This window comes from Heteronotia binoei, chromosome 1 (genome assembly GCF_032191835.1).
Source record: "Heteronotia binoei isolate CCM8104 ecotype False Entrance Well chromosome 1, APGP_CSIRO_Hbin_v1, whole genome shotgun sequence".
Lineage (NCBI taxonomy): Eukaryota > Metazoa > Chordata > Lepidosauria > Squamata > Gekkonidae > Heteronotia > Heteronotia binoei.
The window spans coordinates 280,838,226-281,091,864 of NC_083223.1; the positions used below are offsets into that span (position 1 = coordinate 280,838,226).

The 253,639-nt window shown below is 51.4% G+C and overlaps 3 protein-coding genes and 1 non-coding gene across 4 annotated transcripts; 2 read left to right on the forward strand and 2 right to left on the reverse strand.

Annotated features, from left to right (window-relative positions):
- Window positions 1-26,182: 26,182 nt before the first annotated feature.
- On the reverse strand, window positions 26,183-133,735 carry PIP5K1A (phosphatidylinositol-4-phosphate 5-kinase type 1 alpha). Its single transcript, XM_060256337.1, has 11 exons — window positions 133,431-133,735; window positions 82,924-82,961; window positions 76,821-76,907; window positions 69,007-69,137; window positions 67,240-67,357; window positions 61,481-61,633; window positions 59,268-59,567; window positions 52,786-52,991; window positions 49,293-49,376; window positions 33,774-33,822; window positions 26,183-26,284 (listed from the first exon to the last, which is right to left on the reverse strand). Exons 1-11 carry the CDS (start codon window positions 133,492-133,494, stop codon window positions 26,183-26,185), a joined length of 1,332 nt encoding a protein of 443 aa, XP_060112320.1. The 5' UTR covers window positions 133,495-133,735.
- A 9,083-nt stretch (window positions 133,736-142,818) lies between these two features.
- Window positions 142,819-142,885, reverse strand: TRNAS-GGA (transfer RNA serine (anticodon GGA)). Its single transcript has one exon. It is a non-coding gene; the product is annotated as a tRNA-Ser (tRNA).
- Window positions 142,886-149,355: 6,470 nt separating this feature from the next.
- Window positions 149,356-162,174, forward strand: VPS72 (vacuolar protein sorting 72 homolog). The gene is made up of 6 exons (XM_060256325.1): window positions 149,356-149,518; window positions 152,607-152,759; window positions 153,940-154,051; window positions 154,940-155,122; window positions 159,003-159,147; window positions 161,748-162,174. Exons 1-6 carry the CDS (start codon window positions 149,378-149,380, stop codon window positions 162,139-162,141), a joined length of 1,128 nt encoding a protein of 375 aa, XP_060112308.1. The 5' UTR covers window positions 149,356-149,377; the 3' UTR covers window positions 162,142-162,174.
- A 40,541-nt stretch (window positions 162,175-202,715) lies between these two features.
- Window positions 202,716-245,524, forward strand: TMOD4 (tropomodulin 4). The gene is made up of 9 exons (XM_060256342.1): window positions 202,716-202,895; window positions 203,897-204,053; window positions 213,359-213,481; window positions 220,068-220,157; window positions 221,266-221,396; window positions 222,744-222,851; window positions 227,397-227,540; window positions 237,436-237,580; window positions 245,221-245,524. Exons 1-9 carry the CDS (start codon window positions 202,770-202,772, stop codon window positions 245,241-245,243), a joined length of 1,047 nt encoding a protein of 348 aa, XP_060112325.1. The 5' UTR covers window positions 202,716-202,769; the 3' UTR covers window positions 245,244-245,524.
- Window positions 245,525-253,639: the final 8,115 nt, after the last annotated feature.

Here is a 253,639-nt window from a genome sequence, read left to right on the forward strand (position 1 = left end):
GCTTCTCTTATGTTCTTAAGTGACACAGAGTGTTGGACTGGATGGGCCACTGGCCTGATCCAACATGGCTTCTCTTATGTTCTTAAGTGACACAGAGTGTTGGACTGGATGGGCCACTGGCCTGATCCAACATGGCTTCTCTTATGTTCTTATGTGACACAGAGTGTTGGACTGGATGGGCCATAGGCCTGATCCAACATGGCTTCTCTTCTGTTCTTATGTGACACAGAGTGTTGGACTGGATGGGCCACTGGCCTGATCCAACATGGCTTCTCTTATGTTCTTAAGTGACACAGAGTGTTGGACTGGAGGGGCCACTGGCCTGATCCAACATGGCTTCTCTTATGTTCTTATGGATGGGCCACTGGTCTGATCCAACATGGCTTCTCTTATGTTCTTATGTGACACAGAGTGTTGGACTGGATGGGCCATTGGCCTGATCCAACAGGGCTTCTCTTATGTTCTTCTGTCTGGGACAGTGATGCTCTGTCTTCTTGGTGCTGGGGGGGAGGGCACAGTGGGAGGGATTCTAGTGTCCTGGCCTTATTGATGGACCTGGTTTTTTTGGCCACTGTGTGACACATAGTTTTGGACTGGATGGGCCACTGGCCTGATCCAACATGGCTTCTCTTACGTTATTAACTGGGGATGCCAAGGCTTGAACCTGGGACCTTCCACCTGCAAAGCAGCTACTCTACCTCCGAGCCCTGGTCCCATTCTCCATCATCCAGAAGTAGCAGCTCTTTCAAAAGTGGCTCCCTGGTCTGGTTCCCACTCAGCCTGCCCCTACGACAGACCATCTGAGATGGCAAAGGTGGGGTCAGCCGACTGGCCTTTCACTCAAAGCAATTTTCTCCAGCGACAGAAGAGAAAGAGCCTGCCCCCTCCCCTCCCACCCCACCCCACAACCCATCAGCTTTGGGTCTATCGCATGAGCTGTTTTAACGGTGTAATCTGCTGTATTTTAAATCTAAAACCTATGTTTGTTTTGATGTGTTGGAAGCCGCCCTGAGCCACTTCGGTGGGAAGGGCGGGATATAAATTGAAATAAACTGAAACTGAAACGAGCTCCCAAAACATCTCAACCAATGTTCCCTCTAAGCTGAGTGAGTGTGAGCCAGCTCACGCATGAAATAGCTCCCAACTTTCACGCCAGCAGCTCGCCAAGTAGAATTTTTGCTCACAAAGCTCCATAGCTTAGAGGGAAGGGCGCTCTCTCAACCAAAAATTGACCGCCCCAGCAAAGATGCGCTTAACTCCGTTCAGTAGCTACCCTCCGGGGTCCCTGTATTTCTACCCTCCCCCCCCCACCGCAGCTCGCAGGAAACACATGTGTTGGGCCACTGGTTGCAGGGGATTGGCACCCAGCGCCCACCAGTCTCCTCCTTGGCCCACTTTACGTCACACCTACTTGAAGACACGCTGCTCTAGCTACCTCCTCGGACAAGCTGTCTGAACTGTGAATTCCTTCTCCCTCTGACCTGGTAAAAGATTGAGACACAGATTCACCGGTGGAAGGCTCAGAGCAGGTGGCCTCTAGCCTGGGTCACGTGCAGAAAGACAAACCCAGGATTTTAAACCCAGAGCACATATTCCTGAAAGGTATTCCAAGGGGCAGCTGGAACGCACAACTTTGGAGAAACTATGGCGGCCAAAGGAAGGAGTTGGCACACAGGGACGGGGGAACAGATTCAGACTGCTTTCCGCAGGCTGAGCAAAGGCTCTTCTGCTGAGCCGCAGTCCCCTCCCCACACACGTTATGCTAATGGAGCATTCCACTTCTGAATGACTCACTGCTGCTTCCATGGGGGACTGACCTATCATTGTTCCTCTCTGCCTCACCCACTGCACAAGGAAGGGGGAAGAAGAAGATTTATACCCCACCATTCTCTCTGAATCAGAGACTCAGAGCGGCTCATAATCTCCTCTATCTTCTCCCCCCACAACAGACACCCTGTGAGGTGGGTGGGGCTGAGAGAGCTCTGACAGAAGCTGCCCTTTCAAGGACAACTCCTGTGACAATCTCCTATATCTTCTCCCCCCACAACAGACACCCTGAGAGGTGGGTGGGGCTGGAGAGGGCTCTCACAGCAGCTGCCCTTTCAAGGACAACCTCTGCCAGAGCTCTGGCTGACCCAAGGCCATTCCAGCAGGTGCAAGGGGAGGAGTGGGGAATCGAACCCGGTTCTCCCAGATAAGAGTCTGCGCACTTCACCACTGCACCAAACTGGGAGGAGGGAAGCCACATTCTCTTGCATAAGAGAAGGGAGGAGGAATGTTGAAAGGAACAGGCTTTGTCGGGAGGTGGTGCGTTCTCCTTCTTCAGAGAAGAAGCAAAGGATCTTCTTATGTTCTTATACAAGCATAGCCAGCTTCAAGAGGGGAATGGTGCGCTCTACCAGTGGCAGATGCTCTACCACTGAGCCGCTGTCCCTCCCTAAAGTCAGTCTTGTCTGCACAGACTGGCAGTGGCTCTCCAGGGTCTCAAGCTCTTTCATGCCTACTTGCCTGGACCCTTTTTAGTTGGAGATGCCGGGGATTAGACCTGGGACCTTCTGCTTCCCAAGCAGATGCTCTACCACTGAGTCACCGTCCCTCCCCAAAGTCATCTGTATAATGATGGTTTCTTAAGACAAAGAGCAGGTCACCAGGTCACCAGCTCTTTACTGCTCCCCCCCCCCCTTATTTACAACCACTGGGCAAGTAATAAATCCATCTGCCCCAAGGATGTTTATGCTACAGCCTGGCTGGTACCACTTTCAATTCGCCTCTCCCACTGGTTCACGCAGACAGCTCTTATCTTCTGCTAGAGAAGTGTGAGAAGGGGAGATGTTTTTAATAGCCCAAATTCCTTAGTAATAAAAGAGATAGTGTTTAGCAGCCTTCGAACCCGTGACTCAAGTATGCATCTGTATTGTAACCTTTGAAGATATCCTATATAGCAACTGTGTAACCCTGTATCCATCATTATTCCCAAGGATTGTGTCCTTGGTACAGCTTCTGAGTTTCTAACAATACAACAGCTTTGATTTAAAACAAAAGACTGCTTATTGAGAAATATCGGTGCTTGACAAATGGATAAGCATATGGAGCAGAGGTCCATCAGTGTCTATTAGCCACAGAGTATTAATGGAACTCTCCGTCTGGGGCAAGTGAGGCTCTGTATCCTTGGTGCTTGGGTTGGGGCACAGTGGAAAGGCTTCTAGCCCCACTGGTGGACCTCTTGATGGCACCTGGTTTTTCTGGCCACTGTGTGACAGAGTGTTGGACTGGAAGGGCCACTGGCCTGATCCAACATGGCTTCTCTTATGTTCTTCTGTCTGGGGCAGTGATGCTCTGCCTTCTTGGTGCTTGGGTGGAAGAAACAGTGGGAGGGCTTCTAGTGTTCTGGCCCCACTGGTGGACCTCCTGATGGCACCTGGTTTTTTTGGCCACTGTGTGAAACAGAGTGTCACTGCCCCAGACAAAAGAAAATAAGAGAAGCCATGTTGGATCAGGCCAATGGCCCATCCAGTCCAACAGTCTGTGTCACACAGTGGCCAAAAACAAAAACAAAAAAACCCCCGTGCCATCAGGTCTACCAGTGGGGCTAGAATCCCTTCCACTTTGCTCCCCCCACCCAAGCACCAAGAATACAGAGCATCACTGCCCCAAACAGAGAGTTCCAACAATACGCTGTGGCTAATAGCGACTGCTGGACCTCTGCTCCATATTTTTATCCAATCCCCTCTTGAAGCTGGCTATGCTTGCAGCCGCCACCACCTCCTGTGGCAGTGAATTCCACATGTTAATCACCCTTTGGGTGAAGAAGGACTTCCTTTTATCCGTTTTAACCTGTCTGCTCAGCAATTTCATTGAATGCCCACGAGTTCTTGTATTGTGAGAAAGTGAGAAAAGTCTTTCTTTCTCTAGCTTCTTTATCCCAGGCATAATCTTGTAAACCTCTATCATGTCACCCTGCAGTTCTGTTCTTATGTTCTGTTCTGTTCTTAGGATATGGCAGTTATGTTCTTATGATTCTATAGCCGGCAAAAAAGCTCAGTCACCGTGAACCTTGTTTATGTGAGACTTTGTTATTTATTTAAACCTTTTGCTATATAGAATGGACAATATAGCCTAGTGATCTGGATCGCGCAACCTGAGAGGCTTTTTGGTTGCCTTTCTATCATTCATGCGATCTCTCTTATTGTTTGTGCCTTGTGCAGGGGGCTGGACTAGATGACCCTGGAGGGCCCCTTTCCACTCTATGATTCTAAGGATGCTGGCTAGGGCTGCCAGATCCCGGTTGGGAAACACCTGGAGATTTGGGGGGCAGAGCATGGGGAATGGGTTTGGGGCGGGGAGGGGCTTCAATGGGGTGTTGGAGTCCACCCCCAAAGTGTCCGTTTTCTTCAGGCGAACTGATCTCTGTTGCCCGGAGATCAGCTGTAATCCCAGGTGATCTCCAGCCGCCAACTGGAATCTGACAGCCCTTCGTGCTGGCATCTGCAAAGTCAATCCCTTCTGCTCGCAAGGACAAAAGGGGATATGAACATCTGAGGCTGCCTTATACTGAATCAGACCCTCCGGGGTCCATCAAAGTCAGTCTTGTCTACTCAGACTGGCAGTGGCTCTCCAGGGTCTCAAGCTGAGGTTTTTCACACCTACTTGCCTTTTGAGTTGGAGATGCCAGAGATTGAACCTGGGACCTTCTGCTTACCAAACAGACGCTCTACCACTAAGCCACCATCCCTCCCCTAACTGGTAGCAGCTCTCCAGGGTCTCAAGCTGAGGTTTTTCACGCCTATTTGCCTGGACCCTTTTTAGTTGGAGATGCCGGGGATTGAACCTTGGACCTCCTGCTTACCAAGCAGATGCTCTACCACTGAGCCATGGCCCCTCTCCACCCTGGGTCCATCAAAGTCAGTATTGTCTACTCAGTAGCTCTTCAGGGTCTCAAGCTGAGGTTTTTCATGCCTACTTGCCTGGCCCCTGTTTAGTTGGAGATGCCGGAGATTGAACCTGGGACCTTCTGCTTCTCAAGCAGATGCTCTACCACTGAGCCACCATCCCTCCCCTAACTGGCAGCAGCTCTCCAGGGTCTCAAGCTGAGGTTTTTCATGCCTACTTGCCTGGACCCTTTTTAGTTGAAGATGCCGGGGATTGGACCTGGGACCTTCTGCTTATCAAGCAGATGCTCTACCACTGAGCCACCATTCCTCCCCTAACTGGCAGCGGCTCTCCAGGGTCTCAAGCTGAGGTTTTTCACGCCTACTTGTCTGGACCCTTTTTAGTTGGAGATGCCGGGGATTGAACCTGGGACCTTCTGCTTACCGAGCAGATGTTCTACCACTGAGCCACTATCCCTCCCTAAAGTCAGTCTTGTCTACTCAGACTGGCAGCGACTCTCCAGGATCTCAAGCTGAGATTTTTCACACGTACTTGCCTGGACCTCTTAGTCGGAGATACTGGGGATTGAACCTGGGACCTTCTGCTTACCAAGCAGATGCTCTGCCACTGAGCCACCATCCCTCCCCTAACTGGCAGCGGCTCTCCAGGGTCTCAAGCTGAGGTTTTTCACGCCTATTTGCCTGGACCCTTTTTAGTTGGAGATGCCGGGGATTGAACCTGGGACCTTCTGCTTACCAAGCAGATGCTCTACCACTGAGCCACCGTCCCTCCCCTAACTGGTAGCAGCTCTCCAGGGTCTCAAGCTGAGGTTTTTCACGCCTATTTGCCTGGACCCTTTTTAGTTGGAGATGCGGGGGATTGAACCTGGGACTTTCTGCTTAGCAAACAGATGCTCTACCACTGAGCCACCGACCCTCCCCTAACTGGCAGTGGCTCTCCAGGGTCTCAAGCGGAGGTTTTCAACACCTACTTGCCTGGACCCTTTTTAGTTGGAGATGCTGGAGATTGAACCTGGGACTTTCTGCTTAGGAAGCAGAGGCTCTACCACTGAGCCACCGACCCTCCCCTAACTGGCAGTGGCTCTCCAACATCTCAAGCTGAGGTTTTCCACACCTACTTGCCTGGACCCTTTTTAGTTGGAGATGCCGGGGATTGAACCTGGGACCTTCTGCTGACCAAGCAGATGCTCTACCACTGAGCCACAGCCCCATTCATGGCTCTCCAGGGTCTCAAGCTGAGGTTTTTCACACCTATTTGCCTGGACCCTTTTTAGTTGGAGATGCCGGGGACTGAACCTGGGACCTTCTGCTTACCAAGCAGATGCTCTGCCACTGAGCCACCGTCCCTCCCCAAAGTCACACCAGCTAGCAGAGGATAGTTTCGATCCATCGACCTCTGGGCTATGGGCCCAGCACGCTTCCGCTGCGCCACTCTGCTGCCTGAAATGACAACTTTCTCGTCAGCTTTGAAGAGCAGATGTCCGGCCTTTGAGGCACTCAAAGACTCAGCCCAACACGCCTCGTTTTGGTCCTGTCCTGTGCCCCAATGAAGGGCTGCAGTCAGAATCCGGTCTCTACGCCTAGTTCTGGGTTCGAGTGAAGACCCCGCAGCTCTAGGCTGCAAAGGCGCCCTGCCCCAATTAGAAAGAGGGAAGGCAGGACTTTTCAATGGTGCCCCCAAACAAGTAGCCAAAAGGGGGCCCTGGGGCAGTGGCAAGAGTCCAAAGCAGAGCAAAACCCAGTTGGGCTCTGGCGATTGCACAGGCAAACAGACAGCTCTTGCGGCGCTTTATCTGCCTTATCTACGTCTCACCTATCGGAGAAGCTGAGTATGGTCACTGTGGAGATGGTGTCTGGCCCTTTCTCTCCGTCTGACCTGTGCAGAGATCGACAGGGGTTAGAGGCAAGGCTCCCTCTAAGCTGAGTTAGTGCGAGACAGCTCACAGTTTTTTGGCCTCCGGCTCACACGTTTTTGTCTTAGGTCAAAGAAAGACGGCCCCTGAGCAAACTAATTGATGCAGCAGCTCACAACTTCAATGCCAGTAGCTCATCAAGTATAATTTCTGCTCACAGGACCCCACAGCTTATAGGGAGTATTGTTTACAACTGGGGGAAGGCCTCGGCCTCTCTGCCCTGTTGTTGGCCCTCCAGAGGAACTGGTTGGCTACTGTGTGAGACAGGAGGCTGGACTACATGGACCCTCTATGGTCTGACCCAGCAGGGCTCTTCTGATGTCCTTCTCAGGGGAAGGCCTCGGCCTCTCTGCCCTGTTGTTGCCCCTCCAGAGGAACTGGTTGTTCCCTGTGTGAAACAGGAGGCTGGACTAGATGGACCCTCCCTGGTCTGACCCAGCAGGGCTCTTCTGATGTTCTTCTCAGGGGAAGGCCTCGGCCTCTCTGCCCTGTTGTTGCCCCTCCAGAGGAACTGGTTGTTCCCTGTGTGAAACAGGAGGCTGGACTAGATGGACCCTCCCTGGTCTGACCCAGCAGGGCTCTTCTGAGGTTCCTCTCAGGGGAAGGTTTCAGCCTCTCTGCCCTGTTGTTGGCCCTCCAGAGGAACTGGTTGGCCACTGTGTGAGACAGGAGGCTGGACTAGATGGACCCTCCCTGGTCTGACCCAGCAGGGCTCTTCTGAGGTTCTTCTCAGGGGAAGGCCTTGGCCTCTCTGCCCTGTTGTTGGCCCTCCAGAGGAACTGGCTGGCCACTGGGTGAGACAGGAGGCTGGACTAGATGGACCCTCCCTGGTCTGACCCAGCAGGGCTCTTCTGATGTCCTTCTCAGGGGAAGGCCTCGGCCTCTCTGCCCTGTTGTTGGCCCTCCAGAGGAACTGGCTGGCCACTGTGTGTGACAGGAGGCTGGACTAGATGGACCCTCCCTGGTCTGACCCAGCAGGGCTCTTCTGAGGTTCTTTTCAGGGGAAGGCCTCGGCCTCTCTCCCCTGTTGTTGGCCCTCCAGAGGAACTGGCTGGCCATTGTGTGAGACAGGAGACTGGACTATTTGGACACTCCCTGGTCTGACCCAGAAGGGTTCTTCTGAGGTTATTCTCAGGGGAAGGCCTCGGCCTCCATGCTCTGTTGTTGGCCCTCCAGAGGAACTGGTTGGCCACTGTGTGAGACAGGAGGCTGGACTAGATGGACCCTCCCTGGTCTGACCCAGCAGGGCTCTTCTGATGTCCTTCTCAGGGGAAGGCCTCGGCCTCTCTGCCCTGTTGTTGGCCCTCCAGAGGAACTGGCTGGCGACTGTGTGAGACAGGAGGCTGGACTAGACGGACCCTCCCTGGTCTGACCCAGCAGGGCTCTTCTGATGTTCTTCTCAGGGGAAGGCCTTGGCCTCTCTGCCCTGTTGTTGGCCCTCCAGAGGCCCTGAGGCACAGTGGGAGGGCTTCTTGTGTCCTGGCCCAACTGCTGGACCTCTTGATGGCACCTGTTTTTTTTGGCCACTGTGTGACACAGGTTGTTGGACTGGATGGGCCACTGGCCTGATCCAACATGGCTTCTCTTATGTTCTTTTGTCTGGGGCAGTGATACTTTGTCTTCTTGGTGCTTGGGGGGCGGCAACAGTCGGAGGGCTTCTAGTGTCCTGGCCCCACTGGTGGAGCTCCTGATGGCCCCTTAGTTTTGGCTACTGTGTGACACAGTCTTGGACAGGATGGGCCACTGGCCTGATCCAACATGGCTTCTCTTATGTTCTTCTGTCTGGGGCAGTGATGCTTTGTCTTCTTGGTGCTTGGGGGGTGGCAACAGTCGGAGGGCTTCTAGTGTCCTTGCCCCACTGGTGGACCTCCTGATGGCCCCTTAGTTTTGGCCACTGTGTGACACAGTGTTGGACTGGATGGGCCACTGGCCTGATCCGACATGGCTTCTCTTATGTTCTTCTGTCTGGGGCAGTGATGCTTTGTCTTCTTGGTGCTTGGGGGGCGGCAACAGTCGGAGGGCTTCTAGTGTCCTGGCCCCACTGGTGGACCTCCTGATGGCCCCTTAGTTTTGGCCACTGTGTGACACAGAGTGTTGGACTGGAGGGGCCACTGGCCTGATCCATCATGGCTTCTCTTATGTTCTTATGTGACACAGAGTGTTGGACTGGAGGGGCCATTGGCCTGATCCAACATGGCTTCTCTTATGTTCTTATGTGACACAGAGTGTTGGACTGGAGGGGCCACTGGCCTGATCCATCATGGCTTCTCTTATGTTCTTATGTGACACAGAGTGTTGGACTGGAAGGGCCATTGGCCTGATCCAACATGGCTTCTCTCATGTTCTTATGTGACACAGAGTGTTGGACTGGAGGGGCCATTGGCCTGATCCATCATGGCTTCTCTTATGTTCTTATGTGACACAGAGTGTTGGACTGGAAGGGCCATTGGCCTGATCCAACATGGCTTCTCTTATGTTCTTATGTGACACAGAGTGTTGGACCGGATGGGCCACTGGCCTGATCCAACATGGCTTCTCTGATGTTCTTAAGGACAAACCAGGTTTAGCCCAGACCTGCTTCTTCCATTGCTCACTTTTGCTGTGTGGCTGTCCTTCATGGTCATCTCTGAAAAGGGTGTGTGTGTGTGTCCCTAATCTTTCCAAGACTGTGGGCACCTTTGGAATCCTGATGCAGGGCGATGGCCCCAGCCATAAAATGGCTGCGGGGTGTGTGTGTGTGTGTGTGTGTGCATCCAAGCACACAGAGGAAGCCCAACTGGTGGAGAGAAGAGGGGTAATTAAAACAAATGCACAGGGAAAGAAGAGTGAGAGAGAATCGAACCAAATGGTGGCGGTGGCAGCTGCCACTGAAACAAAGCCATTTTAATCTTCCGTGATTTGCAAAAACACCAACTGGCAGGGAACTTTATGGCTATCCAGACCAAATGGCCAAGCCACACTGTTTTAGCATGTGACCACAGCCAGTTTGCACTCTTAAACAACAAACAGCATGTTTTTCAGCCCACAATAGCTGATCCCCTCGTCTGATGAAGTGTGCTTAGAAAGCTTACGTTCTGAATAAAGCTTGGCTGGTCTTAAAGGTGGTACTTGACACCTGCTTTGTTCAACTGCTTCAGACCAACACTGGCTGCTCTCTTGGATCCATCTCAATCCGCAGAGCCTATTTGGATCTCCAATGGCCAATCAGAAATCCTGCTGGGTTTTTAAGCTCCACCTGGCCCCACCCATGTCCTAAAAACCCTTGGGAGAGCTCCAAGAAAGGTGTCTGCAGGCAACAGGGTGCCCACAGACACCACACTGGGGATCCCTGACCCAAAGAACACAAACATCCTCTTCGTCATGACACTATGATCGCATTATTGAGCTTGTCAGCACAGCCAGAAGGGAAGCAATTTAGAGCAGTAGAACCGCAATCTGGCATCTTCTCGCACAGTGGCCAGACAGTTCCTCTGAAGGGCCAACAACAGGGCAGAGAGGCCGAGGCCTTCCCCGGAGAAGAACCTCAGAAGAGCCCTGCTGGGTCAGACCAGGGAGGGTCCATCTAGTCCAGCCTCCTGTCTCACACAGGGGCCAGCCAGTTCCTCTGGAGGGCCAACAACAGGGCAGAGAGGCTGAGGCCTTCCTCTGAGAAGAACCTCAGAAGAGCCCGGCTGGGTCAGACCAGGGAGGGTCCATCCAGTCCAGCCTCCTGTCTCACACAGTGCCCAACCAATCCAACAACAGGGCAGAGAGGCCGAGGCCTTCCCTTGAGAAGAGCCCTGCTGGGTCAGACCAGTTAGGGTTCATCTAGTCCAGCCTCCTGTCTCACACTGTGGCCAGCCAGTTCCTCTGGAGGGCCAACAACAGGGCAGAGAGGCTGAGGCCTTCCCTTGAGAAGAGCCCTGCTGGGTCAGACCAGTTAGGGTCCATCTAGTCCAGCCTCCCGTCTCACACTGTGGCCAGCCAGTTCCTCTGGAGGGCCAACAACAGGGCAGAGAGGCTGAGGCCTTCCCTTGAGAAGAGCCCTGCTGGGTCAGACCAGTTAGGGTCCATCTAGTCCAGCCTCCCGTCTCACACTGTGGCCAGCCAGTTCCTCTGGAGGGCCAACAACAGGGCAGAGAGGCTGAGGCCTTCCTCTGAGAAGAACTTCAGAAGAGCCCTGCTGGGTCAGACTAGGGAGGGTCCATCTAGTCCAGCCTCCTGTCTCATACAGAGGCCAACCAGTTCCTCTGGAGGGCCAACAACAGGGCAGAGAGGCTAAGGCCTTCCCCCGAGAAGAGCCCTGCTGGATCAGACCAATAGTCCATTTGTTCCAGCCTCCTGTCTCATACAGGCGCCAACCAGTTCCTCTGGAGGGCCAAGGCCTCCTCCTGGCTCTAGGATTCAGAGGTTGACCGCCTCTGAATAAGGAGGTTCCCCTCCGCCACCATGGCTAGTAGCCACTGATAAGACTTTTATCTCCCACTAACTTATCTAATCCCCTTTTAGAGCTGTCTATGCCCGTGGGAATCACTACGTCGTCCAGCAGCGAATGTCACATTTTAATCACTCTCTGAGGAAAGTGGCATTTCTTTTTGTCTGTCCTGAGCTTACGGCCCGCCAGCTTCAATGCACGTCTTCTGGTTCTGGTATTTTGGGAGAGAGAGAAACATTTCTTGCTTGCAACGCACAAGTCTTCTCTCTACACAAGCCCAGCACAACCGTGGGCATTCCAGCAACACATGAATTCGTTCTCAGAAGATATACGAAAGATACACCACAAAGGCTACTGCTTGAGTTCAAAAAGCCAACAGAAGAGACACTAAACGAAGTCGCAGCGTTTGTCTGAAAAGCCCCAGTCCCTCACCTAGCGGAGCTCTCCAGAACGGCTGGAGAAGTCGGATCCTTTGAGGCACCCGATTTGTGCACTTCGACGCCTACCGACCTAAGCGGAGAAGGGGTTTTTTATATAAAGAAAAATAAAGGGGGAAAAGACAAAAAGAGAGAGGGGAGGAGGAGATTTCACAAGAAGGGGGCAAGAACGTCTCACGGATCTGACCCAGAAGGGCCACGAAAGTCCTTGATCTGCCTCTTCCGAACAGAGAACGGTGGAATTCACTTCTCTGCATTGTCCAAAATTTACCAAAGAGCGAGACAAACTGGCATTCAGAGCTTGAGTTTCGTGCTGCTGACGTCTCTGTTTTAGCCAGCCTGGCTCTTCTGCGCAAAAACCGCTATTGTGAAAGTGGAAATGCATTTGGGGCTCTGTGAGTAGGCCGAAGCCCTGATTCCAGACAGACATCTTCGGTTACAATTTGGGATTCAGGTAGCGGCTTTCAGGAGGACGCCCTGTTACTCACTCGGGAGTAGGGGAGCCGTCACCCCTCCCAGGCCGCCCTTGCCCTCTTTTTGTGATGGAGAAGGAGACACAAACGTCCCTGGCAGGCCAGCTTTCCAACATCCCCAAGCATATTTCTGGATTTTTTTAAAATAAATGCTTGTTTCAGGTGGATAGCCGTGGAACTCAAAACTTGCTTTTGGTTTTGGTTTTGGCACGATTCAAAACTTGCTTTTGCTTTTGGCACGATTCAAAACTTGCTTTTGATTTTTGCACGATTCAAAACTTGCTTTTGGTTTTTGCATGATTCAAAACTTGCTTTGGCTTTTGATTTTTGCACGATTCAAAACTTGCTTTTCCTTTTGGTTTCTGCATGCAGTCGAAGGAGCCTAGATTTACGTTTCTCCTTCTTTTCAAGGCAAATATACAAACGTAGAGGGGAAACAAAGATTCCTGGGGACTACCTGGTGGTCCTGCTGTGCTAACGGCAGAGCTCCAATTAGCATCACAGATCTGCAGGATCCACCCCTCTGTAGGAAACAACTAATCCGGATTGTCATTCAATCTGGTTTGGAAAAAACTGGATTGCCCCCAGGAACGTTGGGAAAGCCAAGGCAAGATTGCTCCAGGTGTCCTGAGCCAGGGTCCCGCAAGGAGGACGGGAGGCAGCATGCTGGGCGGATGCAAGTCAGTTACGAGGCCCAACAAACACAACCAAGAAATCGGACCTGTGCGCGACCCACTGAGTGGGCTCTTGCAAAAAGGCTCCATGCAGTTTCAAGGCCTTAACTGGGCCGAAAACAGACACATGCAGGAACCATGCCCCTTCCTTCTCTGCCGAGAGGTGCCATGAAGGAGATCCAACCAGCGACACTATAGCCTTCCGGAGAGCCTACAGCGGGGGTCCCCAACATGGTGACCACGGGCAGATGTTTTTATTACTGTGCCCACTGCCCTGCTACCCCACACTTCACGGCACCCAAAGGAGTCTCAGAGCGGCTTACAATCGCCTTTCCCTTCCCCTCCTCACAACAGACACCCTGTCAGGCAGGTGGGGCTGAGAGAGCTCTGACAGAAACTGCTCCGGAGAGGAACAGCCCTGTGAGAACTTGTGACTGACCCGAAGACACATCAGCAGGTGCGTGTGGAGGAGTGGGGAATCAAACCCGGTTCTCTCCCAGAGAAGAGGCTGCACACTTAACCACGACACCAAACTGGCTCTCCCCTGATCTATGGCAAAACAGCAAATTTAAGAGCCAATTGTAATTCCAAGATACTATCAGGGGGATTAAGGACAGCCCCCCAGCAAATGAAGACTTAACAACTTGTCTCTTTTCCCCTGCCTTGAATTAATTCCTCCACACTACGGGCATAAAATGTTGCCAGGCTGCCTCCCACAAACCATTCCTCCCGCTCAGAATTCTGTCTAACGGACTGTGGTCTCTAGCTGGCTTCTGGGCCAGTTCCAAAGCAAGCCATAAGAACATTCGAAGAGCCCTGCTGGGTCAGACCAGGGAGGGTCCATCTAGTCCAACCTCCTGTCTCACACAGTGGCCAGCCAGTTCCTCTGGAGGGCCAACAACAGGGCACAGAGGCCGAGGCCTTCCCCTGAGAAGAACCTCAGAAGAGCCCTGCTGGGTCAGACCATTGAGGGCCCATCCAGTCCAGCCTCCTGTCTCACCCAGTGGCCAACCAGTTTCTCTGGAGGGCCAACAGCAGGGCAGAGAGGCCAAGGCCTTTACTGGAGAAGAACATCAGAAGAGCCCTGATGGGTCAGACCAGGGAGGGTCCATCTAGTCCAGCCTCCTGTCTCACACAGTGGCCAGCCAGTTCCTCTGGAGGGCCAACAACAGGGCAGAGAGGCTGAGGCCTTCCCCTGAGAAGAACCTCAGAAGAGCCCTGATGGGTCAGACCAGTGAGGGTCCATCCAGTCCAGCCTCCTGTCTCGCACAGTGGCCAGCTGGTTCCTCTGGAGGGCCAACAACAGGGCAGAGAGGCTGAGGCCTTCCCCTGAGAAGAACCTCAGAAGAGCCCTGCTGGGTCAGACCAGGGAGGGTCCATCTAGCCCAGACTCCTGTCTCACACAGTGGCCAACCAGTTCCTCTGGAGGGCCAACAACAGGGCAGAGAGGCTGAGGCCTTCCCCTGAGAAGAACCTCAGAAGAGCCCTGCTGGGTCAGACCAGGGAAGGTCCATCTAGCCCAGACTCCTGTCTCACACAGTGGCCAACCAGTTCCTCTGGAGGGCCAACAACAGGGCAGAGAGGCCGAGGCCTTCCCCTGAGAAGAACCTCAGAAGAGCCCTGCTGGGTCAGACCAGGGAGGGTCCATCTAGCCCAGACTCCTGTCTCACACAGTGGCCAGCCAGTTCCTCTGGAGGGCCAACAACAGGGCAGAGAGGCCGAGGCCTTCCCCTGAGAAGAACCTCAGAAGAGCCCTGCTGGGTCAGACCAGGGAGGGTCCATCTAGCCCAGACTCCTGTCTCACACAGTGGCCAACCAGTTCCTCTGGAGGGCCAACAACAGGGCAGAGAGGCCGAGGCCTTCCCCTGAGAAGAACCTCAGAAGAGCCCTGCTGGGTCAGACCAGGGAGGGTCCATCTAGCCCAGACTCCTGTCTCACACAGTGGCCAACCAGTTCCTCTGGAGGGCCCGCAACAGGGCAGAGGCTGAGGCCTTCCCCTGAGAAGAACCTCAGAAGAGCCCTGATGGGTCAGACCAGTGAGGGTCCATCCAGTCCAGCCTCCTGTCTTGCACAGTGGCCAGCCAGTTCCTCTGGAGGGCCAACAACAGGGCAGAGAGGCCGAGGCCTTCCCCTGAGAAGAGCATCAGAAGAGCCCTGATGGGTCAGACCAGTGAGGGTCCATCCAGTCCAGCCTCCTGTCTCGCACAGTGGCCACCCAGTTCCTCTGAAGGGCCCGCAACAGGGCAGAGAGGCCGAGGCCTTCCCCTGAGAAGAACGTCAGAAGAGCCCTGATGGGTCAGACCAGTGAGGGTCCATCCAGTCCAGCCTCCTGCCTCACACAAGAGCCAGCCAGTTCTTCTGGAGAGGCAACGGCATGGCACAGAGGCGGAGGCTTTCTGCTCGTAAGACCCTAAAGAGCCCTGCTGGGTGGGTCCATCTAGTCCAGCATCTTGTCTCACACAGTGGCCAGCCGGTTCCTCTGGATGGAGGTCCAAGAACATGGCATTGAGCCCTTCCTCTGATGTTGCCTCCTGGCTCTGGGATTCGGAGGCTGACTGCCTCTGACCGCGGAGGTTGCTTTAGTCCCCAAGGCTAGTAGGCACCGACAGACCTCTCCCCCATGAATCTGTTTCTACAGGAGCAGGAGCTGTGTCCTCCTTTCTCACCCTTCGCTGCCACCTGGATGACCAAACCTTGGGCTGGAGAGGAAGCCTGCACTGATTCTGATCTCGCTTATGCAGGGTGGGGATGGGGAAGAGACAGGGAAGAGCAAAACTCCAACAGCCCCTTTCGCAATCCCAAACCGCTCGCGTTCAACCCTACTGCCCACCGGATTCCGAGAATCACAGCCCTCTGCAAAGCCTTGAAACGGCTCATTTGGAAATTTGGAACCAGCGTCTCAAAGGGCCAATGTGATTCACAGGGTTTTGAGTTTTCAGGAGTCAAAGCTCCTTCAGTGCTTGACTCTCAAAAGCTTAGGATACAGAGATGCATGAAGCCGCCTTGTACCGAATCAGACCCTTGGGTTAGAAGAAGAAGAATTGCAGATTTATACCCTGCCCTTCTCTCTGAATCAGAGACTCAGAGCAGCTTACAATCTCCTATATCAGGGGTGGCCAACAGTAGCTCTCCAGATGTTTTTTGCCTACAACTCCCATCAGCTCCAGCCAGCATGGCCAATGGCTGGGGCTGATGGGAGTTGTAGGTGAAAAACATCTGGAGAGCTACCGTTGGCCACTCCTGTCCTATATCCTCCCCCCACAACAGACACCCTGTGGGGCTAAGAGGGCTCTCTCAGCAGCTGCCCTTTCAAGGACAACAACTACTAGAGTTATGGCTGACCCAAGGCCATACCAGCAGCTGCAAGTGGCGAATCAAACCCGGAAGAACTTCCTGACCGTTAGAATGGTTCCTCAGTGGAACAGGCTTCCTTGGGAGGTGGTGGGCTCTCCTTCTTTGGAGGTTTTTAAGCAGAGGCTAGATGGCCATCTGACAGCAATGTGGATCCTGTGAATTCAGGGGGAGGTGTTTGTGAGTTTCCTGCATTGTGCAGGAGATTGAACTAGTTGACCTTGGAGGTCCCTTCCAACTCTATGATTCTATGATTCATCAAGGTCAATACTGTCTACTGAGACTGGCAGCAGCTCTTCAAGGTCACGGGCTGAGGTTTTTCCCATCACCTCCTGCCTGGTCCTTTTAACTGGAGATGCCGGGGATTGAACCTGGGACCTTCTGCATGCTAAGCAGAGACTCTGCCACTGAGCTATGGCCCCTCTCCATGGCTTTCCCATCACCTCCTGCCTGGTCCATTTAGCTGGAGATGCCGGGGATTGAACCTGGGACCTTCTGCATGCCAAGCAGAGACTTTGCCACTGAGCTATGGCTCCTCTCCATGGCTCTCCAGGATCTCAGGCTGAGGTCTTTCCCATCACTTCCTGCCTGGTCCTTTTAACTGGAGATGCCGGGGATTGAACCTGGGACCTTCTGCATGCTAAGCAGAGACTCTGCCACTGAGCTATGGCCCCTCTCCATGGCTTTCCCATCACCTCCTGCCTGGTCCATTTAGCTGGAGATGCCGGGGATTGAACCTGGGACCTTCTGCATGCCAAGCAGAGACTTTGCCACTGAGCTATGGCTCCTCTCCATGGCTCTCCAGGATCTCAGGCTGAGGTCTTTCCCATCACCTCCTGCCTGGTCCTTTGAACTGGAGATGCTGGGGATTGAACCTGGGACCTTCTGCATGCTAAGCAGAGACTCTGCCACTGAGCTATGGCCCCTCTCCATGGCTCTCCAAGGTCACGGGCTGAGGTCTTTCGCATCACCGGCCAACCTGGTCCTTTTAAATGGAGATGCCGGGGATTGAACCTGGGACCTTCTTCTACTCTGGGAATCTAGTCGGTCCCTTAAGGTGCTCCTGGACTCAAACCTTGATCTTTTGTGGCAGATCAACAGGGTTACCCTTGGAAGCAGCCATTCAAAGGGGACACAGTCAGATCTGGTGCTTTCTCTAAACGGTCAGACCAGAGGACATAAACGTTTGGAGGAAGCAGCAGCTGTGGCAGAGTAACTTCCCCGGCACACCCTGTTAAGTTCTGTGGGTATTCTGGCTGCCTGGGATCCTTCACTCTTTTTTCTAAAGCCACCACCCGTGAGACCTAGCTGGGTGGTAGTAACCAGCGATAGACCGCAGTTTTCGTTTTGTGGCACGGAGAAACCAAAGCATGTGGCAGACGTGCTCCTCTTGCAGCCTCTCTCCTCTAAGCAGAACAGAGGAAGCCCTTCTTCACCCAAAGAGTAATTACTAACACATGGAATTCACTGTCGCAAGATGTGGTGGCGGCTACAAGCACAGACAGCTTCAAGAGGGGACTGGAGAAACATATAGAATAGAGGTCCATCAGTGGGTCTTAGTCACAAGGTACAGACAGAACACCCTGTCTGGGGCAGGGAAGTTCTGTCTTCATGGTGCTTGGGAGGCAAGGGTGGGAGGGCTTCTGGAGTTCTGGCCCTGCTGGTGGATCTCCTGATGGCCCCTGGATTTTGGCCCCTGTGTGACACAGAGTGTTGGACTGGATGGGCAATTGGTCTGACCCAACGTGGCTTCTCTGATGTTCTTATTCTTGGGGCAGTGATGCTCTGTCTTCTTGGCGCTGGAGGCGGGGGGGTGCTAGAGTGGAAGGGCTTCAAAGAGAGAGCCAGTTTGGTGTAGTGGATAAGTGCGCGGATTCTTATATGGGAGTACCGGGTTTGATTCCCTAAACCTCCACTTGCACCTGCTGAGATGGCCTTGGGTCAGCCATAGCTTTCATAGAAGCTGTCCTTGAAAGGGCAGCTGCTATAAAAGCACTCAGCCCCACCTACCTTACAGGGCATTTGTTGTGGAGGGGGGGGGGGAGGTAGAGGAGATTGTGACCGCTCTGAGACTCTGAGATTCAGAGTATAGGGCGGGATATAAATCCAAAATCATCTTCTTCTGGAATTCTGGCTCTTCTGGTGGACCTCCTGATGGCCCCTGAGTTTTGCCCATTGTGTGACACAGAGTGTTGGACTGGATAGACTGTTGGCCTGATTCAACATGGCTTCTCTTATGTCTGGGGCAGTGATGCTCTATATTCTTGGTGCTTGGGGCGGGTACAGTGGGAGGGCTTCTAGCCCAACTGGTGGACCTCCTGATGGCCTCTGGGTTTTGGCCCCTGTGTGACACAGAGTGTTGGACTGGATGGGCCATTGGCCTGATCTGACATGGCTTCTCTTAGTTTCTCCTGATGGCCCCTGGGTTTTGGCCACTGTATGACAGAGTGTTGGTCTGGATGGGCCACTGGCCTGATCCAACATGGCTTCTCTTACGTTCTCCTGATGGCCCCTGAGTTTTGCCCACTGTGTGACACAGAGTGTTGGAATGGATGGGCCATTGGCTTGATCCAACATGGCTTCTCTTAGGTTCTCCTGATGGCCCCTGGGTTTTGGCCACTGTGTGACACACAGTGTTGGACTGGATGGGCCATTGGCCTGATCCAACATGGCTTCTCTTAGGTGCTCCTGATGGCCCCTGAGTTTTGGCCACTGTGTGACGCGGAGTGTTGGACTGGATGGGCCATTGGCCTGATCCGACATGGCTTCTCTTATGTTCTAAGCCAAAAAATTAGAAAGCCCTCCAGGACAGACAAGCTCCAATTTCATTCACAGACGGTAGGGATAGAGATGTAAAATTTCCAGAAATTTTGAACCCTAAAATTAACCCTAACCCCCAGTTTTTTTCTGGGTTTTTTCGGAAAAAAAAGTGGAAATTTTTGGAAAAATTGAAAAAAATGCTGCATTAGCACTTCTTTTTTTCTTTTCCAGATTGAAAGTCATTCTGTTACTTTAGGAACATAAAATATGACTATGGACAGTTTTACTTGGCACGAAATTATCACAACCAGCATATTAGAAATATAGTGTATCCAAACAATTATTACAAACAGAATTTACTTTTTTTAAATTTATTTGTAAATGTAACAAATGGAACAACAGTCTCCTGAACTGTTTACTAGCTGTTGTGGAACAGACAAAAAAACCCTCCACAAAACAATTTTTAAAAATCCAGAAGTAACAATGATTCATATTTCCTCTCCACAGTATTAAATAAAAACAAAAAAAAAACCCCATTCATCATGGTAAAACAAAACGTTCCATAATCAATTTTTCTTTTCTTTTTTCAATTTTTCCAATTTTTCGGAAGAAAACCCCAAAAAAGGCTTCCGGGTTTAAAAAAAAAACGGAAAAAAACCCTGGTGGTTTCCCCCCCGAATTTTTCCGTTTTTTTGGGGGGGGGGGGCCTTCACATCTCTAGGTAGGGATCGGAAATGCGCTTCAGCTAAATATTAAAAGCCAGGATTTCTTGGGATGCCGTATTGTGCATTTGGGCACCAGGAGCATGAAAGCAGAACATGCATACGCACACCCCCGTGCCTCTGCGCCTCTTTTCTGGTATATTCCCCTAACTCTAAGTTGAAACTTCAGACCCCTGCCAACCTTAACATGCAGCAAGCCTTTGGGCAGCGTGGCTTCCAGTAACGTGCGCACGTTAGGAAAGCAAAACAGACGAACGGAGAAACTTGAGGGAGGCCTGGGTCGGCCGCAGGCAGCGCAACCTCTTCCATGCAGCGGAAAGTCCCCGTGGAGGCTCACCTGTTGGCGGGGGAATTGTAGCCTCTGCTCCCCAAGGAAGAGGTGGACAACGTGGTGGCTGCGGAGTCACTGGTAGCTTCGTCTACGGGAGGAGTCTGGGGGAGGAGGTCTGGGCGGCCCAGCTGGGAACCTGGAAGAGGAAGATGGGCAGAGGAGAGGGATCCATCAGGCACAGAAGAAGAAGATGATATTGGATTTATATCCCGCCCTCCACTCCGAAGAGTCTCAGAGTGGCTCACAATCTCCTTTCCCTTCCTCCCCCACAACAGACACCCTGTGAGGTAGATGAAGATATTGATTTATATCCCGCCCTCCACTCCGAAGAGACTCAGAGCGGCTCACAATCTCCTTTCCCTTCCTCCCCCACAACAGACACCCTGTGAGGTAGATGAAGATATTGGATTTATATCCCGCCCTCCACTCCGAAGAGACTCAGAGCGGCTCACAATCTCCTTTCCCTTCCTCCCCCACAACAGACACCCTGTGAGGTAGATGAAGATATTGGATTTATATCCTGCCCTCCACTCTGAAGAGACTCAGAGTGGCTCACAATCTCCTTTCCCTTCCACCCCCACAACAGACACCCTGTGAGGTAGATGAAGATATTGGATTTATATCCCGCTCTCCACTCCGAAGAGTCTCAGAGCAGCTCACAATCTCCTTTCCCTTCCTCCCCCATAACAGACACCCTGTGAGGTAGATGAAGATATTGGATTTATATCCCGCCCTCCACTCCGAAGAGTCTCAGAGCGGCTCACAATTTCCTTCCCCTTCCTCCCCCACAACACACACGCTGTGAAGTAGATGAAGATATTGGATTTATATCCCGCCCTCCACTCCGAAGAGTCTCAGAGCGGCTTACAATCTCCTTTCCCTTCCTCCCCCACAACAGACACCCTGTGAGGTAGATGAAGATATTGGATTTATATCCCGCCCTCCACTCCGAAGAGTCTCAGAGCGGCTCACAATTTCCTTCCCCTTCCTCCCCCACAACACACACGCTGTGAAGTAGATGAAGATATTGGATTTATATCCCGCCCTCCACTCCGAAGAGTCTCAGAGCGGCTTACAATCTCCTTTCCCTTCCTCCCCCACAACAGACACCCTGTGAGGTAGATGAAGATATTGGATTTATATCCCGCCCTCCACTCCGAAGAGTCTCAGAGCGGCTCACAATTTCCTTCCCCTTCCTCCCCCACAACACACACGCTGTGAAGTAGATGAAGATATTGGATTTATATCCCGCCCTCCACTCCGAAGAGTCTCAGAGCGGCTTACAATCTCCTTTCCCTTCCTCCCCCACAACAGACACCCTGTGAGGTAGACGAAGATATTAGATTTATATCCCGCCCTCCACTCTGAAGAATCTCAGAGCGGCTCACAATCTCCTTTCCCTTCCTCCCCCACAACAGACACCCTGTGAGGTGGGTGGGGCTGGAAAGAGCTCTGACAGAAGCTGCCCTTTCAAGGACAACCCCTGCCAGAGCTATCGCTGACCCAAGGCCATGCTAGCAGGTGCAAGTGGAGGAGAGAGGAAATGAAACCTGGTTTTCCCAGATAAGTGTCCGCACACTTAATCACTACACCAAACTGGCTCTCTGCTACAAATCTCAGAGTGGTCACAATCTCCGTTATCTTCCTCCCCCACAACAGACACCCTGTGAGGTGGGTGGGGCTGAGAGAGCTCTTCCAGAAGCTGCCCTTTCAAGGACAACTCTGTGAGAGCTCTGGCTAACCCAAGGCCATTCCAGCAACTGCAAGTGGAGGAGTGGGGAATCAAACCAGTTCTTCCAGATAAGAGTCCGCGCACTTCACCACCACACCAAACAGGCGCTTTCGTAGGGATTACGCAGCCCCTGCAGGTGCTGGAGGGTAGGGCAGGGGCTGCTAGAGGGTTGCCAATCCCCAGGTGGGTACATCACTTCGAACACTCCGTGAGAGCTTTAACTAATACATATATTGAAAACAAGAATTTAAACCGCAGCATTTTTCACAGATTAATTTTGATTTATTTTACAGCCCATTTTGCAATAGACACTATTTTCCTTTGTTTGTTGGACTTCCTGAAGTCCAATGCAGTTGCGACTGCAGTTCCCAAACTGGTGTGGCTGCAACTGGACAGCTGCTTCCGTCCGGTTTCAGAGAGTCCTTCTTCAGGCACTGCTCTGCTTCTCTCCAAGGATCAAGCAGGGCTCCACACTTCTATTTGTCCTCGGCATCTCTTGAAAGTGCCAAATTGAAATTGTATCCCTTGGTGAGCTGCCTGAAGAAGGATTCGCTCTGAAACTGGACGGAAGCAGCAGTCCAGTTGCAGCCACACCAGTTTGGGAACTGCAATCGCACCTGCATTGGACTTCAGGAAGTCCTACAAACAAAGAAAATATTGTATATTGTAAAATGGACTGTAAAATAATTCCAAATTAATATGTGAAAAATACTGAGAGCCAGTATCACAACGTTTTCACGGCAGACTTTTTTGAGGGGTGGTTTGCCATGGCCTTCTCCAGTCATTCACATTTCCCCCCCAGCAAACTGGGTACTCCTTTTACCAACCTCGGAAGGATGGAAGGCTGAGTCAACCTTGAGCCGGCTACCTGAAAACCCAGCTTCCGCCGGGGATTGAACTCAGGTCGTGAGCAGAGCTTAGGACGGCAGTACTGCAGCTTTACCACTCTGCGCCACGAGTCTCTTTTGTCGGTCTTAAGGAAAGGAAAGGTCCTCTGTGCAAGCACCAGTCGTTTCCGACTCTGGGGTGATGTCAAATTACAATGTTTTCACGGCAGACTTTTTTGCGGGGTGGTTTGCTATGGCCTTCACCAGTCATCCACATTTCCCCCCCACCAAACTGGGTACTCCTTTTACCAACTTCGGAAGGATGGAAGGCTGAGTCAACCTGGAGCCGGCTACCTGAAAACCCAGCTACCGCCGGGGATCGAACTCAGGTCGCGAGCAGAGGGCTCCGACTGCAGTACTGCAGCTTTACCGCTCTGTGCCACGAGGCTCGTGCACTAAACAGACCATGCTCCCCCAAATGCTTGCAACGGTGCAACCCAGCCACCAATGCATCGGGGCGGCTTCCTGCCCTGTTCCCCGGTCTCCCTTTGCGCACCCTCGCTCGTACGTCGCCGAGGACCAACCTGGCTCCACCTCGGCCTCCGTCGTGACCTGCACTTTCGTTTCGCATATTGCTTGCATCTGGGAAGGGGCTCCGCCCTGGCACGACCGCCGAGGAACTGCTACGCCAGACCGGCTCTTTTTCGAAGGGGATGGTTTCACTTTAAAGAGAGAAAAAAGCACACACGCATGCATGTCAAGCATGCTATTTCTATGCGCTGGTTTATCCATACCTTTCTTCTCTTTCCCCTCCTCTTTTACTTCTCTCCCTTCCCCCCCAGGGGCGCATAATAAATCCCTCCGCTTCCAGGATGTTTAGCGTAACCTTGTATTACCAATGTAAAGTGCCTCTCCCCCAGATTCACACAGCCATGTCATCAGCTAGCAGAGAATGTGTGAGAAATGGAGATGTTAGCATTCCTTCGTCATAAAAGAGATACTAGCGAGTAGCTTTTGAACCTTTAGCTCAATTTGCATCCTTACGTTATTCTTTTGAAGTTATCTGTAACCCTGCCTTTTGAAGTAGCCTATAAGATACTATTCAATACTGTGTCAGTTATTACTTCCAAGGAACCGTCACTGGAGCAAGTCATGGAGTTTCAATAAAGCAAGTCTTTGATTAAAAAACAAAAGCTTGATTATTGTGAAATATCGATGCTTGGCAACGTGTCCACCAGAAGTTGTCTTTATTGGTCCAGAAAGGAGACAGATGCGAGCTTGCTGAGACACTTGGGGAGGGGTGGCGTTCAGGCTCTTCCCACCCCTATCCAGCTCATCTCCCTTCCCTGGCTTCTGAGCACTACTGCAGATCTACGAGCTGCTGGGAGATGTGCAAAGGCCACAGCAAAACAGGAGAGAGTACGACACGCCAGGGATTTATAGCGGCTGCGGCCGCAGAGCGTGGCAAAGCCGAGGAATACTATTAAAGATCAAAACAACTGGAACCGGTGTAATCAATGGAAATAACAGGAAAAACCACCGGAAGCAAGGAAATTTACACGGAAACGTGTATAAATACGTTTTCGTGCAAGCTTAAATGAAACTTAAACCAAACAAAACTAAGGAACGCTGAGCTTTCAGCATATGATTCTCCCCACACAGTCCTTCAGCAGCCCTGTAAATCGGCTTCCTTCAAGTAGACTCACTTGCGGGTGAACGCTTTTTCCCTCAGTGCCCAACTCCTAATGATGCGGAGAGAGTAAGGAAGGAACTGCTTACGAAAGGACTCCTCACCGTTTCGATCACTTCGTCAGCCTTCTTCTCTCGACGTTACACGGAGCCTCAGCTCAATTTTTTCAACATGGGTTCAACACGCACGCTCTCATCAGTTGCCGCCTGACGAAGTGATCGAAACCGTGAGGAGTCCCTTTCGTAAGCGGTTCTTTCCTTACTCTCTCCGCATCGTTAGGAGTCAAGCACTGTGGAAAAAAGCGTTCACCCGCAAGTGAGTCTACTCGAAGGAAGCCGATTTACAGGGCTGCTGAAAGACTGTGTGGGAAAATTCATATGTTGAAAGCTCAGTGCTCCTTAGTTTTGTTTTAATAATAATAATAATAATAAACTTTTATTTATAGCCCGCCCTCCCCGCCTAGGCAGGCTCAGGGTAGCTAACAAGACATGGTAAAACCATGATACAAATAAAACAGAACAGTAAAACCAATAAAACAGTATAACATTATAGTACAATCAAAATATGTGCAAGATGGCTCCGTGTTATTGATATTATCAGGAGTTCTGTCTTAAAAAGCTAATTGGAAGAGGGCGGTTTTGCAGGCCCTACGGAACTGGTTAAGATCCCGTAGGGCCCACACCTCCTCCGGCAGTTGATTCCACCATTGGGGGGCCTTTGTAGAGAACGCCTGTTCTCTGGTAGTTTTTAATTTGGTTTCTTTTGGCCCAGGGATTTCGAAAAGATTTTTTGCGCTCGATCGCAGTGCTCTCTGGGGAACATATGGAGAGAGGCGGCCCCTAAGACAGACAGGTCTTCGACCATATAGGGCTTTAAAGGTAATAACCAGCACCTTGTAGCGAACCTGATAAACAACTGGCAGCCAGTGCAACTCCTGCAGCCCAGACTGCACATGTTCCCACCGAGGCAATCCCAATAGCAGCCTGGCTGCTGCATTTTGCACTAGCTGCAGTTTCCAGGTTCGGTACAGGGGCAGCCCCATGTAGAGGGCATTACAGTAGTCTAACCTCGAGGTGACCGTAGCGTGGATCACTGTTGGCACTGTTGGAGAACCATGGAGAGGGGCCATAGCTCAGTGGCAGAGCATCTGCTTGGCATGCAGAAGATCCCAGGTTCAATCCCCGGCATCTCTCAGTCAAAAGGAGCAGGCAGGAGGTGATGGGAAAGGCCTCAGCCTGAGACCCTGGAGAGCCATGGAGAGGGGCCATAGCTCAGTGGCAGAGCCTCTGCTTGCCATGCAGAAGGTCCCAGGTTCAATCCCCAGCATCTCCAGTCAAAAGGAGCAGGCAGGAGGTGATGGGAAAGGCCTCAGCCTGAGACCCTGGAGAGCCATGGAGAGGGGCCATAGCTCAGTGGCAGAGCCTCTGCTTGCCATGCAGAAGGTCCCAGGTTCAATCCCCAGCATCTCCAGTCAAAAGGAGCAGGCAGGAGGTGATGGGAAAGGCCTCAGCCTGAGACCCTGGAGAGCCATGGAGAGGGGCCATGGCTCAGTGGCAGAGCATCCGCTTGGCATGCAGAAGGTCCCAGGTTCAATCCCCAGCATCTCCAGTCAAAAGGACCAGGCAGGAGGAGATGGAAAAGACCTCAGCCTGAGACCCTGGAGAGCCATTTGAAGGACCGAGGGTCTGATTCAATATAAGCCAGTGCTATGACTTTCTATGTACACTACCCCCATGGAACTACCAGTCCTTTACTGACACCTTCAAAAAAGATGCAGGGAACAGAGGAATTGTAAAGGCATTTCTCCTAGGGCCTGCGCACAGACTGCAGAGTCTGAAGGCAGCAGTGTTTACTTTGGGAATCAGGCTTTCCCCTGGGCCAATGGCAGGCAGGATGAGGCCAGCATGGGGTGGGATGAGGCATTTAGGAACACCTCGGTACCGACACAAAGGGCTAAATTCACACCGCCTCAAGGAGAGAACTTACAGGGGATTTTCTTGAACACCACGTTACACATGAACCGCTGGAACCGTTCGGCGTAGAAACTGGGCCTGTGAACCGACACCGTATCCTGCAAATGAGAAGGCAGAGAGTCCATCAAGGGCTGAAGGGTCAAACAGCCCTACTGACTACCAGGAACTTTGTATGGGTTCAAAGCAGAGCTTGCCGAATTCAGTAAGGTTTGAGTTCTTTAATGATCTGCTGCTGTATCCCATCAAGCCTCAGTACCGAAGAAACATAAGAACACAAGAGAAGCCATGTTGGAGCAGGCCAGTGGCCCATCCAGTCCAACACTCTGGGTCACATAAGAACATCAGAGAAGCCATGTTGGATCAGGCCAGTGGCCCCTCCAGTCCAACACTCTGGGTCACATAAGAACATCAGAGAAGCCATGTTGGATCAGGCCAGTGGGCCCTCCAGTCCAACACTCTGGGTCACATAAGAACATAAGAGAAGCCATGTTGGATCAGGCCAGTGGCCCATCCAGTCCAACACTCTGAGTCACATAAGTACATAAGAGAGGCCATGTTGGATCAGGCCAGTGGCCCATCCAGTCCAACACTCTGAGTCACATAAGAACATAAGAGAGGCCATGTTGGATCAGGCCAGTGGCCCATCCAGTCCAACACTCTGTGTCACACAGTGGTCAAAAAACCAGGCGCTATCAGGAGGCCCATCAGTGGGGCCAGGACAGTAGAAGCCCTCCCACTGTTGCCCAGCACCAAGACTACAGAGCATCACTGCCCCAGACAGAAAGTTCCAACAATATGCTGTGGCTAGTAACCACTGATGGACCTCTGCTCCATATTAGAGAAGGACAGGTTTCTTACCTGTAACTGGTGATCTTCGAGTGGTCATCTGTGCAATCACACATATGGGTAATCCGCAGGATTGGCCCCGACCTCGGAGAGTTCAAAGCAATCTTGATCGTAGATCTGGCGCGCCTCCCGCTTGTCCTGGGAGGAGTCAGCTACTGCGCATGCCTGGAGAAGGGGGAGGTGCTTAGCCACTCAGTTTCTTCCCGCCGCCGGGTAGGTGGAAATAACTGTGCTAACTAACTTCCAGCAGCGGGGAAGGCTGGGTGGGTCTGTGTGATTGCACAGATGACCACTCGAAGATCACCAGTTACAGGTAAGAAACCTGTCCATCTTCTTCGTGGTCTCTGTGCATTCACACATATGGGTGATTAGCGAGCCATTTCTTCGGAGGTGGGTGCTGGATCTGTAAGAAAAGGTAGGATTAGAGTGTAACATAATGATAGTGTTACTCACGGTGGTTAGTCGAAGATCGATCGTAGCACCGCTTGTCCGAAGGAGGCGTCTCGCCGGGCACGAACGTCGAGGGCGTAGTGCGAGGCGAAGGTAGATGTAGAGGACCAGACGGCTGCGGCGCAGATGTCCTCTATAGGTATGCCTTTCATGAAGGCGGACGAGGTGGCCACGGCTCTGGTTGAGTGGGCTCGTATATGTTGAGGGATTGGTTGTTTTGCCAGCTGGTAGCAGAGTTCGATGGCAGCAACAATCCATTTGGAGAGTCTCTGGGTGGATATTCTGCTGCCCTGATTATGGGTAGCGTAAGTGATAAAGAGTCTGGGGTCTTTACGGATTTGGCGGGTTCTATCTATGTAGAAGGCTAGGGCTCTCCGTGCATCCAAGTTGTGGAGTGCCCTTTGTCCCGCGTCCGCGGGGTGCTGGAAGAAGGCTGGTATAATGGACTGTCTTCCCAGATGGAAGGGAGAGACGACCTTGGGAAGAAAGGTCGGGTCAGGTCGGAGGACCACCGTACTGTTATGAAATGTCGTATACGGTGGGTCTGCTCTGAATGCGCAGATGTCACTGGCCCTCTTACCTGTGGTGAGGGCCGTAAGTAATGCCGTCTTCCATGACAGCAGGTGCAGTGGAATGGAAGCCATGGGTTCGAAGGGCGGTTTCATGAGTTGGCTCAGGACCAGAGATAGGCTCCAGGTGGGTAGAACTTGTTTGATTGGTGGGTGAAGGCGAATGATGCCCTTGAGGAAGGCTCTAGTCGCATGGTGAGAAAAAACCGTTGTGCCATCGATGCGGGGGTGGAAAGCAGAGATGGCTGCCAGATGTACCTTCAGGGAGGAATACGACAGACCCGCTCTAGAGAGCGTTAAGGTGTAAGTTAGTACCTGATGTATGGTGGCATAGTTGGGGTCGAAGTTGTGTTGTGAGGCATAGTGTGAGAAGCGTTTCCACTTAAGTAGATAGGATTTCCTAGTAGATGGTTTTCTGGAATTCACTAGGACGTGACGGACCTCTGGGGGGAAATCTAGAAATTGATTCTCCAGGCTGTTAGCTTGAGTGACGCCGGGTTGTGGTGAAGGACCCTGCCGTCCTGTTGGGAGAGGAGATCCCGTGTTTGAGGGAGCTGGGCGAAGGTATTGTTGGACAGGAGCAGCACGGTCGTAAACCAGGGTTGGCGCGGCCACCATGGAGTTATGAGGATGCAGTTTGTGTGGTCTACCTGAATCTTCTGTAGAACTCTGGTGATAAGTGGGATGGGGGGAAAGAGGTAGTGCAGTGTTCCGTTCCAAGTTTGTAGGAAGGCATCCCCCCTGGAGAGGTGGGATGGGGGACCTCTCATGTAGAAGCGGGTGCATTGGGCATTTGATGGTGAAGCAAATACATCTATCTTCGGTTGTCCGAAGACGTTGAAGATCTGTCGGATGTATCGACTGTTGATGGACCACTCGTGGTTGTTGGTCGAGTGGCGACTCAGGGCGTCTGCCTGGGTGTTGTCGGTCCCTGGTAGGTGCACGGCCGTGAGGAAGATGCCCTGGCTTATGCTCCAATGCCACAGTGCGAGGGCTCTCCTGCAGAGTCTGACGGAGGCGGTGCCGCCCTGCCTGTTGATGTAAAAGACTGTGGCGATGTTGTCGGAGGTGACCTGGACGTGCCGGTTCTTTATCGACGGGAGGAAAGACCGCAGGGCCTTGTGCACTGCGATGAGCTCCAGGCAATTTATGTGGAGAGAGCGTTCGTAGTCTGTCCATTGGCCCTGCACCGTGAGGTCCTCTAAGTGGGCTCCCCATCCCCACTTGGATGCATCTGTGGTTACGATCACCGAGGGCGGTGTCTGTTTGAATGGCATGCCCTTGAAGAGGTGATGTTGCTTGGTCCACCATTTGAGGGATGGCACAATGTGTGGTGGGAGGGTGAGTAGTGTGGATTGATGTTGTGTGTGGGGGCGAAAAGTCCTTACGAACCACATTTGAAGGGGGCGCATGTGCAGCTTCGCAAACCGCAGAACTGCTGTGGTTGCTGCCATGAGGCCTAGCATTCTTTGGAAGGTGAGCGCTGTTTGGGAGCGCTGGGCGATGATAGTGTTGGCCATTGACAGTATGGCGAGTGCTCTGTCCTGAGGTAGGGAAGCCGTTTGTGAGAGCGTGGAGATGTCCGCCCCTATGAACTGAATCCTCTGGGTAGGGATTAGTTTGGATTTTGAGAGGTTGACTCGGAGGCCTAGGGTGGCCAGGGTGGAGAGGGTGGTCGAGACGTCCAGTTGTAGTTGCTCCCTGGAATGGGCGACGATCAGCCAGTCGTCTATGTACGGGAAGATTGATATCTGTTGCTGGCGTAATGTGGCTGCTACTACTGCCATGCACTTGGTGAAGACCCTTGGTGCTGTGGAGAGGCCGAAGGGGAGGGAGCAGAACTGGAAGTGCTGCCTCCCTACGGCGAACCTTAGGAATCTTCTGTGATGATGATTGATTGTTATGTGGAAGTAGGCATCCTGGAGGTCTATGGACGCCATCCATGCTCGTTCTGGGATGAGCGGAAGGATTGCCTGAAGCGTGACCATACGGAATTTCTTGTAGATTATGTGTAGGTTGAGTTTGCGGAGGTCGAGGATGGGTCGGAGTCCTCCGTCCCTTTTTGGTACCAGGAAGTACCGGGAGTAGAAGCCGGTGCGATGGTATTGGGGTGGGACTGGTTCTATCGCGCCCTTGTCCAGCAGAGACGCAATTTCTGTCTGCAGGGGTGCGGACGGGGGTGTGGTGAGGAATCGGTGGTGCCTTGGAGTGGATGTAAACTCTATCAGGTAGCCTCTTTGAATGATGGTGAGGACCCAGGCGTCTGATGTTATGGTCCTCCAGGCAGTGTAGAACGGTTGTAGTCGTGTTGATGGGTTTGGCTGATGAAGGGGGACTGGACGGCTCGGGGCAGGGAGGTCAGAGAGATGGTTTGGATGTGGTTGGAGGTTTCTTGGTTGTTTGGCGTCTGTGCTGAAAGGAAGGCTTGGACTGTGGTGGTTTGCGCTTCCATGAATCCTGTTGTCGTGGGGATCTGGCCCCTTTGTATTGGCTGGACCTCCAGTTCCTTTGTCGGTTGGATTGTGTCAGAGGTTGGGAAACTCCCAGACGTTTCGCCCTCTTCCTGCCATCGTCTACTGACGTGAGGATGTCATCTGTAGATGAGCTGAACAGGCCGAGGCCATCAAAGGGCAGGTCTTCCACCTTGTATTTGATGTCTGGTTGGAGGGAGGAGGATCTGAGCCACGCGTGTCTACGGAGTGCTATGGCTGAGGCCAAGGTTTTGGAAGAACACTGTGCAGCGTGCCGTGCAGTGTTGATTTGCTGTTTGCTCACTCTGGCGATCTCTTGCAGGGTAGTGGCGGCTGACTTCTGGGACGCCTCGGGTAGGGATGGTACCAGTGCGCCGAGGGAAGTGGTCAGGTTGTGGGTGTATGCGGAAAAGCATGCCATGTAGTTGAGGATTTTGGTTGTGGCTGTAGTGAGGGCGTAGATCTTTCTCCCGATCGTGTCGAGTTTCTTGCCCTCTCGTTCTGGTGGTACTGGGTGCCTAGTCTGCTTCGATTTCGAAGACGAATGCACGATGATCGAGTTCGGAGCCGGGTGAGTGAATAGGAACTTGGATTCAGGTGCATGTATCTTGTAGAGGGCTTCGACCTTCTTGGATGTCGGCGGTACTGATGCCGGTTTGTCCCATGCTTCTCTGAGTGTTTCTAGGAGGACGGGGAGCATGGGAAGAGATGAGCTGGATGGAAGATCCGCATGCACCAGATCGAATACGACGTCGGAGACTCTGGGGGCGTCCGTATTGAGCTTCAGGTTCAGCGAACTTGCCATGTTTGCCACGAGGTCGAGGTAGGATTTCGGGCCCTCGGACGGCGATAGGTCTGCTGGCTTGGCTATGTCGGATTCTGGGGATTGTAGGTCCGAACCCGAAGAGTGGTCGGAGTCGGAGAGTTCCTCCTCGGATCCGTCGTCGGTTCCCTGGTGCAGGTCGGGCTGGGGCGTTGTCTTGGGAGCCGTGTGTAAGGACTCGAGTGGCGGCGGGAGTTTCGGTTCGGCGCCGAGATTCGTAAGGTCGTCATGGTGAAGCGGTTCGACCGATGCGGAATGGAGTCTGTGTGAGCGATCTCGGTCGCGAGGAGACTCTTGGTAGCTGTGGTAATGTCGATCGTAGGATGGTGATCGTCGGTGCCGTCTTCGGTTCCGTGGGGATGGAGACCTGGATCTCGATGGAGAGTAGTAGTAGTGTCTCCCCCTGCGGTGGCTGCGGGAGCGACGGCGGCTGCGGGACCTGGTGCGGCGGCGACTGCGGGACCTGGTGCGGCGGCGGCTGCGAGACCTGGTGTGACGGCGACTGCGCGACCTGGTGTGCCGGCGACTGCGGGATCTGGTGCGTCTGCGACTGCGAGACCGCGGTCTGGTCGGGAGGACTCTCGGGGTCGAGGGTTCTCTGGTGAGCGCGTGGGCGTCTACAGGGTGCGAGAGATCTATGAATTTAGATGGGTCGAGGATCCCAACGGATGCGGTAGAGTGCGTATCCAGCAGTTGGTCTGGTGGGGAATTCGGAATGGACGGTGACTTGGATGAAATGCGGATGATTTCCAATGGAGTGATTGATGGTGTTGCTGTCGACTTCGATGTCGGAGTCTTCGGCAGCGATCCGGAGGCAGTGGCGCTCGGGTTCGGGGTCTTCGGCTTGGTGGTCGGGTTCGAGACCGAGTCGAGAGGTCGGGTCTTGTGCTTCTTGGAGCTCACGCTACCCGTCGGGTCCGAGTGGGCGGAATCGGAACGGCGGCGCTTCTTGGGGTCGTCCGACTTCTTGGAGTGCTTGCCGGTCTTAGGCTTACTGGGACCCTGTGCCACGGAAGCTGCCGACTGCGTCTCTCCCACGAGGTGTGGGGAAGATGGCGCGGGTTGTTTTTGTCCGCCATGCGGCATGGCCGGTCGGAGTGTGGTTTCCATGAGGTGGCTCCTGAGTCTCGCGGCGCGGTTCTTGCGGGCCTGTTTGCCAAATTGGCTGCAGTGCACGCAGGAGTCTGGACGGTGGGCCTCTCCAAGGCAGAACAAGCACAGAGAGTGACCGTCGGATGAGGGGATTTTGGATGAGCAGCTGGTGCAGCGTTTAAAGATTATCTTGTCCCTTCCTTCCATCCGCCCGGGGAGGGGGGGGGGGGGAGGGGAAAAGTCCCGAAGAGATAGTAAGAAAAGGCCTTTTTTTTTTTTTTTTTTTTTTTTATACGATACCAGGTAGAAGTAGAAGATGAAGAGTTGAGGTTGAAGAGAAGGTAGTTGTAGAGATTGCAATGAAGAGGTTGGAGATCAACGAGGAAGGTGCGATCCGGTCGGCGGTAAGGAAGAAACTGAGTGGCTAAGCACCTCCCCCTTCTCCAGGCATGCGCAGTAGCTGACTCCTCCCAGGACAAGCGGGAGGCGCGCCAGATCTACGATCAAGATTGCTTTGAACTCTCCGAGGTCGGGGCCAATCCTGCGGATTACCCATATGTGTGAATGCACAGAGACCACGAAGAAGATCATAAGAGAAGCCCTGTTGGATCAGGCCAATGGCCCATCCAATCCAACACTCTGGGTCACACAGCAGCCAAAAAACCCAGGTGCCATCAGGAGGTCCGCCAGTGGGGCCAGGACACTAGAAGCCCTCCCACTGTGCCCCCCCTGCACCAGGAATACAGAACATCCCTGCCCCAGATATAAGAACATAAGAGAAGCCCTCTTGGGTCAGGCCAATGGCCCCTTCAGTTCAACACTCTGTGTCACACAGTGGCCAAAAAAGGCAGGTGCCATCAGGAGGTCAATCAGTGGGGCCAGGACACTAGAAGCCCTCCCACTGTGCCGCCCAAGCACCCAGAATACAGAGCATCCCTGCCCCAGATATAAGAACATAAGAGAAGCCCTGTTGGGTCAGGCCAATGGCCCCTTCAGTTCAACACTCTGTGTCACACAGTGGCCAAAAAAGCCAGGTGCCATCAGGAGGTCCACCAGTGGGGCCAGGACACTAGAAGCCCTCCCACTGTGCCCCCCCCCAGCACCAAGAATACAGCATCACTGCCCCAGTCAGAGAGTTCCAACAATACGCTGTGGCTAATAGCCACTGATGGACCTTTGCTCCGGATGTTTATCCAACCCCCTCCTGAAGCTGGCTCTGTTTGTAGCTGCCGCCACCTCCTGTGGCAGCGGCCAAAGAAACCAGGTGCCATTGAACGGGTCCTGGCAATCCTAACACAAGGCAGCAACAAAAGGCAGAGAAGTTTGGGCTGCTCACCCCGTCGTGAACAAGAGCTTTCCAGGAATGTTCCAGCTTCTTCATAAACCTGGGGAGGGAAAGAGAATGGAGAAGATGGAGAAAGGAGTGTTTCCCATGGACCTTTCAAAACGGAGTGCTTTTGGGGAGGGTAAGCAGCGGGGAGAGAGCACGTGACGGAAATGCCGCCCTCAGCTCACTCTTTGTGCCGCTCCCCACCCCCCGCGCCAGTCAGTCAAGCAAGTCTCCACCAAGAAGACCAGCTTGCCTGCTCCAAGTCGGTTCATCACATTTTATTTGTATCCCGGCCTCCCCGCCGAAGCAGGCTCGGGGCGGCCATCAACAAGAATTCAATACACACATTGCATAATATAACGTTTTGACTACAATTAATTAAAATCCATTAAAATTCTAAAAAACAATAAAATGAACATTTTTGTGCTATTACCCGGATGGCAAGTTTTACTTGGCAGTTCTACTCAGCGAAGGCCGTTCGGAACCGGCTGGTCTTGCAGGCCTTGCGGAACTGTTCAAAGCCCAGCAGGGCCCGCATTTCTTCTGGAAGCTGATTCCACAGCTGTGCAGCCATGACAGAGAAAGCCCGAGCGCGGGTACTCTGGAGTTTTGCCTCTTTTGGCCCGGGGATAGTCAGCAGGTTTTTCCCTGCTGACCTCAGAGCTCTCTGGGGTTCGTGCGGGGAGAGACGGTCCCCTAAGGTAGGCAGGTCCTCGGCCATATAGGGCTTTAAAGGTAATGACCAGCACTTTGTAACGAATCCGGTATATAACTAGCAGCCAGTGCAGTTCACGCAGCCCCGGCTGTATGTGCTCCCACTTTGGGAGCCCCAACAGTAGTCTAGCAGCCGCGTTCTGCACCAGTTGCAGCTTCCGGGTTCGGCACAGAGGCAGCCCCATGTAGAGGGCATTACAGTAATCTAGTCTCGAGGTGACCGTTGCATGGATCATCGCACCCAGCAGGGCTTTTTTTGTAGCAGGAACTCCTTTGCATATTAGGCCACACCCACCTGATGCAGCCAATCCTCCAAGAGCTTACGAGACTCTTCTTACACAGCCTGCTGCAAGCTCCTGGAGGATTGGCTACATCAGGAGGGTGCGGCCGAAGATGCAAAGGAGTCCCTGCTACAAAAAAAGCCCTGACACCAAGTAAAAAAACCACACTTGGTGAGGATCCAATCGCTGCTTTCAGCAGCTTCTTTTATTTCTCTGTTTAAATCTCAGTTGTCCCCTAAATGGGGATTCATTTTCCTCTCCTCCGTTTTAGAAGAAAAAGAAGACGACGGCAGATTTATACTCCGCCCATTTCTCTGAATCAGAGACTCAGAGCAGCGTACAATCTGCTTTACCTTCCTCCCCACACAACAAACGCCCTATGAGGTATGTGAGATTGAGAGAGCTCTCCCAGCAGCTGCCCTTTCAAGGACAACGCCTATGAGAGCTATGGCTGACCCAAGGCCATTCCAGCAGGTGCAAGTGGAGGAGTGGGGGAATCAAACCCGGTTCTCCCAGATAAGAGTCCGCACACTTAACCACTACCCCAAACTGAAGAAGAAGATATTAAATTTATATTCCGCCCTCAGAGCGGCTCACAATCTCCTTTCTCCTTTCCCTTCCTCTCCCACAACAGATACCCTGTGAGGTGGGTGGGACTGAGAGGGCTCTCCAAGCAGCTGCCCTTTCAAGGACAACTCCTACGAGAGCTATGGCTGACCCAAGACCATACTAGCAGGTGGAAGTGGAGGAGTGGGGAATCAACCCCGGTTCTCCCAGATAAGAGAGCTATGGCTGACCCAAGGCCATCTCAGCAGCTGCAAGTGGAGGAGTGGGGAATCAACCCCGGTTCTCCCACATAAGAGAGCCATGGCTGACCCAAGGCCATTCCAACAGGTACAAGTGGAGGACTGGGGAATCAACCCTGGTTCTCCCAGATAAGCGACCTCTGGCTGACCCAAGGCCATTCCAGCAGCTGCAAGTGGAGGAGTGGGGAATCAACCCCGGTTCTCCCAGATAAGAGAGCTCTGGCTGACCCAAGGCCATTCCAGCAGGTGCAAGTGGAGGAGTGGGGAATTCAAACCCGGTTCTCCCAGATAAGAGAGCTATGGCTGACCCAAGGCCATTCCAGCAGCTGCAAGTGGAGGAGTGGGGAATCAAGCCCGGTTCTCCCAGATAAGAGAGCTATGGCTGACCCAAGGCCATTCCAGCAGCTGCAAGTGGAGGAGTGGGGAATCAAACCCGGTTCTCCCAGATAAAAGAGCTGTGGCTGACCCAAGGCCATTCCAGCAGGTGCAAGTGGAGGAGTGGGGAATCAAACCCAGTTCTCCCAGATAAGAGAGCTCTGGCTGACCCAAGGCCATCTCAGCAGGTGCAAGTGGAGGAGTGGGGAATCAAACCCGGTTCTCCCAGATAAGAGAGCTGTGGCTGACCCAAGGCCATTCCAGCAGCTGCAAGGGGAGGAGTGGGGAATCAACCCCGGTTCTCCCACATAAGAGAGCCATGGCTGACCCAAGGCCATTCCAGCAGGTACAAGTGGAGGAGTGGGGAATCAACCCCAGTTCTCCCAGATAAGAGAGCTCTGGCTGACCCAAGGCCATTCCAGCAGCTGCAAGTGGAGGAGTGGGGAATCAAGCCCGGTTCTCCCAGATAAGAGAGCTCTGGCTGACCCAAGGCCATTCCAGCAGCTGCAAGTGGAGGAGTGGGGAATCAAACCCAGTTCTCCCAGATAAGAGAGCTCTGGCTGACCCAAGGCCATCTCAGCAGGTGCAAGTGGAGGAGTGGGGAATCAAACCCGGTTCTCCCAGATAAGAGAGCTGTGGCTGACCCAAGGCCATTCCAGCAGCTGCAAGGGGAGGAGTGGGGAATCAACCCCGGTTCTCCCACATAAGAGAGCCATGGCTGACCCAAGGCCATTCCAGCAGGTACAAGTGGAGGAGTGGGGAATCAACCCCAGTTCTCCCAGATAAGAGAGCTCTGGCTGACCCAAGGCCATTCCAGCAGCTGCAAGTGGAGGAGTGGGGAATCAAGCCCGGTTCTCCCAGATAAGAGAGCTCTGGCTGACCCAAGGCCATTCCAGCAGCTGCAAGTGGAGGAGTGGGGAATCAAACCCAGTTCTCCCAGAGAAGAGTCTGCACACTTCACCACTACCCCAAACTGGCTCTCTAAGAATCGTCCCACTCCCCCCCCGGTGAGGTAGGTTACGCAGGCAAGAACGACTGGACTAAGTTCATCCAACAAGCTTCTGCAACCCCCCCAACATTTCCACTCAAAATATAGAGTTTGTTATATACTCGCCGTATAAGACTACCCCTTCTTCCGCACACCATTGTACGGCCACAGTGCGACGGCAGCGCCTCCGGCCCGCCCCTACATCTCCCTGTGACCGGCACTAGTGCGCAAGTGTGCATGTGCGAGTTCTGCATAGACAAGGGGCGGGCCGGAGTGCCGCTGCTTCCTGCCGAGCAGAACGGGTCGGTCACGCCGAAAAGGCTGGCACCCCTGTCTCGCTGCTGATGCTCGCCGCAGCCGCGCTGGATACCGCACGATACTGGACGGTATGTAGAATGAGGTGGGCGGGCAGCGGGAGGCCACTATGGGCACCGGGCGAGCATCGGAAGGCCACTATGGGCAGCTATGTCTATCCCAACTGAAGTGCACCCGGCGTATAAGATGACCCCCCCCCACTTGGAGGCATGTTTTTCAGGGCAAAAAAGTAGTCTTATATGCCAGCAAATACTGTAAGTATTTTTTAATGTTGTACGTTGCCCAGAGCCTGGCGCTAGCTGGGATAGAAGAAGAAGATGAAGAAGAAGAAATTGGATTTATATCCCGCCCTCCACTCCGAAGAGTCTCAGAGCGGCTCACAATCTCATTCATCTTCCTCCCCACAACAGACACCCTGTGAGGTGGGTGGGGATGAGAGAGCTCTTGCAGCAGCTACCCTTTCAAGGACAGCTCTGCGAAAGCTATGGCTGACCCAAGGGCATTCCAGCATCTGCAAGTGGAGTGGGGAATCAAACCCGGTTCTCCCAGATAAGAGTCCGCACACTTCACAACCACAGCAAAGTGGATAGGGCGATTCATCAAATTCAATAAATAAGAATAACATCGCTCTGGCCACTACACACTACTGTTCTTATTTTATTTTATATCTCCCCTAGAGCAGCGTACATCATTCTCATCTCCGTTCAGTCCTCACAACAATCCTAAGAGGTTGATTAACATAAGAACATAAAAGGAGCCATGTTGGATCAGGCCAATGGCCCATCCAGTCCAACACTCTGTGTCACATAAGAACATAAGAGAGGCCATGTTGGATCAGGCCAGTCGCCCATCCAGTCCAACACTCTGTGTCACATAAGAACATAAGAGAAGCCCTGTTAGATCAGGCCAATGGCCCATCCAGTCCAAGTCACATAAGAACATAAGAGAAGCCACATTGGATCAGGCCAATAGCCCATCCAGTCCAACACTCTATGTCACATAAGAACATAAGAGAAGCCATGTTGGATCAGAATGGCCCATCCAGTCCAACACTCTGTCACATAAGAACATAAAAGAAGCCATGTTGGATCAGGTCAATGGCCCATCCAGTCCAACACTCTATATCACATAATAACATAAGAGAAGTCATGCTGGATCAGGCCAATGGCCCCTCCAGTCCAACACTCTATGTCACATAAGAACAGAAGAGAAGCCATTTGGATCAGGCCAATGGCCCATCCAGTCCAACACTCTGTGTCACATAAGAACATAAAAGAAGCCATGTTGGATCAGGCCAATGGCCCATCCAGTCCAACACTCTGTGTCACACAGTGAGCAAAAAAAAAACCCAGCTGCCATCAGGAGGTTCACAAGTGGGGCCAGAACACTAGAATCCCTTCCACTGTGCCCCCCCACCAAAGCACCAAGAATACAGAGCATCACTGCCCCAGACAGAGAGTTCCAACAATACACTGTGGCTAAGAGTCACTGGCCCATCAGTGACTCTTAGCCACAGTGTATTGTTGGAACTCTCTGTCTGGGGCAGTGATGCTCTGTATTCTTGGTGCTTTGGTGGGGGGGCACAGTGGAAGGGATTCTAGTGTTCTGGCCCCACTTGTGAACCTCCTGATGGCAGCTGTCTATGCTTGTAGCCGCCACCACCTCCTGGGGCAGTGAATTCCACGTGTTAATCACCCCTTGGGTGAAGAAGGAATTCTTTTTATCCGCTTTAACCTGACTGCTCAGCAATTTCACTGAATGCCCACGAGTTCACGTATTGTGAGAAATGGATAAAAGGACTTCTTTCTCTACTTTCTCCATACCATGCATCATCTTGTAAACCTCTTATCATGTGAGAGTATGGGATTGGCCCAAGGTCACCTAGTGTGGGCCTCGCTAGGAAGCCAAGTGTGTCTGCTCCAAAGCTTAGCAATGCATTTCTTCTAAATATGGGGCTTTGTTTTATAACAGCAAGGGGTGTGTGTGTGTGTGTGTGTGTGTGTGTGTATTTTTTCTAACAATGGCCCTGCTTTCCCCTCCCCCAACGCAAGTAATTCCCACTAACGATCTTTTCCAAGGCAATTATCCATCAGGCGCGCGGACATGCAAAAAACCACCCAACCACTTTGAAGTCAATTAACCTGAGCCTCCCAGTGCGTGGTTGGCTCTCCTGGCGCCACAGAAGCATCTCGCAAACAAGCCTCGTCATCAAAAACGCCTGGCCCTTGCAAGCCGCTGCCTGCCTCCTACCCTCCTCTTCCCCATCATTTCCTGCCTCTTTCCCTGGGCACAGCAACCTCGCCTCCCGCAGAAACCCGCTCTGTGAGGGCTCACCCTCCACGGCTGCTGCTGCGTCAGCTTTAATTACTTCCCGTGCGAAGGGGAGCCTCCTCTCCTGCCCTTGCCAATGGAAATGAGAGGGGCTTATGAAACGCCTCCCAAAAATACTAGTACTTGAGGGCCTTCGATGAAACTGTTGCTGATCATCCAATGCAACTGGTGGGCCACTGTATGAGAAAGGAGGCTGGACTAGATGGACCCTCCCTGGTCTGACCCAGCAGGACTCTTCTGAGGTTCTTCTCAGGGGAAGGCCTCGGCCTCTCTGCCCTGCTGTTAGCCCTCCAGAGGATCTGGTTGGCCACTGGGTGAGACAGGAGGCTGGACTGCATGGACCCTCCCTGGTCTGACCCAGCAGGGCTCTTCTGAGGTTCTTCTCAGGGGAACGCCTCGGCCTCTCTGCCCTGTTGTTAGCCCTCCAGAGGATCTGGTTGGCCACTGCGTGAGACAGGAGGCTGGACTGGATGGACCCTCCCTGGTCTAACCCAGCAGGGCTCTTCTGAGGTTCTTCTCAGGGGAAGGCCTCGGCCTCTCTGCCCTGTTGTTAGCCCTCCAGAGGATCTGGTTGGCCACTGTGTGAGACAGGAGGCTGGACTGGATGGACCCTCCCTGGTCTGACCCAGCAGGGCTCTTCTGCTGTTCTTCTCAGGGGAAGGCCTCAACCTCTCTGCCCTGTTGTTGGCCCTCCAGAGGAACGGGTTGGCTACTGTGTGAGACAGGAGGCTGGACTAGATGGACCCTCCCTGGTCTGACCCAGCAGGGCTCTTCTGAGGTTCTTCTCAGGGGAAGGCCTCGGCCTCTCTGCACTGTTGTTAGCCCTCCAGAGGATCTGGTTGGCCACTGCGTGAGACAGGAGGCTGGACTGGATGGACCCTCCCTGGTCTGACCCAGCAGGGCTCTTCTGAGGTTCTTCTCAGGGGAAGGCCTCGGCCTCTCTTCCCTGTTGTTAGCCCTCCAGAGGAACTGGTTGGCTACTGTGTGAGACAGGAGGCTGGACTAGATGGACCCTCTATGGTCTGACCCAGCAGGGCACTTCTGCTGTTCTTCTCAGGGGAAGGCCTCAGCCTCTCTGCCCTGTTGTTGACCCTCCAGAGGATCTGGTTGGCCACTGTGTGAGACAGGAGGCTGGACTGGATGGACCCTCCCTGGTCTGACCCAGCAGGGCTCTTCTGATGTCCTTCTCAGGGGAAGGCCTCGGCCTCTCTGCCCTGTTGTTGGCCCTCCAGAGGAACTGGTTGGCTACTGTGTGAGACAGGAGGCTGGACTAGATGGACCCTGTATGGTCTGACCCAGCAGGGCTCTTCTGCTGTTCTTCTCAGGGGAAGGCCTCAGCCTCTCTGCCCTGTTGTTGGCCCTCCAGAGCAACTGGTTGGCTACTGTGTGAGACAGGAGGCTGGACTAGATGGACCCTCCCTGGTCTGACCCAGCAGGGCTCTTCTGAGGTTCTTCTCAGGGGAAGGCCTCGGCCTCTCTGCCCTGTTGTTAGCCATCCAGAGAATCTGTTTGGCCACTGTGTGAGACAGGAGGCTGGACTGGATGGACCCTCCCTGGTCTGACCCAGCAGGGCTCTTCTGATGTCCTTCTCAGGGGAAGGCCTCGGCCTCTCTGCCCTGTTGTTGGCCCTCCAGAGGAACTGGTTGGCCACTGTGTGAGGCAGGAGGCTGGACTAGATGGACCCTCTATGGTCTGACCCAGCAGGACTCTTCTGCTGTTCTTCTCAGGGGAAAGCCTCGGCCTCTCTGCCCTGTTGTTAGCCCTCCAGAGGATCTGGTTGGCCACTGTGTGAGACAGGAGGCTGGACTGCATGGACCCTCGCTGGTCTGACCCAGCAGGGCCCTTCTGATGTCCTTCTCAGGGGAAGGCCTCGGCCTCTCTGCCCTGTTGTTGGCCCTCCAGAGGAAGTGGTTGGCTACTGTGTGAGACAGGAGGCTGGACTAGATGGACCCTCTATGGTCTGACCCAGCAGGGCTCTTCTGCTGTTCTTCTCAGGGGAAGGCCTCGGCCTCTCTGCCCTGTTGTTGGCCCTCCAGAGGTACTGGTTGGCCATTGTGTGAGACACAAGGCTGGACTGGATGGACCCTCCCTGGTCTGACCCAGCAGGGCTCTTCTGATGTCCTTCTCAGGGGAAGGCCTCGGCCTCTCTGCCCTGTTGTTGGCCCTCCAGAGGAACTGGTTGGCCACTGTGTGAGACAGGAGGCTGGACTTGATGGACCCTCCCTGGTCTGATCCAGTAGGGCTCTTCTGCTGTTCTTCTCAGGGGAAGGCCTCAGCCTCTCTGCCCTGTTGTTGGCCCTCCAGAGGAACTGGTTGGCCACTGTGTGAGGCAGGAGGCTGGACTAGATGGACCCTCTATGGTCTGACCCAGCAGGACTCTTCTGCTGTTCTTCTCAGGGGAAGGCCTCAGCCTCTCTGCCCTGTTTTTGGCCCTCCAGAGGAACTGGTTGGCTACTGTGTGAGACAGGAGGCTGGACTAGATGGACCCTCCCTGGTCTGACCCAGCAGGGCTCTTCTGAGGTTCTTCTCAGGGGAAGGCCTCGGCCTCTCTGCCCTGTTGTTAGCCCTCCAGAGGATCTGGTTGGCCACTGTGTGAGACAGGAGGCTGGACTGCATGGACCCTCCCTGGTCTGACCCAGCAGGGCCCTTCTGATGTCCTTCTCAGGGGAAGGCCTCGGCCTCTCTGCCCTGTTGTTGGCCCTCCAGAGGTACTGGTTGGCCATTGTGTGAGACACAAGGCTGGACTGGATGGACCCTCCCTGGTCTGACCCAGCAGGGCTCTTCTGATGTCCTTCTCAGGGGAAGGCCTCGGCCTCTCTGCCCTGTTGTTGGCCCTCCAGAGGAACTGGTTGGCCACTGTGTGAGACAGGAGGCTGGACTTGATGGACCCTCCCTGGTCTGACCCAGCAGGGCTCTTCTGAGGTTCTTCTCAGGGGAAGGCCTCAGCCTCTCTGCCCTGTTGTTGGCCCTCCAGAGGAACTGGTTGGCTACTGTGTGAGACAGAAGGCTTCACTAGATGGACCCTCTATGGTCTGACCCAGCAGGGCTCTTCTGAGGTTCTTCTCGGGGGAAGGCCTCAGCCTCTCTGCCCTGTTGTTGGTCCCCCAGAGGAACTGGTTGGCCAGTGTGTGAGACAGGAAGCTGGACTAGATGGACCCTCCCTGGTCTGACCAGCAGGGCTCTTCTGATGTTCTTCTACGGGGAAGGCCTCAGCCTCTCTGCCCTGTTGTTGGCCCTCGAAAGGAACTGGTTGGCCTCTGTGTGAGACAGGAGGCTGGACTAGATGGACCCTCCCTGGTCTGACCCAGCAGGGCTCTTCTGATGTCCTTCTCAGGGGAAGGCCTCAGCCTCTCTGCCCTGTTGTTGGCCCTCCAGAGGAACTGGTTGGCCACTGTGTGAGGCAGGAGGCTGGACTAGATGGACCCTCCCTGTTCTGACCCAGCAGGGCTCTTCTGAGGTTCTTCTCTGGGGAAGGCCTCAGCCTCTCTGCCCTGTTGTTGGCCCTCCAGAGGAACTGGGTGGCCACTGTGTGAGACAGGAGGGTGAACTAGATGGACCCTCCCTGGTCTGACCCAGCAGGGCTCTTCTGATGTTCTTCTCCGGGGAAGGCCTCAGCCTCTCTGCCCTGTTGTTGGCCCTCCAGAGGAACTGGGTGGCCACTGTGTGAGACAGGAGGGTGGACTAGATGTACCCTCCCTGGTCTGACCCAGCAGGGCTCTTCTGAGGTTCTTCTCAGGGGAAGGCCTCGGCCTCTCTGCCCTGTTGTTGGCCCTCCAGAGGAACTGGTTGGCCTCTGTGTGAGACAGGAGGGCGGACTAGATGTACCCTCCCTGGTCTGACCCAGCAGGGCTCTTCTGAGGTTCTTCTCAGGGGAAGGCTGGCAAACATACCACTCTGGGGTGGGGCTGCCACCAAAAAGGCTCTTGCATGCCCTCCAGACAAGGTTCTCTTTAATGGTGGGACAATCAGGAGGGCCTTTCCCTGTGGTTTTAATTACAGCTTGTAGTCATTGCTGAACTCTCCCTAGGAGCTGAAATGTCTTAACCGAGGCTATCATTATTTGGGCCACATTATGAGAAAACAAAGAGTCCCTGGAAAAGACAACAATGGTAGAAGTCGAAGGCAGCAGGAGAAGAGGAAGACCTAACGTGAGGTAGATCGACTCAGCCGGGGAAGCTGAGGCCTTCATTCGGCAAGGCTTGAGCAAAGCTGTTAGTAAGAGGATATTCAGAAGGACGCTAATTCATACGATCACCAAAGATCAGAAGCAACCTGACACCAGTTAACACATACAAGCAGGGGTTGTTTTGTAGAATAATAGGTGGTGGAGCTCATTAGCATAACTCAATATACCGCCCCCCACCAGCCAACTGCAACCCGATACGAGAAAGGAGAGCCCCGGGTGAGCGAGGCCTGCTTGGGCTGACTAGAGATCCAGCCAGCCCAAGCAGGCCTCGCTAACCTGGGGCTCTCCTTGGCCACCTCCCCGCTCTCACAGTCAAAAGGCCAGCAAGGCACCTGCCGCCCAAAATCACATAAGAAGTGGAGAAAGCGTGAGGCGGGCTTCTCCAGGGGTGAATGAGGGCTACTGAGGGCGTGGCAAAGCCCCTGGGGGCTGGCTGGCTGCCCGCTCTCCTCATCCAGGGACTGCTATGCAGCTGCACCTCCTATTCATTTAATAAACCTATTCAATGGACAAGGTAGGTAGGTGGGGAGGAGGAGGGGGAACCCTCAGAAAGGTTCAGGAGCTGTGCTCCTGGGAGCTCCGGTTGAATTCAAGGCCTGCATACAACAATCATGCCTCGACATCTCTCCTCTCCCCATCTGACTGTCTCAGCTTAAGGGAATCTCTTCCCCTCTCTCTCGTAACTTGGAAAATACATTTCCATTTTTCCAAGGGGCACGGACCAGTTTTCTGCGACGTCTCGATTAAAGTTGATGAGAACTGCCAAAGGCTGGACCAGACAGCTGGCCCCCCAAGGCAGCCTGTCGCCTCCTCGGGGATCCAGAGAAAGAGAACCTGTTTGTCCAGTTCTGGGAACTGTCCAAAACGAAAACAACCAGTGAGCCAGAGTCAAACAGGATGCATGCCCTGACTCGGATGACCCAGATTAGCTCAATCTCATCGGATCTCAGAAGCTCAGCAGGGTCTGTCCTGGTTAACACTTGGATGGGAGACCAGCGAGAATTCCCGAGCTGCTGCGCAAAGGCAAGCACCTGTTCATCCCTGTGGGGATTTTTCATTTAAATCAGAGGTTGAGTGCACAAGACCCACACCGTGAGGACGTTTATAGAGCATAAGAACAGAACATAAGCCAAGTTGGATCAGGCCAATGGCTCCTCCAGTCCAACACTCTGTGTCACATAAGAACATAAGAGAAGCCCTGTTGGATCAGGCCAATGGCTCATCCAGTCCAACACTCTGTGTCACATAAGAGAAGCCATGTTGGATCAGGCCAATGGCCCATCCAGTCCAACACTCTGTGTCACATAAGAACATAAGAGAAGCCCTGTTGGATCAGGCCAATGGCCCATTCAGTCCAACACTCTGTGTCACATAAGAACAGAAGAGAAGCCATGTTGGATCAGGCCAGTGGCCCATCCAGTCCAACCCTCTGTGTCACACAGAGGCCAAAAAAAATTATACCCACACACACACACTGTGGCTAATAGCCACTGATGGACCTCTGCTCCATATTTTTATCTAACCCCCTCTTGAAGGTGGCTATGCTTGTAGCCGCCACCACCTCCTGTGGCAGTGAATTCCACGTTAATCACCCTTTGGGTGAAGAAGTACTTCCTTTTATCCGTTTTAACCTGTCTGCTCAGCAATTTCATCAAATGCCCATGTTCTTGTATTGTGAGAAAGGGAGAAAAGGACTTCTTTCTCTACTTTCTCCATTCCATGCATTATCTTGTAAACCTCTATCATGTCACCCCGAAGTTTCTCCAAGCTAAAGAGTCCCAAGCGTTTCAACCTTTCTTCATAGGGAAAGTGTTCCAGCCCTTTAATCATTCTAGTTGCCCTTCTCTGGACTTTCTCCAATGCTATAATATCCTTTTTGAGGTGCGGCGACCAGACCTGCAAACAGTACTCCAAATGAGACCGCACCATCGATTTATACAGGGGCATTATGATACTGGCTGATTTGTTTTCAATTCCCTTCCTAATAATTCCCAGCATGGCGTTGGCCTTTTTTATTGCAAACGCACACTGTCTTGACATTTTCAGTGAGTTATCTACCACTACCCCAAGATCCCCTCTTGAAGCTGGCTATGCTTGTAGCTACCGCCACCTGCTGTGGCAGTGAATTCCACATGTTAATCACCCTTTGGGTGAAGAAGTACTTCCTTTTATCCATTTTAACCTGACTGCTCAGCATTTCATTGAATGCCCACAAGTTCTTGTATTGTGAGAAAGGGAGAAAAGGACTTTTTTCTCTGTTTTCTCCATCCCATGCATAATCTTGTCAACCTCTCTCATGTCACCCCGCAGTCGACGTTTCTCCAAGCTAAAGAGCCCCAAGCGTTTTAACCTTTCTTCACAGGGAAAGTGTTCCAAGCCTTGAATTATTCTAGTTGCCCTTTTCTGCACTTTTTCCAAACATATACTTTACTGAAAAATAGGGAAGGGTAATAAAAGGAAAGGTCCCCTGTGCAATCACCAGTCGTTTCCAACTCTGGGGTGATGTCGCATCATGACATTTTCACAGAAGACTTTTTGTGAGGTGGTTTGCCATTGCCTTCCGCAGTCCTCTACGCTTCCCCTCCCAGCAAGCTGGGGACTCATTTTCCCGACCTCGGAAGGATGCAAGGCTGAGTCAACCTGCAGCTGGCTACCTGAACAGCTTCTGCTGGGATCAAACTCAGGTTGCGAGTATCACGTTCTCAGGGTGCAGGCAGGCAGGAGTTCAAAGCTAGTCTAAGGTCAAAGTCCAGGAAGTCAAGCAGGAGCCAAGTCACCAATGCAGAATCACAAACCGGAATCAGAAGTCAATGTCCAAAAGCCACAAAGTCAGGTGCCAAGGAAATCAAGCAGGTCAGGATCAGGAAGGAGCGTGGATGCAAGCCAGAGAACAGACTTGTTGCTTCCACAAAGTTACCAGGTGCTGGGCGGGAGCTATATGGGAGTCTCATTAGCCTGCTCCCTGGGTGGCAGTGACTCTGTTAGAACTCAGGGCTCAGAGATCTGAAGCATCGTCGTGCCTCATGTCTTCGCTCTGAAAGTTCTTTCCGGAGCCTGCTTCGAACTCTTGAGATGGGCGGAGAAGAGCTTGGAGGAAATTGATCTTCAACGGCTGACACTGGTGCCTGGAGAGTGATTGATGGGCCAGCTGCTGTTTGTTCAGCTGAGGAACTGGCAGGCAACTCTTCCAGGTCTGTTAACCCTTCCAGCTCCTCCTCGTCAGGGCTCATGACACTGAGCAGAGCTCGGACTGCAGTACTGCAGCTTTACCACTCTGCGCCACGGGGTTCCTTAAAGGTAGGCCTCTGTGCAAGCACCAGTCATATCCATCTCTGGGGTGACTTTTTTTACAGGGTGGTTTGCCCTTGCCTTCCCCAGTCATCTACATTTCCCCCCCAGCAAGCTGGGGACTCCTTTTACCAACCTCAGAAGGATGGAAGGCTGAGTCAACCTGGAGCCAGCTACCTGAACCCAGCTTCTGCCGGGATTGAACTCAGGTCGTGAGCAGAGCTTGGACTGTAGCTTTATCGCTCTGCGCCACAGGGCTGCTAGGAACGGTATTTTAGATGACAATAAAAGTGAAAAAATACATGCAAGACGCTAAACTGTGTCCTAACACCTACATGGTTACGATCCTTCTCCTTCTTGCCCCAAAACAAAGACCAGAACATCAGCGATAAAGCTTGCACAGAAGATCAAAGCAATTCAACAAACAAGATGCTCACCGACCAATAGAAAAGGTTGCAGGTCACTTAATTAGAATACTCGACTCGCACTAAACTTCCAGCATTGACTGGCCTAGACAATGTTCACTTCCTACTAACTGCAACATTTACCTCCATAATGACTGAAATGTAAGCCGCTTGTATTTGCCAACTGTCATAGAATCCTAGAGTGGGAAGGGACCTCCGGGGTCATCTAGTCCAACCCGCTGCACAATGCAGGAAGCTCACAAACACCTCCCCCTCAATTCACAGGATCCTCATTGCTGTCAGATGGCCATCTAGCCTCTGTTGAAAAACCTCCAAGTAAAGAGAGCTCACCACCTCCCGAGGAAGCCTGTTCCACTGAGGAACCGCTCTTAACAGTCATAGAATCCTAGAGTGGGAAGGGACCTCCGGGGTCATCTAGTCCAACCCGCTGCACAATGCAGGAAGCTCACAAACACCTCCCCCTCAATTCACAGGATCCTCATTGCTGTCAGATGGCCATCTAGCCTCTGTTGAAAAACCTCCAAGTAAAGAGAGCTCACCACCTCCCGAGGAAGCCTGTTCCACTGAGGAATCGCTCTTAACAGTCATAGAATCATAGAAATGGAAGAGACCTCCAGGGTCATCTAGTCCAACCCCTGCACAATGCAGGAAACTCACAAATACTTTCCCCTAAATTCACAGGATCTTCATTGCTGTCAGATGGCCATCTAGCCTCTGTTGAAAAACCTCCAAGGAAGGAGAATCCACCTCCTCCCGAGGAAGCCTGTGGAAACTTACAATCATAGAATCCTAGAGCTGGAAGGGACCTCCAGGGTCATCTAGTCCAACCCCCTGCACAAGGCAGAAAATTCACAAACACCTCCCCCTAAATTCACAGGATCTTCATTGCTGTCAGGTGGCCATCCAGCCTCTGTTGAAAAACCTCCAAGGAAGGAGAGCCCACCACCTCCCAAGGAGGAGGAACCGCTCTAACGGTCAGGAAGTCCTTCCTCATGTTGAGCCGGGAACAATTCTGCTTTAATTTCAACCCGTTGGTTCTGCTCCTACCTTCTGGGGCCGCAGAAAAAAATCCCGCACCATCCTCTATAGCCATGTTGGATCAGACCAGAAGCCCATCCAGTCCACTTTATACCACACAGTGGCCAAAACCCAGAAGTCATCAGGAGGTCCACCAGCGGGGCCAGGACTCCAGAAGCCTCCCCCACTGCGCCCGCCCCAAGTACTAAGAAGACAGAACATCACTGCCCCAGACATAAGAGAAGCCATGTTGGATCAGGCCAATGGCCCATCCAGTCCAACACACTGTGTCACACAGTGGCCCAAACCCAGGTGCCATCAGGAGGCCCACCCAGCTGGGCCAGAACTCCAGAAGCCCTCCCACTGTTGCCCCCCAAGCACCAAGAAAACAGAGCATCTTTACCCCAGAGCACTCTATTCCAGGGGTGGCCAACGGTAGCTCTCCAGATGGTTTTTTTGCCTACAACTCCCATCAGCCCCAGTCATTGGCCATGCTGGCTGGGGCTGATGGGAGTTGTAGGCGAAAAAAAAACATCTGGAGAGCTACCGTTGGCCACCCCTGCTGTACAGGACAGCCCTTCAAGGACTTGAAGATGGTGATCCGATCACCTCTTCCCTTAGAAACCCTTGAAAACCCAGCGAGGTTACTGCGTGTTGGCTGTGACTCAGGAAGTGTGGGGCAGTCGCGCTCAGGAAGCATGGGGCAGGCGTCTCAGGGCCGAACGCCTGCCCAAGAGGCACGTGGGGTCCCCCATGCCCGCAACTAGCCCCGGGGGGGAAGTGGGAGATCAAACCTTACCTGTAGGATTGCAATACGTCTATGATTCCAATGTACAAGAGCAGCCTTTCTCCCTTGGAGTTTCGAGACGGGATCCCTCCCATTCTAGAAGGGGGGAAAGAGACAGATAAGGACAGGTGAGTCGACAGGCCAAGCTGGAAAGCCCAGAGGCGTTTCCCGCTCGTTAGAAAGCAGTCACACGTGGGCCGAACGCCAGCAGCCGGGCTTGTCAGCCTCCGGAATGCGTGGCAGAACATATCGCGAAACAACAGCCAAGCGGGCAGCTGGTGCCACGGTTTTAGAAAGCCATGCCATGTTGGTTACAGGCAGCCCCAAAGCTTAGGGAAAGGACTTCAGCAGCGTACGACGCTCTGCAGTTTGCCCTCCGAAACTGCTGTTTTCTCCAGGGGGAACTGATCTCTGTGGCTGGGCAACCAGCTGTAACTGCGATTGCAATGAAAAAGGCCAACGCCATGCTGCCAATTACTAGGAAGGGAATTGAAAACAAATCAGCCAGTATCATAATGCCCCTGTCTAAATCAATGGTGCGGTCTCATTTGGAGTACTGTGTGCAGTTCTGGTCATCGCACCTCAAAAAGGATATTATAGCATTGGAGAAAGTCCAGAAAAGGGCAACTAGAATGATTAAAGGGCTGGAACACTGTCCCTATGAAGAAAGGTTAAAACACTTGGGGCTCTTTAGCTTGGAAAAACGTTGACTGCGGGGTGACATGATAGAGGTTTACAAGATTATGCATGGGATGCAGAGGGTAGCGAGAGAAGTCCTTTTCTCACAATACCAGAACTCGTGGGCATTCAATGAAATTGCTGAGCAGTCGAGTTAGAATGGATAAAAGGAAGTCCTTCTCTGAATCAAAGTCTCAGAGTGGCTCACAAGATAGCCAGTTTGGTGTAGTGGTTATCTGGGAGAATCGGGTTCGATTCCCCACTCCTCCACTTGCACCTGCTAGCATGGCCTTGTGCAGTCATCACTCTCGCAGTTGTCCTTGAAAGGGAAGTTTCTGTCAGTGCCCTTTCAGCCCCACCCACCTCACAGGGTGTCTGTTGTGGGGGGAGAAGATAAAGGAGAGTGTAAGCCGCACTGAGTCTCTGATTCAGAGAGAAGGGTGGGGTATAAATCTGCAATTCTTCTTCTTTACGTTCCTCCCCCAACACAGACACCCTGTGAGGTGGATGGAGCTGAAAGAGGACATAAGAACATAAGAGAAGTCATGTTGGATCAGGCCAATGGCCCATCCAGTCCATTTGCTACCTTCCAGTCCTCAGGAAGAGGCAGATTTCAAGGAAAGATTACATATTTTTGTCAGGAGATCCACAAGTTCATTTTTGAGTTCTTTCAGAACTTTCACAGAAGCTGCCCTTTGCTCTCTCAGAAGTTTGATTCCCCACTCCTCCACTTGCAGCTGCTGGAATGGCCTTGGGTCAGCCACAGCTCTTGCAGGAGTTGTCCTTGAAAGGGCAGCTGCTATAAGAGCTCTCTTGGCCCCTCCTACCTCACAGGATGTCTGTCATGGAGGGGGGGGAGGAGGTAAAGGAGACTGTGACCGCTCTGAGGTTCAGAGTATAGAGTGGGATATAAATCCAGTATCATCTTCTTCTTTCAAGGACAACCTCTGCCAGAGCTCTGGCTGACCCAAGGCCATTCCAGCAGCTGCAATGTGGAGAAGTGGGGAATCCAACCCAGTTCTCCCAGATAAGAGTCCGCACTCTTCACCACTACACCCAACTGGCTCTCTAAGAGGCGTCTACCCCCCCCCCCAAAAAAGATAATGAAATCCATGGAATACCATTTATTAGGATGAACCAAACTGACACTAAAAAAGCTGGGGTGGGGCAACTTTAGCTGAGCTTAAAGCTTGAACAGAGAAAGCCCCGCAAACTGAAGAGGCAATTCACAGGGTTCGGTGTACAGATCCTCCAGAAGCTGCCGTATACAGAATCGGATTGTAGTTCCACCACGGTCAGTATTGGCTACTTGGGCCAGCAGCAGCTCTCTTTGGCCCTGGGTAGAGAGGCCTTTCCCATCACCTCCTGCCTGGTCCTTTTAACTGGAGATGCCGGGGATTGAACCTGGGACCTTCCGCATGCCAAGCAGAGGCTCTTCCACTGAGCCACTGAGGTTCTTTCCCATCACCTCCTGCCTGGTCCTTTTAACTGGAGATGCCGGGGATTGAACCTGGGACCTTCTGCATGCCAAGCAGAGGCTCTTCCACTGAGCTATGGCCCCTCTCCATGGCTCTCCAGGGTCTCAGGTTGAGGTCTTTCCCATCACCTCCTGCCTGGTTTTTTGAAACTGGAGATGGCTGGAATTGAACCTGGGACCTTCTACATCAGCGGTCCTCAAATTTTTTGGCACCAAAGACCAGTTTTGTGGAAGACAATCTTTCCACAGACGGGGTAGGGGGTGCATGTGGTGGTGGTGGAACGGTTTCTGGATGATACAATTCTACACTTTATTTTTATTAGTTTGGTGTGGTGGTTAAGTGCGCGGACTCTTATCTCGGAGAACTGGGTTTGATTCCCCCACTCCTCCACTTGCAGCTGCTGGAATGGTCTTGGGTCAGCCATAGCTCTGGCAGAGGTTGTCCTTGAAAGGGCAGCTGCTGGGAGAGCCCTCTCAGCCCCACCTGCCTCACAGGGTGTCTGTTGAGAGGGGAGAAGATTGTAAGCCACTTTGAGTCTCTGATTTAGAGAGAAGGGCGGAGTATAAATCTGTAGTCGTCGTCTCCTTCTCATCTGGGAGAACCGGGTTTGGTTCCCCCACTCCTCCACTTGCAGCTGCTGGAATGGCCTTGGGTCAGTCATAGCTCTGGCAGAGGCTGTCCTTGAAAGGGCTTCTGTCAGAGCTCTCTCAGCTCCACCCACCGCACAGGGCGTCTGTTGTGGGGGAGAAAGGAAAAGGAGATTGTGAGTGGCTCTGAGCGTCCTTGAAAGGGCAGCTTCTGGGAGAGCTCTCTCAGCCCCACCCACCTCACAGGGTGTCTGTTATGGGGGAGGAAGGGAAAGGAGATTGTGAGTGGCTCTGAGTGTCCTTGAAAGGGCAGCTTCTGGGAGAGCATTCTCAGCCCCACCCACCTCACAGGGTGTCCTTTGTGGAGAAAGAAGGAAAAGGAGGTTGTGAGCCACTCTGAGCCGCTGAAATTTGGAGTGGAGGGCAGGATATAAATCCAATGTCTTCTTCTTATTACTATTATTATCACTACATTGTAATATATAACGAAATAATTATATAACTCACGGCCCGGCTGTTAACAGGCCATGGACCTGGACCGGTCCACGGCCCGGGGGTTGGGGACCCCTGTTCTACATGCAAGGTGATCGGAAAAACCTCCGTCTGAGATCCCCGGAGAGCTGCTCCCTGTCCTTGAGGGACCGAGGGTCTGATTCAGTATAAGACCCCCGGATCGGCTTCAACGTTCGAGTGGGGCGATGTTCACGCTTCCCTTTGGTGTCCGCCCCCCTCCCCCGCCCTCCGAAGCCGCCACAGACGTACTGGTCATCAGTCTCGACGGTGCCGCCTCTTCGCGCCTCCCCTTGGATTGATTCCATGGCCGTGGAGTACAGAGCCTTCTGTGCCGCCGGCCGCCGTGTGTCCGCCTGGGAGGACCCGTCCACGACCGCCCGCTCTCGCTGAGCTTGATCGAGGTTGTGGACGGCCACGAGTAAACTGTAGTCCATGATTTTGAAACTCTGCAAAACCTGGGTGGGGAGACACAGTTCAGCCAAACAGTGCCGGATGGAACGCTGCGGAGGCCCCTAAGGCTGTCGAAATCCTGAAGGCCCCCTTGCAAATTATCTCGGCGTCTGCGTACCTGCCCCACCACCTATGGCCCATGCTGCGGCCTGCAGAGAGGTCAAAAAAGGATATTCTGGCATTGGGAAAAGTGCAGAAAAGGACAACTAGAATGATTCAAGGTTTGGAACACTTTCCCTTGGAAGAAAGGTTAAAACGCTTGGGCCTCTTTAGCTTGGAGAAACGTCGACTGCGGGGTGACAGGAGAGAGGTCGACAAGATTATGCACGGGATGGAGAAAGTAGAGAAAGAAGTACTTTCCTCCCCTTCTCACAATACTAGAATTCGTGGACACTCAATGAAACTGCTGAGCAGTCAGGTTAAAGCGGATAAAAGGAAGTCCTTCTTCACCCAAAGGGTGATTAACATGTGGAATTCACTGCCACAGGAGGTGGTAGCGGCTACAAGCATAGCCGGCTTCAAGAGGGGGTTAGATAAAAATATGGAGCAGAGGTCCATCAGTGGCTACTAGCTACAGTATGTATGTGTGTGTGTATATACACACACACGTATTGGCCACTGTGTGACACAGAGTATTGGACTGGATGGGCCACTGGCCTGGCCCAACATGGCTTCTCTCATGTTCTTATGTGACACAGAGTGTTGGACTGGATGGGCCATTGGCCTGATCCAACATGGCTTCTCTCATGTTCTTATGTGACACAGAGTGTTGGACTGGATGGGCCACTGGCATGACCCAACATGGCTTCTCTCATGTTCTTATGTGACACAGAGTGTTGGACTGGAGGGGCCACTGGTCTGATCCAACATGGCTTCTCTTATGCTCTTATGTGACACAGAGTGTTGGACTGGAGGGGCCATTGGCCTGATCCAACATGGCTTCTCTTATGTTCTTCGGCGACACAGAGTGTTGGACTGGAGGGGCCATTGGCCTGACCCAACATGGCTTCTCTTATGGTCTTATGTGACACAGAGTGTTGGACTGGAGGGGCCATTGGCCTGATCCAACATGGCTTCTCTTATGTTCTTATGTGACACAGAGTGTTGGACTGGAGGGGCCACTGGCCTGACCCAACATGGCTTCTCTTATGTTCTTATGTGACACAGAGTGTTGGACTGGAGGGGCCATTGGCCTGACCCAACATGGCTTCTCTTATGTTCTTATGTGACACAGAGTGTTGGACTGGAGGGGCCACTGGCCTGATCCAACATGGCTTCTCTTCTGTTCTTATGTGACACAGAGTGTTGGACTGGAGGGGCCATTGGCCTGACCCAACATGGCTTCTCTTATGGTCTTATGTGACACAGAGTGTTGGACTGGAGGGGCCATTGGCCTGATCCAACAGGGCTTCTTTTATGTTCTTATGTGACACAGAGTGTTGGACTGGAGGGGCCACTGGCCTGATCCAACATGGCTTCTCTTATGTTCTTAACTTGGTGACCATGCCAGCAGCAGCTGCACCAGGCAAAACGGACAAAGAGCAGTTCAGTTACCGGCTGCGTGTGCAGGCTGGGAGTGTTGCCGGGGGGGGGGGGGAGCTTGTCCAGGGCCCTGAAATACGTGGGGGCCCATAGGGTACTGCCTACTTGGCCTAACTGTTAATCCGGAATGCAGCCAACAAATTCCAAAGCCATGCAGCCCCCCCGCCCCCGAAAAGAAAGGAAAACAATCAACCTCAGATTGCATTGTGCGTTCCTAGCAAAAACCCATATACGGTTTTGGTTTTGCAAACCTACCACGTCCCAAGGGATTTCCGATGTTTTCCCATCCAAAGTATAGTGTGTATTTATTTTGCATCACACCCTAACCTTTAAGCATTCAGGGCAACTAAGTAAGCAGACGGATTTTTTTTGTTTCGCAAACAAATATATCAGTGGGGGGGGGGGGGGGAGGTGGAGAAGAAGGCTCAAGTCCACAAGGGATTGTGCTGGAAAGAAAAACATGCCCGACTCCACTTAAAAGTAATGCTGGTGAAAGAGAAGGCAATGGGAGTTTCAACTAGAAGGATCGTTTCCAGAGCCAGTTTGGTGTAGTGGTGAAGTGTGCAGCTCTCTTATCTGGGAGAACTAGGCTTGATTCCCCACTCCTCCACTTGCACCTGCTGGAATGGCCTTGGGTCAGCCAGAGCTCTCTTATCTGGGAGAACCGGGTTTGATTCCCCACTCCTCCACTTGCAGCTGCTGGAATGGCCTTGGGTCAGCCGGAGCTCTCTTATCTGGGAGAACGGGGTTTGATTCCCCACTCCCCCACTTGTACCTGCTGGAATGGCCTTGGGTCAGCCAGAGCTCTCTTGTCTGGGAGAACCGGGTTTGATTCCCCACTCCCCCACTTGCACCTGCTGGAATGGCCTTGGGTCAGCCAGAGCTCTCTTGTCTGGGAGAACCGGGTTTGATTCCCCACTCCCCCACTTGCACCTGCTGGAATGGCCTTGGGTCAGCCAGAGCTCTCTTGTCTGGGAGAACCGGGTTTGATTCCCCACTCCCCAACTTGTACCTGCTGGAATGGCCTTGGGTCAGCCAGAGCTCTCTTGTCTGGGAGAACCGGGTTTGATTCCCCACTCCCCCACTTGTACCTGCTGGAATGGCCTTGGGTCAGCCAGAGCTCTCTTATCTGGGAGAACCGGGCTTGATTCCCCACTCCTCCACTTGCAGCTGCTGGAATGGCCTTGGGTCAGCCAGAGCTCTCTTATCTGGGAGAACGGGTTTGATTCCCCACTTCTCCCCTTGCAGCTGCTGGGATGGCCTTGGGTCAGCCAGAGCTCTCTTATCTGGAAGAACCGGGCTTGATTCCCCACTCCTCCACTTGCACCTGCTCGGATGGCCTTGGGTCAGCCAGAGGTCTCTTCTCTGGGAGAACCGGGTTTGATTCCCCACTCCCCCACTTGTACCTGCTGGAATGGCCTTGGGTCAGCCAGAGCTCTCTTATCTGGGAGAACCGGGTTTGATTCCCCACTCCTCCACTTGCAGCTGCTGGGATGGCCTTGGGTCAGCCAGAGCTCTCTTATCTGGGAGAACCGGGCTTGATTCCCCACTCCTCCACTTGCAGCTGCTGGGATGGCCTTGGGTCAGCCAGAGCTCTCTTATCTGGGAGAACCGGGCTTGATTCCCCACTCCTCCACTTGCAGCTGCTGGGATGGCCTTGGGTCAGCCATAGCTCTCTTATCTGGGAGAACGGGGTTTGATTCCCCACTCCTCCACTTGCAGCTGCTGGAATGGCCTTGGGTCAGCCAGAGCTCTCTTATCTGGGAGTACCGGGTTTGATTCCCACTCCTCCACTTGCAGCTGCTGGGATGCCTTGGGTCAGCCAGAGCTCTCTTATCTGGAGTACGGGGTTTGATTCCCACTCCTCCACTTGCACCTGCTGGAATGGCCTTGGGTCAGCATAGCTCTCTTATCTGAGAGAACCGGGTTTGATTCTCCACTCCTCCACTTGCAGCTGCTGGGATGGTCTTGGGTTAGCTATTGCTCTCGCAGAGTTGTCCTTAAAAGGGCAGCTGCTGTGAGAACCCTCTCAGCCCACCCACATCATAGAGTGTCTGTTGTGGGGGAAAAGATATAGGAGATTGTGAACCGCTCTGAGACGCTGATTCAAAGAGAAGGGCGGGGTATAAATCTGCAGTTTTCTTCTTCTTATGTGGGAGAACCGGCTTTGATTCCCCACTCCTTCACTTGCAGCTGCTGGAATGCCTTGGGTTAGCCATAGCTCTCTATCTGGGAGAACCGGTTGGATTCCCCACTCCTCCACTTGCAGCTGCTGGAATGGCCTGGGGTCTATCAGAGCTCCCTCAGCCCCATCCACCTCACAGGGTGTCTGTTGTTGGGGGAGAAGATATAGGAGATTGTAAGCCGCTCCGAGTCTCTGTCCTTGAAAGGGCAGCTGCTGTGAGAGCCCTCTCAGCCCCACCCCACCTCACAGGGTGTCTGTTGTGGGGGGAGAAGATATAGGAGATTGTAAGCCACTCTGATACTCTGTCCTTGAAAGGGCAGCTGCTGTGAGAACCCTCTCAACCCCACCCACCTCATAGAGTGTCTGTTGTGGGGGAAAAGATGTAAGCCGCTCTGAGACTCTGATTCAGAGAGAAGGACGGGGTATAAATCTGCAGTTCTTCTTCTTCCTTCTCTGTCCCTGTGTGCCAGTTGTGGTCATCAGGCAGCCCTCTGCTGGCTTCCCACCACTTCAGCGGTCTGTCTGGCATAAACCAGAGACAGGGCCTTTTCCATGGTGGCTCTGTGGAATGGGCTCCCTGATGACGGGGAAGATCTTCAGCAGGCCCACGAGGCTTTTGCCTGGGCTTTCGAGGGAGTTTGAACCGGCAGGGCATTTTTGTTATGCGAGGGAGAGAAACTAAAGGGGTTTGATATTTTACTTTTGGTTTTCGCTGGGGATATTTTAACTATTCTATTTGATTTTGTATTTGTGTGTATGTGCGTGCTGGCATGCCTGGAAGTCATGGTTGATTTCTGGCGACTCCGCCCCCCCCCCTCCCCCAGTGCTGGGGTGTCGAACTTATTCGTTATGCGGGCTGGATCTGATAGAAATGAGACCTTGATGGGCCAAGCCGTATTGGGTTGGGCTGGGACCTATTGGAAGATTAGGTAGCAGTGATAGAAACGTTTTAAAGCACACAGAAAAGACGACGAAACATTTTTTTAAAAAACTTATAACAAAACATGCTTAAAACATTAGCACTCGTTGGTCCTAAAGGTGCTTTCTTTGTATTTCTCCCATGGGATCCAGGGAACCGGCAAAGGATGCTCTGGCTCTTTCCTTTCTTCCCCAGGGGACTGGAGGGGGGAAGAGCCTTAGCCAATGGAGAAAATAGAGAAGACGACGACGAAATTGGATTTATATTCTGCCCTCCACTCAAGAGTCTAAGAGCGGCTCACAATCTCCTTTCCCTTCCTCCCCCACAACAGACACCCTGTGAGATAGATGAAGATATTGGATTTATATCCCACCCTCCACTCCGAAGAGTCTCAGAGCGGCTCACAATCTCCTTTATCTCCCTCCCCCACAACAGACACCTGTGAGGTGGGTGGGGCTGAGAGGGCTCTCCCAGCTGCCCTTTCAAGGACAACCTCTGCCAGAGCTATGGCTAACCAATCTCCTTTACCTTCCCCCCCCCACAACAGACACCCAGTGAGGTGGATGGGGATGAGAGAGCTCTCACACCAGGTGCCCTTTCAAGGACAACCTCTGCGAGAGCTATGGCTGACCCAAGGCCATTCCAGCAGGTTCAAGCTGAGGAGTGGGGAATCAAACCCGGTTCTCCCACATAAGATTCTGCGCACTTCACCACGACACCAAACTGGATCTCAAACTGTCTTTGCTCTGTAGCTCCTATGTGATTGAACAAGCCTGGCAAAGCAAGCTGAGATGCAGAAGGAAGCAAGAGAGAGGCAGAAGGAGGCAGATGACAGCCAGTTGCTCGGGGGCCTGATAGGAGCCCTCCTGGGGCCTGATTCAGCCTCTGAACTGCATGTTTGACACCCCTGATTTAAGGCAAGGGTGTTGAACTCATTTGTTATGAGGGGCGGATCTGACATAAATGAGACCTTGTTGGGCCAGGCTGGGATATGTCAGAGTGGGCCATGTGTGTACCTATTTAAGATCAGGTAGCAGAGATAGAAACGTTTTAAAGCACACAAACACGACTAAACATTTTTTTTAAAAAAACAAAACATGCTTAAAACATCAGCACTTGTTGGGTCTTAAAAGTGCTTCCTTTGTATCTCTCCCATGGGATCCAGGGAACCGGGCAAAGGAAGCTCTGGCTCTTTCCCTCCCTCCCCATGGGACCAGGAGGGGGAGGAGCCTCAACCAATGGAGAAAACAGAGGCTTTGCTCTGTAGCTCCTGTGCGATTGAGCAAGCCTGGCAAAGCAAGCTGAGATGCAGAAGGAAGCAAGAGAAGGCTTGGATATTGTCTGTCTCAGCATCCCGGCCCTGGTATTCCTTGGGAGGTCTCCCCCAACCCAAGTACTCGCCAGGACTGGTCCTGTTAGCTCCCGAGATCCAATTTGCCTGGCCTATCCAGGTCAGGGGTGAGATATTTTAATATGATTGTAGGCCGCTTTGAACCAAGAGGAAAGGCATCTAAACAGAGGGGCAACGTCCAATCAGACGGGGAGTCAGTTACGGACCCGAACTGACTGCCTTTCTCAGAGAAGCAACCAACTCAGTCATGCCCGGGAAGCCCACCCCTCCGCTCCCCCGCCTACCAAGCAGTCCCTCTGCAGCGTCTTGCACAGGGCGCTGTACATGTCTGCGTCCAGGAAGAGGCCGTCCTGCACGTCTTGCATGAAGTCCAGGTCCTTGTAGGTGGGGAAGACCTTCTCGCGCTCCTTCTGGGAGGCCCGCCGCTTGTAGGTGGAGCCTTTCAGGTCGTACTTCTGGTGCATCCGGACGGAGCGGGGCAGGAGGTTGTTCATCACCACGATCCGGATGTTCTTCCCTCCCGCCTGCACACAGTACAGCCCGTAGAACTTGGGCAGCAGCGTCCGAGGGTTCTGGTTCAAGTTCTAGAAGAGAAGAAGAAGATAAGAACATTAGAACATAAGAGAAGCCCTGTTGGATCAGGCCAATGGCCCCTCCAGTCCAACACTCTGTGTCACATGAGAACATAAGAGAAGCCACGTTGGATCAGGCCAATGGCCCCTCCAGTCCAACACTCTGTGTCACATAAGAACAGAAGAGAAGCCATGTTGGATCAGGCCAATGGCCCCTCCAGTCCAACACTCTGTGTCACATAAGAACAGAAGAGAAGCCATGTTGGATCAGGCCAATGGCCCCTCCAGTCCAACACTCTGTGTCACATAAGAACAGAAGAGAAGCCACGTTGGATCAGGCCAATGGCCCCTCCAGTCCAACACTCTGTGTCACATAAGAACAGAAGAGAAGCCATGTTGGATCAGGCCAATGGCCCCTCCAGTCCAACACTCTGTGTCACATAAGAACATAAGAGAAGCCACGTTGGATCAGGCCAATGGCCCCTCCAGTCCAACACTCTGTGTCACATAAGAACAGAAGAGAAGCCATGTTGGATCAGGCCAATGGCCCCTCCAGTCCAACACTCTGTGTCACATAAGAACAGAAGAGAAGCCATGTTGGATCAGGCCAATGGCCCCTCCAGTCCAACACTCTGTGTCACATGAGAACATAAGAGAAGCCACGTTGGATCAGGCCAATGGCCCCTCCAGTCCAACACTCTGTGTCACATAAGAACAGAAGAGAAGCCATGTTGGATCAGGCCAATGGCCCCTCCAGTCCAACACTCTGTGTCACATAAGAACATAAGAGAAGCCATGTTGGATCAGGCCAATGGCCCATCCAGTCCAACACTCGGTGTCACACAGTGGCCAATATATGTGTGACATTGGATTTATACCCCACCCTTCACTCCCAATCTCAGGGCGGCTTACAATCCCCTTTACTTTCCTCCTAAACAACAAACACCCTGAGAGGTCAGTGGGGCTGAGAGAGCTCTCCCAGAAGTTGCCTTTTCAAGGACAGCTCTGCGAGAGGTATGGCTGACCCAAGGCCATTCCAGCAGGTTCAAGTGGGGGAGTAGGGAATCAAATCCAGCTCTCCCAGATAAGAGTCCGTGCACTTCACCACTATGCCAAACTGGCTCTCAAGAAGTCATGTGAGCCTTTGTTTGAGGAGGACAGGACAGCCCCACACTCAGCCAGCAGACTCCCAGTGTTGTTAGCCCTCCTTTATGGTGGCCTGTGAATAATAAAAGTATTATTATTACCTGCTCTGTTCCCTCAATACTTCAGAGCCCCACAGCAGTAGCTAGGAGCAGGGCCTTCTCCGTGGTAGCCCCAAAGCTTGGGATGCTTTCACCACTGAAGAGGAGGAGTGGACTTCCTGTTCACACCGTTTTTGCTTCAGAATGTTTCATTTTCCAGTTTGCTCTGAACCAAGTTTTTTAAAAATGTTACAATCAGAAGCGACTCAAAAGCCTACTGAAGGCAAGGCCAGCGGTCAGCTCCCTCCCAGGTCAGAAATTCCCCAACAAAAGGTACCTCCCCCCACTCCAAAAGACACCTGGCCAACAGGTGCTCGTCTCTCCCAGCAATGACTGGCTGCAGAAGTACGTCAGGAGTGGTCCAGAGGCCATCCTGGGCTCACCCACAAAGGCCCCGCTGGCCCCGTGTGATCTGAGTTCACAGCTGGCCTGCCCACTAGGCGAATTAGGTACTTGCCTAATCTCCTTTACCTTCCTCCTTTACCTTCACTCTTCAGGGTCTTTCCCACTGCCTTTCCTATTGCGTGATCCTTTGAATGGAAGATGCTGGGAATTGAACCTGGGACCTTCTGCATGCAAAGCAGAGGCTCTGCCACTGAGCCATGGCCCCTCCCCCAAAGGGGGAAGACGCAGCCGGGTGGGGCTCTTTCCAGCCACGCCCGTTTCTCTCTGCCGACTCACCATATAATATCCCGGCAACAGCTTCTGCAAGAACTCGGCTTCTTTGTGCTGAACGGTTTTGATAATGAACTCGTCGTCGCTGGAGACATAGAAGATGGAGCCGCTGGCCCCGGAGTTGGAGAGCTCAATGAGGGGTTCGCTGCACAGGGAGCACTAGCGGGGAGGGGGGAGGAAAAAGAGGGAAGGGGAAGGCAAATGGTCAAGATGTCAAGACAGCATGCGACTGCAATAAAAAAGGTCAGTGCCATGCTGGGAATTATTAGGAAGGGAATCGAAAACAAATCAGCCAGTATCATAATACATCGATTGTGCAGTCTCATTTGGAATACTGTGTACAATTCTGGCCACCACACCACAAAAAAGATATTATAGCATTGGAAAAAGTCCAGAAAAGGGCAACTAGAATGATTAAAGGTTTGGAACACTTTCCCCATGAAGAAAGGTTAAAACGCTTGGGGCTCTTTAGCTTGGAGAAATGTCGACTGCGGGGTGACAGGATAGAGGTTTACAAGATTATGCATGGGATGGAGAAAGTGGAGAAATAAGTCCTTTTCTCCATTTCTCACAATACAAGAACTCGGGGGCATTCGATAAAATTGCTGAGCAGTCGGGTTAAAACGGATAAAAGGAAGTCCTTCTTCACCCAAAGGGTGATTAACACGTGGAACTCGGTGCCACAGGAGGTGGTGGCGGCTACAAGCATAGCCAGCTTTAAGAGGGGATTGGATAAGAATATGGAGCAGAGGTCCATCAGTAGCTATTAGCCACAGTGTGTGTGTGTGTATATATGTATGTATATGTGTGTGTGTATATATATATATACACACACACATATATTGGCCACTGTGTGACACAGAGTGTTGGACTGGGTGGGCCATTGGCCTGGATCCAACAGGGCTTCTCTTATGTTCTTATGTTGGTCCGTGCGGAACATAAGCTACTCCCAATGCCAATAAGTGAAAGGCACCTGGGCAGAGCGGCAGCCTCCGTTCGAAGAAAACTTCCCATTTATGTCCCTAAAATATTTATATGCTGCTGCAACTCTTGATCCGAGGCAGCTTACAGTAGCAATTTAAAACATTTTTTTCCAGTTGAAACCAAGGATAAAACAGCAAGGCCCAAACCCCTCCCCTCTCCCTCTTAAAAGATGCTGCTGCAACTCTTGATCCGAGGCAGCTTACAGTAGCAATTTAAAACATTTTTTTCCAGTTGAAACCAAGGATAAAACAGCAAGGCCCAAACCCCTCCCCTCTCCCTCTTAAAAGTTGAAAGAGGGCAATATCCAAGAATGTAAAGAAACTTGGAAGCCATTATATGAGTGGACGAAGGTTGTAAGTTAATGCAGGAAATAGATATTGCGTTAAATACTCTGATATGATAAATGGAAAGAGTTAGAATGTTAATAAATTTGGTTTAGAAACGTTACGTCCTTGAAACAGAGGATGGAAAATGGTGTATGTAACTGAGTTTTATCCTTGTGCTTCAGTGTATATTGTATACAGTGTGTGTTCTGTTTCTCTGTTTGTGGTGTGTGTCAGTGTTATAATAATGAACTGAAAAATTTAAAAAAAGAAAGATTTATTTTTATTTATTTTTTTATTTATATTTCGATTTATATCCCGCCCTTCCCACCGAGATGCCTGCCATTCAAACCTCCTCCAAAGCCCAGAAGAAGAAGAAAGAAAAGAAATAGAAGAAATAAGGAAGACAATGACTGCAGATTTATACCCGACCCTTCTCTCTAAAAGAGCCCCATGGTGCAGAGTGGTAAAGCTGCAGTACTGCAGTCCTAAGCTCTGCTCATGACCTGAGTTTGATCCTCGGCAGAACCCAGGTTTTCAGGCTCAAGGTTGACTCAGCCTTCCATCCTTCCAAGGTCGGTCAAAGGAGTCCCCAGCTTGCTGGGGGGGAAAGCGTAGAGGACTGGGGAAGGCAAGGGCAAACCACCCCGTAAAAAGTCTGCCGGGAAAACATTGTGAAAGCAACGTCACCCCAGAGTTGGAAATGACTGCTGCTCGCACAGGGGACCTTTCCTTTCCTTCTCTCTGAATCAGAGTCTCAGAGCAGCTTACTATCATCCATAGCATCTCCCCTCACAACAGACACCCTGTGAGGTGGGTGGGGCTGAGAGGGCTCTCCCAGCAGCTGGCCTCTCAAGGACAACTCTGCAAGAGCTATGGCTAACCCAAAGCCATTCCAGCAGCTGCAAGGGAAGGAGTGGAGAATCAAACCCAGTTCTCCCAGATAAGAAGACGACTGCAGATTTACACTCCGCCCTTCTCTCTGAATCAGAGACTCAGAGTGGCTCACAATCTTCTTTCCTTTCCTCCCCCACAACAGGCGCCCTGTGAGGTGGGTGGGGCTGAGAGAGCTCTTGCAGCAGCTGCCCTTTCAAGGACAACCTCTGCCAGAGCTCTGGCTGACCCAAGGCCATTCCAGCAGCTGCAAGGGGAGGAGTGGGGAATCAAACCCGGTTCTCCCAGATAAGAAGACTGCAGATTTATACCCCGCCCTTCTCTCTGAATCAGAGACTCAGAGTGGCTCAAAATCTCCTTTCCTTTCCTCCCCCACAACAGACGCACTGTGAGGTGGGTGGGACTGAGAGAGCTCTTGCAGCAGCTGCCCTTTCAAGGACAACCTCTGCCAGAGCTCTGGCTGACCCAAGGCCATGCTTGCAGGTGCAAGTGGAGGAGGGGGGAATCAAGCCCGGTTCTTCCAGATAAGAGAGCTATGGCTGACCCAAGGCCATTCCAGCAGCTGCAAGGGGAGAGGTGGGGAATCAAACCTGGTTCTCCCAGAAAAGAATCCGCACAATTCACCACGGCACCAAACTGCACCAACCAGGCAGGCCCAGCGGCTCGAAAGGTTTGGAGACCCGGCCTGACCTGGAGAGTCCCGACTTGTTCTCCACACCCCTTACCATCTCCCTTGCCCTCCTCTGGACCCGTTCCAGCTTGTCCAGATCCTTCTTTAAATGTGGTGCTCAAACCTGAACACAAGACTCCAGGTGAGGCCTCACCACAGCAGAGTAAGACATATAGGCAGGAATGAAGAGTATGAAGACGTATAGGCAGGAATGCTGCCAACTCCCAACCAGACCCAGCCGCCTACGGCGGAGGTGTAAACAGTGGAAAGCAAACAGAAGTTCACCTGCCAATCAGCAACCTCCCCAGGCTAGTAATCAGTTGGTCCTGGATGAGAAGCCAAGAGGGAAAGGCCACTCAACCCCTACACATCCCAGTTGTCAAACCTGCCCCCTCTGCCCTACAGAAGAGCCACACGGAGAGACAGTTTGGTGTAGTGGTTAAGTGCACGGACTCTTCTCTGGGAGAACCGAGTTTGATTCCCCACTCCTCCACTTGCACCTGCTGGAAGGGCCTTGGGTCAGCCAGAGCTCTCTTATCTCGGAGAACCGGGTTTGATTCCCCCCTCTTCTACTTGCAGCTGATGGAATGGCCTTGGGTCAGCCAGAGCTCTCTTATATGGGAGAACCGAGTTTGATTCCCCACTCCTCCACTTGCAGCTGCTGAAATGGCCTTGGATCAGCCATAGCTCTCTTATCTGGGAGAACCGGGATTGATTCCCCCCTCTTCTACTTGCAGCTGATGGAATGGCCTTGGGTCAGCCAGAGCTCTCTTATATGGGAGAACAGGGTTTGATTCCCCACTCCTCCACTTGCAGCTACTGGAATGGCCTTGGGTCAGCCATAGCTCTCTTATCTGGGAGAACCGGGTTTAATTCCCCACTCCTCCACTTGCAGCTCCTTGCACCTGCTGGAATGGCCTTGGGTCATCCAGAGCTCTCTTATCTGGGAGAACCGGGTTTGATTCCCCACTCCTTCACTTGCACCTGCTGGAATGGCCTTGGGTCAGCCAGAGCTCTCTTATCTGGGAGAACCAAGTTGGATTCCCCACTCCTCCACTTGCACCTGCTGGAATGGCCTTGGGTCAGCCATAGCTCTCTTATCTAGGAGAACCAGGCTTGATTCCCCACTCCCCCACTTGTGCCTGCTGGAATGGCCTTGGGTCAGCCATAGCTCTCTTATCTGGGAGAACCAAGTTGGATTCCCCACTCCTCCACTTGCACCTGCTGGAATGGCCTTGGGTCAGCCATAGCTCTCTTATCTGGGAGAACCAGGCTTGATTCCCCACTCCTCCACTTGCACCTGCTGGAATGGCCTTGGGTCAGCCATAGCTCTATTATCTGGGAGAACCAAGTTTGATTCCCCACTCCACCATTTGCACCTGCTGGAATGGCCTTGGGTCAGCCATAGCTTTCCTTCAAAGGGCAGATGCTGTAAAAAGCTCTCTCAGCTCCACCCACCTCACAGGGTGTCTGTTGGGGGGGGGGAGTAGAGGAAATTGTGACCATCCTGAGACTCTGAGATTCAGAGTATAGGGCAGGGTATCAATCCAATATCTTCTTCTTTCTCGCAGGTTGACTGTTGTGGGGAGTGGGGGGGTAAAGGAGACTGTGACTACTCTGAGACTCAGAGTATAGGGCAGGGTATAAATCCAATATCTTTTTTTTCGCAAGTTGTCTGTTGTGGGGAGGTTGGGGGAGAAGGTAAAGGATATTGTGACAGCTCTGAGACTTTGAGATTCAGAGTATAGGGCAGGGTATAAATCCAATATCTTCTTCTTTCTCGCAGAGTGTCTGTTGTGGGGAGTGGGGGGCTAAAGGAAGCTGTGACTACTCTGAGATTCAAGGTATACAGCAGGGTATAAATCCAATATCATCTTCTTTCTCGCAGGATGTCCGTTGTGGGGAGGGGGGTGGAAAGGTATAGGAGACTGTGACCGCTCTGAGACTCAGAGTATAGGGCAGGGTATAAATCCAATATCTTCTTCTTTCTCACAGGGCATCTGTTATGGGGAGGGGAGGGGGTAAAGGAGACTGTGACCGCTCTGAGACTCAGAGTATAGGGCAGGGTATAAATCCAATATCTTCTTTCTCACAGGGCATCTGTTATGGGGAGGGGAAGGGGTAAAGTAGACTGTGACCGCTCTGAGACTCAGAGTATAGGGCAGGGTATAAATCCAATATCTTCTTCTTTCTCACAGGGCATCTGTTATGGGGAGGGGAAGGGGTAAAGGAGACTGTGACCGCTCTGAGACTCAGAGTATAGGGCAGGGTATCACCCCCGTATCTTCTTCTACCAAACTCTTTCAGGACAAGCAGACCACAGAATCTGCTCTTCTCTTGGCTGCAACAGAGGACCAGGTGAGCCCGGCAGCTTGCAGCCTGAGAGCAGGTGGCTGGGGAAGACCAGAGGGGAGAGGATGAGCCACCTGAATAATCACGTGCCGGGCGGCTGCACAGAGAAAGAGGGAGGCAGGTGTAGATTTAAAGTTTGCGTGGGTTCAGGTTTGCACGGGTGACTGTAATTACCGCGTTCAATCACACCCAGGCTGAACCAGCTAGGGTATAATTAAGGACTGGGAACACACTGGGAAACTGGTGTAGTGGTTAAGTGCGTGGACTCTTATCTGGGAGAACTGGGTTTGATTCCCCACTCCTCCACTTGCAGCTGCTGGAATGGCCTTGGGTCAGCCATAGCTCTGGCAGAGGTTGTCCTTGAAAGGGCAGCTGCTGTGAGAGCCCTCTCAGCCCCACCCACCTCACAGGGTGTCAGCTGGTCTTCAGGGTCAAGAGTCACCAGCATTCTCTTGCTGGTGGGCCCAGACTGTTCCCTCCGGGGCCCCGCGTTCTGCTGCAGCGCAGCCGGTCCCGACCCAAAGCCCGGCCCTGCCACTCACCAAGTAGTCATCCGGCCGGATGCCGAAGAGCTCGCGAAAATAGCGGAAGGCGACGGGGGCGTAGGTCTTGAAGCGGAAGTCGTTGTAGTGATGGGCTGGCGTGAGGTTGCTGCCTTCGCTGGAGGGGAAAGGGACAACAAAGTAAGCGCCCTCGTGATCCTTGCAGAGCACCCCCCCCCCACCTCCAAGTATCCGAGGCCTGTCAAAAGACACACTGTGATCATCACCTCGTCCACTGAAGAACTTTTGCGCTCACACGTAAGGGGTACATTTGGAACATAAAGGGGAGTCTTGTGAACTTCTTGGAGCAGAGGTCCATCAGTGGATCATAGCCACAGCCTATTGTTGGAACTCTCTGTCTGGGGCAGCGATGCTCCGTATTCTTGGTGCTTGGGGGGGCACAGTGGGAGGGCTTCTAGTGTTCTGGCCCCACTGATGGACCTCCTGATGGCACCTGTTTTTTTGGCCACTGTGTGACACAGAGTGTTGGACTGAATGGGCCACTGGCCTGATCCAACATGGCTTCTCTCATGTTCTTATGTGACACAGAGTGTTGGACTGGAGGGGCCATTGGCCTGATCCAACAAGGCTCCTCTTATGTTCTTATGTGACACAGAGTGTTGGACTGAATGGGCCACTGGCCTGATCCAACAGGGCTTCTCTTATGTTCTTATGGGACACAGAGTGTTGGACTGGAGGGGCCATTGGCCTGATCCAACATGGCTTCTCTTATGCTCTTATGTGACACAGAGTGTTGGACTGGAGGGGCCATTGGCCTGATCCAACATGGCTTCTCTTATGCTCTTATGTGACACAGAGTGTTGGACTGGAGGGGCCACTGGCCTGATCCAACATGGCTTCTCTCATGTTCTTATGTGACACAGAGTGTTGGACTGGAGGGGCCACTGGCCTGATCCAACAGGGCTTCTCTTATGTTCTTATGTGACACCGAGTGTTGGACAGGATGGGCCACTGGCCTGATCCAACATGGCTTCTCTTATGTTATTATGCGACACCGAGTGTTGGACTGGAGGGGCCACTGGCCTGATCCAACATGGCTTCTCTTATGTTCATATGGGAACCTGTGTGTACTGAGAACAATAGCATCCCTAGAGAAGAAGATTTAAATCCCACCCTATACTCTGAATCTCAGAGCGGTCACAAACTCCTCTCCCTTCCCCCCCCCCCCCGCCGCACAAGAGACACGCTGTGAGGTAGGTGGGGCTGAGTGGGCTTTATACAGCAGCTGCCCTTTCAAGGACAGCTCTGCGAGAGCTATGGCTAACCCAAAGGTCATTCCAGCAGCTGCAAGCAGAGGAGTGGGGTTCTCCCAGATAAAGAGTCCATGCACTTAACCACTAAACCAAACTGGCTCCCTGCTAAAATGGGCAACCCCCATCACCCCCTGGGGGGCCAAGAACATCAGTATGTGAAGCTGCCGGATACACAGCCAAGCTGTTTGGTCCTGTAGCTCTGTATTGCGATCAGAAGCAGCTTTTGCAAGGTCTCAGGAAGAGAAGGGCTTCCTTCCTGTTGGGAAATGAATTGGGGGGGGGGGTTGTGGGGAGAGAAACACCTCCCCCCCGCCCCGCTACTGAGGCAAAGCCATCCCGCCCCCCCCCCCCCAAAGCCTGAAAAATCTGACCCGGCCTTCACCAGTTATAGCATGAAAGAAATATGTCCTCTGCTGGCTTGCTGTTCCTCCCGCCGTCCCCCGACCCCCCGCCGTGCTGAAGAAGCGGGTCACCGAGACGGGCAAAAGCTCACCTGGGGAAGAAGATGCTCTCCACTACGTAGAAGTCCTGCATGAGGACATCGCGCTCCGGCTTGGTGCTGAGGCTGCCCACCGTGTGGGTGATCCCAAGCTGGATGGCGCCTTTGAGGGCGGACGAGGTTGTCTGGAGGGCGGCAAAACAACAAAGCGCGAGGGTCACCTCTTTCGCAAAGCCCGATGAAAGGCTCCTTTCAGGAGGGGACACACAATTCCGTGGAGGCCATTCCCATCGCTGGGGGTTTGTGGCTTTCTTGGTCTTCTTTTTTTTTACTTTAAGCTGGTTTTGGATTCCTCGCTACGATTCTGTTGTCCTCGTTTTGCAAACCGTCTCGGAAGTGCTCTTTAAAGGCAACGTCCGGAGGAGGTTTTTAAAACCCAGGAATGCTTCAAATCCCTTTTTCCCACGGACCCCAATCAGATGGCCTTCTAAACCCCGTATCCGTCATTCTTCCTCGGACACGCTACGCGTTAATTTCCCTCCACCTACACTTGAGGAGATCGTCGCCACTGACTTATATGAACATATGAAGCTGCCTTATACTGAATCAGACCTTTGGTCCACCAAAGTCAGTATTGTCTTCTCAGACTGGCAGCAGCTCTCCAGGGTCTCAAGCTGAGGTTTCTCACACCTATTTGCCTAGACCCTTTTTGGAGATGCCGGGGATTGAACCTGGGACCTTCTGCTTCCCAAGCAGATGCTCTTCCCAAGCAGATGCTCTTCTGCTTCCCAAGCAGATGCTCCCAAGCAGAAGCAACGTCCCTCCACCGTACTGCAAGGGCAGACAGAATGTAAAGCTACCGCTCCTGTTTTTCGTGCCTCGATGTGCGGATTCTTTGGGGCTATTCTTCACAAAACACACAAACTGCTACCTTTGTACAACAAAGGGTCCCTCTGCCCCCCGGCTGTGTTTCTCATGTGCCTAACTGGAGACTTTGTAAGACTACTTTAAGAAAGTAAAGCAAAACACAAACTACAGGAGGCCCCTGACATCCCATTCTGCAATTGGCCATCTGACAGCCATGAAGATTCGGTGAATTTAGGGAGAAGTGTTTGTGAGTTCCCTGCATTGTGCAAGGGGTTGGACTCGATGACCCTGGAGGTGCCCGCCAACTCTATGATTCCTGTGGAGGCCAGGGTAGAGCAGTGGTGAAGGCGTCGGACTAGGAACTGTGGCTATTAGCCACAGTGTATTGTTGGAACTCTCTGTCCGGGGCAAGTGATGCTCTGTATTCTTGGTGCTTGGGGAGGGGGCAACAGGGTGAGGGCTTCTAGTTCCCTGGTCCCAGTGGACCTCCTTATAGCACTTGGGGGTTTTTTGGCCACAGTGTGACACAGAGTGTTGAACTGGATGGGCCACTGGCCTGATCCAACGTGGCTTCTCTTATGTTCTTATATGTAACACAGAGTGTTGGACTGGAGGGGCCATTCACCTGATCCAACATGGCTTCTCTTATGTTCTTATATGTGACACAGAGTGTTGGACTGGATGGGCCATTGGCCTGATTCAACATGGCTTTTCTTATGAGACACAGAGTGTTGCACTGGATGGGCCATTGGCCTGATCCAACATGGCTTCTCTTATGTTCTTATGTGACACAGAGTGTTGGACTGGAGGGGCCATTGGCCTGATCCAACATGACTTCTTTTATGTTCTTATGTGACACAGAGTGTTGGACTGGATGGGCCATTGGCCTGATCCAACATGGCTTCTCTTATGTTCTTATGGGACACAGAGTGTTGGACTGGATGGGCCATTGGCCTGATCCAACAGGGCTTCTCTTATGTTCTTATGTGACACAGAGTGTTGGATTGGAGGGGCCATTGGCCTGATCCAACATGGCTTCTCTTATGTTCTTATGAGACACAGAGTGTTGGACTGGATGGGCCATTGGCCTGATCCAACATGGCTTCTCTTATGTTCTTATGTGACACAGAGTGTTGGACTGGAGGGGCCCATTGGCCTGATCCAGCATGGCTTCTCTTATGTTCTTATGTGACACAGAGTGTTGGACTGGAGGGGCCATTGGCCTGATCCAGCATGGCTCCTCTTCTGTTCTTATGACATCAGAAGACCTTCTTCTCGTGCCTTTTTCTTCTCTACTTTGTGGCTGCGCTGAAGGGGAGCTCCCTCCCTCCCTCCACCCCCCCCCGCACCTAATTCCTTAGGCCAATGCCCCTGGGCACCTTGAACAAGCTGTTAATGGTGCCTTCCTCCTTTTCCATGAGTCATAAACTGGGCCATAAACGCTTCACAGCTTTCACGGATGGTCTCATGAAGCCACTCAAGAGTCACCCGTGCCATCGTGCCTGTTTACAGGGGCTCCTGACTTTGCTGACAAAGCTCCAAAGGATGTCAACAGCCTTTCCATTGGAGCAATACAACCTGAACTTCACCATTCCTCGGACCTGAGATATTTTCCCAACCCAGCATGAGAGGAACCGCTGTGGGCAGCCTGCTGTCCAACCCACCCACAAAGCAGATTCGGGCATCTGGTCTCAGAGAGAGAAAGTCCCATAGCGCCATGGGAATCTTGAGTTCTGGGCCACCGTGTCACACAGAGTGTTGGACTGAAAGGGCCACTGGCTTGATCCAACATGGCTTCTCTTCTGTTCTTATGTCTGGGGCAGTGATGCTCTGTATTCTTGGTACTTGGGGGGCAAGAGTGGGAGGGCTTCTGGAGTTCTGGCCCCACTGGTGGATTTATCTGATGGCACCTGGCACTTCTTCTCATGTCTTATCCTTGGACAAATGGTAGCACTACTTTCTGGCTTTGCTGAAGGGCAGCTAACCCCCTTCCCTCCACTCCCTGCCCACTTCAATAAGCTGCTTCAATCCCAAACACCCACCAAATACTCTAACTCGTTGCTTTTTGGTTGTTGAAAAGCTTAAGGTAGTCCCCTGTGCAAACACCAGTCGTTTCCGACTCTGGGGTGACGTCACTTTCACGGGAGGCTTTTTACGGAATGGTTTGCCATTGCCTTCCCCAGTCATCTACACTTCACCCCCAGCAAATTGGGTACTCATTTTAACCAACCTTGGAAGGATGGAAGGCTAAGTCAACCCTGAGCCGGCTACCTGAGCCCAGCTTCTGCTGGGATCGAACTCAGGTCGTGAGCAGAGGGCTCCGACTGCAGTACTGCGCCACGGGGCTCTTCTCCATTTCTACTTGGGTCTAATAAACGGGACTTAGACTCTTGAAAAAAAGGTAAAGGTGCAAGCACCCTGTGCAAGCACCAGTCGTTTTTCGACTCTGGAGTGACGTTGCTTTCACAATCTTTTCACGGCAGACTTTTTACGGGGTGGTTTGCCATTGCCTTCCCCAGTCCTCTACGCTTCCCCCCCAGCAAGCTGGGACCTCATTTTAACCAACCTTGGAAGGGTGGAAGGCTGAGTGAACCTTGAGCGGGCTCCCTGAACCCAGCTTCTGCCGGGATCGAACTCAGGTCGTGAGCCGAGTGCTCGGACTGCAATAAACCCCCCCCCCCCAAAAAAAACCCCTCCCAGAAGCCAGATCCACTCTTCTGTACTGGAGATTACTCCCAGCTCAGCGGACAGCAGGTCCCCCCCCACCACCACAAAACAGTTCACACTCACCCCATCCCACTGTTTCATTCAAGTGTTATAGCAAACATCTCGAGATTAACTTTTAATCTCCCCGAGATAAAAGATGCATGGTCGGGGCATCTCCGCCCTGGAGACGCATCTCCTGGGAATACTTGGAACCAGAGGGCTGGTCACCACCCTCAGCTCTTTCGGGGGAGGGGGAGGGAGAAGAAGAGAACATCTACTTTTGCTACGGCATCACGCGTCTGCCTCAGTAGGCACACTTGATTTAACTTCAACAAACCCAAGTTATTAAGTCATTACTACAAAGGCAGGCTTGGAAGGACACACGACAAAATCTCAGAATCCAGAACAGGGACAGCTCTTAAGAGGGCCTGGGAGTAACAGACCCCAGGGAGACGATTGAGGTGGGCCACCGTGTTAGCGGTAGAAAAGGGCAGGAGACCAAGAGCACCTTAAAGACCAAAAAAAATTGCGGCAGGGGAGGAGCTTCCGTGAATCACTGCTTACTTTCTCAATTATCAACACTGCGAGTTACTGTTCTCTCAACTTGCTTGCCACCCCCCCACCCAACTTCTGCAATATGGAACTAATACTGATTCACCTTAGTCTAGCTTCCTGTCTCACACAGGGGCCAACCAGTTCCTCCGGAGGGCCAGCAACAGGCCAGAGAGGCCGAGGTCTTCCTTTGAGAAGAACCTCAGAAGAGCCCTGCTGGGTCAGACCAGGGAGGGTCCATCTAGTCCAGCCTCCTGTCTCACACAGTGGCCAGCCAGTTCCTCCGGAGGGCCAGCAACAGGCCAGAGAGGCCGAGGTCTTCCTTTGAGAAGAACCTCAGAAGAGCCCTGCTGGGTCAGACCAGGGAGGGTCCATCTAGTCCAGCCTCCTGTCTCACACAGGGGCCAGCCAGTTCCTCTGGAGGGCCAACACCAGGGCAGAGAGGCTGAGGCCTTCCCCTGAGAAGAACATCAGAAGAGCCCTGCTGGGTCAGACCAGGGAGGGTCCATCTAGTCCAGCCTCCTGTCTCACACAGGGGCCAGCCAGTTCCTCTGTTGGGCCAACAACAGGGCAGAGAGGCCGAGGCCTTCCCCTGAGAAGAGCATCAGAAGAGCCCTGCTGGGTCAGACCAGGGAGGGTCCATCTAGTCCAGCCTCTTGTCTCACACAGTGGCCAAGCAGTTCCTCTGGAAGGCCAACAACAGGGCAGAGAGGCTGAGGCCTTCCCCTGAGAAGAACCTCAGAAGAGCCCTGCTGGGTCAGACCAGGGAGGTTCCATCTAGTCCAGCCTCCTGTCTCACACAGTGGCCAGCCAGTTCCTCCGGAGGGCCAGCAACAGGGCAGAGAGGCCGAGGTCTTCCTTTGAGAAGAACCTCAGATGAGCCCTGCTGGGTCAGACCAGGGAGGGTCCATCTAGTCCAGCCTCCTGTCTCACACAGTGGCCAACCAGTTCCTCTGGAGGGCCAACAACAGGGCAGAGAGGCTGAGGCCTTCCCCTGAGAAGAACATCAGAAGAGCCCTGCTGGGTCAGACCAGGGAGGGTCCATCTAGTCCAGCCTCCTGTCTCACACAGGGGCCAGCCAGTTCCTCTGTTGGGCCAACAACAGGGCAGAGAGGCCGAGGCCTTCCCCTGAGAAGAGCATCAGAAGAGCCCTGCTGGGTCAGACCAGGGAGGGTCCATCTAGTCCAGCCTCTTGTCTCACACAGTGGCCAAGCAGTTCCTCTGGAAGGCCAACAACAGGGCAGAGAGGCTGAGGCCTTCCCCTGAGAAGAACCTCAGAAGAGCCCTGTTGGGTCAGACCAGGGAGGGTCTATCTAGTCCAGCCTCATGTCTCACACATAGGCCAGCCAGTTCCTCTGGAGGGCCAACAGCAGGGCAGAGAGGCTGAGGCCTTCCCCTGAGAAGAACATCAGAAGAGCCCTGCTGGGTCAGACCAGGGAGGGTCCATCTAGTCCAGCCTCCTGTCTCACACAGGGGCCAGCCAGTTCCTCTGTTGGGCCAACAACAGGGCAGAGAGGCCGAGGCCTTCCCCTGAGAAGAGCATCAGAAGAGCCCTGCTGGGTCAGACCAGGGAGGGTCCATCTAGTCCAGCCTCTTGTCTCACACAGTGGCCAAGCAGTTCCTCTGGAAGGCCAACAACAGGGCAGAGAGGCTGAGGCCTTCCCCTGAGAAGAACCTCAGAAGAGCCCTGCTGGGTCAGACCAGGGAGGGTCCATCTAGTCCAGCCTCCTGTCTCACACAGAGGCCCGCCAGTTCCTCTGGAGGGCCAGCAACAGGGCAGAGAGGCCGAGGTCTTCCTCTGAGAAGAACCTCAGAAGAGCCCTGCTGGGTCAGACCAGGGAGGGTCCATCTAGTCCAGCCTCTTGTCTCACACAGTGGCCAAGCAGTTCCTCTGGAAGGCCAACAACAGGGCAGAGAGGCTGAGGCCTTTCCCTGAGAAGAACCTCAGAAGAGCCCTGTTGGGTCAGACCAGGGAGGGTCTATCTAGTCCAGCCTCATGTCTCACACATAGGCCAGCCAGTTCCTCTGGAGGGCCAACAGCAGGGCAGAGAGGCCGAGGCCTTCCCCTGAGAAGAGCATCAGAAGAGCCCTGCTGGGTCAGACCAGGGAGGGTCCATCTAGTCCAGCCTCCTGTCTCACACAGTGGCCACCCAGTTCCTCCGGAGGGCCAGCAACAGGGCAGAGACGCCGAGGCCTTCCTCTGAGAAGAACCTCAGAAGAGCCCTGCTGGGTCAGACCAGGGAGGGTCCATCTAGTCCAGCCTCCTGTCTCACACAGTGGCCACCCAGTTCCTCTGGAGGGCCAACAACAGGGCAGAGACGCCGAGGCCTTCCTCTGAGAAGAACCTCAGAAGAGCCCTGCTGGGTCAGACCAGGGAGGGTCCATCTAGTCCAGCCTCCTGTCTCACACAGTGGCCAGCCAGTTCTTCTGGAGGGCCAACAACAGGGCATAGGAGGCTAAGGCCATCCCCTGATGCTGCCACTCTAGCAGTCTGCTGCCTCTCAACGTGGAAGGTCCCTTTAGTCACCATGGCTAGTAGCCACTGATAGATCTCTTCTCCTTGTCAAGCACTTTGAAGACTCTGCCAGCTACCTGTTGGACAACTTTAATCAGACTTCACTGCTCCCTGTGACTATGAGGATCGCTATTACACAAAATAAGTCGACTGAGCCATCTGTCTAAGCATGGACAAAATTACCCAGATTTCCTACCACCCTGTAAACATCCAGTACCTTAGCCCCACAGCCTCTGGGTTGGGGAAGGGGCACCAGGGCAAACCAAGAAGGCTTAAGTATTTACGTGGGCGCGCAACAAAGGAATGCTGGGTGAGGGTTGGTGAAATCCTGAACAATCCAAAGAAGAACCATCACAACAAGCCGACGCAGCGCCTCGGGGAAAGGCGGAGGCCAGCAACGCTCATGACAACAAGCCAAAAGGAAACAGGAAGTGGTGCCTGCCGGCACTCTCACACTTGCACAAGCCACTGCTCCTCCGAAATGCTCCAAAAGCAAGGGGGGGAAACGCTGTGCGCCCCGGTGCCGGCGCTAGGGGCCATCCCAATCGGACACACAAACAGCCTCAGCTGAGTCGGGCTGTGCTGCCAGAAGAGGCAGCGAAAAGGCTGCAGTTCACCTTCTCTGTGCTCCGGTTCCGCCCCCTCCCTCCCTCCATCCAACTGCAGGCAGGATTTGCGGTTTCTGCCCGCGCGCGGCCACTTACATAGAACGACCACTGTCCAGACGAGGGGGTCGAGCTAACATCCATTTAATCCGGACACGAGGAGCGGGTTCTGAGGTAGAACAAGGTGGCTCATGCTGAGGAGCACCCCAGTTAATTCAGAGGCTGGGTCCCCAAAGGTTGCCCGTTTAAACACACTCGTCGTGAGGAAGGAGAGAGGGCAAAAAAACCCCCAAAACTGGATGGCCTCCCCAGAGCCTTCCTGGCAGCTAGGAGAGTAGGGGAAAAAAACCCAGAAAAAAACGACGCTCCCAAAGACTTAAGAAAAGCCCCGGCTCGAGACGGAAAGACGACGCTTTGGCCTTCGCCCCCTGGATCTGCCAGCATGCGCTCACTGGCAGCTGCCCGCAAGGAGGTTTGACGTTTACCTGAACGGCCTCCACCTTTTATGCTCCGGCAGCGGATGACTCAGACGCTGGAGAATGTGGGGCGGAATCTGAGGGAGGGAGGAGGGAAGGAGAGACACGCTCCAGGGGGAAAAAAAAAAGATGCCAAGCAACAGCTACCTTTTTGTAGGTGGTTTCGCCCGTGGAGTCCACGCCCCTGTGCCCTTTCTTGATGGTCTGCGAAGAGTGCCCGGAAGATCCTGCCATCTAGGGTGGGGAGCAAAGGGGAAGCAATGAGGGGGAAAAAATACAGGTGTTTTAATGGATTCATTGATTGCATTCGATTTATAGCCCGCCCTCCCCGCCAAAGCAGGCTCAGGGCAGCTTACATGTTCATGTAAATACATGAAACGTAAAACCACATCAAGATGTAAAAACATAAAAAAATCAAACCATTTCAAGTGCTATAATGATTCTGGATTCCCCCACCCCACCCCATTCTGTCGTTCCAGCTGGGTGTTTTATAGAAAGACCGATCTTAGGTTCGTGCACGAGGGAATCCAGTCGTTCCTGAGTCTGTTGCAGCCTGTGATCTTAGCTTACAAAAGCCTGGGGGGGGGGGGGGGAGAGCACCGCCTTACAGGCCCTGCGGAACTCTCTGAGCTCTCGCAAGGCCCTAGCCTCCACTGAGAGCTTCGTTCCACCAGCATGGGGCTACAACAGAAAAGGCCCCGGCTCTGGTTATCATGAGCCTGGCCTCTTTAAGGCCAGGGGATTGAGAGCAGGTTTTGTGACCCTGACCAAAGTGCTCCCCGGGGAACATGTGGGGAAAGGCGGTCTCTGAGGTATGAAGGTCCCCGGCCGGATAGGGCTTTAAAAAAGCAGTATCTCAGAGGTTTGGCTCTGGATTGATAGGTAGACTAGGGAAAGGAATGTCAAGGCTCCAAGTATGAGCCTTGGGGCTCCCTAAGCAAAGCAGGGAAGGGAAGAAGAGAATGCTCCAATTGATGTGTTAAGGATCATAGAATCATAAGAGCTGGAAGGGACCTCCAGGGTCATCTAGTCCAACCCCCTGCACAATGCAGGAGACTCAGAAAAACCTCCCCCTAAATTCACAGGATCCTCATTGCTGTCAGATGGCCCTCTAGCCTCCGCTTCAAAACCTCCAAGGAAGGAGAGCCCACCGCCTCCCCAGGAGGAAGCCTGTTCCACTGAGGAACCGCTCTTAACAGTCATAGAATCCTAGAGTTGGAAGAGACCTCATCTAGTCCAACCCCCTGCACAATGCAGGAAACTCACAAATACCTCCCTCCAAGAAAGGAGAGTCCACCACCTCCTGAGGAAGCCTGTTCCACTGCGGAACCGCTCTTAACAGTCATAGAACCATAGAATTTTTTTTTTTTTTACTTTTTGATACTTATTTTATTAATCCAGCTTTACCATACAATTCTATTAAACAAACAGATATATAAACAAATAAATTTATACATACAAATTCTCTATCAGCCTAGATTGGACTAGACAAACTACCTACGAGGTATCTTACCTCTACCGTCTAATAAGTTCGAAAGGGGTGGGACAGTGGTACAACCAAAATCAAATATTGTCTTCCCAATCAAAACAATACAGAAACTGTAACATAAAAATTACCAATGGTATTATTGCCCTTTAATTATTTTCTAACCAAGAATAAACCTTTTTCCATTTTCCTGTTGCTTTTTCTTTTGTATTTCCCTTGATTATATTTGCTAATATATCCATTTCGACTATATTTAAGATTTTTTGGGTTATTTCTTCTCTATCTGGTATATGTTTCAATTTCCAGTACTGGGCAAATAAAATTCTGGCAGCTGTAATTATATATATTGCAATTAATTCATCCTCTCTTGGTACCACGTCTTTGACTAATGAGAGTAACATAAATTCTGGTTTGAGGGGGAAATTAACCTTCAATATCTAAACTAAAATTTTGTGAATTTGAAGGGACCTCCAAGGTTATCTAGTCCAATCCCCAAAACTCACAAATACCTCCCCCTAAGGAGGAAGGAAGGAATCAGAGTTGGAAGGTACCTCCAGGGTCCTCTAATCCAATCCTTTGCACAATGCAGGAAACTCACAAATACCTCCACCTAAGTTCACAGGATCTTCCTTGCTGTCAGATGGCTATCTAGCCTCTGTTGAAAAACCTCCAAGGAAGGAGAGCCCACCAGCTCCCGAGGAGGAAGCCTGTTCCACTGAGGAATCACTCTAACTGTCAGGAAGTTCTTCCTAATGTTGAGCCGGAAACTCTTTTGATTTAATTTCAACCCGTTGGTTCTGGTCCAACCTTCTGGAGAGAGCCATTTCATACATTGACTCGCAACTGCTGGATGCTATTCAGAAAGAATTTAACACCTTTGTGCTCAGAAGGGAGAAGAAGACGACTACAGATTTACACCCCGCCCTTCTATCTGAATCAGAGACTCAGAGCGGCTTACAGTCTCCCATATCTTCTCCCCCCAAAACAGACACCCTGTGAGGTGGGTGGGGCTGAGAGGGCTATTGCAGCAGCTGCCCTTTCAAGGGCAACTCTGCCAGAGCTATGTCTGACCCAAGGCCATTCCAGCAGCTGCAAGGGGAGGAGTGGGGAATCAAACCCGGTTCTCCCAGATAAGAAGACTGCAGATTTACACCCCGCCCTTCTCTCTGAATCAGAGACTCAGAGCGGCTTACAGTCTCCTATATCTTCTCCCCTCACAACAGACACCCTGTGAGGTGGGTGGGGCTGAGAGAGCTCTGACAGAAGTTGCCCTTTCAAGGACAACTCCTGCCAGAGCTATGGCTGACCCAAGGCCATTCCAGCAGCTGCAAGTGGGGGGAATGAGGAATCAAACCTGGTTCTCCCAGATAAGAGTCCGCACACTTAACTGCTACACCAAACTGGCTCTCAAGAAGGCACAGAGTTCTTCGTGGAACTGGGCTAAGGAAGAAAGACATTTGTGTGTGTGTGTGTAGGGCTGTGCGAGAGTAAGAAGAGCTCCTTGTGGGAGCTGGGGCACGAAGAGGACCACACAGGAAGGCCGAGAACAGAACGGAGGGTTTCAGGACCACAGGCTGTCCTAAGAATCTCTGGAGTTTTCAGTAAAAACGACCAGCAATGCCTGACAATGCAGGCTGCCTGTGTGTAACCTTAATCCTTCGGTGATCAACAGGAGGGCTGTATTCCAGGGCACATTCTCACGCTCTGCAGGACAAAGGCAAGACTCAGCATGTCTGCCAGAACCCCAAGATAAGCAACTCGACTCTCTCATGTGTACCGCAGGAGGCTGGGATAGCATAGAGGTGCTGCAGCTGGGAACCCTTGCACACGACATGCGTTGTGGGGCTCAGGGGCCTCGAGGCCCCCCTGCACTAATCCATCACACCCTTTTCAGTCCCACCTGGGCTTGCAGAGCTTCAAAACTGGAGAAGGGAGGGCTTTACATGAACACATGAAGCTGCCTTCTACTGAATCAGACCCTGGGACCATCAAAGTCAGTATTGTCTACTCAGACTGGCAGCAGCTTTCCAGGGTCTCCAGCTGAGGTTTTTCACGCCTACTTGCCTGGACCCTTTTTAGTTGGAAATGCCGGGGATTGAACCTGGGACCTTCTGCTTACCAAGCAGATGCTCTACCACTGAGCCACCGTCCCTCCCCTAACTGGCAGAGGCTCTCCAGGGTCTCAAGCGGAGGTTTTTTCATGCCTATTTGCCTGGACCCTTGTTAGTTGGAGATGCTGGGGATTGAACCTGGGACCTTCTGCTTACTAAGCAGATGCTCTACCACTGAGCCACCGTCCCTCCCCTAACTGGCAGCGGCTCTCCAGGGTCTCAAGCGGAGGTTTTTCACGCCTACTTGCCTGGACCCTTTTTAGTTGGAGATGCTGGGGATTGAACCTGGGACCTTCTGCTTACCAAGAAAATGCTCTACCACTGAGCCACCATCCCTCCCCTAACTGGCAGCGGCGCTCCAGGAACTCAAGCGGAGGTTTTTCACGCCTACTTGCCTGGACCCTTTTTAGTTGGAAATGCCGGGGATTGAACCTGGGACCTTCTGCTTACCAAGCAGATGCTCTACCACTGAGCCACCGTCCCTCCCCTAACTGGCAGCGGCTCTCCAGGGTCTCAAGCGGAGATTTTTCACGCCTACTTGCCTGGACCCTTTTTAGTTGGAGATGCCGGGGATTGAACCTGGGACCTTCTGCTTACCAAGCAGATGCTCTACCACTGAGCCACCGTCCCTCCCCTAACTGGCAGCGGCTCTCCAGGGTCTCAAGCGGAGGTTTTTCACGCCTACTTGCCTGGACCCTTTTTAGTTGGAAATGCCGGGGATTGAACCTGGGACCTTCTGCTTACCAAGCAGATGCTCTACCACTGAGCCACCGTCCCTCCCCTAACTGGCAGCGGCTCTCCAGGGTCTCCAGCTGAGGTTTTTCACGCCTACTTGCCTGGACCCTTTTTAGTTGGAAATGCCGGGGATTGAACCTGGGACCTTCTGCTTACCAAGCAGATGCTCTACCACTGAGCCACCGTCCCTCCCCTAACTGGCAGCAGCTCTCCAGGGTCTCAAGCGGAGATTTTTCACGCCTACTTGCCTGGACCCTTTTTAGTTGGAGATGCCGGGGATTGAACCTGGGACCTTCTGCTTACCAAGCAGATGCTCTACCACTGAGCCACCGTCCCTCCCCTAACTGGCAGCGGCTCTCCAGGGTCTCAAGCGGAGGTTTTTCACGCCTACTTGCCTGGACCCTTTTTAGTTGGAAATGCCGGGGATTGAACCTGGGACCTTCTGCTTACCAAGCAGATGCTCTACCACTGAGCCACCGTCCCTCCCCTAACTGGCAGCGGCTCTCCAGGGTCTCAAGCGGAGGTTTTTCACGCCTACTTGCCTGGACCCTTTTTAGTTGGAGATGCTGGGGATTGAACCTGGGACCTTCTGCTTACCAAGAAAATGCTCTACCACTGAGCCACCATCCCTCCCCTAACTGGCAGCGGCGCTCCAGGGACTCAAGCGGAGGTTTTTCACGCCTACTTGCCTGGACCCTTTTTAGTTGGAAATGCCGGGGATTGAACCTGGGACCTTCTGCTTACCAAGCAGATGCTCTGCCACTGAGCCACCATCCCTCCCCTAACTGGCAGCGGCGCTCCAGGGACTCAAACGGAGGTTTTTCACGCCTACTTGCCTGGACCCTTTTTAGTTGGAAATGCCGGGGATTGAACCTGGGACCTTCTGCTTACCAAGCAGATGCTCTACCACTGAGCCACTGCCCCTCCCCATAAGCAAAGTGATGGACATATATATGAACATCTGAAGCTGCCTTATACTGAATCAGACCCTGGGTCCATCAAAGTCAGTATTGTCTACTGAGACTGGCCGCGGCTCTCCAGGGTCTCAGGCGGAGGTTTTTCACGCCTCCTTGCCTGGACCCTTTTTAGTTGGAGATGCCGGGGATTGAACCTGGGACCTCCTGCTTCCCAAGCAGATGCTCTACCACTGAGCCACCGTCCCTCCTCTAACTGGCAGCGGCTCTCCAGGGTCTCAGGTGGAGGTTTTTCACGCCTACTTGCCTGGACCCTTTTTAGTTGGAGATGCCAGGGATTGAACCTGGGACCTCCTGCTTCCCAAGCAGATGCTCTACCACTGAGCCACCGTCCCTCCTCTAACTGGCAGCGGCTCTCCAGGGTCTCCGGCGGAGGTTTTTCACGCCTACTTGCCTGGACCCTTTTTAGTTGGAGATGCCAGGGATTGAACCTGGGACCTCCTGCTTCCCAAGCAGATGCTCTACCACTGAGCCACCGTCCCTCCTCTAACTGGCAGCGGCTCTCCAGGGTCTCAGGCGGAGGTTTTTCACGCCTACTTGCCTGGACCCTTTTTAGTTGGAGATGCCAGGGATTGAACCTGGGACCTCCTGCTTCCCAAGCAGATGCTCTACCACTGAGCCACCGTCCCTCCTCTAACTGGCAGCGGCTCTCCAGGGTCTCAGGCGGAGGTTTTTCACGCCTACTTGCCTGGACCCTTTTTAGTTGGAGATGCCGGGGATTGAACCTGGGACCTCCTGATTACCAAGCAGATGCTCTACCACTGAGCCACCGTCTCTCCCCTTCCAATATCTTCTTCTTCCCAGTCCCTGGTTGACAATACCATCAGTGCTCTTCTTACTGCACAGAGACTTAGATCGACCTGTCAGCCCGACCAAGGAATAGAATACATGCGCGCGCACCCCCCACCCCGCGCACACACCCACTGGCAGGCACTGCAGCTTACCTCAAGTGACTTTTTCAAAGAATTTGCTCCCGGTGCCCCTAGCAGCAAAACAGAAGAGAAAAGATCAATTAGTTACTTTACCTAATTGCACAGCAGAGGTCGTTCCTAAATCAATCCCTTGCTCGCTGGATGGACAGGCACTTCTCGCTCTCTGAGAGCATCATAAAAAAGAGCCCTGCCGGCCGGACGCAGGGGGTTGCTTTAGGCACCACGACAGGCCTCTCCTCCACGACTCCATCTGAACCACGGGTGTCAAACCCATTTGTGATGAGGGCCAGATATGACATAAATGAGACCTTGTAGGGCTGAGCCATGCCGGGCTGTATGTGTACCTATTTAAGGACATAAGAGAAGCCATATTAGATCAGGCCAATGGCCCATCCAGTCCAACACTCTGTGTCACATAAGAGAAGCCATGTTGGATCAGGCCAGTGGCCCATCCAGTCCAACACTCTGTGTCACATAAGAGAAGCCATGTTGGATCAAGCCAGTGGCCCATCCAGTCCAACACTCTGTGTCACATAAGAGAAGCCATGTTGGATCAGGCCAGTGGCCCATCCAGTCCAACACTCTGTGTCACATAAGAGAAGCCATGTTGGATCAGGCCAGTGGCCCATCCAGTCCAACACTCTGTGTCACATAAGAGAAGCCATGTTGGATCAGGCCAGTGGCCCATCCAGTCCAACACTCTGTGTCACATAAGAGAAGCCATGTTGGATCAGGCCAGTGGCCCATCCAGTCCAACACTCTGTGTCACATAAGAGAAGCCATGTTGGATCAGGCCAGTGGCCCATCCAGTCCAACACTCTGTGTCACATAAGAGAAGCCATGTTGGATCAGGCCAGTGGCCCATCCAGTCCAACACTCTGTGTCACATAAGAGAAGCCATGTTGGATCAGGCCAGTGGCCCATCCAGTCCAACACTCTGTGTCACATAAGAGAAGCCATGTTGGATCAGGCCAGTGGCCCATCCAGTCCAACACTCTGTGTCACATAAGAGAAGCCATGTTGGATCAGGCCAGTGGCCCATCCAGTCCAACACTCTGTGTCACATAAGAGAAGCCATGTTGGATCAGGCCAGTGGCCCATCCAGTCCAACACTCTGTGTCACATAAGAGAAGCCATGTTGGATCAGGCCAATGGCCCATCCAGTCCAACACTCTGTGTCACAAAAGAGAAGCCATGTTGGATCAGGCCAGTGGCCCATCCAGTCCAACACTCTGTGTCACATAAGAGAAGCCATATTAGATCAGGCCAATGGCCCATCCAGTCCAACACTCTGTGTCACATAAGAGAAGCCATGTTGGATCAGGCCAATGGCCCATCCAGTCCAACACTCTGTGTCACATAAGAGAAGCCATATTAGATCAGGCCAGTGGCCCATCCAGTCCAACACTCTGTGTCACATAAGAGAAGCCATGTTGGATCAGGCCAATGGCCCATCCAGTCCAACACTCTGTGTCACATAAGAGAAGCCATGTTGGATCAGGCCAATGGCCCATCCAGTCCAACACTCTGTGTCACATAAGAGAAGCCATGTTGGATCAGGCCAGTGGCCCATCCAGTCCAACACTCTGTGTCACACAGTGGCAAAAAAATTATATACACACACACTGTGGCTAATAGCCACTGATGGACCTGTGCTCCATATTTTTATCTAACCCCTTCTTGAAGGTGGCTATGCTTGTGGCCGCCACCACCTCCTGTGGCAGTGAATTCCGCATGTTAATCACCCTTTGGGTGAAGAAGGACTTCCTTTTATCCGTTTTAACCTGTCTGCTCAGCAATTTCATCGAATGCCCACGAGTTCTCGTATTGTGAGAAAGGGAGAAAGCAATGCAAAACTGAATTATTCAAGAGAGTTTTCTGTACAGGAGACAGGGCTGCGCTATAACAAAATAGCTCATAAGAAAACGTGGGGTAAAGGGTTAAGGACTGCGGACTCTACTATTGTGTATACTTTGCACTCTCTGTTGGTGTAAATAGGGTTCTGCTGTGGAATTTTTGCTTTCGTGGAATGTGTCACGTTCTACTTCATCTCCGGTGGGTTTCCAGACCTCTGCAAGTCAAATCCCGATTTATTTTCTTTCGGATGTCCCACTCTGTTGATTGCACTGATTTATTTTATGCGATTGTAGTGATTTAATCTATGCAGGGAGGGGCCGTGGCTCAGAGGGAGGACATCTGCTTGGCATGCAGAAAGTCCCATGCTCAATCCTCTGCATCTCCAGTGCCAAAGATGAGGCAGTAGAAAGACCTCTGCCACAGATCCTAGAGCTGCTGCCAGTCTGAATAGACGATACTGACTTTATCCTTGGAAGCACAATTGCAAGATGCTAGAACATATGAAGAACATATCAGACCCTCAGGGGTCCATCAAAGTCAGTCTTGTCTACTCAGACTGGCAGCGGCTCTCCAGGGTCTCAAGCGGAGGTTTTGCACACCTAGCCCTATATGGCCGAGGACCTGCCTACCTTAGGGACCGCCTCTCTCCATATGTTCCCCAGAGAGCACTGAGATCCAGTTCCCAAAATCTACTACGAATCAATGGACCAAGGGAGGCCAGACTGAAAACGAGGGAGCAGGCCTTCTCTACAATGGCTCCCCAATGGTGGAATTAACTACCAGAGGAGGTGCGAGCCCTGCGAGACCTAAATCAGTTTCGCAGGGCTTGCAAAACCACCCTCTGTCAACTTGCATTTAAGATGGAACCTGGGTAATGACGCCTAGCCATCCTACACATATATTGAACTGTAGCACTTTAATCTGTCGCTGATAATATTTTAATTGTTTATTTAACTTAATTTGAATGTATTTAACTATTTTAATTGTCTTTTACTGTAATGATTGTATTTTATTGTAATCATGGTGTAAATCATGTCATGTGAGCCGCCCTGAGCCCGCCTCAGCGGGGGAGGGCGGGATATAAGAATAAATTTATTATTATTATTTGCCTGGACCCTTTTTTGGAGATGCCGGGGATTGAACCTGGGACCTTCTGCTTACCAAGCAGATGCTCTGCCACTGAGCCACCATCCCTCCCTTAACTGGCAGCGGCTCTCCAGGGTCTCAAGCTGAGGTTTTTCACACCTATTTGCCTGGACCCTTTTTTGGAGATTTCAGGGATTGAACCTGGGACCTTCTGCTTACCAAGCAGATGCTCTGCCACTGACCCACTGTCCCTCCCCATGCCGCAACGATCCTTCCAGGTCTGTCTGAAAACAGGAATATCACCAATGTAAGGGAGAGCAAATTCTGTTAATCCCGCCAACATTTTCTCAACCAACCTTTGGAAGGTTGCTGGAGAATTTCTTAAACCAAAAGAAGATGATATTGGATTTATATCCTGCCCTACACTCCGAATCTGAGAGTCTCAGGGCGGTCACAATCTCCTTTACCTCCCCCTCCCTCCACAACAGGCGCTCTGTGAGGTAGATGGGGCTGAGAGAGCTCTCCTGAAAGCTGCCCTTTTAAGGACAGCTCTGCAAGAGAACTATGGCTGACCCAAGGACATCCCAGCAGCTGCAAATGGAGGAATGGGGAATCACACCCGGTTCTCCCAGATAAGAGTCCGCGCACTTAACCACTACACTAAATCCAGGACATTGAACTCAAAGAGTCCTTCCCTTGTAACGAAAGCGGTTTTTGGTTGGTCTCTGGGGTTCGTGGTCTGAGTCAGTAGAAGGCAGCTTCATATTTTGGTGAACAGCAGATAAGGGCCATGCCTCAGCGGCAGAGCCTCTGCTGGGCATGCAGAAGGTCCCAGGTTCAATCCCCACCTTCTCCCAGTCAAAAGGACCAGGCAGGAGGTGATGGGAAAGACCTCAGCCTGAGACCCTCGAGAGGCATGGAGAGGGGCCAGTGGCAGAGCCTCTGCTTAGCATGCAGAAGGTCCCAGGTTCAATCCCCACCATCTCCCAGCCAAAAGGACCAGGCAGGAGGTGATGGGAAAGACCTCCACCTGAGAACCTGGAGAGGGGCCATAGCTCAGTGGCAGAGCCTCTGCTTGGCATGCAGAAGGTCCCAGGTTCAATCCCATGCATTTCCAGTTAAAAAGACCAGGCAGGAGGTGATGGGAAAGACCTCAGCCTGAGACCCTGGAGAGCCATGGAGAGGGGCCATAGCTCAGTGGCAGAGCCTCCACTTGGCATGCAGAAGGTCCCAGGTTCAATCCCCAGCATCTCCAGTGTAAAGGATGAGGTAGTAGGTGATATGAAAGACCCTGGAGATGTGCTGCCAGTCTGAGTAGACAATACTAACTTTGATAGACTGAGGGTCTGATTCGGTAGAAGACAGATCGTGAGTCCCAAGGGAGAAAGCCAGACTACAAGTAATGTAAATGAAACAAATCAACAAAGCCATGTTTGTGGCCATTACCAGGGCTTTTTACTGTAGCAGGAACTCCTTTGCATATTAGGCCGCACCCCCTTAACGTAGCCAATCCTCCTGGAGCTTACAGCAGGCCCTGTGCTAAGAGCCCTGTAAGCTCCTGGAGGATTGGCTACATCAAGGGTGTGTGGCCTAACATGCAAAGGAGCTCCTGCTACCAAAAAAGCTATCGCCGCTGAGAGCAGATTTCACGATTTAATCAATTTAGTTCACAGATCACAAATTGTTAGTATCAAAAATCAGAGTAAAGCTGAAGAAAAACATCCGTTCCGCGGGGCCCGCAAGACCGAACTGTTCAAGCGGTTCAAACAGATCGAACTGTTCAAACTTGCTTTCAACAGTTAAGGGGAGGGGGCTGTTATTCCACGGCACCGACAATCTCACTGAACAAATATCACTGAAACAGGAAACATCAGAATAATTAGAACATCAGCATGCATCTTGGACTTTTAATGACTATATACTCATTTGGAATACTGTGTGCAGTTCTGGTCGCCGCACCTCAAAAAGGGTATTATAGCATTGGAGAAAGTCCAGAGAAGGGCAACTAGAATGATTAAAGGGCTGGAGCACTTTCCCTATGAAGAAAGGTTGAAACGCTTGGGGCTCTTTAGCTTGGAGAAACGTTGACTGCGGGGTGACATGATAGAGGTTTACAAGATAATGCATGGGATGGAGAAAGTAGACAAAGAAGTACTTTTCTCCCTTTCTCACAACGCAAGAACTCATGGGCATTCGATGAAATTGCTGAGCAGACAGGTTAAAACGGATAAAAGGAAGTACTTCTTCACCCAAAGAGTGATTAACATGTGGAATTCACTGCCACAGGAGGTGGTGGTGGCCACAAGCATAGCCACCTTCAAGAGGGGTTTAGATAAAAATATGGAGCATAGGTCCATCAGTGGCTATTAGCCACAGTGTGTGTGTATATATAAATTTTTTTGCCACTGTGTGACACAGAGTGTTGGACTGGATGGGCCATTGGCCTGATCCAACATGGCTTCTCTTATGTTCTTATACTGCAAATGATCTTATTGTATATTTGTTTTAATATTTTACGTTGTTTTCATTTGTCGTTAGCCGCCCTGAGCCCGTCAGGGGAGGGCAGGATATAAATTTGATTAAATAAATAAAATCAAAACATTCACAGCGCCAAAATGCAATCGAAACAACATTCCTGACGAGTTTTAAGGCCTTCTACAGAACAGGTTTGCATTACGAAGTTCAAGCGAACTGGAAGAACCGGGGGGGTTGAAACCAGAGATATTATCGAGGAAGAATGCTCGAAGGCTATCCCTGCAGCCAAAAGAAATGTAATGCTTCCATGGATGACTAATGCAACTCTTCAAATTGCTAGAGAGACACAAGAAGCAAAAGTAAAAGGTGACAGAAATAGAAACTGAAGTCTAAACGCAGCGTTCCAGCGACTTGCACAAAGAGAGCTATTATAATAACCAAAGTAAAGAAACCAAAGAGAACAAAAAACGAAGAACAAGCTATCTGTTTCGCAATATCCCAGAAATCACAGGGAAATTTAACGCACGGTCAGGCACGCTAAAAGAACAAAATGGGAATAGATCAACTGAACAGGACAAAAAATTAAACAACAAAAGAAAAGGTGGGACCTATACCCTGAAGGACTAAACAGAAGGGATGACCGGAAGACAGATTTCCATCCAAGAAGATTGTTTTGAAGAAGAACCTGCAGTTTTGGAAAGTGCGGCTGTGCTGTGAGCAATTGGGAGAAACAAATCACCAGGAGCAGAAAGGAATATCAACAGAAACAGAGTCCATCACAGCCTTAACAAGACTGTGCCAACAAATACGGGAAACACAATAATGGCTCACAGACGGGAAACACTCGATTTATATTCCGCTTCTGGGAAAAAAGGAAATATCAAAGACGGCACCACCTACTGAGAGCCAGTTTGGTGTAGTGGTTAAATGCGCGGACTCTTATCTGGGAGAACCGGGTTTGATTCCCCACTCCTCCACTCGCACCTGCTGAAATGACCTAGGGTCAGCCAGAGCTCTCTTCTCTGGGAGAACCGGGTTTGATTCCCCACTCCTCCACTTGCACCTGCTGGAATGGCCTTGGGTCAGCCAGAGCTCTCTTATCTGGGAGAAACGGGTTTGATTCCCCACTCCTCCACTTGCACCTCCTGGAATGGCCTTGGGTCAGCCAGAGCTATCATAAGAGTTGTCCTTGAAAGGGCAGCTGCTGTGAGAGCCCTCTCAGCCCCACCCACCTCACAGGGTGTCTGTTGAGGGGGGAGAAGATATAGGAGATTGTAAGCCGCTCTGCGTCCCTGATTCTGAGAGAAGGGTAGGGTATAATTCTGCAGTTCTTCTTCTACGAGACCATCACATTAATTTTGCCCATGAGAAAAGTGATGCTCAAATCTTATGAAAAAGGCTGTTGCTGTATACAGGACAAGAAATGTCAAGATGTTTGAGCTGGATTCAGAAAATAAGAACAGAAGAGAAGCCATGTTGGATCAGGCCAAAGGCCCCTCCGGTCCAACACTGTCACATAAGAGAAGCCATGTTGGATCAGGCCAGTGGCCCATCCAGTCCAACACTCCGTGTCACAGAAGAACATAAAAAGAAGCCATGTTGGATCAGGCCAATGGCCCCTCCAGTCCAACACTCTGTGTCACATAAGAACATAAGAGAAGCCATGTTGGATCAGGCCAATGGCCCCTCCAGTCCAACACTCTGTGTCACATAAGAACATAAGAGAAGCCATGTTGGATCAGGCCAGTGGCCCATCCAGTCCAACACTCTGTGTCACAGAAGAACATAAGAGAAGCCACGTTGGATCAGGCCAATGGCCCATCCAGTCCAACACTCTGTGTCACATAAGAACATAAGGGAAGCCATGTTGGATCAGGCCAGTGGCCCATCCAGTCCAACACTCTGTGTCACATAAGAACATAAGGGAAGCCATGTTGGATCAGGCCAATGGCCCATCCAGTCCAACACTCTGTGTCACAGAAGAACATAAGAAAAGCCACGTTGGATCAGGCCAGTGGCCCATCCAGTCCAACACTCCGTGTCACACAGTGGCCAAAAAACCAGGTGCCATCAGGTCCAGGACACTAGAAATGAGGAGGCACTAGAGATCATACTGTGAATTTACATCAGTTACTGGAGCATATGAGAGAATTTCTGAAGGAAATCCGTTTGTGTTTCATGGACTGCAACAAAGGTTTTTGATTCTGGATCATAAAAGTTACGGTTGGTTTTAAAAGAAACGGATGTGCCAAAACATTCAGACTGTTTTGATGCACAACCTGTACTTCAGACAGGAGGATCCCGCTAGGACAGAATATAGAGATACCGAAGGGTTTCCAGTTGGCAAAGTTATCAGGCAAGAATGTTGTTTATCGTCCTGCCTCGTCAATCTATATGCAGGACATATCAAAAGGAAAGATTTAGATGAATATGGAAATGAAAACTGTGATGATACAGACATCAAAATAATGCCCCCCCCCCCCCAGACTGGGAAGACTCAATGTACATTCCAATAAAGGAGACCTTAATGACTGCAGCGGCTACTGAACAATTGCACTGATTTCTCATGCCAGTAACGCGATGCTCATAGTCTCACAGTGAAGACTGTCAGCATATACAGAACATGAAACATTTGATGTTCAAGCTGGATGCAGAAAATGAAGAGGCACTAGAAGAGGGGACTGGATTTATATCCTGCCCCTCACTACCTGAAAGCGTCTCAGAGCGGCTCACAATCTCCTTTCCCTTCCCCTCCCCACAACTGACACTCCGTGAGGTAGGTGAAGCGGAGAGAGCTCTAACAGAAACTGCTCTTGAGAGGAACAGCTTTGCAAGAACTTGCGACTGACTCAAGGTCACATCAGCATGTGGAGGAGTGGGGAATCAAGCCCGGTTCTCCCAGATAAGAGAGTTCTGGCTGACCCAAGGCCATTCCAGCAGGTGCAAGTGGAGGAGTGGGGAATCAAACCCGGTTCTCCCAGAGAAGAGAACTATGGCTGACCCAAGGCCATTGCAGCAGCTGCAAGTGGAGGAGTGGGGAATCAAACCCGGTTCTCCCAGATAAGAGAGCTCTGGCTGACCCAAGGCCATTCCAGCAGCTGCAAGTGGAAGACTGGAGAATCAAGCCCGGTTCTCCCAGAGAAGAGAGCTATGGCTGACCCAAGGCCATTCCAGCAGCTGCGAGTGGAGGAGTGGGGAATCAAACCCGGTTCTCCCAGAGAAGAGAGCTCTGGCTGATCCAAGGCCATTCCAGCAGGTGCAAGTGGAGAAGAGGGGAATCAAACCCGGTTCTCCCAGAGAAGAGAGCTCTGGCTGACCTAAGGCCATTCCAGCAGGTGCAAGTGAAGGAGTGGGGAATCAAGCCCGGTTCTCCCAGAGAAGAGAGCTCTGGCTGACCCAAGGACATCCCAGCAGGTGCGAGTGGAGGAGTGGGGAATCAAACCTGGTTCTTCCAGATCAGAGCCCACGCACTTAACCACTACACCAAACTGGTTCTCGAGAGATCATATTGCAAATTTACTTTGGTTACTGGAAGGAACGTTAACAATTTATGCAGCTAGCACCACTCTTTTGCCATTTAGTCACAGCTGACTTATGGGTTTTCAAGGCAAGAAACTTTCAGAGGTGGTTTGCCATTGCTTGCCGTGGCTGTTCCCCTTCCGCACTAATGGCAGAACGCAGTGAAGACTTGGTTAAAGCAAAAAAGGGCCAAAGAAGGATAGCTGAATATCAAGACGACAAAAGTAACAACTACTGTGGAACTGCACAACTTTAAAGTGGACAATGAAGAGGCTGCAATTGTTCAAGATTTTCTATTCCCGGGCTGCATCATCCACCAAAAACGGAGACTGAAACCAAGAAGTCAGAAGGAGGCTGAGACTGGAAAGGGTAACCATAAATGGGCATGAAAAGATCCTTAATTGTAAGGACACGTCTCTGGCAACCAAGATCAAGATAACTCAGATTACAGTATTCTCCATTACTATGTATGAGTGTGAAAGTTGAACAATGAAGAGAGCCGACAGGTAGAAAAGACCCAACACGAGATGGATCGACTTAATAAAGGAAGCTAGGGCCCTCAGTTTGCAAGACCTACGTGAGTTTGTTAGATTGGAGGTTTTGCAGAACATTAATTCGTAAGCTCAGCATAAGTCAGCAGTTGACTTGACAGCAGTTATCTCTCTCTCTGTGTTTTTGAATTACAGGTAAATCTCTCTTTCTCTCTCTCTCTCTCAAGCTGGGCAATGAAGAAAGACGCTAGGAAGAAAGTTGCTTCATTTGAAATGCGATGTTGGAGGAGAGCTTTACAGCTACCACGGACCACCAAGGAGACAAATAAGTGGGTTCTCAATCAAACCAGGCTTGAACTCACACACACACCGCACAAAAAAAAGACTAGGTGCTTTTATACTTTGGTCACATCACTGGAAGACAAGACTCAATGGGAAAGACTTTAATAAAGCTAGGAAAAGTTAGAGAAGACGAAGACCCAACATGAAGAAAACTGACTCCAGCAAAGAAACCATAGCCCTCGGTTTGTAAGAGCTAACCAAGGCTGGTAACAACAGGACATTTTGGAGACCACTGACACACAGGGCCGTTTTAGCTCGGAAGCGCTTAATGCACACATGCAATTTAATTCAGACATCGAGTAAAGAAGGATTTCCTTTTGCCTTCTTTCTGAATCTATTACACATCCTCTTCGCTGGGTGATCCAAATGCTAACGTTATGGGAGAAAGAGAAAAGGTTCTTTTCTAAAGCAGACAGCCCACACCTATTTTGGCCCCCCGACTAACAACCAATCTTCACTCTAAGCCGCAGAGTATTGTGAGCAAAAAGTCTACTTTGTGAGCTGCCGGCATTAAAGTAGCGAGCTGCTGCATAAATTACTGTGCTCTGGGGCATACAGTATTGTGCTATGGGGCAGCGATGCCCTGTATTCTCGGTGCTGGGGGGGGGCAACAGTGGGAGGGCTTCTAGTGTCTGGGCTCCACTGATGGGTCTCCTGATGGCACCTAGTCTTTTTTGTGTATGTGTGTGTTTTGTTTTGGGGCCATTGTGTGGCACAGAGTGTTGGACATGATGGGCCATTGGCTTGATCCAACATGGTGTAGTGGTTAAGTGTGCGGACTCTTATCTAGGAGAACCAGGTTTGATTCCCCACATCTCCACTTGCACCTGCTGGAATGGCCTTGGGTCAGCCATAGCTCTGGCAGAGGTTGTCCTTGAAAGGGCAGCTGCTGTGAGAGCCCTCTCCAGCTCCACCCACCTCACAGGGTGTCTGTTGTGGGGGAGGAAGGGAAAGGAGATTGTGAGTGGCTTTGAGACTCTTCGGAGTGGAGGGTGGGATATAAATCCAATATCTTCATCTACCTCGCAGGGTGTCTGTTGTGGGGGAGGAAGGTAAAGGAGATTGTGAGCCGCTCTGAGACTCTTTGGAGTGGAGGGCGGGATATAAATCCACTATCTTCATCTACCTCACAGGGTGTCTGTTGTGGGGGAGGAAGGGAAAGGAAATTGTGAGCCCATCTGAGACTCTTTGGAGTGGAGGGCGGGATATAAATCCAATATCTTCATCTACCTCACTGGGTGTCTGTTGTGGAGGGGGGGGGAGGTAAAGGAGATTGTGAGCCGCTCTGAGACTCTTCGGAGTGAAGGACAGGATATAAATCCAATATCTTCATCTCCTTTGGACATGATGGGCCACTGGCCTGATCCAATGTGGTTTCTCTTATGTTCTTATGTTCATCCTTCCTGAGCTAAGACAAAAGTGTGTGAGCTAGAGGCTAAAAATCTGTGAGCTAGCTCACGCTAACTCGGCTTAGAAGGAACACTGCTAACATTTCTTTTCTTTTTTTTAAATGAGCTTTCATGAATCACAGCTCGCTTCCTCCGATATGTGGGAAAGGAGCTGTGAATTACACAAGATGATACTGAGATATGCGTTGCTGGTCTTTTCAGAAGATGCTGGACTTCTGTTTTTATCTTGGGAAGGCTGTTCCTGCAGTGGAACTTCACCTAAACTTTGTTCCAGCATATTGCTAATTATTAGATGGTCCCTCTTTATATATATCTAGCGGCCCCATGGCACAGAGTGGTATAGCAGCAGTACTCCAGTACTGTGATCTGAACTCTCTGCTCACGACCTGAGTTCTATCCCTGCAAAAGCTGGTTCAGGTAGCCAGCTCCAGGTTGACTCAGCCTTCCATCCTTCCGAGGCCGGTCAAATGAGTGCCCAGCTTGCTGGGGGGAAAGTGGAGATGACTGGGGAAGGCAGTGGCAAACCACCCCATAAAAAAGTCTGCCGTGAAAACGTTGTAAAAGCAACGTCACTCCAGAGCCGGAAACAACTGGTGCTTGCACAGGGGACCTTTCCTTTCCCTATATAGGCATTTAAATCCACCCAGAGAATGCTATTTGCATTGGGATGTAAAATACCATGACCTTCTCCAGAGCAGGCGTCCAGAGTAGAAAGGAGAGCTATGCTGCCCCAGCCCATTGTAGCTCAGCAGATGAGCTGCTAGGAAGAGGCCAAAATCACAGCTTCGCAAATTGTGCTGTACGTTTTGAGATTTCCCTAAAAAGGGAAGTAAAAAGTAAAAAGGGAAAACTTCCCCGAAAGAAAGCTGGCTATCAGAGCTCGCCCCTGATATGCATCTGGGGCTCTACCACTGAGCCTTGGTTGCCCTGGAGCTGAAATTACAGAGAACGGGTAAAAATGCCCAGTTTGAGACCCAGGAAAATAGCTTGTTCGAAAGGCTTTCTTCGGTATCTCTGGGAACGGCAACAGTGATTCTGAGAGCACAGAACCCTCTTTTACTACTGAATCCAGAGCAAACAAAGGGAAGATTTGATACCGGTGCTGATTAAATGATAAGGTTACCAAAGAAACGGCTGTATGAGTGAGGGAGATGGTGGAGGGGGGGTGGAGCAATTTGCAAAGATAAAATAAAGCAATATCTGACATTCCCTGAACAGACGATTATTTCTGGGTTTCAACAGAGTCTTCATAAACAGATCTATACATTTCATGCAAGGTGAGACAAAAAAGCAATAAACAACCGGTTTTCTTATTGGTACGTAGTTACAGAAATTATATATATTCTGGTTATTTACTAGAAACCACAAACTGATATGAACGGGGAGGTTGGTTCACAAATCAAACCAGCTTGTGTTGGTTCCTGACCCCTGCTTTCTGCTCCCCACAGCTTTCCCCTGCTGATTCTCCCCGCTTGGAGCGATTTAAACTCCTGCTTTCTGCTCCCCACGAACTGCCTTAAAATCTGTGGAAGCTCACGGCGGCTCTTCCGTTCTCGAACGCCACTTCATGAACCACGAAACCAGCCAAAATTCGTCACGAACCTGCGTTTGTGAGCCAGTCTGGGACCATCCCTATTATTTACAAAACATCTCTTTTCCAGATTTAAGGCACGCATTCACAGAACTGAGATTCTAATGGATGTCTACAGCAGGGGCCCCCAATGTGGACGCCATGCTGCCCCACCAGCACACCTCCTGGAGCTCCGCAAATGCTTTTAGGTGTGATGCTGTGTTAGATTAAAAGGCATCCTGTTAAAAAGAGCCTCTGTTAAAAAGAGCCTCTGCCTGCAACGCTGTAGAGTTAGATCCAAGCGGGCAGCCATGTTGATCTGAAGCAACAGAACAAAGCAGTAGACAATTCGCACCTCGAAGACCAACTAACTTTTATTCAGAATGTCAGCTTTCGTATGCTCTAAGCCCGGGGTGTCAAACTCATGAGGGCTGGATCTGATATAAATGAGAACTGGTTGGGCCGGGCCATATTGGGTTGGGCCGTGCCATGTGTGTACCTATTTAAGATTAGGTAGCAGAGATACAAACTTTATAAAGGACACAAACACAATTAATTTTAAAAAAAACATGCCTAAAACGTTATCACTCATTAGTTTTAAAGGTGCTTTCTTTGTATTTCTCCCAGGGGACCCAGGGAACTAAAGGAAGTTCTGGCTTTTTCCTTCTTTTCCCAGGGGGCAGGAGGGGGAGGAGCCTCAGCCAATAGAAGGAAGAGAGGCTTGGCTCAGTTGCTCTGCTGTGTGCGATTGAGGAAGCCTTGCAAAAGAAGCTGTGATGCAGAGGGAAGCAAGAGAGAGGGAGAAGGAAGCAGATGACAGCCAGTTGCTCAGGGGCCTGATAGGAGCCCTCCAGGGACCTGATTCGGCCCATGGGCCACAAGTTTGACACCCCTGCTTTAAGCAGACTTCATCATACAAAATTGGAATCTTCATCATCATCATCATAATTTATATCCCACCCTCCCTGCCGAAGCAGGCTCAGGGCGGCTAACAACACAAATCAATACATACATTGTACAGTATATTTAAACAAAACCAATTTAACAGTTTAAGTAAAATTCTATTAAAATTCTAAAACGATAAAATTAATATTAATATGTTGGTGCTATTATCCAGATGGCGAGTTTACTTAGCAGTCTCTCCCTGTAGTCGGCGAAAGCCAATCGGAAAAGGATGGTCTTGCATGCCCTGCGGAACTGTTCAAAGTCCCGCAGGGCCCGCGTTTCTTCCGGGAGCTGGTTCCATGGATGTGGGGCCATAACAGAGAAGGCCCGAGCGCGGGTACTCTGTAGTTTTACCTCTTTCGGCCCGGGAATAGTCAGCAGGTTCTTCCCAGCTGACCTCAGTGCTCTCTGGGGTTCGTATGGGGAGAGACGGTCCCTAAGGTAGGCAGGTCCTCGGCCATATAGGGCATTAAAGGTGATAACCAGCACTTTGTAACGAATCCGGGCAGTGAGTTGGTCTGCAGAATCATGGGAGTGTGTTCTTTTTTTCTAATGGCAAACTATAACGATGTTATAACCGCTTGAGTAACTATGCCCTCTATTTAAACCCAAAACTAACAAAGCCAGAATGTTGGCCAGACTTACGGCTCTTCACACCGGACCTGCCACATCAACCTGCTTTTTATCACCCTCCAGTGTTTTTTTCAACAACATTAACTAACAAACACAGACCCCAACTTGTGATTCTTTTAATCTGCTGAAAAGATTCCCATGATTCTACACACCAACGCACTGCCCACCGATATTAAGAACTGCTGTTTGCCATTCCCATCTGGTCTGATGAAGTCTGCTTAGAGCATACGAAAGCTTCCATTCTGAATGAAACTTAGTTGGCCTTAAAGGTGGCACTTGTCTACTGCTTTGTGCTGTAGTCACCATTAGACATAAAAATATCCTCTCTCCCTGATACTTTGTGGTTGGCGCCTGCAGCAGTCCTTTTGTGGTCTCACCACCCCCACCCTCCTGTGTAGGAATTCCAAGGCCCACAGACATAAAAAGGTCAGAGGCCCTCAGCCTACAGCACACTTGGAGAACTGGTATCAACATAACCCTGTTACACACTCTTAACCCTGTTAACTGGGTAAGAAGAAGATAATGATGATATTGGATTTATATATCCCGCCCTCCACTCAAGAGTCTCAGAGCAGCTCACAATCTCCTTCCCCTTCCTCCCCCACAACAGACACCCTGTGAGGTAGATGAAGATACTGGATTTATATCCCGCCCTCCACTCCGAAGAGTCTCAGAGCGGCTCACAATCTCCTTTCCCTTCCTCCCCCACAACAGACACCCTGTGAGGTAGATGAAGATATTGGATTTATATCCCGCCCTCCACTCCGAAGAGTCTCAGAGCGGCTCACAATCTCCTTCCCCTTCCTCCCCCACAACAGACACCCTGTGAGGTAGATGAAGATATTGGATTTATATCCCGCCCTCCACTCCGAAGAGTCTCAGAGCGGCTCACAATCTCCTTTCCCTTCCTCCCCCACAACAGGCACCCTGTGAGGTAGATGAAGATATTGGATTTATATCCCACCCTCCACTCTGAAGAGTCTCAGAACAGCTCACAATCTCCTTTCCCTTCCTCCCCCACAACAGACACCCTGTGAGGTGGGTGAGGCTGAGAGGGCTCTCACAGCAGCTGCCCTTTCAAGGATAACTTCTGCTGGAGCTATGGCTGACCCAAGGCCATTCCAGCAGCAGCAAGTGGAGGAGTGGGGAATCAAACCCGGTTCTTCCAGATAAAAGAGCTCTGGCTGACCCAAGGCCATTCCAGCAGCTGCAAGTGGAGGAGTGGGGAATCAAATCCGGTTCTCCCAAATGAAAGAGCTCTGGCTGACCCAAGGCCATTCCAGCAGCTGCAAGTGGAGGAGTGGGGAATCAAAACCGGTTCTCCCAGAAGAGAGAGCTCTGTCTGACCCAAGGCCATTCCAGCAGCTGCAAGTGGAGGAGTGGGGAATCAAAACCGGTTCTCCCAGAAGGGAGAGCTCTGGCTGACCCAAGGCCATTCCAGCAGGTGCAAGTGGAGGAGTGGGGAATCAAACCTCGTTCTTCCAGATAAGAGAGCTCTGGCTGACCCAAGGCCATTCCAGCAGGTGCAAGTGGAGGAGTGGGGAATCAAACCCGGTTCTCCCAGATAAGAGAGCTCTGGCTGACCCAAGGCCATTCCAGCAGCTGCAAGTGGAGGAGTGGGGAATCAAACCCGGTTCTCCCAGACAAGAGCGTGTGCACTTAACCACTACATCAAAGTGACTGAACTGAAGATCTAGTCCAGGGGTGGCCAAACTTGCTTAACGTAAGAGCCACACAGAATAAAACATCAGAAGCCTGAGAGCCACAAGATTTGAATGTCAGATGTCTGAGAGCTGCAAGGAAGGCAGGCAAACAGATGGGAGGAAGAGGTGAAAAGTGAGCAACTTTAACTTGAAATGCATTCTCCAAGCTGCCAGCTATCTTGGCTTGGAGAAGTGATTTCAAGAGAGAAATGCCTTCTCCAAGCTGGCCGATGGGGCTTTGAGAGCCACACGATATGCATGTGTGAAAAAGCCACATGTGGCTCCCGAGCCACAGTTTGGCCACCCCTGATCTAGTCCATAACTTGTTTTGCCCACTGCGTGCTTCCTCCTGAGCGGGATTTTTAACTTTCGATCTTTCTCAACATACTGGTGGGATATAACTGTTTGTCTATTGTCTGTTAAAGATAAAAGTCTATCTTATCCGCTTGCATTATTTGCAAACACATCAAAGACAATTCCGGCAAAGCCTGTGGGGAAATAGCAGTCCAAAAACACTGTTTTTTATCTTAACACAAATGACGGCTCTGACTAATACAGATTTAGGCACGAGTTCTTTATCTTACTGATGAGTCTTATTTGTCTCCATGCAAACCTCTCGATTTTTACCAACGGTTTGAACCTTTCCCCCCAAATGGCTTTTGGCTACAGCAGCAGAGTTTGACTCAACGGCGGAGATGGACAAAAAATGATCTTTTGCGAGCAGACGCGGCCTAACCAAGTGATCTTAGGAATGCAGCGAAGGCCAGGGGAAACTGCTGCTTAATGCAACCTCAGAAAGGGCACATCCCGGCTGCACAACTGAGTACATAAACCTGCAAAGCTGCTCGCATCAAGAGCCAACAAACCCAGCCCAAGCTGACGTCTGGTGGTCAAGATGGGATGGACAATTAAAAGGGTCCCTTTGAGGAGGACAATGAACAAGAAAGGAAGCTTCGTTGGAAGATGTGGAACTGCCAAAAGAAAATAAGCAGATAAGCCACATAGAATAAATGTCGGATGTCTGAGAGCTTCAAGACATGAACATCAGATGTTTGAGAGCCACAAGACGGGAAGGGAAGGGAAGGGAAGGGAAGGGAAGGGAAGGGAAGGGAAGGGAAGGGAAGGGAAGGGAGAACATAAGAACCCCAATCATGCTTCTGAAATACGTTTGCTTCTTTATTTGAAAACAGAAAATAATACAATTCTGTACAATTCTGATCACTGTATCTCAAAAAAGATATTATAGCACTGGAAAAAGTCCAGAAAAGGGCAACTAGAATGATTCAAGGGTTGGAACACTTTCTCTATGAAGGAAGGTTAAAAAGCTCGGGGCTCTTTAGCTTGGAGAAACGTCAACTGCGGGGTGACATGAGAGAGGTTTACGAGATAATGCATGGGATGGAGAAAGTAGAGAAAGAAGTACTTTTCTCCCTTTCTCACAATGCAAGAACTCGTGGGCATTCAATGAAATTGCTGAGCAGTCAGGTTAAAACGGATAAAAGGAAGTCCTTCTTCACCCAAAGGGTGATTAACGCATGGAATTCGCTGCCACAGGAGGTAGTGGTGGCTGCAAGCACAGACAGCTTCAAGAGGGGAATAGATAAGCATATGGAGCAGAGGTCCATCAGTGGCTCTTAGCCATAGCGTATTGTTGGAACTCTGTCTGGGGCAGTGATGCTCTGTATTCTTGGTGCTTGAAGGGGACCACAGTGGGAGGGCTTCTGGTGTCCTGGCCCCAGTAGTGGACCTCCTGATGGCACTTGGGTTTTCTGGCCACTGTGTGATGCAGTGTTGGACTGGACGGGCCACTGGCCTGATCCAACAGGGCTTCTCTTCTGTTCTTATGTGACACAGAGTGTTGGACTGGATGCGCCACTGGCCTGATCTGACATGGCTTCTCTTATGTTCTTTCAGTTGGAGGTACCAGGAGCCAAACCTGAGACCTTCTGCATGCCATGCAGAGGCCCTGCCACTGATCCATGCCCCTTCCCCCAAACTCCTACCCCAGCTGCATTTCTCATGCGGAACCCTTCTTGCCACCCGCCCTAGGGATGCCACTCCTAAGGGGAGACATGGGGGTCCCCCAGAATTAAGGCTCGTCTCCAGACTACAGAGATCAGTTCCTCTGGGGAAAATGAATGCTTTGGAGGGCGGGCTCTGTGGCATAGTATCCCCACCAGCATCCCCTCTAGCTCACAGATTTTTAGCCTCCAGTGGCTCAGTGGTAGAGCATCTGCTTGAGAAGCAAAAGGTCCCAGGTTCAATCTCCGGCATCTCCAACTAAAGAGGGACCAGGCAAATAGGCGTGGAAAACCTTAGCTTGAGACCCTGGAGAGCCACTGCCAGTTAGGGGAGGGATGGTGGCTCAGTGGTAGAGCATCTGCTTGGTAAGCAGAAGGTCCCATTTTCAATCCCTGGCATCTCCAACTCAAAAGGGTCCAGGCAAATAGGCATGAAAAACCTCCGCTTGAGACCTGGAGAGCCACTGCCAGTTAGGGGAGGGATGATGGCTCAGTGGTAGAGCATCTGCTTGGTAAGCAGAAAGTCCCAGGTTCAATCCCCGGCATCTCCAACTAAAAAGGGTCCAGGCAAATAAGTGTGAAAAACCTCCGCTTGAGACCCTGGAGAGCCGCTGCCAGTCTGAGTAGACAAGACTGACTTTGATGGACCAAGAGTCTGCTTCAGTAGAAGGCAGCTTCATATGTTCAATCCACAAACCCATCCTAGGCCTACTTACACCACCCCCTGCCAGCCCCACTCCCACCCAAGGCTCTCAACAGCACCCCTGAGGTCGAGCTGCCAAGCGTTCTCCCCTCAGAAGGTGTTGTGACAGGTCCTAACATCTGCGCTCAGAGGTTTAATCACGCTCCCAGAACACGCTCGACTCTCTGTACATCCTGTGCTTGCTAGGGAGAGGGAATGAATCACCACCTTGCCGGGCTGCCAAGCAAGCTTCGCCACGCAGATAAGCATGCAGTTCGCCAAGCCTGGCACAGCAGATAGGAGACGATCGGGGCAGAGGAAGGGGCAGGTGATGGGCTTTGGCGGCTCTCCGTTCCCTTATGCAAGCTGGAGGCCGGATGGAACGAAGCGAGGCCTGCTGGTTTCAGCACTGCTGGGGAAACCAACTCAGCATCCATAGGCAGCTATCTAAACGGACAGTCTCATGCTCCCTACTCAAGACTGTGGGTCAATGAGGGCAGGCCCTGTTGCCAGCCCTCCAGAGGAACTGGTTGGCCACTGTGTGAGACAGGAGGCTGGAATAGATGGACCCTCACTGGCCTGATCCACCAGGGCTCTTCTGATGATCTTATGAAGGCCTCAACCTCTCTGCCCTGTGGTTGGCCATCTAGAGGAACTGACTGGCCACTGGATGAGACAGGATGATGCTGGACTAGATGGACGCTCACTGGTCTGACCCAGCAGGGCTCTTCTGAGGTTCTTCTCAGGAGGAGGCCTCAGCCTCTCTGCCCTGCTGTTGGCCCTCCAGAGAAACCGGCTGGCCACTGTGTGAGGCAGGAGGCTGGACTAGATGGACCCTCACTGGTCTGACCCAGCAGGGCTCTTCTGAGGTTCTTCTCAGGAGGAGGCCTCAGCCTCTCTGCCCTGCTGTTGGCCCTCCAGAGAAACCGGCTGGCCACTGTGTGAGGCAGGAGGCTGGACTAGATGGACCCTCCCTGGTCTGAGCCAGCAGGGCTCTTCTGAGGTTCTTCTCAGGGGAAGGCCTCAGCCTCTCTGCCCTGTTCTTGGCCTTTCAGAAGAACTGGTTGGCCCCCGTGTGAGACAGGAGGCTGGACTAGATGGACCCACCCTAGCCTGACCCAGCAGGGCTCTTCTGATTTTCTTATCTGGGGAAGGCCTCGGCCTCTCTGCCCTGTTGTTGTCCCTCCAGAGGAACTGGTTGGCCCTTGTGTGAGACAGGATGCTGGACTGGATGGACCCTCACTGGCCTGATCCAGCAGGGCTCCAAGTTAACTTCTCCTAAAGAAACAGTGCAATCCTCTGAATGAGATTAGGCATATTAGAATCTGTACCTGTGAGAGATCCTGGAGGAGTAAGAAGAGATGATATTGGATTTATACCCCCCCTTCTCTCTGAATGAGAGTCTCAGAGCGGCTCACAATCTCCTTTACCTTCCCCCCCCGCCGCAACAAACACCGTGTGAGGTAGGTGGAGCTGAGAAAGCTCTCACAGAAGCTGCCCTTTCAAGGACAACTCCTACAATAGCTATGGCTGACCCAAGGCCATTCCAGCAGTTGCAAGTGGAGGAGTAGGGAATCAACCCGGTTCTCCCATATAAGAGTCCCGCACTTAACCACTACACCAAACTGGCTGTCAAACAAGCCCCCTGCCCTTCTCCACTTTGTGGGCTGCAGAGACAATGATCGTGAGTGGGCTTCTAACAGACAGTCACTCCTGCTGCAATTGCAGCCGGCACTCCCGCCTGGAGAGACAATAAGCAGGCCAAGGCTACAACAAACGACATACAGGAGAGCTGGTTTTTAAAGCAGCGTTGGCGGAGCAAGGCCAAGCCCCTTCACCTCCGGAATCAGCTGGGCTAGTATTCAATCACCCATTCACAAAACCGCCTCCTCAGCCCAACGTGGCATTTGCCAAGGCTGTTTATTCAAAGGAAGGACGGCCAAACCTCTCTTCCTCCCCCGGTCTCTGTTAACACCAGCCAACGCAGGAACATGTGACGCTCGCGGCTGCTTCACCGCTCTGACCACCCAGTTCTATGGAACACAGGCAGCTGAAAGAGGCTGGCTTGGTAAGTTTCGAGCGAGCTCTCCTTTGCACTCAGACCAAGGCCCAGCAAGCCAGTTATCTGCAGCAGTGGTTCCCAACCTTTTTGGCACCAGGGACCAGTTTTGTGGAAGACAATTTGTCCAAGGGCCGGGGGTGGTGGTTTTGGGAGGATACAATTGTGCACTTTATTTCTACTGGTTTGGTGTGGCGGTTAAGCGTGCGGACTCTTATCTAGAAGAACCGGGTTTGATTCCCCCACTCCTCCACTTGCAGCTGCTGGAATGGTCTTGGGTCAGCCAGAGCTCTCGCAATCCTGGAGAGGCGGCGGCTGAGAGGGGATAGGATCACCAAGTTCTTGAAGGGCTGTCCTATAAAGAATGGTGTGGAATTGTTTTCTGTAGCCCCAGAAGGTAGGACCAGAACTAATGGGTTGAAATTAAATCAAAAGAGTTTCCGGCTCAACATGAGGAAGAACTTCCTGACCATTGGAGCAGTTCCTCAGTGGAACAGGCTTCCTCCGTGGGAGGTGGTGGGCTCTCCTTCCCTGGAGGTTTTTCAACAGAGGCTGGATGGCCACCTGACAGCAATGAAGATCCTGTGAATTTAGGGGGAGGTGTTTGTGAGTTTCCTGCATTGTGCAGGGGGTTGGACTAGATGACCCAGGAGCTCCCTTCCAACTCTAGGATTCTATGACTGTTAAGAGCGATTCCTCAGTGGAACACGCTTCCTCGGGAGGTGGTGGGCTCTCCTTCCTTGGAGGTTTTTCAACAGAGGCTAGATGGCCATCTGACAGCAATGGAGATCCTGTGAATTTGGGGGGAGTTTGTGAGTTTCTTGCATTGTGCAGGGGGTTGGACTAGATGACCCAGGAGCTCCCTTCCAACTCTAGGATTCTATGACTGTTAAGAGCGATTCCTCAGTGGAACAGGCTTCCTCCTTGGGAGGTGGTGGGCTCTCCTTCCTTGGAGGTTTTTCAACAGAGGCTAGATGGCCATCTGACAGCAATGGAGATCCTGTGAATTTAGGGGGAGTTTGTGAGTTTCTTGCATTGTGCAGGGGGTTGGACTAGATGACCCAGGAGCTCCCTTCCAACTCTAGGATTCTATGACTGTTAAGAGCGATTCCTCAGTGGAACAGGCTTCCTCCTTGGGAGGTGGTGGGCTCTCCTTCCTTGGAGGTTTTTCAACAGAGGCTAGATGGCCATCTGACAGCAATGGAGATCCTGTGAATTTAGGGGGAGGTGTCTGTAAGTTTCCTGCATTGCCAAGGTTGGACTAGATGACCCCGGAGTTCCCTTCCAACTCTATGATTCTAAGAGTTGTCCTTGAAAGGGCAGCTTCTGGGAGAGCTCTCCCCGCCCCACCCACCTCACAGGGTGTCTGTTGTAGGGGAGGAAGGGAAAGGAGATTGTGAGCTTCTCTGAGACTCTGAAATTCGGTGTGGAGGGCAGAATATAAATCCAGTGTCTTCTTTCTTCTTCCAACATTGTAGTATATAATGAAATAATTATGCAACTCATGGCCTGGTCGCTAACAGGCCGCAGACCAGTACTGATCCACGGACCGGGGGTTGGGAACCCCTGATCCGCAGAACCAGGGGAGCCGATCAGTCCGTTTCCCGCACCCAGCCCTTCCGAGACCAGCCTCCTTCCATCACAGCCTAAAAAGAGCCCTGCGGGTCCGAAACAAGGCCCCCAATCAGACTGCTTCATACTCTGCTGATGGGCTTCCCAGGGAGCTCCCCGTTTGTTCTGCAGCAACTGGGAGTCAAAGCTAGACTGCCTTTGCCCGTGGAGGTTCTTATCACCCACCATGTTCCCCCTCCGGCCAGAGCAGCTGCGACACCCCAGCAGTGTTCCCACTTAAGCCAAGCGAGCGCGAACCAGCTCACAGTCTCTTTAGCCTCCGGCTCACCCATTTTTGTCTCAGCCCGCGAACAATGGGCCCAGAACACACTGCTTTATGCAGTAGCTCACACCTTTAATGCCAGTAGCTCGCGAAGTACAATTTTTGCTCACAAGACCCCACAGCTTAGAGCAGGGGTCCTCAAACTTTTTAAATAGGGGGCCAGTTCACTGTCCCTCAGACTGTTGGAGGGCCTAATATGCAAATTTGGGAGATCTCCAGGCCCCACATGGAGGTTGGCAACCTTACAAGTAGACTACTCAGGACTGAATTGCAAGAGATTATTTACATGGGTGAACATAAGAACCGCGACTGTTCCCTGGAAGGTCAGAGGCTGAAGCTGAAGCTCAAATACTTTGGCCACCCAATGAGAAGGGAGCACTCCTTGGAGAAGACTCTTGAGAGTCCCTTGGACTGCAAGAAGATCCAATCAGCCAGTCAGTCCTCAGGGAAATCAACCCAGACTGTTCCCTGGAAGGTCAGAGGCTGAAGCTGAAGCTCAAATACTTTGGCCACCCAATGAGAAGGGAGCACTCCTTGGAGAAGACTCTTGAGCAGGGGTCCTCAAACCTTTTAAATAGGGGGCCAGTTCACTGTCCCTCAGACTGTTGGAGGGCCGGACTGCCGTTACTGTACAAGGCCGCGGGCTGTCAGTTCTCCGTCTTCTGCATCTCTCTCCCTTCCCCACACCACACACCCTGGCCTGGGAACTCACCTCACCTCGGTATCACCTCACACTCTGTCTCCGCCGCCTCAGCCCAGTGCCGGAAGTGTGCGTCGCTAACGCGAGTTTAGGTCGAATGTCACTTCCGGTCTGATTTTGCCATAACCCGGCGGGCCGCATAAACGTCCTCAGCGGGCCGCATCTGGCCCGCGGGCCGTAGTTTGAGGACCCCTGGCTTAGAGGGAGCGCTGCACCCCGCTTGCGCAGACGCTGTTCTATGTTTTATATTATTTCTCTAATTCATTTGCATCTGCAATTCTTACAGCATTCCCTCCTCGCTTCTGTTTTACCCTCACAACAACCCTGTGAATTAGGCTAAGCCAGGGGTGGCCAAACTGCGGCTCGGGAGCCACACGTGGCCCCTCTCACGCATATTGTGTGGCTCTCGAAGCCCTCGCCGCCCAGTCGGTCGGCTTGGAGAAGGCACTTGTCTCTTTAAACCACTTCTCCGAGCCAAGCTAGCCAGCTGCTTGGAGAAAGCATTTAAAGTTGCTTTCTTTCCACCTCTCTCTTCCTTCTCTCACCCTCCTCTCGGTCCCTTCTGCCTTGCTGCTCTCAAATATCTGACATTTATACTATGTGACTCTTATGTTAAGCAAGTTTGGCCACCATTGGGCTAAGCCAGGGTCACCCAGTGAGCATCCATGCCATGATTGAGGACTCGAATCCAGGTCTTCTAGATAATACTCTGACACTCTTAACCACTGTACAAGAAGGTGTACACTGTACAAAGAGGTGGCTACTTTTCCTATGGGATCCGCATCTGAAAAAACAAAATTGGCTCTCAAAAGCTCGTACTCCCCCCCCCCCCAAAAAATCTTGTTTGTCTCTAAGGTGCGACTGAACTCAAATATGGCTCTTCTGCCACAGACCAGCACGGCCCCCTCAGAAGCTATGAAGGAAACGCTACACGAACTTGCACAGAGTCCCATGACCACAGAACAAAGCTTGAGTCCAGCGGTTCATTTGAGACCAACAGTTTTATTCTCGGCGTAAGTTTTTGTGCACTCTCTGAAGAAGTGTGCGTGCACACAACAGCTCATAGCCAGAATCAGGGCTTTCCTTTGTAGCAGGAACTCCTCTGCATATTAGGCCACACCCCCGTGATGCAAAGGAGTTCCTGCTACAAAAACAAAGCCCAGCATCAAACTTTGCTGATCTTAAAGGAGCTCACAGGAGCAGAGCTCCTAAACCTTTCTGATGGTTCCCCCTCCTCCTCCCCACTGAATAGTAGGTGCAACTGCATAACAATCCCTGGGTGAGCTCCACCACCTATCTTAAAGGTGCCATTGGATTCACACTTTGTTATAAAGTTCTATTCTGCACATGAAAGCTTCTGCCCATTATCAAACTTTGCTGGTCTTAAAGGTGCCACTGGACTACAACAGAATCGTAGAGTTGGAAGGGACCTCCAGGGTCATCTAGTCCAGCCCTCTGCGCAAGGCAGGAAATTCACAAATACCTCCCCCTAAATTCACAGGATCCTCATTGCTGTCAGATGGCCATCCAGCCTCTGTTTCAAAACCTCCAAGGAAGGAGAGCCCACCATCTCCCAAGGAAGCCTGTGGAAACTTAGAATCATAGAACCCTAGAGTTGGAAGGGACTTCCAGGGTCATTAGGGTTTGTAGAATCTTTCGGGATCAAGTGCCGTGTTCTACTGGAGAAAGTTTTCCTTCCAGACGTTTCGTTCTCAGCTGCGGAGAACATCCTCAGTGGCGTTGCAGCCGGAGCAGGCGCTCAGACCTTCTTCGCTGCTGTGCATTGACTTCCAGGGTCTAGTCCAACCCCCTGCACAAGGCAGGAAACTCACAAACACCTCCCCCTAAATTCACAGGATCTTCATTGCTGTCAGATGGCCATATAGCCTGTTGAAAAACCTCCAAGGAAGGAGAGCCCACCACCTCCCGAGGGGGTAGCCTGTGGAAACTCAGAATCATAGTATCATAGAGTTGAAAGGGACCTCCAGGGTCATCTAGTCCAACCCCCTGCATAATGCAGGAAACTCACAAACACCTCCCTCTAAATTCACAGGATCCTCATTGCTGTCAGGTGGCCATCTAGCCTCTGTTTCAAAACCTCCAAGGAAGGAGAGCCCACCATCTTCCAAGGAGGAAGCCTGTTCCACTGAGGAACGGTTCTTAACAGTCATAGAATCATAGAGTTGGAAGGGACCTCCAGGGTCATCTAGTCCAACCCCCTGCACAATGCAGGAAACTCATAAATTCCTCCCCCTAAATCCACAGGATCTTCATTGCTGTCAGATGGCCATCTTGCCTCTGTTTCAAAACCTCCAAGGAAGGAGAGCCCACCACCTCCCAAAGAAGCCTGTTCCACCAAGGAATTGCTCTAACGGTCAGGAAGTTCTTCCTGATGTTGAGCCGGAAACTCTTTTGATTTAATTTCAACCCAATGGTTCTGGTCCTACCTTCCGGGGCCACAGAAAACCATTCCACACCATCCTCTATAGGACAGCCCTTCAAGTCCTTGAAGATGGTGATCCTATCACCTCTCAGCTGCCTCCTCTACAGGCTAAACATCCGCAGCTCCTTCAACCTTTCCTCAACCATTCCTCAATAGAACAATTTTGTTCTATTGCTTCAGAACAACACGGTTACTTACACGAATGAATCCCGTACTTCGCTGAATGTAATTTGGCAGTGCTGGGGCTCCACTGGAGTAACCCAGGGCTTAGAAGGAGGGCACCCCCTAGTGGCCAATACAAGCCCGATGACTCAATGAAACATCGCAAGAAGGCGGGAGGAGAGACCGGATGATTTCTCAACAGGTTGGAAACCGTGGGTCGCAGCAAGTTCACAAACATCAGGATGGAGATCCCCGGTCCTGAATGAGGCAACGGTGTGGTGGCTTCACAGAAAGAGGTACCAACACTGAGTGTGATTCGAAGAAGAAGGAGGAGAAGGAGGAGAAGGAGGAGAAGGAGGAGAAGGAGGAGAAGAAGAAGAAGGAGGAGAAGGAGAAGAAGGAGAAGAAGGAGAAGAAGGAGGAGAAGGAGGAGAAGGAGGAGAAGGAGGAGAAGGAGGAGAAGGAGGAGAAGGAGGAGGAGGAGGAGGAGGAGAAGGAGGAGGAGATGAAGAAGAAGATATTGGATTTATATCCCGCCCTCCACTCCGAAGAGTCTCAGAGCGGCTCACAATCTCCTTTACCTTCCTCCCCCACAACAGACACCCTGTGAGGTGGGTGGGGCTGGAGAGGGCTCTCACAGCAGCTGCCCTTTCAAGGACAACCTCTGCCAGAGCTCTGGCTGACCCAAGGCCATTCCAGCAGCTGCAAGTGGAGGAGTGGGGAATCAAACCCGGTTCTCCCAGATAAGAGAGCTCTGGCTGACCCAAGGCCATTCCAGCAGCTGCAAGTGGAGGAGTGGGGAATCAAACCCGGTTCTCCCAGATGAGAGAGCTCTGGCTGACCGAAGGCCATTCCAGCAGCTGCAAGTGGAGGAGTGGGGAATCAAGCCCGGTTCTCCCAGATAAGAGAGCTCTGGCTGACCCAAGGCCATTCCAGCAGTTGCAAGGGGAGGAGTGGGGAATCAAACCCGGTTCTCCCAGATAAGAGTCCACACACTTAACCACTACACTAAACTGGCTCTCCCTACACCAAACTGGCTCTCTGGTTCGCAACAAAGGACGCACGCAGAAGCAGCTTTGGTGTACCATTGACCGATGTAACCTCTAAGATGCAGAGTCCTGTGAGCAAAAATTCTACTTTGTAAGCAACTGGCATTAAAGTTGTGAGCTAATGCATAAACTATTGTACTCTGGGGCCATTTTTCCTGAGCTAAGACAAAAATCCGTGAGCTGGAGGCTAAAAATCTGAGAGCTAGCTCACACAACAAAAGTCCGTATAGTCAAAGCGATGGTATTCCCAGTAGTAATGCATGGCTGTGAGAGCTGGACCATAAGGAAGGCCAAGCGCAGAAGAATAGATGCCTTCGAGCTGTGGTGCTGGAGAAGACTCTTGAGAGTCCCTTGGACTGCAAGAAGATCCAATCAGTCAGTCCTCAGGGAAATCAACCCAGACTGCTCCCTGGAAGGTCAGATGCTGAAGCTCAAATACTTTGGCCACCAAATGAGAAGGGAGCACTCCCTGGAGAAGACTCTTGAGAGTCCCTTGGACTGCAAGAAGATCCAATCAGTCAGTCCTCAGGGAAATCAACCCAGACTGTTCCCTGGAAGGTCAGATGCTGAAGCTCAAATCCTTTGGCCACCCAATGAGAAGGGAGCACTCCCTAGAGAAGACTCTTGAGAGTCCCTTGGACTGCAAGAAGATCCAATCAGTCAGTCCTCAGGGAAATCAACCCAGACTGTTCCCTGGAAGGTCAGATGCTGAAGCTCAAATCCTTTGGCCACCAAATGAGAAGGGAGCACTCCCTGGAGAAGACTCTTGAGAGACCCTTGGACTGCAAGAAGATCCAATCAATCAGTCCTAAGGGAAATCAACCCAGACTGTTCCCTGGAAGGTCAGATGCTGAAGCTCAAATACTCTGGCCACCAAATGAGAAGGGAGCACTCCCTGGAGAAGACTCTTGAGAGTCCCTTGGACTGCAAGAAGATCCAATCAGTCAGTCCTAAGGGAAATCAACCCAGACTGTTCTCCGGAAAGTCAGATGCTGAAGCTCAAATACTTTGGCCACCGAATAAGAAGGGAGCACTCCCTGGAGAAGACCCTGATGCTGGGAAAGACAGAAGGCAAAATAAAAGGGGGATGGCAAAAGATGAGATGGCTGGATAGCCTTACTTACTGATCTGAGCAGACCTCGGAGGATGGTGGAAGACAGGAGGGCCTGGTGTGACTTTGTCCATGGGTTGGACTCAACTGTGCGACTTAACACCAACAAAAAATCACACTAACTCAGCTTAGAGGGAACACTGCCACTGACCCAAACGTCCAACTGCTGTACGGTTCCCAGCTCTCTCCGGACTGGATTACTTCCCTTCTAGAACCATTGGGGGGGGGGGGGCGGGAGTAGAGCCTTCGTGTACAGAAATAATAGCTAGGAAAAAGCTTAAACAGCAATTATATTAGAAAAGGAAAGGAAAGGTTCCCTGTGCAAGCACCAGTCGTTTTTCGACTCTGGGGTGACGTTGCTTTCACAACGTTTTCAAGGCAGACTTTTGACGGGGTGGTTCGCCATTGCCTTCCCCAGTCATCTACACTTTCCCCCAAGCAAGCTGGGTCCTCATTTTACCGACCTGGAAAGGATTGAAGGCTGAGTCACCCTTGAGCCGACTACCTGAACCCAGCTTCTGCCAAGATCAAACTCAGGTCGTGAGCAGAGGGCTCCGACTGCAGTACTGCAGCTTTACCACTCTGCGCCACAGGGCTCTAATTATAATAGAACCATCTACTAAACTCCTGAGATCTGAAGAAGACTCCTTGAAAACTGGAAACTCAAGTCTACTTCAGCAACCTGGCCCAGGTAATCTGTTCCTCTTCACAAAAGAGCTGGGTTCAGGGTCCAAAAGCACCTTAGATATGAACAGGATTTGGGGGCTTTAAATTTTTGATAGTCAAAACTCCCGTTGTCAGTGGAGAGAGCTGACAAAGAACTTTTTCTCCCTCTCCCCAAACGCTAGAACTCAAGGGCACCCAATGAAGCTGATGAGCAGTAGGTTCAGGATGGACAAAAGAAAATACTGCTTTACACAGCAAGTAATTAAAATGTGGACTTCTCTGCAAAAGAACATAAGAGCATCAGAGAAGCCATGTTGGGTCAGACCAATGGCCCATCTAGTCCAACACTCTGTCACACAGGAGCCAACCCCCCTCCCCCCAAGATGTACCAATTGCCAGAAGCACTGACAGCTTTAAAGGGGAATTAGACAGATTAATGGAGCAGTAGCTATTAGCCAATGTGACTGAAGGGAACCCCCATGTTCAGAGGCAGTCAGCCTTGGAATGCCAAGAGGCTGCATCAAGGCAAGGCCTCGAACCCCCTGCCCCGTTTCTAGACCTCCAGAGGAACTGGTTGGCCACCGTGTGAGACAGGAGGCTGGACTGGATGGACCCTCCCTGGTCTGACCCAGCAGGGCTCTTCTGAGGTTCTCCTCAAGGGAAAGCCTTGGCCTCTCTGCCCTGTTGTTGGCCCTCCAGAGGAACTGGCTGGCCACTGTGTGAGACAAGAGGCTGGACTGGATGGACCCTCCCTGGTCTGATCCAGCAGGGCTCTTCTCAGGGGAAGACCTCGGCCTCTGTGCCTTGTTGTTTGCCCTCCAGAGGAACTGGCTGGCCTCTGCGTGAGACAGGAGGCTGGACTAGATGGACCCTCACTGGTCTGACCCAGCAGGGCTCTTGTGATGTTCTTCTCAGGGGAAGGCCTCGGCCTCTCTGCCCTGTTGTTGGCCCTCCAGAGGAACTGGCTGGCCACTGTGTGAGACAGGAGGCTGGACTGGATGGACCCTCCCTGGTCTGACCCAGCAGGGCTCTTCTGAGGTTCTTCTCAGGGGAAAGCCTCGGCCTCTCTGCCCTGTTGTTGGCCCTCCAGAGGAACTGGTTGGCCGCTGTGTGAGACAGGAGGCTGGACTAGATGGACCCTCCCTGGTCTGACCCAGCAGGGCTCTTCTGAGGTTCTTCTCAGGGGAAGGCCTCGGCCTCTCTGCCCTGTTGTTGGCCCTCCAGAGGAACTGTTTGGCCACTGTGTGAGACAGGATGCTGGACTGGATGGACCCTCCCTTGTCTGATCCAGCAGGGCTCTTCTGAGGTTCTTCTCAGGGGAAGGCCTCAGCCTCTCTGCCCTGTTGTGGGCCCTCCAGAGGAAGTGGCTGGCCCCAGTGTGAGACAAGAGGCTGGACTAGATGGACCCTCCCTGGTCTGATCCAGCAGGGCTCTTCTGAGGTTCTTCTCAGGGGAAGGCCTCGGCCTCTCTGCCCTGTTGTTGGCCCTCCAGAGGAACTGTTTGGCCACTGTGTGAGACAGGAGGCTGGACTAGATGGACCCTCCCTGGTCTGACCCAGCAGGGCTCTTCTGAGGTTCTTCTCAGAGGAAGAGGCTAGACTAGATGGACCCTCACTGGTCTGATTCAGCAGGGCTCTTCTGAGATTCTTCTCAGGGGAAGGCCTCGGCCTCTCTGCCCTGTTTTTGGCCCTCCAGGGGAACTGGTTGGCCCGTGTGAGACAGGAGGCTGGACTAGATGGACCCTCCCTGGTCTGACCCAGCAGGGCTCTTCTGAGGTTCTTCTCAGGGGAAGGCCTCGGCCTCTCTGCCCTGTTTTTGCCCCTCAGGGGAACTGGTTGGCCTGTCTGAGACAGGAGGCTGGACTAGATGGACCCTCCCTGGTCTGACCCAGCAGGGCTCTTCTGAGGTTCTTCTCAGAGGAAGAGGCTAGACTAGATGGACCCTCCCTGGTCTGATTCAGCCCGGCTCTTCAGGGGAAAGCCTCAGTCTCTATGCCCTGCCATTGGCTCTCCAGAAGAACTGTCTGGCCATCGTGTGAGACAGGAGGCTGGACTATAAGATGGACTATTGGTTGGGTCCATCATGACTCTTCTTATGGTCTTATAAAGACCTAGGAGTCCATGACCGGTTGCTGGCCCTCCAGAGGAACTGGTTGGCCACAATGTGAGACAGGGTGCTGCACTAGATAGACCACATGTCCGATCCAGCACGGTTCTTATGTTCTTATCTGACAACGGGTGCTCTCATACCACAAAAATCTTGTGGGTCTCTGCTAGCTCTTCTACTGCAAATCTAGCGCTTCTACCGCAGTCCAACACAGCTGTCCTCTGGAACTGTGTCTGTGCCGACAAGAACCCTCTAGGTGCACCTCAAGTACCACCATCAATAACAATAACCCAGCAGAGATGTTAGGCAGCACAAGCACTTCAGCTGCTCCAGGGCCTTGGGCAAGCCGAGGAGAACGACAAACATGCACCAAACTTCCAAAAGCATCAGGTCTGTTAGTGGCTGCTGGCTCTTAAACGACATCGGGTAATTTTCACATCAAATAAAAACGGAAACCGGGAAGATCAACCTTATTAATCCTGTTAACGTGCAGCTCTCCAGAGGGGCAGCTCAATTCCAAAACACATCAAAGCCCGCAGAGCTGGGGGGGGGGGGCGCTGAAGATGTCTAAACTCAGTCGCCTTTTTTTGAAAGAGATGCTGCGTCGCTCAGTAGAAGAACTCAATGCGCTGCAGTGCAGGAGAGCCCCAGATTCAAATCCTAGCTTCTCCATTATAGAGATCTCTCTGGTGTCTGGGAGAGATCCCCTTACTGGGGGTAAAGGGTTTGCCAGCAGACTAGAATAGCAGCCATCAACCTTTCCAGCTTCAGGGGATTGGATAGATTAATTAAGTCCATCGCTGGCCAACACCTGGACTAGATGGACCCTCGCTGGCAAAAGGGAGCCTCCGTATTCAGAGGCACTCCTCCTGTGAATCCCAGGGCCAGGAGGCAAGACCAGGGGAAGGCCTCGGCCACTCTGCCCTGCTGTTGACTGTCTCACTGTGTGAGGCGGGAGGCTGGACTGGATGGACCCTTCCTGGTCTGACCCAGCAGGGCTCTTCTGATGCTCTTCTCAGGGGAAGGCCTCGGCCTCTCCGCCCTGCTGGTGGCCCTCCAGAGGAACTGGCTGGCCACTGTGTGAGACAGGAGGCTGGACTGGATGGACCCTCCGTGGTCTGCCCTGTTGCTGGCCCTCCAGAGGAACTGGCTGGCCCCTGTGTGAGACAGGAGGCTGGACTAGATGGACCCTCCCTGGTCTGACCCAGCAGGGCTCTTCTGATGCTCTTCTCAGGGGAAGGCCTCGGCCTCTCTGCCCTGTTGCTGGCCCTCCAGAGGAACTGGCTGGCCACTGTGTGAGACAGGAGGCTGGACTAGATGGACCCTCCCTGGTCTGACCCAGCAGGGCTCCTCTGTTGTTCTTCTCAGGGGAAGGCCTCAGCCACTCTGCCCTGTTGTTGGCCCTCCAGAGGAACTGGTTGGCCACTGTGTGAGACAGGAGGCTGGACTAGATGGACCCTCCCTGGTCCGACCCAGCAGGGCTCTTCTGATGTTCTTCTCAGGGGAAGGCCTCGGCCTCTCTGCCCTGTTGTTGGCCCTCCAGAGGAACTGGGTGGCCACTGTGTGAGACAGGAGGCTGGACTAGATGGACCCTCCCTGGTCTGACCCAGCAGGGCTCTTCTGAGGTTCTTCTCAGGGGAAGGCCTTGGCCTCTCTGCCCTGTTGCTGGCCCCTGTGTGAGACAGGAGGCTGGACTAGATGGACCCTCCCTGGTCAGACCCAGCAGGGCTGTTTTGATATTCTTCTCAGGGGAAGGCCTCGGCCTCTCTGCCCTGTTGTTGTTCCTTCAGAGGAACTGGTTGGCCACTGTGTGAGACAGGAGGCTGGGCTAGATGGACCCTCCCTGGTCAGACCCAGCAGGGCTCTTCTGATGTTCTTCTCAAGGGAAGCCCTCGGCCTTTCTGCCCTGTTGTTGGCCCTCCAGAGGAACTGGCTGGCCACTGTGTGAGACAGGAGGCTGGACTAGATGGACCCTCCCTGGTCTGACCCAGCAGGGCTCTTCTGATGCTCTTCTCATGGGAAGGCCTCAGCCTCTCTGCCCTGTTGTTGGCCCTCCAGAGGAACTGGCTGGTCACTGTGTGAGACAGGAGGCTGGACTAGATGGACCCTCCCTGGTCTGACCCAGCAGGGCTCTTCTGAGGTTCTTCTCAGGGGAAGGCCTTGGCCTCTCTGCCCTGTTGCTGGCCCCTGTGTGAGACAGGAGGCTGGACTAGATGGACCCTCCCTGGTCAGACCCAGCAGGGCTGTTTTGATATTCTTCTCAGGGGAAGGCCTCGGCCTCTCTGCCCTGTTGTTGTTCCTTCAGAGGAACTGGTTGGCCACTGTGTGAGACAGGAGGCTGGGCTAGATGGACCCTCCCTGGTCAGACCCAGCAGGGCTCTTCTGATGTTCTTCTCAAGGGAAGCCCTCGGCCTCTCTGCCCTGTTGTTGGCCCTCCAAAGGAACTGGCTGGCCACTGGGTGGGACAGGAGGCTGGACTAGATGGACCCTCACTGGTCAGACCCAGCAGGGCTCTTCTGATGCTCTTCTCAGGGGAATGCCTCAGCCTCTCTGCCCTGTTGCTGGCCCCTGTGTGAGACAGGAGGCTGGACTAGATGGACCCGCCCTGGTCTGACCCAGCAGGGCTCTTCTTGTGTTCTTCTCAGGGGAAGGCCTCAGCCCTGTTGTTGGCCCTCCAGAGGAACTGGTTGCCCACTGTGTGAGACAGGAGGCTGGATTGGATGGACCCTCCCTGGTCTGACCCAGCAGGGCTCTTCTGATGCTCTTCTCAGGGGAATGCCTCAGCCTCTCTGCCCTGTTGCTGGCCCCTGTGTGAGACAGGAGGCTGGACTAAATGGACCCGCCCTGGTCTGACCCAGCAGGGCTCTTCTTGTGTTCTTCTCAGGGGAAGGCCTCAGCCTCTGTGCCCTGTTGTTGCCCCTCCTGAGGAACTGGTTGGCCCTTATGAGATATTATAAAGGCAATACAAAATATTCAGCAATACATCATAGTAGAAACAATTCATAGTAGTCGAGTAATCAATCGAACAATGGTCAATTATCTTCCACAGCATCCATTCCAATCAACAGAATGGATTGTTGGTTGGAATGGATGCTGTGGAAGATTGTTGACTATTGTTACATTGATTGCAGGAGTACAATGGATTGCTTCTACTAAGATGTACTGCTGAATATTCTGCATTGACTTTTGTTAACTGCCTTTATTATATTTACTGTGGTTTAATCTGTCTGCTACGGTCTCCTTTGTTTTGCTAATGCAACTTTAAAGACTGTGGTTTTCCCATTAGTGCTTATCTTTAGGCCACTGTGACAGATAGGATACTGGACTAGACGGACCCTCCCAGGTCTGATCCAGCAGAGCTCTTCTTATGGTCTTATGTACTCTTAAGTAGCAAACAGATAACAGAATGAACAAAGGGTAGTCAGAATTATGCCCTCACCCAATATTACAAATCAGGACGATGGGAGGCAATTATAGGGTTAAAAAGGTAAAGGTAGTCCTCTGTGCAAGCATCAGTCGTTTCTGACTCTGGGGTGATGTTGATTTCACAACGTTTTCACGGCAGACTTTTTACGGGGTGGTTTGCCATTGCCTTCCCCAGTCATCTACGCTTTCCCCCCAGCAAGCTGGGTACTCATTTGACCGACCTCGGAAGGATAGAAGGCTAAGTCAACCTGGAGCCGGCTACCTAAACCAGCTTCCGCAGGGATCGAACTCAAGTTGTGAGCAGAGCTTGGACTGCAGCTTTCCCACTCTGCGCCACAGGGCTCCTTAAAGGTAAAGGAAATCCCCTGTGTAAGCACCAGTCCTTTCTCACGGCAGACTTTTTACGAGGTGGTTTGCCATGGCCAGCCCAAGGTTGACTCAGCCTTCCATCCTTCCGAGGTCGGTAAAATGAGTACCCAGCTCGCTGGGGGGAAAGTGTAGCTGACTGGGGAAGGCAATGGCAAACCACCCCGTAAAAAGTCTTCCGTGAAAACGTTGTGAAAGCAACGTCACCCCAGAGTCGGAAACGACTGGTGCTTGCACAGGGGACCTTTCCTTTCCTTGCCATGATCTTCTCCAGTCATATACACTCCCCCCTCAGCAAGCTGGGGACTCCTTTGACCGACCTTGGAAGGATGGAAGGTTGAGTCAACCTGGAGCCGGCTACCTGAACCAGCTTTCACTGGGATCGAACTCAGGTCATGAGCAGAGCTTAGAACTACACTACTGCAGCTTTACCACTCTGCGCCTAGGGACTCCTTAAAGGTAAAGGCAGTCCCCTGTGCAAGCACCAGTCGTTTTCGACTCTGGGGTGACGTTGCATCACAACTTTCTCACCGCAGACTTTTTACGAGGTGGTTTGCCATGGCTGGCCCAAGGTTGACTCAGCCTTCCATCCTTTCGAGGTCGGTAAAATGAGTACCCAGCTCGCTGGGGGGAAAGTGTAGATGACTGGGGAAGGCAATTTGCAAACCACCCCGTAAAAAGTCTGCCGTGAAAACGTTGTGAAAGCAACGTCACCCCAGAGTCGGAAACGACTGGTGCTTGCACAGGGGACCTTTCCTTTCCTTGCCATGGCCTTCCCCAGTCATCTACGCTTTCCCCCCAGCAAGCTGGGTACTCATTTTACCCACCTCAGAAGGATGGAAGGCTGAGTCAACCTGGAGCCGGCTACCTGAACTCAGCTTCTGCCGGGATCAAACTCAGGTCGTGAGCAGAGCTTAGGACTGCAGTACTGCAGCTTTACCACTCTAATTATAGAGTTATCAGATCCCTAATGACAACTGATGAGGAGGTGGAGGCCTAGGCCAGAAGTGGCCAACAGTAGCTCTCCAGATGTTTTTTGCCTAAAACTCCCATCAGCCCCAGACAGCATGGCCAATGGCTGGTGCTGATGGGAGTTGTAGGCAAAAAGCATCTGAAGAGCTACCGTTGGCCACCCCTGGCCTAGGCCAATGTTGCAGCATTGCTGGAAGTGCAGGACGCTCTAGTAGTTGGGCAAAACCTCTATGATACATGTCTTTCCTACCATAGAGTTTTTGCTCAAATACCAGAATATCCTGCGCCACCTGCACCACTTCTGTTGCGTGCTGGAAGTGACATCGCAGCAATGCTAGCCTAGTCTTCCTTCTGCTGCTAATAAGTCTTCCTGTCAGCCAGACAACCGGCAGCAGGGGAGGGGGCCATGGAGTCCCTGCCTACACGGGGGCCTGGCAACCCAGGCAGGAACAGAAAACAAAAGCTGAATGCCAGGAGGCATACCGTAGAGTAGGGGTGTCTAACATGCAGCCCAGGGCCCAATTCAGGCCCCTGGAGGGCTCCTATCAGGGCCCCGGAGGGCTCCTATCAAGCCCCCAAGCGACTGGCTGTCCTCTGCTTCCTTCTTCCTCTCTCTTGCTTCCTTCTGCATCACAGCTTGTTTTGCCAGGCTTGCTCAATCACACAGGAGCTACAGAGCAAAACCTCCACGTTCTCCATTGACTGAGGCTCCCCCCTTAGGGAGGAAGGGGGAAGGGAGAGCTTGCTTTGCCAGACACAGCAGAGCTACTGAGCCAAGCCTCCCTCCCTTCTATTGGCTGAGGCTCCTCCCCCTCCCGGTCCCCTGGGGAAGGAAAGAACCAGAGCAAAACCTCTATTTTCTCTATTGGCTGAGGCTCCTCCCTTGGAGAGGAAGGGGGAAGAGGGAGAGCTTGTTTTGCCGGGCTCTCTCAATTGCACAGCAGAGCCAAGCCTCTCTTCCTTCTATTGGCTGAAGCTCCTCCCCCTCCTGGACCCCTGGGGAAGGAAGGAAAGAACCAGAGCTTCCTTTGCCCAATTCCCTGGATCCCCTGGGAGAAACACAAAGAAAGCACCTTTAGGACAGAGTGCTAATGTTTTAAGCACGTTTTAAAGGTTTTTCTAAACAAAATCTTTAATTGTGTTTGTCTGCGTCCTTTATAAAGTTTTATTTTTGCTACCTAATTATGTCTTTTACGTTTCTGCTACCTAATCTTAAATAAATCTGCTACCTAATGATACCTTTTCTGTCTCTGCTACTTAATCTTAAATAGGTACACGTGCCCCAGCCCAACAAGGTCCCATTTATGTCAGATCAGTCCCTTATAACAGGGGTGGCCAACGGTAGCTCTCCAGATGTTTTCTGCCTACAACTCCCGTCAGCCCCAGCCAGCACGGCCAATGGCTGGGGGCTGACGGGAGTTGTAGGCAAAAAACATCTGGAGAGCTACCGTTGGCCACCGCTGCCTTATAAGAAATGAGTTGGACGCCCCTGCCGTAGAGGAATCTCATCCACGAATTCCTTGCCTTGACTTCCTTCTCCTCCTTTCAGAGTGCGTGCACAGAGGGAAGAGGCCAGCACCCTCGCTGTCTGTGCTGCCTTGAACCACGAGGGAAGCACGGGGTTAGTGTTCCCTCTAAGTTGAGTGACTGTGAGCTAGCTCATAGTTTTTTAGCCTCTGGCTCACGCATTTTTGTCTTCGCCCAGGAAAAATGGCCCCAGAGGGAACTAATGTATGCAGTAGCTCACAAAGAATTTTTGCTCACAAGACTCCCCAGCTTAGAAGGAGTACTGGCCGGGGCTCAGGCCCTAACAGCAGTTCTTCCAAACAGCAACGAGGCAAATTGGTGACCCCAGGGTCTCCAACGGAGGGCAAACAAGGGAGTTCAGGGGTCTGTTCCAGAAGGAGGCAGCTCCACAGTCCTGCATGGAGTTTCTCACTCAGCGATTAATTTACGGAGCAGCTTTAAATCTCAGTCCCACAGTCCAAGGGCAAGAGCTTCTAAAGACTACGGAGCTCATGCGCTTGCTCCCCGGGCTCACAAACAACAACACAGACATGATCGCGAGCGCTACAGCAATGCAGCCCGCTTCAAGGCCTCCTGCTCGGCTTTCGAAACCGAAAAGCAGCCATTTTGACGCGGCAGCCATTTTGACGCGGCAGCCAAAACCGCTCTGACACGCAAGGCAGCAGCGCAAGCCCAGGAAGGCCTGGGGGGAAGGTATGGCTCCACACCACACACCGTCATATCAACTGAAAGACCATGCTTCCACTCCGGATTTTACCCAGACACGTGCGCCTTCGAGAAGATCTCACTGAGCAGCAAAGGAAGTTGAAAGCTACAGGGAGGGGTGGGGAAGAAGAAGAGAAAGCGAGGGTTTAAGGAGCAGAGATTAATCGCTAACTTTTGACTGCTCCTGAGCAGTTCCATCCCCTTGGCTGGAAAAAGAAAAGACATATCAAGTGTATATCAACACCAGCACATAAAAGCAAAAAGTGTACATATGTGTATATGGGGAGGGCAGATAATCCCACAGGACTTAAGCATGCACCTGTCTCTGCTCTGCCTGTATACAGAAGTAAAGGAAACATACAAAATCATCCATCCCCCAAGCGCCTGCTGCTTCAGTACAGAGACTTGAGTCTTTTCCCCACTCAACCACATGTCAAGTCATCTCCGTCCTCTAGAAAAGCCATGTTGGATCAGGCCAATGGCCTGCTCAGTCCAACACTTCGTGTCACACCATGGCCAAAACCCAGGGCTGTCACGAGGTCCATCAGTGGAGCCAGGACACTAGAAGCCCTCCCACTGTGCCCCTCCCCAAGCACCAAGAATACAGAGCATCACTGCCCCAGACAGAAGAACATAAGAGAAGCCATGTTGGATCAGGCCAATGGGCCATTCAATCCAACACTCTGTGTCACACTGTGGCCAAAAAAGTAAGTGCCATCAGAAGGTCCATCAGTGGGGCCAGGACTCTAGGAGCCCTCCTACTGTGCCCCCCCACAAGCACCAAGAAGCCAGAACATGACTTGCCCCAGACATAGAAGCCCTGCTGGATGAGGCCAATGGCCCATTCAGTCCAACACTTTGTGTCACACCATGGCCAAAACCCAGGGGCCATCACGAGGTCCATCAGTGAAAACCCTCCCACTGTGCCCCCCCTAAGCACCAAGAAGCTAGAGTGTCACTTGCCTCAGACATAAGAGCATAACAGAAGCCCTGTTGGATGAGACACATGGCCCATCCAGTCCAACACTCTGTGTCACACATAAGAACATAAGAGAAGCCATGTTGGGTCAGGCCAATGGCCCCTCCAGTCCAACATTCTGTGTCACACATAAGAGAAGCCATGTTGGATCAGGCCAATGGCCCCTCCAGGCCAACACTCTGCGTCACACAGTGGCCAAAAAAACCAGGACACCAGAAGCACTCCCACTGTGCGCCCCCCTCCAAGCATCAAGAAGCCAGAACATCACTTGCCCCAGACATAAGAGAAGCCCTGCTGGATGAGGTCAATGGCCCATTCAGTCCAACACTTCGTGTCACACCACGGCCACTGATGGACCTCCTGATGGCACCTGGTTTTTTGGGTCACGTGTGACACAGAGTGGTGGACTGGATGGGTCATTGGCCTGATCCAACATGACTTCTCTTACATTCTTCTGTCTGGGGCAGTGATGCTCTGTATTCTTGGTGCTGGGGGGGGCCGCAGTGGGAAGGCTTCTAGTGCCCTGGCCCCACTGGTGGACCTCCTGATGGCACCTGGGTTTTTTGGCCACTGTGTGACACAGAGTGGTGGACTGGATGGGCCACTGGTCTGATCCAATATGACTTCTCTCACGTTCTTGACATGGAGACTTCACCGGATTCAGCCAGCCACAGCCCCTCCTGCCCCAGTTTTAAAATGGGGGTGAAACACAGGGATGCAAGGAACGTCAGCACCAGAGACTGCACAGCGCTTAGCAAATTAAAGACTGTCACTGTATTTATTTATTCACTCCATTTATAGCCTGCCTTTCTCACTAAGACTCCAGGAGGATTACAAGCTATTTTTAAAAATAATAAAAATAATAATCAGGAACCATAAAACATCCAAACGATGCAGTGGGACCTGGGATTACAGAATTAGAAAAATAATGCAAAGAAAACAAAACAAAAGCTACCAGGAGTCCCACCGGAGTCACGCCAAGGATCAGCTGCCAGAGAGATTCAGGAATTCTATAATAATAGGACTGAGGTTGTCGATGTCAGCGATACACAGACATCCACATGGGGGGGTGGGGAAGAGACCAGCATTCTGGGAGGTTATTTTTGGCCCTTGTGACTGACTTCCTCTGAGGTGTTCCCCATTTCCCGATCCCTGATTGAACAAGGGACAGATGGTTTCACAGGGTCTGGAAGTGGGGTGGGGTGGGGGAGATAAGGGAATGCCAGAATTACTTCTACTGCCCACGGAGCAGGAACAGAAACTAAGATCCGTTAAGTGAGATGCTGTATGTTTACTCTGCCCTCCCCCCCCCCCCCCATTCTCCATTACCCTTCTGCTTTCCCTTAATGTTCCCAGTGGAAAAACTGAAAAGTGTCTCCCACGAAAGTGTTCTCTTTCAGATTATGGACTCATTTACTTCAGCTATACCCCACCCCTCCCACCCCCTTTTCTCTCCAAAGGACCTCCAAGATGGCTTACACAATTCCCCTCGCCTGCGTTTCATCCTCGCAACAACCCTACGAGGGAGATCAGGTTGACAGCATGCGACTGGCGCAAGGTCACCTGGCAAGCTTCCCACGGAAGGGTGGGGCTCTGAACTCAAGCCTCCCACATCCTAATCAGACACTCTAACCCAGGGGTGTCAAACATGAGGCCCGGGGGCCAAATCAGGCCCTCGGAGGGCTCCTATCAAGCCCCCGAGCAACTAGCTGTGGTCTGCTTCCTTCTGCCCCTCTCTTGCTTCCTTCTGCATCACAGAAGACTTGCTGAACTGCACAGGAGCTTCTAAACAAGCCTCTATTTTCTCCATTAGCTGAGGCTCCTCCTTTGGTGAGGAAGGGCGAGGGAGGGAGAGCTTGCTTTGCCAGGCTCTCTCAATCACAGCAGATCTACTGCGTCAAGCGTCTCTTCCTTCTGTTGGCTGAGGCTCCTCCCCCCCTCCTGGTCCCCTGGGGAAGGAAGGAAAGAGCCAGAGCTTCCTTTGTCCAGTTCCCTGGATCCCATGGAGGAAACGGAAAGACCAACAAGTTCTAATGGTTTAAGCATGTTTTAAGTTTTTTGTTTTTTTTTTAAAAAGTGTTTTGTGTTCTTAATAAAGTTTATATCTCTGCTACCTAATCTAAAATAGGAACTCATATGGCCCGGCCCAGCAGGGTCTCATTAATATTAGATCCAACCCTCATAACAAACGAGATCGGTCTCCTTGCTCTAACTTGCTCTCACTGGCATGGAATTAATAATAATAATAATAATAATAAATTTTATTTCTATCCCGCCCTCCCCACCTCGGCAGGCTCAGGGCGGTTAGGAGAGGTTTTAAAATGCTGCAGCGTTCTGAAAGGGTGAAGAGCTTATAAACAACCGTATAATTTTGGCAGTCGATATGCAAGAGTTTTAGGGGACTGTGGGGCAAAAGAAAAGCTCCCCATTTGGGAATTAAGCCCCACCCACCCCCCTCCACATGAAACGGCATTTTAAACCCACAAGCCAAAGGGATGTTTATATGCCTAGCAGGTTCCCAAGCAGAATGCCCTAAATCTAGGTAATAAAAATGTCCTTGTGTTTACTACAATCTCAGCTGTTTCAGTTTTCAGCTCTTTCCCTCGTTTTCCTGATTGGGAAAACACTAAGACAGGCTTTACAGGTCTTTTAAACAGAGACTGAGCAGTAATAGGGCAGTTTATAAACGCTGTAAACACAGCATTTTTATGCACCAGTGCCCACCACACCAGGAAAGTATGTCTAAATCTGATAAGAGGTACTGCATAACAAGCTTTCCTCAGGATTGGTTCATCCGGGATCTTTCACAACATCAAAAAGTTCCAGGGATTTTCTTTTCTGGACACACCAGCCCCCCCAGAAGTTCCTAGCATTGAGGCACAGCCCTACAACAATCTACAGGTGCTGCGGCCAGCTGCGATATCACCCTGGCCAAGAGAACGGCTGCGGGTGCGGCATCTGCATGACAGGCGGCATTTATGGAAACCCCCTCCCCCTTCAGACAGGCTGCCCACCTCCCAAGCCCTACAGGAACAAACAACTTCTGTTTCAAGCGACTTCCTCAAGCTTGTGATATCAGCGATGCCATTCAACTAGCCCTGGCAAACTTGGATCATATGAACATATGCAGCTGCCTTATACTGAATCAGACCCTTGGTCCATCAAAGTCAGTATTGTCTACTCAGACTGGCAGCGGCTCTCCAGGGTCTCAAGCTGAGGTTTTTCACACCTATTTGCCTGGACCCTTTTTTGGAGATGCCAGGGATTGAACCTGGGACCTTCTTACCAAGCAGATGCTCTACCACTCAGCCACCGTCCCTCCCCTAAGAACCCAGGAACTAAACTCAATCAGGAGAAAAGCCACCTGGAATGACTGGAGAAGGAGTAAAGTTTCACAAAAGGGAAGGCCAAAAGGAGGAGGAGGAGAAGAAGGAGAAATTGGATTTATATCCCGCCCTCCACTCCGAAGAGTCTCAGAGCGGTTCACAATCTCCTTTCCCTTCCTCCCCCACAACAGACACCCTGTGAGGTGGGTGGGGCTGAGAGGGCTCTCACAGCAGCTACCCTTTCAAGGACAACCTCTGTCAGAGCTATAAGAACATAAGAGAAGCCATGTTGGATCAGGCCAATGGTCCATCCAGTCCAACACTCTGTGTCACACAGTGGCCAAAAAAATTACACACACACACACACTGTGGCTAATAGCCACTGATAGACCTTTGCTCCATATTTTTATCTAACCCCCTCTTGAAGCTGGCTATGCTTCTAGCCGCCATCACCTCCTGTGGCAGTGAATTCCACATTAATCACCCCACGACATTTTCATGGCAGACTTTTTACAGGCTGATTTGCCATTGCCTTCCCCAGTCGTCTACGCTTTCCCCCCAGCAAGCTGAGTACTCATTTTATCAACCTCAGAAGGATGGAAGGCTGAGTCAACCTTGAGCCGGCTACCTGAACCCAGCTTCCGCCGGGATTGAACTCAGGTCGTGAGCAGAGAGCTCGGGCTGCAGCGCTGCAGCTCTACCACTCTGCGCCGCGGGGCTCCTGAAAAGGGAAGGCAGCTAACAGTTAAAAGATTTGCGACAACTGTTAGACTGAGTTTAGCCCTGACCTGGTTGGCCCAAGCTTAACCAAACTCCGAAGCGAAGTCAATACTCGGATCAGAGGCCTGTGGAGACGTCAAGGTTTGCTACACAGAGACAGACAATGGAAAGCCACCTCTGCTCATCTCTTGCCAGAATCTGCTGAAAACATTTTCGCTGTCTTGCATACTAATTCACTCCCCACTCTCTCTATGTAAGACTGCCGATTCCATTCCATAGCACTGTCTGATGAAGTGCGCTTTTAGCACACGAAAGCTTCCATTCCGAATAAATCTCTGTTGGTCTTTAAAGGTGCTACTGGGCTCCAACGCTGTTCCATCTTCTTGCCTTGTAAACCGTTAAGTCGCCTGTGACTTAGTGGCACTTCCTGACACCGCTAATACACCGAGTCCAAACAGGCTGTGTATTTAAAGGGCCATGAATGAACGGCAGAAATATCTGCCATGACTATCCTACGGGGAAAGTGGCCAAGATTAATCACTTCTTACTATTCCCGGCCTCATCTTGGGGTTGTCTGATTCAACAGCCCAGCCGGTTCCTATTAATGGCGCTTCCAGCTCGGCTAGAACACAAGACAAGGAGGTGATAATTAAGAAGAGCCCTGCTAGATCAGACCAGTGATCCATCTAGTCCAGCATCCTGTCTCACACAGCAGCCAGCTGATTGCCCTGCAGGTTCCAGAACGGGGTGGAGAGGCTGAGGCACGCAGAGGGGCTTTGAGGTTTTCTGCCTCTGAACGGGGAGGTTCCCTTTAGTCACCACTGGCTAGCCTCCATGTCGGGCAAAAGAGACAAGATGACTTTGATGCAGCCTTTGTTCGAAGCGCTACAGACTTCCTTAAGACAGAAACACCCCAGAAACCACTCCAGTTCCTGCAGGCTGGGAGTGTGGAAGGGATGGTAGCTACAGCAAACTCTGAACAGGGAGGTTCCCTTTAGTCACCACTGGCTAGCCTCCATGTCGGGCAAAAGAGACAAGATGACTTTGATGCAGCTTTGTTTAAGAGCCAGTTTTGGTGTAGTGGTTAAGTGCGCGGACTCTTATCAGGGAGAACCAGGTTTGATTCCCCACTCCTCCACTTGCTCTGGCAGAGGTTGTCCTTGAAAGGGCAGCTGCTGTGAGAGCCCTCTCAGACCCACCCACCTCACAGGGTGTCTGTTGTGGGGGAGGAAGGGAAAGGAGATTGTAGGCTGCTCTGAGACTCTGTCCTTGAAAGGGCAGCTGCTGTGAGAGCCCTCTCAGCCCCACCCACCTCACAGGGTGTCTGTTGTGGGGGAGGAAGGGAAAGGAGATTGTAGGCCGCTCTGAGACTCTGTCCTTGAAAGGGCAGCTGCTGTGAGAGCCCTCTCAGCCCCACCCACCTCACAGGGTGTCTGTTGTGGGGGAGGAAGGGAAAGGAGATTGTAGGCCGCTCTGAGACTCTGTCCTTGAAAGGGCAGCTGCTGTGAGAGCCCTCTCAGCCCCACCCACCTCACAGGGTGTCTGTTGTGGGGGGAGAAGATATAGGAGATTTTGAGCCGCTCTGAATCTGATTCAGACAGAAGGGTGGGGTGTAAATCTGCAGTCTTCTTCTCGTGGTAGCAGTTGACGCTAGGAGTGGAAAGCAGGTTCCCGGCCTCCACTAAAATAGCTTTCTGATAAAACTCGCTGCTGACAGGGAAGGGGCACAGAATAAGCAAATTCTCTCCCTTTAACATCTGAAGGTTTCCAGACAACGCTGAAAGCAGGTAGTCACCTATGCAAGCAAACTGTCATGCTTCATTTCCATTAATCCAGCACCCCACCCCTTTCCATATCGCTCAGCAGCACTCAGCAGGGTGGCTTTAAACCACGAGTCTCAAACATATGGCCCGGGGGCTGAATCAGCCCCCCAGAAGGCTCCTATCAGGCCCCCAGGCAACTGGCTGTCATCTGCTTCCTTCCCCCTCTCTCTTGCTTCCTCCTGCATCTCAGCTTTCTTTGCAAGGCTAGCTCAATCGCACAGGAGCTACAGAGCAAAACCTCTATTTTCTCCATTGGCTGAGGCTCCTCTCCCTCCTGGTCCCCTGAGGGAGGGAGGGAAAGACCCAGAGCTTCTTTTGCCCAGTTCCCTGGATCCCATAGGAGAAATACAGAGAAAGCACCTTTAAGACCAACAATGTTTTAAGCATGTTTTATTTTAAGTTTTAACAAAATCTTTAGTCATGTTTGTCTGTGTCCTTTTAAAAGCATATTCTGCTACCTAATCTTAAATAGACCGGCAAGGTCTCATTTATGTCCGATCCGTCCTTCAAAACAAACGAGTTCGACATTTGCCCTGATTTAAACCTTTCCGTTTTCTGCAGGAATGAGATGAGAGGATGGGGGTGGGGGAGAGAAATCCAAGTTTTCGACATCAAAGGAAATAACAATTTAGTCACATGTGGTCCTGGCCTGCCCCCAAAGCACTGAGCTTAGGAAAACCCCATAGTCAGGTTGAGGAACTGGGATCAGCTCTCCCTACCTTGTTTCCACATCACTTCCTTAATTGTTTATGGTGCTATAAACAGCTCTTGGGGGCTTTTCAACTGAAAGGAAACCTACATAAGAACACCAGAGAAGCCATGTTGGATCAGGCCAATGGCCCATCCAGTCCAACACTCTGTGTCACACAGTGGCCAATACACACACACACACACACTCTGTGGCTAATAGCCACTGATGGACCTCTGCTCCATATGTTTATCCAATCCCCTCTTGGAGCTGGCTATGCTTGTAGCCACCACCACCTCCTGTGGCAGTGAATTCCACATGTTAATCGCCCATTGGGTGAAGAAGTACTTCCTTTTATCAGTTTTAACCTGACTGCTCAGCAATTTCATTGAATGCCCACGAGTTCTTGTATTGTGAGAAAGGGAGAAAAGTACTTCTTTCTCTACTTTCTCCATCCCATGCGTCATCTTGTAAAACTCTATCATGTCACCCCGCAGTCGATGTTTCTCCAAGCTAAAGAGCCCCAAGCGTTTCAACCTTTCTTCATAGGGAAGGTGTTCCAGCCCTTTAATCATTCTAGTTACCCTTTTCTGGACTTTTTCCAATGCTATAATATCCTTTTTGAGGTGCGGCGACCAGAATTGCACACAGTATTCCAAATGGGACCGCACCATCCATTTATACAGGGGCATTATGATACTGGCTGATTTGTTTTCAATTCCCTTCCTAATAATTCCCAAATTAATTCCGAATAATTCCCTAATAATTACAAAAAACTATAAGGAAACAACTGCACAATGCAGAAATGTTGGTCTGCCGTTTGAGAGGTAGATTCGAATCCAAGAGCCCCCAAGAACCACACGATTTTCACCGAATGAGCTTTTGAGAGTCAAAACTGCCTTCATCAGGTATCTGATGAAATGAGCTTTGGTGCCTTGAAAATCTTTTGTTGCTCCTGGACTCCAATCTAGCTGTGCAACTAAATAAATTTCTTGTCCTGCTTCTCTTCACTCACATGCCCTAAGACTCTGCTCCAGGTGTGGCCAAATTGCATGGCTCTTTCATACATAGTGTGTGGTTCTTGAAGCCCCCAACGCCCCATCAACCAGCCTGGAGAAGGCATTTGTCTCTTTACATCACTTCGCCAAGCCAGCTGGCAGCTTGGGGAATGCATTTAAAGTTGCTTTCTTTCCCTCTCTCCCTCCATCTGTTTGCTTCCTTTCCACCTTCCTTCCGGCTCTCAAACATCCAGTGTTTATGTCTTGCAGCTCTCAGACATCTGATGTTTGTTCTATGTGGACACCAGTGCCTCTGCTTAATAACTGGCCTACCATTCATCTCTCCTTCTCCAAAATCTATCTCCACCCCACCCCAAAAGGTCACTTGATCTCTTTCTTCCAAGAAAACAAGCTCTTCCTTACACACACACACACACACACACAGCATTCCTATGGGCATTCAGCCATTCCTTTATTAAACAAAACGCTTGCTTCTAGAGCTGAGAGTCAGAAGCCACCAAGGAGCTTACTCTTCCGCCAACATAGAATCATAGAGTTGGAAGGGACCTCCAGGTTCATCTAGTCCAACCCCCTGCACAATGCAGGAAACACCCAAAAAACCTCCCCCTAAATTCACAGGATCTTCTTTGCTGTCAGATGGCCATCTAGCCTCTGTTGAAAAACCTCCAAGGAAGGAGAGCCCACCACCTCCCAAGGAAGCCTGTTCCACTGAGGAACTGCTCTTAACAGTCATAGAATCATAGAGTTGGAAGGGACTTCAAGGGTCATCTAGTCCAACCCCCTACACAATGCAGGAAACTCACATAAACCTCTCCCTAAATTCACAGGATCTTCATTGCTGTCAGATGGCCATCTAGCCTCTGTTGAAAAACCTCCAAGGAATGAGAGCCCACCACCTCCTGAGGAAGAAGCCTATTCCACTGAGGAATCGCACTAACAATCAGGAAGTTCTTCCTAATATTGAGCAGGAAACTCTTTTGCTATAATTTCCACCCATTGGTTCTGATCCTACCTTCCGGGGCCACAGAAAACAATTCCACCCCATCCTCCATATTGACAGCCCTTCAAGTCCTTGAAGATGGTGATCCTATCACCTCTCAGCCGCCTCCTCTCCAGGCTAAATATGCCCAGCTCCTTCAACCTTTCCTCATAGGACTTGGTCTCCAGACTCCTCACCATCTTCGTTGCCCTCCTCTGGACTCGTTCCAGCTGGTCCAGATCCTTCTTAAAATGTGGTGCCCATCGTTCCTCCCCACCTCCTGCTTTCTTCTCCTTAACCTGACCACTACCCTGACCTAGATGGGCCACGTTAGCCAGTTCCCATCAGATCACAGAAGCAAAGCAGAGGCAGCCCAGATTAGTACTTGGATGGGAGATGACCAAGGAAGGTGCCGTGCAGAGGCAGGCAAGGGCAAAGCACCCCTGTTCTTTTCTTGCTTCGCAAACCCTGAGTTGGCTGAGACTTGGGGTGGAGAGAGCTGGCAAAGAGAACTTTTTCTCCCTCTCCTCAAATACTAGAACTCAGGGCATCCAAGGAAGATGATGGGCAGTAGGTTCAGGTCAGACCAAAGGAAATTTTACTTGACACAGAGCGTGATTAAAATGTGGAATTTGCTGCCAGAGAATGCAGAGATGGCCACAGGGATAAACATGGAGTAGAAGATAGATTCATGGAGGGTAAGTATATCAATGGCTATTAGCCAAGGTGACTGAGGGGAACCTCCACTTTCTGAGGCACTAATCCTCTGAATCCTATAGCAACATCAGGGAAGGCCTCGGCCTCTCTGCCCTGTTGTTGGCCCTTCAGAGGAACTGGGTGGGCCCCAGTGTGAGACAGGAGGCTGGACTAGATGGACCCTCACTGGTTTGACCCAGCAGGGCTCTTCTGATGTTCTTCTCAGGGGAAGGCCTCAGCCTCTCTGCCCTGTTGTTGGCCCTCCAGAGGAACTGGCTGGCCCCTGTGTGAGACAGGAGGCTGAACTAGATGGGCCCTCCCTGGTCTGACCCAGCAGGGCAGAGAGGCTGAGGCCTTCCCCTGAGAAGAACCTCAGAAGAGCCCTGCTGGGACAGACCAATGAGGGTCCATCTAGTCCAGCCTCCTGTCTCACACAGTGGCCAACCAGTTCCTCTGGAGGGCCAATAGCAGGGCAGAGAGGCAGAGGCCTTCCCCAATGTTGCTTCCTGACTCTAGGATTCATGGGTTGACTGCCTCTGAATGTGGAGGTTCTTATTTAGATAAAGAGAACTACCCGCTCATAGCCAACCTCCTTGCCCCATTCCAGGAGCATCTCTTCCCACCTGTAGCCCAACCACAGCCCCTTCCTCAGCCTGCCCCACAGCTAGGAAGACCCATCTGGGCCTGTCCCACCCATGCACAGCTTTTTTGCCATCCTGCTCCAAATCCCCCTCCCCATCTCAGAAATGGCAGCCCCTCCCACTCCGAGACCCCCCCCACCTCCCCCAGGAATGCCAGGCCCCCCTCCCATGCCCAGACCCCCCTACAGAACGTAGGGTCTCTGCTCCCCCCCCCCCCCAATAATAAGCCACCCACGTGTTCCCTTCCCCTCTGGTGGGGGAGGGGTCTGGTTCAGCCCCTATAGTGCCATAACTTCCCCCATAAAGATTCTTTCTGCAGCCACCCTGGGGAGGCTCCCAGGCTCCATAAATGCCTCAGACCCCCCCCCCAGCCCCATAAAAGCCTCAGGTCGCCATAGGCCCTATAAGCACCTCAGACCCCACCCCTCTAGCTCCATAAAAGCCTCAGACCACCCCCCTTGGACCCATTAAGTACCCCACATCCCCCCTTGGTCCTGTAAGCATCTCACCCTCCACAATCGCATATGTGCCTCAGAGCCCCTCTTGGCCCTATAAAAGCCTCAGGTCCCCCTTGGCCCTATAAGCACCTCTAGCCCCATAAAAACCTCAGATACCCCCCCGAGCCTATAAGTAGACCTCCCTGGGCCCCAAAAGTACCTCAGACCCCCCCCCTTGGCCGTATAAGCTCCCAGCCCCATAAGTGGCTCAGACCCCCCCCTTGGCCCCATAAAAGCCTCAGACCCCCCTGGCCCTATAAGTAGACCCCCCTTGGCTCTATAAGCCCCCATCCCCAAAAGTGCCTCAGACCCCCCAGCCCCAAAAGTGCCTCAGACCCCCCTTGGCCCTATAAGCCCACCCTCTAGCCCCATAAGTGCCTCAGACCCCCCTCTAGCCTCATAAAAGCCTCAGATCCCCCCCGCCCTATAAGTAGACCACCCCCGGGCTCCATAAGTACCTCAGACCCCCTCCCTTGGCCCTATAAGCACCTCTAGAAGCCTCACACATCCCCCCCCCGTCCTATAAGTAGACCCCACCCCTTGGCCCTATAAGCCCACGCTCTGCCCCATAAGTTCCTGAGATCCCCCAGCCCCATAAGTGCCTCTATCCCCCTTGGCCCCATAAAAGCTCCAGATCCCCCTTGGCCCCACAAAAGCCTCAGGACCTTCTCTAGCCCCATAAAAGCCTCAGACCCCCCCTGGCCCTATAAGTAGATCCCCCCCCCTTGGCCCTATAAGCCCCCAGCCCCATAAAAGCCTCAGACCCCTCACCTCGGCCCCATAAGTAGACCCCTCCCTGGCCCCATAATTACCCCAGACCCCCCACCTTGGCCCTTTAAGCCCCCAGCCCCATAAGTGCCTCAGACCCCCCTGCTTGGCCCCATAAGTACCTCAGTCCCCCCTGGCCCTATAAGTAGACCCCCCTGTGCCCCATAAAAGCCTCAGACCCCCCCCCTGCTTGGCCCCATAAAAGCCTCAGACCCCTCACCACGGCCCCATAAGTGGACCCCCAGCCCCATAAGTGCCTCAGACCCCCCCCCCCGCTAAGTAGCCCCCTGACCCCCCCTTGCCCTATAAGCCCCCAGCCCCATAATTGCCCCAGCCCCCCCCCGGTCCTACAGGCCCCTCAGCCCCCCCTCTGCCCACAAGTGCCAGCCCCATAAGCGCCCCAGACGCACGCCTTCCTCGGCCCTCCCCACAGAAAAGGGGGGTCGGAGCCCCCGCCCTCTCACCTGCCAGGCCGCCGCCGCTGCTGCTGCTGCTCCCCCCAGACTCGGGCCCCGCAGCCGCCGCCATCTTGGCTTCCCTCACTCCTCGGCGCCTCCTTCCCCCCCCCCCCCCGCACTCTTCACTTGGTCTCGCCCGCCTCGCCGCAAGCGCCGCCTGCGGGCCGCACCATCTGGGCGCCCACGGGGGTGGCGGCGGCGGCTACGCCTCTTCCCTTTTGGGTCCTTCGACACCCCGCTTTCCCTTCCGTGGATCCTCCCAAACGGCTTCGGAACAGCCCACTCAGTGCGGGCGAGGGGGGCGGGAGAGAGGAAACGGAAGAGAGAATGAAATCACCGCCTTGTTTATAACCGAACTGGGGAGCCAGGAGCGGACCACTGCGCAGGCGCACAGGGTGCGGGCGGTGGAAGCCCCGATGGAGGCGGCCGAAGGGATGTCACGTGGGAGTCGGCGTGGCCGCCTCCATGACAACAACAAAGGGTTCTCCTCCGGCGCCATCTTGGTGGTTCCTATGGCAACAGAACCTGCAAATCTTGAAAAGTCAAGAGCTGCTGAATGCAGGGGTGGCCAAACGGTAGCTCTCCAGATGTTTTCCCCTACAACTCCCATCAGCCCCAGCCAGCATGGGCAATGGCTTGGGTTGATGGGAGTTGTAGGCAAAAAAAATATCTGGAGAGCTACGCTTGGCCACCCCTGCTGTATAGCATTCCTTGTTGTCATGGTGATGCTGCTGCTTTGTTACTCTCTGGGTCTGATCTCCCCTTTGCTGAATGCAAAAGCATATTTGCCCTCATTATACGTAGGGTTGCCAGGCCTGGGTTGGAAAACACCTGGAGACTTTGGGGGTGGAGCCAGGAGAGGGTGGAGTTTAGGGAGGGGAGGGGCCTCAGCATCCTGCAATCTGCTAGACTCCACCCTTCACTGCAGTCGTTTTTCTCCAAGGAGTTAATCTCCGCCAGCTGGAGATGAGCTGTACAAGCGGGAGATCTTCAGGCCCTACCTGGAGGCTGGCAACCCACAGATGGGGTTGCCAGGTCCTGTGTTGGGAAATACCTGGAGACTTTGGGGGAGGATCCAGAAGAGAGTGGGGTTTGGGTATGGGAGGAGCCTTAGCATGGTGCAATGCCCTAGAGCAGGGCTGGCCAACGGTAGCTCTCCAGATGCTTTTTTTTGCCTACAACTCCCATCAGCCCCAGCCATTGGCCATGCTGGCTGGGGCTGATGGGAGTTGTAGGCAAAAAACATCTGGAGAGCTACCATTGGCCACCCCTGCCCTAGAGCAGGGGTCCCCAAACCAGGGACCGATACCGGGCCGTGGCCCTGTTTGAGTTTGGCCGCGCAGCCTCGCCACCCCCCACCTCCGCAGCGCCTCCTCTTTCCCCCGTTTTCACCATTTTAAGGCCGGAGAAGGGAAGGCTCCTACCCCGACCTTAAAATGGTGAAAACTTGAGGGGGTGGGAGAAGAGGCGACAGCGGAGGCAAAGGAGGAAAACGGAGGGGGGGGGAGGCGACGATGCAGAGCCGGCAGCAGCAAAGTCGGAAGGAGGAAAATGGAGGGGGGGAGGTGGAGAGGCTGGGCGGACAGTGGCTGCGGAGGAAGGAAGAAAGAAAACGGAGGCGGGGGAGGCTGCACAGACAGCGGCTACAAAGAAGGAAACAGGGGAGGAAAATGGGGGCAGGAGGAGCCGGTGAGGCTGTGCACAGGGGGGCGAAGGAGGGAGGAGAAAACGCCGTGGGGGAGAGGCCAGATTGGGTAGCCCCACCCTGCCAGCCCTGGGGCCGGGGCCAGTCCCTGGGGCCAAAAAGGTTGGAGGACCACTGCCCTAGAGCAGCGTTTCCCATTTGCAGGGTCGTGACCCAGTACCGGCCACAGAAGCCTCAATACCGGGTCGCTAGGGGTGGCCCAACATCCCCTCCCCTCTCTATCTTTGGCGCTGCACGCCACGCCGCACTCCAGCCCCTGCTCACCAAGTCACCGTCGTCTGTAGAACTCAGTGCTACAGACACTGCGCACTGGTCAGAAGCCCTCCCTTGCCCCTCTCTGATGTTTGGAAACATCAAAGAAGGACGGTGAAAGCTCCTGGCCAGTGTGCAGTCCTCTGTATCGCTCCCTGATCGTCCATTTGGAGGATGCTCAGGGAGCGATACAGAGACTGCGCTGGCCAGAATCCCTCCCCCGTCCCTCTCTGAAGTTTAGAAACACCAGAGAGGGCGGAGAAAGCTCCTGGCTGGCACACAGTCTCTGTATTGCTCCGTGTTCTCGGCCCGGCCACGGGGAAAGAACTGGGCCACAGAGGAGAAAAGTTTGGGAAACCCTGCCCTAGAGTCCACACTTCCAAGCAGCCATATTCTCCAGGGGAGCTAATCTCTGCCAGCTGGATATAAGCTGTAAAAGCAGATCTCCAGGCCCCACCTGGAGACTGGCAACCCGGATACAATGCCCTAGAGTCCACCCTTCCAAGCTGCCAATTTCTCCAGGGGATAATTAAAGTAAAAATCACTGGAATAGCAGTAACACTTTACGCAATGAGTGTATATGCAACCTACAGTTATCAAAATACATGTGTAGCAATAATCATCATTAGTAACTTGTTAACCACTCATAGTACTTAGCAATTTGGGTGGAGTTCAAATTTCAGCTTGTCTCTGAGAGTAAGGGACGGCCAGCCTGAGGTTCCTCATGGTTTCTGTCCTTCATCAGCCTTTTACTCTCAATATTTTATCCTGGAGCCTCAGTGCCACATTTAACAACTTGGATCAATGCATGTTAATTGCTCTTTCTGTTTCCGGCCAGAAAACTTCACCCAAGTTGCTGAATACGAGCTTGAACACAAGTTGGGACAGCAAAAAGGCATCTGTCTCTATGGAATTGTATTTTTTTTTATCTTTTTACAGCAGACACTGCGGGGGAGTGAATGGAACTTTTTTTTCCAGCTGCGTTGGTTTAATCATGTATTATGACTGTTTGTTGAACTAAGTACTATGAGTGGTTAACAAGTTACTAATGATGATTATTGCTACACATGTATTTTGATAAATGTAGGTTGCATATACACTCCTTGTGTAAAGTGTTATTGCTATTCGGTGATTTTTTGGCTTTAATTATTCACTGATATCGGAACCTGCTGATATCTACCATTTTCTCCAGGGGAGCTGATCTCTGCCAGCAGGAGATCAGCTGTAAAAGCAGGAGATCTCCAGCCCACCTGGAGGCTGGCAACCATGATACAGTGCCCTAGAGTCCACCCTTCCAAGCAGCTTTTTTCTCCAGCGGAACTGATCTCTGCCAGCTGGAGATTACACGTAAAAACAGATCTCCAGGCCAGACCTGGAGGTTGGCAACCCACAGATGGGGTTGCCAGGTCTGCGTTGGGAAATACCTGAAGACTTTGAGGGAGGATCCAGGAGAGGGTGTGGGTTGGGGAGGGGAGGTATTTGTGTGTCTCCTGCAATGTGTAGGGGGTTGGACTAGATGACCCTGATTCTATACTGCTGTAAAGTGTCTATCAATAAAATGAACCTTTTCTGAACGTCAGAGACGTCTGATTATTAAGGACTCCTCAGGCGCTCACAATGGCATGAATTAACTTGATCTTGGTTGCCAGAGACACATCCTTCCTCTTTTTCTAGCTCCTTCATGGCTGCCCTTCCCACCCCCTTTTGATTCATTCACACATTACCTGTGGAGGTATTTGTGAATTTCCTGCATTGTGCAAGGGGTTGGACTAGATGACCCTGGAGGAGGATTGAGAAGTCCTCTTCGTCCGTAAGTGACGTCATCGCTGCGGGCGATGCCAGACGCTGCCACTCTGGGTGTTTCCAGGAAAGCTCTATGGTTTTCCCGCACGCTCTAGCCATTTGAGAGGGAAAACCTCTATAGTACCTATGTACCATAGAGTTTTTCCTCCCAAATGGCTAGAGCGTCCAGGAAAACCATAGAGTTTTCCTGGAAACTGCTAGAGCAGCTGCTGCGCACTGACACCAGTGCGATGACATCACTTCGGGAACCAGAGAGGACTATGAAGCACTCCAAAGGGATCTGTTGAGGCTGGGTGAGTGGGCATCAACGTGGCAGATGAGATTCAGTGTGGCCAAGTGCAAAGTAATGCACATTGGGGCCAAGAATCCCAGCTACAAATACAAGTTGATGGGGTGTGAACTGGCAGAGACTGACCAAGAGAGAGATCTTGGGGTCGTGGTAGATAATTCACTGAAAATGTCAAGGCAGTGTGCGTTTGCAATAAAAAAGGCCAACGCCATGCTGGGAATTATTAGGAAGGGAATTGAAAACAAATCAGCCAGTATCATAATGCCCCTGTATAAATCGATGGTGTGTATTGTGTACAATTCTGGTCAATTCTGGTCACCGCACCTCAGAAAGGATATTATAGCATTGGGAAAAGTGCAGAAAAGGGCAAGTAGAATGATTAAAGGTTTGGAACACTTTCCCTATGAAGAAAGGTTAAAACGCTTGGGGCTCTTTAGCTTGGAGAAACGTCGACTGCAGGGTGACATGATAGAGGTTTACAAGATTATGCATGGGATGGAGAAAGTAGAGAAATAAGTCCTTTTCTCCCTTTCTCACAATACAAGAACTTCTGGGCATTCAATGAAATTGCTGAGCAGTCAGGTTGGAACGGAATAAAGGATGTACGGTACTTCTTCACCTAAAGGGTGTTTAACATGTGGAATTCACTGCCACAGGAGGTGGTGGCAGCTATAAGCATAGCCAGCTTCAAGAGGGGATTGGATAAACATATGGAGCAGAGGTCCATCAGTGGCTTTTAGCCACAGCATATTGTTGGAACTCTGTCTGGGGCAGTGATGCTCTGTATTCTTGGTTCTTGGGGGTGGGCAAAGTAGAAGGGCTTCTAGCCCCACTTGTGAACCTCCTGATGGCACTTGGGGGTCTTTTTTGTTTGTGACACAGTGTTAGACTGGATGGGCCATTGGCCTGATCCAACATGGCTTCTCTTACGTTCTCCTGATGGCCCCTGGGTTTTGCCCACTGTATGACACAGAGTGTTGGACTGGATGGGCCATTGGCCAGATCCAACAGGGCTTCTCTCATGTTCTTATGTGACACAGAGTGCTGGGCTGGATGGGCCATTGGCCTGATGCAACATGGCTTCTCTTCTGTTCTTATGAGACACAGAGTGTTGGACTGGATGGGCCATTGGCCTGATCCAAAATGGCTCCTCTTATGTGACACAGAGTGTTGGGCTGGATGGGCCATTGGCCTGATCCAACATGGCTCCTCTTATGTTCTTATGTGACACAGAGTGTTGGGCTGGATGGGCCATTGGCCTGATCCAACAGGGCTTCTCTCATGTTCTTATGTGACACAGTGTTGGGCTGGATGGGCCATTGGCCTGATCCAACATGGCTTCTCTTCTGTTCTTATGAGACACAGAGGGTTGGACTGGATGGGCCATTGGCCTGATCCAACATGGCTCCTCTTATGTTCTTATGTGACACAGAGTGTTGGGCTGGATGGGCCATTGGCCTGATCCAACATGGCTTCTCTTCTGTTCTTATGAGACACAGAGGGTTGGACTGGATGGGCCATTGGCCTGATCCAACATGGCTCCTCTTATGTTCTTATGTGACACAGAGTGTTGGGCTGGATGGGCCATTGGCCTGATCCAACATGGCTTCTCTTCTGTTCTTATGTGACACAGAGTGTTGGGCTGGATGGGCCATTGGCCTGATCCAACATGGCTTCTCTTCTGTTCTTTTGTGACACAGAGGGTTGGACTGGATGGGCCACTGGCCTAATCCAACATTACTTCTCTTATGTTCTTTTGTGACACAGAGTGTTGGACTGGATGGGCCACTGGCCTGATCCAACATGGCTTCTCTTCTGTTCTTTTGTGACACAGAGGGTTGGACTGGATGGGCCACTGGCCTGATCCAACATTACTTCTCTTATGTTCTTATGTGACACAGAGTGTTGGACTGGATGGGCCACTGGCCTGATCCAACATGGCTTCTCTTATGTTCTTATGTGACACAGAGTGTTGGACTGGAGGGGCCATTGGCCTGATCCAACATGGCTTCTCTTATGTTCTTATGAGACACAGAGTGTTGGACTGGAGGGGCCACTGGCCTGATCCAACAGGGCTTCTCTTATGTTCTTATGGGACACAGAGTGTTGGACTGGAGGGGCCATTGGCCTGATCCAACATGGCTTCTCTTATGTTCTTATGTGACACAGAGTGTTGGACTGGAGGGGCCATTGGCCTGATCCAACAGGGCTCTTCTTATGTTCTTATGAGACACAGAGTGTTGGACTGGATGGGCCATTGGCCTGATCCATCATTGCTTCTCTCATGTTCTTGTCATCGCACCGGCAACGTAGGGGGAGGTTCCCCCAGTTGGCCCATTGTGGGCCAGCGGGTTGGGAACCTCGTGGGACCCCCGTCCCCTGGACCGAGGGCTTGACAGCCCTACCCTGGAGGTCCCTTCCAACTCTAGGATTCTATTATTTGCCACCGGGATCATTTTAATTTGGGGTGCTGGGACTGAATCTGGGACTTTCACCAGCCACAGCATATGCCCTACCGCCCCTGGGCCTCCCTTAAAGGCTAACCAGGTGAGGCTTGTAGTCGTAGGCCAAAACTTTGAACCCAAATTGAATCCTGAGCCAAAGGACAGACGTAGCTTGCTTGTTATTGGCCACAGTAGGATTTAGGTTGGCTTTGCCCAGCGCAGACCAACAGTTTCAAAACAGAGAGTTTGAAAACCCCAAAGGTTTTAAGTGTCATCTGCGAGGGCCAGGCTGGGATTTCCTTGGAACAGATGACCACTGGTGGAAAGACAGGAAAGAAGATGAGGTCACTTCCGTTCCGTTGAAGCGCCACAGTCCTCGGGACCTGGGAGGGGCATGGGTCAGCAGTCCGTATCCTGGAGAAAAAAGGAAACGTGGGTCTTGTTGCAGCAGAAGTACAGAGAGCCGTGCAGGCTTCTGGGTGGGCCTCCAAAGAATGACAAGGGCCATTTCCTTACGTGAGTGTGATTAAAATGTGGCTTTTGACTTCTTCCGGAAAATGTACTCATGAATGGATCCCTCTCCCCTCTACTCCACCCAGACAAAATGATCAGGGAGCAAAATACAAGCCAAATAAAGGTTGCGATCTCACACACACTAAAATAATGCACTTTCAATCCACTTTCCAACTGGATTTTACTGTGTGAACTGGCAAAATCCAGTTGGAAAGGGCACTGAAAGGGGATTGAATCAGGCCCCCAGAGAGCTCCTCTCTCCCCCCCCCCCCACCGGCAGCTAGTTGTCATCTGCTTCCTTCCCCCTCTCTCTTGCTTCCTGCTGCATCTCAGCTTGCTTTGCAAGGCTTGCGCAATCGCACAGGAGCTATAGAGCAAAATCTTGATTTTCTCCACTGGTTGAGGCTCCTTCCTCTCCTAGTCCCCTAGGGAGGGAGGGAAAGAGCCAGAGCTTCCGTTGCTCAGTTCTCTGGATCCCATGGGAGAAATACAAAGAAAGGACCTTTGAGACCAACAAGTGTTAATGTTTTAAGCATGTTTTAAGTTTTTAACAAAATCTTTAGTCATGTTTGTCTGTGCCCTTTTAAAAGTTTATATCTCTGCTAATAAAAAAAAGTAAAAGTAGTCCCCTCTGCAAGCACCAGGCGTTTCCGACTCTGGGGTGACGTTGCTTTCACAACGTTGGAGAAACGTCGACTGCGGGGTGACATGATAGAGGTTTACAAAATTGTGAATGGTATGGAATTGCTGAGCAGACAGGTTAAAACGGATAAAAGGAAGTCCTTCTTCACCCAAAGGGTGATTAACATGTGGAATTCACTGCCACAGGAGGTGGTGGTGGCGGCCACAAGCATAGCCAGCTTCAAGAGGGGATTGGCTAGAAATATGGAGCACAGGTCCATCAGTGGCTATTAGCCACGGAGTATATAATTTTTTTTTTTTGGCCACTGTGTGACACAGAGTATTGGACTGGATGGGCCACTGGCCTGATCTAATATGGCTTCTCTTATGTTCTTATGGAGAAAGTAGAGAAAGAAGTGCTTTTTTCCCTTTCTCACAATACAAGAACTCATGGGCATTAAATGAAATTGCTGAGCAGTCAGGTTAAAATGGATAAAAGGAAGTCCTTCTTCAACCAAAGGGTGATAAACATGTGGAATTCACTGCCACAGGAGGTGGTGGCGGCTACAAGCACAGCCAGCTTCAAGAGGGGATGGGATAAAAATATGGAGCAGAGGTCCATCAGTGGCTATTAGCCATAGTATATATATATGTGTGTGTGTGTGTGTGTGTGTGTGTGTGTATCTGTGTGTATATGTATGTATGTATATGTGTGTGTGTGTGTATACACACACACATATTGGCCACTGTGTGACACAGAGTGTTGGACTGGATGGGCCATTGGCCTGATCCAACATGGCTTCTCTTATGTTCTTATGTTATGTTCTTTTCACGGCAGATTTTTTACGGGGTGGTTTGCCATTGCCTTCCCCAGTCATCTACGCTTTCCTCCGCAGCAAGCTAGGTACTCATTTTACCCACCTCGGAAGGACGGAAGGCTGAGTCAATCTGGAGCCATCCTAGCTTTCGCTGGGATCGAACTCAGGTAGTGAGCAGAGGGCTCTGCTACCTAATCTTAAATAGGTACCCACATGGCCCTGCCGGACAAGGTCTCATTTATGTCAGATCTGGCCCTCATAACAAATGAGTTCGACACCCCTGATTTAGTGTGTGTTATTGCAGCCAAAAGCTCAAGAGCAGGAAGCCAATGGCTCTTTCCCCCTTATCAGATCAGAATGTGACCTAACTCGCGTTCGCTATGGAAGCAGCATGGAATATCCCCTCGCCTCCCCCACCCATCCTCAAATGTATTCCTCTAATCTGTTTGGGAGGATTATATCTATCAAAAAACAGATGATCTGAAAGCCGCTTGTGCTGACACGTGGGATCACACAGATATCGCCACCGGATGCTGCTCAGGCGGCCTTTTCTACAGCCCAACCCACACAATCCAGCTAAAGCAAGGGACTCGGTTTTAATCCAAGATTGTTTCCTTTGCGATTTTACACCACCTTCCAACACTGCCTCTTTCACAGGGAAATAGGCCACCCGGGCAAACTCAGCTATGGAATTGCAGCGTCTAATTGCTTTGCTTTCAGAGAGATCTGCTTCACCCGAAAAGTTACAAAACCCACCCTTCTTTATGGGCATTATCGAAACGGTGTTGGGGGGGGGGGTGCAATTAGAACAACATATGAACATATGAAGCTGCCTTATACTGAATCAGACCTTTGGTCCATCAAAGTCAGTATCGTCTTCTCAGACTGGCAGCGGCTCTCCAGGGTCTCAAGCTGAGGTTTTCCACACCTATTTGCCTGGACTCTTTTTTGGAGATGCCAGGGATTGAACCTGGGACCTTCTGCTTTCCAAGCAGATGCTCTACCACTGAGCCACCGTCCCTCCCCAAATAATTCATTTTGGCTTCGCAAGAGATGAGCTGCTTCAGTGGGGTCAAGCTTTTTTGTTGTCGTTTTTTTGTTTTCTATAACAATGTTTATTTTAATCATTTTAATGATACATAAAGAGTAGGTATTATTCCATGCCAAATTGTTAGTACATTAGCCATATGTCCATCGTCCTTCATTAGATAAAAACTAACTTGTCTTGTTGCTTATGCAGTTTGGTGTAGTGGTTAAGTGTGCGGACTCTTATCTGGGAGAACCGGGTTTGATTCCCCACTCCTCCACTTGCACCTGCTGAAATGGCCTTGGGTCAGCCATAGCTCTGGCAGAGGTTGTCCTTGAAAGGGCAGCTGCTGTGAGAGCCCTCTCCAGCCCCACCCACCTCACAGGGTGTCTGTTGTGGGGGAGGAAGATAAAGGAGATTGTGAGCCGCTCTGAGACTCTTCGGAGTGGAGGGCGGGATATAAATCCAATATCATCATTATCATCATCATTATGCAAAGTGTTAAACAAAATTAGCTAATGCAAATAATATTTTTCTATTATATTAGGAATCTCACCTCGAGTCATGAAGTATTCTAAAATAGGAAACCAAACTATTTCGAAAGTATTAACTTGAAGAGGATTCTGCATGGATTTTACGTTAGATGCTATTTTGCTCATCAAGTAAAGATTCCATAATTTTTTATGCCATAGGTTTGAGGATGGTTGCTGTTCACTTTTCCAAAGGAGAGCAATACTTGATTTCGCTGCATAAAGCAACATAGTTATCCTTTCATAAGTAGACCTAGATACTATATAATGAGGCCGTACATTCGAAAACAATATTTCCGGCTTTGATTCCAATAAAAATTCAGTAATTTCTTTTTATTGTTTGGAGGATTATTAGCGGGGGTCAAGCTTAATTCATTGGCAAGTTGATCGACAACAAGATCAGTTTGCAAACTGATGGGAAACAAAGGAGAACAGGGGGAAAAAATTGTACCTGGCTTTAGAGCAGGGGGGGGGGGCGGACTTGCTTATTGTAAGAGCCACACTGAATAAATGTGAGACGTTCAAGAGCTGCAAGACGTGAACATCAGATGTTCGAGAGCTGCACGACATGAAGGTCAGATGTTTGAGAGACACAAGACAGGAAGGACAAAAGCCAAACAAAGAGATGGGGGAAGGGGGGAGGAAGAGGTGGAAAGAAAGCAACTTTAACCTTAAATGCATTCTCTAGCTGGCTTGGCTTGGAGAAGTGATTTAAAGGGACAAATGCCTTCTCCATTCTTGCAATGGAAACAAATCTATAGCGGGGAGAATGGTCCAGAAGGGCACCTTCATATGGAAATGCCAGCCTGAACAGTGGTAGAGCATCTGCTTGGGAAGCAGAAGGTCCCAGGTTCAATCCCTGGCATCTCCAAAAAAGGGTCCAGGCAAATAGGTGTGAAAAACCTCAGCTTGAGACCCTGGAGAGCCGCTGCCAGTCTGAGAAGACAATACTGACTTTGATGGACCAAGGGTCTGATTCAGTATAAGGCAGCTTCATGTGTTCATGTGTTCAACAGATTGCTGTTAAAATTGTCCTTTAATTTTGTATTCTTTGCCTTCTGGCATTGACTGCATATCTTAATACTGTATCTCACCTAGAGTCTTGTGTTCAGTTTTGGGCACCACATTTTAAGAAGGATCTAGACAAGCTGGAACGGGTCCAGAGGAGGGCGACAAAGATGGTGAGGGGTCTGGAGACCAAGTCCTATGAGGAAAGGTTGAAGGAGCTGGGGATGTTTAGCCTGGAGAGGAGGCGGCTGAGAGGTGATAGGATCACCATCTTCAAGGACTTGAAGGGCTGTCCTATAGAGGAGGGTGTGGAATTGTTTTCTGTGGCCCCAGAAAGTATGACCAGAACCAGTGGGTTGAAATTAAATCAAAAGAGTTTCCGGCTCGACATTAGGAAGAACTTCCTGACTGTTAGAGCAGTTCCTCAGTGGAACAGGCTTCCTCGGAAGTTGGTGGGCTCTCCTTCCTTGGAGGTATTTCAACAGAGGCTAGATGGCCATCTGACCGTGATGAAGATCCTGTGAATTTAGAGGGAGGTGTTTGTGAGTTTCCTCCATTGTGCAGGGGGTTGGACTAGATGACCCTGGAGGTCCCTTCCAACTCTATGTTTCTATGATTCTGTATGATAGGGGTGTCAAACATGGGGCCCGGGGTCAATTCGGCCCCTGGAGGGTTCCTATCAGGCCCGTGAGCAAGTCTGCTTTCTTCTCCCTCCTGCTCCCTTCTGCATCACAGCTTGCTTTGCCAGGCTTGCTCAATCACACAGGAACTACAGAGCTATTTTCTCCATTGGCTGAGGCTCCTCCCTTGGGGACGAAGGGGGGGGGGGAGGGATAGCTTGCTTTGCCAGGCTCTATCAAGTGCACAAGCCTCTGTTCCTTCTACTGGCTGAGGGAGGGAAAGAGCCAGAGCTTCCTTTGCCCAGTTCCCTCGATCACATGGGAGAGATACAAAATCTTTAATTGTGTTGGTCTGTGTCCTTTATACAGCTTCTATCTCTGCTACGTGGCATTATATTTTATATCACACATGGGCTGGATTGATAAGGTATCCTTTATGCCACATCCGGCCCTCATGATTTTGATGCCCCTGCTTATGATTACACGATTACATTTGTACACCTAGTCTGATTGTATTGCTCATCTACTGCCCTATACTGTGAATACCAGGGGTCCCCAAAGTGGCACCCATGGGTACCATGGAACCTGCCTGCACTTTTCCTGGCACCTGACAAGTCCACTGGCTGTGCAGATGTTTTTAAAATGTAAATGCATCATGGTAGAAAACTCAAGAACAGCCCCATAGGGACGGTTTATAGGAGCCCCCGTAGGTCTTTACGATCAGCGACTCAACACCTTTTGGTGGTAACTGGCCCCAGAGACATCCGACCTGTCTCGATGAGGGTCAGGGCCTTTTCGGCCCTGGCCCCTGCCTGGTGGAATGAGCTCCCTCTGGAGATCCGTGCCCTGCGGGATCTGCTCCAATTCCACAGGGCCTGTAAAGCAGAGCTCTTTCACCAGACTTTCAGCTGAGGCAGCGAGCGTCACTTGTTACTGGCCTCCCCGCTTCATTCCATCCCAGAGCGATAAGACCTGCTGGACCTGGACAAGAGGCCATGGCTGTGAGGCAGAAGTTGTAATTTGTAGCTTCCAGTTAGGCTTCCCAATCCCCAGGTCCCAGAGGGGGATCCCCCGGTTTTACAGGCTTCCCCCCTCCCCCAGAGCCATCATGCACCTCCATGAACGATTCCCATAGGGAATGATGGGGAATTGATCCGCGGGTATTGGGGGCTCTTGAGATAGAGGCACCAAATTTGCAGCATAGCATCTGGTGCCTCTCTCCAAAATACTGTCCAAGTTTCAAAAAGATTGGACCAGGGGGTCCAATTCTATGAGCCCCAAAAGAAGGTGCCCCTATCCTTCATTATTTCCTATGGAAGGAAGGCATTGAAAAATTTGTGCAGTCCCTTTAAATGTGAGGGCCAGAACTCCCTTGAAGTTCAATAATGCTTGTCACACCCTTGCTCTCGGCTCCGCCCCCAATGTCTCCTGGCTCCACCCCCAAAGACTCCTGGCTCCACCCCCAAAGCCCCCAGATATTTCTTGAATTGGACTTGGCAACCCTACTTCCAGTGTTTAGTCTGAAATTTTAGATCTTATATATTTCAATTTGGTTTTGATTGTCTTGTAACCTGCCCCGAGCCTGTTCTACAGGAAGGGAGGGCTATAAATCGAATTAAAGAAATAAAAGTTCTATAGGGTAGGTCAGGATGATCACCCTTCATATTGCAGGTAGGAAAGGCCAGTTCCTGTTTCGGTTGCAACATAAAGATGAGCACAGCCCCGAAACACTCTTGCAGCTAGAGACAAGAAGCTGGTCTTGCATCACTTCCTTGAATCTTTCACGCATATTGTGCGGCGCTTGAAGCCCCCACCGTAGGGTCGCCAAGTCCAATTCAAGAAATATCTGGGGACTTTGGGGGTGGAGCCAGGAGACTTTGGGGGTGGAGTCAGGAGCCAGGGTGTGGCGAGCATCATTGAACTCCAAAGGGAGTGCCGGCTGTCACATTTCAAGGGACTGCACGCCTTTTGAAATGCCTTGCTTCCATAGGAAACAATGAAAGATAGGGGTACCTTCTTTGGGGGCTCATAGAATCGGACCCCTAGGTCCAATCTTTTTGAATCTTGGGGGGTATTTTGGGGAGAGGCGCTGGATGCTCTGCTGAAAATTTGGTGCCTCTACCTCAAAAAACAGCCCTCCCAGAGCCCCAGATACTCGCTGATCAATTCTCCATTATTTCTTATGAGAATAAGTCTCCAGAGGGAATAATAGAGTTCCCAAAAACATTTCCCTCCCCTCCCCCTGCTTTCTGATGACCCTGAAGTGGGGGGAGGGCCTCCAAACCGGGGGATTCCCTGCCCCCACCTGGGGATTGGCAACCCTACCCCACCATCTCATTGGCTGGCATGGAGAAGGCATTTCTCTCTTAACTTCTCCAAGTCAAGCCAGCTGGTGGCTTGGAGAATGCATTTAAAGTTGCTTTCTTTCCACCTCTTCCCATCTATTTGCCTTCCTTCCTTCCTGCCTGCCTGCCTGCCTTGTGGTTCTCAAATGTCTGACGTTCATTTCTTAGCGGCTCTCAAACATCTGATGTTTATTCTATGTGTCTCTTACGTTGAGCAAGTTTGGCCACCTCTGCTCTGAGGCGACAGAAAAAAATGAAGGGGCGTACAGTAGGGTGTTGGACTAGGATCAGGAGACCCAGGTTCGAATCCCCACGCCACCATGGAAGCTTGATGGGCGACCTCAGGCCAGTGACGCACTTGCAGCCTGGCCTACCTCCTAGGGTTGTTGTGAGGATTCCCATAAAGGAGAGAAGAATATAAGACATTGGGGGTGGAGCCAAGATCAAGGCTGTGACAAGCATAATTGAACTCCAAAGGGAGTTCTGGCCATCACATTTAAAGGAACGGCACACCTTTTCAATTCCTTCCTTCCATAGGAAACAATGAAGGATAGGGGCACCTTCTTTTAGGGCTCATAGAATTGAACCCCCTGGTCCAATCTTTTTGAAACTTGGGGGGTATTTTGGGGAGAGGCACTAGATGCTATACTGAAAATTTGGTGCCTCTACCCCAAAAAACAGCCTCCTCAGAGCCCCAGATACCCGCGGATCAATTCTCCATGATTTTCTATGGGAATAAATCTCCATAGGGAATAATAGAGTTCCCAGCAGACATTTCCCTCCCCTCCCCCCGCTTTCTGACGACCCTGAAGCGGGGGGGGGGAGGGCCTCCATACCAGGGGATCCCCTGCCCCCACCTGGGGATTGGCAACCCTACTTGAAGCACACTTCATCAGACAGTGGGATGGAATGGCAAGCAGTCCTAAATATAGAGAAAATGGGTAGTGAGTTAATATGCAGTTGTGGAAATGTTTTTTAGCAGATGAAAAGAGTCACAAATTGGGGTCTGGTGTTTGTTAGTTTATGTTAACCGGGCTGAAAAAACAACGAAGGGTAATTCGGTTGGAATAGCCGATTGATGTCCATGCACTAAACCCATTAAGTATCCTGGGTGTGAAGTGCAACAAATGAGTCTGTTGCAATTGCACCTCACAGCCAGGATACCAAACGACATAGACATCAATCTACTATTCCAACTGAATTGCCTTTTGTTGTTGTTTCAGCCCAGTCAATACAAACTAACAATCACTAGACCCCAAACGGTGATTCTGTTAATCTGCTAAAAAAAACATTTCCATGATTTTGCACGCTGATTCACCGCCCAATTTCTCTATATTCAGGACAGCTGGCCATTCCACCACCCTATTGTCTGAAGAAGCGTGCTTTTTAGCACAAGAAAGCTTCCATTCCGAATAACACTTGGTTGGTCTTAAAGGTGCAACTTGAGAATTGGAAGATAAGTGCCTACCTAAGATAAGTGGCACCCCTACGCCAGCTGTCTGCTTTTTATCACCCTCCACTCCAGTGGTTTTTTTTCATCAAACACAGATCCCTGATTGTGATTCTTTTAATCTGCTAAAAACATTCCCATGATTCCACACTGCTTTTATTATTATTATTAAGAATTTCTGCTTCCATTCCCACTTGTCTGATGAAGTCTGCTTAAGAGCATACGAAAGCTGACATTCTGAATAAATCTTAATTGGGCTTAATTGCACTTGTCTGCTGACTACTGGGATCCACCTACCATCGACCTTCACGGCGTTCGATTCCCTCCCTTGCTTTCCGCGGCGCACTCCGTCGATCGGCGCTCGACCGCCGATGCCTGACCCCCCCTTCCATGCCTTCTTCTCAATGGCTCGGTGCTCGATTGCTTCGCCATTCCTCCCGCGCAGCGCCGCTCGGGGCCCGCGGAAAGCCCAGGCTGCGCAGTGGCGCGCCGAGAGACTCGATCGGCCTCTTCGCCGAAAGGACCAAGATGGCGTCGGCGCCGTCCGTCTCGACGGGCCTGGCCAGAGGCCGAGCGCCGCGGCGCACGGCGGGGAACCGGCTCTCGGGGCTGCTGGAAGCGGAGGAGGAGGACGAGTTCTACCAGACGACCTACGGGGGCTTCACGGAGGTGAAGGCGCGGTCGGTCTTGGGGGCGGGTCTTCGCCGGCGTTACCACGGAGCGCTGGCTTCTGGTTGGCTGAAAGGGGGATTGATGGACGGGCCAGACAACCAATGGGTTAGCTTAGTTGCCAGAGGTGAGAATTGCAGCGAAGCCCCGGCGTCCTGCCTCCAACGAGGGACAGCAAAGGTTCCCTCTCGCTCAAAGCACAAATAACGGGATTGCGTTGTCGTCTGCTTCTGTGCATGGAGGTTCACGATGACATTGGAGCAAAGCTTGAGCCCAGTGGCTAGCTAGACCACCCTGAGCAAAGTGTGTACCTGGTAGGGTTGCCAATCCCCAGGTGGGGGCAGGGGATCCCCCGGTTTGGAGGCCCTCCCCCGCCTTCAGGGTCATCAGACGGGGGGGGGGGAGTGTGTGTTTAATGTCTGCTGGGCGCTCCATTATTCCCTATGGAGACCTGTTCCCATAGGCTAGACTCGATAATTGGTCTGTGGGTATCCGGGGCTCTAGAGGGGCTGTTTTTTTGAGGTAGATGCACCAAATTTTCAGCATAGCATCCGTTGCCTCTCCTCAAAACACCCTCCAAGTTTCAAAAAGATTGGACTGGGAGGTCTAATTCTATGAACTCCAAAAGGTGCCCCTATCCTCTGTTATTTCCAAGGGAGGGAAGGCACTTAAAAGGTGTGCGGTCCCTTTAAATGTGATGGCCAGAATTCCCTTTGGAGTTCAGTTGTGCTTGTCACACCCCTGCTGCTGGCTCCACCCCCAAAGTCCACAGGTATTTCTTGAATTGTATGGCCAATGGCTGGGGCTGATGGGAGTTGTAGGCAAAAAACATCTGGAGAGCTACCGTTCACCACCCCTGGCATAGAACAAACATCCGATGTTTGAAAGCAGAAATGCTTCAGAGCCACAAGACAGGAAGGGTGGGAAGGAGGCAAATAGATGGGGGAAGTGGAGGTAGAAAGAAAGTAACTTTAATTTTAAATTCATTCCCCAAGCCACCAGCTGGCTCGGCTTGGAGAAGTGATTTAAAGAGATGAATGCCTTCTCCAAGCTGGCCAACAGGGCGGTGGGGGTTTGAGAGCCACACAATATGTGTGAAAGAGCCACGTGTAGCTCCTGAGCCGCAGTTCGGCCACCCCTGCCCAATGGGGTTAAGAACATAAGAGAAGCCATGTTGGATCAGGCCAATGGCCCATCCAGTCCAACACTCTGTGTCACATAAGAACATAAGAGAAGCCCTGTTGGATCAGGCCAATGGCCCATCCAGTCCAACACTGTGTCACATAAGAACATAAGAGAAGCCCTGTTGGATCAGGCCAATGGCCCATCCAGTCCAACACTCTGTGTCACATAAGAGAAGCCATGTTGGATCAGGCCAATGGCCCATCCAGTCCAACACTCTGTGTCACGCAGTGGCCAATATATATATATATACACACACACACGCACACACACACACACACACAAACACAGTGGCTAATAGCCACTGATGGACCTCTACTCCATATTTTTATCTAACCCCCTCTTGAAGCTGGCTATGCTTATAGCCGCCGCCACCTCCTGTGGCACTGAATTCCACATGTTAATCACCCTTTGGGTGAAGAAGGACTTCCTTTTATCCATGTTGGAGCAGGCCAGTGGCCCATCTAGTCCAACACTCTGTGTCACATAAGAGAAGCCATGTTGGATCAGGCCAATGGCCCATCCAATCCAACACTCTGTGTCACATAAGAACAGAAGAGAAGCCCTGTTGGATCAGGCCAATGGCCCATCCAGTCCAACACTCTGTGTCACATAAAAACATAAGAGAAGCCATGTTGGAACAGGCCAGTGGCCCCTCCAGTCCAACACTCTGTGTCACATAAGAACATCAGAGAAGCCATGTTGGATCAGGCCAGTGGCCCATCCAGTCCAACACTTTGTGTCACATAAGAACATAAGAGAAGCCATGTTGGATCAGGCCAATGGCCCATCCAGTCCAACATTCTGTGTCACACCGTGGCCAAAATATATATATATATACACACACACACACACACAAACACAGTGGCTAATAGCCACTGATGGACCTCTACTCCATATTTTTATCTAACCCCCTCTTGAAGCTGGCTATGCTTGTAGCCGCCACCACCTCCTGTGGCAGTGAATTCCACATGTTAATCACCCTTTGGGTGAAGAAGGACTTCCTTTTATCCATGTTGGAGCAGGCCAGTGGCCCATCCAGTCCAACACTCTGTGTCAGAGTGTTGGACTGGATGGGCCATTGGCCTGATCCAACATGGCTTCTCTTATGTTCTTATGTGACACAGAGTGTTGGACTGGATGGGCCATTGGCCTGATCCAACAGGGCTTCTCTTATGTTCTTATGTGACACAGAGTGTTGGACTGGATGGGCCATTGGCCTGATTCAACATGGCTTCTCTTATGTTCTTATGTGTGACACAGAGTGTTGGACTGGATGGGCCATTGGCCTGATCCAACATGGCTTCTCTTATGTTCTTATGTGTGACACAGAGTGTTGGACTGGATGGGCCATTGGCCTGATCCAACATGGCTTCTCTTATGTTCTTATGTGTGACACAGAGTGTTGGACTGGATGGGCCATTGGCCTGATCCAACATGGCTTCTCTTATGTTCTTATGTGTGACACAGAGTGTTGGGACTGGATGGGCCATTGGCCTGATCCATCATAGCTTCTCTTATGTTCTTATGTGACACAGAGTGTTGGATTGGATGGGCCATTGGCCTGATCCAACAGGGCTTCTCTTATGTTCTTATGTGACACAGAATGTTGGACTGGAGGGGCCAATAGCCTGATCCAGCAGGGCTTCTCTTATGTTCTTATGTGACACAGAGTGTTGGACTGGAGGGGCCATTGGCCTGATCCAACAGGGCTTCTCTTATGTTCTTAAGTTTGGCCGCCCTTGCACTGGATCGCCACTTCAAGTCTCAAGTGCACAATTTCCGAGACCCGCAAAGAGCTGCTGCCAGGCCAAGCAGATGGTACCGGCCTTGATTGACTTAAGGGTCTGGTCTGGTATAAACCGGCTTAACTAACAACCTGGTGCCTCGCTGGTCTCTTCGACAGGAGTCGGGGGACGACGAGTATAAAGGCGACCAGTCGGACAGCGATGACGAAGTCGATTCCGATTTCGACATTGACGAAGGAGAGGAGCCCAGCAGTGACCAGGATGACGAGGGATCCAAGAGGAAGCGCAGGGTGGTCACCAAAGCCTACAAGGTACGTAAGAGGGTGTCACGTCTCGGGGGGGGGGGTGTCTTACCAATTGCTGCCACCACTCTGGGTTAAGGGTCTCCCTTGAGAAGGCCCAGAGTTCTCTCCCAAGCCCTTCCAGGCCTCTTGTAGCTTAGGCCAGGGGTGGCCAACGGTAGCTCTCCAGATTTTTTTTTGCCTACAACTCCCATCAGGCCCAGCCATTAGCCATGGTGGCTGGGGCTGATGGGAGCTGTAGGCAAAAAAAAAACATCTGGAGAGCTACCGTTGGCCACCCCTGGCTTAGGCCAAAAAATCGGCGTGAGGACCAGGCAGAGGGAACAACAACAAGAGAAGTTCGGTGCAGTAAAACAAGGTGCAAAAACAGTAAAAGGGTGAAGGGGAAATAACCAAATGCCCTAACGCATCTGAACTTACTGTCCCTGACTGTCTCATTCAGACCTAGCCTACTCACCTTACCTCACAGGGTGAGGATCTCTCCCTGGCAGCAGCTCTTCCTCAGCTCTGCCTCCTCGGAAAAGAACCCCCACTTCCTGGGCTTGGCGTTTATATTCTGTTCCCAGGCCCCACTCCTCTCAGGGCCTGTTTCCCTCCAAACCCCTTGCTACCCAATCACAGGGATAGAGGGGATCCTGGGAGATGTTGGTTTTTCCCAGTAACTCCTAAGCAGGCTTCCCTGGGGCCTGCAGGCCTCGCTAGGCCCAGGATCATGACAGAGAGTCAAGCAGAACTCTGTATACGCACTGGCACGGTCCACTTCAGACCCAATACTGATGGGCTTTGGACTAGTTTATCTTCTGGAAGCTGTTGTGGAGCACTGGTAGTTCACATTCCCAGACTGAAGGCAAAACTGCCTTTTTGGTTCTGTTTGGGTGGCAGCTTTTTACCCAGTTTAGTATAGTAGTTATGTGCACGGACTATCTGGGGGAACCGGGTTTGATTCCCCACTCCTTCACATACACCAGCTGAGGTGACCTTGGGTCAGCCAGAAGTTCTGTCAGGGCTGTTCCGCTCAAGAGCAGTTTCTATCAGAGCTCTCTCAGCCCAGCTACCTCACACAAAGTTGTCTGTCGTGGGGAGAGGACGGGAAAGCAGATTGGAAGCCGCTCTAAGACTCCTTTGGCTAGCGTAGGGCGGGGTATAAATCCAATCTCTTCTCTTCTTCACGTTAAAACCACTGCTGTAGGAACCCATTAAGAGCTTGAGGGCCAAGAAACCGGATGCCCCTGCCAGCAGCTCCCAGAAGGCAAGGGAGGAAAGATCCACACCAGCCGAACTCCAGGATGAAGCGGTAGACAGTGAGTATCCAGATGTCCTCCTTTCGTTTTTGTTTTGTTTTGGCACTCTGTGTCACATAAGAACAGAAGAGAAGCCCTGTTGGATCAGGCAAATGGCCCTTCCAGCCCAACACTCTGTGTCACAGAAGAACATAAGAGAAGCCATGTTGGATCAGGCCAATGGCCCCTCCAGTCCAACACTCTGTGTCACACAGTGGCCAATATATATACACACACACACACACAAAAAGACACAGTGTCTAATAGCCACTGATGGACCTCTGCTCCATATTTTTATCTAACCCCCTCTTGAAGCTGGCTATGCTTGCAGCCGCCACCACCTCCTGTGGCAGTAAATTCCACATGTTAATCACCCTTTGGGTAAAGAAGGACTTCCTTTTATCCATTTTAACCCGACTTCTCAGCAATTTCATGGAATGCCCACGAGTTGTTGTATTGTGAGAAAGGGAGAAAAGGACTTCTTTCTCTACTTTCTCCATTCCGTGCATAATCTTGTAAACCTCTATCATGTCACCCCACAGTCGACGTTTCTCCAAGCTAAAGAGCCCCAAGCGTTTTAACCTTTCTTCATAGGGAAAGTGTTCCAAACCTGTAATCATTCTAGTTGCCCTTTTCTGCACTTTTTCCAATGCTATAATATCCTTTTTGAGGTGCGGTGACCCGAATTGTACACAGTACTCCAAATGAGACCGCACCATCGATTTATACAGGGGCATTATGATACTGGCTGATTTGTTTTCAATTCCCTTCCCAATAATTCCCAGCATGGCGTTGGCCTTTTTTTATTGCAATTGCACACTGTCTTGACATTTTCACTGAGTTATTTAACATGAGATTGCAGCTATCCACTTACTGCTCTAAACTCTCTCCCTCGCACCCACTCTCCAGGCCGCAAACACATGCGCCAGTCGACCACGGAGCACACGCGTCAAACCTTCCTCCGCGTCCAGGAGCGCCAGGTCCAGTCCAAGCGCAAGAAGGGGGGCGGCCCGAGCTACGACCGGCCGCTCACCCAGGAGGAGCTGCTGGAAGAGGCCAAGATAACGGAGGAGATCAACTTGCGCTCTCTGGGTGAGCCTGGACCGCAGCCTAGAGAAGGAGCGATGAGGCGAGAATTTGGCAGGCCAAATGTTTTTTTTTTTAAAGTTGTAAAAACCTGAGAAGAGTACTGCTGGATTGGACCATTTGTCCACTCAATCCAGCCTCCTGTCTCACACAGTGGCCAGCCAGTTCCTCTGCAGGGCCAACAACAGAGCAGAGAGGCCGAGGCCTTCCCTTGAGAAGAGCATCAGAAGAGCCCTGCTGGGTCAGACCAGGGAGGGTCCATCTAGTCCAGCCTCCTTTCTCACACAGGGGCCAGCCAGTTCCTCTGGAGGGCCAACAACAGGGCAGAGGCGAAGGCCTTCCCCTGAGAAGAACATGAGAAGAGCCCTATTGGATTAGACCAGGGAGGGTCCATCTAGTCCATCCTCTTGTCTCACATAGAAGCCAACCAGCTCCTCTGGAGGGCCAACAACAGGGCAGAGAGGCTGAGGCCTTCCCCTGATAAGAACATCAGAAGAGCCCTGCTGGGTCAGACCAGGGAGGGTCCATCTAGTCCAGCCTCCTGTCTCACACAGAGACGAGCTAGTTCTTCTGGAGGGCCAACAGCAGGGCAGAGAGACTGAGGCCTTCCTCCAGTGTTGCCTCCTGGCTCTGAGATTCAGAGGATTAGTGCCACTGATAAGACCTCTCCTCCATGAACCTGTCTAATCCCCTTTTAAAGCCATCTCTACTCATGGCTATCGCTACATTCTTTGGCAGCAAATTCCACATTTTAACTACTCATAAAGAAGTATTTCCTTCTGTCCATCCTGTATCTACTGCTTTTCAGCTTTATTGGGTGCCCTCAAGTTCTGGCATTTTAGGAGAAGGATAAAAGGTTTAAATGAAAGTGAGTAGTAGTCTGGAAAGTTGAAAAGACAGGCGGATTAATTACTAGGAACATCTAGCATCAATTTGGAGAGCCAGTTTGGTGTAGTGGGTAAGGGTGCGGACTCTTTATCTGTGAGAACCGGGTTTGATTCCCCACTCCTCCACTTGTACCTGCTGGAATGGCCTCGGGTCAGCCATAGCTCTTGCAGGAGTTGTCCTTTAAAAGGCAGCTTCTGTCAGAGCTCTCTCAGCCCCACCCGCCTCGCAGGATGTCTGTTGTGGGGGAAGAAGATAAAGGAGATTGTGATCCGCTTTGAGACTCTGAGATTTGGAGTGGAGGGTGGGATATAAATCCTCCTCCTCCTAACCTCTTCTTTTTTGAGCGTTAACATTTACAATCAAAAGCTTTCTTTAGGCACAAGGGAACTCGTGCAGTGTACGTCTTATAAATTAAGAGGTCAAAAATGGGCTCTTCTGGATGTGGATTGAGGCCACCTCTCCCATGATTTCTCCAGAGTTCCCCTGCTCTGCTTTCAAAGCAAAGGTGCTGGTTTCAGTGTGGTGCCAGTTGCATAAAGCAAAGATTAATACATGCGCGTCCAGGTTTGTGCAGCCCATGAACAGGCTGTATGGGTGTGCTTGGTCCGCATTTAAACTGCATGTCACTCATAAGAGAAGCCATGTTGGATCAGGCCAATGGCCCATCCAGTCCAACACTCTGTGTCACACAGTGACCAAAAAACCCCCAGGGGCCATCAGGAGGTCCACCAGTGGGGCCAGGACACTAGAAGCCCTCCCATTGTGCCCCCCAAGCACCAAGAATACAGAGCATCACTGCCCCAGACACAAGAACATAAGAGAAGCCCTGTTGGATCAGGCCAACGGCCCCTCCAGTCCAACACTCTGTGTCACATAAGAGAAGCCATGTTGGATCAGGCCAACGGCCCCTCCAGTCCAACACTCTGTGTCACATAAGAGAAGCCATGTTGGATCAGGCCAATGGCCCATCCAGTCCAACACTCTGTGTCACACAGTAGCCAAAAAAACCAGGCGCCATCAGGAGATCCATTAGTGTGGCCAGGACACTAGAAGGCCTCCCACTGTGTCCCCCCCCCCCCCACCAAGCACCAAGAATACAGAGCATCACTGCTGTAGACAGAGAGTTCCAACAATATGGTGTGGCTAGTAGCCACTGATGGACCTCTGCTCCATATACTTATCCATTCCCCTCTTGAAGCTGTCTATGCTGGGGCAGTGAATTCCACGTGTTAATCACCCTTTGGGGGAAGGACTTCCTTCGATCCGTTCTAGCCCGACTGCTCAGCAGTTTCATTGACGCAGAGTTCGCATGCCCACTCCCTGACCATGCAACCGTTGCATGTCAACACTGCAGTTGTAGCCAAGTAGTCCTTCCCTGCACCTGTGGGCTGAATGTGACTCTTAGCCATCCAGGGCTTGGGATGCCAGCCTCCAGGTGGCATCTGAGGATCCCCCAGCTCATTTCCATCTTACAGAGATTAGTTCCCCTGGAGATATACCAGAATACCCCAAATAGATGTTGGAAATGTCAGAAAACAATTGGGAGAGTCAGTGGTTAAGTGTGCGGACTCTTATCTGGGAGAACCGGGTTTGATTCCGCACTCCTCCACTTGCACCTGCTAGCATGGCCTTGGGTCAGCCATAGCTCTGGCAGAAGTTGTCCTTGAAAGGGCAGCTGCTGTGAGAGCCCTCTCAGCCCCACCCACCTCACAGGGTGTCTGTTGTGGGGGAGGAAGGGAAAGGAGATTGTGAGCCGCTCCGAGACTCTTCGGAGTGGAGGGCAGGATATAAATCCAATATCTTCATCTACCTCACAGGGTGTCTGTTGTGGGGGAGGAAGGGAAAGAAGATTGTGAGCCGCTCTGAGACTCTTCGGAGTGGAGGGTGGGATATAAATCCAATATCTTCATCTACCTCACAGGGTGTCTGTTGTGAGGGAGGAAGGTAAAGGAGATTGTGAGCCGCTCTGAGACTCTTTGGAATGGAGGGCGGGATATAAATCCAATATCTCCATCTACCTCACAGGGTGTCTGTTGTGGGGGAGGAAGGGAAAGGAGATGGTGAGCCGCTCTGAGACTCTTCGGAGTGGAGGGCGGTATATATATCCAATATCTTCTTTATTTTATCATATGTGGTGGCAATCCGATAAGTTAAGAAGCTATTGGACTCAAGTACGCATTTGGTTACAAAAAATACTTAAAATAAATATAAATCGTTTACCTGAATTTTATCTCTTGAGTATATGCCAAACCCCTGCTTCTAAGGTATGCCAGATTCTTGGTTCATGCAACTACGGCTGCGAGAATTGTATATGCAATGTATTGGAAGACACCACAAATACCTAAGAAAGAAGAATTCGTGCCGAAACCGTTGGAAATAGCTGAAATGGACTTTCTCTCAACAAAACTGGGTGAAGCAAAGTTAAACCAGTGTAAAGAAGCGTGGCAGCCCGTATACGATTGGTTGAATATGTAGGAATAGTCGTTACAAGGGAGAGGGGTGATGACGGGGAGAAGGACTGATGAAATTGATAGATGAATTTAGTATTAGAATCAGATCAAACTTCCCTTCCTCCAAATCGTTTGCTTGCTCGTTCATTGTTGCTTTTCATTTATTGTTTTTGTTGTTGCTTTGTTATGGCGTTTGTGCACTTGCTATTGTGTTGATGTTGTCATTGTTTTTTTTTTCTTTTTATGGTGTATACTATTTATAAAATAAAGATATTATCACCCCCCCCCCAAAAAAAAGAGAGAGAAAAGGGGTGCTTGGGAGGGTGGACTCTTGTACCCCATTGAGGTCCCTGTCTTCTCCAGGCTCCGCCCCAAATCTCCAGGAGTTTCCTGACCTGGAGTTGGCAACCGGACCCCCACTGGTGGCCGGGGGGGAGCCTGGCAGGTCTTTCGCCCACCTGCTGTCTGACTGGGCCAGGGTCCCCTCCACGGAGAAAGGAATCCTGGGAGCTCACCCGCCTCCTTCCCTTCTCTCTCTCGTCGCGCAGAGACCTACGAGCGCCTGGAGGCAGACAAGAAGCGGCAAGTGCAGAAGAAGCGCAAGTGCTTGGGGCCGACCATCCGCTACTATTCGGGGGCCATGCCCCTCGTCTCTGACCTGGGCTGCAAGGAAGAGAACGTGGATGTCGAGGGGTAGGTTTCGCCAGGCCTCGTGGGGCGGGGGGGGGGAGGTTGATGAAGCTCGAAGAGAAAGTATTTTGTGCCCATGACCCTCCTGCCTGCTGCGACCATTCGGTTTTTTTTCATGAATGAACACATGACTTAGACTGACCTTGGTCCATCAAGGTCAGTCTTGTCTACCCAGACCAGCAGCTCTCCATGGCTCTTTCCCATCACCTCCTGCCTGCTCCTTTTAACTGGAGATGCAAGGGATTGAACCTGGGACCTTCTGCATGCAAAGCAGAGGCTCTGCCACTCAGCTATGGCCCCTCTCCGTGGTTCTCCAGGGCCTCAGGCTGAGGTTTTTCCCATCACCTTCTGCCTGGTCCTTTTAACTGGAGATGCCGGGGATTGAACCTGGGACCTTCTGCATGCCAAGCAGAGGCTCTGCCACTGAGCTATGGCCCCTCTCCGTGGCTCTCCAGAGTCTCAGGCTGAGGTCTTTCTCATCACCTCCTGCCTGGTCCTTTGAACTGGAGATGCCGGGGATTGAACCTGGGACCTTCTGCATGCCAAGCAGGTGTTCTGCCACTGAGCTATGGCCCCTCTCCGTGGCTCTCCAGAGTCTCAGGCTGAGGTCTTTCTCATCACCTTCCGCCTGGTCCTTTGAACTGGAGATGCCGGGGATTGAACCTGGGACTTTCTGTATGCCAAACAGACGCTATGGCTATGGCCATGAGCTATGGCCCCTCTCCATGGCTCTCCAGGGTCTCAGGCTGAGGTCTTTCCCATCACCGTTGCCTGGCCCTCTTAACTGGAGATGCCAGGGATTGAACCTGGGACCTTCTGCATGCCAAGCATAGGTTCTGCCACTGAGCTATGGCCCCTCTCCAGGGTCTCAGGCTGAGGTCTTTCCCATCACCTCCTGCCTGGTCCTTTTAACTGGAGATGCTGGGGATTGAACCTGGGACCTTCTGCATGCCAAGCAGAGGCTCTGCCACTGAGCTATGACCCCTCTCCATGGCTCTCCAGAGTCTCAGGCTGAGGTCTTTCACATCACCTTCTGCCTGGTCCTTTTAACTGGAGATGCCGGGGATCGAACCTGGAAGCTTCTGCATGCCAAGCAGAGGTTCTGCCACCAGGCCACAGCCCCATCCACCCAGTCTAAAAGTACGAAGATGGAAGTCATTTCCTGGTTAATTAACATTTCCCTTCTGTAGCACCTGAAAGTCGTTCTTTACTTGTCGTAGCCAAGCACACAAATTCCTTCCCCAGGGGATCAGCAGGGGGAGGAGCCTCAGCCAATAGAAGGAGAAGAGGCTTGGTTCAGTAGCTCTGCTGTGCGATTGAGAGAGCCTGGCAAAGCAAGCTGTCCTCCCCCCCCTTCCTTCCCAAAGGAGGGGCCTCAGCCAATGGAGAAAACAGAGGCTTTACTCTGTAGCTCCTGTGCAGTTGAGCAAGTCTTGCAAAGCAAGCTGTGATGCAGAAGGAAGCAAGAGAGAGGGAGAAGGAAGCAGACGACAGCCAGTTGCTTGGGGGCCTGATTCGACCCCCCAGCCTCATGTTTGACACCCCTCTCTATGACTACGGGGTCACCATGAGTCGGTTTAGACTTGACGGCAAACAATAAGACCCCCCCCCCCAGGAGATGTGAAATAATAATGAAACGCTTTGGAGCACGTGCAGAATGCCTTTTGGACATATGGACATATGAAGCTGCCTTATATGAATCAGACCCCTCTTGGTCCATCCAAGTCAGTCTTGTCCACTCAAACTGGCAGCGGCTCTCCAGAGTCTCAAGCTGAGGTTTTTCACGCCCACTTGCCTGGACCCTTTTGAGTTGGAGATGCCGGAGATTGAACCTGGGACCTCCTGATTACCAAGCAGATGCTCTACCACTGAGCCACCGTCCCTCCCCTAACTGGCAGTGGCTCTCCAGGGTCTCAAGCGGAGGTTTTCCACACCTACTTGCCTGGACCCTTTTTTAGCTGGAGATGCCGGGGATTGAACCTGGGACCTCCTGCTTACCAAGCAGATGCTCTATCGCTGAGCCACCGTCTCTCCCTAAAGTCAGTCTTGTCTACTTAGACTGGCAACGGCTCTCCAGGGTCTCAAGCTGAGGTTTTTCACACCTATTTACCTGGACCCTTTTTAGTTGGAGATGCCGGGGATTGAACCTGGGACCTTCTGCTTACCAAGCAGATGCTCTATCACTGAGCCACCATCTCTCCCTAAAGTCAGTCTTGTCTACTCAGACTGGCAGTGGCTCTCCAGGGTCTCAAGTTGAGGCTGTTCATGCCTACTTGCCTGGACCCTTATTAGTTGGAGATGCCGGGGACTGAACCTGGGACCTTCTGCTTACCAAGCAGATGATCTACCACTGAGCCACCATCCCTCCCCTTTTCTGTAACTGTTGAATATCGTACATGATGCATACACAGGGGGCGGGGTGGGTGGGAGGAGGAGGAGAGTTCTTTTTGTTATAGCCCTCCTGTTTCGGAAAACTTCCAAGAGAAAAAAAAGTTTTAAAAGAAAAAGATTATTAGAAGGGGGGGGGGGAATATTTGAAGAAGGGTTTTCGGAAGAGACTTAAAAGTTTCCCAGCCCTCCCTAACACTCACCCCGCTTCTCAGTTTGGACCAGGAAGCGCAGCTGCCCTCAGAGGCTCCGCCCACGGCTTCCGCTCCGGCCGCCAAATGCTCCCGCACCTTCATCACCTTCAGCGACGACGAGACCCTCGAGCGCCTGTTCCCCAGATCCCGCGCCCCCAAGCTGCCCGTCAAGGAGATCTGCCCCGTCACCCACAAGGTCGCCATCTACCGCGACCCCATCACCGACATCCCCTACTCCAACATCCGGGCCTTCAAGATCATCCGCGAAGCGTACAAGAAGTACATCACCGCCCACGGCTTGCCGAACGCCGCCGCGGCCTCGGCCGCCCTCGGGGTGGGGCCTCCGGTGACTGATGCCGGCGTCCGGCCCACCAGGCAGAAGATCATCATCAAGCAGAGCGTCCCAGCCACGTAGGATGCCCCGGAGCGGGTTCCCCCTTTGGCCCTCCTGCTGCCAACGCCCCCTTCTGGATCTGCAAAACGAAAGGGAATGGACGCTGTGAGCTCTGTGGTTGTCACTGTCTTCCTTCCACCCCCCCACCCCCCAGTCACTGTTTCTTTCCCTTCGCAGAGCCTGTGCTCTGATCGAGCCCTGCGGTGCTGGGAGAACGACCGTGCCTGGGACTTTCTTTGTAGCAGGAACTCCTTTGCGTATTAGGTCACACACCCCTGGTGTAGCCAATCCTCCCAGAGCTTACAGGGCTCTTAGCACAGGGCCTCCTGGAAGCTCCAGAAGGATTGGCTACATCGGGGGTGGGGGGAGATGGCCTAATATGCAAAGGAGTTCCTGCTATCAAAAAGAAGCCCTGCCTAGACGCAGAGGTCCATCAGCGGCTGTTAGCCACAAGGTATAGGTTGAACATTCTGTCCGGGGCAAGCGATGCTCTGTCTTCTTGGTGCTCGGAAGGGGTTTTTTTGGTAGCAGGAACTCCTTTGCATGTTAGGCCACGCCCCCCTGATGTAGCCAATCCTCCTGGAGCTTGCAGGGCTTTTAGTGCAGGGCCTATTCTAAGCTCCAGGGGGATTGGCTACATCAGGGGGCGTGGCCTAAGATGCAAAGGAGTCCCTGCTACAAACCCCGCCCCCCGGATGTCCAAATTAGCCATTACCAAGCCCAGATGTGTTTCGTTTTCATTCTGCCAAGGAGTTCCAATCTGAGAACTATTAATTCCTCCCCCCCCCAATTGTATTCGGGCAAGGTAAGGCGATAGGACCTGAGTCTTCCAACCCACGCTGTTTCCCGCAGGGCTTTTTTTTGTAGTACGAGCGCCTTTTGCATATTAGGCCACGCCCCCCTGATGTAGCCAATCCTCCCGGAGCTTGCAGGACTTTTAGCGCAGGGCCTACTGGAAGCTCCAGGAGGATTGGCTACATCGGGGGGGGGGCGTGGCCTGATATGCAAAGGAGATGCTGCTGCTAAACGCAGAGGTCCATCAGCGGCTGTTAGCCACATGATATAGGTTGAGCATTCTGCCTGGGGCAAGCGATGCTCTGTCTTCTTGGTGATTGGAAGGGGGGGTTTTTTGTAGCAAGAGCTCCTTTGCCTATTAAGCCACACACCGCCCCGATGCAGCCAGTCCTCCAAGAGCTTCCAGGGCTCTTCGTACAGGGCCTACTGTAAGCTCTGGGAGGACTGGCTACATCAGGGCGGCGTGGCCTAAGATGCAAGGGAGTTCCTGCTACAAAGAAAGCCGCGACCCCGCCAAATGCCCCCTTTGAGACACGTGGGGTGACTTGCCCAGAGCGGCACAATTTCTCACATTGGCCGTCCGTCCCGGACCGTCGGGCCGCGATCCGGGGCTCTCCCCGTCTGGAACAAAGAGGTTCTGCTTTATCCCGTGGAGCAAGCGCATTCAAGTTTTCTCCCAGAAGGGCTGAGGAGAGTCGATTTATATCTCGCCCTGAAAGCAGGCTCGGGACGGCTCGCGGTTCACAGTAAATCGCAATAAAACAACTGAGAAACATTGCGTTAAAACAGTTAAAACGATTTAAACTATCTGGTGCTAATTTCCATCCAGTTACGTATGGCAGGGGTGGCCAACGGTAGCTCTCCGGATGTTTTTTGCCTACAACTCCCGTCAGCCCCAGCCAGCATGCTGATGGGAGTTGTAGGCAAAAAAACATCCGGAGAGCTACCGTTGGCCACCCCTGACATACGGCATTCGATGTTCTTCGACGCCCTATTAGATCTTCTATCTCGGCAGGTCCAGTTAAAAAAACTAGTTGGAACCGTGTCGTCTTGCGGGCCTCGTGAAATGGGGCCGGGTCCCGCAAGGCTCTGACCTCAGGCGGTCGGTTCCACCAATGCGGGGCAGTGACTGAGAAGGCTCTTCCTCTGGCAGATTTCAATCTGGCCTCTCTCGGCCGGGGACTGATAGTAAGTTTTGCATTAAGGGACTCTCTCCATCCAACCGGAGGCGGGAGCGGGGCTGCCGGTGCTGGTTTTGGGGGGAGCGCACTCAGACATGTGGACATGGCATCGTTGTCTCACTGGTCCCCTCTCTTCCTTGACCGGGCTCTGAAGTCGGCAGCGAGAGCCATTTTGAGGCCAGGGGGGGCAAAGGTCGGAGGGGTTTTCGTAGTTGAAATGGAACTCTTTTTTTTAAAATTTCAGTTGTCGCTTTCCAACTCTAAGCGGGTGTCTCGTTAGAAAAATAAACCGTTTCAAAGTGAGCTCGGTCTCTCGTTCGTTCTTCAGATCTGTGACCTTCTGGGATGGCGGCTGGTGGAAAGGCGTTCCGTGAGCTTCCACGGCAGAGTGACAATTTGAACCCCAGTGGCTCATGAGAGCTCCGCCCCCTGCCACAGATTTTGAAAAAGAAGAAGATGATACTGGATTTATATCCCACCCTCCACTCCGAATCTCCATTCTTCCCCCACAACAGACACCCTGGGAGGCAGGTGGGGCTGAGAGAGCTCTCCCAGAAGCTGCCCTTTCAAGAAGAAGAAGACGGCTGCAGATTTATACCCCACCCTTCTCCCTGACTCAGAGCAGCTCACAATCTCCTTTATCTTCTCCTCCCACAACAGACACCCTGTGAGGTGGGTGGGGCTGAGAGAGCTCTCCCAGAAGCTGCCCTTTCAAGGACAACTCTGCGAGAGCTATGGCTGACCCAAGGCCATTCCAGCAGCTGCAAGGGGAGGAGTGGGGAATCAAACCTGATTCTCCCAGATAAGAGTCCGCATGCTTAAACACTACCCCAAACTGGCTCTTTGTTAGTCTTTAAGGTGGCACTGGACTTTTCTACTCCTGGTCTGACACTCTCGCTCATAGGTCTCCAACGTGGTGCTTCTGGGTTCCATGGCATCTGCCAACACCTAGAATCAGTTGGAAGGGACCTCCAGGGTCATCTAGTCCAACCCCCTATGCAATGCAGGAAATTCACAAAGACCTCCCCCTAAATTCACAGGATCCTCATTGCTGTCAGATGGCCATCTAGCCTCTGTTTAGAAACCTCCCAGGAAGGAGAGCCGACCATCTCCCAAGGAGGAAGCCTGTTCCACTTACAGTCAGGAAGTTCTTCCTAATGTTGAGCTGGAAACTCTTCTGATTTAATTTCAACCCATAGGTTCTGGTCCGACCTTCTGGGGCCGCAGAAAACAATTCTGCATCATCCTCTATAGGACAGCCCTTCAAGGACTTGAAGATGGCTGTTCTTAGAATGTGGGTGGAGCCAGGGAGGGCTCTTGTCCAGCAAGGCTTGTGATTGGCCACTGGAGATTGGCTGCGCAGATTAAAATAGCAGCGTTTTCAGTTAAAGTTGCCACTGGTGTTGGTTTTGTTCTCCATCTTTCCTCTTTCACAGTGCATTTTTAAAATTATCCCTCTTCTTCTCTGCACTTAGAAGAAGATATTGGATTTCTATCCCGCCCTCCACTCCGAAGAGTCTCAGAGCGGCTCACAATCTCCTTCCCCTTCCTCCCCCCAACAGACACCCTGTGAGGTGGGTGGGGCTGGAGAGGGCTCTCACAGCAGCTGCCCTTTCAAGGACAACCTCTGCCAGAGCTATGGCTGACCCAAGACCATGCTAGCAGGTGCAAGTGGAGGAGTGGGGAATCAAACCCGGTTCTCCCAGATAAGAGTCTGCGCACTTAATCACTACACCAAACTGGCTCTCCAAACTTAGGCCACTGCCTTGGTGGGTGCAGCTCTTCCTCCTGTGTCAACTGTTTTGTGGTTGGTTCTCATGGCAGCCAATTTGTATTTGGCTCTGCCTCTGGTGGCAGCCATTTTGTGGTTGGTCCGCCTCCAGTGGCAGCCATTTTGCAGCTGGCTTCACCTCTTTCTGCAGTCATTTTCATAACCGTGTCCACCGCCTTATGTCAAAATTCCAAAGGTGCCCACAGGCTCAAAAGGTTTGGGGGCTCCCATGTGCCAACCTCTTCACTGCATCACTTCACTTGTATTCCAAACAAACCAAATCTGTCTTGGGGTGAAAGGACTGATAATTCTAATGGATTAATAATTGGTTAAATGAGAGGAAACAATAGGAATAAAAGGACAGTTGTCTCAGTGAAGGGAGTTAAGTGGAGTCCCACAAGGATCGATATTGCGATCAGCAATATTTAATTTGTTCATAAATGGACGGCCACTCTGTGAGAAAGGAGGCTGGACTGGATGGACCCTCCCTGGTCTGACCCAGCAGGGCTCTTCTGATGTTCTTCCCAGGGGAAGGCCTCGGCCTCTCTGCTCTGTTGTTGGCCCTCCAGAGGATCTGGTTGGCCACTGTGTGAGACAGGAGGCTGGACAAGATGGACCCTCCCTGGTCTGACCCAGCAGAGCTCTTCTGATGTTCTCCTCAGGGGAAGACGACGGCCTCTCTGCCCTGTTGTTGGCCCTCCAGAGGAACTGGCTGGCCACTGTGTGAGACAGGAGGTTGGACTAGATGGACCCTCACTGGTCTGACCCAGCAGGGCTCTTCTGACGTTCTTCTCAGGGGAAGGCCTTGGCCTCTCTGCCCTGTTGTTGTTCCTCCAGAGGAACTGGCTGGCCCCTGTGTGAGACACGAGGCTGGACTAGATGGACCCTCCCTGGTCTGACCCAGTAGGGCTCCTCTGAGGTTCTTCTCAGGGGAAGGCCTCAGCCTCTCTGCCTTGTTGCTGGCCCTCCAGAGGAACTGGCTGGCCTCTGTGTGAGACAGGAGGCTGGACTAGATGGACCCTCCCTGGTCTGATCCAGCAGGGCTCTTCTGATGTTATTCTTGGGGAAAGTCTCAGCCTCTCTGCCCTGTTGTGGGCCCTCCAGAGGAACTGGGTGGCCACTGTGTGAGACAGGAGGCTGGACTGGATGGACCCTCCCTGGTCTGACCCTGCAGGGCTCTTCTGATGTTCTTCTCAGGGGAAGGCCTCGGCCTCTCTGCCCTGTTGTTGGCCCTCCAGAGGGACTGGCTGGCCACTGTGTGAGACAGGAGGCTGGACTAGATGGACCCTCCCTGGTCTGACCCAGCAGGGCTCTTCTGATGTTCTTCTCAGGGGAAGGCCTCGGCCTATGCCCTGTCACTGGCCCTCCAGAGGAACTGGTTGGCCACTGTGTGAGGCAGAAGGCTGGACTAGATGGACTCTCCCTGGTCTGACCCAGCAGGGCTCTTCTGATGTTCTTCTCAGGAGAAGGCCTCGGCCTCTCTGTCTTGTTGCTGGCCCTCCAGAGGAACTGGTTGGCCACTGTGTGAGACAGGAGGCTGGACTAGATGGACCCTCCCTGGTCTGATCCAGCAGGGCTGTTCTGATGTTCTTCTCAGGGGAAGGCTTCGGCCTCTCTGCCCCGTTCTTGGCCCTCCAGAGGAACTGGCTGCCCTCTGTGTGAGACAGGAGGCTGGGTTAGATAGACACTCCCCGGTCTGACCCAGCAGGGCTCTTCAGATGTTCTCAAATACCTGACGTTCATGTCTTGCAGCTCTCAAACATCTTGCTTTTTAAATATTTTATGTTGCTTTTATTTGTTGTTAGCAGGCCTGAGCCCGTCAGGGGAGGGCAAGATAGAAATCTGATTAAATAAAGAAATAAAGCTCATGTTTATTCTGTGCAGCTCTTACGTTAAGTGGGTTTGGCCACCCTCGGCCTAAAGGCCTTGAAGCCGAACCTGAAGAGCCAGCAAAGCATCTTCCTAATGCACCAAGTCTTCAGGTTGGCAGTTCTCAAGCCCGGCCACTGGAGGTCTGCCGGGGCTGGAAATGATTGAGAGCGAAGCCTGTATATGTGATCTCTCTCTCCCACCCCGCCCGCCCGCCTGCCCGGCTGGAGAGCTAAAAATAATAAAATGCTGATCTCACACACTTCCCTGGCTGCCTCGCCGTTGCCCTGCTGGCTGGGTTCACACTGCTCAGAAAAAGTCAGCGGCAGCCACAGCCCACCCAAGGTAAGCCTTGCTTTGGATTCTCTGGGATTTATCGCAAACCGGGAAGGAAGCGAGGGTGCCAAGCCAGGGTTCGGTTGCTGGACGCTGCCCACCTTTGGAGCAGAGCCCCTGGGAGCAGGGGTGGGGGTCATTGAAGGCAAAGGGGATTGCCGGTGCTCCATCCACGCGTGCTACCTGTGTTCAGGCCTGGTCCTGAAGGGCAGCAGAATGAGGTGGCGAGGCCTTGCTTGGAGAGGTCTGTACCATCTCCGACGGCAAGCGGCTGACGCCCTTACGGAAGGCACCCCCCCTATGGAATCCCTCAAAGAACTGCAGCTCCCCGCCAGTAGAAGATTAGCACGCCCAAACTCGAAGCCTGCCTGGTTAGTTTTTTACTTGCATGGATTTTTTTTTTTTAACACGTAGGGGGAGATTTAAAAATACAACGCCTGCCATGGCCTGTTCTGCCCCGGCCTCACGGTGCCTTGGGGATGGGTGTCAACCAAGCCTCACGCTCGGCTGGGGGCGTCAGGGGCCAAGAACTGAGTCGTGACTCATGAGGAGGGGAGGGGAACGTTCCTTGAGATCACCTTACAGCTTCTGCGCAGCTCCTTAAAGCCAGCTGCCCAGCCTGAGAAACAAAATACGTTCCTCACGGAATGGGCAGGCGGACTGCAGGAGACTTAAGTTCCGAGTCCAGATTTTCGGAGTACGAGTAAGGATGCTTTCGCACGTGCGGAACGATGCCGCTGCAATTTGCTTCAGCAACCGTTTGGAAGTGGATTGAGTCTGGGTTCCCAAGTCCGGCTCAAGAAATGTCTGGGGACTTTGGGGGCGGAGCCAGGAGCAAGGGTGTGGCAAGCACATTGTGAGGTGACATGATAGAGGTTTACAAGGTTATACATGGGATGGAGAGGGTAGAGAGAGAAGTCCTTTTCTCCTTTCTCACAATACGAGAACTCATGGGCACGTCGTGAAATTGCTGAGCAGTGGGGTTAGCCAGCTTCAAGAGGAGACTGGATAACAATATGGAGCAGAGGTCCATCAGTGGCAATTAGCCACTGTGTGTGTGTGTGTGTGTGTGTGTGTGTATGCTCTTATGTTCTTATGTGACACAGAGTGTTGGACTGGAGGGGCCATTGGCCTGATCCAACATGGCTTCTCTTATGTTCTTATGTGACACAGAGTGTTGGACTGGAGGGGCCATTGGCCTGATCCAACATGGCTTCTCTTATGTTCTTATGTGACACAGAGTGTTGGACTGGATGGGCCACTGGCCTGATCCAACAGGGCTTTTCTTATGTTCTTATGTGACACAGAGTGTTGGACTGGATGGGCCACTGGCCTGATCCAACAGGGCTTCTATTCTGTTCTTATGTGACACAGAGTGTTGGACTGGATGGGCCACTGGCCTAATCCAATAGGGCTTTTCTTATGTTCTTATGTGACACAGAGTGTTGGACTGGAGGGGCCACTGGCCTGATCCAACAGGGCTTTTCTTATGTTCTTATGTGACACAGAGTGTTGGACTGGATGGGCCACTGGCCTGATCCAACAGGGATTCTCTTATGTTCTTATGCGACACAGAGTGTTGGACTGGATGGGCCATTGTCCTGATCCAACATGGCTTCTCTTTATGGTCTTATGCAAGCAAATGGAGGGGGCAGTGTGGAATAAGGGGTGGAATCAAGGAAGGGACAGGCAGGGTTTTTTTGAGCAGGAATGCAGTTCTGGCTGTCTTGGCGTTAGGGGGTGTGGTGTGCTGGACTTTTTTTTTAAAGGCCTGTGTGAAACAATGGTGATGTCAGGGGGGTTTGGCCTGATATGCAAATAAGTTCCTGCTGGGCTTTTTCTACAAGAAAGCCCTGTGTGGAACGATGGTGGTCAGGGGGTGTGGCCTAATAGGCAAAGGAATTCTTGCTGGGCTATTGAAGTCCCTCCCGTCTCCAAACCCCAAATCTCAATGTATGAAACTCCTACATAGCCGTGCAGCTCTTCCTAAGCACAATTGCAGCGACTGGATGTGTGTGTGTGTGTGTGTGTGTATGTGTGTGAGATCACGCTGTATTTCCAGCCATGGGCACTGCTTTCCAAAGCACAGCACATCCCTAGCCACGAGAAAAAAAGCGCTGGATTACTAGAAGCCTTCGCAGTGGAGAACGGTAAGCAGTGGGGTGCCGCAGGGGTCCCATGCTCTTTAACTTGTTCATAAATGATTTAGAGTTGGGAGTGAGCAGTGAAGTGGCCAAGTTTGCAGATGACACTAAATTGTTCAGGGTGGTAAGAATCAGAGAGGATTGTGAGGAACTCAAAGGGATCTGTTGAGGCTGGGTGAGTGGGCGTCAACGTGGAAGATGCGGTTCAATGTGGCCAAGTGCAAAGTAATGCACTTGGGGCCAAGAATCCCAGCTACAAATACAAGTTGATGGGGTGTGAACTGGCAGAGACTGACCAGAGAGAGATCTTGGGGTCGTGGTAGAGAACTCACGGAAAATGTCAAGACAGTGTGCGTTTGCAATAAAAAAGGCCAACGCCATGCTGGGAATTATTAGAAGGAATTGAAAACAAATCAGACAGTATCATAATGCCCCTGTATAAATGGATGGTGCGGTCTCATTTGGAGTACTGTGTGCAGTTCTGGTTGCCGCACCTCAAAAAGGATATTATAGCATTGGAGGAAGTCCAGAAAAGGGCAACTAGAATGATTAAAGGGCTGGAACACTTTCCCTATGAAGAAAGGTTGAAACGCTTGGGACTCTTAGCTTGGAGAAACGTCGACTGCGGGGTGACATGATAGAGGTTTACAAGATAATGCATGGGATGGAGAAAGTAGAGAAAGAAGTACTTTTCTCCCTTTCTCACAATACAAGAACTCGTGGGCATTCGATGAAATTGCTGAGCAGACAGGGTAAAACGGATAAAAGGAAGTACTTCTTCACCCAAAGGGTGATTAACATGTGGAATTCACTGCCACAGGAAGGGTGGTGGCGGCCACAAATATAGCCACCTTCAAGAAGGGTTTAGATAAAAATATGGAGCACAGGTCCATCAGTGGCTATTAGCCACAGTGTGTGTGTGTGTGTAATTTTTTTGGCCACTGTGTGACACAGAGTGTTGGACTGGAGGGGCCATGGGCCTGATCTAACGTGGCTTCTCTTATGTTCTTAGAAATAATGTGGGGGGCGGGGGGGAGAATCCACCACTTCCCCTGGTTGTTTCCTCATCTCAGTAGTCGTGCTCACAGCTCCGCCCTAATCGTTAGCCTGGAGCCCCTGCTATCGATCTCGGCCTGCCTTCTCTCCAAGAGGACCGGATGGATCGCACTCTGATCTCCGCGACACACCCTCTGTTCTCCTGGCCCTGCAACTGCTGCAAGACGTAAACAGCAAGGACATCCTGTATGCAGCAGACGCAAGGGTTGTCAACTTTCAGGCGAACTATTCGGGGTGCCAAGTCCAATTCAAGAAATATATTGGGGACTTTGGGGGTGGAGCCAGGAGACTTTGGGGGGTGGAGCAGGAGACACTGGGGGTGGGGCCAGGAGACACTGGGGGTGGAGCCAGGAGCAAGGTGTGACAAGCACAATTGAACTCCAAGGGAGTTCTGGCCCTCACGTTTAAAGGAACCGCACACCTTTTCAAAGGCCTTCCTTCCATAGGAAATAAAGGAGAGGGGGCACCTTCTTTCGGGACTCACAGAATCAGACCCCCCAGTCCAGTCCTTTTGAAACTTGGGAGGTCTTTTGGGGAGAGGCACTGATGCTATACTGAAAATTTGGAGCCTCTATTTTTTTTTAAAAAGCCCCCTCCAGTGTTCCCTCTAAGCTGTGGAGTCTTGTAAGCGAAAATTCTACTTTGTGAGCGACTGGCATTAAAGCTGTGAGCTCCTGCATCGATTAGTTTGCTCCGGGGCCATTTTTCCCGAACCAAGACAAAAATGTGTGAGCCAGAGGCTAAAAAACTGTGAGCTAGCTCACACTAACTCAGCTTAGAGGGAACACTGCCCCCCCCTCAGATACCTGCGGATCAATTCTCCATTATTTCCTATGGGAATCAGTCTCCATAGGGAATAATGCCCAGCAGACATTTCCCTCCCCCCCCCCTGCTTTCTGATGGACCTGAAGCGAGAGGAGGGCCTCCAAACCAGGGGATCCCCGCCCCCACCTGGAGATTGGCAACAGTACCTGGAGATCTCCAAGAAAGACAACTTATCTCCGGACAGCAGACATCCCAGCTTTGGAGGCCGGCTTCCCTGTCCTTATACCCCACTGGGGAGGGTTGGGGGTGGGCTCCCTCTGGAATCCTACCCCCCCAGGGAAAGTGCATGCGCAATACATAGCCTCTCCTCTCCCGGTGTAGTGAACGCCGCGTGGTCACTGTCTGGCTATGCCTGGCAGATGGTCACTGCAATGGCCTCTCCTGCATTACTGCATCCGTAGCAACACCTTCTCGCTGGTCCCCCCCGTTTTCACAGAGTTTGCTACGTCATGGTGCGACCGAACGTCCGGCGGTATAACCGGATGGGCAGGCTGCGCCCCACCAACCTCGCCAGCCTAAGAGAAGGAAAACTCTAACATCAAACCTGGGCAGATAGAGCTCGTTAATGTAATACCTACCACCTGGAGGACTCGCTGCCGGCGTCCCGGCTTACTGGGCCATGGCAGATGACCCCCAGGTGAAAGGGTGGAGCCAGTACCGTGCACACTGCGCTTCACCTAAAAAATCCTCTGCGTAGGCCTGAAGGGCATATCCACACACACAACCCACAATGCATCAAGTCCTGCAGCGATAGGCAAGGGGCGAAACGGCAGGTGGAAGGTGCCACTGGAAGCCGCAGTCCCGATCCTGCATGTAGGCGGTTCAGGGTATTGGTCGCCTGATGCTAACCCGGAGACGAAAGCATTTTTCGGCAGCACCCTGAACGACCAAGCAGCCTTATCTAGGGACAGCACTGCTTGCTCCATACGGAGAGGGGCCTAGAAAAGGTGGCCTAAACAAAGCTCGTCTCCCCCACCCCAGTTGGCTAGCCGCGGTCAACGGGCATCCTTACTTGCGGTCGAAAATAACAACAAAGAAAAGGCATGCATCTGCCTCACAAAGTGTGCAAAGACTAAAGCTTGCGTGTTGGAACATCAGAACCATGCTTGACACAGTAGGCAGTGGTCGCCCTGAACGACGCTCTGCACTAGTTGCCCACGAACTTCTCAGGTTGAATATCGACATAGCAGCTCTCAGTGAGGTCCGTTTCCCTGAGGAAGGTAGTCTTCAAGAACACGGTGCTGGCTATACCCTCTACTGTCGGGTAAGTCAAAGGCTGAGAGCCGCCTTTCTGGCGTTGGCTTCATGGTCAGGAACTCCATTGCCTCCAAACTCAAAAACCTGCCAACAGGTCACTCAGATCGCATCATGTCCATGCGCCTCCCACTTCAAAACAAGCAGCATGCCAACACTCTTCAGTGTGTATGCCCCAACCCTTCAAGCAGATCCTGCAGAAAAGAACAAGTTCTATGCTGATCTACGCAACCTCGTACGGAAGACCCCTACAGAGGACAAGGTGATCATCCTTGGCGACTTCAATGCCAGAGTAGGTAAAGACTCGGAAGCCTGGAAAGGAGTACTTGGCAAACACGGCATTGGCAACTGCAATGACAACGGCGCCTCCTGCTAGAATTCTGCATGGAGCACCAGCTCACCATCACCAACACTATCTTCCAGCAGAAGAACAGTCTGAAGACAACCTGGATGCACCCACAGTCCAAGCATTGGCACCTTATCGACTACATTCTGGTGCGCCAGAGAGACCTTCGAGATGTCTTACACACCCGAGTAATGCCCAGCGCAGAATGTCATACGGATCATCGTCTTGTACGCTGCAATCTCCGTCTTCACTTTAAACCCACACCCAGGAGAGGAGGTATCCCTCGGAGGAAGTTTCAGGTTGGCAGCCTCCAGTCAGCCGAAGTTAAAGCTGCCTTCCAGGCAAAACTCCAGTCAAGAATTGAGGACCCCAGTTGCCCCACAGACCCTTCTCCAGAAGCACTCTGGGAACACCTAAAAACTACCGTCCTGCAGATCTCTGAAGAAGTCCTCGGGTTCTCCACAAGGAAGAACAAGGACTGGTTTGATGAGAACAATCAAGAGATCCAAGAATTACTGGCAAAAAAGAGATCTGCCTACCAAGCACATCTTGCTCAGCCCTCCTGTCCTGGGAAAAAAGCAACCTTTCGCGCTGCATGTAGCAACCTCCAGCGCAAGCTTCGAGACATTCAGAACGAGTGGTGGACCAAGCTTGCAGAGAGAACCCAGCTGTGTGCAGACACTGGTGATTTAAGAGGGTTCTACGAAGCCCTGAAGGCAGTATATGGTCCATCATATCAGGCTCAGAGTCCCTTGCATAGTGCAGACGGCCAAGTGCTCCTCACAGACAAGGCATCCATACTGAACCGGTGGTCGGAGTATTTTCAGGTTCTCTTCAGTGCCAACCGCGTAGTTCAAGATTCAGCAATCCACCTCACCCCACTTCAACCGGTGAAAACAGAGTTGGATGAGATCCCCACCCTAGAAGAGACTGTTAAAGCCATCAAGCAACTGAAAAGTGGCAAGGCAGCGGGAGTTGATGGAATTCCACCAGAGATCTGGAAGCATGGGGGCACAGTACTACATAGCTCACTTCACAAAGTACTTGTCACCTGCTGGGAACAAGGCAAATTACCACAGGACTTTCGTGATGCAATCATCATCACCCTATACAAGAACAAAGGGGAAAAGTCAGACTGCTCCAACTACCGGGGGATAACCCTGCTCTCCATCGCAGGCAAAATCCTTGCCAGAATACTCCTGAACAGACTGGTGCCCACCATTGCAGAAGAACTCCTCCCAGAGAGCCAGTGCGGCTTCAGAGCTAACAGGAGCACCACCGACATGGTATTTGTTCTCAGGCAGCTCCAAGAGAAATGCAGGGAACAGAACAAGGCTCTGTATGTGACTTTTGTCGACCTTACCAAAGCTTTCGATACCGTTAGCAGGAAAGGCCTGTGGCAAATCTTGGAACGTTTAGGATGTCCCCCAAGGTTCCTCAGCATGATCATCCAGCTACACGAAGACCAGCGAGGCCAAGTCAGACACTGCAACGACCTCTCGGAACCCTTCCCAATAGGCACAGGTGTAAAGCAAGGCTGCGTTCTCGCGCCAACTCTCTTTACAATCTTCTTTAGCATGATGCTTCAAAGAGCCACAGTAGATCTAGATGATGACGATGGTGTCTACATCCGCTATCGCACCGATGGCAGCCTGTTCAACCTGAGGCGACTAAAGGCACACTCCAAGACAATGGAAAAACTCATCCGAGAGCTACTGTTTGCTGATGATGCTGCACTCGTCTCCCACTCGGTATCAGCTCTGCAGCATATGACGTCCTGCTTTGCAGAGGCTGCCAAGCTATTCGGCCTAGAAGTTAGTCTGAAGAAGACAGAAGTTCTCCACCAGCCTGCACCCCAGGAAGATTATCACCCCCCCTGCATCACTGTGGGTGAATCAGTTCTGAAGACAGTCCAGCAGTTCAGCTACCTGGGGTGCATCATCTCCTCAGATGCCAAGATCGACAAGGAGATTGACAACAGGCTGGCAAAGGCAAACCGTGCATTTGGCCGACTGCACAAAAGAGTGTGGAGCAACAAGCATCTGAAAAAAGGCACAAAGATCAATGTTTACAAAGCGGTTGTGATGACAACCCTCATCTACGGCTCCGAATCGTGGGTTTTATACCGTCATCACCTGCGACTCCTTGAGCGCTTTCATCAGCGCTGCCTTCGCACCATCCTCAACATCCACTGGAGTGACTTTGTGACCAACACTGAAGTCCTCAAGCGGGCGGAGGTTACCAGCATAGAGGCACTGCTGTTGAAGACGCAGCTGCGCTGGGCAGGGCATATTTCTAGGATGGAAAACCACCGCCTTCCCAAGATTGCCCTGTATGGCGAACTCTCCACCGGCCATCGAAATAGAGGGGCACCAAAGAAGAGGTACAAGGACTCCTTGAAGAAATCCCTTGGCACCTGTCGCATCAACCATCACCAGTGGTCTGACCTAGCCTCAGATCGTAAAGCATGGAGGCACACCATCCACCAGGCTGTCTCTTCCTTTGAGAACGCACGCATAGCTGGTCTTGAGGACAAAAGGAGATTGAGGAAGAATCGCACTGCTACAGCACCAACCCCAAATCAGACTTTTCCCTGCAGCCACTGTGGCCGGACCTGCCTGTCCCGCATTGGTCTTGTCAGCCACCAGCGAGCCTGCAGCAAACGTGGACTATTGCACCCTTCTTAAATCTTCGTTCGCGAAGCCAAGCCGAGAGAGAGACCCCACTGAAGAAGAAGAAGGTATTGGATGTATATCCCGTCCTCCACTCCAGAGAGTCTCAGAGCGGCTCACAATCTCCTTTCCCTTCCTCCCCCATAACAGACACCCTGTGAGGTAGATGAAGATATTGGATTTATATCCCGCCCTCCACTCCGAAGAGACTCAGAGCGGCTCACAATCTCCTTTCCCTTCCTCCCCCACAACAGACACCCTGTGAGGTAGATGAAGATATTGGATTTATATCCCACCCTCCACTCCGAAGAGTCTCAGAGCGGCTCACAATCTCCTTTCCTTTCCTCCCCCATAACAGACACCCTGTGAGGTAGATGAAGATATCGGATTTATATCCCGCCCTCCACTCCGAAGAGTCTCAGAGCGGCTCACAATCTCCTTTCCCTTCCTCCCCCACAACAGACACCCTGTGAGGTAGATGAAGATATTAGATTTATATCTTGCCCTCCACTCCGAAGAGTCTCAGAGCGGATCACAATCTCCTTTACCTTCCTCCCTCACAACAGACACCCTGTGAAGTGGGTGGGGCTGGAGAGGGCTCTCACAGCAGCTGCCCTTTCAAGGACAACCTCTGCCAGAGCTATGGCTAACCCAAGGCCATTCCAGCAGGTGCAAGTGGAGGAGTGGGGAATCAAACTGGGGTTCTGTCCTCTCTCCCTCTCCAAATCGAACTTTTGCCAGGTTCCATGGCCAAATCTCCAGGAATTTCCCAAATCGGAGGTGGGAATCCTGTGACACATTAGGGCTGCGAATCCCCAGTTGGGGACAGAGGACCCCCTGGTTTGGACGCCCTCCTCTGCTTCCGGGTTATCAGAAAGCCGGTGGGTGGGGGGGGGGAGGGGAATGTCCGCTGGGCACTCCATTATTCCCTATGGAGATTGGTTTCCATAGGGTATAATGGAGAATTGATCCATGGGTATCGGGGGCCTCCAGGGGTCTGTTTTTTGAGGTAGAGACAGACGCCAAAGTTTCACCATAGTATCTGGTGTGTCTCCTCAAAAACTCGCCACGTTTCAAAAACGACTGGACCAGGGGGTCCAATTCTATGAGCCCCCAAAGAAGAAGAGGACTGAAGATTTATACCCTGCCCTTCTCTCTGAATCAGAGTGGCTCAAAACCTTCTATATCTTCTCCCCCAAAAACAGACGCCCTGTGAGGCGGGTGGGACTGAGAGGGCTCTCCCAGAAGCTGCCCTTTCAAGGACAACTCCTGCGAGAGCTATGGCTGACCCAAGGCCATTCCAGCAACTGCCAGTGGAGGAGTGGGGAATTGAACCCGGTTCTCCCAGATAAGAGTCCACACAATTCACCACCACACCAAAGGTGGCCCATCCTCTGCTGTTTCCAATGGAGGGAAGGGCTGTATTTTGAGGTAGAGGCACCAAATTTGCAGCATAGCATCCAATGGCTCTCCTCAAAACATCCTCCAAGTTTCAAAAGGATTAAGAGAAGCCATGTTGGATCAGGCCAATGGCCCCTCCAGTCCAACACTCTGTGTCTCATAAGAACATAAGAGAAGCCCTGTTGGATCAGGCCAGTGGCCCCTCCAGTCCAACACTCTGTGTCTCATAAGAACATAAGAGAAGCCATGTTGGATCAGGCCAGTGGCCCCTCCAGTCCAACACTCTGTGTCTCATAAGAACATAAGAGAAGCCCTGTTGGATCAGGCCAATGGCCCATCCAGTCCAACACTCTGTGTCTCATAAGAACATAAGAGAAGCCCTGTTGGATCAGGCCAATGGCCCATCCAGTCCAACACTCTGTGTCTCATAAGAACATAAGAGAAGCCCTGTTGGATCAGGCCAATGGCCCATCCAGTCCAACACTCTGTGTCTCATAAGAACATAAGAGAAGCCCTGTTGGATCAGGCCAGTGGCCCCTCCAGTCCAACACTCTGTGTCTCATAAGAACATAAGAGAAGCCCTGTTGGATCAGGCCAATGGCCCATCCAGTCCAACACTCTGTGTCTCATAAGAACATAAGAGAAGCCATGTTGGATCAGGCCAGTGGCCCCTCCAGTCCAACACTCTGTGTCTCATAAGAGAAGCCCTGTTGGATCAGGCCAGTGGCCCCTCCAGTCCAACACTCTGTGTCTCATAAGAACATAAGAGAAGCCCTGTTGGATCAGGCCAATGGCCCATCCAGTCCAACACTCTGTGTCTCATAAGAACATAAGAGAAGCCCTGTTGGATCAGGCCAATGGCCCATCCAGCCCAACACTCTGTGTCACATAAGAACATAAGAGAAGCCCTGTTGGATCAGGCCAGTGGCCCCTCCAGTCCAACACTCTGTGTCTCATAAGATCATAAGAGAAGCCCTGTTGGATCAGGCCAATGGCCCATCCAGTCCAACACTCTGTGTCTCATAAGAACATAAGAGAAGCCCTGTTGGATCAGGCCAGTGGCCCCTCCAGTCCAACACTCTGTGTCTCATAAGAACATAAGAGAAGCCCTGTTGGATCAGGCCAGTGGCCCCTCCAGTCCAACACTCTGTGTCTCATAAGAACATAAGAGAAGCCATGTTGGATCAGGCCAGTGGCCCCTCCAGTCCAACACTCTGTGTCTCATAAGAACATAAGAGAAGCCCTGTTGGATCAGGCCAATGGCCCATCCAGTCCAACACTCTGTGTCTCATAAGAACATAAGAGAAGCCCTGTTGGATCAGGCCAATGGCCCATCCAGTCCAACACTCTGTGTCTCATAAGAACATAAGAGAAGCCCTGTTGGATCAGGCCAATGGCCCATCCAGTCCAACACTCTGTGTCTCATAAGAACATAAGAGAAGCCCTGTTGGATCAGGCCAGTGGCCCATCCAGTCCAACACTCTGTGTCTCATAAGAACATAAGAGAAGCCCTGTTGGATCAGGCCAATGGCCCATCCAGTCCAACACTCTGTGTCTCATAAGAACATAAGAGAAGCCATGTTGGATCAGGCCAGTGGCCCCTCCAGTCCAACACTCTGTGTCTCATAAGAACATAAGAGAAGCCCTGTTGGATCAGGCCAATGGCCCATCCAGTCCAACACTCTGTGTCTCATAAGAACATAAGAGAAGCCCTGTTGGATCAGGCCAATGGCCCATCCAGTCCAACACTCTGTGTCTCATAAGAACATAAGAGAAGCCCTGTTGGATCAGGCCAGTGGCCCCTCCAGTCCAACACTCTGTTTCTCATAAGAACATAAGAGAAGCCCTGTTGGATCAGGCCAATGGCCCATCCAGTCCAACACTCTGTGTCTCATAAGAACATAAGAGAAGCCCTGTTGGATCAGGCCAATGGCCCATCCAGTCCAACACTCTGTGTCTCATAAGAACATAAGAGAAGCCATGTTGGATCAGGCCAGTGGCCCCTCCAGTCCAACACTCTGTGTCTCATAAGAACATAAGAGAAGCCCTGTTGGATCAGGCCAATGGCCCATCCAGTCCAACACTCTGTGTCTCATAAGAACATAAGAGAAGCCCTGTTGGATCAGGCCAATGGCCCATCCAGTCCAACACTCTGTGTCTCATAAGAACATAAGAGAAGCCATGTTGGATCAGGCCAGTGGCCCCTCCAGTCCAACACTCTGTGTCTCATAAGAACATAAGAGAAGCCCTGTTGGATCAGGCCAATGGCCCATCCAGTCCAACACTCTGTGTCTCATAAGAACATAAGAGAAGCCCTGTTGGATCAGGCCAATGGCCCATCCAGCCCAACACTCTGTGTCACATAAGAACATAAGAGAAGCCCTGTTGGATCAGGCCAGTGGCCCCTCCAGTCCAACACTCTGTGTCTCATAAGAACATAAGAGAAGCCCTGTTGGATCAGGCCAATGGCCCATCCAGTCCAACACTCTGTGTCTCATAAGAACATAAGAGAAGCCCTGTTGGATCAGCCCAGTGGCCCCTCCAGTCCAACACTCTGTGTCTCATAAGAACATAAGAGAAGCCCTGTTGGATCAGGCCAGTGGCCCCTTCAGTCCAACACTCTGTGTCTCATAAGAACATAAGAGAAGCCCTGTTGGATCAGGCCAATGGCCCCTCCAGTCCAACACTCTGTGTCTCATAAGAACATAAGAGAAGCCCTGTTGGATCAGGCCAGTGGCCCCTCCAGTCCAACACTCTGTGTCACATAAGAACATAAGAGAAGCCCTGTTGGATCAGGCCAGTGGCCCCTCCAGTCCAACACTCTGTGTCTCATAAGAACATAAGAGAAGCCCTGTTGGATCAGGCCAATGGCCCCTCCAGTCCAACACTCTGTGTCTCATAAGAACATAAGAGAAGCCCTGTTGGATCAGGCCAGTGGCCCCTTCAGTCCAACACTCTGTGTCTCATAAGAACATAAGAGAAGCCCTGTTGGATCAGGCCAATGGCCTCTCCAGTCCAACACTCTGTGTCTCATAAGAACATAAGAGAAGCCCTGTTGGATCAGGCCAGTGGCCCCTCCAGTCCAACACTCTGTGTCACATAAGAACATAAGAGAAGCCCTGTTGGATCAGGCCAGTGGCCCCTCCAGTCCAACACTCTGTGTCTCATAAGAATATAAGAGAAGCCCTGTTGGATCAGGCCAGTGGCCCCTCCAGTCCAACACTCTGTGTCTCATAAGAACATAAGAGAAGCCCTGTTGGATCAGGCCAGTGGCCCCTTCAGTCCAACACTCTGTGTCTCATAAGAACATAAGAGAAGCCCTGTTGGATCAGGCCAATGGCCCATCCAGTCCAACACTCTGTGTCTCATAAGAACATAAGAGAAGCCCTGTTGGATCAGGCCAGTGGCCCCTCCAGTCCAACACTCTGTGTCACATAAGAACATAAGAGAAGCCCTGTTGGATCAGGCCAGTGGCCCCTCCAGTCCAACACTCTGTGTCTCATAAGAACATAAGAGAAGCCCTGTTGGATCAGGCCAGTGGCCCCTCCAGTCCAACACTCTGTGTCACACAGTGGCAAAAATTTTTTATACATACACACACACTGTGGCTAATAACCACTGATGGACCTCTGCTCCATATTTTTATCTAAACCCCTCTTGAAGGTGGCTATGCTTGTGGCCGCCACCACCTCCTGTGGCAGTGAATTCCATCTGTTAATCACTCTTAATTGGACTGGGGGGGTCCAATTCTATGAGTCCTCAAAGAAGGCACCTAATCCCTCATTATTTCCAATGGAGGGAAGGCATTTAAAAGGCGTGCGGTCCCTTTAAATGTGATGGCCAGAACTCCATTTGGAGTTCAATTGTGCTTGTCACAACCTTGCTCCTGGCTCCACCCCCAAAGCCTCCTGGCTCCACCCCCCAAAGTCCCCAGATATTTCCTGAATCGGACCTGGCAAACTTATGACACATGCAGTATTTTTTTTTTAAAAAGGGAAGATAAAAACATATTGGGGGAGGGGAAAGGAAGAATACTAAAACTAGAACATGAGATTGCAAACGGATCCCTAGAGCTAGTGCATTCTGCTTTCAGCATCCGTTCTTTCACGCTTCGGCATCCGCGCCTCCATCGCCTGGGCCCAGTTCTCTGGAGAAGCCCCGCAAAAGTTTTCTTGTGGGGGGGGGGGGGGGAGACAGAGGGGGGCACCAGCTCACTGCTTGCGTTCGGCTTATCCCTTGCCGTTGGCGGGGTAGGAGGCTGCTGGCACGGCCGCCCTGACCTGCTCCACTGCTGACAGGAACGCCACAGGGGCTCGGCTCAGATGATGCTAATGGTGCCACCGGAGGGGGCTGCGTTTTGCTGGGGGCAAGATCGGTTGGCCAGTTCCCCCCAGCCACTCGTGAAGGCTGGGAGAGAAGGTTGCCCGATCCAGGTTGGGAAAACTCCTGAAGAGTTGGGGACGGAGTCTGGGGATGAAGAAGAAGAAATTGGATTTATATCCCGCCCTCCACTCCGAAGAGTCTCAGAGCGGCTCACAATCTCCTTTCCCTTCCTCCCCCACAACAGACACCCTGTGAGGTAGATGAAGATATTGGATTTCTATCCCGCCCTCCACTCAGAAGATCACAATCTCCTTTACCTTTCTCCCCCACAACAGACACCCTGTGAGGTAGATGAAGATATTGGATTTATATCCTGCCCTCCACTCCGAAGATCACAATCTCCTTTACCTTCCTCCCCCACAACAGACACCCTGTGAGGTGGGTGGGGCTAGAGAGGGCTCTCACAGCAGCTGCCCTTTCAAGGACAACCTCTGCCAGAGCTATGGCTGACCCAAGGCCATTCCAGCAGGTGCAAGTGGAGGAGTGGGGAATCAAACCCATTTCTCCCAGATAAGAGCCTGTGCACTTAACCACCCTGTTATGTGGGTGGGGCTGAGAGGGCTCTGACAGAAGCTGCCCTTTCAAGGACAACTCCTAGGAGAGCTATGGCTAACCCAAGGGCATTGCAGCAGGTGCAAGTGGAGGAGTGGGGAATCAAACCTGGTTCTCCCAGATAAGAGTCCGCACACTTAACCACGACACCAAGCTGGCTCTTAAGTGTCCATGCACTTAAACCACGACACCAACTGGACACAGACTTCAGTGGGGCACAAGGCCAGGGAGTCTCTCCCCTCCAAACCTTGACATTTTCTGCAGAGGACCTGATCTCTGCAGTCTGGAGAAGAGCTGTAATTCCAAGGGATCCCCAGGTCCCGTCTTGCGGCCGGCATGCATAAATCTGGAATGGGAATTAGCAGGCCTCGGATTCAGCAAGAACTCACAGAAGCACAGCTCTCGAACCGGAGGGTTTCCCGTCTTCCTCCCCACTTACCTTTTCCACTGAATAGGACTACCTTGGCCTTTTTAAATCCACAGGATCTTAGCACATGTGGCGAGGCAAGCAGGGAAATCTGCTATTGTTGGTGGGGAGAGTTTCAATTCACTTGTTGCCATTTCACACTGTAAATCCAGTTGTAAAATGCCTTGAAAGTGCTGGAACGGCCTTGGGTCAGCTTCTGGGAGAGCTCTCTCGGCCCCGCCCATCTCACAGGGCGTCTGTTGTGGGGGAAGAAAATAGAAGAGATTGTGAGTCACTCTGTGATTTGGAGTGGAGGACAGGATATAAATCCAATGTCGTCGTCGTCGTCTTCTTACATTGTAATATAAAATGAAATAATTATACAACTCATGGCCCGGTTGCTAAAAGGCCACAGACCGGTACTGGTCCACAGCCAAGGGGTTGGGAACCTGGGGCTGCCAAGTCCAATTCAAGAAATATCTTGGGACATTGGGGGTGGAGCCAGGGGACTTTGGGGGTGGAGCCAGGAGCAAGCGTGTGACAAACATTGTCCTCAAAAGGGAGTTCTGGCCATCACATTTAAAGGGATCACAGACCTTTTAGATGCCTTCCCTCCATTGGAAATAAGGAAGGACCTTCTTTGGGGGCTCATAGAATTGGACCCCGTGATCCAATCCTTTTGAAACTTGGGAGAGGCATCGGATGCTATGCTGAAAATCTGGTACCTATATCTCAAAAAAACAGGCTCCCCCAGAGCCCCAGATACCTGCAGATCAATTCTGCATTGTATCCTATGGGAATCAGTCTCCATAGGGAATAACGGAGCGTCCAAAAGACATTTCCTTCCCCACCCCCGCTTTCTGATGACCCCGAAGCGGGGGGAGAGCCTTTAAACCAGGGGATCCCCTGCCGCCACCTGGGGATTGGCAACCCTACGGGGACCCCCGATCTAAAGGCATAAGCAGCTGTTGGAGGAGGGGTGAGAAAGTCAGTTTGCTAGCTGGGCAGGCCTGTAAAGCTTTACCATCCTATATGGCAGGGGTGGCCAACAGTAGCTCTCCAGATGTTTTTTGCCTACAACACCCATCAGCCCCAGCCATTGGCCATGCTGACTGGGGCTGATGGGAGTTGTAGGCAAAAAAACATTTGGAGAGCTACCGTTGGCCACCCCTGGTATATGGCAAATGCCAGGCTTGGGAGAGGGCAAAGAAGCCCTCAATCTGACTCAGGTCAGTCTGAGTCAGATTGAGGTGACAAAAGAGGAGGTCCTACAACTGATAGACAAATTAAAAACTAATAAGTCACCGGGTCCCCGAGAGTTCTGAAAGAACTCAATGTTGAACTTGTGGATCTTCTGACAAAAATCTGTAATCTTTCATTGAAATCTGCCTCCGTTCCTGAGGACTGGAAGGTAGCATATGTCACCCCCATCTTTAAAAAGGGTTCCAGTGGAGATCCGGGAAATTACAGGCCAGTCAGTCTGACTTCAATACCGGGAAAGTTGGTAGAAAGCATTATCAAGGACAGAATGAGTAGGCACATTGATGAACACGGGTTATGGAGGAAGACTCAGCATGGGTTCTGCAAGGGAAGATCTTGCCTCACTAACCTGTTACATTCCTTTGGGGGGGTGAACAAATATGTGGACAAAGGCGACCCGATAGATGTTGTTTACCTTGACTTCCAGAAAGCTTTTGATAAAGTTCCTCATCAAAGGCTCCTTAGAAAGCTTGAGAGTCATGGAGTAAAAAGACAGGTCCTCTTGTGGATCAAAAACTGGCTGAGTAATAGGAAGCAGAGAGTGAGTATAAATGGGCAGTCTTCGCAGTGGAGGACGGTAAGCAGTGGGGTGCCGCAGGGCTCGGTACTGGGTCCCATGCTCTTTAACTTGTTCATGAATGATTTGGAGTTGGGAGTAAGCAGTGAAGTGGCCAAGTTTGCGGATGACACTAAATTGTTCAGGGCGGTGAGAACCAGAGAGGATTGTGAGGAACTCCAAAGGGATCTGTTGAGGCTGGGTGAGTGGGCGTCAACGTGGCAGATGCGGTTCAATGTGGCCAAGTGCAAAGTAATGCACATTGGGGCCAAGAATCCCAGCTACAAATACAAGTTGATGGGGTGTGAACTGGCAGAGACTGACCAAGAGAGAGATCTTGGGGTCGTGGTAGATAACTCACTGAAAATGTCAAGACAGTGTGCGTTTGCAATAAAAAAGGCCAACGCCATGCTGGGAATTATTAGGAAGGGAATTGAAAACAAATAATCCAGTATCATAATGCCCCTGTATAAATAGATGGTGCGGTCTCATTTGGAGTACTGTGTGCAGTTCTGGTTGCCGCACCTCAAAAAGGATATTATAGCATTGGAGAAAGTCCAGAAAAGGACAACTAGAATGATTAAAGGGCTGGAACACTTTCCCTATGAAGAAAGGTTGAAACGCTTGGGACTTTTTAGCTTGGAGAAACATCGACTGCGGGGTGACATGATAGAGGTTTACAAGATAATGCATGGGATGGAGAAAGTAGAGAAAGAAGTACTTTTCTCCCTTTCTCACAATACAAGAACTCGTGGGCATTCGATGAAATTGCTGAGCAGACAGGTTAAAACAGATAAAAGGAAGTACTTCTTCACCCAAAGGGTGATTAACATGTGGAGTTCACTGCTACAGGAGGTGGTGGCGGCCACAAGTATAGCCACCTTCAAGAGGGGTTTAGACAAAAATATGGAGCAGAGGTCCATAAGTGGCTATTAGCCACAGTGTGTGTGTGTGTGTGTGTGTATCTCTCTCGGCTTGACTTCGCGAACGAAGATTTAAGAAGGGTGCAGTAGTCCACGTCTGCTGCAGGCTTGCTGGTGGCTGACAAGACCAATGCGGGACAGGCAGATCCGGCCACAGTGGCTGCAGGGAAAAGTCTGATTTGGGGTTGGTGCTGTAGCAGTGCGATTCTTCCTCAATCTCCTTTTGTCCTCAAGACCAGCTATGCGTGCGTTCTCAAAGGAAGAGACAGCCTGGTGGATGGTGTGCCTCCATGCTTTGCGATCTGAGGCTAGGTCAGACCACTGGTGATGGTTGATGCGACAGGTGCCAAGGGATTTCTTCAGGGAGTCCTTGTATCTCTTCTTTGGTGCCCCTCTATTTCGATGGCCGGTGGAAAGTTCGCCATACAGAGCAATCTTGGGAAGGCGGTGGTTTTCCATCCTAGAAATATGCCCTGCCCAGCGCAGCTGCGTCTTCAACAGCAGTGCCTCGATGCCTGTAACCTCCGCCCTCTTGAGAACTTCAGTGTTGGTCACAAAGTCACTCCAGTGGATGTTGAGGATGGTGCGAAGGCAGCGCTGATGAAAGCGCTCGAGGAGTCGCAGGTGATGACGGTATAAAACCCACGATTCGGAGCCTTAGATGAGGGTTGTCATCACAACCGCTTTGTAAACATTGATCTTTGTGCCTTTTTTCAGATGCTTGTTGCTCCACACTCTTTTGTGCAATTGGCCAAATGCACGATTTGCCTTTGCCAGCCTGTTGTCAATCTCCTTGTCGATCTTGGCATCTGAGGAGATGATGCACCCCAGGTAGCTGAACTGCTGGACTGTCTTCAGAACTGATTCACCCACAGTGATGCAGGGAGGGTGATAATCTTCCTGGGGTGCAGGCTGGTGGAGAACTTCTGTCTTCTTCAGACTAACTTCTAGGCCGAATAGCTTGGCAGCCTCTGCAAAGCAGGACGTCATATGCTGCAGAGCTGATACCGAGTGGGAGACGTGCAGCATCATCAGCAAACAGTAGCTCTCGGATGAGTTTTTCCATTGTCTTGGAGTAGGCCTTTAGTCGCCTCAGGTTGAACAGGCTGCCATCGGTGCGATAGCGGATGTAGACACCATCATCATCATCTAGATCTACTGCGGCTCTTTGAAGCATCATGCTAAAGAAGATTGTAAAGAGAGTTGGCGCGAGAACGCAGCCTTGCTTTACACCTGTGCCTATTGGGAAGGGCTCCGAGAGGTCGTTGCAGTGTCTGACTTGGCCTCGCTGGTCTTCGTGTAGCTGGATGATCATGCTGAGGAACCTTGGGGGACATCCTAAACGTTCCAAGATTTGCCACAGGCCTTTCCTGCTAACGGTATCGAAAGCTTTGGTAAGGTCGACAAAAGTCACACACACACACACACACACACACACACACACACACATATATATATATATATATAAATAATTTTTTTGGCCACTGTGTGACACAGAGTGTTGGACTGGATGGGCCATTGGCCTGATCCAACATGGCTTCTCTTATGTTCTTAAGCCCCCCCCTCCCTCGACCCACATCTGAGGCACAGAGAGAGCCCTTTTCAGGCCGTCCCCAATGCAGGCAGCGCCTGGCTGGCCTCCAGCCCCTTATCTCTTCCACACAACCTTCTCTTGTGTGCGAGACAAACAAGGGCTCTTTCATGGCAGACCCTGATATAGCAGAGCAGTGGGGGGCGGGGGGGTTCTGCCCAGCCCTCCACAAAAGTCCTCCTTTCAGAGAGTCTCTCATCTCCACTCATCTTTAGGAAGGGGGGCAGAAGTAGGTCAGGAACAGGGAAGTTAATTAAAAGGCCCTTGAAAAAAGACATATTTTCTCACTTCATTTTAACCCAGAGCCCTGTGGCGTGGAGTGGTAAAGCTGCAGTGCTGCGGTCTGAACACTCTGCTCATGACCTGAGTTCGATCCCGGCGGAAGCTGGGTTTTCAGGTAGCCGGCTCCAGGTCGACACAGCCTTCTATCCTTCTGAGGTCAGTCAAAGGAGTCCCCAGTTTGCTGGGGGGAAGGCATAGAGGACTGGGGAAGGCAATGGCAAACCACCCCGTAAAAAGTCTGCCGTGAAAACGTTGTGAAAGCAACGTCACCCCAGAGTCGGAAACGACTGGTGCTTGCACAGGGGACTACCTTTACTTTAGTAAGAGCCCCGTGGCGCAGAGTGTTAAAGCTGCAGTACTGCAGTCCTAAGTTCTGCTCATGACCTGAGTTCGATCCCTGGTGGAAGCTGGCTTCAGGTAGCTGGCTGCAGGTCGACTCAGCCTTCCATCCTTCTGAGGTGGGTAAAATGAGAACCCAGCTTGCTGGGAGGTGGGGAAGGGAAAGTGTAGATGACTGTGGAAGGCAATGGCAAACCACCCCGTAAAAAAGTCTGCCATGAAAACGTTGCGAAAGCAACGTCACCCCAGAGTCGGAAACGACTGGTGCTTGCGCAGGGGACTACCTTGACCTTTTTAACATTACAACAGAACAAAGCAAGAGTCAAGTGGCACCTTTAAGACCAACCAGGGGTCGTTTTGTAGAAAAGTAGGTGGTGGAGTTCATCCAGGGATTGTTATGTAGGTGCACTTACTATTCAATTGACAAGGAGGTGGAACTCTCAGAAAGAGGAGGTGGAACTCTCAGAAAGGTTCAGGAGCTGTGCTCCTGTGAGCTCCCACTGAATCTGAGGCCTGAGACCAACAAAGGTTTATTCAGAACGTAAGCTTTCGTGTGCAAGAAGCACACTTCATCAGACAACAGGATGGAACGGCCAACAGTCCTACATATAGAGAAAGCGGGCAGTGAATTAGTATGCAAAATCATGGAAATGTTTTTTAGCAGATGAAAAGAGTCACAAGTTGGGGTCTGGCGTTTGTTCGTTTGTGTTGAGTGGGCTGAAACAACCACGAAGGGTAATTAAGTTGGAATAGCAGATTGATGTCCATGCACTAAACCCATTAAGTATCCTGGGTGTGAAGTGCAAGAAATGAGAGTCTGTTGCGATTAAGTATCCTGGGTGTGAAGTGCAATAAATGAGAGTCTGTTGCGATTAAGTATCCTGGGTGTGAAGTGCAATAAATGCGAGTCTGTTGCGATTAACTATCCTGGGTGTGAAGTGCAATAAATGCGAGTCTGTTGCGATTAACTATCCTGGGTGTGAAGTGCAATAAATGCGAGTCTGTTGCGATTAAGGATCCTGGGTGTGAAGTGCAATAAATGAGAGTCTGTTGCGATTAAGGATCCTGGGTGTGAAGTGCAATAAATGCGAGTCTGTTGCGATTAAGTATCCTGGGTGTGAAGTGCAATAAATGAGAGTCTGTTGCGATTAAGTATCCTGGGTGTGAAGTGCAATAAATGAGAGTCTGTTGCGATTAAGTATCCTGGGTGTGAAGTGCAATAAATGAGAGTCTGTTGCGATTAAGTATCCGGGGTGTGAAGTGCAATAAATGAGAGTCTGTTGCGATTAAGTATCCGGGGTGTGAAGTGCAATAAATGAGAGTCTGTTGCGATTAAGTATCCTGGGTGTGAAGTGCAATAAATGAGAGTCTGTTGCGATTAAGTATCCTGGGTGTGAAGTGCAATAAATGAGAGTCTGTTGCGATTAAGTATCCGGGGTGTGAAGTGCAATAAATGCGAGTCTGTTGTGATTAAGTATCCTGGGTGTGAAGTGCAATAAATGTGAGTCTGTTGCGATTAAGTATCCTGGGTGTGAAGTGCAATAAATGCGAGCCTGTTGCGATTAAGTATCCTGGGTGTGAAGTGCAATAAATGAGAGTCTGTTGCGATTAAGTATCCTGGGTGTGAAGTGCAATAAATGCGAGTCTGTTGCGATTGCACTTCACACCCAGGATACTTAATGACATAGATATCAATCTACTATTCTGACTTATATTGCCCTTTGTTGTTGTTTCAGCCCAGTCAACACAGACTAACAAACACCAAGCCCCAACTTGTCTTTTAATCTGCTAAAAAAACATTTATATGACGCTGCGTACTAAATCACTGCCCACTTTCTCTATATTTAGGGCTGCTGGCCATTCCATCCTAATGTCTGATGAAGTCTGCTTCAAGCACACACAAAAGCTTCCATTCTGAATAAAAGTTTGTTGGTCTTAAAGGTGCCACTTGACTCCTGTTTTTGTTCTATTGCTTCAGACCAACATGGCTGCCCGCCGGGATCTTTCTCACTTCACGTTTCACCAGAAGCGCACAAAACAAGCCAGGGTGGATTGATTTAATTTGTTTGTATCCTGCCTTCCTCCCCCATGGGGTACATCATTCTGTTCCCCTCCTCACAACCACCCCGGGAGACAGGTGAGACTGAGATGTGTGACTGGCCCGGGGTCACCCAGCAAACGTCCATGGCAGAGTGGGGATTCGAACTTGGGTCTCTCAGATCAGTGTCTGACACTCTTAACCGCTGCACGACACTGGTTCTCTATGTGTGGGGGAGAGACCGAGAACAACAGCCTTCAGTTTTGAACATATGAAGCTGCCTTATACTGAATCAGACCCTGGGTCCATTAAAGTCAGTCTTGTCTTCTCAGACTGGCAGCGGCTCTCCAGGGTCTCAAGCTGAGGTTTTTCACACCTACTCCCCTGGACCCTTTCTAGTTGGGGATGCCGGGGATTGAACCTGGGACCTTCTGCTTCCCAAGCAGATGCCCTACCAATGAGCCACAGTCCCTCCCCAGGTTTTGCAGGGGCTGGTGATGATTAAACTTTGCAGGGATTATTTTAGTCATTTTTACAACAGCTCTGCCAAGATGGCCAGCGGCGCTGTGTCAATATGGCAGGTGGGAGGGCCAAAGCTGAGGGAAAGAGCTGATACCCGAGAGGCCTACTTTTATATCTGCAGTTATTTTGAAAAAAAGAATGAGCAGAAGAGCCCACATCCCATGTCTCTGCATGAGTCACTGTTCTGGACATACACTTTCATGCATGTACGTCCCAGATGGAAGGAAGCAAACCTAAACAGTGGACGCCTTCAGAGATGCAACAAGCAGCCGTCTCTGAAAGCTGGTCATTTGGCTTCATTCCAAGGCCAAATGAATTAGGGGGAGGTGTTTGTGAGTCTCCTGCATTGTGCAGGGGGTTGGACTAGATGACCCTAGAGGTCCCTTCCAACTCTAGGATTCTATGACTGTTAAGAGCGGTTCCTCAGTGGAACAGGCTTCCTCAGGAGGTGGTGGGCTCTCCTTCCTTGGAGGTTTTGAAGCAGAGGCTAGAGGGCCCTCTGACAGCAATGAGGATCCTGTGAATTTAGGGGGAGGTGTTTGTGAGTTTCCTGCCTTGTGCAGGGGGTTGAACTAGATGAACTTCCATCTAGTTCCCTTCCAGCTGTGTGATTCTACGACTGCAAAGAGCGGTTCCTCAGTGGAACAGGCTTTCTCCTCAGGAGGTGGTGGGCTCTCCTTCCTTGTTCAACAGAGGCTAGATGGCCATCTGACAACAATGAGGGTCCTGGGAATTTAGGGGGAGGGGCTTGTGAATTTCCTGCATTGTGCAGGGGGTTGGACTAGATGACCCTGGAGGTCCCTTTCAACTCTAGGATTCTAAGTTTCCACAGGCTTCCTCGGCAGGTGGTGGGCTCTCCTTTTTTGGAGGTTTTGAAACAGAGGCTAGATGGCCATCTGACAACAATGAGGATCCTGTGAATTTAGGGGGAGGTATTTGTGAGTTTCCTGCATTGTGCAGGGGGTTGGACTAGATGACCCTAGAGGTCCCTTCCGACTCTAGGATTCTATAAATGATCCAATCCGTGGTCATTGCAGAGAGTAGACAGAATGACGCAGTCTGGTGGAGGCAAGGCCAGAGCAGCGACTCATGCAGAGATGCAGAAGGAAGCCTCTTCCACCACTCCATAAAAAACCCACTGAAAATTCTGATTGAACGGAACCCCAAACCAGGAGCGTATAATAGCAGGAGTTTGCCATTCTGCTAGTATCTTATTAGACTGAAGGGTGAAGCTGTACTGGATCAGGGAACCAAAACTATCTTCTCCAGAGAAATTGATCTCATTAAGACCTCCCCCTGAAGTCTTGTGTGCAGTTTTGGGCACCACATTTTAAGAAGGATCTAGACAAGCTGGAACGGGTCCAGAGGAGGGAGACGAAGATGGTGAGGGGTCTGGCCACCAAGTCCTATGAGGAAAGGTTGAAGGAGCTGGGCATGTTTAGCCTGGAGAGGAGGTGGCTGAGAGGTTATAGGATCACCATCTTCAAGCCCTTGAAGGGCTGTCCTAGAGAGGATGGTGTGGAATTGTTTTCTGTGGCCCCAGAAGATAGGACCAGAACCAGTGGGTTGAAATTAAATCAAAAGAATTTCCGGCTCAACATTAGGAAGAACTTCCTGACCGTTAGAGCGATTCTTCACTGGAACAGGCTTCCTCGGGAGGTGTTGGGCTCTCCTTCCTTGGAGGTTTTGAAACAGCTAGATGGCCATCTGGCAGCAATGAGGATCCTGTGAATTTAGGGGGAGGCATTTGTGAATTTCCTGCCTTGTACAGGGGTTGGACTAGATGACCCTGGAGGTCTCTTCCAATTCTATGATTCTATGACTGTTAAGAGCGATTCCTCAGTTAAACAGGCTTCCTTCTCGGGAGGTGGTGGGCTCTCCTTCCTTGGAGGATTTTCAACAGATGCCATCTGACAGATGACTGTTAAGAGCAGTTCCTCAGTGGAACAGGCTTCCTCGAGAGGTGGTGGGCTCTCCTTCCCTGGAGGTTTTCAAACAGAGGCTAGATGGCCATCTGACAGCAATGAGGATCCCGTGAATTTAGGAGGAGGTATTTGTGAGTTTCCTGCATTGTGCAATTCTATGATTCTGTGACTGTTAGGAGTGATTCCTCAGTGGAACAGGCTTCCTCGAGAGGTGATGGGCTCTCCTTCCCTGGAGGTTTTCAAACAGAGGCTAGATGGCCATCTGACAACAATGAGGATCCTGTGAATTTAGGGGGAGGTGTTTGTGAGTTTCCTGCCTTGTGCAGGGGGTTGGACTAGATGACCCTGGAGGTCCCTTCCAACTCTAGGATTCTATGATCTCTGTAAGTCTGGAGATCAGTTGTAAGTAGCACATCGCAGTGCACTTAATCTCCAGATGCAACACCCTTTCCCACACATGCAGGCACTTAAGGGGCATTCAGATGCCAAGGAGAGTGAACTGTTGCAGCTGTAAATTTCCACAACGAGTGGACCTCCCTAGTTCAGCTGAGGCCGGAGAAAAGCAGGATCCAGCAGAGATGCAAATGATCCAAGGGCTGCAGCCCCTTCCAAAGGAAAGGCTAAGGGGATTGGTCAGGCTAGGGTTGCCAACCTCCAGGTGGACTGGAAGGAGAGCAACAGTTCCATGTACGAAGTGTCTCTTATCCAATTCTAAAGAATCAATAAAGAATGTCTTCTCCAAAAGTATATAGAAAATCCACTTTCTTTACTGGTAGCAAAATTTTCAAAGCAGCATCCGGATTTGCACAATGTATGCAGAGGAGAAGACTCTTCAGAGTCCCTTAGAGGGACGGTGGCTCAGTGGTAGAGCACCTGCTTGGGAAGCAGAAGGTCCCAGGTTCAATCCCTGACATCTCCAAAAAAAGGGTCCAGGCAAATAGGTGTGAAAAACCTCAGCCTGAGACCCTGGAGAGCCGCTGCCAGTCTGAGAAGACAATATTGACTTTGATGGACCAAAGGTCTGATTCAGTATAAGGCAGCTTCACATATACATGTTCATAAGAAGACCCAATCAGTCAGTCCTCAGGGAAATCAACCCAGACTGTTCCCTGGAAGGTCAGATGCTGAAGCTGAAGCTCAAATCCTTTGGCCACCCAATGAGAAGGGAGAAGACTCTTGAGAGTCCCTTGGACTGCAAGAAGATCCAATCAGTCAGTCCTAAGGGAAATCAACCAAGACTGTTCCCTGGAAGGTCAGATGCTGAAGCTGAAGCTCAAATACTTTGGCCACCCAATGAGAAGGGAGCACCCCCTGGAGAAGACAATTGAGAGTCCCTTCGACTGCAAGAAGATCCAATCAGTCAGTCCTAAGGGAAATCAACCCTTGGAAGGTCAGATGCTGAAGGTCCCTGGAAGGTCAGATGCTGAAGCTGAAGCTCAAATACTTTGGCCACCCAATGAGAAGGGAGCACTCCCTGGAGAAGACTCTTGAGAGTCCCTTGGACTGCAAGAAGATCCAATCAGTCAGTCCCAAGGGAAATCAACCCTGACTGTTCCCTGGAAGGTCAGATGCTGAAGCTGAAGCTCAAATACTTTGGCCACCCAATGAGAAGGGAGCACTCCCTGGAGAAGACCCTGATGCTGGGAAAGACAGAAGGCAAAAGAAGAAGGGGACGGCAAAAGAGGAGATGGCTGGACAGCGTTACTGATGTCTCTCTCTCTCTCTCTCGGCTTGGCTTCGCGAACGAAGATTTAAGAAGGGTGCAATAGTCCACGTTTGCTGCAGGCTCGCTGGTGGCTGACAAGACCAATGTGGGACAGGCAGGTCCGGCCACAGCGGCTGCAGGGAAAAGTCTGATTTAGGGTTGGTGCTGTAGCAGTGCAATTCTTCCTCAATCTCCTTTTGTCCTCAAGACCAGCTATGCGTGCGTTCTCAAAGGAAGAGACAGGCTGGTGGATGGTGTGCCTCCATGCTTTGCGATCTGAGGCTAGGTCAGACCACTGGTGATGGTTGATGTGACAGGTGCTAAGGGATTTCTTCAAGGAGTCCTTGTACCTCTTCTTTGGTGCCCCTCTATTTCGATGGCCGGTGGAGAGTTCGCCATACAGGGCAATCTTGGGAAGGCGGTGGTTTTCCATCCTAGAAATATGCCCTGCCCAGCGCAGCTGCGTCTTCAACAGCAGTGCCTTGATGCTGGTAACCTCTGCCCGCTTGAGGACTTCAGTGTTGGTCACAAAGTCACTCCAGTGGATGTTGAGGATGGTGCGAAGGCAGCGCTGATGAAAGCGCTCAAGGAGTCGCAGGTGATGACGGTATAAAACCCACGATTCGGAGCCATAGATGAGGGTTGTCATCACAACCGCTTTGTAAACATTGATCTTTGTGCCTTTTTTCAGATGCTTGTTGCTCCACACTCTTTTGTGCAGTCGGCCAAATGCACGGTTTGCCTTTGCCAGCCTGTTGTCAATCTCCTTGTCGATCTTGGCATCTGAGGAGATGATGCACCCCAGGTAGCTGAACTGCTGGACTGTCTTCAGAACTGATTCACCCACAGTGATGCAGGGAGGGTGATAATCTTCCTGGGGTGCAGGCTGGTGGAGAACTTCTGTCTTCTTCAGACTAACTTCTAGGCCGAATAGCTTGGCAGCCTCTGCAAAGCAGGACGTCATACGCTGCAGAGCTGATACCGAGTGGGAGACGAGTGCAGCATCATCAGCAAACAGTAGCTCTCGGATGAGTTTTTCCATTGTCTTGGAGTGTGCCTTTAGTCGCCTCAGGTTGAACAGGCTGCCATCGGTGCGATAGCGGATGTAGACACCATCGTCCTCATCTAGATCTACTGCGGCTCTTTGAAGCATCATGCTAAAGAAGATCGTAAAGAGAGTTGGCGCGAGAACGCAGCCTTGCTTTACACCTGTGCCTATTGGGAAGGGCTCCGAGAGGTCGTTGCAGTGTCTGACTTGGCCTCGCTGGTCTTCGTGTAGCTGGATGATCATGCTGAGGAACCTTGGGGGACATCCTAAACGTTCCAAGATTTGCCACAGGCCTTTCCTGCTAACGGTATCGAAAGCTTTGGTAAGGTCGACAAAAGTCACATACAGACCCTTGTTCTGTTCCCTGCATTTCTCTTGGAGCTGCCTGAGAACAAATACCATGTCGGTGGTGCTCCTGTTAGCTCTGAAGCCGCACTGGCTCTCTGGGAGGAGTTCTTCTGCAATGGTGGGCACCAGTCTGTTCAGGAGTATTCTGGCAAGGATTTTGCCTGCGATGGAGAGCAGGGTTATCCCCCGGTAGTTGGAGCAGTCTGACTTTTCCCCCTTTGTTCTTGTATAGGGTGATGATGATTGCATCGCGAAAGTCCTGTGGTAATTTGCCTTGCTCCCAGCAGGTGACAAGTACTTTGTGAAGTGAGCTATGTAGTACTGTGCCCCCATGCTTCCAGATCTCTGGTGGAATTCCATCAACTCCTGCTGCCTTGCCACTTTTCAGTTGCTTGATGGCTTTAACAGTCTCTTCTAGGGTGGGGATCTCATCCAACTCTGTTTTCACCGGTTGAAGTGGGGTGAGGTGGATTGCTGAATCTTGAACTACGCGGTTGGCACTGAAGAGAACCTGAAAATACTCCAACCACCGGTTCAGTATGGATGCCTTGTCTGTGAGGAGCACTTGGCCGTCTGCACTATGCAAGGGACTCTGAGCCTGATATGATGGACCATATACTGCCTTCAGGGCTTCGTAGAACCCTCTTAAATCACCAGTGTCTGCACACAGCTGGGTTCTCTCTGCGAGCTTGGTCCACCACTCGTTCTGAATGTCTCGAAGCTTGCGCTGGAGGTTGCTACATGCAGCGCGAAAGGTTGCTTTTTTCCCAGGACAGGAGGGCTGAGCAAGATGTGCTTGGTAGGCAGATCTCTTTTTTGCCAGTAATTCTTGGATCTCTTGATTGTTCTCATCAAACCAGTCCTTGTTCTTCCTTGTGGAGAACCCGAGGACTTCTTCAGAGATCTGCAGGACGGTAGTTTTTAGGTGTTCCCAGAGTGCTTCTGGAGAAGGGTCTGTGGGGCAACTGAGGTCCTCAATTCTTGACTGGAGTTTTGCCTGGAAGGCAGCTTTAACTTCGGCTGACTGAAGGCTGCCAACCTGAAACTTCCTCCGAGGGATACCTCCTCTCCTGGGTGTGGGTTTAAAGTGAAGACGGAGATTGCAGCGTACAAGACGATGATCCGTATGACATTCTGCGCTGGGCATTACTCGGGTGTGTAAGACATCTCGAAGGTCTCTCTGGCGCACCAGAATGTAGTCGATAAGGTGCCAATGCTTGGACCGTGGGTGCATCCAGGTTGTCTTCAGACTGTTCTTCTGCTGGAAGATAGTGTTGGTGATGGTGAGCTGGTGCTCCATGCAGAATTCTAGCAGGAGGCGCCCGTTGTCATTGCAGTTGCCAATGCCGTGTTTGCCAAGTACTCCTTTCCAGGCTTCCGAGTCTTTACCTACTCTGGCATTGAAGTCGCCAAGGATGATCACCTTGTCCTCTGTAGGGGTCTTCCGTACGAGGTTGCGTAGATCAGCATAGAACTTGTTCTTTTCTGCAGGATCTGCTTGAAGGGTTGGGGCATACACACTGAAGAGTGTTGCATGCTGCTTGTTTTGAAGTGGGAGGCGCATGGACATGATGCGATCTGAGTGACCAGTTGGAAGGTTTTCGAGTTTGGAGGCAATGGAGTTCCTGACCATGAAGCCAACGCCAGAAAGGCGGCTCTCAGCCTTTGACTTACCTGACCAGTAGAGGGTAAGCCAGCACCGTGTTCTTGAAGACTACCTTCCTCAGGGAAACGGACCTCACTGAGAGCTGCTATGTCGATATTCAACCTGAGAAGTTCGTGGGCAACTAGAGCAGAGCGTCGTTCAGGGCGACCACTGCCTACTGTGTCAAGCATGGTTCTGATGTTCCAACACGCAAGCTTTAGTCTTTGCACACTTTGTGAGGCAGGTGCATGCCTTTTCTTTGTTGTTATTTTTCGACCGCAAGTAAGGATGCCCGTTGACCGCGGCTAGCCAACTGGGGTGGGGGAGACGAGCTTTGTTTAGGCCACCTTTTCTAGGCCCCTCTCCGTGTGGAGCAAGCAGTGCTGTCCCTAGATAAGGCTGCTTGGTCGTTCAGGGTGCTGCCGAAAGATGCTTTCGTCTCCGGGTTAGCATCAGGCGACCAATATCCTGAACCGCCTACATGCAGGATCGGGACTGCGGCTTCCAGTGGCACCTTCCACCTGCCGTTTCGCCCCTTGCCTATCGCTGCAGGACTTGATGCGTTGTGGGTTGTGTGTGTGGATATGCCCTTCAGGCCTGCGCAGAGGAATTTTTTAGGTGAAGCGCAGTGTGCGCGGTACTGGCTCCACCCTTTCACCTGGGGGTCATCTGCCATGGCCCAGTAAGCCGGGACGCCGGCAGTGAGTCCTCCAGGTGGTAGGTGTTACATTAACGAGCTCTATCTGCCCGGGTTTGATGTTAGAGTTTTCCTTCTCTTAGGCTGACGAGGTTGGTGGGCCCAGCCTGCCCATCCGGTTATACCGCCGGACAATTCGGTCGCACCATGACGTAGCAAACTCTGTGAAAACGGGGGGGACCAGCGAGAAGGTGTTGCTACGGATGCAGTAATGCAGGAGAGGCCATTGCAGTGATCATCTGCCAGGCATAGCCAGACAGTGACCACGCGGCGTTCACTACACCGGGAGAGGAGAGGCTATGTATTGCGCATGCACTTTCCCTGGGGGGGTAGGATTCCCAGAGGGAGCCCACCCCACCCCCCCTGATGTTACTGATGTAACAAACACGAATTTGGGCAGACTTCGGATGATGGTGGAAGACAGGAGGGCCTGGCGTGACTTTGTCCAGGGGGCCGCAAAGAGTCGGACTTGACTGTGCGACTGAACAACAACAAATGCAGGGGATACTCAAAACAGCATTCCAAGTACCAACATCAGCTTATAGGCATAGCCAGTCTGTATTCCTGTTTCGCATTACTGCTTTATCCAAGCTACAGTTTTGTGCCCACTATTTTGCTTTGCTCTTCACATTAACATTCAATTCTTATCACATTTACTCTAGCAATTGCTGTCTAGCAAGATGTATAGCAATTGTTAAAGATGGATAAAGCAGTAATGCGAAACAGGAATACAGACCGACTATGCCTATAAGCTGATGTTGGTACTCTGCTCTGTGGTTTGCCCTCCAGAAGAACTGGCTGGCCACTGTGTGAGAGGAGGCTGGACTAGATGGGCCCTCCCTGGTCTGACCCAGCAGGGCTCTTCTGAGGTTCTTCTCAGGGGAAGGCCTCGGCCTCTCTGCCCTGTTGTTGGCCCTCCAGAGGAACTGGTTGGCCATTGTGTGAGACAGGAGGCTGGACTAGATGAACCCTCCCTGGTCTGACCCAGCAGGGCTCTTCTGATGTTCTTCTCAGGGGAAGGTCTCGGCCTCTCTGCCCTGTTGTTGGCCCTCCAGAGGAACTGGCTGGCCACTGTGTGAGACAGGAGGCTGCACTAGATGGACCCTCCCTGGTCTGACCCAGCAGGGCTCTTCTGATGTTCTTCTCAGGGGAAGGCCTCGGCCTCTCTGCCCTGTTGTTGGCCCTCCAGAGGAACTGGCTGGCCCCTGTGTGAGACAGGAGGCTGGACTAGATGGACCCTCCCTGGTCTGACCCAGCAGGGCTCTTCTGAGGTTCTTCTCAGGGGAAGGCCTTGGCCTCTGTGCCCTGTTGTTGGCCCTCCAGAGGAACTGGCTGGCCACTGTGTGAGACAGGAGGCTGGACTAGATGGACCCTCCCTGGTCTGACCCAGCAGGGCTCTTCTGATGTTCTTCTCAGGGGAAGGCCTCAGCCTCTGTGCCCTGTTGTTGGCCCTCCAGAGGAACTGGCTGGCCACTGTGTGAGAGGAGGCTGGACTAGATGGGCCCTCCCTGGTCTGACCCAGCAGGGCTCTTCTGATGTTCTTCTCAGGGGAAGGCCTCGGCCTCTGTGCCCTGTTGTTGGCCCTCCAGAGGAACTGGCTGGCCACTGTGTGAGACAGGAGGCTGGACTAGATGGACCCTCCCTGGTCTGACCCAGCAGGGCTCTTCTGATGTTCTTCTCAGGGGAAGGCCTCAGCCTCTCTGCCCTACTGTTGTCCCTCCAGAGGAACTGGCTGGCCACTTGGTGAGGCAGGAGGCTGGACTAGATGGACCCTCCCTGGTCTGACCCAGCAGGGCTCTTCTGATGTTCTTCTCAGGGGAAGGCCTCGGCCTCTGTGCCCTGTTGTTGGCCCTCCAGAGGAACTGGCTGGCCACTGTGTGAGACAGGAGGCAGGACTAGATGGACCCTCCCCGGTCTGACCCAGCAGGGCTCTTCTGATGTTCTTCTCAGGGGAAGGCCTCGGCCTCTGTGCTCTGTTGTTGGCCCTCCAGAGGAACTGGCTGGCCACTGTGTGAGACAGGAGGCTGGACTAGATGGACCCTCCCCGGTCTGACCCAGCAGGGCTCTTCTGATGTTCTTCTCAGGGGAAGGCCTCGGCCTCTGTGCCCTGTTGTTGGCCCTCCAGAGGAACTGGCTGGCCACTGTGTGAGACAGGAGGCTGGACTAGATGGACCCTCCCTGGTCTGACCCAGCAGGGCTCTTCTGCTGTTCTTCTCAGGGGAAGGCCTCAGCCTCTCTGCCCTACTGTTGTCCCTCCAGAGGAACTGGCTGGCCACTTGGTGAGGCAGGAGGCTGGACTAGATGGACCCTCCCTGGTCTGACCCAGCAGGGCTCTTCTGATGTTCTTCTCAGGGGAAGGTCTCGGCCTCTGTGCCCTGTTGTTGGCCCTCCAGAGGAACTGGCTGGTCACTGTGGAGACAGGAGGCTGAACTGGATGGACCCTCCCTGGTCTGAGCCAGCAGGGCTCTTCTGATGCTCTTCTCAGGGGAAGGCCTCGGCCTCTGTGCCCTGTTGTTGGCCCTCCAGAGGAACTGGCTGGCCACTGTGTGAGACAGGAGGCTGGACTAGATGGACCCTCCCTGGTCTGAGCCAGCAGGGCTTTTCTGATGCTCTTCTCAGGGGAAGGCCTCGGCCTCTCTGCCTTTTGTTGCCCTCCAGAGGAACTGGTTGGCTACTTGTGAAACTGAAAGCTGGACTCTTCTTATATTCTTATGTGTGCCAATTAGCTGGGTGAGTAATCTGTCCCGTTTCAGTCCATTGCATGTGTGATAGAGCAGGTTATACCCTTCCCACGTCAATATCTTTTCTGAGCACCTGTTTGACTGCTTCTATAGAACTCAGGGGAATCCACTGCTGGTTCTTATCTGGATAGCTCCATTCCTTCATCCACATAGTCCACCCTGGGGTTTGGTGTAATGCTAGAGACTGACAAAGAGACAGAACACTGGGAACTGGAAATGATAATAAGATGTAGTTTTTTGCAGCATTAGTTAGTGTGTCTTGTGATGACTTATGCTTTGCTCTAGTTAGTTTTTTAATTTTTTTTTTTCACATTCCCGCCCTCCCTGCAGAAGCAGGTTTATAACATTATGCACGGGGGGTGGGGGGTGGGGGAGAGAGCTGACAAAGAGAACTTTTTCTCCCTCTCCCAAAATTCTAAGACTCAAGGGCATTCCATGGTAAGAGGATTTGGGGAAGAGGCTGGAATTCATTCAGTAATAGAGCACCTGTTTTGTATACCGAAGATTCCAGGAGCTCCACTACAAGGTTTGGGGTATGTGGAGGAAATCTCTCTGCCTGACAACCAAGCGAGCTGCTGCTAGTCTGAGTAGACAATACAGAACTTATGGACCAATGGTTTAAGTTTAGGCTTTCTACTGTTCTACATAAACACATAAGAGAAACCACGTTGGATCAGGCCAGTAGCCCATCCAGTCCAACACTCTGTGTCACATAACAACATAATAGAAGCCATGTTGGATCAGGCCAATGGCCCATCCAGTCCAACACTCTGTGTCACATAAGAACATAATAGAAGCCATGTTGGATCAGGCCAATGGCCCATCCAGTCCAACACTCTGTGTCACATAAGAACATAAGAGAAGCCATGTTGGATCAGGCCAACGGCCCATCCAGTCCAACACTCTGTGTCACATAAGAACATAAGAGAAGCCATGTTGAATCAGGCCAATGGCCCATCCAGTCCAACACTCTGGGTCACATAAGAACATGAGAAGCCATATTGGATCAGGCCAATGGCCCATCCAACCCAACACTCTGTGTCACATAAGAACATGAGAAGCCATGTTGGATCAGGCCAATGGCCCATCCAGTCCAACACTCTGTGTCACATAAGAACATAAGAGGAGCCATGTTGGATCAGGCCAATGGCCCATCCAGTCCAACTCTCTGTGTCACACAGTGGCCATAAACAACAACAACAGGCACCATCAGGAGGTCCACCAGTAGGTCCAGGACACTAGAAGCCCTCCCACTGTGCCTCGCCCCAAGCACCAAGAATACAAAGCATCACTGCCCCAGACAGAGAGTTCCATCTACACCCTGGGCTAATAACCACTGATGGACCTCTGCTCCATATGTTTATCCAATCCCCTCTTGAAGCTGGCTATGCTTGTAGCCACCACCACCTCCTGTGGCAGTGAATTCCACATGTTAATCACCCTTTGGGTGAAGAAGGATTTCCTTTTATCCGTTCTAACCCGACCGCTCAGCAATTTCGTTGAATGCCCACGAGTTCTCTTATTGTGAGAAAGGAAGAAAAGTACTTCTTTCTCTACTTTCTCCATCCCATGCATAATCTTGTAAACCTCTATCATGTCACCCCGCAGCCGACGTTTCTCCAAGCTAAAGAGCCCCAAGCGTTTCAACCTTTCTTCATAGGGAAAGTGCTCCAGCCCTTTAATCATTCTAGTTGCCCTTTTCTGGACTTTCTCCAATGCTATAATATCCTTTTTGAGGTGCGGCGACCAGAACTGCACACAGTACTCCAAATGAGACCGCACCATCGATTTATACAGGGGCATTATGATACTGGCCGATTTGTTTTCAGTTCCCTTCCTAATAATTCCCAGCATGGCGTTGGCCTTTTTTATTGTGTTAAGAAGCATTCCGATGTCTTCTAGTCCAGTGATGCTTATCAGTGATGTCTTGTAGTGCAGTGATGCTCACCACTCTTTCTTCATGTTCTCCCAAGTTCCAGACTCCTGTTTCTGTATCATCGGACGGGGCGTTCCCAAGTCCAGGCAAGCTGTTCCCACCATGACGACCTCATACCAGAAGGAGCTGGAGAAATATCGGGACATTGATGAAGACAAGATCCTAAAGGAACTTTCACCGGAGGAGCTGGCCCAGTTGGACTTGGAGCTGCAGGAAATGGATCCTGAAGTGAGATCAGGATGGGTTTGGCGGCAGTGGGTGGGGTTGCCAACTCCAGATTGGGAAATACCTGGAAATTTGGGGGAGGGAACCTGGGAAAGGTGAAGTTTAGGGAGGGACTTCAGTGGGGTGTATTGCCATAGAGTCCACACGCCAAAGCTGTAATTTGCTCCAGCTTGGAGATCATCTGTGATTCCAGGAGGTCTCCAGGCCCCACCTGGAGGTTGGCAACCCCAGAGAGAGGTCAGTCTCTTCCTTCCAACAACTGAGTGGGTTCTAAGTTTGGATGGGAAAGCAAATTCTAATGGGTCAGAGGTTGTACCAAACCAGAATTCCGAGAAATCTGAAATCTAGTAATATTTTCCAAAACAAAAATCTTGGAATACAATTTCTGGTGATAATTTTAAAAAAAATTGTTTAAAAATTTATCCTTCATTCCCTGGGTGGTGGGTATTCATACCCTGAATGTTGGCCCTCAAGTAATATTTGTTAAGTAGTTCAGAATTTTCCCTGCAAAAATCTTTCACACCAGCATTCATAACTAGGATAAGGGTTACCAGGCCGGTCTCAGGAAATATCTGGGAACTTTGGGGGTGGAGCCAGGAGACACTGGTGTGACAGGCACAACTGAACTCTTAAGGTCACATTTAAAGGGACCGCACACCTTTTAAATGCCTCCTCTCCATTTGGACTAATTAAGATTAGGATCATCTTCTTTGGAGCTCATAGAATTAGACCCTCTAGTCCAATCTTTTTTAAAACTGGTGTGTGTGTTTTGAGGGCAGTCCTGTAGCAGCTGTTTTGGGCTTAGTTCCGCCTCCGGTGGCAGCCATTATGGGCTTGGCTCCACCTCCTGTGGCAACCATTTTCAGCTGAGCGGCACCTCTGCGGCAGCCATTTTGGGATGGCACTCACCAGCCCCTCTCAAAATTCTAAAGGTGTCCTCAGGCTTGGGGACCCTGATCCAGAGCGGCCGTCTCACCTCTCCCCAACTCTGCTTCGCCCCCTAGAACGTCATGCTCCCAGCTGGGCTTCGCCAGCGAGACCAGACCAAGAAGAGCCCGACAGGACCGTTGGACCGGGATGCCCTCATGCAACACCTGGAGAAGCAGGCGCTGGAGGTGAAGGAGCGCGAAGACCTGGTGCCCTTCACAGGCGAGAAGAAAGGTAACGGGGGGAGCTTAGCTTTGTTGCCCTTCCCGACCAAGGGTTGCCAATTCAAGAAATATCTGGGGACTTTGAGGGGTGGAGCCAGGAGACTCTGGGGTGGAGCCAGGAGACTGGGGGGGTGGAGCCAGGAGAATTTGGGGTGGAGACAGGAGACTTTGGGGGTGGAGCCAGGAGACTTTGGGGCTGGAACCAGGAGATATTAGGGGTGGAGCCAGGAGACTTTGGGGCGGAGCCAGGAGACTTTGGGGGTGGAGCCAGGAGACTTGGGGGGAATCAGGAGAATTTGGGGGGGTGGAACCAGGAGACTTTGGGGGGTGGAGCCAGGAGACTTTGGGGGTGGAACCAGGAGCAAGGGTGCAACAAGCACAATTGAACTCCAAAGAGAGTTCTGGCCATCGCATTTAAAGGGACTGCCAGTTTGGTGTAGTGGTTAAGTGTGTGGACTCTTATATGGGAGAACCAGGTTGGATTCCCCACTCCTCCACTTGCACCTGCTGGAATGGCCTTGGGTCAGCCATAGCTCTGGCAGAAGTTGTCCTTGAAAGGGCAGCTGCTGGGAGAGCCCTCTCCAGCCCCACCCACCTCACAGGGTGTTTGTTGTGGGGGAGGAAGGTAAAGGAGATTGTGAGCCACTCTGAGACTCTTCGGAGTAGAGGGCGGGATATAAATCCAATATCATCTTCTTCTTTTGAAGTGCCTTCCTTCCATAGGAAATAATGGATAGGGGCACCCTCTTTGGGGGCTCTTAGAATTGGACCCCCTGGTCCAATCTTTTTGAAACTTGGGGGTTATTTCGGGGAGACATATTGAACGCTATGCTGAAATTTTGGTGCCTCTAGCACAAAAAACACGCCCCCCCCCCCAGAGCCCCAGATACCAGCAGATCAATTCTCCATTATTTTCTATGGGAATAAGTCTCCTTAGGGAATAACAGAGTTCCCAGCAGACATTTCCCTCCCCTCCCCCCTCTTTCTGATTTTTTTTTAAAAAAAATATTATGCATGTTTCTTATTTTAGCCCTCCCAGCCTCCACGCGCAGCCAGCGACTGAGCTGCTCTTTGCCCGGCTTGCCTGGTGCGGCTGCTGCTGGCGTTGTCGTCAAGTTTGCCTCTCTCTGCCTCTCCCCTGCGGCTTTGTCAAAGGAGCGTTTGAGTAGTGCAGCTTCCCCCACCCTGGAGGTTCCCAACCCGCCATCCCACATTGGGCCGGCAGGGGGAACCTCCCTCGACGTCACTGGCGTGAGGATATCACCCAGAAAGTGAGGTCATCGCGCCGGTGACCTTGTGTACGGCCGCTCTAGGCGGTTCCGGGGAAACTCGATGGTTTCCCCGGACGCTCTAGCAATTTGGGAGGACAAAGCTCTATGGTACCTATGACGGGGGTCCCGAGAGTTTGACTTGGCTTTAATCTGGCATCGGTCTCTATTCAGGTTCACTATTAAAATAGGTTCCTCATTTGACTGTTAGAATTCTAAGGGAGGAAAGAGCGCGTCCTTTTAAAACATGCCTTCCTCCCCTTTAAATACTAAGAGGTGTCATAGAAAAAGAGATGCCAGAGCTCATTAGCACTTCTCATTTGCATAACTCATCTCAGGGTAGCCAATCCCGAGTTGGGGGTAGGGGGGTCCCTGGTTTGGAGGCCCCTCCCCCCATCAGGGTCATCAGAAAGGGGGGAGGGGAAGGAAAAGGTCTGATGGGCACTCCATTATTCCCTATGGAGACCAATTCCAATAGGGTAGAATGGAAAATTGAGCTGTTGGTTTCTGGGGCTCCAGAGGGTTTTTTTTTTATATAGAGGCACAGGTATTTTAGCATATTATCCCGTGCTCCTCCTCAAAATACCATCCAAGTTTCAAAAAGATTGGAACAGGGGGTCCAATTTTATGAGCCCCCAAAGAATGCGCGCCTATCCTAAGAACATAAGAGAAGCCCTGTTGGATCAGGCCAATGGCCCATCCAGTCCAACATTCTGTGTCACATAGGAACATAAGAGAAGCCATATTGGATCAGGCCAATGGCCCATCCAGTCCAACACTCTGTGTCACACATAAGAACATAAGAGAAGCCATGTTGGATCAGGCCAATGGCCCATCCAGTCCAACACTCTGTGTCTCATAGGAACATAAGAGAAGCCATGTTGGATCAGGCCAATGGCCCATCCAGTCCAACACTCTGTGTCACATAAGAACATAAGAGAAGCCATATTGGATCAGGCCCATGGCCCATCCAGTCCAACACTCTGTGTCACACATAAGAACATAAGAGAAGCCATGTTGGATCAGGCCAATGGCCCATCCAATCCAACACTCTGTGTCACATAGGAACATAAGAGAAGCCATGTTGGATCTGGCCAGTGGCCCATCCAGTCCAACACTCTGTGTCTCATAGGAACATAAGAGAAGCCATGTTGGATCTGGCCAGTGGCCCATCCAGTCCAACACTCTGTGTCTCATAAGAATAAGAGAAGCCATGTTGGATCAGGCCAATGGCCCATCCAATACAACACTCTGTGTTACACATAAGAACATAAGAGAAGCCATGTTGGATCAGGCCAGTGGCCCATCCAGTCCAGCACTCTGTGTCACACAGTGGCCAATGTATGTCTGTGTGTACATATACATACATACATACATATATATACACACACACACACACACACACACACACACACACACACACACACACACACATATATATATATATATATATATATATATATATATATATATATATATATATACACACACATATATAGCCCACCAACCTCCCAAGGAAGCCTGTTCCACTGAGGAACCGCTCTTAACAGTCATAGAATCCTAGAGTTGGAAGGGACCTCCAGGGTCATCTAGTCCAACCCCCTGCACAAGGCAGGAAACGCACAAGTACCTCCCCCTAAATTCAGAGGATCTTCATTGCTGTCAGATGGCCATCTAGCCTCTGTTTAGAAACCTCCAAGGAAGGCGAGCCCACCACCTCCCGAGGAAGCCTGTTCCACCGAGGAACCGCTCTTAACAGTCATAGAATCCTAGAGTTGGAGTGGACCTCCAGGGTCATCTAATCCAACCCCCGGCACAAGGCAGGAAACTCACAAACACCTCCCCCTAAATTCACAGGCTCTTCATTGCTGTCAGATGGCCATCTAGCCTCTGTTGAAAAACCTCCAAGGAAGGAGAGCCCACCACCTCCCGAGGAAGCCTGTTCCACTGAGGAATCGCTCTAACGGTCAGGAAGTTCTTCCTAATGTTGAACTGGAATCTCTTCTGATTTAATTTCACCCCATTGATTTTGGTCCTACCTTCTGGGGCCACAGAAAACAATTCCACACCATCCTCTATAGGACAGCCCTTCAATTACTTGAAGATGGTGATCCTATCACCTCTCAGCCGCCTCCTCTCCAGGCTAAACATCCCCAGCTACTTCAAACTTTCCTCATCAGACCCCTCACCATCTTCATCACCCTCCTTCTTTGACCCGTTCCTGCTTGTCTAGATCCTTCTTAAAATGTGGTGCCCAAAACTGAACACAAGACTCCAGGTGAGGTCTTACCAGAGCAGAGAAAAGCGATACCATCACATCACGTGATCTGGACACTAAGTTTTTGTTGATACAGCCCAAATTTTCCTTCCTTCCGTCCTGCAGCTCTCAAACATCTGACATTTATTCTATATATTCCTGATGAGGTCTTACCAGAGCAGAAGAAAGCGATACTATTACTTCACGTGATCTGGGAACTAGACTTCTGTTGATACAGCCCAAAATCGCATTTGCCTTTTTAGCCACCGCATCACACTGTTGACTCATGTTCAGCGTATGATCCACTAAGCTCCCTAGATCCTTTTCGCACAGACTTCTGCTAAGACATGTCTCCCCCATCTTATAACCATGCATTGGATTTTTCCTACCTAAATGCAGAACTTTACATTTATCCCTGTTAAAGGTTAAGGGAAATGGATATGTTCAACCAGAGAAAAAACTAGATGGAAGGGCATGGCTACAGTCTTCAATTGTCTGAAGTCTCCCCCATCTTATAGCTGTGCTTTGGATTTCTGGGTTGGAAGAACTGAGCTTGCAACATGGGTAGGATGTGCAACTTCATCCAAAAGTATCATCAGTAGCATCTTTAAGTGAACAGAATTCTTGCAGTTGTTAAGGCCACCAGATTTGCAAAGCTGGAAGGCCCCGGGAGATGCTGAAAGCGTGTGCCGGGTCCCGTCCAATGCCAGGAGGTTCTTTGGACCAGTTGTGCTCTGGGGTGGCGGCAGGCGAGAGAGCTCTTCCGGGACGCTGCCAGACCCCCAGCGTGCTTGCAGGCCCGGGACTGGGGTGGGATTGAGGGCAGGGATTATATTTAGCTCTGCCTGGAGCTCGACGAGAATTCGAAACAGCCAAGAGAGGAGGCTCAGATGTCCGGGCCCGCGAAAGGACTCCCCGCGCCCCCTTGAAAGGGCTTGGGAGAGCTCTTGGAATGGCCGTTTGGTTCCTGCCGTTCCCCGAACAACCAGCCCGTTCCTCTTGACTACAAAGATGTGCTGAGATCAGGACCCCCCGGAGCTCCGCCCCTTTGACCTTCCGGGGCTCATCCTGGTTCCAGTTACCTGAGTCAGGAAAGCAGGCGATGCATTTAAGCAGCTGGTCTCCTTCATCGCGGTCCTCTTCCTCAAAGCAAATGCCTTTCACTGTTTGGCACTGCCACCGGCTAAAGGGGGATTAGAGTGTTCTTCCTGGTACGGCCGCTGGCAAACTGGCCAGATATCCGTCTTGCTGCTGGAGGAACCGTCTGTTGGTTGCCCCAGGAGCTGGGGGCTTGCAAGGCGCTCTGATCGCTGCCCCAGGAGCCAGAGTTTTGCCATGATGAGGATCCTGTGAATTTGGGGGGAGGCGTTTGTGAGTTTCTTGCATTGCGCAGGGGATTGGACTAGATGACCTTAGAGGTCCCTTCCGACTCTATGATTCTAGGTGCTCTTTCTGTTGCCCCAGGAGCCGGGCTCTTGCCAGGAGCACTGTTTGCTCTATAGCTGCTCCACTCAGGTTTGGCAAAGAGCCAGTTTGGTGCAGTGGTGAAGTGCGCGGACTCTTATCTGGGAGCACCGGGTTTGATTCCCCCACTCCTCCACTTGCAGCTGCTGGAATGGCCTTGGGTCAGCCAGAGCTCTCTTATCTGGAAGAACCGGGTTTGATTCCCCACTCCTCCGCTTTCAGCTGTTGGAATGGCCTTGGGTCAGCCAGAGCTCTCTTATCTGGGAGAACCGGGTTTGATTCCCCACTCCTCTACTTGCACCTGCTGGAATGGCCTTGAGTCAGCCAGAGCTCTCTTATCTGGGAGAACCGGGTTTGATTCCCCACTCCTCCACTTGCACTGGCTGCAATGGCCTTGGGTCAGCCAGAGCTCTCTTATCTGGGAGAACCGGGTTTGATTCCCCACTCCTCCACTTGCACCTGCTGGAATGGCCTCGGGTCAGCCAGAACTCTTGCAGAGGTTGTCCTTGAAAGAGCAGCTTCTGTCAGAGCTCTCTCAGCCTCGCCCACCTCACAGGGTGTCTGTTGTGGGGGTGGGGGGAAGACGATAAAGGAGATTGTGAGCCGCTCTTAGACTCTGAGATTCTGAGTACAGGGCAGGATATAAATCCAACTTCTTCTTCTTCTCCTTCCTTCACCTCCTCCTCCTCCTCCTTCTCCATCTTCCTCCTCCTCCCTCTTCCTCCTCCTCTTCTTCTTCCTCTTCCTCCTCCTCCTTCTTCCTCCAGTCCAACACTCTTGTGTCACATAAGAACAGAAGTGAAGCCATGTTGGATCAGGCCAATGGCCCATCCAGTCCAACACTCTGTGTCACATAAGAACATAAGAGAAGCCCTGTTGGATCAGGCCAATGGCCCATCCGGTCCAACACTCTGTGTCACATAAGAGAAGCCATGTTGGATCAGGCCAGTGGCCCCTCCAGTCCAACACTCTGTGTCACAGAAGAACATAAGAGAAGCCATGTTGGATCAGGCCAGTGGCCCCTCCAGTCCAACACTCTGTGTCACATAAGAACATAAGAGGAGCCATGTTGGATCAGGCCAATGGCCCCTCCAGTCGAACACTCTGTCACACAGTGGCCAATATATGTGTGTATACACACACACACACATACACTGTGGCTAATAGCCACTGATGAACCTCTGCTCCATATTTAAAAGAACATAAGACCTTCTAAATGAGTTATTCAAGCGGACAGACGTGTTGGTCTGAAGGATCTGAGCAAACCAGGAGTCAACTTGCGCCTTCGAGACCAACCCATTTTTATTTAGAACCTCAGCTTTCGTGTGCTTACGTTCCAAATAAAAACGGGTTGTTAAAGGGTGCCACTTGACTCCTGCTTTGTCCAAACGAATTACTGCTTCGTCAATTTCATCACGGTTTTCCGAATTGCGTTCTATCTCTCCGCGATTCTCCCCACTGTGTGTTTCTTTCTCCCGCCTGGGGAGTGTCAACCCTAGGAGATCTCCAGACCCCACCTGTAGGTTGGCAACCCAAGAGAATTTGGGACTCTCCTTCCTGGATATTTCGCACTCTGGCGGGGCCCAGGAAGTTCTGTCGCTCTGGATTCTTGCAGAGCGGCGGTCAGACTTGGGCTGAGAAGCTTGGGCAGAACATCCTGAGCAGATTTGATTTGATAAGAAGGAGCAGGTGCTTTCGGCAGGCCGAAGCCGAGGTGGGGCACTCCTCCTCCTCCGGGCTGCCCTTTCCCCTTCTTTGCCGGCTCGGTTCCCACACTCATTCGTTGCTCCCTGTGCCGGAATGAAGGCAAAAGCCAGGGACAACTGCATCGCAAAGCGCAGCCTGGCCTTCCCTTTCTGACTTCAATGAGGAACCGGGAGGCCGGGCAGAGACTGCACGGTCCCAAAAGGTCGGGACGTCTGCCGCTTCCTCTCTGTGACCGCGCTCTCCGAATCAGCCACCTGCCTGAAGGCCGTTTTGAGGGCACTCAGAAGGTGGCCTGACAGAATTCCAAAAAATGTCAGCGTCCAAGTTTGAAGCAAGTTTCGAGGCCTGAGGTGGGGTTGCCAATCCCCAGGTGGGGGCAGGGGATCCCCTGGTTTGGAGGCCCTCCCCTTGCATCAGGCTCATCAGAAAGCGGGGGTGGGGGGGTGGGAAATGTCTGCTGGACTCTCCATTATTCCCCATGGAGACTAATTCCCATAGGAGAACTGATCCACGGGTATCTGGGGCTCTGGGGGGGCTGTTTTTTGTGGTAGAGGCATCAAATGCTCAGTATAGCATTCAGTGCCTCTCCTCAAAACACCCCCCAAGTTTCAAAAAGATTGGAGCAGGGGGTCCAATTCTATGAGCCCCCAAAGAAGGTGCCCTTATCCTTCATTATTTCCAATTGAGAGAAGGCATTTAAAAGGTGTGCGGTCCCTTTAAATGTGAGGGCCAGAACTCCCTTTGGATTTCAATTATGCTTGTCACAGCCTTGCTCCTGGCTCCACCCCCAAAGTCCCCAGATATTTCTTGAATTGGACTTGGCAACCCTAGCCTGACGAGGGTGAGTATTAATTCCCAAGCTGGAGAACCAGTATGTTAAGAGAAAACCGCCCTGGAAAACAAGCAAGGCTCATTTCAGACCAAGTTAGCCATCCTCGGAGGAGGCAGCCTAGCGCTTCCCTGCATGAGTATCTGAACTGGTGTTCCGTCCTTCCACTCGACCCTTGCTTGAGTGGACCGAACAGCTGTGCCTGGGGGACTGGTTTGCCCACTCATTGCCAGCGCAGTGACTCAGCAGAATTATCTGTCTGCAGTGGGGGCTACCTGTTGCGTCTCTGGATGAGTCACGAGCCTGAGCTTGCCTGTTAACACCCAGAACAGTGGCTCATACTGAACCAAGGGCGGCGTGACCTTCTGTGAGGATGGGCAAAATTTTACACACCCTAAAATTAAACTTTATGGGGATGTAAGCATTTGGTCTGCCTCTAATTTTACTTTACAATAGGGTTGCCAAGTCCCCTGTGGCTGACGGCGTAGGACTTTTTTTTCATGTGCACAAAGCGTACGCAATACACGCGGCGCAATGTCGTCACCCGGAAGGGACATATTGTGCTGGCCACATTGCGTGGGGGATGCTCTAGGAATGTGTGGAAAACTCTATGGTTTCATGTGGGGACGCTCCAGCAATTTTTTTTGGGGGGGGGACTCTATGGTACCATAGAGTTCTTCCCCAACTTTAGAAGCAAGAGTCTCCAATTATTGAAAAATCTGGGACTCAGAAAAAGGGTTGCCAACTTCAGGCTCGGAAATTCCTGGAGATTTGAGAGTGGTCCCTGGGGAGGGCAAAGTTTGGGGCTGGGAGGGACCTCAGTATGATATAATGTCATGCACTCTACCCTTCAGCCATTTTCTCCAGGGGAACTAATCACTAGAGTCTGATGTCATTCTGGGAGATCTCCAGGCCATGCCTGGAAGTTAGGCAACCAACAGACTCACAGAAAAATGGATCAGCGAACAAGGTATACACCTCTGCGAAAAACCAGCCTAAAAATATATATATATATATATATAACAAAGGATACAAATGTTTATAAATACAGGAACCAAATGGGTAAAGTGAAATTAATCTTGGGCAGGGCCCAAGAAACGCAACAGGGGCGTACTTGATCCCCCGCTTCACTAACAACCTTCTACGAGTGTTAAGTAAACTTTCTCAGGCTCCAGCTGCACCGCTTTTCTCCGCTTCAGCTTCTCTGCAGCGCTTCCTGTTATCTTTCCCTGTCCGGAAGCAAACCCCTTCCTCTGTGCATGCAGAGAACAGGAAGCGCAGCAGAGAAGCTGAAGCGGAGAAAAGCGGCGCAGCTGGAACCTGAGAAAGTTTACTTAACACTCATAGAAGCTTGTTAGTGAAACGGGATCAAGTACGGCCCTGTTGCGTTTCTTGGGCCCTGCTGCACTGGATTATTCCATCTTTAAAATTTGTGAAGACGTCCTGGAGCGTTGGACTCCCTAGAAGACCCTACTTGCCACGACTTGGGACTACTCTTCTCATCTTCTTGGCGTTAATTTGCTTATGAAGGGACTTGAGTGTGAACGTGGTCTTTGCCTATTTCATGATTAATTTCACTTTATATGTTTGGTTGCTCTATTTATAACCATTTGTAGCATTTGTTACATTTTTTGGGAGGCTGGTTTTTCGCAGAGGTGTATACCTTGTTCCCTGCTCCATGCCTGGACGTTGGCGACACTGTGAGAAGACTAACACATGACCACTTTTTGGAATCTGGTCTCCTTTGCTGGTCTGATGCTAATTTTTGTCCTCGTGTGCCCCGGCTGCAGGGAAACCCTTCATTCCAAAGAATCCCAAGCGAGAGATCCCCAAAGAAGAACAGATCACGCTGGAGCCTGAGCTGGAAGAGGCCTTGGCTAATGCCACCGATGCAGAGATGTGCGACATTGCAGGTAAGGAAAGGCCAAGGGGAGGGGCGAAGGGGGGGTATTGTGGAAGACAGCAGGGAGGGGCACCAGACCCCCTCTTAGTCCTGGATTCAGGACAGACAACAGAAAGTGCTTTGCTCATAAAACCTGTGGAATTCACTGCTCGAGATGCAGTCGTGGCCCCTGGATATACCAGATAAAAAAGAGTGGGAAAACTCTCAGAGCACATGAGAACACATGTTGGATCAGGCTAAAGGCCCATCCAGTCCGACACTCTGTGTCACATAAGAACATAAGAGAAGCCATGTTGCATCAGGCCAATGGCCCATCCAGTCCAACACTCTGTGTCACACAGGGGCCAAAACCCAGGGGCCATCAGGAGAACGTAAGAGAAGTCATGTTGGATCAGGCCCATGGCCCATCCAGTCCAACACTCTGTGTCACACAGTGGCCAAAACCCAAGGGCCATCAAGAGAATGTAAGAAAAGTCATGTTGGATCAGGCCCATGGCCCATCCAGTCCAACCCTCTGTGTCACACAGTGGCCAAAACCCAAGGGCCGTCAAGAGAATGTAAGAGCAGCCATGTTGGATCAGGCCCATGGCCCATCCAGTCCAACACTCTGTGTCACACAGTGGCCAAAAAACCCAGGGGCCATCAGGAGAACATAAGAGAAGCCATGCTGGATCAGGCCAATGGCCCATCCAGTCCAACACTCTGTGTCACAGAGTGGCCAAAAAAACAGGTGCCATCACGAGGTCCATCAGTGGGGTCAGGACACTAGAAGCCCTCCCACTGTGCCCCCCAAGCACCAAGAATACAGAGCATCACTGCCCCAGAGAGTTCCAACAATACCCTATGTGCCAATATCCACGGATGGACCTCTGCTCCTTATTGTTGATCCAATCCCCTCTTGAAGCCGTCTGTGCTTGTAGCTGCCACCACCTCCTGTGGCAGTGAATTCCACGTGTTATTCACCCTTTGGGTGAAGGACTTCCTTTTATCTGTTCTGACCCAACTGCTTAGCAATTTCATCGAATGCCCACGAGTTCTTGTATTGTGAGAAAGAGAGAAAAGTACTTCTTTCTCTACCTTCTTCATCCCATGCATGATCTTGTCAACCTCTCTCCTGTCACCCCGCAGTCGACGTTTCTCCAAGCTAAAGAGCCCCAAGCGTCTTAACCTTTCTTCATAGGGAAAGTGTTCCAACCCTTGTACCGTTCTAGTTGCCCTTTTTCTGCACTTTACCTAATGCTAGAATATCTTCTTTGAGGTGCGGAGACCAGAATTGTACACAGTATTCCAAAGGAGGCCGCAAACCACCTGTTTCTCTCTTGGCTTAAGCAGTCACCATAAGCTCCTGCAAGCTGATGGTCCTTTCCCAGCACCACCAACCACCACCCCTCCCCGGGGCTGGTTGTATGTGCTGATCCCTTCCACTACCAGGGGTAATCGCATCCTGCTGTTATGACTAGCACCATTAGGCTGCATGCCTCTGGGCACGTGCAGAGTGTCTTTCTTCTAAGCACAACTCACATTGCCTTTTCAAAATATTGGCTTGGGCCGAGGACTCCCATCCACGCACAGGCCGTGTTCTCCTTCTGATGGGAAGCGGCCTTTGAAAGAGTAATGGAAGAACAGGACTGGTTGACGGCGGAGTGCTGTTCACCCTCTCTCCAGCACAAGAATCTGCCACGAGGTTTTAAGACACGGATTCCCAGATCCCATGGCCCGTTCCGTCTCAGTTGCTGTCATGACTGAATTTACGGCAGTGGCGTAAAGTGTGTGTAAAACTGGTGAGAGCCAGTTTGGTGTAGTGGTTAATGGCGCGGACTCTTATCTGGGAGAACCGGATTTGATTCCCCACTCCTCCACTTGCAGCTGCTGGAATGGCCTTGGGTCAGCCAGAGCTCTCTTATCTGGGAGAACCGGGTTTGATTCCCCACTCTTCCACTTGCAGCTGCTGGAATGGACTTGGGTCAGCCATAGCTCTGGCAGAGGTTGTCCTTGAAAGAGCAGTTGCTGTGAGAGCCCTCTCAGTCCCACCCACCTCACAGGGTGCCTGTTGTGGGGGGAGAAGATATAGGAGACTGTGAGCCGCTCTGAGTCTCTGATTCGGAGAGAGAAGGGCTGGGTATAAATCTGCAGTCGTCTTCTCAAGTTGAACTTGTGGATCTTCTAACAAAAATCTGTAATCTTTCATTGAAATCTGCCTCCGTTCCTGAGGACTGGAAGGTAGCAAATGTCACCACCATCTTTAAAAAGGGTTCCAGAGGAGATCCGGGAAATTACAGGCCAGTCAGTCTGACTTCAATACCGGGAAAGTTGGTAGAAACCATTATCAAGGACAGAATGAGTAGGCACATTGATGAACACGGGTTATTGAGGAAGACTCAGCATGGGTTCTGCAAGGGAAGATCTTGCCTCACTAACCTGTTACATTTCTTTGAGGGGGTGAACAAACATGTGGACAAAGGAGACCCGATAGATGTTGTTTACCTTGACTTCCAGAAAGCTTTTGATAAAGTTCCTCATCAAAGGCTCCTTAGAAAGCTTGAGAGTCATGGAGTAAAAGGACAGGTCCTCTTGTGGATCAAAAACTGGCTGAGTAATAGGAAGCAGAGAGTGAGTATAAATGGGCAGTCTTCGCAGTGGAGGACGGTAAGCAGTGGGGTGCCGCAGGGCTCGGTACTGGGTCCCATCCTCTTTAACTTGTTCATAAATGATTTAGAGTTGGGAGTGAGCAGTGAAGTGGCCAAATTTGCGGATGACACTAAATTGTTCAGGGTGGTGAGAACCAGAGAGGATTGTGAGGAACTCCAAAGGGATCTGTTAAGGCTGGGTGAGTGGGCGTCAACGTGGCAGATGCGGTTCAATGTGGCCAAGTGCAAAGTAATGCACATTGGGGCCAAGAATCCCAGCTACAAATACAAGTTGATGGGGTGTGAACTGGCAGAGACAGACCAAGAGAGAGATCTTGGGGTCATGGTAGATAATTCACTGAAAATGTCAAGACAGTGTGCGTTTGCAATAAAAAAGGCCAACGCCATGCTGGGAATTATTAGGAAGGGAATTGAAAACAAATCAGCCAGTATCATAATGCCTCTGTATAAATCGATGGTGCGGTCTCATTTGGAGTACTGTGTGCAGTTCTGGTCGCCGCACCTCAAAAAGGATATTATAGCATTGGAGAAAGTTCAGAAAAGGGCAACTAAAATGATTAAAGGGCTGGAACACCTTCCCTATGAAGAAAGGTTGAAACGCTTAGGGCTCTTTAGCTTGGAGAAACGTCGACTGAGGGGTGACATGATAGAAGTTTACAAGATAATGCATGGGATGGAGAAAGTAGAGAAAGAAGTACTTTTTTCCCTTTCTCACAATACAAGAACTCGTGGGCATTCGATGAAATTGCTGAGCAGACAGGTTAAAACGGATAAAAGGAAGTACTTTTTCACCCAAAGGGTGATTAACATGTGGAATTCACTGCCACAGGAGGTGGTGGCGTCCACAAGCATAGCCACCTTCAAGAAGGGGTTAGTTAAAAATATGGAGCAGAGGTCCATCAGTGGCTATTAGCCACAGTGTGTGTGTGTGTGTGTATATATATATTTGGCCGCTGTGTGACACAGAATGTTGGACTGGATGGGCCATTGGCCTGATCTAACATGGCTTCTCTTATGTTCTTATGTTCTTATGGTGTAGTAGTTAATTGCACGGACTCTTATCCGGGAGAACCGGGTTTGATTCCCCACTCCTCCACTTGCAGCTGCTGGAATGGCCTTGCGTCAACCACGGCTCTTGTAGGAGTTGTCCTTGAAAGTTTCAGGAAGCTTCTGTCAGAGTTCTCTCAGCCCCACACACCTCGTAGGGTGTCTGTTGTGGGGGAAGGAGATGAAGGAGATTGTAAGCCACTCTGAGTCATTCATTCAGAGAGAAGGGCAGGGCATAAATCTGCGGTCTTCTTCTTCTTCTAGAAAGAGTGGTTCCCTGTGTGTTGAATCCCTGTACTGGGTGTACCTCCTGCTTGCAAGGAGGCAACCCTAGGACTCATGCAGAGACACTAGTAGCAGGCTCCTCTGAGACCAGGAAATTGTGAAGCATCTCAGTATAATCTAGAATGGGTTTATTAACCAATTTATCTGGAAAATGTCTGTGCTGCCTTTCCAGTGTACCTGTTCAAGGTGGTTTATGCTATGAAAACTAATAAATCAAAGCACAATATGGTAACAGTCAGACCCCTGGTATTAATTCTAAATGAAGTTTTAATTGTTAAAAAAAATTGCATTTGTTGACTTGGGGACCCTGACGGGACTGAAAACTGACATAAAAATGTTTTAAATATATAAAATCTTATTATTAAAAGCCTAGCATAAAACAGCTTAAAAAGAAGAAGAGATTGGATTTATCCCCTGCCCCTCAATAACCAAAAGCGTCTCAGAGCAGCTCACAGTCTCCTTTCCCTCCCCCTCCCACCCCCATGAGAGGGTAGAGTTACTCGCCACTTGTGGAAGCTGACTGGAAGAAGGCCAGGTCAGAACAGTAAATCATGCAGAGAAGCAACAGGGAAGCCTTTCCCTTGTTTTTAGAAGCCTTGAAGTATTTAATTTCCAGGAGGTGGGGCTGTCCTTGTTCTAGAGATAAATGAGCAAAGGCAAGTTACACCCCAGTTCCCTCGATGACCCCACCCCTCCAATGCCCCACCTATTTTTATTGACAGAATGGTTCTCCAGCAGGTGTTTCTGATTTTAGCTGATGCCTGGCCCTCTTGGCCAATCCTCCTTCTCTCCTTGCTGCTGAGCTCTGGGAATCAGAGCTGGACTTGGCCAAAGGAAGCCTGCAGCAGAAACAGCCTTAGAAACGGGGAGAAATAGACCTCCGAGCAAGGCTGGGAAGCTGAGAGCGGACGGACAGCGTGCCAGGGTGTGCTCTCCTCCGAGCCCGGCTTCCTAGCCGGGTTCAGAGGCAAGTGGCCTTGCTCCAAGCTGCCTTCTCTTGCAGGGGAGACCGCCTTGGAGTGAGGCAGGACAGCCCTGGGCCCCTTTCGCCCACCCGAGACATGGGCGGAGGGAAGAGAAGAAGAAGAAGATGATATTGGATTTATATCCCGCCCTCCACTCCGAAGAGTCTCAGAGCGGCTCACAATCTCCTTTCCCTTCCTCCCCCACAACAGACACCCTGTGAGGACGATGAAGATATTGGATTTATATCCCGCCCTCCACTCCAAAGAGTCTCAGAGCGACTCACAATCTCCTTTCCCTTCCTCCCCCACAACAGAACCCTGTGAGGTAGATGAAGATATTGGATTTATATCCCGCCCTCCACTCCGAAGAGTCTCAGAGCGGCTCACAATCTCCTTTCCCTTCCTCCCTCACAACAGACACCCTGTGAGGTAGATGAAGATATTGGATTTATATCCTGCCCTCCACTCCGAAGAGTCTCAGAGCAGCTCACAATCTCCTTTCCCTTCCTCCCTCACAACAGACACCCTGTGAGGTAAATGAAGATATTGGATTTATATCCCACCCTCCCCTCCGAAGAGTCTCAGAGTGGCTCACAATCTCCTTCCCCTTCCTCCCCCACAACAGACACCCTGTGAGGTAGATGAAGATATTGGATTTATATCCCGCCCTCCACTCCAAAGAGTCTCAGAGCGGCTCACAATCTCCTTTCCCTTCCTCCCCCACAACAGACACCCTGTGAGGTAGATGAAGATATTGGATTTATATCCCGCCCTCCACTCCGAAGAGTCTCAGAGCGGCTCACAATCTCCTTTCCCTTCCTCCCCCACAACAGACACCCTGTGAGGTGGGTGGGGCTGGAGAGGGCTCTCCCAGCAGCTGCCCTTTCAAGGACAACCTCTGCCAGAGCTCTGGCTGACCCAAGGCCATTCCAGCAGTTGCAAGTGGAGGAGTGGGGAATCAAACCCGGTTCTCCCAGATAAGAGTCCGCACACTTAACCACTTCACCAAACTGGTTCTCCACTGAAGAGGCAGCGCAGCCTCGCTCCAACCCCCATAGGGTTCCCAAGTCCCCCCTGCTGCCTCCAGCAGGGGACTTTTTTTTGTGTGTGCAATGCACACCCAGCGTGACGATGTCATCGCGAAATGATGTCATCGCGCCGGCAACTTCTCTCACCGGCCGCTCTGGTTTTCCCGCCCGCTCTAGCGATTTGGGAGGGGAAACTCTATGGTACAGTAGATACCATACAGTAGATACCATAGAGTTTTCCCCCTTCCAAATCGCTAGAGCGTTCGGGGAAAACCACAAGAGTTTTCCCGGAAACACCTAGAGCGGCTGGTGAGCGACGTTGCCAGTGTGATGATGTCACTTCCGGGTGATGTCATCGCGCCGGTGAGGTTCCCCCCCCCCACCTGCCCAATGTAGGGTATCATGGAAAATTGATTCGTGGATACCTGGGGCTCTGGGGGGTTGTTTTTTGAGGTAGAGGCACCAAATGAGATTGACACACCTGAGATAGGAGGCGATGTGAAAGGTCCTTCTCTGCCTGAGACCCTGGAGAGCGGCTGCTGGTCTGGGTCTGGGTAGACAAGACTGACTTTCATGCACCACGAGTCTGATGCGTCGCGGCTTCCTCGTGTGCTTTCTTGTAGCCATCCTCGGCATGTACACCCTGATGAGCAACAAACAGTACTACGACGCCATCTGCAGCGGCAACATCACCAACACGGAAGGAATCAACAGTGAGTGAGCCCCCGTTTGAGTGGCTGTGATGGTGGGGGTGGGGTGGGGGTGGGGGGGTCACAGAGGCCCGCAGCTCTCCGTTCTGTACGTGGGGTGGGGAGAAAGGACCGAAGACTGAAAGCACTTGCCTGCCCAGTGGTTCACAGAATCATGGAATCATGCAGCCGGAAGGGTCATCTAGTCCAACCCCCTGCACAATGCAGGAAATTCACAAATACCTCCCCCTAAGTTCACAGGATCAGCACGGCTATCAGATGGACATCTAGCCCCTGTTGAAAAACCTCCAAGGAAGGAGAGCCCACCACAGAATCATAGAGTTGGAAGGGACCTCCAAGGTCATACAGTCCAGCCCCTGCACAATGCAGGAAATTCACAAATACCTCCCCCTAAGTTCACAGGATCTCCATGGCTGTCAGATGGCCATCAAGCCTCTGCTTAAAAACCTCCAAGGAAGGAGAGCCCACTACCTCCCGAGGAAGCCTGTTCCACTGAGGAACCGCTCTTAACAGTCATAGAATCCTAGAGTTGGAAGGGACCTCCAGGGTCATCTAGTCCAACCGCCTGCACAATGCAGGAAACTCACAAACACCTCCCCCTAAATTCACAGGATCCTCATTGCTGTCAGATGGCCATCTAGCCTCTGTTGAAAAACCTCCAAGGAAGGAGAGCCCACCACCTCCCGAGGAGGAAGCCTGTTCCACTGAGGAACCGCTCGAATGGTCAGGAAGTACTTCCTAATGTTGAGCGGGAAACGCTTTTGATTTAATTTCAACCCCTTGGTTCTGGTCCGACCTTCCGGGGCCACAGAAAACAATTCCACACCCTCCTCTATAGGACAGCCCTTCAAGTCCTTGAAGATGGTGATCCTATCACCTCTCAGCTGCCTCCTCTCCAGGCTAAACGTGCCCAGCTCCTTCATGGTAGAGATTGCATTCGTAATTTGTAGCAAAGGCTCTTTGAGCCATCATGGGATACTGAACGCAAACTGGGCCCTGGGAAACTGAAGCGAAGGAAGTGTTTGTCAAAGGTCTACATCAGAGCAGCCAATGAATAGCGCAGCCTCTCTTACTTTGGCGATAGTTTCACTGGTGTGTCCCTTTCTCGCAGGTGTGGTGCAGCCAGATACATACAAACCAGTCCCAGACGAGCCCCCCAACCCCACCAACGTGGATGAGACGCTGAAGAAAATACAGAGTAATGACAAGGAGCTTGAAGAAGTCAACCTTAATAATATTAAGGTTGGTGGCTTCCAAAAAAGAAGACGACGACATTGGATTTATACCCCGCCCTCCACTCCGAATCTCAGAGTCTCGGAGTGTCTCACAATCTCCTTTCCCTTCCTCCCCCACAACAGACACCCTGTGAGGTAGATGAAGATATTGGACTTATATCCCGCCCTCCACTCCGAAGAGTCTCCGAGCGGCTCACAATCTCCTTTCCCTTCCTCCCCCACAACAGACACCCTGTGAGGTAGATGAAGATATTGGATTTATATCCCGCCCTCCACTCTGAAGAGTCTCAGAGCGGCTCACAACCTCCTTTCCCTTCCTCCCCCACAACAGACACCCTGTGAGGTAGATGAAGATATTGGATTGATATCCCGCCCTCCACTCCGAAGAGTCTCAGAGCGGCTCACAATCTCCTTTCCCTTCCTCCCCCACAACAGACGCCCTGTGAGGTGGGTGGGGCTGAGAGAGCTCTGACAGAAGCTGCCCTTTCAAGGACAGTTCTGCCAGAGCTCTGGCTGACCCAAGGGCATTCCAGCAGCTGCAAGTGGAGGAGTGGGGAATCAAGCCCGGTTCTCCCAGGTGAGAGTCTGCGCACTTAACTACGACACCAAACTGGCTCTAGAGACGGATGAAACCTCCAGGTTTACTGAAAGAGCTAGCGGCATCAGCAGTTTTAACAAGTGATTGCTCAGATTATTTATTTGAAGCATTTTAAAGCATTTATTTGAAGCATTGAAGCCTTTCCTCCAAATTAGGGCCCTGAAGGAGGCAAAGGATTTAAAATACACGGGGGAAACAGCTTTAAAAACAACACCTGTCTATAAAACGGCCGCCCTGAGCTCGCTGCGGGGAGGGCGGGATATAAATCTAAAAAACTAAAAATAACAATTAAAAACATAAACAGGAACAAGGCAGGAGCGAGATGGTCCCTATAACTCACTCCAATCAGCATTCTGTAACAATTGTGCTTTCCAGACAGTTTTCAAGGGCAGCCCCACGTAAAGCGCATCCCAGTAGTCTAACCTTGATATTACCAGGCCATGCACAACTTGGTAAGGTCTTTTTTTAAATGAGGAAAGGCTGTTGCTGGCTGACCAGCCCAAGCTGGGGAAAGGTATCCAACAGAAGGTACCAATCTAGCAGGACTCCCACGTTGTGAATGTACTCTTTTTGGAAAGTGCAACTCCATCCAGAAATGGAGATACCTCAGTCCTAGAGGCAATCCTGCCTCTTACCAGGAGCACCAAACTCTTGTCGGGTTTAAGCTTAGATATTTTTTTTTTAGCCCTTGTCCAGATCAGTGCAGAGCAGTGTTTCAGAACATTTAAGAACTGCTTTTTTTCTTCCTTTTGACAGGACATTCCCATTCAGACGCTGAAAGAAATTTGTGAAGCCATGAAATCCAACACTCAAGTGAAGAGGCTCAGTCTAGTGGCTACCCGGAGCAATGACCCAGTGGCACATGTATGTAGCTCTTCCGTAGACTACTGATTACCTGCAGACTTCTTGGGAAGTTTGGTACATTGGTCTAGGGCAGGGGTGTCAAACATGTGGCCCGGGGGATGAATCAGGCTCCCAGAGGGCTCCTATCAGACCCTCGAGCAACTGGCTGTCATCTGCTTCCTTCTCTCTCTCTTGCTTCCTTCTGCATCACAGCTTGCTTTTCCAGGCTTGCTCAATTGCACAGGAGCTGTAGAGCAAAGCCTCTATTTTCTCCATTGGCTGAGGCTCCTCCCTTGGGGAAGAAGGTGGGGGGAGGCAGAGCTTGTTTTTCCAGGCTCTCTCAAGTGCACAACAGAGCTACTGAGCCAAGCCTCTCTTCCTTCTATTGGCTGAGGCTCCTCCCTTGAGAAGGGAGGGGGGAGGGAGAGCTTGATTTGCCCGGCTCTCTCAATCGCACAGCAGAACTACCGAGCCAAGTCTCTCTCCCTTCTATTGGCTGAGACTCCTCCCCCTCCTGGTCCCCTGGGGAAGGAAGTAAAGAGCCAGAGCTTTCTTTGCCCAGTTATCTGGATCACATGGGAGAGATACAAAGAAATCATCATTAAGACCAAAAAGGGCTAATATATTAACCATGTTTTATTTTAAGGGTTTTTTAAAAAAATAGAAGAAGAAGAAGAAGAATTGCAAATTTATACCCTGCCCTTCTCTCTGAATCAGAGACTCAGAGCGGCTTACAATCTCCTATATCTTCTCCCCCCACAACAGACACCCTGTGAGGTGGGTGGGGCTGGAGAGGGCTCTCACAGCAGCTGCCCTTTCAAGGACAACCTCTGCTAGAGCTATGGCTGACCCAAGGCCATGCTAGCAGGTGCAAGTGGAGGAGTGGGGAATCAAACCCGTTTCTCCCAGATAAGAGTCCGCACACATAACCACTACACCAAACTGGCTCTCAGTTGTGTTTGTCTGTGTCCTTTATAGAGTTTATCTCTCTGCTAGCTGGCATTACATTTTATGACCCACATGGCCCAGCCCAACAAGGTCTCATTTATGTTAGATCTGGCCCTCATAACGAATGAGTTCGACACCCCTGGTTTAGGGTCTGAGTCCAACAAAGAGCTGGTGAGAAGGAAGGGAGACAGGGAGATCCCATGACTGAAACAGGAAAGGTCAACCTTAACATGGGCCCTTCCCATGTTACAGACTCCAGGTTCAAGAGAACCTGGTTCTAGCCCCACTGAGTCAAGACACAATTAGCTGAGGATACAAGAGATAAGAGCAGAAGAGAAGCCATGTTGGCTCAGGGCAATGGTCCATCCAATCCAACACTCTGTGTCACACAGTGGCCAAAACCCAGGGGCCATCAAGATGTTCACCAGCAGAACCAGAACTCCAGATGCTCTCCTACTCTTGCCTCTCAAGCACCCAACCATACAGAGCATCACTGCCCAGACATAAGAACAGAAGTGAAGCCATGTTGATCAGGCCAGTGGCCCATCCAGTCCAACACTCTGTGTCTCATAAGAACATAAGAGAAGCCATGTTGAATCAGGCCAGTGGCCCATCCAGTCCAACACTCTGTGTCTCATAAGAACATAAGAGAAGCCATGTTGAATCAGGCCAATGGCCCATCCAGTCCAACACTCTGTGTCTCATAAGAACATAAGAGAAGCCATGTTGAATCAGGCCAATGGCCCATCCAGTCCAACACTCTGTGTCTCATAAGAACATAAGAGAAGCCATGTTGGATCAGGCCAATGGCCCATCCAGTCCAACACTCTGTGTCACATAAGAACATAAGAGAAGCCATGTTGGATCAGGCCAATGGCCCATCCAGTCCAACACTCTGTGTCTCATAAGAACATAAGAGAAGCCATGTTGGATCAGGCCAATGGCCCATCCAGTCCAACACTCTGTGTCTCATAAGAACATAAGAGAAGCCATGTTGAATCAGGCCAGTGGCCCCTCCAGTCCAACACTCTGTGTCTCATAAGAACATAAGAGAAGCCATGTTGAATCAGGCCAGTGGCCCCTCCAGTCCAACACTCTGTGTCTCATAAGAACATAAGAGAAGCCATGTTGAATCAGGCCAATGGCCCATCCAGTCCAACACTCTGTGTCTCATAAGAACATAAGAGAAGCCATGTTGAATCAGGCCAGTGGCCCCTCCAGTCCAGCACTCTGTGTCACATAAGAACATCAGAGAAGCCATGTTGGATCAGGCCAGTGGCCCATCCAGTCCAACACTCTGTGTCTCATAAGAACATAAGAGAAGCCATGTTGGATCAGGCCAATGGCCCATCCAATCCAACACTCTGTGTCACACAGTGGCCAAAACCCAGGGGCCATCAAGATGTTCACCAGCAGAACCAGAACTCCAGATGCTCTCCTACTCTTGCCTCTCAAGCACCCAACCATACAGAGCATCACTGCCCAGACATAAGAACAGAAGTGAAGCCATGTTGATCAGGCCAGTGGCCCATCCAGTCCAACACTCTGTGTCTCATAAGAACATAAGAGAAGCCATGTTGAATCAGGCCAGTGGCCCATCCAGTCCAACACTCTGTGTCTCATAAGAACATAAGAGAAGCCATGTTGAATCAGGCCAGTGGCCCATCCAGTCCAACACTCTGTGTCTCATAAGAACATAAGAGAAGCCATGTTGAATCAGGCCAATGGCCCATCCAGTCCAACACTCTGTGTCTCATAAGAACATAAGAGAAGCCATGTTGGATCAGGCCAATGGCCCATCCAGTCCAACACTCTGTGTCACATAAGAACATAAGAGAAGCCATGTTGGATCAGGCCAATGGCCCATCCAGTCCAACACTCTGTGTCTCATAAGAACATAAGAGAAGCCATGTTGGATCAGGCCAATGGCCCATCCAGTCCAACACTCTGTGTCTCATAAGAACATAAGAGAAGCCATGTTGAATCAGGCCAGTGGCCCCTCCAGTCCAACACTCTGTGTCTCATAAGAACATAAGAGAAGCCATGTTGAATCAGGCCAGTGGCCCCTCCAGTCCAACACTCTGTGTCTCATAAGAACATAAGAGAAGCCATGTTGAATCAGGCCAATGGCCCATCCAGTCCAACACTCTGTGTCTCATAAGAACATAAGAGAAGCCATGTTGAATCAGGCCAGTGGCCCCTCCAGTCCAGCACTCTGTGTCACATAAGAACATCAGAGAAGCCATGTTGGATCAGGCCAGTGGCCCATCCAGTCCAACACTCTGTGTCTCATAAGAACATAAGAGAAGCCATGTTGGATCAGGCCAATGGCCCATCCAATCCAACACTCTGTATCACACAGGTGCCAAAACCGAGGGGCCATCAGGTGGTCCAAAAGCAGGGACACAATTCCTGGAGGCCTCCCACTCTTGTCCCCCAAGCACCAAGAAGACGCAGCATCATTGTCCCAGACATAAGAACACAAGAGAAGCCATCTTGGATCAGGCCAGTGGCCCATCCAGTCCAACACTCTATGTCACACAATGGCCAAAACCCAGGGGCCATCAGGAGGTCCACCAGTGGGGCCACAATTCCAGAAGCCCTTCCACTGTTGCCTCCCAAACACCAAGAATACAGAGTATCATTGCCCCAGGCATAGGAATATAAGAGAAGCCATGTTGGATCAGGCCAATGGCCCATCCAGTCCAACACTCTGTGTCACAGAAGAACAGAAGAGAAGCCCTGTTGGATCAGGCCAATGGCCCATCCAGTCCAACACTCTGTGTCACATAAGAACATAAGAGAAGCCATGTTGGATCAGGCCAATGGCCCATTCAGTCCAACACTCTGTGTCACATAAGAATATAAGATAAGCCATTTTGGATCAGGCCAATGGCCCATCCAATCCAACACTCTGTGTCACACAGTGGCCAAAAAAACCAGTTGCCATCAGGAGGTCCATAACTCCAGAATCCCTCCCACTGTCCACCCCCCACCCCCAAGAACCAAGGATACAGAGCATCATTGCTGCTGACATAGGAATATAAGAGAAGCCATGTTGGATCAGGCCAATGGCCCACCCAGCTCTGCTGTGGTACACAGTGGCCAAAACCCAGGGGCCATCAGGAGGTCCACCAGCAGAGACAGAACTCCAGAAGCCCTCCCAGTCTTGCCTCCCCCACCCCCCAAAACACCAAGAAGACAGAGCATCCCTGGCCCAGACATAAGAACATAAGAGAAGCCATGTTGGATCAGACCAACGGCCCATCCAGTCCAACCTTCTGTGTCACACAGTGGTCGAAACCAAGGGCCATCAAGGAGGTCCACCAGTAGGGCCAGAACTCCGGAAGCCCTCCTACTCTTGCCCCATCCCAATCACCAAGAAGACAGAGCATCATTGCCCCACTATCTCTTGTGGCTGATAACTATTAATGGACCTCTGCACCATATGTTTACGCAGTCCCCTCTTTAAGCTGCCTGTACTTCTTATGGCAGTGAATTCCACGTGTTAATGACTCTTTGGGTGAAGAAGAGTCCTTGGGTGAAGAAGAGTCCTTTTAGCATGCAGTCGCTGCTGCGAGCATCACCTTGCCTTCTTTCTCCCCCCCCCCCCCCCAGGCAGTGGCTGAAATGCTAAAGGAGAACAAGACGCTCCAAATCCTCAACATAGAATCCAACTTCATCACCAGCGCTGGGATGATGGAAGTGATTAAAGCCATGAAGAAGAACACCACGCTGTGCGAGCTGAAGGTGGACAACCAGGTTAGGTACCCTCCGAGCTCTGTGTATGCTAGGAGCCACCTACGCTTTCAGGGCTATCGGGCAAATCTAAAAGAGGCCCCCGTTGTAAGATTTGGATTCTATGTACTATAGCAGGGGTGGCCAACGGTAGCTCTCCGTTGGCCATGCTGGCTGGGGCTGATGGGAGTTGTAGGCCAAAAACACATCTGGAGAGCTACCGTTGGCCCACCCCTGTACTATAGAAACAGAGAATCGGAAGGGACCTCAAGGGTCATCTAGTCCAGCCCCCTTTTGTGAAAGCAGAGAGCGACTTAAAGAAATTGAAGCAGTTTCCGGTACAAGTTGCGGCCAGGAAGAAGAAAATCGGAAACATGGAACTAACCTAGGATTCATGTCGCCGCTGGAACTGTTGCTTATGAAAGTCCAGAGTGTGATCTATTCGTGGAAGCTGGTGGCTTTTGAAACAGATCAGTATGTACCATCTAGAAAGCGCAAGTTGGCAGTAATAGACACACACACGGACATTACTGGGACTAGTTGCACCTGTAAGACCCACTAAGTTGGTCTTAAAGGTGCGACTCGACTCCTGCTTTGTTCAACTGCTTCAGACCAACACGGCCGCCGACTTGGATCTATTATTAGGACTGCTGCTTTAATATTAATATAAGGGAAAGAGTGTGAAATTATAATTGGAATTGCGTACAGCAAATATTGTGTATTTATAAACCCATCTGCTGTAGCTTGTTGCTCTCTAACGTGACGACTCCAAGATACGAAAAAGCTGCCATATTGGAGCTTTCCTCACAGCAAACATTAGGAAGTCCTTAGGGTTTGTAGAATCTTTCGGGCCCAAGTGCCGTGTTCTATTGGAGAAAGTTTTCCTTCCAGACGTTTCGTTCTCAGCTGCGGAGAACATCCTCAGTGGCGTTGCAGCCGGAGCAGGCGCTCTGACCTTCTTGGCTGCTGTGCATTGAGTGAGGCCAGGGCTGCTGGAGAGCTGCTATTTCTAGGCTGGAGGGGGTGTGGTGAGAGGGCAATTGGTTTGTGAATGTACCCATTGTTTGGTGGGGCTTCCTGGAAGGGTGGTGATAAGGAAACTGGCTGTGGAATGTGACCATTGTTCTGTGTTGATTGCTGGGAGGGTTGGAAGGGGTGTGAAGATAAGGAAGATGGTTGTTGATTGTGCTGATTGTTCTCTGGAATGTGCTGGTTGTTCTGTGACCTTCTGCAATTTGTAGTCTGTAGGGTGTTTTGCAGAGCTGGATACCAAGAATGGTGGATGGAAATGCCTTCTTCCTTTCTGTTAAAGTTGTGCTGGTGTTTGTAAATCTCAATAGCTTCTCTGTTCAGGCGGCTGTGATAATGTGAGACCGTAGAAAGGACTTCAATTTTATGAGCTCCCAAAGAAGGTGCCCCTCTCCTTCATGATTTCCAATGGAGGGGAGACATTTAAAAGGTGTGCGGTCCCTTTAAATGTGATGGCCAGAATTCCCTTTGGAGTTCAATCGTTCTTGAACCCTTGCTTCTGGCTCCGCCCTCAAAGTCCCCAGATGTTTCTTGAATTGGCCCTGGTAACCCTAACAAACATACTCAAAGCCACTGTTCATCTGGGCTGCTCCTTCCTACATCTTTGCCAGTGGCATGAGATCCTTGAACATATTTTATTTATTTATTTATTTATTTTATTTGATTTATATCCCGCCCTACCCCACCGAAGCGGGGCGGCTCACAGCGTAAAAGTTCTAACAATAAAATTCAAAATTAAAATACAATAACATTAAAATATAAAAAATACAATAGCAAATTTAAATAATTAAAACATTAATATCAATACATCAATCCAACAGTGTGCTATCTATAGACTTCAGTATTTTAGTGCCGGTCAGTTATAAGCCAACCAGAAGAGGACTGTCTTATAGGCCCTGCGGAACTGTCCAATATCCCGCAGGGCCCTGACCTCTTCCGGTAACTGGTTCCACCAGCAAGGGGCTGTGATTGAGAAGGCCCTGTCCCTGGTTGACTTCAAGCGGGCCTCCTTTGGCCTGGGGATTACGAGCAGATTTTGGGAGCCAGATCGCAGTACTCTCTGGGGGACATATGGAGCATCCTTTTCACCACCACCCCGTGATGACTCAGAGGGGTACTACCAATTGCTGCCACCACTCTGGGTTAAGGGTTCCCCTTGAGAAAGCTCAGAGTCCCCCCCACCCCCTGCCCTTCAGGCCTTCTTTAGCTTAGGCCAAATAATAGGCGTGAGGACCAGGCAGAGGGAACAACAAGGGGAAAAAAGATTTATTTAAAAGATCAGCCAGCGCAATATAACAGGGATGGCCAACGGTAGCTCTCCAGATGTTTTTTTGCCTACAACTCCCATCAGCCCAAGCCAGCATGGCCAATGGCTGGGGCTGATGGGAGTTGTAGGCAAAAAACCCCAAACATCTGGAGAGCTACCCTTGGCCACTCCTGAAATGTAACAAACAAGGTGCATTAAACAGTAAAAGGGGTGAAGGGGAAACTAAACAAATGCCCTAACACTGTGTCTGTGTATCAGCAAGTTTTATTAAGTTTTACAGGGAAAGTTGGGGAAAAGATCAGGGATAGGCTACAGCAAATAAAAGAGCAGATTACAGTTATTGCTACATTTAAAAGGACAAAGAAAAAAGTATAATTCATCTTACCTGCAAGAATTCAAAATTAGTACATAGGTATGACCTTTAAGTTCTACAAGTCTTTTAGGGCCTTTTAATACTATTATAAAATCCTACTGTTTTACAAACTATTTAATGGCAAATTCCAGATTTTTATCTATCATGCCTATAATCATGCAAAACCAAATCTGTGTATCTTTAATCTATGTAAGAACATAAGAGAAGCCATGTTGGATCAGGCCAATGGCCCATCCAGTCCAACACTCTGTGTCACATAAGAACATAAGAGAAGCCATGTTGGATCAGGCCAATGGCCCCTCCAGTCCAACACTCTGTGTCCCATAAGAACATAAGAGAAGCCATGTTGGATCAGGCCAATGGCCCCTCCAGTCCAACACTCTGTGTCACATAAGAACATAAGAGAAGCCCTGTTGGATCAGGCCAATGGCCCCTCCAGTCCAACACTCTGTGTCCCATAAGAACATAAGAGAAGCCATGTTGGATCAGGCCAATGGCCCCTCCAGTCCAACACTCTGTGTCACATAAGAACATAAGAGAAGCCCTGTTGGATCAGGCCAATGGCCCCTCCAGTCCAACACTCTGTGTCCCATAAGAACATAAGAGAAGCCCTGTTGGATCAGGCCAGTGGCCCCTCCAGTCCAACACTCTGTGTCACATAAGAACATGAGAGAAGCCATGTTGGATCAGGCCAGTGGCCCATCCAGTCCAACACTCTGTGTCACATAAGAACATAAGAGAAGCTCTGTTGGATCAGGCCAGTGGCCCATCCAGTCCAACACTCTGTGTCACATAAGAACATAAGAGAAGCCATGTTGGATCAGGCCAACAGCCCATCCAGTCCAACACTCTGTGTCACATAAGAACATAAGAGGAGCCATGTTGGATCAGGCCAAAGGCCCATATAGGGGTTGCCAATCCCCAGGTGGGGGCAGGGTGTCCCTTGGTTTGGAGGCCCTCCCCCCGCTTCAGGGTCGTCAGAAAGAGGGGGAGGGGTGGGAAATGTCTGCTGGGAACTCTGTTATTCTCTATGGCGATTTATTCCCATAGAAAATAATGGAGAATTGATCCGTGGGTATCTGGGTCTTGGGGGGGGGCTGTTTTTTGAGGTAGAGGCACCAAATTTTCAGTACCACATCTAGTGCCTCTCTCCAAAATATCCCCCAAGATTCAAAACGATTGGACCAGGGGGTCCAATTCTATGATCCCCAAAAGAAGGTGCCCCTATCCTTCATTATTTCCTATGGAAGGAAGGCATTGAAAAGGTGTGCCGTCCCTTTAAATGTGATGGCCAGAACTCCCTTTGGAGTTCAATTATGCTTGGCACAGCCTTGATCTTGGCTCCACCCCTAATGTGTCCTGGCTCCACCCCCAAAGTCCCCAGATATTTCTTAAATTGGACTTGGCAACCCTAATCACACAGTGGCCAATATATATATATATATATATATACACACACACACACACTGTGGCTAATAGCCCCTGATGGACCTCTGCTCCATATTTTTATCTAACCCCCTCTTGAAGGTGGCTATGCTTGTGGCCCCCACCACCTCCTGTGGCAGTGAATTCCACATGTTAATCACCCTTTGGGTGAAGAAGCACTTCCTTTTATCCGTTTTAACCTGACTGCTCAGGTTACATAGAGCAACGAAAGAAAGAAAAAAAAGGAAGGGGGGGGGGGAATGGTTCAGATTCTGGTCTTCAATACAAGCCGATTTACCAAGAGATTTCAGTTTAGAGCAGCAGCAGCTGTGTTTCTGTATCTACGTTACTAAGGAACCTCAAGGCTATTGAAAATAAAACAAGCTTCTCATTGAACATAAAAGGATTTTAAGTTAATTGGGTACAATTATAGTGCACATGTCTTATTAGCAAATGTGGAGAAACGCCATCTGAGAGTGTTGGTGCTTCATCCAAAAAGGCAGGGATCAGTAAATCCATTCAGCAGGCTTTGTAGCCTTCCCCTCACTCCCCCCCTCCCTTCCTGAGACAAACCAACAACGCTAGGGGGAAAGTCTCCTAGAGAGGCAGGAAGGGCGGTTGTTCTGGCCATGTGCTAGGCAGGAAGTTTTTGTCAGTTGGAAGCCAGCGCTCGAGCGAGCATGTGGTGAGCAATGGAGGCTCCTGCCGGGGAGGCCCCCCAGGCAGGCAGACTAAGTAAGTAATTCAAAAAGGGCAGGGCATGTTTAGATCAGGGCCAACCGGATGCGTTTATAATCAACTTTTCTTTGTTATGCTGTTTGCTGTGCTGTGCTGGGCTGTGTTAACTTTTTAAAGGCAACTGTTTTTGTTTTGCTTTTCTTCCCCTATATTTTTCTCTTTTAAATAAATGTTTTTTCTGTTTTAAATACTGGCAGTCAATCTCTGTACCACCTAGATCCCCAGACCGCTTTAGACCACGCTGTTTTTATAAAGGGGGCCCCGGGGAAGGGGGAAGGCATGCAGTTGGATAAGGTGCCAATCCTCCAGGGGTGCCCCAAAGAAGCGCTGAGGTCTCTGTGAAACCCAAGTGCAGGGTGGCAGAGGACCTTGAGGCCTGGCCTCACAGCTGGAGAGGGGGATTGGGAGTCCTGTTCCTCTCAATCTGAACCCCGGGACTGAGCAGGTGGTGGCAGCGCGCCCAAGGGGCAGGAGGAGACATAGCTCCCTCCAGGAGTTGGCGACTCCATAGGGAGCTGACGGGACCGGGCCTGAAGGCAGAATCGGGCCGGTTCCGCCACACTTGGCGGCAGCGGTGGGATAAGAACAAACAGAGAACTTGATTGGCCAGGCATTTTTGCTTTTTGATACGTGCAAGCACCCAGAGGAAGCAACAGCGGTTTTGTTTTCTTTTCGGGTCAACTGGAGTAGGGAAAGTTTAGCTAGTTAGGATGGAGCGTGCTAAGATGCTGGAAATCCTGAAGATGACAAAGCCACAGCTCCAGGAAGAGTGTGCAAAGCACAAGCTGGAGTGTGACAACATGACTGTAGTAGATATGAAAGACCTCCTTTTGGAGTATCATCAGCATGCAGGGGCACTTGCAAAAATGGCCCCCACCCAGTCAGAAGTAACCTTGCAGCTACAGTTGGAACTGGCAAGAATACGTACCAAGGCGTACCAAGAGCGCAGAAAGAGAGAGGAACGACAAGCAGAGAGGGATGCAGTCCGCAGACGGGAGGAAAGAGAGAGAGAGGAACGACAAGCAGAGAGGGATGCGATCCGCAGACAGGAAGAAGCAGAGATCCACCGGCAGGAGGAAAGAGAGAAAGCTGAGATCCGCAGACAGGAAGAAAAAGAGAGAGCTGATATCCGCAGACGGGAACAGGAAGAGCAACGTCGCCATGAGCTTGAGGTGCTACGTCTGGAAGCTGAACTAAGCAAAGAGATCCAAGTCACCCCCAAAGACTTTGCCGTGTACAAGGAGGGAGAAGACCCCTCCACATACCTCTCCAACTTTGAGAGGGCAGCCAAACAGTGGGGGATTGCAGAGGAGGACTATATGTCTTACCTTTGTAGCAACCTGACTGGAGAGCTTTCAGCCATCTATTACAGCATGCCTATGGAAGATGGGGGGATAACTTTTGCGGCCTATAAAGCCACTGTATTTAAAAGGTTTAAACTGGGGCCAGACCACTCCCGAAAGCAGTTCAGGGGTTTGGCTCCACAAGAAGGTAAATCCTATTCTGAATGTGGGGTAATGAAGGAACAAACAGTTCCAGTGTTATTGGGCCGGGATTTGTTGGTGGGCCAGTACTCTATCAATGCTGTAACCCACAGCCAAACCCTCAGGGGAAGGTGGGGGGAGGAAGGCAACTTTAAGGAAGCCATCTCACCACCAACCAGGGAGGGGGAAATAACCCAGGTTACTGAGGATGAAGAGAGGGCAGTCACCCGGGAGGGGGAGGACCAGCCTGTCTCAAGTCCTGGAGTAGGGTGTTCCCAAGGGGAAGAGGGGTGCAGCTTTCCCCAAGTGCAGCAAGAGGCTGTGGATGTTCCTAGCAAGGAAAGGAACCTGTCTAGCGTAAAGGATGTGCAAGCTGAAGAGACCGAGGTGGAGAGTGGAGATTTCACAGGAGGTTCTGAGAGCAGCAAGGCTAATGTGGGCTCAGAGGAGCACATAGCTGAAGGCTTGGGGGAACGGGAGCGGTTCCAGAAGGGGGTCCGGAGCGGCCTTAGGTTGGAACCGGTTCACCAAGTAGCTGTGGATCAGGAAGTGGGATCGTCCGAGACGCTCTCAAAACAGGTCGTCTTGAAGCAGGGCAGACAGGAGTCCTGGGAAGCTGTGGGACCTTCCAGGCAGGAAGGGGGTCAGTTGGGTAGTGCTGAAAAACCAACCGAGGGGACTGAGAACCCAAGCCAAACCCTCAGGGGCAGGTGGGGGGAGGAGGGCAACTTTAGGGAAGCCACCTCACCACCAACCAGGGAGGGGGAGGACCAGCCTGTCTCAAACCCTGCAGGAGGGTGTGCCCAATGGGAAGAGGGGTGCCAATTTCCGCAAGGGCAGCAGGATACTGTGGAGTCTTCCAGGCAGGAAGGAGCTCAGTTGGCTGACACTGAAAAAGCAACTGAGGGGGCGGAGAACCCAGATCCAACTTTGGCTAAGTGTTCTGGAAACAGTGGGACTAGGGGTGGCTTGAAGGAACAGATGATAGGAAGTCTGGGGGAGCCAGAAATGTTCCTGTCTGAGGTTCAAAGTGACCCGAGGCTGGAACCACTGTGTGAGTTGGCAAGGGACCAGAAAGTGGAGTTCTCAGAAGCTGAGACAGGGGATAGGGTGATGGATTTCCTGCCCCTTCATACTGGTGAACGGAAAGTGGAATGGGAGGGACCCCATATGATTGTGGATGACCTAGACGAGGCTACTTATGTGGTGGCTATGGAGAAGACGGGAAAGGCAGTTCAAGTGGTGCAGGTGGATGTACCACAGCCAGTCTCTGCGAGGTCCATGGTGTTGCATAGAGGTAGGAAGGAAGGAGACAAAAAGAAGCTGGGACAGCAATTGTTTGGGGCCCCAGAGGTGGTTTTCTGGGAGGACAGAGTGGACAGAGGGAACATTCCACCAATGAGGGATAAAGAAGAGGCAACTGTGTGGGAACTGGGCAGTTTCCAACCTCATATGTGGGGCCAGGAATTTCCTCCTTTGATGGACCACTCACCGCAGCAACAGCAGCAACGAAGGGAGAGCACCAAACTCCAGAGGTGGTCCTGGGAGACGGAGGAGTACATCTTAAAGACTGGACATTCCTTCTGAATGCAGCAATGCGACTTGTTGGCCAGAAAGGACATGGGCACCTAGGGTGCTGGACTTTGTGTATTATTGGAGAAATACCTGAATGTTTGTGTAATGTTTTGGTTAATGGGTTTCTCCTTGTTTGTTTGGATTCTGCTACGGGGTCACCTCTGTAGGAGGCAACCCCTCCGGCTCAGAATTTAAGGAGGGGGAAGTGTGGAGAAACGCCATCTGAGAGTGTTGGTGCTTCATCCAAAAAGGCAGGGATCAGTAAATCCATTCAGCAGGCTTTGTAGCCTTCCCCTCACTCCCCCCCTCCCTTCCTGAGACAAACCAACAACGCTAGGGGGAAAGTCTCCTAGAGAGGCAGGAAGGGCGGTTGTTCTGGCCATGTGCTAGGCAGGAAGTTTTTGTCAGTTGGAAGCCAGCGCTCGAGCGAGCATGTGGTGAGCAATGGAGGCTCCTGCCGGGGAGGCCCCCCAGGCAGGCAGACTAAGTAAGTAATTCAAAAAGGGCAGGGCATGTTTAGATCAGGGCCAACCGGATGCGTTTATAATCAACTTTTCTTTGTTATGCTGTTTGCTGTGCTGTGCTGGGCTGTGTTAACTTTTTAAAGGCAACTGTTTTTGTTTTGCTTTTCTTCCCCTATATTTTTCTCTTTTAAATAAATGTTTTTTCTGTTTTAAATACTGGCAGTCAATCTCTGTACCACCTAGATCCCCAGACCGCTTTAGACCACGCTGTTTTTGAGAAGGGGGCCCCGGGGAAGGGGGAAGGCATGCAGCTGGATAAGGTGCCAATCCTCCAGGGGTGCCCCAAAGAAGCGCTGAGGTCTCTGTGAAACCCAAGTGCAGGGTGGCAGAGGACCTGGAGGCCTAGCCTCATAGACGGAGAGGGGGATTGGGAGTCCTGTTCCTCTCAGTCGGAACCCTGAGACTGAGCAGGTGGTGGCAGCGAGCCCAAGGGGCAGGAGGAGAAATAGCTCCCTCCAGGAGTTGGCGACTCAATAGGGAGCTGACGGGACCGGGCCTGAAGGCAGAATCGGGCCGGTTCCGTCACAGCAAACGTAGATAACTTTAGGCACCTACTTATGATGATGATGTCCCTAACGCTGTGTCTGGACTTACTGTCCCTTGACTGTCTCAGTCAGACCTGGGCCTACTCACCCTTCCTCTAAGGGCGAGGGTCTCTTCCTTGCAGCAGCCCCTCCTCAGCTCTGCCTCCTAGGAAAAGAGCCTGGGCTTGGCCTTTTTATGTTTTCTTCCCAGGCCCCACCCTTCTCTGGGCCAGTTTTCCTCCAAAAACCTTGCCACCCAATCAGAGGGAAAGAAGGGACCCTGGGAAATGTAGGCTTTCCAGTATAACTCCGAGGCAGGCTTCTCTGGGGTCTGCAGGCCTCACTAGGCCCAGGATTAGGGTTGCCAAGTCCAATTCAAAAAATATCTGGAGACTTTGGGGGTGGAGCCAGGAGAATTTGGGGGTGGAGCCAGGAGACATGGGGGTGGAGCCAAAAGAAAGGCTGTGACAAGCATAACTGAACTCCAAAGGGAGTTCTTGCCATCGCATTTAAAAGGACTGCACACCTTTTAAATGACTTCCCTCCATTGGAAATAGTGAAGGATAGTGGAGCCTTCTTTGGGGGCTCACAGAATTGGACTCCCTGGTCCACTCTTTCTAAAACTTGGAAGGTATTTTGGGGAGAGGCACCGGATGCTATACTGAAAAATTGGTATCTCTACCTCAAAAAACAGATCCCCCCCCCCAAGAGCCCCAGATACCCGCAGATCAATTCATTATTTTCTATGGGAATCAGTCTCCAGAGGGAATAATGGAGTTTCCAGCAGACATTTCCCTCCCCTCCCCCCCGCTTTCTGATGACTCCAAACCGGGGGATCCCCTGCCCCCACCTGTGGATTGGCAACCCTACCCAAGACCATGACACCCCACCCCCACCTGTAAAAATGGTGACAGTGGGTCCAACCCAGATGTCCCTTTGCCCATCGGACTCACCCTCCCTGCCTTTCCTCCCTTTTGCAGTGTCAACAACTGGGGGACTCTGTGGAGATGGAGATGGCCGCCATGCTGGAAAACTGTCCCTCCATCGTCCGGTTTGGCTATCACTTCACACAGCAGGGACCAAGAGCCAGGGCATCTTTTGCTATAACCAAGAACAACGAACTGCGTAAGTAAAAATTGGCCCAGTCTGCGTGAATTCACTGCCGCAGAAAGTGGCAGCTACAAGCACAGACATCTTCAAGAGGGGGTTGGATCAACATATGGAGCAGAGGTCCATCCATGGCTGTTAGCCACAAGGTATAAATGGAGGGCTCTGTCTGGGGCTGTAATGCTTTGACTTCTTGGTGCTTGGAGGGGGCAACAGTGGGAGGGCTTCTGGAGTTTTCACCCTGCTGGTGGGCCTCCTGATGGCACCTTAGTTTTGGCCATGTGTGACACAGAGTGTTGGACTGGATGGGCCATTGGCCTGATCCAACATGGCTTCTTTTGTGTTCTTCTGTCTGGGGCAGTGTTGCTCTGTAATTTTGGTGCTTGGGGGGCACAGTGGGAGGGCTTCTAGTGTCCTGGCCCCACTGATGGACCTCCTGGTGGCACCTTGGTTTTGGCCATTGTGTGACATAGAGTGTTGGACTGGATGGAGAATTGGCCTGACCCAACATGACTTCTCTTGTGTTCTTCTGTCTGGGGCAGTGATGCTCTGTTTTCTTGGTGCTTGGAGGGGGCAACAGTGGGAGGGTTTCTAGTGTCCTGGCCCCACTGATGGACCTCCTGGTGGCACCTTGATTTCGGCCACTGTGTGACATAGAGTGTTGGACTGGATGGAGCATTGGCCTGACCCAACATGACTTCTCTTGTGTTCTTCTGTCTGGGGCAAGTGATGCTCTGTATTCTTGGTGCTTGGGGGAGGCAACAGTGGGAAGGCTTCTAGTGTCCTGGCCCCACTGATGGACCTCCTGGTGGCACCTTTAGAACATAAGAACATAAGAGAAGCCATGTTGGATCAGGCCAACGGCCCATCAAGTCCAACACTCTGTGTCACACAGTGGCAAAAAATTTTATATACACAAATACACTGTGGCTAATAGCCACTGATGGACCTGTGCTCCATATTTTTATCTAAACCCTTCTTGAAGGTGGCTATACTTGTGGCCGCCACCACCTCCTGTGGCAGTGAATTCCACATGTTAATCACCCTTTGGGTGAAGAAGGACTTCCTTTTATCCGTTTTAACCTGTCTGCTCAGCAATTTCATCGAATGCCCACGAGTTCTTGTATTGTGAGAAAGGGAGAAAAGTACTTCTTTCTCTACTTTCTCCATCCCATGCATTATCTTGTAAACCTCTATCATGTCACCCCGCAGTCGACGTTTCTCCAAGCTAAAGAGTCCCAAGCGTTTCAACCTTTCTTCATAGGGAAAGTGCTCCAGCCCTTTAATCATTCTAGTTGCCCTTCTCTGGACTTTCTCCAATGCTATAATATCCTTTTTGAGGTGCGGCGACCAGAACTGCACACAGTACTCCAAATGAGACCGCACCATCGATTTATACAGGGGCATTATGATACTGGCTGATTTGTTTTCAATTCCCTTCCTAATAATTCCCAGCATGGCGTTGGCCTTTTTTATTGCAAACGCACACTGTCTTGACATTTTCAGTGAGTTATCTACCACGACCCCAAGATCTCTCTCTTGGTCAGTCTCTGCCAGTTCACACCCCATCAACTTGTATTTGTAGCTGGGATTCTTGGCCCCAATGTGCATTACTTTGCACTTGGCCACATTGAACCGCATCTGCCATGTTGACGCCCACTCACCCAGCCTCAACAGATCCCTTTGGAGTTCCTCACAATCCTCTCTGGTTCTCACCACCCTGAACAATTTAGTGTCATCCGCAAACTTGGCCACTTCACTGATCACTCCCAACTCTAAATCATTTATGAACAAGTTAAAGAGCATGGGACCCAGTACCGAGCCCTGCGGCACCCCACTGCTTACCGTCCTCCACTGCGAAGACTGCCCATTTATACTCACTCTCTGCTTCCTATTACTCAGCCAGATTTTGATCCACAAGAGGACCTGTCCTTTTACTCCATGACTCTCAAGCTTTCTAAGGAGCCTTTGATGAGGAACTTTATCAAAAGCTTTGTTTTTTGGCCAGTGTGTGACACGGAGTGTTGGACTGGATGGGCCATTGGCCTGATCCAACATGGCTTCTCTTATGTTCTTTTGAATATCCGTTCCCAAGTAACTGAAGCTGTAATTGGACTCAGGAAATCCAGTGCTGCTGTCTGGAATGATATTTGTCTTTGACCTGAAGGCTGGGCCTGTTACAGTAGGCAGTCCAAAAAACAGGCAGATGTGTCTCTGCCTTACATTGGTCCTGTTCACATGTCACAGTGCATGTATGTACTGCCTGTGTGTGTTTGTGTGCGTGCGTGCGTGCATGTGTGTGTTTGGTGTAGTGGTTAAGTGCATAGACTCTTACCTGGGAGAACCGGGTTTGATTCCCCACTCCTCCACTTGCAGCTGCCGGAATGGCCTCGGGTCAGCCATAGCTCTGGCAGAGGTTGTCCTTGAAAAGGCAGCTGCTATGAGAGCCCTCTCCAGCCCCACCCACCTCACAGGGTGTCTGTTGTGGGGGGAGAAGATATAGGAGATTGTAAGCCGCTCTGAGTCTCTGATTCAGAGAGAAGGGCAGGGTATAAATCTGCAGTCGTCTTCTTCTTATCTGGGAGAACCGGGCTTGATTTCCCACTCCTCCACTTGCAGCTGCTGGAATGGCCTTGGGTCAGCCATAGTTTTCATAGGAGTTGTCCTTGAAAGGGCAGCTGCTGTAAGAGCTCTCTCAGCTCCATCCACCTCACAGGGTGTCTGTTGTGGGTGGGAAGGTAAAAGAGATTGTGTGACCGCTCTGAGATTCAGAGTATACGGCAGGATATAAATGCAATATCTTCTTCTTCTCGGGTGTGCGCGCGTGCGGGCATGTGCATGCATACCAGGGATGCCAACCTACAGGTTGGGCCTGGAGATCTCCCTGAGTGACAACCGATCTGCAGATGACGGAGATCAGTTCTCTTGGAGGAAATTCCTAGCTAGGAGTTATAGACACTATACATGGCTCGTGAGTGCCATTGGTCCATCTGGGACAGACTTTCCCCAGCAGCTGGTCGTGCCCGAGTCAGAGAAAAGGCTTTCCTTGCAGCCACAACCTGGAGATGCCAGGGATCGAACTTGGGACTTTCTGCATGAAAAAAAAAATCTGCTGTGGTACTGAGTTATGCCCCATACTGAGTACCAGGGTGGTATCATGTTAGAATGTTGGGCTAGGGCTCAGGAGACTCAGGTTTGATTCCCCCCTCTGCCATGGAAGCTGAACATAAAGACCTCAGAAAAACCCTGCTGGGTCAGACCAGGGAGGATCCATCTAGTCCAGCCTCCTGTCTCACAAAGAGGCCAGCCTGTTCCTCTGGAGAGCCAACAACAGGGCAGAGAGGCTGAGGCCTTCATAAGAACATCAGAAGAGCCCTGCTGGGTCAGACCAAGGAGGGTCCATCTAGTCCAGCCTCCTGTCTCACACAGTGGCCAGCCTGTTCCTCTGGAGGGCCAGCAACACGGCAGAGAGGCCGAGGCCTTCCCCTGAGAAGAACATCAGGGGAGTCCTGCTGGATCAGACCAGGGAGAGTCCATCAAGTCCAGCCTCCTGTCTCACGCAGGGGCCAACCAGTTCCTCTGCAGGGCCAACAACAGGGCAGAGAGGCTGAGGCCTTCCCCTGAGAAGAACATCAGAAGAGCCCTGCTGGGTCAGACCAGTGAGGGTCCATCTAGTCCAGCCTCCTGTCTCACAGTGGCCACCCAGTTCCTCTGGAGGGCCAACAACAGGGCAGAGAGGTCGAGGCCTTCCCCTGAGAAGAATCTCAGAAGAGCCCTGCTGGGTCAGACCAGGGAGGGTCCATCTAGAACAGCCTCCTGTCTCACACAGAGACGAGCCAATTCCTCTGGAGGGCGAACAACAGGGCAGAGAGGCCGAGGCCTTTCCCTGATAAGAACATCACAAGAGCCCTGCTGGATCAGACCAGGGAGGGTCCATCTAGTCCAGCCTCCTGTCTCACACAGAGACTAGCCAGTTCCTCTGGAGGGCCAACAACAGGGCAGAGAGGCAGAGGCCTTCCCTTGAGAAGAACCTCAGAAGAGCCCTGCTGGGTCAGACCAGGGAGGGTCCATCTAGTCCAGCCTCCTGTCTCACACAGTGGCCAACCAGTTCCTCTGGAGGGCCAACAACAGGGCAGAGAGGCCGAGGCCTTCCCCTGAGGAGAACCTCTGAAGAGTCCTGCTAGGTCAGACCAGGGTGGGTCCATCCAGTTCAGCCTCCTGTCTCACACAGTGGCCAGCCAGTTCCTCTGGAGGGCCAACAACAGGGCAGAGAGGCCAAGGCCTTCCCCTGAGAAGAACCTCTGAAGAGCCCTGCTGGGTCAGACCAGGGAGGGTCCATCCAGTTCAGCCTCCTGTCTCCACAGTGACCAGCCAGTTCCTCTGGAGGGCCAACAACAGGGCAGAGAGGCTGAGGCCTTCCCCTGAGAAGAACCTCAGAAGAGCCTGATGTCGCTTCCTGGCTCTGGGATTCAGAGGCTTAGTGCCTCTGAAAGTGGAGATTCCCCTCAGCCACCAGGGCTAGTAGCCATTGATAGACTGATATTCCATGAATCTCTCTAATCCCTTTTGAAAGCTGTTTATTCCTGTGGCCCTCACTTCATTCTCTGGCAGCGAATTCCACATTTTAATGTCTCCCTGTGTAAAGTCATATTTCAGTCCCTGGCATCTCCAGCGGGAAGGATCAGGTAGCTGCTGAAATAAAAGGCCTCGGCCTGAGACCCCGGAGAGCCTCTGCCTGTCTGGGCTGAGAGTACTGACCTTGATGGACCACTGGTCTGATTCAGTATCCAACAAAAACAAGAAGAGAAATCACCTGAACAATAGGCAAGCCAATAGAAGGATATAGACAAGCTGGAACGGGCCCAGAGGAGGGAAACAAAGATGGTGAACATAAGAGAAGGCATGTTGGATCAGGCCAATGGCCCATCCAGTCCAACACTCTGTGTCACACAGCAGCCAATATATGTGTGTGTATATACACACAAGACATAGCTGGTCTTGAGGACAAAAGGAGATTGAGGAAGAATCGCACTGCTACAGCAGCAACCCCAGATCAGACTTTTCCCTGCAGCCACTGTGGCCGGATCTGCCTGTCCCGCATTGGTCTTGTCGGCCACCAGCGAGCCTGCAGCAGACGTGGACTACTGCATCCTTCTTAAATCTTTGTTCGCGAAGTCAAGCCGAGAGAGAGATACACACACACACACACATATATTTATATACCATGGCTAATAGCCGCTGATGGACCTCTGCTTCATATTTTTATCTAACCCCCTCTTGAAGCTGGCTATGCCTGTAGCCACCACCACCTCCTGTGGCAGTAAATTCCACAGGTTAATCACCCTTTGGGTGAAGAAGGACTTCCTTTTATCCATTTTAACCTGACTGCTCAGCAATCTCATCGAATGCCCACGAGTTCTTGGATTGTGAGAATGGGAGAAAAGTACTTCTTTCTCTACTTTCTCCATCCCATGCATTATCTTGTCAACCTCTCTCATGTCACCCCGCAGTCGACGTTTCTCCAAGCTAAAGAGCCCCAAGCGTTTAACCTTTCTTCATACGGAAAGTGTTCCAAACCTTTAATCATTCTAGTTGCCCTTTTCTGTACTTTTTCCAGTGCTATAATATCCTTATGTTCTCTTATGTTCTTATTCTAAGTTTTCATAGGCTTCCTCGGGAGGTGTTGGGCTCTCCTTCCTTGCAGATTTTTCAACAGAGGCTAGATGGCCATCTGACAGCAATGAAGATCCTGTGAATTTAGGGGAAGGTGTCTGTGAGTTTCCTGCATTCTGCAGGGGGTTGAACTAGGTGACCCTGGAGGTCCTTTCTAACTATGATTCTAATATATCAAAATATTTAATACACTGGATGTCTCATTGAAATGTCTCTCACAGGTCTGGTTCACAGTAGAACAAATATATATTCAAATCCCGGTAAGCCTGAATGAGCTTTTTTACCGGCTATAAAATTGTTGTGGAGACCATTGGGTACCTCGGAAATGAAACAGAATTGAGCACCAGACTAATTTCTGGGTTCCTGCAGAAATAGATCAATGAAACAGGAATGACACATTAAGAATCCTGTCGCGATCTACAATTTTTGGGATTTGAAGATCTCTTTTTTCTACTGTGAACCAGACCTGCGAGAGACATTTCTACGTACAGCAGAATCCAGTTTATTAAATATTTGGATACACAATATGGACATTACAGCCTAGTAATTTTGGATCACATATACCTCCAGGGGTTTTCGGTTTGCCTGATTCAGTATCTACCGGCTTCATGCGTGTTCATGCGCAGCCATGGCGCACGAGTCCCCTGCACAGTTTCATATAGACACACACACACATATATTGACCACTGTGTGTTACAGACTGTTGGACTGGATGGGCCATTGGCCAGATCCAACATGGCTTCTCTTATGTTCTTATGTGACACAGTGTTCGACTGGATGGGCCATTGGCCTGATCCAACATGGCTTCTCTTATGTTCTTCTGTGTGACACAGAGTGTTGGACTGGATGGGCCATTGGCCTGATCCAACATGGCTTCTCTTGTTCTTATGTGACACAGAGTGTTGGACTGGATGGGCCATTGGCCTGATCCAATATGGCTTCTCTTCTGTTTTTATGTGACACAGAGTGTTGGACTGGAGGGGCCATTGGCCTGATCCAACATGGCTTCTCTTCTGTTCTTATGTGACACAGAGTGTTGGACTGGATGGGCCATTGGCCTGATCCAACATGGCTTCTCTTATGTTCTTATGTGACACAGTGTTGGAGTGGATGGGCCATTGGCCTGATCCAACATAGCTTCTCTCATGTTTTTATGTGTGACACAGAGTGTTGGACTGGATGGGCCATTGGCCTGATCCAACATGGCTTCTCTTGTTCTTATGTGACACAGAGTGTTGGACTGGATGGGCCATTGGCCTGATCCAATATGGCTTCTCTTCTGTTCTTATGTGACACAGAGTGTTGGACTGGATGGGCCATTGGCCTGATCCAGTATGGCTTCTCTTCTGTTTTTATGTGACACAGAGTGTTGGACTGGAGGGGCCATTGGCCTGATCCAACATGGCTTCTCTTCTGTTCTTATGTGACACAGAGTGTTGGACTGGATGGGCCATTGGCCTGATCCAACATGGCTTCTCTTCTGTTTTTATGTGACAGAGTGTTGGACTGGATGGGCCATTGGCCTGATCCAACATGGCTTCTCTTAAGTTCTTATGTGACACAGAGTGTTGGACTGGATGGGCCATTGGCCTGATCCAACATGGCTTCTCTTATGTTCTTATGTGTGACCCAGAGTGTTGGAGTGGATGGGCCATTGGCCTGATCCAACATAGCTTCTCTCATGTTTTTATGTGTGACACAGTGTGTTGGACTGGATGGGCCATTGGCCTGATCCAACATGGCTTCTCTTCTGTTCTTATGTGACACAGAGTGTTGGACTGGATGGGCCATTGGCCTGATCCAGTATGGCTTCTCTTATGTTCTTATGTGACAGAGTGTTGGACTGGATGGGCCATTGGCCTGATCCAACACGGCTTCTCTTATGTTCTTATGTGTGACACAGTGTATTGGACTGGATGGGCCATTGACCTGATCCAACAGGGCTTCTCTTATGTTCTTACCTTTTCCCCTTCTTTTCTTTGCAGGCCGCAAACAGAAGAAAACATAATGATTTCCTCCTGGCCGGAATCCAGAGTGCCCTTCGCATCCTCTTGTGCCTAAAACATCGTTCCTGAGCTCAGGCCTTCTCCGAAGGTCACAGTTTTTCAGATGGAATTTTCTTTTTCTTTTCTTTTTTTAAAAAGGATATTTTGGAGACCGTCTCCTCCTCTCCCCCCTCCCTACACCCCGCCTCGCTGTCGCCAGCTCAGGTTCTTTCTTCCTCGGAGTCGTAGTACCATGTCTTAGACCTTCATTACCTCTGTAAATAAAGAGCTCTCAGACTGATAACGATTGGAGAAGGAAGTGGCTTTGTTCTAGGGTTGCCAACTCCAGATTGGGGGATTCCTGGAGACTGGCGGCAAGGTTTGAGAATGGGAGGGGCCTGAGCAATGTATAGTGCCATGGAATCATAGGGTTGGAAGGGACCTCCAGGGTCATCTAGTCCAAATCCCTGCACAATGCAGGATACTCACAAATTGTTGTTGTTCAGTCGCACTGTCGAGTCCGACTCTTTTCGACTCCATGGACCAAGACACGCCAGGCCCTCCTGTCTTCCACCGAAGTCTGCTCAGATTTGTGTTTGTTACATCAGTAACGCTGTCCAGCAATCTCCTCTTTTGCCATCCCCTTCTTCTTTTGCCTTCTGTCTTTCCCAGCATCAGGGTCTTCTCCAGGGAGTGCTCCCTTCTCATTGGGTGGCCAAACTCACAAATACTTCCCCCTAAATTCACAGGATCTTCATTGCTGTCAGATGGCCATCCAGCCTCTGTTTAAAAACCTCCAAGGAAGGAGAGCCCACCACCTCCCGAGGAAGCCTATTCCACTGAGGAACCACTCTTAACAGTCATAGAATCCTAGAGTTGGAAGGGACCTCCAGGGTCATCTTGTCCAACCCCATGCACTATGCAGGAGAGTCACAAATACCTCCCCCTAAATTTACAGGATCTTCATTGCTGTCAGATGGCCATCTAGCCTCTGCTTAACAACCTCCGGGGAAGGAGAGCCCACCTCTCAAAGCAGCTGTTTTCTCCAGTGTAAAACCAACAGCCTGGGACCACAGATCATATTACAGGCAATACGAAAAACAAACACCGCGATGTACTGGCTAACAGTGTTTAGTAAAACCTTTTTAAAGATCCATATCATCGTTTTGTACATTACAATATTATAAGAAAGGTCCATCCCATGAGCACCTGGATATAGGCTCATAAAGAGGTAAGTTAACAATATCTTAAAAAGCATTCATTTCAAATTTAAGAATGATCCACTTCCATTTAGCTTTGTGTCATATCTTGTTGTAACGACCATGGTTGATTCCCGGATGAGAGATCTTGAAGAAAATAAAGATGCTGCAGAAAGCATGAACGTTGAAGTGTAACAAGAGGCTGACAACCCTGAGGATAATAGAAATACTCCTGAGGAAGGTTTTTTTTTTAATGAAGTCTATATCCTGGTGTCCATTGGATGGACCTTTCTTGTAAAATTGTACTATTGTAATGTACAAAAAGATTATAAACATAAGAACACAAGAGAAGCCATGTTGGATCAGGCCAATAGCCCATCCAGTCCAACACTCTGTGTCACCCAGTGGTCAAAACCCACATGCCCTCAGGAGGTCCATCAGTGGGGCCAGGATACTAGAAGCCCTCCCGGTGTTGCTCCCCAGCAAGCACCAAGAAGCCTTTTCTACTTTCTACTGAATTCTCTATTGTTGGTTTCTTTATACAAATATTCTCTATTGTTGGTTTCTTTATACAGTGCTCTGCTGAAAGAGCGGTTTAGTTCTCGAAGTAATTTTCGCTTTATAAACAAGATTAGCAAATGTGAAAGTCTTCTTTAAGCGTTGTAATTCATTTTCAAAGCACACATCTTTTCTGGGTTTGCATATTCTCCAGGGGAGCTGATTGCCAGTTGGAGATCAGTTCTAAAAGCGGGAGATCTCCAGGCCCCGCCTGGAGGCTGGCAACACTAGAGGAAAGACTTCCGGCAGACAGGCTGGGAATAGGCTTCCCAAATCCCCTGCCTGGGCGGGGGACCCCCAATTTGGAGCCTCCTCCCCCCGCTCGGCAAAAATCCAGAAAGCGGGGGGAATGGCGGCCCTTCCCATGCAGCCTAGATCCCAGCAGCTTCTCCTCTCCCCTTCCCACCGATCCCTGATGCTTCTCCTCCTCCCTTCCCTTCTCACCTCGGATCGCAGCAGCTTCTCCTTGCCCCTCCCCTTCCCACCCAGCTCCATCGCAGCAGCCGGAGCTTTCCCAGGCTGCTTCCTGCCCCGCCCCAAAGGACCATGTGCCTTTGCACCTCCGGTGGTGCAAGGCTTCAACTTTCTGTGTCTGTGTCTTCGTTGCTGTGAAGAAGCTGGCTGGTGAGGAGAGAGGCCAATCCCCTACATCAGATTTGCGAGAAGGGTGTGTGTGTGGAGGAGAGGGAAACGTCGTCATTATTCCCTATGTGGAATATTTCTCATAGGGTATAATGGGGAATTGATCTGGAGGTTTCGGGGGCTCTGGGGGAGCTATTTTTTGAGGTAGAGGCACCAAAGTTTCAGTATAGTATCTAGTGCCTCTCCCCAAAACACCCTCCAAGTTTCAAAACGATTGGACCAGGGGGTCCGCTTCTATGAGCCCCAAAAGAAGGTGACCCTATCTTTCATTATTTCCTATGGAAGGAAGACATTTAAAAAGGTGTGCTGTCCCTTTAAATGTGATGACCAGAACTCCCTTGGAGTTCAATTATGCTCATCACACCCTTGTTCCTGGCTCCGCCCCAATGTCTCCTGGCTCCACACCCAAAGTCTCCTGGCTCCACCCCCAAAGTCCCCAGATATTTCTTGAATTGGACTTGGCAACCCTAGCTGGGAAAGCCAACAACGCACAACAGCCTCGCATGTGCGTCTTCTCTTGCGCTCCTGTCCGCTTACGTCTCGCCAGCCAACAACACGTGCGACACAGAGATGTGCTCCCCTCCTCCCGCCTCTCATTTCGACATTTTGAGAGGGTGACAAAAGGAGTCGGATTCAAACTTTCCACAGTGGCGTTGAGTGTGTCCGGAGGGCATTATGGCAACCGAAGAGGCCCACTTGGGCCTGGGGAGTCAACAAGTGATCTTATTTTGGCAACGGAGGGGCCAGCCAGCTGGCCCTAACTCAGAGAGCCCCACGGGGTCAGAGCGACAAGCGTTTTATGGGTGCAAGAGAGACACCGCTGAGTGCCCGAGGGCATCGCCAACACACGTTCTCCCTGCTGAATTTGGACATGTCGTTCGATGTGACAGAGCGCTCCCGGGGAGGGGGGACACGAGAGGTTGCCTTGACAATGGCTGCCATCTTGGGTGGAGACAAGGTTGTCAGCTCCCCCATCACCACTGGCAGGAGATGAGGGCATGGGGTTGCCAGCTCCAGGTTGGGAAACTCCTGGAGATTTGGGGATGGAGCTCTGTAGTCGAGAGGCAAGCTGTAATTCCAGGGGATCCCCAGGTTCCACCTGGGGGTTGGCATCTTTATGCAGAGAGCAGTTAATTCCCACTTTGGGGACACTGTGGAGGGGAAGCTATCTTGCCTGACCAAACCAGAGAGGAGAGAAAAGGGCATCCACCTCAGAGAGAAGGACACAGTCTATATTAGACAGACAAGGCAGAGGCGAGGGAAGAAGATATTGGATTTATATCCCGCCCTATGCTCTGAATCTCACAGAGCTGATCACAATCTCCTCTACCTCCCCCGCGCCCCACAACAGACACCCCGTGAGGTGGGCGGGGCTGAGAGAGCTCTCCTAGAAGCTGCCCTTTTAAGGACAACTCTGCGAGAGCTATGGCTAACCCAAGGCCATGGCAGCAGCTGCAAGGGGAGGAGTGGGGAATCAAACCCAGATAAGAGTCCACACACTTAACCACTGCACCAAACTGGCTCTCTGGGAGAAGTCATATGTGAAGAATCTCCCCTCACGACAGCCCTGGGAGGTTGGCTGAGCTGAAATTAAGAGCAGCTGACCTACGTTTCAGAGAACAGCCATATTGGTCCACAGTAGAAGAGCTGGATTCAAATTAGTAGCGCCTCAGAGACCAAGAAGGCGGCCCTGTGGCGCAGAGTGGTAAAGCAGCAGTACTGCAGTACTGTGGTCTGAACTCTCTGCCAGTTTGGTGTACTGCTTAAATGTGCGGACTCTTATCTGGGAGAACCGGGTTTGATTCCCCACTCCTCCCCTTGCACCTGCTGGCATGGCCTTGGGTCAGCCAGAGCTCTCTTCTCTGGGAGAACCGGGTTTGATTCCCCACTCCTCCCCTTGCACCTGCTAGCATGGCCTTGGGTCAGCTATAGCTCTGGCAGAGGTTGTCCTTGAAAGGACAGCTGCTGTGAGAGCCCTCTCAGCCCCACCCACCTCACATGGTGTCTGTCGTGGGGGTGGAAGGGAAAGGAGATTGTGAGCCGCTCTGAGACTCTTCGGAGTGGAGGGCGGGATATAAATTCAATATCATCATCTTCTTCACTCCTCTACATGCACCTGCTGATGTGACCTCGACTCAGTCACAAGTTCTCGCAGAGCTGTTCCTCTCAAGAGCTGTTTCTGTCAGAGCTCTCTCAGCCGCACCTGCCTCACAGGGTGTCTGTTGTGGGGAGGGAAAGGGAAAGGAAATTGTAAGAACATAAGAGAAGCCATGCTGGATCAGGCCAGTGGACCATCCAGTCCAACACTCTGTGTCACATAAGAACAGAAGAGAAGCCATGTTGGATCAGGCCAATGGCCCATCCAGTCCAACACTCTGTGTCACATAAGAACAGAAGAGAAGCCATGCTGGATCAGGCCAGTGGACCATCCAGTCCAACACTCTGTTCTCACAGAGTGGCCAAAAAACCCAGGTCCCATCAGGAGGTCCACCAATGGGGCCAGGACACTAGAAGCCCTCCCACTGCTGCCCCCCAAGCACCAAGAATAAAAAGCATCACGTGCCCCAGACAGAGAGTTCCATCTATGCCCTGCGGCTAATAGCCACCGATGAACTTCTGCTCTAAGATTCCTTCGGGTAGTGAAGGGTGGGGTATAAATCCAATCTTTTATTCTTCTAGCTTCTTTGTTTCACATGCAAATACCAGTGTAGGAAATGAAAACAGAATCAACGGGGAATGGGTTTTAGCCAAGGGGAGAGAGAGAAAGAAAGAAAGAAAGAAAGAAAGAAAGAAAGAAAGAAAGAAAGAAAGAAAGAAAGAAAGAAAGAAAGAAAGAAAGAAAGAAAGAAAGAAAGAAAGAAAGAAAGAAAGAAAGAAAGAAAGAAAGAAAGAAAATAAATTTGAATAAACAATATTTTGGATAGAAACACCACCAGAACTTTTAAAAGCACGAAATTTAACCTGTGCTAGAGCAGAGTTCCCAAACTTTTTGGAGCTCTAGGGTTGCCAAGTCCAATGCAAAAAATGTCTGGGGACTTTGGAGGTGGAGCCAGGAGACTTTGGGGGTGGAGCCAGGAGACTTTGGGGTAGAGCCAGGAGACATTGGGGGTGGAGCCAGGAGACTTGGGGGGTTGGAGCCAGGAGACTTTGGGGGTGGAGCCAGGAGACTTTGGGGTAGAGCCAGGAGACATTGGGGGTGGAGCCAGGAGACTTGGGGGGTGGAGCCAGAAGACATTGAGGTGGAGTCAGGAGCAAGGGTGTGACAAGTGAACTCCAAGGGAGTTCTGGCCATCACATTTAAAGGGACAGCACACCTGTCCAATCATTTTGAAACTTGGGGGGTTCTTTGGGGAGAGGCACTAGATACTATACTGAAAATTTGGTGCCTCTACCTCAAAACACAGCTCCCCCAGAGCCCCCGAAACCTCTAGATCAATTCCCCATTATACCCTATGAGAATCGATCTCCACATAGGGAATAATGAAGTGTTCAGCAAACGTTCCCCCCCCCCCCCTGTTTCTGGCGACTCTGAAGCGAGGAATTGGCCTCTCTACTCACGAGTTGCTGCCAACTTCTTCCAAGTAACACAGACACCCCGTCGCATGAGGAAGCCTTTCCAATCGGAGACTGGAGCCTTCGGAGGGGAAAAATCACATGGTGGCTTTGGGGGCAGGGCTCCCCCCCCCCCGGCCAGCTGACTGGGGGCGGGAAGGAGCCTGGGAAAGCGGAAGAACCCCCGCTGGGACCTGGGGATTGGCAAGCCTATGGAGCTCGCAGTCACCTTTGGAATTCTGAACGCAGCATGGTGGGCACACCAAAAATGGCTGCTGCAGGAAGTGGAGACAGCCACAAAACGGTGGCCCAGCTGACTTTCAGTCAATGGTGGCTGTGGTGTCAGCTGCTGCCAAAGCGACGTTTTAAAAAAACTGAACAGTCAATCAGAAACCTTGCTGGAAAAAAGCTGGCCGAGAGTCAGTTTGGTGTAGTGGTGAAGTGTGCAGACTCTTATCTGAGAGACCCGGGTTTGATTCCCCCACTCCTCCACTTGCACCTGCTGGAATGGCCTTGGGTCAGCCAGAGCTCTCGTAGGAGTTGTCCTTGAAAGGGCAGCTTCTGTCAGAGCTCTGTTGTGGTGTCTGTTGTGGGGAAAGAAGATAAAGGAGATTGTAGGCCGCTCTGAGCCTCTGTCCTTGAAAGGGCAGCTTCTGGGAGAGCTCTCAGCCCCACTTTCCTCAAAGTGTGTGTGTTGTTGGGGAGGAAGATAAAGGAGATTGTAGGCCGCTCTGTGCCTGTCCTTGAAAGGGCAGCTTCTGTGAAAGCTCTCTCAGCCCCACCTACCTCAACGGGTGTTTGTTGTTGGGGAGGAAGAGAAAGGAGACTGTAGGCCGCTCTGTGCCTCTGTCCTTGAAAGGGCAGCTTCTGTGAAAGCTCTCTCAGCCCCACCTACCTCAATGGGTGTTTGTTGTTGGGGAGGAAGAGAAAGGCGATTGTAGGCCGCTCTGAGCCTCTGTCCTTGAAAGGGCAGCTTCTGGGAGAGCTCACAGCCCCACTTTCCTCAAAGTGTGTTTGTTGTTGGGGAGTAAGATAAAGGAGATTGTAGGCCACTCTGTGCCTCTGTCCTTGAAAGGGCAGCTTCTGGGAGAGCTCTCTCAGCCCCATCCGCCTCACAGGGCGTTTGTTGTGGGGGAGGAAGATAAAGGAGATTGTGAGCCACTCTGAGATTCAGAGTGGAGGGCGGGATATAAATCCAATATTTTTCTTCTGCCCACTTTCTAAAAAACACCATGCCGGTGTGCGGTGCCCATGGGCATAACGTTAGGGACCCCCGCTCCAGATTCTCTGGGGCAGGACTCCAGAAAAAGCTTTTCCCGTAAGAAAACAAACCAGCTCTTAGCGTGAAGATTGCAAAAGTCAAAGTGCTTTCCACGGGGCACTCCGAAGGAGCTGCCATTGTGGAGAATTATTCCAGGCAGGTGGCGAGGGGCTGAGTGGGTGAATTCTAACCTGCTCTCTGTGTATTTATACCCCCCGCAGGGCTCAGCAGATGAAACGGAGACCAGAACGGATCAGGTTGCGAGAAAGTTTGGAAAGGCTCCCACAAGGCAGAGGGAAGAGGCCGACTCTTATATAGGGCCACTCCTCCTATTCCTCCCCCATCTGTCCGTCCTTCGGCAGTTCAGCCTGTCACATGTCTCTCGAAAGCTACGAAGGCGCCACTCCAGCCGGCCGGCCTCCTCCTCCCGTCAGCTCACACCCTTTAGCTGACATGGACAGCTGGGGGAAAAGGTCACAGGCCCTAAAGTTCACGCTGAGCTGGTGATGGAGCTGACATATTAGAAGGGCGGCTGAGGAGGGCCACGCTGTTCCAGGCACGTTCGGGGAGGCTGGAGGGAAAGCGTACACCCCGGACGACGGCTCGGTTCGAGAGCCAGTTTGGTGTCGTGGTTAAGTGTGCGGACTCTTATCTGGGAGAATCGGGCTTGATTCCCCACTCCTCCACTTGCACCTGCTGGCATGGCCTTGGGTCAGCCAGAGCTCTCTTATCTGGGAGAACCGGGTTGGATTCCCCACTCCTCCACTTGTAGCTGCTGGAATGGCCTTGGGTCAGCCAGAGCTCTCTTATCTGGGAGAACCGGGTTTGATTCCCCACTCCTCCACTTGCAGCTGCTGGAATGGCCTTGGGTCAGCCAGAGCTCTATCATCTGGGAGAACCGGGTTTGATTCCCCCCTCCTCCACTTGCACCTGCTGGAATGGCCTTAGGTCAGCCATAGCTCTCTTATCTGGGAGAACCGGGTTTGATTCCCCACTCCTCCGCTTGCAGCTTCTGGAATGGCCTTGGGTCAGCCATAGCTCTCTTATCTGGGAGAACCAGGTCTGATTCCCCACTCTTCCACTTGCACCTGCTGGAATGGCCTTGGGTCAGCCAGAGCTCTCTAATCTGGGAGAACCGGGCTTGATTCCCCCCTCCTCCACTTGCAGCTGCTGGAATGGCCTTGGGTCAGCCATGGCTCTGGCAGAG

Bases quoted from the DNA above. Each gene is read 5' to 3' on its own strand.
- PIP5K1A (XM_060256337.1), bottom strand. From the start codon at position 133,494: ATGGCGGCGGCTGCGGGGCCCGAGTCTGGGGGGAGCAGCAGCAGCAGC. The intron at 76,908-82,923 runs GTAAGCTGCAGT...TCCCCACCCTAG, and splicing joins CTTTGAAAAAGTCACTTGAG to ATGGCAGGATCTTCCGGGCA. The intron at 49,377-52,785 runs GTACGTCTGTGG...CCCCCCTTCTAG, and splicing joins ACCGTCGAGACTGATGACCA to AATGGGAGGGATCCCGTCTC.
- VPS72 (XM_060256325.1), top strand. From the start codon at position 149,378: ATGGCGTCGGCGCCGTCCGTCTCGACGGGCCTGGCCAGAGGCCGAGCG. The intron at 149,519-152,606 runs GTGAAGGCGCGG...TCTCTTCGACAG, and splicing joins CCTACGGGGGCTTCACGGAG to GAGTCGGGGGACGACGAGTA. The intron at 152,760-153,939 runs GTACGTAAGAGG...CCACTGCTGTAG, and splicing joins TGGTCACCAAAGCCTACAAG to GAACCCATTAAGAGCTTGAG.
- TMOD4 (XM_060256342.1), top strand. From the start codon at position 202,770: ATGACGACCTCATACCAGAAGGAGCTGGAGAAATATCGGGACATTGAT. The intron at 202,896-203,896 runs GTGAGATCAGGA...TTCGCCCCCTAG, and splicing joins TGCAGGAAATGGATCCTGAA to AACGTCATGCTCCCAGCTGG. The intron at 222,852-227,396 runs GTATGTAGCTCT...CCCCCCCCCCAG, and splicing joins GCAATGACCCAGTGGCACAT to GCAGTGGCTGAAATGCTAAA.